Source organism: Actinia tenebrosa, unplaced genomic scaffold, assembly GCF_029948245.1.
Source record: "Actinia tenebrosa isolate PJP-AT-01 unplaced genomic scaffold, QUT_ActTen_1.0 PGA_scaffold3__52_contigs__length_22856419, whole genome shotgun sequence".
In the NCBI taxonomy this organism is placed as follows: domain Eukaryota; kingdom Metazoa; phylum Cnidaria; class Anthozoa; order Actiniaria; family Actiniidae; genus Actinia; species Actinia tenebrosa.
In genome coordinates this window covers 13,515,593-13,793,154 of record NW_028292580.1, presented here as the reverse complement: position 1 = coordinate 13,793,154, position 277,562 = coordinate 13,515,593, and the positions used below count along the sequence as shown (strand labels likewise).

General features: G+C 38.2%; 25 protein-coding genes, 2 long non-coding RNA genes, 1 other non-coding gene and 2 pseudogenes across 35 annotated transcripts in view; 17 read left to right on the top strand and 13 right to left on the bottom strand.

Moving 5' to 3' along the window:
* The window catches only part of LOC148908705 (large ribosomal subunit protein mL46-like), a 6,522-nt gene extending 2,770 nt beyond the window's left edge, over positions 1-3,752 (top strand). The window contains 7 exon segments of the mRNA XM_089035950.1: positions 1,791-1,903; positions 1,905-1,950; positions 1,952-1,987; positions 1,989-2,069; positions 2,589-2,783; positions 3,351-3,467; positions 3,556-3,752. Coding sequence (XP_088892076.1) covers positions 1,791-1,903; positions 1,905-1,950; positions 1,952-1,987; positions 1,989-2,069; positions 2,589-2,783; positions 3,351-3,467; positions 3,556-3,699 — 732 coding nt within the window. The 3' untranslated portion in view covers positions 3,700-3,752.
* A 60-nt stretch (positions 3,753-3,812) lies between these two features.
* LOC116289490 (CXXC-type zinc finger protein 1) lies at positions 3,813-11,936 on the bottom strand. Its single transcript, XM_031696434.2, has 17 exons — positions 11,899-11,936; positions 11,437-11,538; positions 10,957-11,027; positions 10,138-10,238; positions 9,413-9,564; positions 8,743-8,832; positions 8,577-8,651; positions 8,158-8,235; positions 7,705-7,782; positions 7,365-7,582; positions 6,661-6,769; positions 6,145-6,240; positions 5,923-6,036; positions 5,430-5,473; positions 5,173-5,263; positions 4,782-4,934; positions 3,813-4,422 (listed from the first exon to the last, which is right to left on the bottom strand). The coding sequence occupies exons 1-17, from the start codon at positions 11,923-11,925 to the stop codon at positions 4,141-4,143; spliced, it is 1,881 nt and encodes a 626-aa protein (XP_031552294.1). The 5' UTR covers positions 11,926-11,936; the 3' UTR covers positions 3,813-4,140.
* Positions 11,937-11,987: 51 nt separating this feature from the next.
* Positions 11,988-20,510, top strand: LOC116289495 (ubiquitin carboxyl-terminal hydrolase BAP1). Its single transcript, XM_031696438.1, has 15 exons — positions 11,988-12,067; positions 12,152-12,181; positions 12,617-12,671; positions 12,876-13,005; positions 13,627-13,746; positions 14,095-14,156; positions 14,294-14,436; positions 15,080-15,158; positions 15,718-15,813; positions 15,917-15,944; positions 16,502-16,960; positions 18,182-18,305; positions 18,448-18,560; positions 18,945-19,037; positions 20,067-20,510. The coding sequence occupies exons 1-15, from the start codon at positions 12,025-12,027 to the stop codon at positions 20,250-20,252; spliced, it is 1,761 nt and encodes a 586-aa protein (XP_031552298.1). The 5' UTR covers positions 11,988-12,024; the 3' UTR covers positions 20,253-20,510.
* A 426-nt stretch (positions 20,511-20,936) lies between these two features.
* On the bottom strand, positions 20,937-26,386 carry LOC116289496 (transmembrane protein 26-like). The gene is made up of 5 exons (XM_031696439.2): positions 26,196-26,386; positions 24,263-24,419; positions 23,615-23,786; positions 22,957-23,123; positions 20,937-21,542 (listed from the first exon to the last, which is right to left on the bottom strand). Exons 1-5 carry the CDS (start codon positions 26,384-26,386, stop codon positions 21,072-21,074), a joined length of 1,158 nt encoding a protein of 385 aa, XP_031552299.2. The 3' UTR covers positions 20,937-21,071.
* A 463-nt stretch (positions 26,387-26,849) lies between these two features.
* On the top strand, positions 26,850-37,654 carry LOC116289486 (polynucleotide 5'-hydroxyl-kinase NOL9). Of its 2 annotated transcripts, none has more exons than XM_031696429.2 (15): positions 26,850-27,155; positions 27,761-27,821; positions 28,468-28,803; positions 29,194-29,271; positions 29,912-30,017; positions 30,105-30,195; positions 31,065-31,162; positions 31,270-31,303; positions 32,092-32,234; positions 32,792-33,002; positions 33,496-33,618; positions 34,606-34,789; positions 35,506-35,650; positions 36,003-36,133; positions 36,608-37,654. In XM_031696429.2, the coding sequence occupies exons 1-15, from the start codon at positions 26,899-26,901 to the stop codon at positions 36,734-36,736; spliced, it is 2,127 nt and encodes a 708-aa protein (XP_031552289.2). In that variant the 5' UTR covers positions 26,850-26,898; the 3' UTR covers positions 36,737-37,654. The 2 variants fall into 2 exon arrangements, with proteins under 2 accessions (XP_031552289.2, XP_031552288.2); XM_031696428.2 differs by having other exon boundaries at positions 33,490-33,618.
* On the bottom strand, positions 37,095-50,606 carry LOC116289487 (protein DENND6A). Its single transcript, XM_031696430.2, has 23 exons — positions 50,447-50,606; positions 50,281-50,319; positions 49,161-49,203; positions 48,797-48,906; positions 48,214-48,294; positions 47,635-47,685; positions 47,461-47,515; positions 46,615-46,694; positions 46,251-46,325; positions 45,746-45,801; positions 45,283-45,343; positions 44,567-44,628; positions 43,874-43,969; positions 43,336-43,430; positions 42,836-42,898; positions 41,963-42,027; positions 41,455-41,487; positions 41,002-41,058; positions 40,861-40,914; positions 40,332-40,441; positions 39,671-39,773; positions 39,269-39,343; positions 37,095-38,778 (listed from the first exon to the last, which is right to left on the bottom strand). The coding sequence occupies exons 1-23, from the start codon at positions 50,582-50,584 to the stop codon at positions 38,656-38,658; spliced, it is 1,725 nt and encodes a 574-aa protein (XP_031552290.2). The 5' UTR covers positions 50,585-50,606; the 3' UTR covers positions 37,095-38,655.
* A 111-nt stretch (positions 50,607-50,717) lies between these two features.
* Positions 50,718-55,929, top strand: LOC116289493 (uncharacterized). The gene is made up of 5 exons (XM_031696436.2): positions 50,718-50,990; positions 51,832-51,918; positions 53,033-53,166; positions 53,793-55,042; positions 55,161-55,929. Exons 1-4 carry the CDS (start codon positions 50,912-50,914, stop codon positions 54,036-54,038), a joined length of 546 nt encoding a protein of 181 aa, XP_031552296.1. The 5' UTR covers positions 50,718-50,911; the 3' UTR covers positions 54,039-55,042; positions 55,161-55,929.
* Positions 55,930-57,643: 1,714 nt separating this feature from the next.
* Positions 57,644-61,543, top strand: LOC116289488 (DNA-binding protein P3A2). Of its 2 annotated transcripts, none has more exons than XM_031696431.2 (2): positions 57,644-57,777; positions 58,192-61,543. In XM_031696431.2, the coding sequence occupies exon 2, from the start codon at positions 58,256-58,258 to the stop codon at positions 59,669-59,671; it is 1,416 nt and encodes a 471-aa protein (XP_031552291.1). In that variant the 5' UTR covers positions 57,644-57,777; positions 58,192-58,255; the 3' UTR covers positions 59,672-61,543. The 2 variants fall into 2 exon arrangements, with proteins under 2 accessions (XP_031552291.1, XP_031552292.1); XM_031696432.2 differs by having other exon boundaries at positions 57,660-57,853.
* A 2,746-nt stretch (positions 61,544-64,289) lies between these two features.
* Positions 64,290-79,966, bottom strand: LOC116289498 (S-adenosylhomocysteine hydrolase-like protein 1). 2 transcript variants are annotated; one of them, XM_031696442.2, is made up of 19 exons: positions 79,784-79,966; positions 79,077-79,134; positions 73,063-73,124; positions 71,709-71,796; positions 70,865-70,965; positions 70,418-70,489; positions 69,977-70,007; positions 69,628-69,829; positions 69,225-69,294; positions 69,097-69,143; positions 68,955-69,018; positions 68,473-68,561; positions 68,131-68,201; positions 67,453-67,547; positions 66,692-66,790; positions 66,271-66,339; positions 65,791-65,869; positions 65,355-65,475; positions 64,290-65,197 (listed from the first exon to the last, which is right to left on the bottom strand). In XM_031696442.2, exons 1-19 carry the CDS (start codon positions 79,889-79,891, stop codon positions 65,191-65,193), a joined length of 1,533 nt encoding a protein of 510 aa, XP_031552302.2. In that variant the 5' UTR covers positions 79,892-79,966; the 3' UTR covers positions 64,290-65,190. The 2 variants fall into 2 exon arrangements, with proteins under 2 accessions (XP_031552302.2, XP_031552301.2); XM_031696441.2 differs by lacking the exons at positions 79,077-79,134; positions 79,784-79,966 and adding exons at positions 73,579-73,672; positions 73,748-73,893.
* Positions 79,967-86,435: 6,469 nt separating this feature from the next.
* Positions 86,436-90,885, bottom strand: LOC116289500 (uncharacterized). Its single transcript, XM_031696444.1, has 7 exons — positions 90,783-90,885; positions 90,008-90,266; positions 89,399-89,486; positions 88,405-88,482; positions 88,229-88,323; positions 87,166-87,277; positions 86,436-86,582 (listed from the first exon to the last, which is right to left on the bottom strand). Exons 1-7 carry the CDS (start codon positions 90,874-90,876, stop codon positions 86,514-86,516), a joined length of 795 nt encoding a protein of 264 aa, XP_031552304.1. The 5' UTR covers positions 90,877-90,885; the 3' UTR covers positions 86,436-86,513.
* A 284-nt stretch (positions 90,886-91,169) lies between these two features.
* On the top strand, positions 91,170-92,858 carry LOC116289497 (lysophospholipase-like protein 1). The gene is made up of 2 exons (XM_031696440.1): positions 91,170-91,601; positions 92,517-92,858. The coding sequence occupies exons 1-2, from the start codon at positions 91,204-91,206 to the stop codon at positions 92,845-92,847; spliced, it is 729 nt and encodes a 242-aa protein (XP_031552300.1). The 5' UTR covers positions 91,170-91,203; the 3' UTR covers positions 92,848-92,858.
* Positions 92,859-122,597: 29,739 nt separating this feature from the next.
* Positions 122,598-124,411, top strand: LOC116297864 (uncharacterized). The gene is made up of 2 exons (XR_004197271.2): positions 122,598-123,348; positions 123,439-124,411. It is a non-coding gene; the product is annotated as an uncharacterized LOC116297864 (long non-coding RNA).
* Positions 124,412-126,692: 2,281 nt separating this feature from the next.
* Positions 126,693-139,622, bottom strand: LOC116297874 (lactadherin). The gene is made up of 6 exons (XM_031706186.2): positions 139,560-139,622; positions 131,092-131,243; positions 128,967-129,128; positions 127,769-128,055; positions 127,248-127,386; positions 126,693-127,118 (listed from the first exon to the last, which is right to left on the bottom strand). The coding sequence occupies exons 3-6, from the start codon at positions 129,052-129,054 to the stop codon at positions 127,114-127,116; spliced, it is 519 nt and encodes a 172-aa protein (XP_031562046.1). The 5' UTR covers positions 129,055-129,128; positions 131,092-131,243; positions 139,560-139,622; the 3' UTR covers positions 126,693-127,113.
* LOC148908704 (uncharacterized) lies at positions 133,226-138,218 on the bottom strand (annotated as a pseudogene).
* Positions 139,623-139,653: 31 nt separating the features above from the next.
* On the top strand, positions 139,654-169,488 carry LOC116297875 (protein SSUH2 homolog). 2 transcript variants are annotated; one of them, XM_031706187.2, is made up of 15 exons: positions 139,654-139,777; positions 142,714-142,758; positions 160,663-160,732; positions 160,828-161,082; positions 161,349-161,492; positions 161,940-162,015; positions 162,236-162,365; positions 163,185-163,245; positions 165,031-165,155; positions 165,667-165,729; positions 166,315-166,418; positions 166,519-166,611; positions 166,947-167,049; positions 167,787-167,891; positions 168,278-169,488. In XM_031706187.2, the coding sequence occupies exons 3-15, from the start codon at positions 160,663-160,665 to the stop codon at positions 168,422-168,424; spliced, it is 1,476 nt and encodes a 491-aa protein (XP_031562047.2). In that variant the 5' UTR covers positions 139,654-139,777; positions 142,714-142,758; the 3' UTR covers positions 168,425-169,488. The 2 variants fall into 2 exon arrangements, with proteins under 2 accessions (XP_031562047.2, XP_088891735.1); XM_089035609.1 differs by having other exon boundaries at positions 160,810-161,082.
* Positions 169,489-171,996: 2,508 nt separating this feature from the next.
* On the top strand, positions 171,997-189,683 carry LOC116297883 (scavenger receptor cysteine-rich domain superfamily protein). Of its 2 annotated transcripts, none has more exons than XM_031706200.2 (16): positions 171,997-172,169; positions 173,893-174,231; positions 174,905-175,237; positions 176,560-176,910; positions 177,685-177,732; positions 178,753-178,872; positions 179,529-179,900; positions 180,261-180,620; positions 181,285-181,644; positions 182,257-182,607; positions 182,822-183,211; positions 183,538-183,936; positions 185,585-185,953; positions 186,480-186,696; positions 187,282-187,484; positions 189,038-189,683. In XM_031706200.2, exons 1-16 carry the CDS (start codon positions 172,106-172,108, stop codon positions 189,382-189,384), a joined length of 4,623 nt encoding a protein of 1,540 aa, XP_031562060.2. In that variant the 5' UTR covers positions 171,997-172,105; the 3' UTR covers positions 189,385-189,683. The 2 variants fall into 2 exon arrangements, with proteins under 2 accessions (XP_031562060.2, XP_031562059.2); XM_031706199.2 differs by having other exon boundaries at positions 183,526-183,936.
* Positions 189,684-192,305: 2,622 nt separating this feature from the next.
* LOC116297876 (pleckstrin-2-like) lies at positions 192,306-194,244 on the bottom strand. The gene has a single exon (XM_031706189.2). The coding sequence runs from the start codon at positions 193,844-193,846 to the stop codon at positions 193,241-193,243; it is 606 nt and encodes a 201-aa protein (XP_031562049.1). The 5' UTR covers positions 193,847-194,244; the 3' UTR covers positions 192,306-193,240.
* Positions 194,245-200,104: 5,860 nt separating this feature from the next.
* LOC116297880 (complex I assembly factor TIMMDC1, mitochondrial) lies at positions 200,105-203,182 on the top strand. Its single transcript, XM_031706194.2, has 6 exons — positions 200,105-200,348; positions 201,064-201,318; positions 201,989-202,056; positions 202,403-202,481; positions 202,696-202,797; positions 203,033-203,182. The coding sequence occupies exons 1-6, from the start codon at positions 200,269-200,271 to the stop codon at positions 203,115-203,117; spliced, it is 669 nt and encodes a 222-aa protein (XP_031562054.1). The 5' UTR covers positions 200,105-200,268; the 3' UTR covers positions 203,118-203,182.
* LOC116297879 (uncharacterized) lies at positions 203,181-213,037 on the bottom strand. The gene is made up of 5 exons (XM_031706193.2): positions 212,700-213,037; positions 204,969-205,108; positions 204,779-204,898; positions 204,311-204,390; positions 203,181-203,892 (listed from the first exon to the last, which is right to left on the bottom strand). Exons 2-5 carry the CDS (start codon positions 205,036-205,038, stop codon positions 203,266-203,268), a joined length of 897 nt encoding a protein of 298 aa, XP_031562053.1. The 5' UTR covers positions 205,039-205,108; positions 212,700-213,037; the 3' UTR covers positions 203,181-203,265.
* On the bottom strand, positions 205,836-210,776 carry LOC116297877 (metabotropic glutamate receptor 2-like; annotated as a pseudogene). Its single transcript, XR_016120792.1, has 2 exons — positions 206,707-210,776; positions 205,836-205,973 (listed from the first exon to the last, which is right to left on the bottom strand). The product of XR_016120792.1 is annotated as a metabotropic glutamate receptor 2-like (transcript).
* A 2,368-nt stretch (positions 213,038-215,405) lies between the features above and the next one.
* LOC116297878 (RNA polymerase II-associated protein 3) lies at positions 215,406-225,956 on the top strand. Its single transcript, XM_031706192.2, has 10 exons — positions 215,406-215,558; positions 216,674-216,808; positions 217,572-217,703; positions 221,075-221,202; positions 221,456-221,648; positions 221,922-221,990; positions 222,804-223,199; positions 223,708-223,805; positions 224,075-224,169; positions 224,429-225,956. The coding sequence occupies exons 1-10, from the start codon at positions 215,418-215,420 to the stop codon at positions 224,527-224,529; spliced, it is 1,488 nt and encodes a 495-aa protein (XP_031562052.2). The 5' UTR covers positions 215,406-215,417; the 3' UTR covers positions 224,530-225,956.
* A 48-nt stretch (positions 225,957-226,004) lies between these two features.
* LOC116297881 (gamma-aminobutyric acid receptor subunit rho-2) lies at positions 226,005-240,577 on the top strand. Of its 2 annotated transcripts, XM_031706195.2 has the most exons (9): positions 226,005-226,143; positions 226,509-226,618; positions 231,503-231,576; positions 232,069-232,136; positions 232,993-233,213; positions 233,495-233,577; positions 234,030-234,161; positions 236,684-237,024; positions 237,625-240,577. In XM_031706195.2, exons 2-9 carry the CDS (start codon positions 226,551-226,553, stop codon positions 237,970-237,972), a joined length of 1,335 nt encoding a protein of 444 aa, XP_031562055.2. In that variant the 5' UTR covers positions 226,005-226,143; positions 226,509-226,550; the 3' UTR covers positions 237,973-240,577. The 2 variants fall into 2 exon arrangements, with proteins under 2 accessions (XP_031562055.2, XP_031562056.1); XM_031706196.2 differs by lacking the exons at positions 226,005-226,143; positions 226,509-226,618; positions 231,503-231,576; positions 232,069-232,136 and adding an exon at positions 232,437-232,703.
* A 1,942-nt stretch (positions 240,578-242,519) lies between these two features.
* On the top strand, positions 242,520-247,323 carry LOC116297882 (gamma-aminobutyric acid receptor subunit beta-4-like). The gene is made up of 7 exons (XM_031706198.2): positions 242,520-242,627; positions 244,154-244,236; positions 244,429-244,496; positions 245,217-245,437; positions 245,846-245,928; positions 246,337-246,468; positions 246,628-247,323. The coding sequence occupies exons 1-7, from the start codon at positions 242,575-242,577 to the stop codon at positions 246,921-246,923; spliced, it is 936 nt and encodes a 311-aa protein (XP_031562058.2). The 5' UTR covers positions 242,520-242,574; the 3' UTR covers positions 246,924-247,323.
* An 865-nt stretch (positions 247,324-248,188) lies between these two features.
* On the bottom strand, positions 248,189-249,132 carry LOC148908703 (uncharacterized). Its single transcript, XM_089035612.1, has 2 exons — positions 248,900-249,132; positions 248,189-248,812 (listed from the first exon to the last, which is right to left on the bottom strand). The coding sequence occupies exons 1-2, from the start codon at positions 249,101-249,103 to the stop codon at positions 248,432-248,434; spliced, it is 585 nt and encodes a 194-aa protein (XP_088891738.1). The 5' UTR covers positions 249,104-249,132; the 3' UTR covers positions 248,189-248,431.
* A 224-nt stretch (positions 249,133-249,356) lies between these two features.
* LOC148908702 (uncharacterized) lies at positions 249,357-250,655 on the bottom strand. Its single transcript, XM_089035613.1, has 2 exons — positions 249,538-250,655; positions 249,357-249,434 (listed from the first exon to the last, which is right to left on the bottom strand). Exon 1 carries the CDS (start codon positions 250,351-250,353, stop codon positions 249,928-249,930), a length of 426 nt encoding a protein of 141 aa, XP_088891739.1. The 5' UTR covers positions 250,354-250,655; the 3' UTR covers positions 249,357-249,434; positions 249,538-249,927.
* A 170-nt stretch (positions 250,656-250,825) lies between these two features.
* Positions 250,826-257,226, top strand: LOC148908701 (uncharacterized). Its single transcript, XM_089035948.1, has 3 exons — positions 250,826-251,261; positions 252,310-252,566; positions 257,158-257,226. Exons 1-3 carry the CDS (start codon positions 250,826-250,828, stop codon positions 257,224-257,226), a joined length of 762 nt encoding a protein of 253 aa, XP_088892074.1.
* Trnaw-cca (transfer RNA tryptophan (anticodon CCA)) lies at positions 257,030-257,101 on the bottom strand. The gene has a single exon. It is a non-coding gene; the product is annotated as a tRNA-Trp (tRNA).
* A 496-nt stretch (positions 257,227-257,722) lies between the features above and the next one.
* On the top strand, positions 257,723-260,062 carry LOC148908700 (uncharacterized). Its single transcript, XR_016120794.1, has 3 exons — positions 257,723-258,016; positions 258,224-258,385; positions 259,894-260,062. It is a non-coding gene; the product is annotated as an uncharacterized LOC148908700 (long non-coding RNA).
* Positions 260,063-261,455: 1,393 nt separating this feature from the next.
* Positions 261,456-262,902, top strand: LOC116297869 (uncharacterized). The gene is made up of 2 exons (XM_089035614.1): positions 261,456-261,577; positions 261,795-262,902. The coding sequence occupies exon 2, from the start codon at positions 261,899-261,901 to the stop codon at positions 262,208-262,210; it is 312 nt and encodes a 103-aa protein (XP_088891740.1). The 5' UTR covers positions 261,456-261,577; positions 261,795-261,898; the 3' UTR covers positions 262,211-262,902.
* Positions 262,903-264,283: 1,381 nt separating this feature from the next.
* Positions 264,284-276,867, top strand: LOC116297865 (ribonucleoside-diphosphate reductase large subunit). The gene is made up of 19 exons (XM_031706179.2): positions 264,284-264,431; positions 264,525-264,613; positions 266,036-266,213; positions 266,703-266,803; positions 267,087-267,146; positions 267,882-268,226; positions 268,701-268,877; positions 269,491-269,639; positions 269,894-270,029; positions 270,356-270,421; positions 270,683-270,784; positions 271,471-271,527; positions 272,119-272,271; positions 272,932-273,000; positions 273,359-273,435; positions 273,523-273,658; positions 274,138-274,233; positions 274,766-274,954; positions 275,599-276,867. The coding sequence occupies exons 1-19, from the start codon at positions 264,377-264,379 to the stop codon at positions 275,797-275,799; spliced, it is 2,436 nt and encodes an 811-aa protein (XP_031562039.1). The 5' UTR covers positions 264,284-264,376; the 3' UTR covers positions 275,800-276,867.
* The last annotated feature ends 695 nt before the right edge of the window (positions 276,868-277,562 follow it).

The window sequence follows — 277,562 nt, the reverse complement described above, 5'->3', positions numbered from 1 at the left end:
CGGGTTTTTAAAGATTAAACTTGTTTTTAGCCCGTGATTATTTTTTTTTGTTCCGCTGTTAAGATGGAAGCTCTGTGGTAAGCTTATGAGCTAAAGTCTTTACTACGATGCGGTTTTTTTGGTCAAATTTTGTGTAACGATCAAAGCCTCTTTTGTCTTACGACCATCGAGGGCACAACCCTGCACAGTTGTGCCAAAACATGGCCCATAGTAAAGATCTGCCTTACATTTGGAGACTAATCAGAGGGCGAATTATTTTTTCAAACTTCGCAAATGATAATAAAGGAAACGTCTTCACTGAGGGGCCGAAAAACATGAATCCAGTGTGGTTAGTCTAGAATGACACGAGGCCATTTATAGAGGACACAGGTAGCCCGCATAAACATAATGAAAAAAAAATGGGAAAATATTTTTTAGAAAGAGAGGAATTGAATGAGAAAGGAAACAAAAAAGAAAAGCCAATTAGCTTTCATTTTGCCTTTTAAGAATTATACTATTATGATCGACTTCTTTATAGCATTTTTTTTAAAAAATCGTATTCGAGCCGCAAAAATGTCTTCTGCTAAAAAAAATTTTTAACAATAATTATCAATCTCGTTAAGTTGCCCACGAAATAACAAACTTTTTTAAACGCCATTTTTTGCTAAAAATAAAATCCAGTGAGAAGGGCCATCAATGGAGTGGAGGGAGAAAATCTTAGCGAAATACACGGAAAACCGCGGAAAGATCGGAGATACTGGGTATAGCTGTGGTCCAGGATCGCGCGGGGTCACGACATCAACATTGGTCGGTGAGTGCAGTGGTTTTTAGAGGATACAAAAAGGTTTACTAGTTATTTACCCAAAGAGGTTTGTCTTTCAGCTGACTACAGAAATTTCATAAACAGGTTGGTAATTAGTATGAGTTTCAGTCAAACTTCAGGATGTTGTCCTCAGTAATTTACTATATTGAGTCTATGAGAGCAGTTCCAGAAAAATAATGTCCTCATGCAGGGGGTTGGAACAATGTAAGGTGTAGGAGAGGAGTGATGAAGAGATGTTAAATTCTATTCTTTGCCCTCCGTAAGGAGAGATGACCTGATATAAAAATATATTGAGCATAGATCAGCCCTTAGTATTTTATTAGCACAAAATATTTAGGCATATATTCATTAATAGTGCTAATAAAACTAACGAGAATCCAAGCAGTATGGTGAGCTGTTTGGACTTTTTTACGCTCACCATACGGAGAGGGAGCACTATAACATCCTAAAAGGACATGGCTGCCAATTCGTAAACCCCTCCCACACACACACACAAAACACAACCACAATCCACCACCACCACCACCACCACAACCACCACCACCAACCAATGTTTTTTTAATTCGAAAATAAAAATTACAAACATTAGTTACTACAAAAACGAAGCAGTTGCTCTTTTGACAGCAAATATTATAAGTCAAAAGCACTCCAGAGCTCTTGTTCTACTCATCCAAGGGGGGAGGAGGGTTTTTCTGTCAATGCCCCCCTTTTCGCCACTCCCAGTTTTGATTTTTGTGTTGTTCTGTACTGGGCTCATTTTCAAAAGAATGTGTGCAATCGTGTTTGATAGACTGGGTGGTTAATGAGACCTTGGTTTTTTACCGGTTTCTATTTTGTTGTGTTTCTCTCTGGTGAATGTGTATTTTGCTTCACTGTTAGTTTCGACTGTATTTCATCTAATTTTTTCATCATCTTAGTTTTAGCCTACCATCTGTGATCCCAACATTCATCAAAACCACATCTAACAGTACTTTTTATAATTAAAAAGTTATATTCCACTTCAGTAAAGGTTAAAATTGAAACTGATCCAGGACGGTTATCAAATATATTCAGTGCAGTATGTGTAGAGAGACTGCCATTCATTGTACCTGAGAAACAGAGCTTCAAAACAATACGAGGAACTGCAGGATCAGCTTGAACTTGAGCGGCAGTGCACTATCTGAGGATGAGGTCAAGGTTAAAGAAAGTCATGGAGAGAAAGAAAAAGTTGACAGAGAGGGATGAAGAAGAGAATATGGAGATTGCTCAGTTTGAAGAACAAAGAAAAGTATGCTATTATTGCAGTTTTTGATATTCTATGAACTCGGCAGTAGCAAGCTGCACTCTGAAATTTGTTTTTTCACACTGCTATAAATCTAAAATAATCAGTTGTTACCTTTTATATTTTTGACTGGAAGCAGTAAAATACCGATTTCACCACAAGCTGTTGACATGTCTGAGTTTGCAGAAGATTGAATGTTCCAGTAAAAATCTGTAGAGGATATTACATAGCCACACTACTGACATTCATTACACTGATGATCATTAACTGTATAGTGTAGATTTTGCTCCATAGCCCTTTTTCAAGTTCCAAATTATTGCTAATGTTCTTTGATTACAGACTCATTTACTTAGGGTTAGCCTCGAATCAAAATTACATTCACAAATACCAACAGTAAAAGTAAAGTTTGCAGAACTTCACCACTAAAAACACTTCGAAATTCCATGTACAGTACCTTCACTGGAACACATGAATATTAATTAAATTAAGGGTCTAACGAATCACCTAAGTAATTTTTGTCTGCAGGAATTCCAAGAAGAACATGAGGAGGAATATCGTCATTTTCAGCCTGGAAGCCGAGAAACAGATGCTGATAAAAATAATGACCTCAAGAGCTCACATCGCAAGCTTCAGAATACTTTAATACTTCTACTCAAGACTCCAGATGCCCAATGGGAAATGCCTCAGAGCAATGTACAAGAAAAAGAAACATTACGACAGGTACTATTGTACAAATACATATTAGGCGAAATATATTTTCTAAGCTTCATCCAGCTTATCTGAGAAAAAATATTAGCCAATAAAAATCGAGAAAATTTGCAATAAGTGAGGTGTCCATTTTCCTCATGAAATTTGGATTTTAAGGCTCCCAAATAGAATTTTATATTTTTATTAGAATGACAGGCATGTTTTTTTATTTTTTGCTGGTCAATTTTTGCAGCCTTCATGACACCTCACTTTTGCAGTGACATCATTTCTAAGTCACCCTTTTCAAATCAACTGGATATGCTCATGGCATGTATATTGCTTAGTGCAAGCATTGGAGTGGATAAACAGAATATCTTGCACTGGCTTTAGGTCGGTCCAGTGAGATAAGGGTGGAGTTGTTTATTTTCTTGTATCTATTTGATGATGATTGATAATTATGATATTTATGATATGGATGTGATCAAAGGAGCTTTACAATGATTTTATGAATGAGAGATGGTTAGTATGAGGTGTAGGCACTGAGGGTGGTCACTGCCAGGGTTTCTTTACGTCCTATTTAAAACATTTCAATCATTCTAGGCTGCTGAAAGAAGACTAAAAGAGGTTTGTGGATCAGAGATAAATGTGAAATACATAACCAATGCTCCAGCTGGTGTTGTAAAAATACCACATCAAGAAACCCGAACTACTAATAAGGTGAATTGCCATTACTTTACATCCCTAGGTAGATTTCACTGCTTAAGAATAATATCTGTAGCTCACAATAAGGCTCGGTTTCTTTCAGGTATTCTTCTACAAGGCATGTTTTCTCGGAGGTACAATCAATTTAGGAACTGAATATCAAAACTATGCATGGGTTACGAGGGAAGAAATGAAAGACTTTGTAAAACCGGAGTATTATAAAACAGTCAGTAGATTTGTACGTTGAGTCACATATCATGGTAAAAAATAAAAATCACCAATCTGTTGTTTAACAAGTTACTAGGCCTTTTAATGTCTAAACTGTACTTTACAAACCTTTACAAGCATCAAAATAAATCTAATACAGATAAAAATATACATTTCTGCTGTACAAGGATATCTATATATTAAATAATTTAAGTCGTGTCAAAACTTCATATATCATACAAGTACTACATGTATCTACAAAATAGGACTTCAGGTGTGCTTACCATTTAACCAATCAATCTGGTTGGAAATTCGATTGCTAATAAGAAATTAAAGAGCAGGAAACTTTGACTTCCAACAAATTGTGCACACATTTACCAGAAGAACCAAAAAGACTGGGAAAAGTAGATGACCTCAAATGGAAGGCAAGCCCCCAACCCCTACTCTTGGCTGCTCTATGGCATCATTCTTTGATAACTGACTATGAATTGACATCCATCAGACAAGAATTTGAATCATGAGTTTCTGTATGACTGTTTATTGTCGATTCATCATCCAGAATATTTTCATTATTGTCTGGTGAAGTTTCAAGGTCATGTTGGTTTTCCATGTCTATTTCATGCTCTGATTCCTTCTCATTTTCCTCTTCCACCCAGTCAGGAGAGAGAGTCTGGTGAAGCAGGAGGGCCAACACTCCACCTCTGCGGTCTGACGAATTAGTGATTTGTCTCTGTTGTTCATAGACTTCTTCTAATTTTAACCACTGCAATTTTAAAACACTACTTCAATCACTTTGCTCATTATTTAGGAAATAAAGTAAGGCTGCTTTAATGGGGACTTTATGTTGGATATTGCAAAGTGTTCATTCCCTCCCCCAAACCTCCTACATGATTCTACCCCCACCCCCCCCCCCCATAACTTAATTATCTGCAATACATGCTTAGGGTGGTGGTGTTTTACTGGATGGGGGGGGGGGGGGGGGGTGGGGCAGGGTCTTGAGTTTTCTACTTATATCATAAAATGTTGCCACTTTTGTGCCCCGACCCACCCTATGCCTTCAAAGAAATTATTTTTTCCTGCTGGGCTGTTCAATCCCTTCTAGGAGGGAGGGGTGTGACTTACCTGTTGCACTTTCTGTAAGTCTATCTCAGCTCGCCGTAGTTTTTCCCAGCGATAGTGTCTCATACATGATCTTTTTAGGGCAAGACAGATTTTACTAGTTTCTTCAAAAACATTTTTTACTAGTGGGCAGCCACATACAGCATTAGGTGGGACCTACCAAATAAAACAAGCTAGTGTAACAATCATTTATTACTATAAGACCTGGCCTGTGTAGAAATTACACAATTTGGTTAACAATAGGGTAACTATTTTTACTCAGAGTAATTTTCATCTAGGCCCGAATTCTAGATTGAATTAGAATTTGATTTTTGCAGAACCCCTTCCCATCCTATTCCCCCTCTAAGGAAACTCTAAAAGGTGAAGAAGCTTTCTAAATAAACATTATTCTTACTTTTGGCTCTTTGGTATGCTCTGGACACAGTACTCTCAGTCTTTTACAGTATATTCCTAGTTGTGCATTGTAAAAGTCACAGAACAGGTTTCTGAATTAAGAAAATATAGCAAAATTTGTTATAATAATTGTATTATTGATATTAGTTGTACATAAAAAGATACACAAATATGGATACAATTTATAGAAAGTATCTTATTCTCAAGAGTTATGGTATGAATGGGAAAACATTACAACTAAGCAAACTGAGTACCTACCCTGCACTCTTGTAGGCAGATCCAAAAGTAGTTAGACTCTCATTCTTTGAAATGAAATAAAATCACATGGTCATAAAGATTGTAAACATTAGATACTTATTGTTTATTACATGTGTGTGTGTGTGTGGGGGGGGGGGGGGGGGGGGGAGTCAGTGGATTTGCAGGGGGGGTACAATTTTCAAAATCAGTTGAAATTTGGTGGTACATTTTTCTTGTTATTGCAAAGTATGGGGAGAACAGGTTCCGATTTTAGGTTTTTCGTGCTATGTTACAACTGACTTTTAACTTGAGCTACATTTTTTTATAGGATGATGTAAAAGGTAGCATGTTTTTTATTGAAATATTTTTTAGGGGATACGAATTTTACCTTTTTCTTTTTTCCCCAATTCAACCCCCATCCCCACCCCCATACCCCCCCCCCCAACTATGACGTAATAAACGATCGCACCCTAAACATCAAGAGAGAGCAGTTTCAACAGTGTTTCAATAGTACCTTCATGTAGCATTTCTCCATGTGTCTCAGAGCTACTCTTGGAGCTAATGGCAAACCACAGGTGACACAGTGAATCTGAAGGTCAGTATCCGTATCCATATCAACCTCTTGTTTCTGAAAGCCAACCAGAGACCAAAATCAGTTTTTGAAATGGGGTTTACCTTTGGATTTATTCCACTGGTAGCCCAAAGAAACATAAAATATGTCAGTGATTTCTCTCACCTCTTTTTCTTGTGTGGTTATCTGGCTTCCTCTTTCTATCATTTTTTCTAATTCTTGACTTAATCTATCAAGTTCAAGGAGTCTGTTTTGGGCTTGCTGTTGAACCAAGCAAAGCACTTTTAGATACAACTGTAGCATATTCTTAATCTACATGTTTACCTAATCTAGTAACCCTCTATATAGCCCCCTCCCCAGAGATTCTTCCAACCCTTAAGATATTCAAAACTCCCTAAGTCAGAGTAAATTGTAGACCATTGTAACAGATTTTTGATGAAGCAAGAGATCAATCAGTCATTAACAACCATGGTCAATCATTTGTTAATCTTCAATGGTGTTCATTGATCATTATCAAACTTGGTCAATGGTCTGTTTTTGGAAAACCAAGAGTTGGTTGGTTGAGCAATGTTGACTGGTCAGCTATTCATGGTCAACTACCATCCAACTTCCGTCTGGCTTAGCATCAAGGGGAAGGAGATTTCAATATTTGATATATCAAGAACAAAAGTTCAATCATACTTCTTTCTTCTTTTCCAAGCCTCCTAATAAATGTTTTGCATTCTGATCTGCTAAACTTGGCTCTCTGTTCCACTGTTGCATTCTCTTGGGTAATATTTCCTGGATACGCCTGAAGGAAAAAAACATTTATGGTATCGAATTGAAGCTAGAACACAGTGCACCTTATCCACTATCTAATATAAGGCCCATGGTGCTATGATACATACCTATAGTATATGTGGTATTGTATTGAAGCTAGAACACAGTGCACCTTATCCACTATCTAATATAAGGCCCATGGTGCTATGATACATACCTATAGTATATGTGGTATTGTATTGAAGCTAGAACACAGTGCACCTTATCCACTATCTAATATAAGGCCCATGGTGCTATGATACATACCTATGGTATATGTGGTATTGTATTGAAGCTAGAACACAGTGCACCTTATCCACTATCTAATATAAGGCCCATGGTGCTATGATACATACCTATGGTATATGTGGTATCGTATTGAAGCTAGAACACAGTGCACCTTATCCACTATCTAATATAAGGCCCATGGTGCTATGATACATACCTATGGTATATGTGGTATCGTATTGAAGCTAGAACACAGTGCACCTTATCCACTATCTAATATAAGGCCCATGGTGCTATGATACATACCTATGCACATATAAAAAATTTGCTATCAAGGACAATTTTTCATTTATACTTACCTTACAGCCAGTTGTATCCCACATTCATCACTGCAGTACTTTGAGTTGGGTGTTGCTGCATTAGTACAACCAGGGCCATAACAATGCCTAGGGACTTCATCCTGCTCCATATCCTTGGACTGATCACCAGAGCCTTTCTTATCATCCCCTGATCCTATTCTGTAACGTCTTCTTGGGTTTCTTTTTGGATGTTCATGAGATGTTGGCTTAACTTTTGCCTGTAGTCATAAACAAAAGCTTAGTATACACTAATGTTCTACAATAGCAGACTGTCCAAGCCATCACACTACAATTATTATTATAACTTACTACATTTGTGGAGTTTTGGTTAAACACTTACATGTAATTTACGGGCAGGAGTAGCATGTTTCATCTTGACAGCCTTTTTTTGATGCTTAACCACATCTCTCTTCTCCTTCTATGTAAAATAACACAAAAAAGATTTTAATTCTCTAATCCTCTAAGATCTTCAATTCAGCCCAAAATCTCTCTCAAGATATTGGGTTTTTTTTATTGCAATTCTTTGATTGAAGGTCGTTGAATTTATGCTAGTTGGCAAACAAGACATCACACTCCTGGGGTCCCAAAACACAAATTTTGAGAGAGCTCAAGATTGTAATTCTACAGTAACTTCTGTATAAAAACAGCATAGAAAAAGAGAGGTTTTGAGAAATTTTGATGAAAATTCGTGATAAAGTTTGCAAGAAAGTTTGTTAAGAAAATAAATACTGTAACATTGCATTAAAGAATAAAATAATTTTTATAGTGTACACAGTGTGCCACAGTAACTCACTCTTTCTTTGTGCTTGATATATTCACGTTTCTCTGATGAATCCTCTGCTTTTGAACCTTTTGTTTTTCTCAAGATTATCTGTTAGCAAAATTAAAACAATTAAATGCTAGAATACATAATAGATCTTTCAAAAAATTAGCCTCATCCCCCAATCCCCCCCCCCCCCCCTCCCCCACACAAACACACACACTTGTTAACAAAGCTTTGACTGGTAAGAAATAGCTTTTGGACACCATTACCAGTATGCATAATCTATCTTGCTGATGAAGGCATCAGTTGTGAAGCTGAAACGTCCATATTTTAAGTCAGAAAGTCAGTCAGAAACGACCTCTATTTGATTTATTTCAGAATGCCTGACTGCTCCTATAACATTTTTAAACTTAACGAAAAAATTTTGAATTATTAAAACAGGTGCTTACCCTTGACATTTTAAGACACTGTCGCAGTCTACATTTTTGTCTCATCCTGTTTGGCCCACCAAACTTTCTCATGTCCTAAGGTTTTGTCAAAATAAATAGAAGTTATAAAATAATTATAATTAACTTTTATGGGCTTTTATGGTTGGTCTGACGGGGATTACAGTACCTTGCAAAAATCACATTTCCCACAATCAACGGTTCTGAGGCAAGACTCACATTCACCACACATTCTTGATGACCTCTTGAGCTGGGTTTTCTAAAAAAATATAACAATCATACAAGATAACAATTTATAAACAAAGGAAATGAATGGATATATGTACATGTAGATGAATACGTCTACAGTATGGATGAATGGATAGATAAGATGAATAGATGGATGGGAGGGATGGTTTAATGGATGGATGGATGAATGAATGGGATGAATGGATAGATGGGGTAAATAGATGGATAGATGGATGGGAGGCAGGGATGGATGGAAGGATGAATGAATAAACAATTTAATGAATGAATGAATGAATGAATAAACAAATGAATGAATGAACGAATGAAAGAATAAATGAATGAACGAACAAAAGAACAAATGAACGAACAAACGAAGGAAGGAATGGACGAAAAAACAAACGAACGGACGAACGAACAAACGGCAGAACCAACTAATGAATGAATATGAATGAATGAATGAATGAATGAATGAATATATGTGATCATATGCAATAAATAATTAAAAATACAGAAAGGAACCAATAATAAATGAAATGGGATGAAATGGGATGAGATGGCCTGGAACATGTTTGGATGGTTGCATGGGTGGGTGGAGACTATAATAAACTTGCTTTATTTCTTTCTGAGTCATGTGTCTTTTCGGCAAGCATTTCATCATCTACATCCACTTCTATTTCCTTCACACTTTCTTCTTCCGTGCCTTCTTCTGTTTTCAGCTTTATTTTCTTCTTCTTATACTTGATTGAAAGATCTGGGTTGGCTTCTATGAAGAAAAAATAATATCATTTGTTAATAAACTTATCCGGAAAAAAAATTACATGTATCACACAAACATAAAATCTTTAAGATAAAAATACAATTAAATGACAACAATTCATATAAATTTCTCAAGTTTAAATGGACCCCTCTCAAAATTGTCTTAAATGCAAAACTAACGCCGAAATATATTCTTTCTTTATTTGCACTCATGATATATACTTTACAATAACAAAATAGATGATAAATTAACAAGTTTCAACTAATAAAGAAAGTAAAAATATAGATGGCGAGAAAAAATAATTATGAGGTGTTGGGGAGCTGAAGTAACAAAAGTTTTCAAAGCCAGCTCCTTAAATGCAAAATAGAAAAAAAGAAAAAAAATAGAAAATAGAAAAAAAGAAATACAAAGAAATGCCACATATTTCATCAAGAAAAGTTTGATCTCTTTTGCATTTTCATGCTAGCCTCACATCCAAGTTCTCTTTGAGAAGGGTGATTGGTCCATTCTTACTCAATACTGTCACTGAGCTTTTTCTCATGGACTTTTACAATTTGTTCTCTTGATATGGTATCATACCTAGACATGGTTTACAGTAGAAGTGCTTGATCATCTGAGCTTCATCTTTAGTTATACCAATACAATCACCATGAAACCATTCATCACACTTGTCACAACATCTGAAGTGATATCATTAGTATAATTAATGTTAACCATTAAATAAAGGCACCCTGCTCCCTGCTTTATCACACAAGGTTCCCAAAGAAAGCATAGGAAGGGAGTCACCTTATAATGTTTTTTTGGTTGTTGGTTTGTTCCTTGTTGCTTCCTCATTGGGTCAATAAGGAGGCTAAGTTAATTCACCTTTTCGGTGCTAGCCTGGATTGTGTTATGGTCACCAAAAAGTTTGGACACCGTTCTCAGAGTTCCATACAAATTCACTGACTTTAAAGAGAAAATTTAGGTAGATTTCTTTAGTTAGCTATCTTAACAGCAGTAAGACAAGCTTCAATCAAGCTAGAAAAATGATCATTTACTTAACATTAACCAAGTAAATAGTTCATTTAGAGTCAGTACGGTCAGTTTTGGTGACCGTAACACAATCTAAAACGTTTTATACCCATGACAGCTAGCACCGAAAAGGTGAATTACTGGTAGTGAAAAGCAATATTTGTGTTTGGATTAGTAAAAGTCAAGTGACTCTTGCAAAAGGTTTAAATCATTGATAAACAAGTGTAGTACATGTGTTATAATTATTGCAGAATGCTCCACATATAAAAGTTCCAAGTCAAGGTTTGAGTTGCCACACATCTAGTATGCACAGCAACTCCAACCTTGACTCATTGGAACTACTATTAACTGAACAGAACTCTAAAAAGAAGTATTCCAAGCACTTACATCATAAAGCAGTTTGTATAAGATTGTCTACATATGCAGTATACTGAAATTTCTTTCTTTACTTTTTCCTCCTAAATAATTCCAAAAAAAAGAAAGAAAGAAAGAAAAACTATAGTTACAACTACATTCTTCATTTACACATGTCCACTGTGTAAGATAGCTGCTATCTTGTTTGAATTTAACAAGACTTTTCAATGAATGATTTTGTCATACAGTATTAATCTATTGTACATGCCCACTGTGTCTAACCCTCCCCACCCCTTTAGAAATTATTGCATCCATCCCCACCCTTACAAATTCCAACCTCCCTTCAAGGGAGATTTGTAGGTATCCTTTAAAAATAAATAAATTACTTAAAAAGATGATTTAGGTTTCAAAATAACAATAGTTTTTGAAATCAATGTCTACAGGAAACCAAATATAAAGTGTTGATCAGTGTATACATAAACTGACTTATAATCAAGATAATTAGAAGCCTACCTTCTGTTTTGGTGGAGTTGTTCCAAAGTTATGTCCCAACAGTGCATCTACTTTCGCTTGCCTTTCTGGTAAGATGTCAAGAATCTTCCTAAGCTCCTGAGCCTAAAACAAGTATAACACAAAAAGATAACTTCATGAAAACATGATTTAAATTACCCTAAAAAGACAATTATTATGACAAAACTAGACTTAAAGCATATCTTTTCTTAGTCCAAAAATAACTAAAGAATCTCGCTTGAATATATTTACAAAGGGAAAGAGAAAATGACCAAAAACTGAAAAAAAATTCTGACAATTTGGATAAAAAGAAAGAGAAAAATTTTCACAAAACAAATTCAAGTACATTATCTAAACCTTAATGATGAGTAAGAACGTTAATTACAAAAGACAAATTTTCACTGAATATAGATTCTTCACGTCAAGTTAATCTAAAAACACTCAAAAATAACACAAAGTATTTACACTCAAAGTTTCCCCTTCGTCCGCCATCTTGGATGATAGTGAATACTGCGCATGCGTCAGTAGGTTTTTACTAAGATTTCGATATTACTGTCACGAATTTGTCCAGTTGAAGAAGAAGCGCCAACCATGAATCAATGGAATGAATGGCGGGAACTAGAGAGCGATCCAGGTAGCTTTATACTCTATTGATGACTTCTTTGTATAGATAGATAGTTTACCTTGGTTTAATACGTATTGGTTGATGTGTTTGCAGGTATTTTTACGCTGCTGATCGAGGAGTTTGGTAAGACGCTGTTGATGTTTTGATGTCACATGTTGCCATTCTCAGCTCAAGAATATTGATTTTATGATATTGTTTGGAAGTATCTGAGTTCTAAAACCCATTTACTAGTGAACTGAAATGTTATAAATACACTAGGGATTCAGTTTTGATGGCCGTTAGCTCAGAAACCTTATCGTTTAGTAGAGACGCTTATATAACGTAACCTCATGGACCACCGATGCTTAGAAAGTCTAAAGTCTATTAAACGAGATATGATCCTAATTAGATCGGATTGCATTATATTATGAAGGTCTAATATTATTTTGACCAAATGTTTGACTACCTCGATCTGTGATAAGCTACAGGAAATAGAACTTAACTAGTTATCAAGGGTAGTTGTTGTTATGTTTGGGTTGCCTGTGGTGCAAAGTCAATTATTCAAGTGTTATATTGCAGGAGTGAAAGGAGCACAAGTAGAAGAAATCTATGATCTATCTAAGCCAATGAAAGGGTGAGAAAATGGAAAAGATTTCTATTATTTTATTTTTTTTGATAACAAAAAAATATGTGTGGGGAGGGGGTGGGGAGTACACCTACTGTACGTATGATATCTGGACCTGTTATTGCTGTCTTAATTATTTTTTATATCAAACACAGCAACATACATAGGGAATATATAGTATATTAATGGTTTGTATCATTATTTTTGTTCCAGGACAGTTTATGGGTTTATTTTTCTATTCAAATGGATTGAAGAAAGAAGGTCCAGACGTAAGATCCAGCCATTAGATGAATCTTTTGTTGAAGATCAAGATATTGTCAATGATATCTTCTTTGCTCAGCAGGTATATTAATTTCTATTTCTAATACAAGCAGCATGCTGAAATATGATTTTTTGCTACCATCAATCAAAAATAATCAGTCAGTACCTTTTATGGTCTTGTCTGGCGGCAGTAAAAAACCAATTTCACAACAGGCTGTTTAAATTTCTGAGTTCATAAAATATGGAAAACCATAGTAACTTCAATAATTGTTCAGATAGGAGAGGTAACAAAGTGCATGTTGTCATCTTCCATTGAAAGCAATTGAACTACAAATAAAGGAACTGCAGTCTGACAGTAATTTCAAACACTGTTGAGAGATTTAGAACTACTGTACAGCTGTACAATCGATATCATCAAAGTAATTCTAGACTTGAATGGAAGTAGTTTACCCTGGCAGCAAATCCAATAGGGATTCTTTGGTTATTTTTGGGATTCCTAAGGTTTAGATTCTTGTGTGCACTCTGGAAAAGTTAGGAAGAGTTCTGTGTAAAATGTCATCTATATGTTTCACACTCCAGCTCTTATTTTCTCCCAATATCCCTCATGTTCATATTCAGCTATATACTCTATATGTAAACATGGAAAACATTTTCTGTTCATTAAAAAACTCGTTTATAATTGTACATATATGTTTTGCTTCAGGTCATTCCTAATTCTTGTGCCACACATGCTCTTTTGAGTGTCCTTCTTAACTGTCCTCATGTTGACCTTGGTGATACTGTCAGTAAACTCAAGGAATTTTCAAAGAATTTCAACCCAGAGGTAACAATTTTCACAGCTTCATTTTTATGTAAAACTATTATCTGGCCATGAGTAGCCTACTAATAAGTGGCGCTAAATCCTTTGAACATTTTTGTAAATGTTCAAAAAGGCTCCATTTTTGCTCTGCAGAAACGAACATGCTATACATAATTAAAATAAATAAATCACTTTTGTTTTATTTTATTTTAAGTGTCTAGTCGTTCTAGCGCTTTCACACTAATTGGGGACACTTTTCGCTCACATGCACTACCACTACATTAAATGTTCTATGCACACAACGCTCAACTCACATGTTGATTTTTTTATAATGTAATATAATATAATGGTATTTCAATTTTCTTTTTACAGAACAAAGGTTATGTCATTGGAAACCTTCCTGAGTTGGCTATGACTCACAACAAATTTGCAAGGTATGCATTTATTTCTTTTATTCACAGCAAGGTAAAAGTTTGTAGCAATTGAATCTTGGAGAGCCTATGAGGGTCTGCCAGTGAATATAAGTGCTTTATTTTTTTCCCTGTTGTAATATTTTTTACTCTTTATCCAGGCCAGAAGCCAAGCAGTTACCAGAGAAAACCAATTCTCTATCATCTGTAAGAGCCATGGAGGCTTTTCACTTTGTTAGTTATGTTCCAATCAAGGGCCGTCTATTTGAACTTGATGGACTCAAACCATATCCTATTGATCATGGTAAGAATATGGAGAATATTTGACTTATTACTCACAGTATATAGTACACACACTCTGATTGTTTAACTATGGCTGGGGAATAGACCTTTTTAGCTTTTTTATTTTTGTTTAAAGATAATGTTTAACATACTGCTAACAGTACACACTCTCCGATTGCTTGACAATTGCTATGGAATAGATCTTTACCTTGGGTGTAATTTTTTTTTTTGTTTTTGTTTTTTGTATTTTATTGCATTTTTATGTTAAAATAAGATATACTTACACTCGTTTAACAATAGGATAGATCGACAAGTACTTTGTACCTTGGGTGTAATGCTTTCCCATTTCAGACCATGTTTCATTTGTTATAGTATCATTTCTTTGTTTAGTTGTTGCACATGAAAATACACATGAATATGGATAGAATTTAGTCTCAAGAAAATGATGTGTGGTATGAAATAAGAAAGTTGTCCAATGTATAGAAGTCTATCAAGGGTGGTGTAGCAGTGTTGCACTCACCTCCCACCCCTTGGGTCTCTGATTTGATTCCTGGACATTTATTCTGATATAATCCTTGGTGTGAGACCTGTCATTTTATGAAACCCAATTTATAGTCTATGATTTTCTAAGAACATAATTCAACTCTAATTTTTGTTGCCCTTAGGTCCATGGGGTGAGCATGAAGACTGGACTGAGAAATTCCGTAGAGTGATTACGGAAAGACTTGGGATTGCAACTGGAGGGTAATAAAAATATTACAATCATTCTTGTGTTGTATTCAAGAAACGATTTTTTGTCACTGTTTTCATTGCTATTCACTGATCAGTACTAAAGTCACCACAGGTAAATGGGCAACAGGCTACTGTCCATCAGATATGATATACTGACGGTAGCCTAATGCATAATTTCCAGGGCTTAAGATAATGGCCAGTAAGTCACTGGTTATGATGATGGGCCGAATTAGTTTTAGCTCAGTCATACCTGTACCTCTTTTCTGGCTCAATGTTACTGGTCAAAATGACCTGCCTAGCAAAGATTTGACTGGACAAGTTCCAATTCTGGGGGGACATGTCCGGCCTATATTTTAAGCCCTAATTTTCCTGTTGTGAATGTTGTTTTGATCAACTACAGGTAGTAGCAATGAGAGAGTGTTAACAGATTCCATTGTCATAAGGAGAATTTTGTAGAATTTTCTTCATTCACATTAGTTAATAAATAGTTTTTGCTTTGACTTGTTTATTAAGGCTATCATAAGCTTGAGTGTGTGTCATTGTCAAATGTGTTTGTATCTTGCTATAACAGGGAGCCATTCCATGACATTCGATACAATTTAATGGCTGTTGTTGCTGATAGAATCATGGGTTTCGAAGAAAGGCTGGAGAAACTCAATGTTGACAGGTATGTGTAAGAGTTAATGCATGAATCTAGAATAGGTTGGAAAACTGACACTGGTCTAGGGGTATCACAAGTCATACTCAGTTTTCTATTCTTTATTTTTCAGAGAAATGATCCTAGAGAAAGCTAAAACAGTAAGTGTCATAAAGAAATTATGATTTCTAATTCTTTACTTTACTAAGTAGAGAATCAACGTGTAACATTAGTACAATTCTGGGATCTCAGGTTTAATTCCTATACCCCATTCACACCAAGGCTTAAACATGTTTTAAAGTGGTTTGACTAAACAGGTTTTAAAAACTATCTACGAACATTGCACAGTATTTGGTGAAATAATGCAAATAAGCTATCCTTTGTCTTGGTCTGATAATATTTTAGAAAGTTTCATTATATTTGTAGGTTTCTAGTTTCTTAATTTTTTGCTATATGAAAACACAGTTTAACTAAACATGTTTAGGTGTGAATGGGGTACTAGACTTGTGAGTAGAGTTTGTTGGGTCTCATGCTCCTTGCAATATTGATTTTAGGCTTTTTCTACTGGTTTATTGGTTTCTTTCTCGACATAAGCCAACATGTTCCATTTCACTCTGTCAGCTGTACCCGGACTTAAATTGAATCAATCTTCAATCAGCACAGAGGTTTGCAGTAGCAGCAACCTTGTCCTTAAGCATTTTCTATTTTGCTCTCACAGCTTGTTGAAAACAGCCAACTACCTAAAGACAAGTCTCAAGTAGATTCAAATGAGAAAACAGCTTCCACAGAAACAACACCACAACAATATCAGCCAAATAATGCAGGGAATTTAATGCCACCACCTCCAGCTGGACAGACACTTCTACTCCAAACACCTACAGCACTATCTACAGCTGTATCAACACCAATGACATCAACTTCTTTATATCAAGCTTCTCCATCCACAGTCAACACTATAAACTCATTTACAACAACTTCGACACCAAGTGTTCCCATAGCAACAGTTTCTATGCCAACACAAAACTCTCTGACTTCAAGTATTTCTGGAGACAGAGGCACCAGCCCCCAAACCAGTTCCTCCAATACAAACTCCAAGACTAGCAGTTCAAGTATCGATTTAATGAACAACAGTCGAGAGTCACCTATTGAAGTGGTGTCAGACAATGAGGACAATGGAGTAAGTATTGTAGATTTCTATAGACCTGAATTCCCTATGGACCTAAATGTTGCTATAGACCTGAATAACCCTATGGACTTGAATGACCCTATGGACCTGAATGACCCTATAGACCAGAATGTCCCTATAGACCTGAACGACCCTATGGACTTGAATGACCCTATGGACTTGAATGAGCCTATGGACTTGAATGACCCTATAGACCTGAATGTCCCTATGGACTTGAATAAGCCTATGGACTTGAATGACCCTATAGACCTGAATGACCCTATAGACCTGAATGACCCTATAGACCTGAATGACCCTATGGACTTGAATTAGCCTATGGACTTGAATGACCCTATAGACCTGAATCACCCTATGGACTTGAATGACCCTATAGTCCTGAATGACCCTATAGACTTGAATGACCCTATGGACTTGAATGACCCTATAGACCTGAATGTCCCTATGAACCTTAATGACCCTATAGACCAAAGTGACCCTATGTAAGAGTTAATTACCCGTGGCCCTCGGGATGTATATGGCTTATTGCCGACATTCGAGGTAATTAAGTATTTTATTTATCAATTGAGAAGGTTTTCTATCAAATATTGCTCATTATAAATGCAAAGTCTATATATAGTTATTAACCGGGTCATATATTGACCTTGCATTCATAATGAGGGTTATAATAAAAATAAAGCCTTGTGAATAACGAAGAAAACTGTGTCAATTGAGAAATAAGGACCTGAATGACCCTATGGACCTGAATAGAGGCTTTGCTCCATCACGTCATGGCAGTGATAACAGGAGGTAGAAACAATATTAAATCTTGTCTAATCAAATGTGATGGTGCAAAGCCTCTATTACATAATCACTTATTGATAAGGACTAGAGAGTGGATGGAGGGCTTTAGTCTCTAATAATTGCTAACATCCACTAAAAAATCTCGGCCACCCCACCAATATATAGTCTAATACATACTAGTCTCCTATATTTCTAAATCACTCCCTCATCCCACACCTCCCCCAAAACTCACATAAACACAATTTTAGGATTGCTGTTTGTCTTGGCTTGGTCCTTGAGTGACCTTAGTAATAGTCCTCTAAAGTTTTCTTGGGCATAAAGTTTTCTAAAATGTTCAAAACATTATGCCCAATCAGAAGAAGACTATAGAAAGATAGTCATGTGCCTTCTCAGTGGATTGTAAGATGTATTTATACTCTTATTATTTTCCAGGAAACTACAGAATCAGCTCCATCAGAGGACCAGAAAGACTACGAAGAGACCTGTTATGATGACTTGGATGAATTATTTGGTTTGCCCCAAGACGTTAAAAAGAGCTCGACAATGACACACAAAGGTAGTCATCATTGATAATGGATTAGAATAGCCGTAGTGGCATGGGGCTGCTATGTCACTCACTAAATCGGGTCCCAAAACTCAGGTGCCACTGTTATTGATATGTTGACCCTGAAGCTAACGACGCGAACATTTCTTTACAGAGAAAGAAAATCAGGAGAAAGAAGCGGAAAAGGAAGAAAAACCTGAAGAAAATCCGATGCAGAAACTTGTAGCAGAGTTAAAAGAATTATCCAGTCACTCAAATGAAGCAAAGGTGTGGAAAGATATTGATAAAAGAATGGATTCATCAAAAGATAGGCGATATTAGGACGTACTTGATCATTGTTCAGAGTGGGGGGGGGGGGGGGGGGGAGGAAGGCTCAAGGAATCTAGAGAGGACATCCAACTTTACACAGCCAAATAGTTAGGGCTATTGGTACAGTAGAGTGCGTACCATATATCGGTGAAAAAGTTAACTAACAAAATTGTATAACTTAGTGACCTACTGAGGTCTACGGTACCTGCAAATGTGTGCAATTTGTGAGGAATGGTTGTTAATTTTGTTAGGGCAGTCCATGTGTCTTTCCTTCAACCTCCTCTGACAACAATAGCTGTCTAAACTGAGAACGCCTATACTAATGACTGGAATTTTATTCAGGCTCTTGCGATGCAACTACATGAAGTGGAAAGAGAAATTACCAATTGTGAAACTGGTAAAAAAGAAGAAACTGAAAAACGGAAGAAATACTATGTAAGTCACTTCAATTTTTGTTTTCTTTTTATTCCACTCGTCTTTCCTGATGTGTCCATCAGTTTGTCTATTTAGGCCGTGGCTAAACGAGGAAACATGTTTCCAGAAACATGTTTTCTTAAATGTTTCCAATGGGGGCAAAACTGCCAGGGAACATCGGGAAACATGTTTACTCAATATCGGTTAGCGCATGCGCACTTTCAAGATAGAGCTAGCGTTGCTAAGTAACGAACTTTTAGAATGTTGACTTTCGTGGCTGAACGAGGAAACATTGGGAAACATTGTTTCCATGCGTCTTGGAAGCATGAAATGTTTCTGCCGCACAGCAGAAACATTTTTGCGTCTTGGAAGCAAAATTTGTTGCACGTAGCAATGTTTCGCATGTGGCTAAACTTGGAATCATCGGGGAACATGTGCGCGGGAAACATGTTTCTGGAAACTTGTTTCCTCGTTTAGCCAGGGCCTTAGTGTCTGTCTGTAGGTCTGCTAATAGTCTATCGGTCCCTTTCCTCCAATCTGAGCGTAATTACTGAGGTGCCTGTCTATTCTTTTATCAGTCTTGCGGACCGACGGTCTATATTGTGTCCATAGGTCTGTTTGTTAGTCAATTCAGTCTCTGCGAGATAGGTCTGTCTGTCTGTCTGTCCTTCCGTAGGTCAGCAGGTCGGTCTATCTGTCTGTCCGTGCATCCATAAGTCGACCGGTCAATCTGTCTGTCCGCTCCTCCATAAGTCGACCGGTCGATCTGTTTATCCGTCCGTCCTTCCATAAGTCGGCCAGTCGATTTGTCTTTCTGTCCTTCCATAGCTCCATCTGTCTGTCTGTACTTATCTTATCTTGTGTTTATCTCAGGTTGATCACATTCTCATATGTCCCAAAGCCTTCTCAGCTTTCTAACGAAAAATCGTTTTTTTGGTGAGAAGGGTCTGAGTACAAGAATGAGGTTGATCACTATCGTTGATTTGTATGTCCGTCCTTCCACAGGTCCACCTGTCTGTTCGTACTTATTATATCTTATGTTTTTTTCAGGTTGACCACTGTCGTCGTACCCACAACTACGACCCTTTTGTCTGCGCGTTTCTTACGATGCTCGCTCAACAAGGCCACCTCGCTCAGTTAGTCGAACAGCAAGCATCGCTCAAACGAAGAATAGCGCAAAGCGCTGCGCAGAAGAAAAATATCAAACGTCCTTACAAGAAAAAAAACAGCAAGTAAAACTACTGTACTCACGTGATCTTAACCGGACACTCACGTGATAACGTCACCACTAATTCCCATGGAAACAGCTTTGTCGTCACATGACCTAATGGAGTTTTGGTTGGTAAATAAGACCAGTTGCCATTACCATCTAGCAACAATGGCGGGAAAGGATCACGTGACTTATGGGAATGTTTCTCCATTGATGATTTCAAACTAAGGTCCAAAGACTGAAGCTGGAGATTTTTCGGCATTGTTTACACAAGAATTGCTCCCCCCCCCCCCCCCCCCCCCCCTCCAAAAAAAACATACCTTTGTAAATAGAATGACTGCGTGTCAAGTAAACTCTTAACGCCCAGGCTATATTCCCCCTGATAAAGGTGGTGTAGCCTCCGTTGAAGACTATGACTAGGAAGAGATCTCTACTAGCGGAATAAGGAAATGTTCTTGTAAATAAACTCACAAGATAGTTGTATAAACTATTTCTAAAAAGTTCGATTAGATGGGATGCGTAGTATTATTTATTACTCAAATATGTATAGCTGCATGAAAATTTATCTATCATGTAAGTGTGCTTCTCATTTTTTCGCATGTTATAGATCATCAATCCATAAGACTGGATGTCGTCCAAGGACAGTTCAGTTACAACCAAGAAGTATTAAAAACAGAATTATAACTTTTGAATATCATTCGATGCATTAGAAACAAGATGTCAAATATTAATACTGCTATTTCAACAAAACTATCGCCAAACGTTTTTTTGGAAATAGCTATATATTGCAATGTTTATGGTTACATGTCCAGTATGGGTGTGCAATAAGACGTAGACCCAGCTGATCAAGCTGCAGCCGTTTTGGAGTTTCTGCGTCGATCCTGGTCCCCTTGGTCAACGGTAGCGACCCGCGAGACGTGGAGATGGTACAGCCTGTACAGCATGATAACAACCGTCAGCACGTTCTTAGCCGTGAAAAACAGATGAATCTCGCTTGTCACCTGGTACATGCCCACTAGTACAAGACGAAAGACCAAGAAAGGACCGTCATGCATTAAGAGAGAGCAGAGTATTGACACGAGATCTGCTGACATGATACTGGGTGTCGTTTTGGGGTGATCATAGGGGTCTTTATCTTGAGGTTCGTTTGAACCGTGTGTTGCTATGGAACCTTCGGTACTTGCTACAGATTCGTCATCACTTTGTTTTTCGTGAACTGATGATGCACTTGAGATGGATTCCACATCGTCTGGTCGTTTGTTTGGCTCGTTTTTTGGTTGACCCGACTCTAAGTATGCAATATCTTTTGCGGTTTTCTATAAAGTTCAAAAAAAAAAGCCAAAGCGTCAATCAACTCTTGCAAATGAAAGTTTGGTCGCGAAACAAGTTTCAAGAGAAATTGCGCTGTGAATATTATGTAATTATTTACTGAGTGGGAGGGCCGTACGGGAAAATATTTGGCTCGAGTTGATACCGTACGGACCGAGCGCAGCGACCTTCACAAAAAGAAAGATAATAAAATAAAAGAAAGAAAGAAATAGTAAATAAGAGCTAAAAAAGAGAAAGCGCGCGGATTCGAGCAGGGCCGTACGAATCCGTACGGCCCTGCTCGCTCAAAGCCGTACGGCCCTGCTCACGTCATTTTCTCGAAGGTTTTTCTAAGAGCGCGCGCCCGGGCAGATACGGGTCATATGATAAAACTGCTTATCTCTCGCAAAAAGTAACAGCTAAATATTCCACCGTATAACGTGGTTAATATTAATATTCTAGATAAAAGAGCTAGATCGGCGCGACAGATACGAGGGGGTACTGGGCACTAATCGTTTGTCGCACGGGGACTCGGAAACGTCCCTTTAGGTAAACAGTCACAGAACCATATGAAGAGAAATTATAGTAAGAAAATACGAAAAACCATTTCAAGTGAAGTAAGTTAGGAATTGTCAGTACAAAGTTTCCAGGCAGCATTTTACACCAGGAAAGCACAGATCGACTTTTCGAATCGGGTGAATGCTTCAAACGTAATGAACAAGAAGGCAAGTAAGGTTTTTTACATAAAAAGACTAATGTTTAGGGTTTGAATCCAATGAACAATTTAAAAAAAGATGAATTAGTTGCAAAAAAAAACAACAACATCTTAATGCTGTGGGATTTGAACGTGCATCCACTGACAAAAATTTAAAAAAGATAATACGATTCCACTGTGCCATACCCCCGAGACATCCGCAGAGCTGAGGCGGCGTATGGACTTCGGACCTGACGGCGATTAAATCCTTCTGCCCTTGGTTGTACGAATTACGCAAGAAAATGTTCTAGCCGAAGCATCAGGGGAGAGACCAGCCGGCCCCCAGACCATATCGGCTGATCCCTTGCATCTCTGCCACGCACGGAATCGGTTGAAAATACAATGTTAAAAAGTGTAGGCTATCTGGTGTATCGTTTTCACGGCTATTGTTATGCTGATTCACCTGAAACCGTGGCCCAGTGGGGAAAAACGTGTGCATTCAATATGCTGAGTCAAGCCCGTTTAAGGAGAGTTAGCAACTGGATGGGTGGCCGAAATATTATACCTACTTAAGCTTTCGTTTCCAATCCTTTTTTTTTTCCTTTTCTTCGCTTTAGAAATAATTAGTTGGAGTACGAATGTAGCCGATAAATACTGCTTTAAATATTTAGAACTTTGCTATTTTTTGCTCGCAATTCGTCTTTCACATCAACTCCTACTTACTGTACCTTCTCCATCTTTTGTTGACATGATGCCTCGCTGACATCATCACTACCAGCCGTTGCCATGGCAATAAGACAAAACTGCAGCATGCTCCACGTGAACAACCCTAATGTACTGTAGGTCAGAATGACGTTGTGCTTGACGTTGGGGTGGGTCAACGGCTCGAACAAATCTAAATGAAAAAAATGACATTATCGATAGAGATGACATACTTAACGTGACATAAGTGACATGCTGCAAGTTCGTTATTTGCAGCAACTCGTCTAACATGCAGCAACTCGTCTAACATGCAGCAACTCTCCTAACATGTAGCAAACTCGTCTAATATGTGGCAGCACTTTTTTTTGTGCGTAATGTTTCCCATTTCAGAGCACAAGCATATTCAAGTGCCTTTTCACAGACAACCGTTAAACAAAGAACTGAGACTATAGAGTGAAATGACACGTGGTGTAAAATGAGAAAATATTACGTCCAACAAGCTAAAGAGGTCTGTCTATTCATGGATATACCTCTTGCTTTAATTAGATAAGACTTGACTAGAACAAATCATACTCGGTTACTCACTGAGAATGCTCACTGAGAAAGGTCGAGGCAGGCCTCGGCGCCAATGGCCGGGGGACCTTGGCTTTGTCTAAGACTAGTAAAGTGAAAGTGCAAACTTACCTAAGATATCAGCCCCCAGTCCGATGTAGGCCAACAACAAGTTAGACAACTGGTCACGTGTTAGTTTCCCTCTTGGCAGAAGCCAACGCCCAAAGATGATAAGCAAGAGAACTCCTAGTTCACACACTTTTTTGGCTGCTACTTCAGTGTCAATTGAGGCATTAAGTATGTACTGAAATAACAAAATAGATAGAATAAAAACCCACAAGTTGTTGATGGTACATGGTAATAGACCTCTAAAGCCCCGTTTACACTGGCGATTTTTGCGGCGATTTTTGTTGCAATTTTTGTGGCAATTTTCGGAAATATGAAATCTTTTGTCTCATCCTTCAAAAGAGACATTCTAGGAAAATCTTGGTATCCTGAAAAAAACTTTACAAGTAAATTCTTTACCATTATTTATTATGTACAAAATACAAAAAAAAAAAAAACTTTAAAAAACTTTACAAGTAAATTCTTTACCATTATTTATTATGTACAAAATCGCAAAAAAATCGCAAAAAAATCGCTAGTGTAAACGGGGCTTAAAATATTTATGATTGGGCGCAATCTTTTCTCATTTCAGACCACGCGCTGTAGGCTATCATTTCTTTATTGTTTAATGGACAAGATACCAAAAGAATGGAAAGTATTTTTACTTATACTAACCTTTCCAAAACTGGTTTGGGACAAAATAATCCGCTTGGAGTCGTTAACATCGGTCAATTGATCGCGTTCATCGAGTCTATGTTGAAGAAGATCAAGTTCAAGGACCCAAATGACAGGAATGATGGCCGACAAATACAAAAAACAGCTGGGCCAGAATCTAAAAAAAGGAAAATGTACGCGTAAGGTTATAACAAATAACAACAAAACTAGATCAAATATTAACTCTTATTTTGAAAAATGATATCGGTAGGAGATCTGAAATGATAATTATTAGGATAAATAAATGAATATTGCACTAATTCTGAATTAAAACAAAAACCATTGTTTAAGAAACGCAAAAACACTTGTAACAACCGTGAATGATGACAGCTGATTGGCTAAATCGAATAGCTGCATGATTTTATTTTTGATAGCATTTCCTGTTTGTCTTGTTTGTTTACTTCAAACTGGAATATAGCCCTTTAGTGTAGGCCAAGAATATCACAATTTTCCTTGCGTCATGTGTGTTATCTGTCCTCGTAAATAAAAATCTTTGGGACTCTTCCAATTCCACATTCTTCCGTGCTGACGTATGAATACATTTGTATCTGGTTTGTAACTTATCGGAGGAAATTATCCTCTATACTCTAGCCGTTGAACTTTATAGTCTCTGAGGCATCTACTTTTCTTCGCGGGGCTCTTTCATTTTAGGTATATTTCAAGAGAATATTCTCTTGGTATATACTCAATAGGGTCTCGGAAAGCGGGAACTAGTTTAAACTTTTGAACGGAAGTAGAAAGACTTTTAGGAAGAGTCCATGCAAGAGAAACTGAACTAGGTCCATGAAGTTCTTGCCTGCCGGCAATCTCTTGTTAAAAGTTAAAATTAAGCTGTGGTTACGATGTCGTAAACAGGAAAATAAAACTATATACTTGTTACTGCGTGGATAACGCTTTAGGACAAGTTTGACTGCCTCGCAGTATATTATATATTCCTTGTTTTACGGTTTTGAAAAACTGCATTATCATATTCATCGCCAATTCATTATTAATCGCCTCCGGCTCGTGATTTTACTAGCCGATATAACACCACCGCTCAATGTTGTAAACATCACTTATCTTTGATAAAATATATCTACGAACAAATAATCATAAGGATATCCACCTCAAGAGAAGATGAACATATAGAAGATATGATAATCTAAAACAATTTCAGTCCGAAAAACGAAAACGCTAAAGGCGTGGCAGTCGAGCGAAGCAGCGTTGCCTTAATGATTAAGATTATCTAACTGGCAACATAGATTTTATTTAATTTGCTATTATAACCAATCATCCAATTCTCAAAATTAAAACTGACAAAGAAGCATTGTTCAGATCGTAAAATGTACTTTATTACACAGTTAAAAAGGAAAATTGAAGTTTGAAAAATAAAATTTACTGGGTGGAAATGTGATCGTCCCGGTGAGTGTAGTCTTGAGAAAGACTGTTGTTGGTGGTGACTGACGTTTCCACAACCTGAGCAGAAGTCATCTTCAGAGTCCAGTGAGAAAATGAGAAATTTAATTGAGAAAATTTGAAAAAAATGAGAGCATTTATTGTAGTGAATGCGCGCGCAAAATATATATCGTTGGCAATAGTTATTTCTCTCGTTACGAATTTAGGAATTTGCATTTCGTCGGTAGTGTTGCTTGAAGTGGAAGAAACTACAGGCATTGATTATATTCGTAGGCTTTCTCCATCTCTCCATCTCTCTCTCTTTCCTGTTTCCTACCTTTTGAGCAGAACCGAGTTTTCTCTTCTTACCTCTCTCCCTCTTTCTTTCCTTTTTTCTTTCTTTCTCTCTCTCTCTCTCTCTCTCTTTCTTTCTTACTTTTTACTTACTACCTACTGCTCATGACCTACCTATCATTTAGTCATCTAGACCAACAAATAAACAACCTTCAAACCAACTTACAGACTATATTCCCTGCCCTTTCTCTTGATCATGACGTACAACATCTCGATAATCATGAAGATGATTCCAATCAGAAAGCACCAATAGAGCCTCTGTTTGGTATGCACAACCACCAGTGCGACGGACAGAATGACATGAAGACAGAACGCTACTCTTGTGATGAACGCATTAAAGAGAGATAAGGCTGTCATTGTGTCTGATCTTCAGATAAACAGACTTGTTAACAAGTTGGCTGTCATTGTGTCTGATCTCCAGATAAACAGACTTGTTAACAAGTTGATTTAGAAGCATCAAGCTTGTAAACTGTTCAGCCCATCCCGGAATGCTTCTTCCTTTTAATTGATCATTTAATCACTTGATGACGTATCTGCTACGTCACAGGTATCTATTTTTAGCTTTTCTGGCCGGGTGATACAGCTGCGTAACAACAGGAAACCATTTCCGAAAGTTGTTCCTTCCTGTACTTTTGAAAGACGGAAATTTTATTTGATCTTTTTTTGCCTTTAAAAACTTCCATTTTCCCAAATGATTGGGATAAAAAATAAATAAACAATGAATGAGTAAGCGAATGGAAAAGAATGATTGTCAAGTAAACTCGGTCTTCCTGTGACAAAAAATAACCGCGAAAGACTGGATCAAAGCAGAAATCCAAAATGGCGGACGCGATAGGTTTTGAAGATATTCCCAGATTTATAGCCAGAAAATGAAAAAATTGGGAAGATTTCTTATAAAAAGCTTGCGCAAAGGTTTGCTAGACGTTATGGAGGGAAGTGTTAAAGCAATTCGGAAAAGAAAGCTGAGTAAAGGCTCGAAAGATGTTGTTGTTGTTGGGAACACACGTGGAGTAAAACATAGAAAAATAACTGCAAATAAAAATGAACCCAAGTTAGTCGAGAAAACAGAAAATAAGAAAACTAGAAAGAAAGAAGAAGGAGAAAACAATAGACTAGATGATAAAAGGTAAGTTTGTTATCTTGATGACAAATATCGAACACAATATTGCCCTTCACAGTTCTCTGCGCCATCTTGAAAGGTAACTGTGTCTGTGCATCAAAGCGATAACAGCGGTGACCTTGCAGGGACATGTAAATAATTGGGTGTTTAAAAAGGCGTTTTTAAAAAAAGGTCTCTGTCGTCGCAAAGTCACAGCTGTTCTCCCTTCGATGCACTTGCACGGTTACCTTGATGGCGAAACTGTTATAAGGGACAATTCAACCAGCAATAATAACATTTTGTGGATCAGAAAAGTATCTTGCTTTCAAATAGACTAGTTGCCAACGTTTACATTTTTACTAAATTATTTTACCTACAGAGATGTGCGTACATTGGCAAGAGCTAAAATTTTCTCTTGGCTTTGAGTTTGACTGTCTATTTAGTTGCATTTTTCCTTGAAATTTTATGTATTTTTGTAGAAGTAAAAATAAACCCTCTCTATAAATAAATTAATGAATATATTTTATCACTCGTTTTGACTACAGGGATGTGTGTACATCATGTATAAAATGGCGTGACCTAGGATGCAAGATATATGTTAGGTCACTGACTATAATTTATTTTTCCCCCAGTATTTTATCTTTAGGTCAAAATGGTAAAGGTTCATGTCTTTTGTTCATGAAAAGAAGTCAGGTCAGTAGGCTGGAAAAAGCTCAATTTCCCATACTCATAAAAATGATATTTAATTCATTCAGGGTTTAATTTGCAGTATAGATATGACATGCCATATGATTGTGACAGTGCTGCAAGCATGACAGTGCTGGGTTCAAATATTTGGTTTTCAAATATTGTACGATATTCACCTTTGAATCTCGGAATATTGAGTCGGCAACAAAATGGCATCTGCCGGCAATCGTTTTGCTACAATTTCCGATGAGGAAATTGAAACAATGAAAGTAATTGCCATTCCTATCAATACTAAAAAGGCAACAAAGTATGGCCTAAAAGTTTTGCTAAAAATTTTGCTAAAGATTTTGCGTGAATTTGTCACGCAAACTTAAAGTTGCTGTTTGTTTGTTTTTATTGAATCATTGTATATAAAAATAAGTTTCTCTGTAGACAAGTTGGTATATGCTAAAACAATTATTCGCCTCAGGCTCAGTGAATATGGAGAATATTTACCTCACCACTTGAAGACTCGCATCTTGGTAAATATTCCCCGATATTCACTTAGCCTTCGGGGAATAATAATATTGCTAATTATGATCCATTCTATATAACAATCGCTTCTGTCCAAACCAGAGTCTAATAATCCATTAACACCTATTTTAATCCCTAGGCTGTAGCAGTTCAAGGAAAAGTATCAATAAAGCTGTTACAGGGAGCTGTTGATGTCATGGGTTACAAAATGAACACAGGCCAGCAGATATGTCTATTTTCCCCAAATTACTCAAGTCTGCTGACGATCAAGGAATGTAACACAGCTGAAGAAACCCAAATGACACAAACAGTCATTAAAGATTTGGTGGGTGCTCAGAGCCAACAAGTTAAAAAGACAGCTATTGCAAGAGCACAGAAAGCCTCCAGTGTTGTACTCATGACCAAAACAGAATCTGTGGAAACTGACTTTGTGTGTCAGTTTAAAGAATATGAAGATTGCTATGATACTGTAAAGGTTTGTTAGTATAGAAAAATCGCATGATCTTGAGTACAATTCGGAATTTATTTTAATCTATATTTTGAATTTAAGAACTTTTAAAACATAATGAGTATCTATGAATTCTGAATTGTACAAGAAGATTGTGCGATTTTTTTGTTTTTGTCACTCAACAATCGGGACTCTACAGAGTATAATTTGGGATTTAATTGTACTCCTCTTGTCCAATCTGAATCGAGTAATTTTGTTAAGTGTATTATAAATGCTTTAACTAAATTAAAGTTACCAGCTTTGGGAAGAAGCTGATAGAGAGGATGGTTGGCGATTTTATTTCCATAGGAAATAAATCTAGGTTTACAATCTGACTTTAAATTTGATTGACAGTTTTTGTGAATTGTTTTTTCCTAGGATGGTGATGATAATGGGGACTTAAATAAGGATGAAAAATATATCCATAAAGTGACATCACCTCTTGGGTTTATGTTGGTAGGTTATAGAAGAAGATTATGTAACATGTACAGTTTGTTATGAAAACATTTGTTTATACAACTGTATATCTGTCCATTTATTGATTCATCCACCCATCCGTCCCATCAACGCATCCATGATATCCACACATCCATCCATCCATATATCCACCCATCCATCCATCCCATCCATCCCACCCATCCATCCATCCATCCACTCAACTATCCAATCCATCGTACCATCCATCCATCCTATCCATCCATCCAATCCACCCACCTATTCATCCCATCCACCCATCCATCCCACCCATCCATTCCATCCATCATTCCATCCCATCAATCAATCCATCCCATCCATCCATCCATCCATCCCATCCATCCCATCCTCCTACTTATCCATCCATCCATCCATCCATCCATCCATTCCATCCATCCATCCATCCATTCCATCCATCCAATCCACCTACACTTATCCATCCATCCATCCATCCATCCATTCCATCCATCCATCCATCCATCCAATCCACCTTCACCTATCCATCCATCCATCCATCCATCCATCCATCCATCCATCCATTCCATCCATCCAATCCACCTACACCTATCCATCCATTCATCCATCCCTCATGATGAGCTAGATTAATAATTTGTTTTCTTAGGTTGATGCAAAGTCAGATAGATTTCCAGTATACAAAGAGCCAGATAAATGGATTGATATCATGAATAGCATTACCGAATCACCAAGGACCTCTTCTATAGAGAGTGGTTAGTGATAATAAATGATTTATAAAAGCACTATTGATTTTGGATACATTTGAATTAACATTTGCATCTAAATTACCAATCTAACAGGGCGTAGATGTCAGTGCATTCTCGTATGTGGAGGTAAAGGTGTTGGCAAATCTTCCTTTGCAAGATATGTGATCAATAATTTATTGAACAGGTAATAGACCATTTTCGAGTTCTAAATCAATGCTGTGTTCCTTGATTACAGACTCATTTACTCAGGGTTAACCTCAAATCAGTGTCTAAATATTCACAAATACAAATGGCAAAGTAAAAAATGCACAACGTTAACAATAAAAACACACTGGAATGCAGGAATATTATGCATATAAATGAGGCTAACCTTGAGCAACAGAGAGTTCTAAAATGGAGTATTCAACAAACCAGGGTAAAGGTTCAAAATAACAAGGGCATCACGATATCCAGGGTAACATTGTAGTAGTTACAGGTCCACAGGATGCAGCCTACACGTCGTACTGTGAAGTTTTTGATTTCTTTTTCAATCTTTTTGACAACTTTTTGACAAGTTAAAAAAGTGCTCTTTATTGCTAACCAATTAGATATCAGCATTTCACCTTGATTTTTTGATAGGCAGAGTTTGTACATCGATGTAACAATATCGAAACATCAAAGTAAAGCGACAAAACATAATTGGTTAGCAGTAAAAAGAACAATTTGAATCAAAAAGTCGTTTGGCATGTAACACAGTAAGATATAAGTGGTTCAAGAAAAATGGGACTCTGCTGTATTTTAGCATCTTGTCAGCTTTTCGTTTTGAAAGTAACAGTAATAAGTTACAAATTAAGCTAAATAGGTACCATAGTTCAAAAGCAATGATAGGATCAAAAACGTTTTTTTGCAATATCCTACTGAGATTTGGGACATGTATGAATTGTAAAAATCTTAGGCGATACAGTTATCTCTGTTTAAGTAATAAATGAGTTAGTCTGGGGAGAAGTTTCACCATTTCAGACTGTATGTCATTACCTTGAAAATAAGAATCTTAGCCCAGTTTTTTTGCTTTAGTTTCAGTGAGGTGTGTTATCTAGAGTGTGATGTAGGTCAGACTGAATTCACTCCCCCAGCCATTTTATCTTTAAATCATGTCACAGCACCACTTCTAGGTATGTACTCTATACTCTGCTAATAGTTGACACTTGTTTCTAGCCCAACTCAATAACATTGGGTCATATATGTGAGTGTAATGAAAGAACATCTTTCATTTCTTTAGGTCCACCAATCACCCACTTAAAATGGCCAGAGAGGTAAAGACTGATTATCTGTTTTATTGATATAGTGTTTGCAATATTTAGATCTTATTAACCAAGCGGGAGGTCTAGATTATCCCGTACAGACCGACCAAACTCGGTTGATAAGAGTTTTATTATATGACCACTTTTCATTGAAAAGGAGAAAATGTTTTCACCGTAAGATTAATATGCGATCGGACCGGTTAATACCGGAGAATCTAGACCAGTCCGCGATGCGATCTATCCAATCAGATTGCTCGATTTGCTAGTGTCCAGGCTCTAAGATTCACGGTCATATAATAAAGCCTGTTATTGCAGTTGCTGCTACAACTAAATCTGTACTATTGGGTATTGTACTATTGTACTACTGGGTAGCATGGGTGGCGTTTGCGGCTAACGCTTTGTCTTTCACCGCTGTGAGTCCAACGGGTCGGGTCGCTGGTTCGAGCCCTGCGGTCGCCACATGTGAATTGAGTTTGTTTGATGTGTTGTTCTTTCCTATGGTATAAGGGTTTTCTCCAAGTTCTCCGATTTCCTCCCTCCGTAAAAATCAACATGTGAGTTGAGCGTTGTGTGCATAGAATATTGAATGAAGTGGTAAGTGCGTGTGAGTGAAAAGTGTCCCTAATTAGTGCGAAAGCGCTAGAACGACTAGACACTTAAATAAAAGGGATTTATTTATTTATTTAGTGGTGTTAATTCGTTTCAAGTGAGGCTATTAGGGCAACAGGTTCTGAAACTGCTAATAACTATAATATCTGCAATCATTCTTTATGATCTGGATGAATAATTCAATCTTTCAGAGCACACTTCTTTGGGGATGTCTCACCTAAAGATAATCCCAACCTGTACATCAACAGCATAAATCATCTGTATCAGTACTATGAAGAAAAGTATGAGGGTAAAAATATACCACTTGTGGTCAATACCCAGGGATGGGTCAAAGGTATCGTATAAACTTTAACCATATAAACATTAACCCAAAAGGTCCATTATCGAAAAGTGCAGGTACTGGCTTAGCTGTGAAAGCACTAACCTCTCACCAAGGCGACCCAGGTTAGATTATTGCCAGGCTTGGTTTTTTCTCCACATTCTCTAGTTTTTCTTCTCTCCACAAAAAATCAACTTTTAAATTCTAATCCAATCTACCGGTAGCGTTATCAAGTGGTTGCAAAACCTGTTAGGTTTTCCAGTCCAGCATAGAGTGGTAAATACAATTAGGTGAGGCCTACACCACTCATGATTCCCAGTTAAGAAGGGTATTGAGTTCCTATTACCCCTTCCTTTTTTGTCACTTTTTAAAATGAACACTTTAAATCATCCCTTGAGCCAATCAATTGCACATAAGTTTTAGTGTAAGAAATAAGATTGCTCAGTGTATTTGAACTCATTGCTTCATTTTGGAGGGTTTGAAAAAGTAATGACCTGACAAAAAGTCCAAGAGTTCATGGTTTGTTTGTCCACTCTGCATTATTAATTATTTTTCATTATTCTTTATTCCAGGAATGGGTATAGCATTGTTAATGGATGTCATACATATAACTCACCCAACACATATCATACAGATTAACTCTTCTACACAAACCACCAAAAACCTACCAACCATTACCAGGGATTTCCTGGACACATCACCAGGATGGGTGTATCCTACATGTATGGAAGGGAAATACCAGGCTGGGAAGATATTACTAGATGATCTTGTTAATGACTTAAGGTATGCTTCTGGTCAAAGACAATGGTGTGTTTTTTTTTTGTTTTTTTTTTGTTGCTAAATATGATAGCATTGTCTTTTGTTTACTCTTTCGTTTATTAATGCATCCAACTTTCCACCTATCCATCCATGTTTCTTTCTTTTCCTCTCTTCTTTCCTTCCTTCCCTTCTTCCTCCCTACCACCCACCCACCCATCCGTTCGTCTGTCTGCCTGTCCGTCTGTCTGTCCGTCCGTCCGTCCGTCCGTCCGTCCGTCCGTCCGCCCACCTGTCCATCCATCTATCCGTCTGCCCGCTACCATCTTTCTTTCCTTTTTCATTGCTTCTTAATTCTTTCCTTCCTTCCTTCCTTCCTTCCTTCCTTCCTTCCTTCCTTCTTCCCCCTCCCTCCCTCCCTTGCCTCCTTCCTTGTTTCCTTCCATCCATTCGTCCATCTGTTTTTCCTTCCATCCATTCGTCCATCAATTTATTAATTTCATTGCTTTCTCAGCAACAGTGACAACAGAGACGTTAATCCAGCTATAACAGCATCTCTTCTGAGTCAAGACACTAACCAGCCATCCCACCACCCCAAAATCTTCCACCTGACAGCGTGTTCAGAAGATGATCAAACATCATGGTCAGTAACTATGTAATATTCCTTTAAACGCTTATTTCTACAGTAACTGCTGAGGATCAATAAACTTGTGATCTCCTAAAATAAACTCCCCAATAGACCTTTCCCGAATTCCCTTGACTGACCACGAAACATTGGTTTGAAGTCGAGACTGAACTTGATTCTTTTATTCAACAAGTTCAACCTCGACTTGAAACCATTGTTTCGTGACCAGTCAAGCGAATTCGGGATAGGTCTATTAAGGAGAAAGCATTTGATTGATGCAAATTAGGGCCCAAACTATTTGCGCAAGGTTTATGGGTTACAGGAACCGGATTGAAAAATCCTAATGCAACCCATGCACAGCGTACCCAATTGTAAAAGATTACAGTAGCTTTAATATGACTGGTCAATGGCGTGGTACCCGGCACGGTCACGGTATGGAATTGAAGACTTATGTAAACCAATCAAAGCAAGAGGATCACTGTTCACCCAATGAAAATCACTCACACGTATACCTGGCACGGTCACGGTACGGAATTGAAGATATCCTGTAAACCAATCAAAGCAAGAGGATCACTGTTCACCCAATGAAAATCACTCACACGTATACCTGGCACGGTCACGGTACGGAATTGAAGATATCCTGTAAACCAATCAAAGCACGAGGATCACTGTTCACCCAATGAAAATCACTCACACGTATACCTGGCACGGTCACGGTACGGAATTGAATCGCAGCGCGCAGTATTACTGTTGATACATGCACACGGCACGGTGACAATAATGCATCGTCACGATTCGTATCGTGAGTTTTTTTTACAGTCCTACGAAATCTGTTTTAAACACCTTCTTTGGTGCCAGCCACACAAAAAAGGGGAAAAAATATTTTACATCCATCACTCCCTCACGCACTACCACTACATTCTTTATTACCTTCTGTATTACATTCTGTATTACACAACTTTGGGTATTCATGAAAAAACCCTTATTTTGCAAATGTGTTTTCAGGCCAAAGTTCAAAGCATCTGACCATCGCACTATGGACTTGTTGGCCTATTTCAGTCAAATCCTAGGGTCTTGTGCAACAAATAACAATACCGATGGCATGTCAAAGACTAGCATGTCATTGATGGAGTGCAAGCCTTACAGAGTCTCTTGGAGTAACGTGGCTGTACACATGATGCATACTGAGGTGAGATTGTCCACCCAAAAAATGGGTAGTTTTTGCAATGGAATACAGAATGTCCGGGAGTAACTTCGTGTTCAAATTCAAATTTCGATTTGCAAATTCATTCGTCTAGTAGTCGTGCCCTAAGATAGCATATATTGTACTATGATAAATATTTTTGGGCATACAGTAATGAAGCGTCGTTTTGAATATGACAAAAAAAGAAGAGCAGCCAAGCGAATTCACTTCGTGACTGAGTGGTTAAGTTTAGGGTTTTAGTTTAGGAATTCCTAATCTCTTTTAGTAGTTATCAATATTTTTCTTATAACGTACCTCTAGACTTCATTGTTTCTAAGACAGACATTTACGAGTTTCATCAATCAGTGTCTTTTCCATGCTGTATATCAAAAACACATTTTAGCTTGCCCGACGTAGCAACAGTAGCTAGTGCGGTAGAACAATGAACGCGGGATCGGTGTATTCACCTTTCCTAAGGTCAAGAGAAAGCAATATAGGAAGGTATATCTTGCTGCATATAGGGCTGTGGAAACAAATTCTTGGGGTTCAACCACGACTCAAAATCCCTTAAGGTATAAGTAACGATGAATTGAAACAGTTGCTATACTGGTTGATCTGACAAGAGAAGCTAGAGAGGAATTCTTTGTTATCGTCAACCAACAAAGCGGCTATGACGTACCCAAGTAATTTATACTTATGAATGGTGGGTTTGATATTTCTAGGTACCAAGAAGTCAAGTCCTCGTCTCTTTGAATGCTAGTGTTGTGGGTTTAGCAGTGTCGCCCAATGCACCTGAAACCCATGAAGGCAGGAGTGATCTTCCAAAGTTCTTCAAGGACACACCCATTATCGAATGTGTTGGATTAGGTAGGCTCTAACTTTATCGATTAATACCTAGAGAGGAGCAAAGCGTTCTCGGCTTTCTTATAGACCATATATTCGGTTGCCCAGACAAAGTTAGAGGCTAAATCTACTGAGCTGGTTAAGCAAGGATAGGAGTTCGACGATGCCGTGTGCAGAGGCATAGCCAGGACTTTCCAGGGGATAGGCCCCTGCCTACGCCCCTCTTGTGAGATATTCCCTTCTGTCCATCAGTGATCCGTTCTAAGAGTATTTAAAGGTTCCCTACTCTTCTCCACTGTTCTATCAGCATCCCGCGTGTTTAGGTTTTTAAACCTAAACGGAAAATGTTCTATATTATACTCTTTTTCACTTGTAGGCATGGTGCGTAATATCGATCCGAACAACAAACTGTTCTACATCCTGACCCCAGTACCTCTCGATCAACTGCAACGAGTGAACACGTTACTCAAGGGAAACCTGGAAATACCAGCTACACTGTTACTGAAGGTAAAGACCATTACCTCGAGAGGCATGCGTAACCCCGACCAATGAATGCAGGGACAAAGGGAATAGGCTCAGCAATCACGTGCTGATCAATTCACTGAGAGCAAATAGATAAACATCTTGATTCCCATGGGTGAAATATACTGGTGAGCAAACAACATTTCTACAACATGCTTCGAGAGATCGTAATAAAACTGCATTTCGTAACACACTGGATACACATCGTTTCATTCAGTTCTTTACAAGTAGCTAAAAAGAATCACCAATTTAAAATAAAATAAGAAATTTTGCTCACCAGTACAGACACGTGACCGTTAACTGCAAAGGGCCTATTAAGGGTGGTTGTACACTCATCTCTCACCTCTGGGGTCTCGTGTTCGATTCCTGGATTCAGTATCACGTGTGGAGGGATAAAGAAGATAAAAGTCATGCACCTTTGGCTTCGTAACATTGACGTATTTTGTGTATTTCTTAAAGGAGAGGCGTCCAGGTTCTCCTTACGTTTCGTCCGAGTTCTCCTACGACATCAAGGGAGCTGGAGTGAGAAAGGTTCGGTATAACTTACAAAGGAAACAGCTCAACTCGCCTGCCACACCCAAGACGTAGAAAATAACTATTGGATACATGTTCATAAAAACGAGAGTGAGCATCTTCTCAAAACCTGCAGTTCGTCATTGTCTCCCTCTTGCCTCTTTTCTTTCTTTTTTTTCTTTTTATTTATTCCTTCCTTCCTTTTTCTTAAAAGATTTTAGTTTCTTTGTTTTTTTCTCTCCCTTTCTCTTACTCTCTCTCTCTTGACTGGATCGCGTAATGATTCGTTAAATGAGTGGTAGTTTCCTGCGCAGGCGCTATAAGTGTCATAACGCAACACTCACTTTCCTACTTAGGGGAACGAGCGTTGCGCAAAAACACTAATAACTAATGCGTAGGAGACTAGCTAAATGGGTGCAACTCATGGATAACATTGTTTCGGTATGGTATTTTTTTTAATATGTACATTAGGAATGGTAAGGTTTAAAAAACAGAATAACAGTGAATGGTTGAGCTAATAATAAATCTGTATATAATATATAACGATGTCACCCTAGGTTTATCGTTCCCGCGCTTTACTCGAGTTAATTAAGGATGACTAATATTTCAATTCTGATTTTTTTAAGTTCATAAAAACACGACCGCCACTTTGCATTACAAGATACCTTCCCACAAATCCTTGCAGGATGAATATGTTCCTAGTTTTAATCTGCCTTAACCAAGGAGGATGAGCTGGCAGGTCACGATATTAGGGACTTTAAGATTTGCAAAATCCACTACGGCGACGTCGTCCGGAAGTGTAAATCATTTCTCTTTGGGGTTCTGTTCATTGGAGATTTCATCCGAAACATTGTCAGTGAAGTCAACTCATCCACAGGGAAGACCGATTTTGCAAATCTTAAAGTCCCTATTGTAACTAATATGGCGGGAAAGTATCATGTGACCTGTTACTGTAAAGACCCCTTGCAAGTGACGTCAAAGCAGTTCAATTTGGAGAATAAAACAAGAGGTTTAATCTCCTCAGAATTGGAAACCTATTGTTTTGTCCTCCAAATTGAACTACTTGCTATTCGAAATAAATCCCCAAACTATCCCAGGTGTCTTTGCGTGTTATAATACATGCATGGTAGGACATAATTGTCTAAATTATCAATTTTAACAAAAAAAATTTTTTAATTTGAATGATATTTTTTTAAATTTTCGCCATAAATATAAAAAATAATGCTTCTTTCCTTGAAGAGAATCATAATTATATTACTTTCTAATGACAACAGATAGAGCGAAGGCATTTAACCCGTGAAATAAAAAATGCTAGTCAACGTGTAATAGTCAAATAGACACAAAAGAAGACAATGGAATTGGGGTCTACTATAGTGTATTAGTCTAATATCTATTGCACGGGTTTAATGACTTCACTCTAACTCAATTCTACTATATTTGCCAACGACAAAAAAAGCTAAAATTAAAATAAGAAAATCATATCTGATTAAATTCCTATCATTTTCATTCAACTCATTTTCAAAGCATTGTATGTGTATGAAATTTAAAATTGCAAAAAATTAGAACATCAAAATAAGACCTCGAGAAAGATTCTGTACAGAACTGGGCCGAGGCGTCCAGCACTTTGACCCTTCAAATCATCACTTTAAAAAATTCTGAAAGTTAATCTTTAGCAATGTTTGTCATCCTTTTTTTAAATGAAACAACGGAAAACCTTTTCTCCGTGTCTTGTTTACTAACCATTCCGAGATCGAGAAAAAAATCTGGGTAGTTGACACTGTATGGTACTCGGTGTGGGACTGTTTCAGGAGACGAAATGGACGCCATTTTGGAAAAGCAATCTTACGATGCAAGTCAACTTGACCCATTTTTTCCTTAACCTCGGACTGACTAACGTTACTATCTTAAAAACGTTTTGCTTTGTTGTGAACCTCGATAAAGGACCCTTACAGCAAACCTGCCCGGGGTTTCTTGTGTTCCACGCTGCATGCTTGTCAGCTGTTTGTCAGTACGAACTTCAAGTCTGATGGGAATGTATCGGAGATGGTTTTCAAGTGTTGTCGTAGTTGGGTCTTTGTTTCTTCGCTTACTGGAGGATAAAACGAGTTGATATGGGCCTGCAACAACAGAGGAGATTTTGAGCTTCAATTAACTTCACATTTGGTCGCAGCAAGAAAAGGGGAAAAAAGGGAAGGGAAGCTAAGAATCGAAAAAGGAAGGAAAGAAAAGGAAATTTCGATTGAGGCACAAAAGCGTCAAAACTTGATAGGAAATTTGGATGCCCTCCCAACTATCATATCAAAAGTTGCTCTAAGATTTCTCAGTTTAAATCCAATTTCTTTGAAGCTTTCCAAAACATGTAATTTTATGCGTTTATCAATTTTGTATTTCGTCTTTTTTTTTTTTTTTTCTTTTCATAACTCAATTTTGTTACATATTATTTGTTTTACAGGACCTTCTTGAAAATCACTGTAAGTGAATCAGCATCCTGTTTAAATATTATTGTAAATAAAACAACATCATACGTCAATGATATAGATGCTACTGATAACAGTGATAAGGCCGCGCAAAACGACCGGATATAAATTGAAACTACCGCTCACTTACGAGTTTCTCTTTGATCTGAAGGTACAGATCGACCACTTCTACTTCTGACTTTCCTTGTATCCATGACAACACATCCTGACAAGACAACAACAACGACAAATAAGTGAAGAAAAATACTCTGATTCGTTGAAATTGGCGAAAACATAAAATTAGGCTAATACTTTTAAATTACGCACGTATTTACTCCGACGAGGACTAGCGTCCGAAACGTCAGTACGTTTTTTCATCTTTTCACGGTGTATAATTTACCTTTTCATCATTACTGTTTCACTAGAAACACCGACGCAGCTCACACTAGTTTTTAGCTAGTTATATCTTCTTTTAAATTACGGGTGTTAAATGTATTTCGAAAAACAACAACTTGATATTTAAATAAGATGGGCTACCTGTGGTTTGACTTACCGCATTTCCTAACGCTTCTAAATGAAGAAGTTTCAGTTTCTGGACTATTTCGTGTTGTCGATGATAGAGCCATCCCTCGAAGTTTGGACTCTTAAAAAACTTTCTGGAAATATAAAGTAATTAACACACACTTAAAATTTATTCCAACAAGTGAAAACTAAAAATTGTTTTGCTGGGAACTTTTGAGTACAGATTGAACGCGCTGTAACACTGATACAAAATATAATAAAAAATATGAAAGTAATTCGAAATTATTCAATGTGCAGATCGAGTAGTTGCCCAGTCTCCCCCACAGCCGCTTTCAGTGTCGTCACGCAACGCTTTCTCCCCTGAGAAAGCGTTGCGTGATGACACTGAAAGCGGCTGTGGGGGAGACTAGTAGTTGCCATGTAACATTGAATAAAGCCTAGGAAACCAGAGAGGACAACTCGAACTAGAGAGAAACCAATAAATCGACTGACAATGAACAACTACTTCGACGATACGGCAGCCATCTTGGATTTGTATCGTTGAAAAGTAGTCCATAGAAGCGGAGTAAAACAAAAAGAAAACGAAGTGGCGGCCCTTTTGATGCCACGCCTTCTAAACGGACATCCATCAAGAAGAAGGAGACTTTAATACAAATGGATAAAAATAAAATAAAGTTTGAATTCACAATTACCTGTACAGTAGAATCCAGTTGCCCTTGTGTTTGGAGGTGAGCTGAGGTCCATAATCGTTTAATGTTTCAATGAACTCCTCGATATCAAAGTTCTTTAGTCTTGGTGGGCGCTAAAAGTATGGGAGATCAGTTGACGTTATCAGAATATGATGATGATGGTGGTGGTGGTGATGGTGGCGGTGATGGTGATGATGATGATGATGGTGATGGTGGTGGTGGTGATGGTGGCGGTGATGGTAGTGATGATGGTGATGATGGTGGTGTTGATAACGGTATGGTGATGACGATGGTCTGTAATGATAGTGGAGGTGGTGATGATGATATTGGTGATGGAGGTGATGATCTGATCGTCATCATAGTGATGATGGCGATGATGATAATGGTGTGTGATGAGGACGTGCTATTGATGAAGATGATAAACGACAAGCGTAAAAATGATAATGGTTGTGCTAGTACTGTTTTTGATAATAATTATGATGATGTGATGATTATCATTATCATAACGCAGATGATTTTCTACTTTACTTACTTTCCACGGGGAAATACTTTTTTGAAGGGGCATCAGACTTGCAACATACCGCTCCTGGGAAACAATAGAACAAACTTAAGTCAAGTAGAGACAAACAAACAATCTGTAGTAAACGAACTAACGAACAAAAGAGTATCTCACCAGAGGAATCATGAAACTTTGCGTCAACTCAATCATATGACGTCGAAGAATGGCATTCTGCGAATAAAATAAGAGAAAATAAAAATTTCAATCCAAAAAATTAAAAAATTTTAAGGTTCAAACCTGGTATAAAATTTCTCGTTAAAGTTTATAGTATTACACGATTCTGATTAGGCAAGTGAATCAATCTAAACTTGATAGACTGTAGGGCCCCTGAAATCCTTAAAAAGTAGCTGGTTCAAATCGGAAAAGGTATAACGAACAAAAAGGTATTGATAGGTTGCAAGTATTCCCAAGAGAGTCAAAAGACAAAATAATGGCGTCCATTGTGGTGCCGTTAACATTGAACGCTTATGAGAAATCTTTTGTTAAATGGCACCAACATGGCTGCGATGACGTAACGTACAATCGAAGAGTAACGTAAGTTATAATGAACGAGAAGGTATAACGAACCTGTACTTCAGGTGGTCTCTTGGGATGGTTACCCTGAAACACAATGATATTATATTAACAACAAAGGTTGGTAAAGATGATGTTCACCTCGTTACTAACGACGAGGACAGGGGTGCTTAACATTTACCCGGAAAAACCGGAAATGCGGGTATATTGTAAAAAAATCCGGATAACTAGGACTTTCCATTGAGGTGATCTACTTCCCCGCTCTTTTCTGTTCTTCCGGTAGACGCGTGTACCGTTTGTCATAAGTCAAAGTTTCCCGCTCTTTTCGGTTCTTTCGGTAGACGCGTGTACCATTTGTCATAAGTCAAAGTTTCCCGCTCTTTTCTTACCAATAGCAAACGAATTTCCAACCGGATGGATTGATGCAAATGGTAAGCGCCGCAGATTTTATAACGTACCGTCACGCAATGCGCAGTCACATGACGGCGACAGTAGAGTAGGTAAGCGGGCGAGTGAAAGAAAATGTACAATAGCTATAAATAAGTAAATACATTAGAATTACCTTGCTTAGTTTTCTTAGGATTGTTTTATCACGGTTCAACATCGGTTTGTACTTGGTGTAGATACCTAAAGTTCGGAGTAAAGGATGTAATGGCGGACTAACTCACACTAGATATAACCTATATCAAGAGTCTGACACACGGTACTACTGATGCACGCAACGTCATTTCGTGGTGACCGTGGTGCCTGCGTGCGGAGAGTCCCATCAGATCCTATAAACTACGTCCCGCCTCAACGAGCGAGGAAGACGACTGCTCAACCGTCAAACAATCGCAAAGATAAACAACCCGGATGTACCACAAAGTTCGGAGGAAATAAGAGATGCAGCATTGGCCAGGAAGACCTAAAGAAATGTTATGGCCGCCTGTTGTTCCCGAACCGCTTAGGCTTTATGAGCACACGCGGAGAAGAGAGACCGTTTTCAAAGAATGTCACACAAAGCAACTTTTGATGCAACAAAACTATAAATTAAGGAAAGCTACTCTGATCACTTGCGCGGATTTCTGACCAGCGGTACACGGAAAATTGTATTTCACAGATCACAACATCACGCCATTGACAGCAATATTGCAGTTTGTGTTCCAATGCCGAAACCCGTTGTGCGCAAGTAGATTTTTATTCCTACTTTTGAGCGCAAGAGATGTAGAAACAAGGTGTAGTGACGTGCAATTTCGTGTTTGTGTTCTCAAGCCTCGACAGCTTCCGTAGTAGCCTCTTACGCATGCGTCCTTTGGGTCGTCAAGGAACGCGCACGAGTCAAGCATTGTGTGACAACTCAAAGGACGCATGCGTAGGACTATCTCAGTGACGAACTGAACTTAAAAATCCACAGATAATTCAAGAATTGTTTAAATCTTTGGAATGAAGTACTTGCCAGGTTTTGAGGACAAGTTTCGTTTACTTGCTTGACCAATAGAAGGGGATTTCCTGGATACCACTGAAAATAGGATAATTTAACATCAAAAAACTACCTTAGTAAATGAAATCTTCGCGAAACCTGCTGAAATATTAGCTCTATACAAAGGTTTTAACACTGATTTCTTCAACATCTTTTAGACGGTTGTGTTTCAACGGCCAACCAAAATTTAGATCTCAACACTGAAGAATGGAAATGGTCCCAATGCACTCAACTTGTTATTTTCACTTGCGCGCTACATCCCCCGGCCATGTTGGTGGTTTTCAAAAGGGAGAGCCTACGCAGCAAGCAGTTGATGTAATGTATTCATAAAGATACAATGAATGAGGCTTTCCCATCTTAATAAAGGATGGTCAAATATCACGAACATGGCCGCAATGACATAGCTTGCAAGCGGAGAACACAAATGTTGAGTGCATCGGGACTGAACTGTATAAAAAGACGAGATTAATTCTTACCTAGATTTGACATCTCTCCTATCCTAACAACATGAGGCCAGTGTTGTAACGTTTTGGCGAAGAAAGGATTTGTCACTCCAAGAATTACACTGGGTCTAAAGAATAATAATTAATCAAAGAGTCAATACACAAAAGCTAGAAGACAGAAAATGATTTCCATGTGAGACGCATACGTTTGTGTGAAGAAATGTCCCATTCTCTTTTTTTTTTTCGCAAATAAATTTAAATAAATTTAAGTTATTTCGCTGTTATGACATAACGAACTGCAAGACAGGAAGCCATTTTAGTGTACCGCAGCGTGCAGTGTTGAAAGGGATGTATAATTAGATAATTCAGGGGGGGGGGGAGGGTGGAGGGGGCATGAAGATTTCGTTAAAAAAATGTTTTGAATTTTTTCTCGATTAACAAAGATTTTTTGACGCTTTTGCTATGTTATAAAAGCATTTGTCATTGCAAGTTTCCTATCAAACTGGAAACTATTTCCAACTGAAAGCCGTCCTCACAGAATTAAAGTCTAAAATATGATTTTATATCTTACGGTGCTTGCGTCCTTGTGGTGTATTCCTTGAACTCGCTGTCATGTATTGTAAAGAAAGGTCGATAGTCCGAACAGAAGTGCAAGGGTGAAATCAAACTGAAAGAGAGAAATGTAAGGAAAAGCTTACAAACGAAAAAAAAAAAAAGAGAAAAATGTTATAACTTCTAAGAGGGCCTTTTGTTCACACACTACTCTTTCTCTCTCTCCATCATTACCGTATTTTGATGGTAAATAAATAATCTCTTTTTTATTTATACACAGTAGGCTTTAAAGCTAAAAGCTTGTGGGGCTGTGTATCCTCCATACACACTCCTTACTACATTCGAATATTCACTACACAACTCTTTTGTTGATTTTTATGAAGGGAGGAAAATCGGAGAACCAGGTTGTGGCACAGGAGAGAACAACACTTCGAAACAAACTCAATTTACATGTGGCGACTGCAGGGCTTCCATTGGTATTTAAGCCAAAGCTACAGGGTAGACGGATCATAGTGAAAAGTCGAAACGACCTCGTTAAATAATGGGGGAGGAGAGGGGGCCAAAATTGGACTACTGAACAAACCAAGACGATCTTGCTCTGAGGATTTCTCCTTGGCCCAGTCCTGAACCTTATAATTAAGAGTACGTTTGGCCAATTTCAAGAAATTTGTGACCAATACTGATATTAAAGAGAACCATGCAACTAACATACTTGACTAAAACTTGAACAGTATTTGAGCACATGTTGGGTGTCGGTGCCATGACAACGATGGGCTGAAAAATATATCAGAAACATCAACAAATAAGAATCCTGTGGTTGAACAAAATTGATATAACTATGGGTAAAATCGTAAAACATTAAATTTATAAAATAACTGTCATAAATCTAGCATTCTGATTGCTTAAGGTGCATGCTTTATGAGACCTCACAGCATGTGCCCAAGTTTCTATTTCGTCATTCTTATCCAAAATAATATTTATTTTTATTTTTTTCCAGTCCGGTATCCTAAAAAATTGTGCATTCTGATTGTCTGCTTGAGCGGGCAGTATTTTGTAAGTATTTGCCCGCGCTCGTGGTCCGGTATCCTTCGCCGCTAAACAACAAAACAAAACAATTACAAAAACAAGTAAAAAAATATGGAGAAAAAAATTATTTACCGTCCTATAGTCGGTCCGGATAGGACGGCCTTGGTCCGCATATTCAAGACCTCGGGCACAGTTTTTCCCTATCCTGACCTCCTGGCCGGTAAATAACATATAAATTGACAACGGTGTTGTATGCAGGTGGGATTGATGTACTCATGGAACAGCACAACGCTCAAGACATGTTGAGGAGTAATTCAACTTCTAACACCTTTTTTGTGTCCTGCTAATCCCCCTTAGGACTACACACAGTACTCATGCACATTTTTTAATGCAATCTATTACCTCATTGCAAATAACGAGCTCCCAGAGAAGATGAATGTGAGCAACAACTGGTTGAAGGAACCTAATGATATAATAAAGATAAATAAAAATAACTTTAATTTGGGTTGAAAAACTAGTTTAAAATATTATTTTATTATTATTATTATTCTGTATATAATAAGCTCTTACTACAAAAACTGTAATTGAGTTACCACTGAATTTGTGCAAAGTATATTATACAGAAAGATACTGTAACTGGGAAGATGAGGTAGCACAGCAGTAATCTCGCTCGCCTCTCACAATAAGACTCTCCTGTGCTTTGAGGGTTTTTCACTGGGATCTCCAGTTTTCTTCCCTCCACAAAAATCGACTTCCAAATTCTAATTCGATCTATCGGTTGCCTTGTAATTGGGTTCTAGACCTGTAGGGCTTTCTGTTCAGCTCAGAGTAGTAAAGTTGAATAAATTTTAACAATATTATTCACCTTAAAGTATCTGGTTCCTTGAGTGTTGGGATAACTTTTGGACTTGGAATTGGTGTCTACATAATCAGTCATATTCAATGTAGTTAATCATGAATTATTGTATTTAAGAATGCCTGAAGGATTTTGTGAATAGCCTATCAAGGATAGTGGTGGTTAGGTTGGATTCCTCCCTTCACCCACCCCCCCCCCCCCCCACCTCTCTCCCCTACAGAGGACATCCACTTGGGGGCTACATATTCATGTTGAGGATAATGGTGATGGTGATGGAAAACATGTTGGTAGATGATGATGATTGTAATGGTCATGATTATATGATGAATGATGATTACAGTCATAGTATTGACTCCGACGAAGGACTAACGTCCGAAACGTCAGTCTACTATCTTTTGCACCTACGGTGATAAAATTATCTACTGCGACACATTACAGTCATATTATGATGATGGCCAATGTTGTATAACAGCTGTTTAATTACAATATCAAAGTAATCCATGCCTAGACTCACCATAAGATTGATATTCATTGGTCCATCAGGAGAAGATACAGCACCTGGTTTATCACTCCGTGACGGCACTCTTACCTAATAAAATTATTCAACAAATTACAGTTAATACACATATGCTCTGATTGGTTAAGGACTGTTGTATATTAGTGCATAGAGCACAGTGCCGACACCACATGCACAAATACAGTATGCTTTAGTAAAGGAGTGTAAGAAAACAGCATCAAAAACTACATATTTTTTCTTTAAAAAAAATTTTTTAATGACCTATTTAAAAAATGTCCTATTTTGCATCCTTCATAAAAAATGCTTAATTTTTATTAAATCAAAAAGAATAGGTTTTTAGAAAAAGATAAGTCCTAAATACCTGTAGGACATTACCCAGCAAGGGTAGTTGAAGGGTATGGCCAGCCTCTGGTTCTGGCCACTGGTCTATATTGTTACACGCTGGAATAACAATAAATTGGTACAGTAAATTATGGAAAAAAAATAACAGTTTGTTAATAACGTTTAGTTCATAAATAAGCTCCATGCAGTCTTGAGGAAGAGCTTGTAGGAGAGAGTGGAAGTAACAGACAGTGAATGGGATGTGGCTTGCTACTAGTACTGATGTGTAGAAATGGTTCATTCAGTATAATGGTTCATTCAGTATAATAAATAAAGTAAACTCTAATAAGAGAAAAATGTCAAATGCCCTTGGCAGGAATTGAACCCACGTACTGCACATCTTCGGTATTCTACACTACAAGGACCAACCACACTAGAAGACAGCAGGCAATGAAATATAGGCCAAGTAGAGGGGAGATGGGGGGGGGGGGGGGGGGAGGGTTGGCTAGTAGTTTGTATTTAAGAGGTATATTTATATAGAGATGTTTTATAACATGAAAGGTTTGAAATCAAACATTTTTAAAAGTAGGGAACCTTATATTCCTACAAAGGGCACAAAATTAACAAAACCTTGCTAGTAAGTTTTGTTCTCATTAGCAAAAATTTCAAAGTCACTAGCAATCGAACGTTATGAATTAATAACAAGCTTTACTTGATATGGGTTCTAAACTTTTTAGTCCTTCAATTTCTGGGCAGTGGTCATTACTTGCAAAACTTAGCTAGTTACATCTTTGTCATTTGCTAAAAACAAATACATCGTGCGAGTTTGTGAGCATTAATTTTGTGCCCTGCAACAGGAAATGATAGTGTAGGATATATATATTACCTGCTTCCAGCGATGGTAGCCCATTTTCAAAAAATTCAGGAGCCAAGGTTCTGACCTAAGGAATATGAAATAAGTTCAAGTCAGTCACATGTTATACATGTATAATTATTATATCCTGATAAGCATAACAATTTAAAGTCATAGTTATTTTCATTTGCTGGTACTACAACTTACCACTTCACTAAACAGGTTCAAGTATGGCAATCTTGAAATTAGAACTAAAGACTGAAAAATGGAACGATTTTAATATGAGTTGTTGCAAGCAAATTAAAAAGTTAATAAACAGATGCTGTAACAAATTAAATAGCTTTTGATGAGCTGATTATTGTCGGACTCAAGAGAAACACCAGAGAACATGAAAAATAATTTGAATCAAAGAACAGTTGACCCTGTAAACTGCATGCTTACATACATGTAAAAGCTGTGTCTAGGCAAAATGAAATCTGCATGACATTGGCAGAGGAAAGTGCGTGGAGGTCACTAGCTCAATGTTTAAAATAACCACCACTCTGTTGTGGTCATGTCGACTGGCCAAATTAGTTTAAGCTTTAGAGCTGTCTAAGCCTGTTTCTAACTCAACTTTACCTGTCAAAATGCTACGACTGGCAAGGCAAATTAGATTTGATCTAACAAGTTTCAGTTCTGGCCAGACTCTTGTCCAATGAACAGCCTTTTATTTTTAGCCCTGTAGCTGCTACACATACACCACCCTATAGATTCCCATCTTATTGAATTCATAAACAAGCACCATACCTTTTGAAAATAACCACGTTGTATACTAGGGTCTTTTACTTGTCGAAAATAAACAAAGCCATAATAATGGGCAAGATCAGCCTGGGAATATGAGACATAAATAAAACAGATTTAAAATCTTGAAATTGGGAAACAATATTGTGGGCTACTATAAATAAGCTCAGAGAACATATCTCAGGCCTGGAGATATCGATATCGGGAAACTACAAAACATATACTGTCTACCACAAATTCCATCAAGAAGAGTGTTATTTCTCCAGTCTCACTTTCTGCTAAAATATTTTTCATAGTGGACTGTTTCAAAATATTCTTAACAGACCTAATATATTCCTGACCAAAGTTATCCCATTTCATACGAGTATAATTTCTTTGCTTAATAGTTATGCATCAGAAGACACATGGATATGAATAGGACTCAAACAAAGAATCTTATTCTCAAGAGAATGACACATGAATAATAAAAATGGCAATTTAAGCTTTGGTTAAGCTAGAAAACTAATAAATTAAGATTTCATTATGATATTAATATAAAATAAAACTAAATCAAGAATACTGTTCCGATGTATATAGCAACATAACCTACCCGAAATTCTAATGGAACAGCTGATTCAACTTTTCCACAAATGCTTCTTGTTAAGGATGTTTGCGGACTACATCGAATGCGAAAATGAAATTCTGTGTCTCCCATACACCCTATTAAACATGAAAAAATTCATAAATATAGCAACGGTGGCATACACACTGTTAATACCTTTTGTAGATCTACTGGTATTTCTGTGAATGTACTGGAAATTATATTAGCTTAGCTTGTCATTGCCAACATGTTTGAGGCATTAACAAAAACATGAGGCACAATAAAACACACTACAGCTATTGAAATAAATAGTATTTTGATGCTGTAAGTAATGTGTACTAAAATTCTAACCAGGAGGAACAAAATACTGTACCTGAATTGGAGTCTGGGAAGGCAAGGTAGCAGATATTGGTTTTCTGTATAAAAGGAAAAAATGTTTACTGCAATATTTTCATAAACATGCGAACTCTGTGTCTGTGAGCTGCACGCTGAAATTTGGTTTTTAGCTGCCATCAATCAAACCCAATCTGTTTGTACCTTTCATATTTTTGACTGGCGGAAGCAAAAAAACAAATTTCAACATGCAGCTTGCAGACACAGAGTTCGCATGTTTATAAAAATTGCATTAAATAGATAGTGCTACTACTATATGACCTAATCATCATGATCTATCAATTTGACTTTTGTTCGCATTATATAAGTATTATATATGGTGTGTTAGTGGAGGGTGTAATGTATTAAAGCATGCATAATGAATTGAATATTGCAATAGTGTTTAATCCAGCAGCTGTAATATAAAGATATTAAAATAAGAAAATTCGCACACACATATGAATATAATTATAACAAAATTTATAACAAAATTTATAACAGTGAAAAATATTATGGCTGGAGTTAAAAAAAACTAATGAAAACGAATAATTGAAGAAAAATTTGCTTATGTTATGGAAAATGAAAATGATAAGAAAAAAGGAAAAAACATGAAACGTATTTATCGTAAATTGTTACAAAAGTATGCACTTTCAATATTTAAAGTACGGATTGTTCTATTAATAATACGAATTACAGAAAATTTCTTTCAATTTGTTTCATTATCTAAATCTATCGGGTTTTATTCATACATCTTGATATCAGGGACAAATGTTAGACTGATCTTACTAAGAATCGGAATGAATGGACTTTGTGTAAACTTCTTTATGTGATAAATAATCATGTTTGAACTTCCTTCTAGAAACACCATGGATTCAATGATGATTAATACAGATCGGAGTCAACAAGCCTGTACAACAGCCTTCACTATTAAAAATAATGAGTTAGAATGACTCGGGATTAGAATACAAGCGTTATAAACACCACAAAAAAATTTTTGACACCCAGGTCAAGTCTAGTCGTCAACACATGTTCTAGAAATATCATACTTCATAAAATCCTCCACAGGTTGAAATAAAATTCCCTGTAGCCTAGCTACACAACAGATACGTCGTAAAACATACCTCTTTTTCTGTCAGTTCGATATGGCTTGGGTAGACCATCTGGGGATGAAAATAAAGGGTTTCATAAGAAGAAAACATGCTGGAAGTGAACTGGATTTTCTACTTTTACACCACGCCGCGGGTACCCAACACCAAAAACCAGCCAAAATTGTGACACTTGACTTACTTCCATAGCTTGTCCAACTTCTATATCAAACGTCACAACACAAAAACACGTTATCCAACGCCTAAAGCGATCCCAGGGTAGAACATGGGCCCCGTTTGGGAAGAGATATTCTTCCTCCTCCAAACTCGAGGCCGCCATGTTTTTCACACTGGGTCTTGTTATAAGGTTCTCAAATGGAAGCATTATTATTTCCGGTGACGTCATTTACATCACTTCCGGTTTCTGTTTTGGAGACGTTCTAACATTTTGTTTGGGTTCCCTGTGTTGTAAACATCTTTACTTTCAAAAATACTAGGTAAAGTTTATGCCATTTTTTTGTAAATAACCTACACTATGCCTGATATTTCGGCTGTTATATGATAAGAGAAAATGATAAATCAGTTTAGCAAATAATTTAGCAGTCAAAACATCAAATTCTTGCTTTCTTCTGAGCCACGTGGGTTTGGAAATTTCAAATTTCACAAGATGGCGGCCGCTAAAGACCAAAACAAGTTAAAAAAGCCATCAAAGTCTACTGACTTAATGGACTTCCCGATGATGAATGGTGAGTTTCCAGCTGACGGTATCATGAATGGATCTTTAAATTGAAAAGTTCTCTTAAATCAGAAAGTTTGAGAAGCTTAATCAACTGGTTCATTTCCAGTCCTTGGAGTATAGAGGGGGGTAAGCTAAAGGCCCTGTTTAGATTACATGGACGAGGATAATCCTAGAACTAGGATCTGACGAATCAGCCATGGCTCAGTTTCCATAAGAAAAGAGGTGTGAATGTTATCCCTGGTGCCGGGATCTTCCTATCTGTGAGACAGGAAGATACTACTGCTAGGAATATCCTAGTACCTGAAAGAAGCCTGTCAATGTGCGTGTAAACAGAAAACAATAAATATATAGGCGGTAGGTTGATACATCTGCAAGGAAGATCCTAGTTCTAGAAAGTTCGAGGATCATCCTCCTCCATGTAAACAGGGCCTAAGTTCGTGTTCTCTTTTGTAGCATCCCTTCCCCCCACCCCCGATGATGTCTGATTTAGGATAGACTGACCCCTCTAAATTTAAATTCTTCAAAAACTATTTCAAGGGGATGTTGTGCCCTGCTAATGCATCACCTTTCACCAATCAACCCAGGCTAAATTCCTTGGCTTGTTGTCATACCATTATGCGAGTGGAGTTGTGTTTTGGTTCTCTCCTCTACTCAGAGGGATTTTTCTGAGATACTCTGTTTTTTCCAACCTCCACCAAAAATCAATTTTTGAATCCTGAATTCTGCCTTATTAAGTGGGCTGCAAAACCTTTTAAATCCCATTAGAAATAAACTTTTCATAACAAACAATAACAAGTGCTATAATAATTATTGTTATGATATACATCAACCATTACATTTTTTTTCAGCTTCACTTCGCTCAAAATTGCTGCTGTCAGATCAAGCAAGAAAGGCCAAAGGGCCTCCCCAAACATTCAAGCTACAGAAATCTTCAGGTATGTATTATATACAAAGAAGTAGGTTGATATTGTATAAGGACTTAAATATCTCCCTTGGTTTCTCAATTATTTCAAACTTGTAACATTAAGCAAAACCAGATGTAACACTGATATTACCCCCCCCCCACCCCCCTCCCCCCCACCACCCCAATCAGTGTGAATAGCCCCCTCCTCATCTTATATCTTGTTTATGGCTCCTGGATGCATGTGCTGTACTAGGTTTCTCAGAAAGAAGCCCATATTCATTCACTATGACTGTAATAAACAGGCAACCCCAACATAATACATACATTTGAAAAATTCATTATTGATGTCGATTTTTTAATACCTTTTTATTAATGATGATCCAGACAAAATTTTAGGGGGGGGCTAATTGAGTTTCGGGGGGGGGGGCTAATTGAGTTTCTTCCATCAATACAACGGAAAACAATAAAAGAAGCATCTAATTCTTCAGTTTATTTTTGTTTTTTTTCTGCTGAAGCTGGCTTCAGGCCCCCTCCCCCCCCCCCCCCTGGATCTGCCCTTGTGATGATAATGAGGCGGAACTTTGTTGACAATTATCAGAAGTTGCCTCTGTGGTTTTCAATATTCTGCGAACTCTGTAATATATTGCAAGCTGCACAATGAAATTTGTTTTTTTCGCTGTCATTAATAAAAATAATCAGATGGTAATTTTTATATTTTTGACTGGCTACGATAAACACCAATTTCACAACAAGCCGTTGAAAGCCGTTGAGTTTGCAGGATATCAAAAACCACATTGATAATGATGATAATTGACTTAAACACACAACATGGATGGGTTCATAATGAAGCACACTTTATTATTATGCAAGGTCCATTACGTCATCATATACATGTGAATATCATTAATATCATTACAATTGATTGAATGAAGTTGATACGATTGATTTTTCGTTTTATAAATAACAACAACACGCTATCCTTCTCGAAACAACGACGACTCTCCCTCTCTCTCTCTCTCTCCAGGCTTTTCTCTACCTACACAACACAGGGTTCCCTATTTGGAATCTTATACGCATAAACAACAATAATATGATAGTGGTATTCATTAATATTATCTTACAGATTCTATATTTTGTTCTTTTAGTGCTTGATAGGGTGCACAATTTCCTTCCTTTGATGGCAGAAGCTGATCAGAAGTTAAAACAAGATATGGCATCATTACCAGCTGGTGCTCTGAACATAGAAAATGTTGATGATGATGAAGCTCATGTTGAAATGGTAGTTATTAAATTACGGCAAGAGTGTCCCTGAATAAAAATTTGATTGAGCAATTTGATTGTCATATCAGAGCTAAAAATTCCCTGCTAGCAGAGCCAGTTTTCCTTTTGTTTTGGTTGAGAGAGAAAAATAGACTCTGCTGATGTAGGACGTTATTTTTGTTGTGCATGCATGACGTAACTTAGCAACGCTGTCATGATTTTGACATCCGCTCTCGTCAAACAGTGTTTGGCGCCTCAGTGTGTTACATTTGCTCATGTGCACTACATGTAATCGGTTAAAAACCGGTTTTAAAACTGGTTTTGTTTATCCATGATCGTGGACGGCGGCGTATCAAAGGAAATGCTCTACATCGGCAGAGTCTCCTTCCTCCCCGCCTGAAAGAAGGGAGAGAAAGAGAAGAGAGACTCTGCTAGCAGGGAAAGCTAAAAATAATGGCCAGTCATCATGACCAGCTAATAGCCTGACCAGCCAAATTAATTTTTGCTCAACATTACTGGTCAAAATGAACAACAAGGCAAATTCTTTGACTGAACAAGTTTTAATTTTGGCACTGCCTTTATTCTCCAGAAGATAGGAATGACCATTTAAGCATCCAATAACCTATTTTATTCATTATATTGCAGAGTTTGGCTGTAGTTGAGAATGATTCTAGTAATGAAGACAGTCCATCAGACAGTGAGTCATCATTAAGTGATGATGAAATCACCAACAGTAATGAAATCAAGACGGAATACATCAACAATGGACCAATAACAGAAGACAATATAGTAATTATAAAACCAAAAACAGGAAAAAAGCCAGCCATACAGATACTAAACGATGGAGATTGTGAGCATACTAACAATAACAACAGCACAGGGAAACAATAGCCTTTTCTGTCATTCATTTTGTTGTACCGTTTATGATTCTTTACGTTTATAAATCAAAGTCAGAAGCAGTTCACAAATTGTGAGTAAAAAACCACTTATCATAAGCATCATTGAGCACGAGCCAAGAAAAAGAAAACCTTCTGATTGCAATTATTCTGACATACTCCTAACTCTGATTAGGAATCTGTTTTTTAATTTTCACTACATCATGAGCTGCTTCTGACTTCATCGCTAGCTAATACTTTTTTAGGAATATTAGGTTCATTCCATCTATAAATTCAAATGGTCTCTAAGTGACCAATTTAGATGTAAATGAAACCATCTGCTTTGTGTGCAAATATTTTTGAAGTAAAGCCTCAACACTTAGAGTTGTTCAGGAAAACCTTGTCAGACTGCCTGCAGTAACATTGTGTAGTGACACCTGTGTTGATGCGAATGATTACTGCCTCAAGTTTGTGATAATGGGAATTCAAAGATATTTGGAGGTCAAGATAATTCGACTCCAACTTAAATTTTTCCACAAAATTGTATAATTTATTCTTATATATACTTCTCTCTCAATCTAATTGTCATTTGAAAACATGCAAACATTCAATGGAATATCATATTTTGTGAATTTATTTTAACATGAAAATAACTCATCGTAAAGTAAGAGAATTAATATGTTTTTAAAAAAACAAGCACGATTTAAGATTATATTAGTGATTTACCGTATTCACACAGGTATCCCCGTTGAAACTGCATACCATACGGAAAATTGGACGCAACCAGTTAAGGGAGGCTTACATCGTTGTCATGGCAACGCCACCAAATAAGGCACGTTGAACAATACTCGTTCTGTTTACCTTACATTGTGGCAGGATTATTGAATTAATGCGTGATCCTTCGAACCACTTTGTATTTCTTCAAATTAACACAAATTACAACTTGAACACTAATTCATGGTCTAGTTTACAACTTTTTTATAATTCGTCCAAGATTTTTAGTCCTTTGGCTTTAAAATGGTAAGTCGATATCATTGAATTTTTAAATCATTATGTCTTGACTTTGTTTTGATGTGGACTTCAAATGGCTTTCTTTGCTGTCAGTAGTTAAAACTGTTTGTTTCCAACTCATTTTCAGCCAGGTAAAACCAAGAAATCCGCAAAAGGACGAAGTAGAAGCAGTAGTAAAAGCCCATCTAGGAAAGGTAAGAAGAGTGGTAAGAAGTCTCGCTCTCCTTCGCCTTCTGCGAAAAGCAAAACACCGGTGGATCTTCTCAGCCCCGACGCCATGGTCAATGGATATTATATTTCACACAACGCCGAACAGTTTCTTAACTTTCGAGGTTTTGGTTATGAATCTGGAGGAAAAGGAAAGAAGAAAAAAGGAAAGAAAGGGGGAAAGAAGAAGAAAAAATAAAATAGACAAAGTTTTCTAAGGAATGATGCCTAAAAGATTCCTAGTGTCGTGTGGCGACAAAGAAAGTTCTTTAGTTGTCACGCAGAACATGATACGCTACACAAACGTCTGGGCACAGAAACTTTCATAAAACCGTTCATGAATACTAAGTTGACAAGAGAAAGAAAACTTCCTCCGGCAAAGTTGATATTCCAAAAACTTTCCTCCATTGGAGCTGAGTTATTTGTAGAGGGACTTTGCTGAGGTCATGCTGACCATTGCAAGAGACTTCTGAAGTTGTCCAAAAATGACTCGAGAAAACGATGTAGGAATGAATCCTTGGAACGTTCATGTCAGAAGGGACGGCAACAAAAAGAAAAATAGGAATGAAGAAGTAAAAGACAGCATTAAGTCTTTTTCACAAACAGCGGAAATATTTGGGATACTTGGGTACGCTATGTGATGAATTTCTTGAATGTACGCTTTTCATCATTAAAAGTGCTTAAAATACGTTCCACATTTCACTACTTGATCTGTACTCGCGTTTTTTGGATCGGAGCAACCAACCGCTACTCTTTTTTACGATTATTTGCCTTTTCATTCGTGTTGTGATACACGACGCAAGTACAGAGACAGAATCCTCAGTGTTGGTTTTAATGCGCAAAGTTGACCCAACAAAAACTACGCTAAAACCCCGCACAGTATTAGAAAAACAATATATGATAACTGAGGCAAGTGTCGGAAAGACAAAAGCGCAAGGCCGATATTTAGAGGTTGATGCGCTACCAGGCTGAGGAGAGGTGTTGTGGGATGCAATGTGGGAGCTAGGATAATCAAACGTAACAGGCTTGGTGCACACAACACATTGCACTCGGGATGGTAAAATAAAAGGGAAAGTGCTGTTGATATTATGAAGGGAGGTGCACGAAACAGATTTGGGTCGGGATGGTAAAATAAAAGGGAAAGTGCTGTTGATATTATGAAGGAAGGTGCGCGCAACAGATTTGGGTCGGGATGGTAAAAGGGAAAGTGCTGTTGATATTGTGTAAGTGAATATGATGGATAAGACAATTTTAAAGAACAAAATTCGGTCCAGGTAAACTGGATAGGCAAAACAACTAAGCGGCCGCAGCAATGAAAGCAGTTAATTTCGGTTTGCGACAAAAAATCTCATCAAAAGCCATATTAGCGCGATGAAACTCTGGTAAAAGCAGGCTTTAATTTTTTCTCCTTTTCTCTTTTCAGTTCTCTCCTCTTTTTTTCTCCTTCAGGGTTAGTTTATATTCGTAATTTTAAAAGTCTTTTTTTTGCCTTTTATTTGCGAAAGGCAGCAATAAGGATTTTTATTGAACAGCGAAAGACAAATATGGAAAAGCTAAAATGTGATAATAATAATAACAATAATAATAATAATAATGAAAACTTTATTGAGTTTTTCCCAAATACAATCGTAAATCTCGCTACTTATAGGTAATTTACAATTGGCTACTTGAATCGAATACAAAATGTGACAAATGACAAAAAGAAAAAGAAGAAGAAAGTAAATGAAGACTATTAATACTGCATTAACTCAGGACTCTCCCATTCTTTGTTCCTGCAGCAGAAAATATATTATAATGATCGAATTGTAATATTTATTAACTTTCTGATAATGTAAAGGCGATCATTGTTAATAGTAATAATAATAATAATAATGATAATAAAAGTAAATAACTAGCTAAATTTACTATATGTTACGAAAATAGCACAATACGAATAAATGTCTCTTTGGCTTGGATAATTCTAGAAATATATTTATATATAAGAAATAAAGAAAATATCCCCAAACCTATGAAATATACATATTTATTTAATAAAATTTCAACGGTCTTTAATGAATAAAAAAAAACGAAAATGAAAACTGAAAGAAGGGAAGTCGAAGGTTCTCCTATTCTATAAACCGATAGTATTCCGACTGTTACGACCGTGTCGAAGAACCCTTTCGGCTTTCGCCACACCATCTTTTCCCTCTTCATATTATTATTATTATTCAGCACGCGAAGTTTGGAGAGAAGTTTTTAAAAAGAAAAGAAAAAGAGGAAAGCTAGGCCAGTACAAAAAAAGGAAAGGGAAAAAATACAGAAAACCCGAAACATGACCGAAGGTTTTACGACAAGAAAGCGAGGGAATACCGAAGAGCCCTGCCAGGTTCCCCCACATCATTTCTTTGTTGGTTGTTCAGCACATGCGTCTTGGGCACGGCTTGATACTGTTCTATTGAGCAGCCGCCATCGTTCCTTTCCGCGCACGTCGAGGGAGCAGCTTCTTTGCGCAGATTCAGAACCTTTCCCCAGTAATTCTCTTCCATCACTACAACCAGGTATACTTGATGCATTGTCCGTTTTGAATTGGGTAGTTTTACAGTAGTTATGGAGCACACGGGCACGAGTTTGGACGTAAGTATTGTCGACGGTTGTTTAGCGGGTTAGAAGAAGGAAAAGGAGCAAAAAAACGATGACTTGGAGGAGAAAAGAAGGACTCGTATGGATAGCCTTAGTACGATTTCTACGCTCTTTAATCTCGAATTGATCTTTGAGTTCTTTTTAGAGACACAGTTATTAATTATTATGTCGGTAAAGTCGTCAGGATAGCTTTCTTCATTTACGTTGTCTGGTTGAAGCGTAAGATTTAAAAATTATAATGAATGGTTATCTGGCAGGAGGTAGAGAAATCCAATTTGGAAAGTGCAATTTATCGATGACATTTGATTGATAGTAAAATTTTTGTTTTGCAGCAAACTGGCTCAAGAGGTAGGATCCCTTCACCATCAGGGTTTATCGCCCAGCCTTTCACATACGATGGCAATGTCTCACTCCATGTCGCAGTCAATGACACAAAGTCTTTCAGACGAGGAGCCTTCTTCACCGGAATCTACTTACGATGGAACAGACCTCCTTTCCTCCACTGTCCATGATGAAGTCACTGCCCAGCTCGCTGCAGCAGGACCAGTAGGAGTCGCCGCTGCTGCTGCTATTGCGACTGGAAAAAAACGAAAACGTCCTCACTCTTTCGAGACAAACCCTTCGATTCGCAAACGACAACAGACGCGACTGCTACGAAAGCTTCGTGCTACCATTGATGAATACACCACTCGTGTTGGTCAACAAGCTGTTGTATTATGTGTATGTCCAGGCAAGCCAAACCCCCTTTACAAGGTTTTTGGAGCTATTCCTTTAGAAAATGTTATCAGAAATTTAAAGCAGTCGATTCTTCAGGATTTGGAGAATGCTCTAGCTGAACACGCTCCACCACAGATTTCTGAAAACTCTGAAGTGTACACCCTACCCCCATTAGTAATAGATGGTATCCCTACACCAGTTGACAAGATGACACAAGCTCAGCTGAGAGCATTCATTCCCATGATGCTCCGTTATTCAACTGGTCGAGGTAAGCCTGGCTGGGGAAAAGAATCCACTCGTCCACTCTGGTGGCCAGTTGATTTACCATGGCAAAATGTACGTAGCGACTGCCGCTCTGAGGAACAAAAGGCCAAAGTATCTTGGACAAATGCCCTTCGACAGATTGTGAAGAATTGCTACAAATACCATTGCAGAGAAGATCTTTTGCCTGCATTCACTGAAAATGATAATTCACAGCCACAACAGTATGCCACTCATGGTCAACAGATGGTTCATACAATATCCAATGCTGATGGTACAGTATCATTGATTCAGGTAGATGCCTCAGGAGCAGTCAGTACCATATCTGATGGACACAACACTCAATCAGAAGCCAATCAGGCTGTTGCAACGCTAGCGGAAGTGGCAGCTGCCACTCAATCTGAAGTCTGTCTCACAAACCAACACCACCATCACATGGATCATAGTGACATGTCTCATTCAGAAGCTGTTGCCCAAGCAGCTGTTGCAACATTAGCAGAAGCAACCCTTTCTGAAGGAGGACAAATAGTCCTTCCTGAACATGCTGCCGCAGCACTAGCAGGTGTACAAGATGGGATGGTGACAATCCCTGTCCAAGCTGCAGTTTCACTCATGCAATTTCAAGGCCAAATGCTGAGCAGTGGTCAACCTCACTACGTTACTACTAGTTCTGTACCTCAAGTTGCTATGGCACCCCATACCATCATTACTGTAACTTCATCTAACCATTCAGATTCACACAACAATATGGTTGACAGTGTAGAAGGCGTTCCTGTAGCTACTCAAGCAGTAGAAGTGGTCACTCTTGAAAATGCCCATGAACATATGAACTGATTATCTTGAACTCACAATTCATAGATAAAGGGTTTTAACTTCACCAGGAAAAGAAAAGAGGTCATAGGACTTCTTGTTCTTCCAGAAGTTCTTATTGTGTATACACTATGTACTAGTAATAACATTGTACTAGATAACAGGCAGTGATAGTAGACTACTTCATGGCTTTTTTTAAGTGGAAGGGGTTTTCAAGTCGTACCCTTTAGACCAATTATCAACATCCCCTAATATGCCCACCTTTTCTTTTATGCATGTGAAACAACAGTTTGGTTTCATAAAGGGTTTACACCTGTTAAAATACTTTTTTGACATGCATAAATAATAATACCCATTAGTAACCAGGAAATGAAATTTTTTAACATTTAATAATTTCCATAAGTCACCAATTCATTTTGGAGATATATTTTGAGAAGAAAAGTAAAGCTGGCATTTTAAAGTGAATATGTTTCCATTTGTTGAATTCTAAATCAGTCCAAAATATCACAACAGGGCAGTAGCCACCAGTACGGATGGTCCAGTTTTAACCACACCACTTTTTACCTTTCAGAACCATTTTCCCCCTCATAAAGAATATTTATTACAAAAAAAATTGGAAAAGCAGGACCACCTTTTTCAAAAACCGGACCACTGTCCAAGTGGTGGCTACAGCCTTGCACAACCCACTAAATGTTATAAATGAAATGTGAACCAACTTTAATCAGCTGTGCCAAGAACCAATGGCCTAAGATCCCAGACAACTAATTTGTAAAAATGTAGGATATTAAAGTTATTTATTTTTAGACAAAATATTTATCCTGTGCAAAAATATTGAAATAGCTGAAGTCGACTTAAAAAATAAGCATTTTGAAAATATCTTTTTGACCCAAAATTTAAGCAAAAAATACAGCTTAACCCCACTAATATATCATATGGACACCCAGGCAATAATTTAAAAGTTTTCAATGCTATTCAGGATTACTTGTACTCTTTATATTCCATAATATGTCTTAATGGTCACCAGTCCGTTAAGAAGGAACTTTTGATTGAAAATTACAGTTATTCAACTCAATTTGTAGAGGATAAATATATTTGATTCTCATTTATTTGGCCATCATTGATTCAAAGGTTTAAGAAAACAATTGTATGTACTAGTTAAGGACTTAATTCAATACTCTTTAAGAGACTATAGTTTCTAGAATGTGCAGGCTTAACCTCAGTTTTGAAAATGAAAAACAAAAGGAGAAATTAGAATAAAACAAGTCATGGATTCAAGGATAAGCCCTTACATTTTACAAATCATGATAATATTTTTGAGAGTAGTGAATAGTCTGTTGCATAATGAAAAAACACTGAACTTAATGTGATAAAACTGAAATATTTTGGTTGACAGTTTCAACATTGATCAGGTATGTACCATACCTTTGACAGGAATACTGCAAAGTAATTTTCAAATATCTCATCAAAAATGGGGTGCAATTTGAAGCAGTGCTTTTTTGACTGTTGTTAACGTACATTGTACTTTAAACAGTGAAAGATTTTATACTAATTAATGAATGATAGAACCGTAAGTAGCCCAAGATAGGTATTGGCAGGAGAGAATAAAGCCATCATGGATATCTTATCATGGAGATTCTGATTAGAGTGAGAAAGTTTTACTCTGTGAGTAGTCTAATCTTAGTCATGTTGGACTGTTGAGATGCAGAATCCCTTGCTTATGATTGACAAGATACACGTTTCTATTTCAAAATTGCAGTGTTTTCACCATTCAGTTGCATCTCCTAGACTTTGGCAATATTTTTAGATTGATCTCAAAAACTAGAAACAAGAAAGAAGAATTGTATTGTGGAATAACTGATTTTTGGTTGACTCAACACAATAAAAACTTGAACCTGATTAAGTTGTTTCCTTTTGTTGTAGGGGAACCATTGTAGGGGAACTGTTGCAGGGCTTTGAAAAAAATTTAGAAGTGGAATATCGAACAAAACTTAGTATAAATTTCTTTCAAAATGAATATTTATTGTGACAATCCCCATTGTTCTTTTACTCAGACAGTTAGTGGCAAGGGATTGAGCCAATAGTCTCTTTCACAGTTCCTTGCACCATCTTGAAAAGTAGCTGTGCCTTTACATAGAAGCGAGAAGAATGGTGAGGTTGGAATGATATTCTTTTTTCAACACCTTGGAAAATTATTCACATCTCTATTATTGCTAGCTCACTATTCTTCTCACTTGAATGCAAAGGCACAACTTCCTTTTGAGATGGTGCAAGGGAACTGTGAAGGGGACTATTCAAAACACCATTCACCCTCCCTTTTTGGCTGTGTTAAAAATGTGATGAACTTCCCTTTAAAGGGACACTTGGATGAAAATGCCCCAATTTTTCAAAGTCCAAATAATTGAAGTATTTGTGGATAATTTGACTCAATTGTGATTATGTAAACCAGATTATTGAAAATTTTTGCCTGGGAGCCACTTCCAGTTGAGAAATTTTGGGTTAAAAGAGAAAAGAACAATAGGGTTGAGTAAATGACGTCATTTACTCACAATTCATATGCTAAATAAAAGTAATTTTTATCCGACACATTTTACTGCGAAGAAAATATGTTGCTTGGCTATTAAAGCCATACAGATATTTTTAACTAAGTTTAAAATCATTTCCAATTTTTATCCATTTTCATCCAAGTGCCCCTTTAAGAAAATAAATACATTACAAGTTTTCTTGTCAACTGCAAGTTGCTCATAGCAACCAGAGCAAGGATAATTATAGCTATAAAAATTTAACGAACAAGTCATTCCAATTTAATACTTATGCAACCCAGACAACCTAGTTAGATCAGAGTTAGTATAGGGGGTTGATGGTTTATAATTCCAAATGAATTGGTCTAAGTTTTGTTATGGTTATGATTGTCAGAAGCCAAATCAAATCCAAAACGTCTTGGGCATCAGTCTAAAAATGGGTGTAACACTGCAAATCTTCATTGATGAAAAGACTCATAAAAGCAATTGACCAGAAATTTTGCAGTAAAAACAGTAATGGCTATACAAACAATGGCTTTTTATTTGACATTTTGAAGAATACTACATATTTGGTTGCCAGCACCACATAACAAATATCATCAAAACAATAGATACATTTATAACAATCAAATTTAAAGATTGCAGTACACAGCTTAGCACCTTTGCAGCACCTTTACAGCAACTTTATGCTTACATTATTGTCATTATTTTTTTTCGATTGCTCGATTTTTGAAACTAGTTTTTTGTTGCAGCAGTTCTAATAAGCATGTTTGAACACCAGAGAACAGCAATGCATAATATTAAAAAATGAAAGATTTAAGCTATAACTTTAGAGTGATGTACATAAAAATAAGTTCAAGGTACTTTGAGCATAAAACGTTTTTTCAATGGATATACATATTCTCTTTCTATTTACCCCTCTGCAGGCATCATCAGTCTGAACTGAAACTAATGACGGGCTGCAGCGGAGAAATAAGTGTGTCTTTGGAACTGGTCATAAATTAACAGAGTGGACTGGAGAGAATGATGAGGGTCGAGAGACACTCAATAGGCTAGGGTTCTGGTAATAAATTGATGGTAAAATGGAGCAGATGACTAATTATGTGGGAAAAACATTTTCATTTAAAACTAGAGGTTCAAAATTTTCTGCCTGCAAATTATCCTTCCCTCTGCTATTTTATGACCACCCATGCGAGTTGTTCTTGAGATAACTTGATCCTACATCTTTCTATGTTGGCAACATGAAAAAAGATTCTGTTGTGCAAGATGACTACAAGCCTCCTATGCAGACATCCTTAGTGTGTCACGCAATGTTTGGGAAAGGTTTTGTGACAGACACTAAGAATATCTGCCTTGGAAGGTAGAAGACTTCTTGCAGAACAGATTTCTACACATGACAAATAAATGGTTAGCAAAGCTCACCAACAATTCCTTGCACTTAAGATCTTGCAATTTCAAGGAATCTAGGGCCCTGAGTTGCTTTTTTAAATTTGAGACAAGAATAATATTAGATAGACAAGCTAAATCACACCTCGGGCTTGGTATGAAAATCATAGGACTTTTTTTATCACTTAACTACTTTCTATTCTTCACATTTAGTTGATGTGCAAGAATGTGGTCATTAATTAAAGACAGAAGCAATGTACACTGTGTAATCGAAATTGAAAAGAAACATTAACAGTGACCTAGAAATAAAAAAAAGTTGAAAATTTCATCACAAGTTTTTACAAGATTCAACACGATAGAATAACACATTTTGGTAGTTTTTCCAAACTTTAAATAACAATCATGTCCGATTAATAATAAAAGAACTTAGGATTCTTGAAAATGCAGCTCCATAAAATATCTATGCCTCAAAATACTTGCATAAGACTGCCATTAGAATCTCCCCACCCATCGTTTTCTCTCTGTGGGATGGCATGGATACTTTTGGGAACTACACAATAATAAACGCCGAATCCAATAATGAAATTTGAATACAAGATTATAAAAAACTGGAAGTACTCAGATTACAGCAGCGAACATTTTCAGAAACAAGATAATTCAACATATTGTTATAAATGTAACAGGCTTATCCTATGATGAGCATTATTTGTAATTTAACTTAGCATAAACAATTTAGGTAAGAGAAACGGGAAATTAATTCAATATCATTATATTGACAATGATTCCAGAATGACAATCAAAAGTTTGTTTTTCAACACTATTGGCCTGACTGTAAGAGATATACCATCATTTTTCTTCACCTATGACTAACACACACATCCTCTCTTCTTTGCATCTATCTGCATGGGTTTCACCTTTTGTCTTAAAATTTGCTGTTACCCTATGTTTTTCTTTCCTAGGTAATAATTGCTCTTTATCTAAAATTTACTTTCTTCTGTCAACATTACAGTGACCACCTTCTTCCATTTTTTTTTTCTTTCTATTTTTGTTCTTGAATTTCATAGAATATTTCAGAGTACTAGTGAAAATGGAATAACATCTGACAATACTGAAGTGAAATTGAAAGAAATTCTTTTACATTGCATCTATTTCACAACATCAAATGGCCAGTTTTATCAGAGAATTAGCTAGAGCTGGCTTTTTCAAACATGAGTTTTAACATGGTACAGAGATTTCGTGAATATTCAAGCTAATTAGAGAAGAAACTATGGGACTAATCAATATTCTTGTTAACGTTTTTGCCATGCTATGCCATGCTTTATCGATCCAAAAATTTAAATACATAATGTGTTCATCACAGACAAATCAATCTCTGAACTTTTCACTTTGGTATAAACAATTCTATATTATTATCACAATCATCATTTTTCAGAATTCAGTAAAAGAGTTTTTGAAAAAGGTTTTTTTTTGTTCTTAAATATGTATTATATGTATTGAGTAAAAGAAATATCATTTTATTCAGTCTATAGATGCAATGAAAAAAGGCACTAGATGATTATAAATAGAATTATAGCTGTAAAGCAACTTTGAATTTACAGCACTTCCTTGGCATACTAAGGTGCTGCCACAGACAACAGTCTAGTATCTGTTGGGGGAAAAATAAAATATGAATTAGATACGATATATAATATTGAATTTAGATTTTATTCCTAAGTTGAACTTTTTTAAGCTACAGACAATATATTTATACAAGCATGATCCGTTTTTTTATTTTTGGAGTGGCTTTGTATTGGTGTACATACCTGTAATAATTTGGCTTAAAAGGACCAGTCTTATTGACTCCCAGGTATTTGGCTTGGTCATCACTCAGTTCAGTCAGATGTGCATCAAACGTTGGCAGGTGAAGCATTGCAACATATTCATCTGCAGGAACAAAACAAGATTGTAACATTTGATTTCATTTTATGTATTTCAGATAACCCTTTAAAAAATAAATATCCATAATTATAGTGCAAAAGTGCACTGCCCTATGAATAACCAGACAATTACATGGCAGACAGATGGTTGACAAATGTTCTTTAGCAATAACAGTATATCTCTCAGCAATGCATTGGCAAAAATGAGTTTGCCAATGCATAAAGCTTTGCGGATTTTTTTTACATTGCAGATGCAAAACTTTCCCTTTTGACCCAAATGACATTGGATAGAATTTCTCTCTTTTTTTTTTTTTTGACTTACCCATTTTCTTTGGCAAAAGATAGACATCATGTTTATATCTACCAGGTGGTGCCTTGTATAACTCAATGAGGGCTATAGCCTGTACAATAAGTCATAATAAATAACTGATTATTTTGTAATATTATTTTGATTGAAACATCAGGGGCCCATCCCCCCCCCCCAACACTAACACTTGCTAAAACTACTAAATCTTTGCTCCAGGCTAGTGAAAATTAGGACTCACTAGTCCATAGGAAAGTGGAGTTTTTGGACCGTTTTTGGATTACTCTTCTGTGTTAGTGCATGTATAGACTTACTAGCCCATTGCCTAGTATTTAAAAAAGTTAGTGTGTAGAGCACTGTACAAACTAGTAAGTATATTATTTTTAAATCTCAACATTCCCTCTTGAAATAGTAGTTTTGGGACATAATGATATAATTTATATATCGCTCATACACTGATGTTCTAATGATGATGATGATATTGAAGATGGTGATTACCTGTGTAGTGGCTGTAATTGATACTACAAAAGATGGAACACTGGAGCAACTCAGGTTAACAAGTCGTCCCTACAGAAAATATAATAATCAGTCTACTTTCTCCCAAGGAAATGATGCCTGATGGAGTTGAAAAAACATCAAGGAATTTGAGTAAAATTGTTGCCACAAATCTTAACAATCAATCAGTATAGTACACAAAAAAATCTCTTTGATGGAAGTCCAAACAGGAACCAGCACAGATTTCACTTCTCGGCCTGGTTGTACGAAGGGTGAATAGCGCTATCCATTGGATAAATTTATTGGATAACAGCATCAACTTATCCACTGGATTTATCTGCCCGATAGCGCTATCCAGCTTCATACAACTGGGCACTAGAGTTATCAAACAAACAAGAAAGTGGATGTAATGTAGAAAACTTACCTCAGCTAGAAGTACTATTCTTTTCCCATCAGGCCATATAATGTGATCCACTTGTGTTCTGACTTTCTCCCAAGTTAGATCTGATGTTCTAATACTGGCCTAAAATAAAAGATCCAATTAAGACATCAATATAAAACAATTTGAACACCACATACACTGTAAACAACAACAGTCCTGCATGAATAAAGCCTTGAAATGAATTTTGAATTCTAAATCAGAAAGATGACAAGTGGTTGGGGGGGTCATTGATTATTTCTACCAATCAATCTCCAATCTTTATCTACCTCTGTTGATAGTCTATTTTTATCAGAGGATTCAGGATGAAATGAAAATGAATGGATGGATGAAAATGAAACCATGAAAATGAATGAAGGCCACTAGTTTATTAGTTATTTTGTAACTATTCCGTGCTACCCTCTTTAAATGAAGAGTTTATTAATATTATTATAATGTATACCCCCAAAGAAAACACTGCACTACCAATAAACATAGTGAATACCATATTATATCCGTGAAAAAGTTAACTAAAAAAATGTACAAATTAGTGCAAAGTTTTGTAGGTCTACTGTCTACTGAGGTCTACTGAACTTACTAATGTGTGCAATTTCTTACACAGTTTTTCATGGATATATGATATGCACTCTAGAAAGTTGTTATTAACCCTATCTAGAATTATTGCTATCTGAAACTAATGCATGAGGGATCTGTAAAAAGGTCTGCCATTATTAGTGGTTCTTAGTAAGCTGACAGAGTTTAATTACCACATCAATTTCTGTGTTGGAGTGACCCATGTTGCAAACTATACAGCCATTTTTTAACCTGTCAAGGTGTTCTCTTGTCACAACATGTTTGTTCCCTGAAATAGGTTGTACAACATTTAATTATACAATAAAACTGGAATTTATTATCAAAAAAACATTTTGAAGCAAAAAAGATTGTTGCCTACCCCCTCCCCCTGATTTCTATCCATGGTAAACATTGTAAGTTGGGCATGATTTTATGTTTCATTCTAAACCATTCAGAATAATAATGAAATAATTCATAGAGTATATTGGAAGATAACATTCGGTATACATAAAACCACATACTCATTTCAATATAGTTAGTCACCAAAAACCTAGAAGGCTCAGATCACTGAGGATCATGGGAAATAATTCCTTTCAAACAAGTAAAGCTTTTTTGATACAAACTGCAGCTTGAGGATGCTCAGGAGAGGTGAGACTGTAACTGGTAAGACGTGCAAGTCTATCAACAGTTAACAAGCGGTTGAAACATGTTAAATGTATCTACCCATAATCCTTGTCGGCCTCAGCTTTATAGCTTTTCAGGTGACTAACTTTATTGAAATAAGTATATGTACATGTTCATTAAGGAAAGACAATAAGTAGCTTGAGTAAGATATGGTACAAATAATTATTTCATTCTGTAAAATCTCTCACCTGTGGCAGTAATTAAAATATCAATATGCTTGACCACCTCTTCTATTTTGACAACCCTAAAACCATCCATGCTGTAGAATTTAAAATAAATGAATGATTAAATAAGAAACTTAGTTTACACTACATTCTGTGTGAGAAATTATTATTTGCGTGAAGCACTTGTACTCCCTTGATTTTCTCTTCCCATCCAATGTATGACTAGTTCAATGGCATCAAAGTAGTAGGTTAAACAACGTTGCACATTGCAGTGTGAATTCAAAATACTTCAAGATTTTCCAATGTTGATTTCAATCATATTAACTAGTTATGATGACGTTACCATTTTTTTTTTTGCAGACTTACCAAGCTTGAAGAGCACAGATGGGATCAATTTCTGTTACATAGACAATGGCACCAAGTCCTTTTAATGCAAAGCAGCATCCCTTACCAACCTGTTACAAGTAGACGGTTTGTTAGTTAGGCTGTCAGAGTACAACTTATAGAATAGACTTAAAACAGTGGGGAGTGAGGTTAGGCCCCCATCTCTGTACTTCCGCAGGAATCCTACAAACTCTTACTTCAAGTCCGGAGGATAAAATGGAACTGTTGGCAGTCTACAAACAGAAACGATAGCATGATAACCTTTCAAAGTCAGGTCAACTCACAGATCAAATTGGAATTTAGCTTGCTAGATTTTGAGGATGTAGGAAAACCAGGAAACTCAGAGGAAAACTCTTGAATCAAGGGATAGACCTAATAAACTCTACTCACATGTGATACCAAGTCCAAGAATTGAAATCAAGACCCAATAAGTGATGATATTTGACAGGGATATAAATACATACCTCTCCATACCCACAGACTAGAACTTGCTTGCCACCAAACATCACATCTGTTGTTCTCTTTAAGCTGTGGAAGGAATTAAAATTCTTTACTGAGCCAAATGTAATTCCAGAAAACATCCAAAGCTTTATATCTAGTACTTACCTATCTAAAATAGATTCTCTACAGCAGTACAAATTATCAAATTTAGTCTGAAACAAGATAAAAAAAACAAAATCAAATTAATACACTGATCTATACAATATAAGATAAGCTGATTGGCAGTCGATTACCTTAGTAACTGAATCATTGACATTCATGGCAGGCACAGTTAACTTGCTTTGTTTGGATAACTGATACAACCTGTAACATGATCAAATAATATATTAGTCCTGCTGTATCCCTATATAAAGCTTTCTTTATGCCAGGATTTTATTGACATATAATGCATGGAAAACACATGGTGAAATATTCTGTGCAATATTTCATGTAAAAGAACTGTTTCAATGTTTCCCTTCCTGAAACGTATTGCATTCAACATATTGCTTTTCAGTGGCCAGACATGATGACCAGCCTTAAAGGTATTTATCCAGACATTGTCCATTGTCTGGCGAGTATTTTTTATCCTGACTCCTATTAGGAACCTCTGCTGTTCTACGACGCCAAGATCAAGAACAGAAAAAAAAGTTTATTTACCTATGAACTCCAGTAACACTTTCTTCTACAATCCCTTTAAGTGTATTGAAAGTACCATTAAACTTCTTGTACATGAGATGTGTTGCATCACCACCATCATCCAGAACCATGTTAGGTTGATATCCAGGTGCAGTAATGCATTTCTCAATACACCACCAGAAATCTTCTTCTGACTCTCCTTTCCATGCAAAGATTGGAAATCCTATTGACAAAACATTGCAACAGTTATACACTACTGGTATTAATATGTATATATTATGATATGATTGTACGACATTTCTGAACAATTTTTAATCATTAAAAGTTTATCATAAAATATTTAAGATACAGGGTTTAATGTTCAACTTACCAGCTTCTGCCATTGCTGCAGCAACTTCATTCTAAAAAATGCATATTAAAAATTTACTAAGAGCAAACAATGATTTCAAAAAAAGAGGCAATTATTTCATAAAAATTAGTTTCTACAAATATATTCAAGTTTTTCTGGGGTTGCAGGGATCTCAAATAATCAGTGAGTACGATATAACTAGAAACTATGCCCACAAAACGAAAAATTCAAAGCATGTTTTCATTTTTTTATTTGACTTTACCCATGACAAATACATAAACAGGCAGGGGCACCATAACAATAAAGCCAATTACTATGGGCTCATCACATAGAAATTATTACTCAGTCCTTGTGTACTTGGATACCATTATCAATAAATGAAGAAGAAGAAAAATACTGAAAATATCAATCAGTATCTTAACATTATTTAATCGCTGAGTTGTAAAAACCGAGTGCTATTACCTGTGTTGAGTAAATATTACATGCTGACCAGCGTATTTGAGCACCTAAAGCTGCTAGTGTTTCTATCAGAACCTGAAAATCAAAACAACCTCAAGTCAGTCCATTAATAAGAAATAGACCTTTTTTGAGTTCCAAATTACTGCCGTGTCCCTTGATTACAGACTCAATTATTCAGGGTTAGCCTCAATTCACTTTCTAAAAATTCACAAATACCACCGGTAAAGTAAATAATGCACAACTTCAACAATACAAACACTCTGAATTTTCATGGACCTTAACTGGAACACAATGAATATTCTGCATGGAAGGAGGCTACCCTGAGTGAAAGAGAACTTGAAACTGGAGTATTGACACTTGTCTGGTCAAATGTTCTTAGGGTTCTTGTACTTATGTTTTTATACAAAAGTGCAAACTGCATCCCAACTAGATAAAAACGGAAACACTTACAGCTGCCTGAGCTGTTACATGTGTACAGGCAACAATCTTGGCACCTTCCAGAGGCTTGTCTGTACAGTTACGCTTACGAAGAAGCATTAAACCAGGCATTTCTGTAATCAATTGAAAAGTCAACATACATTACTAGCTGTAAAAGGTTTTATGCTAGATCATGAGTGTACTAAGATGATATGTTTCTTCAAAGTAATTTCCAAACAATGTGCTAATCATGTAATATGTATTCAATGATATTCCAATGAAGGGATACAATATTGACTGAGTTAGTTTTGGAAGAATGTTTTCCTTTTTTCAAACAAGGTGTTATTACTAGTAAAGAAAAAAAGAAAAACTTGAGAGAATGATAAACCTGCTGATCCTGTAATGAGTAAGACAAATGGGAATACAGAAAACAATGTTTACATTGATATCTGTCACTTGATCCATCAACACCTTATCATAATTAGCACACTATCTGAAATATACTGGTCAAATGAGATTCACCATACACCCAAATTGAATAGTGCATACAGAAGTGGATCCAATATTGGACCTTTAAAGACTTGTCACATTTTTATGAGCTTGATATATTAAACCATTTAGCTATGTGACTATAGAGCTGTCTAATCCCTGGTGAACAGCTCTAAGAAACCACAACAACAAAATAAATTATCTATTTATAATAATTTATTAAATACAATAAATAAATCCATTGCATAAATTATACACAATATGGATGTAATTAAGACAGACTGTTTAGTTCTAAGATTTATTTTATTATTTGAGTAATACAGTGCAAAAAAAAATGCTCATAATCCCCTTCCAAATTAAAGAAGAAAAAATTCAATCTCATGCTTGCCTTGTTCTGCAATTTCAATTTCTCTTCTGCCAAAGTCTGCAAGTTTAATACTCTTAACGCAAAAATCGGATCCACCCTTGCTGTTTTTCTGTTTGGGCACATAAAATGAACAAATTAATGGAGGTTTAATATTATCAAATTAACGTTAATTATCTTACTTATCTTAATTAGGAAATTAGTAACATTCTTTCCTACCAGGCCCTAATTAAATTAAATATTATGGATCAACTTATAATTTTTTGCCAAAAGTTTGTATTTTCAACACAAAGATCTTTTACACAGGGAAAAGCTTTAGTAATGTTTGAGACATTTTCATGCCATCAATGACTGACTCTGATTGGCTCTTTAAGCTAATTTATTCTGGGACAAGTCATATTTAAACACTGTAACATTTCAATTGATGGCTTGAAGAAAAATCTCAGATCTTATATTTATGAAGTAATGTAAAGAAATGCCTTAAAACTTTCTCAACTCATAGAAAATCTAATGGAGTATTCATATCAGCTACATAATCAAAGTAAAAAAAATCCTCTGATTGATTGATGAAGATAATGGATTTCAAGGCATTTAGAGTAGTAAAACATGAAGAAAAATATTTTTTACCATTCTACATGTAAATTTATTGTTGAGTATAAAAAAATGTTTAGTCTAATAAAAACACAAAAACGAAATTATCCCATATGATCTTTGAATTATTTGTGTGGTTTGGGCTCTCTAAGCACACTTACGAATCGTATATTCTGAATGAGTTTTGTTTGGCCCGAATAACGATTTAAAATATCAGGGATATGTATTTGTTTTGTTTTTAGGTGGTATATATGGTTAATCGTCACCAACAATTCAGATCCCGCTGAGCTTTATAATAGTGAAAACACATCGAAAAGACCACGAGAATTAATTGTAAATATTCTCAAACAACGAGACATTTATAGATGGCTCGATACTCTTTTGTGACAAAAATAATAATTTTTTTTCGGGGTATGAAAATTTCAAAATCTTCATAACTCAACAAACTAGAGGCTTTCATGAAATACAATTCTGTACCTTAGGATTAATACTGGAGGATAAAATGATATGAGAGGAAAATCCGTGGTATTTTGGAGCTCAGTTTCGGGTTTATAAATTTATACAAACTGCTTTCCAAACTTGCAGTGATGGAGGAATATTGTACTCCTTGTACAACCAGCTCATAAGTACAAACCATTTTGAGACCAAGAATATTTTTAATAAGCTAATTGTGGAAAATTCATTTAAGCTAATAATTTTAATCCTTCTAAAAACGTATCGTAATCCATCGGCCTGTTAGATGAAAATCAGAGTGACTTGCTTTGCAACGCCTTGCAAATATACTTGCCTGTTGTCTGTCTCTTGGGGAGCCTTCATCTTCGTCTGAGGAATAGCTGTCTGTATAGCTAGCTGCAGATGGAAAAAATGCTTATTATTTACAGAGATACAAAATATCAAAGGTGAAAATCACTCTGCAAACTCTTAGTTGCCAAAAATAAATAAATAAAATACAGCGTAGCCAAAGAATACAAATGTCGAAACTTCCATAGTTGGCTCAGTAAAACTAAATTACCAAAATAATACAAATATCATGACTTCATAATATTGTATCTTAAAATAATAAAAATTGAAGAATAGATATCTATGAAATGCTATACAATAGATTAAAAATAACTGACACGTAAGTATAAGAATAAAAAAGTAAAAATATTCCTGAGGTGGAAACTAAGACGATGAATAAACGACATGCGTAAAAGTTCACTTTTAAAACGCCTTCAAACGTCGCCAAAAAGAAAAACTAAAAGTGCTAAATGCTTTTCGAGTGTTTATCAAGATTTCAAGCCAATCCTACATTCTTCAGCACCTGAACTCCCGTAACTATCTGTAGAAGAAACAGAGATAGAGCGTCGACGAAGACGAGGTGGTCGCCTTGACATACTTTCGGAAAAAGTGAGGCCCTGTGAGAAAATACTTCGTCATGAGTCAAGAAAAAGAACGAATGAATAAAAAACATGCAAGTGAAGAATTTTAACCTCCAAAGCCCGTAAACTGGGCGGTTTTTGAGCCGCTGCTGGTGATTTTTGTATGTGGTGCGTGTGATCTCCTGTCTCTGAGGCCGCCATGTTGAACAGTGCCGAACCTGCATGCAAGCGAGGATGATAGCGTCTTCATCGACCGGAAATAGCACCAGGAAAAAAGCGAAAAAGAGACGAAGAAAAGGAGAAAATATCTCTTATTTTCGTCCACTTACTATAATCCTTGAGGTTTGCTATTCAATAGAAAAGACTTTTAAAGAAACAAAGACTAATATGATTGCCTCACTTGGTCGTTGTTAGGGCTTTATACAAATATGTGGTCGCGCACAGTAAGCAACCGAACCGGAAGCCACAAACACGGTCCTCTTTATCAAAGGCACATGACCGAAAAGGTAAGGGAAAAAAATTCTTATAATCCTTCATTTCCGAGAAAAGGCCATAGTGTTGAGGAAATAATTGTTTACTTGGAAACTTGAAAGAGGAGACTAGAGTGTTTAATTTCGAGGGCTCCTATTTGGAAATAAGTATCGCGGTACTCAAAGGCTTTAACATAGATTTTAGAAGATATTACTAAATCAAGATTAATCAAATATATCAGTTGTAATAATTTTTTTTTTCGAAATACAAGTGCACTAATTATTTTAGATTCGAATGAAAACTTAGAAAGCGCTAACATTTTCAATGACTCACGCCACTCTTGCTTACACTACTTTTAATATCGCAGAAAAAATATTCCAAAACATTGAAAATATTCTTCCAAATCTTTTATTTGAAACTTCAAAAAAATTCACGAACTTAACTTGTCATCAACGATGTCATTTTCTCTCAACAAAATTGTCTTGAGGTCTGACCTTGAACTCATATGGCACCTGTTGGTAACCTGCATACCAAATAATTCACGTTCTATCCCCACTTGGGCATTTTTAGCACTTCGTGTCCACCCCCCTCGGGTATTTAGTATTTCACAGACCGTCTAATTTTGCCTTTTTTCATCGACGCAATTGTGAAAAATTTCTCAATATTTTCTTTGTGGTTTTACAGGATTCCAACACTACTTTTTCCCAATAGTAATACCATCCAAGTTTTACTTTAATTTTCCGTTATGGTAGAGGGCAATTATATTGAAAGGAAGGAAAAATACGTATACAGCTCTATAAACAAATTAATAGAATATTTGAATATTTTAGACAAAAAGTATCAAGAGCCGCTAGACATTTCTTTCGGTTTTTGGAATACTAATAATAATAAAAATAATAAAAAACAAAACGAAACGAAACAGGATTGGGATATTTTCATATTTCACAAATTATTTTGTTTTATAGTTTGTAACTTTTAAAGTATAACAGTTAAACATAATGTATAAAAAGAAAACATTAAAATATCGAGAATTTTTTTAATGTCTTTCTTTGGAACTACTGGGTTTTAAAGGAACGAACTACGATAATACCTACTAATAAAAACGCATATAAATCCTGGTAAATAACTTGAACTAAAGGGTTAAAATTGAAAACAATTTCAACACAGACCTTATTTACATCATACTGAATAGAAAGTAGTTTCAAGATTTCCTTTTCACAATATCATAGTATATTCAATTGTAAGAACTACTGGATTTTAAAGGAACGAACTACGATAATACCTACTAATAAAAACGCATATAAATCCTGGTAAATAACTTGAACTAAAGGGTTAAAATTGAAAACAATTTCAACACAGACCTTATTTACATCATACTGAATAGAAAGTAGTTTCAAGATTTCCTTTTCACAATATCATAGTATATTCAATTGTAAGAATCGTCAATAATAATTGGAAGCCTGCCATTTCCGTGGCTACGTATAGCAACCTATATTTATCATTTACCACACACATTGCATGGGTTGTATAAAACCAATGAAAACAAAGATAAAAATAGAAACCAAAAAGGTACTAAATGTCTAAGAATCAAAAACTGTCGATAATCATCAGTATTCGCTTAAAGGAATCTACACCCTCCAAGTGCGGGTCTAGAGGGAGGGTCGGGGGGATCCGAATTCCCCCGTTATACCTGAGATTTTATAGACCGTTTTCTCAAGGTTGCGCGCTCATCCAAATTTAAGAACTTGACGGGCCACGATACCAGAACTTTATACTGAGAATTATCATACATCTCTATGAGATTTTTCGGTAAAAATTCATAAACTTATTATTCTCTTCTTTAAATATAAAACTGGCTTCTCAATTTTACTGAATTTGCGTTTTTCAGTTTGGCCCATCAAGATTGGATGCGCACGCAACCTTGAGAAAACGGTATATTTACGATTTTTTACTCACTGTGATTGGCTCGACGTAATGTTCCATTTTGCACATTTTTGGTTTCTAATTTCAAGTTTGTAATTAGATAATGAGTGTTTAATTTTCGTTATGCTTTTTGATTGGATAAGAGGGAGAAACAATGCCACGTACCTGCACTTAGATTTCGCAATCATGCGTATATGTAGAGTAGGCTTAATTGTAATTCGTAAAGAACAGCCTAGCATCTAGCATCTACCAAAGTTGGAATTGATTACAATGTCTTTTTCTTTTATTTAGTGATTTATCGAACGTATATCGATATAAGAGCAATAAGGTCTGTGACAGGGCGGGTTCTAAACTAGACAAATGGTAACTTCCAGGTCAGTTTTAGAAACTTCTTAGGAACGTCTGAAGGGCGTGAGGCGAGCCTTATCCCTTCTTAATACAGGGATAGCATTGCAGCGGCTGTAAATAAACGGACGATTAATTTGACAGGTTAACCAAATGAAGTTAAGTATGAAAGTCTAGGATGTTATCAGATCGAAGAGGACGCGAACATTGCAAAACCACACATGAGTATCTATGTCGACGTTGTTTAAAACTATAACTATGTTTAAACACATAAACTTGACCTTAGAGGTCTTGTTTAGTCACGTCTGCTTTATCGATTAGGCTTAGGCATAGAATTACACAAACTTGATGAAAAACAAAACGTGGCGTTGTGACATGATCGCGCGTGTTCTTGTAGAAGATCGTTTGCTATTACTACCACTTGTAGTAGAGTGTTTTTACTTGGACCGTGAAACAAATAATGCTTGTTGTATATATCAAATAACTTACAATCAAAGCAAAACTAAGAGAAAACCACAGAACCACTTCTCAACTGCTACGTATGATAACCAAAAACCGGCAAAAAAGAATGAAGGAAGGAAGGAAAGAAGGAAAGAAAAACAGAAAAAGCAACAGAACAGAATGATGAAAATGGAAAGAATAGATAAAGAAAGAAAAAGGAATAAGAGAGGAAAGGACAGGAAAGGAAAGGAAAAGAAAGGGAACGAAAGGAAGGGGAAATGAAATGGATTAACTGACCTTAAAGGTTTCGTTTTTATGTCCGCCCTTTATTGAAATTATTATGAGTTTTTTTAAAAAGTCAATGATGTCGTTTATTTTCTATTATTTGTTTTTCATTTTAGCTCAATTGTTTCTTGGGTACTGGCCAATAACTTAGAATGATTAGAAAAGTTTGATCTCAAATTGCATTTTTTTTTTTTTTTTTTTTTTTTTTTTTTTTTTTTTTTGCAACTAACAAAACATTTACCCCAAATATAATGTATACTGTAACGATGCCAACGTAAGTTATGTTCGACTGATGATATTTCCTGATGATATTTTTTCTTCGATCAATCATGAAAAAAAACAAGTTCTGATCAAAAGTTTCAAAAGATAACTAGGATCATTCGGGTTTTCTTTTTTACTGCAGTTTTCCATATTCTGCGAAGCTGAAATCTGCTTTTTCGCTGCCGTCAATCAAAAATAATCAGTCGGTACCTTTTATGTTTTTGACTGGCGTCAGCGAAAAACCCATTTCACAACAAGCTGTTGGAATGTCTGAATCGCAGAATATGGAAAACCGCAGTAAGAGAGACTGTTCACTTTTGTTTGTCATATCGGGAACTCTGGCTGGATGACGACGCAGGTCTTGGGAAGAGGACGAAAGTGGGGAGCGGAGGGGTATCGAAGATGGAAAAGCCTCAGGATTAAAGGGGAAGGAGTTGTTATATTTTTAGCATGTACAGGGACCACATTTCCGCTTTACACTACGAATAGGAGGGAACCGTTTCACTCGCATCCAACTGTCTTCTTGTTGGTAATGTTGTTACAAATGGATATTTCTGAGGCCTGTAAAAGTACGCACGCGCGCAGAACCACACGTACTTATGGGATAAATCTCTCAAATTTTTAAGGAATGATGCATGCCCGCGACTCATAACGTCTTTTACCTGGAATAATAACTCGAGAATTCCAGAAAATGCAACCTTAAATTATCGGGGGGGGAATTTGATCGTCCGGCTTTCATATGATATATGCTTGAGTATTCTACATAAGGAAATAAAACCATCTGAGCCGAATATACTTAGCAATTATTGCAAAAAAAAGTTGGATTTAAAAAAAAAACATGTTTCAGTAACAATTGATGGGTTGCAAGCATTCCCAAGAGAGTCAAAAGACAAAAACATGGCGGCCATTGTGGTGCCGTTAACAATAGATGCTAAAGAGAAATCTTTTGTTAAATGGCACCAACATGGCCGCGATGACGTAACGTGCAATCGAAGAATAAAGAAGTAGTCTTAAACATCAAACGACAAAAAGCTATCAAAACGAGAGCTAGTATTTATTGCTTTAACCCTTAACATTATATCAAGGGTTATGTAAATACTTTTATTAGTAGACCAGAGGCAAAGGCGGTGCAGTGACAACCGGAAGCAGTGTCTACAGTCACTTCCGGTAAAACGTTATCTCATTCAAATATTTTCCTCAAAAAAACTTGCTTTCAATTTATTCTCAAAATGTAGGATCGTTTATGCCGACCATACCAACGTGTTTTGTTTTTAAACAGAGGGTTCCCTGCGTTGAAGAACAATGACTGAGGGACAAAATCACATTGAAGAAGCCTTTGTCTTGTCACGCAATCCTGGTTTTGGCCGAATGGAATTTACATACTGCTAACACCCAAAGAAAAAAATATGCGATCGAAAAAATTGAATTCATAAGAGTTATTAAACAGTCAACTCTAGAAATGAATAAACCCTTTAACGTTTCAACTGCAGCTGTTCTTAAGAGCTACTTATTGAGATGATTTTGGTCTAAGAAACACATATTATAAATGATGGACATGAAATCTTTTGTTTGATTGTCGTTTTCATTCAAAGTGAATGTCAACGTGCAAAATGTTAGAAAACCCCGTCTCAGACACGTTGGAATGAATGAAGACTTCCCTAATACTATAAAGGACAAACTCCTCGAAAGAATTTCGTGTTCATAAGACCCATACCTGTACTATCATAGGAACTGACTGACCCATATGACAATTGAGGACGAAGCCAACTTTGCTGTAGAGAGAAGAAAAATATTACGTTAGCTTCAAGTACTGTATACGGATGTTTATTATCTGTTTTGAAGAGGTCAAAATGAAAATAATTTCCCATGAAATTTTACTGTTTAGTTCTTAAAGATGAACTTGGTTTAGAGAGGTAATGTTTTTCGCTATAAGCAAGAATTCTAAATCGTATCATTAGTAGAACATAAACTCAATACACAGGCTTCCGGCAGCCAGAATACATCCTAAAATCCTTGCTACGAATGATATACAAGATTAGGACTAATAACTAACTCCGAACTACAAGTGCTTGTGAATTGGAGTAGAAATTGTTAGAGAAAGTTTGACCGTATGAACCAAAGAATATATTTAATTCGCTTTCGCTGAACCCTTTTAGTTAATGCTATTCTATTGAGGCCTCAAACAAAATCTCTCTAAAACCCTTTTGGAAAGCCAAATTTGACATTTAAGTTTACACATGATTTAGGAGAATTAGTTGATCGCTTACTGCATGGACCCGGCAGATATCCTTCAAGTAACAAAAAGAAAAACCGATTTTTTAAGAGACTCAAAGAAATATTTTTGCGACCGGCGATTGAACGCGTGCGTTTCATTCTATATAATGCCACGCGTAACTCTTGTCAAATTTTTTGCTAACTTACTCGTTTTCTTTCAACTTCACCTCGAATTTCTGGTTTGGTTGATTGTGCCGCTTGGGATTTAATGGCCACGGAATTTTTCCGATTCCACATACCATTTGAATTCGACATATTGGTGAGCTATCCTCGACGCAGTGGCCGATGTGCCGGCATCATGTATATTTCATGGGGTGTTGTAAGCGTCGTATTTAGTATTCTGTCCACGGGATTGTGTGAGATTTACCAACCGCCTTTGGGACCAGGCTCGTGGAAATGACGTCATCACAGTATAGCAACGGACTTTGGTCCGAAAATGGCTTCGCTTTATGACCGATATAGAGGCACAACAACTATTACTATGCCGATTGGTACTAAAAAAAACCCTAATCAAGCTGAGAACTAAACATGTACGGTTTTAATTTCTGGCATCAAAACAATGTTGTAGCTAACTCAGCTTCTCGTTATTTTATAGAAACCTCAAAATTTCCATAACAAGAAATTAGATTTCGCGACGAAACTCAATCAATGGGAATAATCTTTTTGGCTTTTATGACAACATCGTTGAATCAGTCGAATACAAATAAAGCGAGATTAGTTTCGTGTATAGACGGCATCAATTTTGCCGAACAGCTTATCATTTCTAGTAGAGCAGCAAGCATATTGGGTTGATTAATGGATCGAAGTGACGCTGAAACGTAATCAGATAAAATTTTAATTTAAAAAATATGAAATGAAAGAAGGTGATTGCAACACCTTTTTCGAGTACTTGATAATTGATGTTGAGTTTGTGGAATTGAATTTTAATAATATTTTATAGACTTTATAGTACGTACGCCAAGATTATGAAATGTTGGTTTACAATTCAGTGGATCGACTTGAATCTTGGATGCTCCGTTCATACCTGATCAGAAATTAGCTTTAGCAAAAAAGAAATTTGGGAAAATGAAAAATGAAAAAAAGTGAAAGGGAGTGAAAATGAGAGGACGTTCTTAATATATATGAGAGTTGATAAATTTCAGCGTTTATAGGACATTTTGATTGCTTCTTAATTATTATTATTATCATCGTCATCATCATCATCATCATCATCATTAAATTATTATTATTATTTCTTTCTTTTTTCTTTTTCTTTCCTTTTTTTTCCTTTTCTTTTCTTTTTTCTTTTTTTCTTTTGACAAAAACAGAAGACTACTGCTAAAAGAGGTTCATAGTGCTGAAGATCATAGGGTGAGCAAGCTGATACTACTAAAGATAAAATCGTTACGAGGAAAACCAGACACTAAATGATCATGATACTGATACAAATGTTGACTTTAGATGAAGATGATATTTTATTCCAACAAGATGTTACTTGAAATGCAATATCTGGCAAAGGGCGCGCTTTTTCCGCCTTCTTAAGGGTTTAGCCGCGTCACAACTTAGTGTATGGAATCATAAAATGAGTTTCATTTTGGTCGGAGTAAATCAAGAAATGCAAACAAATTATATAACTATATATGAACGGTTTGGTTTCACTGTTTGCTAGCTGTTGGTCTGATACTAAAATACTTTAAGGACAAATGACCCTGGCCATCGATAAGTGGAATTAAAATGGCCAGTCATATATTGTTTTCTATCTTGCAATCGATATTACATTCCCCAAATGCATAGTCCTTGCTTGGTGGTGCGCAGACGCTGAACTTGAGATCCATTTTCCGTTTTTTCTGATCAAGAGTTCCAGTTTTGGCTCTTAAAGCAGGTGTTCAAGTACTGCGCGTTCTCATGTAACTTGATTTTAGCACTTTTTCAATTCGATCCTTTCAATTGGTTTACAGCAGCAGCAACAACAACAACAACTTTATTATACTTCACCCTGAATTATTTACAAATAATGATAATGAAATAGATAAATAGTAAAATGAAACTATGAGGCAATTGCAATATGGCTTACAGAAATAACCATGCATGAATAGTTAGAAATGCCTGTATGCCACAGGCGAACTAACCGCAAACTAACACTGAATTAAAATTGAAATAAGGATTTCAACAATGATATGATATCCGGCCGATTTCTCATTTCGGTGTTAAAACGAATTAACAGAGCTTTGTTAACGGTAATAGAATACGCGGTGTGAAAACGAATATGCGGTGTGAATTTGGTTTTAAAATGAGCTCCTCGTTCCGTTGCGTTTTCTTCTGCTGGCAGTGATCCGGCGTCTTCTTCCTTGGCTTGAAGTCTTTCAGTGCGGTTTCTACAGACTGAAGACATATAGTGAAAACCACCTAAGTCACAATAATATCTCAAGGCAGTCTGCTATCCGTAAACATACTAGGTGACTCTAAAAATGTCGACTTTTATGACTTGATTTTTCCAAGACGTGCTTGGGAGCGCGCGCCAATTCCGTGGACTAGTTAAGCATGCAGATATAACGACTAGTTTAAATTAAAAACACTGGAAATAAAAATTCATCCAAGGAAGAAGGTTGCGTGTGGTTATCGTTGGACAAGGAGGCAAGTGATTGGGGCAGTTTTGGTATTAGTATTCATAATCGGTCAATGATATCAACTGTTGGCTTGCGGGGCGGTACCACCTGTTGTGCTGTTATTATGTCAGTGAAGCATAACATACAATATATATTAATATTTAAAAATATAACAGACAAGTAGCCCAAATGATAGTACTTCTGTTACTGGTATAGATGTCATGCTCTGCTACCGGCTGTCACTCTCCATCACGTAGCGATACTCACGTGAACCGTTCCCTCCCTTGCCATGAGGGTTTTTCTCCGAGTTCTTCAGTTTTCCTCCCTCCTTAAAAATAAACATGTGAGTTGAGTGTTGTGAATATATAATGTCGTGGTAGTGCGAACATAAAAAAAGGAGCCCCTTACGGGCCGGGAGCTGCAAGTGATGATGGTTGTAAAATATAAATATACATCGACTCAGTAGTGAACGCAACAGGGAGGCCAGCTAGCTGATTATGCTAGCCAAAGCAAAAGATAAAAGACATATTTAAACATGCCTTTTCATATTAAAAGATATAAGAAACAAAAATCTCCCGGTTGTCATGATCATTTGCATGTTCTTTTTTCTAATTTGCAGTGAGGGGTGTACCTCATAAACAACATTTAACTAAGGGGGAGGGGGAGGGGGGTGATAATAGTAAGTGAAAACCATTTATTGAAAGGTATGCCAGTCAATAGAAGTGTAGTAAATATTGATTGCAGTAAACACCAAATCTCTTGGTTATCTAGACGTGGAAAAATTCATTAATGAGTCTGAACAGAGAACAGACAAGAAAATTACGGGTGTTCTCCATAAGTCTTGTTGTATAAGGAAAGCTAGCCAGGGTTTGGTATCCCTGTGGTTAGTCCGCCACAGGGATACCAAGCCATGTGAAGGGTCAATGTCAAGTTAAGGATCCGTGGAGACATGCAAGCTTGACTAGCGTGGGCTGCTGGTAAACTCAATAGTGGGATATAAACAGGAAAAATATAGATAAGTGGTATAACAGGATACAGGAAGTATTAGATGGACGTTATAACCTTCTCTCCTTTCCCTTCCCCCAGAAGGATTTAAAGTAAACTGCCTCGGGCAAACAGTTTAAATGGCATCGTTATGATACTGAAAATGAACCACAGATACCAACGCTGCGCAGTTTCTAATCAGTATGGATGTGTCGTGAATAACATAATCTGGACCGATTAGGGATCCCCCAGCATTGGTGAAAAATTAAACCAAACACGGTTCAAGAGGATTGCGATTAGGCACGAGAAATTACTCGTGGTCATTCATCCGCCGGAAACATTACTAATAGCGCCGCGTGTCCCCTTCTCTAGAAGTATTAGACTCTAGGTACCTAGCATCATTCGGCCAAACCGTAATCAAAGCAACCAGACAGTCACCCTCGCAATTAAAGAGCCGCTACGCAGGCTACCTCGCAATTTATCTTTACAATACTAGAACCCAGAGTCTTCGTTCTCCGGAGGCGAGAAGAAACGGAGGATCTGGGTACAAGATTTCAGATTTTTATGAAACAAAACACGCATGCGTACTAATGATGAGAGGATCAGATAATCCCAATGACGTGTATTCACAGTGAAACCAAGCTAGGTTTCTGTGGTAAAATGTTATGAGAAAATGTATGGAGATACTTAAAAATGCTCAATAAAATGTGAAATAAAGTTAAGAAATTTTAGCTGACGTTTTTTCCCATACATTTTGTTATAACATGACACCACAGAAACTTAGCTTGGGCTACCTGTGGTGTATTGTATTCATACAGGATTCGTACGTGCTCTGCTTCATGACTTGAAAGGAACTTGAGACAAAGGCTTCATGAAAAGCTCATTTAATTTTTGGGAGATGAAAGCTTCCGGTATTATTTTACATATAGGTTAGAGTTACTTCTGTCTTCTATGACTATCTCACGTGGCTATTCATGTGTCACTATAAATTTCTAGTCGGGTATCTTTACATCGAGCGATTTAGGAAGATACCCGATCCTATTAAGCTAAACAACTTTATGTGCTTTCATGCACTGATAAAATGGCCGCCGCATATAAGAAAGTTACTAGCTAAAGTTCACACATGTCTGTAGAAGAGATAACTAGCTAAAAACTAGTGTGAGCTGCGTCGGTGTTTCTAATGAAACAGTAATGATAAAAAGGTAAATTATACACCGTGAAAAGATGAAAAAACTTACTGACGTTTCGGACGCTAGTCCTTCGTCGGAGTAAAGGACTAGCGTCCGAAACGTCAGTACGTTTTTTCATCTATTCACGGTGAATAATTTACCTACTTTTTTGCTATGAGTCTGAGGCAGCTTTATTTAGCCATGCGTAGTAAAAGAATTTTCAGACTCCCCACAATCGACCGCAGAGTCATGTCATCCTTATTTACTGCGTATATCATGTGAATGACAGTACTCTTCGGCTAAGAGTGTCATCCACTTAATCCTCTTGACAAAAATGAATGGAAGACTAGGTGCTACAAGTCTGACGCTCATAAAACTGGGCGGTAGGGTCTGAAATGGATGGATCATGACGAAATGCGAGAAAAATATCAAGTTGCATAGTGCAATTCAGGCATCTAAAATATTATTGGCTTCAAACCCTATGAATATTGGTAAACATTTTTGAAAACGTGAATTTTAGATTTATTTTACGCGTCGATTGCAGGGGTGTCCGAGCAACGAAGTTCTTTGTCTTTAAAGCACAAAATGTCTTAGGTTTTAATAAGACTACTACATCCAAGTGGTTCTCTTACAACTTTTCGTTGATGCATCGAATTTACTCTCGTAAGCGGAGAAATATAAGCGCCTGTTTACTAGCCTGTTAATAGCTTCCGTCTCATCAAATACTAACCTTTAAGACAATTCATAACAAGGGTTTATCATTAGCAAGCAAGCACCTGTTCATTTATTCAAACTGCACGGTACTAATTCAATATGCGTGGATTACAAGAACGGAATAAAGCATCAGGAAAAACGTCTGCGAAAGCACTTTTTGAAAAACACTGAAAAAAACTGACACAACAAAAAATACATATATCAAAAACACAACGAAGGTTGCGATTTCGATTTTGTCCGCTTTTTTAGGAAAGTACAATTAATAAAAATAATAATAATAATATTAATAGTAAAATGATAACGGCAATTTTTTTCAAATTTTCCTTCAATTCATCCTAACTTTTATGTCTTGCGCCATGCGTTAGAAAATGAGCTTCGATTCTACGATGTTCTCAGCTAGTTTACGACATTCACTTTTGAACTTTTGTTTTTTATCATGTGTGAAAACTTTTGGTTTCTGCGGGTGATCTCTCGTTTGTTTCTGGTTTAGTCACAATAAATAATGTGTCCCTTTAGAAAATTTTCGTGGCCCGATCTGGTAGTAATATTTTGACTTTCGTTAATTACGATTCCCGTATAGTCACGACTGATCTGATATTTCCCCTGTTGTTATCTAAGAATCCACGCATGAATGGCCACCTCTTCTACAGTTGGTCGGGGGTATTTTGCTTGAGGCTTTAAACTTCACTTTTAGATTAGAGATCACGACAATCATGGACCCCTGGATTCCGATCTCAAGCATCGAGTCTTCAAAAAGTATGACCAAGTACAGAACGCCGAAAGCGATGTTTTGAAGTTCCTTATTTTTGAGATCAAAACAGGAAAATGATGGAAGATTTTGTAGACATACCGTGGCGTGGATGATAGCATTGTTTGTGTCAAGAGTTTTGTTTTGATGGAGAGAATAAAAGGTGGCCTTGGCCGCACGTGAATGAACCATGACTGCGCGAGCATGTGTGACTCAGTAGCTTGTTGTAGCACTCTTCACCTGCACCTGACGGAAGTTATATCCAGAATATAAATAAGCGCCAATAATGGCGACAGGAGGCCCAAACATGGCATTTTAGTTACTTTTACCTATTTCAAACTTCTTTACATAGAAATTAAAGTGCCTTTCAAGCCCTCATAAAGTAAACAAGAATGACCTTTACTTTCTTTTTGATACTTCTCTTTTCGTTGCCGAGATATTCAACATAGAAATCACGATATGATGACGTCAACCTAGGATCCTTGTAAAAAGTCAAATCCTCAAATATGAATATCTCTGTGAAAATTAGCTCAAAACGACAGAAACGTTTGGTGGTCGTAGTGCACTGTAACCAACATAAGATTCATATGAAACCAAGATTATAGATTGAAATGGGTCATTTTCTTTATTCTCTTTGAATGGTATTACTTCACACTTTATTTTGAGCACTTAGGATATTATGCCTTGATACCGAGGGCAAGATTCATAGCTTCGCCTCTTGTCTCTTGAATATATCTTTGTCTCTCCTATTTCAGACAAATAAGAAGATTAGAAAAATAAATGGCACGATGTATTAGAAAGAAATGCTGCCTTGATAAAATGGGAAATTACAGGCATGCAGAAGGAAATTGAAAGGAAGAAAAATGGGTGAAAGGATGGATGGGATGGATGGAGGGAGGGAGGGATGGATGGAGGGAGGGATGGATGGAGGGAGGGAGGGTTGGATGGATGGAGGGAGGGAGGGATGGATGGAGGGAGGGAGGGTTGGATGGATGGAGGGAGGGAGGAAGGGAGGGAGGGAGGGAGGGAGGGAGGGAGGGATGGATGGATGGAGGGAGGGAGGGAGGGATGGATGGATGGAGGGAGGGAGGGAGGGATGGATGGATGGGTTGATGAGTAGATGAATTGATGGGTAAATGGATGGTTAAAATAAGAATGCATGAATGGATAAATGAACAGAAGAATGAATGGGTGGTTGGACAGAAGGATAGATGAATGAATGGAAGAATAGATGGATAAATGGTTGGGAAAAAAAGGAATGCACGCATGGATCATGGTTGGCTGAATGAGATAGATTGATAAACAACAAGTCCTATCACTCTTGCTTACCAGCTCTTGGTTAGCTCTGTATTCTTTTCTTTTGTAGTCAGACCACTGTTTCAGAAGTTTTCTTTCAATTTCAATTTCATATTTTTGTTCATCAGTTAGTGGTGCAATTTTCCTGCAAAACAAGAATAAAGAAGTCTAAGAGATTGGAATACCACCACATTTATTAAGTCACAGTTCACACATGTGAATGTAAACTGGTGCAAAATGCCCTCGTGTTAAGGAAGGGACCCTTTGCACTAATTCCCTATTCCCTATTAATTTTTCTTCTCATGAAATTCAACAACATTTCTCATATATATTTTTTTCTTTGTTTTGTCCCCCAGATTGACATAACATGCAAGGGGTCTATTGGCCCTTCCCAAAATTATCTTTGATGCGAGACTAAGATGGGGAAAAAATACCAGTGACTAATTCCATTGAAAAAAAGGGTGATTTCTTTTGTATATTCATGTTAACATCACAAGTAAGATAAATAATTTTTGAGAAGGGTATTGACAATGCCCTTTGATCAAATCATAGTACTTTAGTTTACAGCTTATTTGATGGAAAAAACTCAGTTACATAAAACTTGCTGTTATAGGCTGCTTGCATGATGGTGTCATTTACTACCACTACCAAAATGCTGCACAAATTTTATTTCTTATTCAAATTTGAAAAGAAAAATGGTGCTAATTAAAGGGGCACTTGAATGAAAATCAATAAAAATTAGAAATGACTTGAAACTTGGTTAAACTTATCTATATGGCCCAGAAAGTGGCCAAGCAACATCATTTTCAATTTTATTCAGCATCTAAATTGTGAGTAAATGACATCATTTACTCAACCCTATTTTCTTTTCCCTTTTAACCCAAAATATCTCAACAGCAAGTTGCTCCCAGGCTAAAATTTTCACTAATTTTCAATAATTGAGTCATATTATCCTCAAATACTTCAATTATTCGGGCTTTCAAAAATCGGGGCGTTTTCATCCAAGTGCCCCTTTAACTGATTAAAAGAAAGTGTGCAAGGGATTCTGGTAGTGGTAGTAATGATGCTATAATGCAAGTGACCTAATGGTACTTACACTATGGCTAATGGCTTTACTTTAAATAAGCGACTGAGAGAATTAACAGTCCATATCTTTGGATCTTTTTGCCTTAACTCTTTAACTTCTTTGGCCTTCAAATAGTAAATATATGGTTACATGATTGAGATAAAATAGACAAAAATGAAGTTGAAATCAAATAAATCCTCATGTACCTCTTCAGGATCTAAACTATCTTTGAAATCCTTTACTTCATCTTGTGTAAGATGCCACCAGGGTCTTTCAAATGCTTCCTGAAAACAGATATGTTAATAATAATATAGTAATATTGCAGCATGTCAGAAAAAAGCAAATAAAAGCATTGATAAGTAGAGTGGCCAGTAGACATTTTTAGAGTTGTTGTTTGTTGTACACATTTCAGACCATGTGATGCCACTCTTGGCAGTTGATTCTTTCATGTGTAAATATTTTAACATGTTTGTCATAAAAGAACAATTATTCTCAAGAGAATGTCATGTGATCTGAAATGGACAATTTGCATACATCTAAAAAAGTTTATTAACAGAAACTATGAAAAGGACTGGAAGTAGAACTATAAGAAATAATTATGATTTAAGCATGGGTATTGTAGCGGTGAGATTGCTCGCCTCTCACCAATGCATCAGGTTTTGATATGCAGTGTCAATGCAGCTGTATGTGAGTAGAGTTGTTTGTTGGTTCTCTCCTGTGCTTCAAGGGCTTTTTGCCAGGTTCTCCAGCTTTCTTCCCTTCATAAAAAATCAACTTCTAAATTCCATTTCGGAGGGACACAGGTTTGTTAGGCAATTATTACAGTGTAAGTGCTACACTCATAAAAAAACAAAGACTGTTTGTTTGTTTTTTGTTTTATTATTGTAGAAGAGGAACAAAGAAATCTTTTTTGATTTCGGAGTATTCATAATTTAAACCAATTTGTTACTGTGCAGACACACTAACTGGGAAGACTTGAATAAAACTGACCAATCATATAACAGTAAACTAAACAGAGAACTTATAACAGCGCTAGCCAATAAGATTATTGCATTGTCATGTTTTCATTATACTGATGTGCTAACTGATTGGCTGGTTAAAAATATTGAAATAAATGTTCCAATATGATTGGTTATCTATAATAGTTAATTGAAGTGGTCCCAGTTGGATTATCCACACAATAAGTAAGTATATACTTACTTTTGAGAAGAGCAGAGCATTTGGATCTTTTCTTGGTGGATGATAGCACACAAATGCTGTTTTATTCCTTGTCAGAGATATTTGTGGTCTATAAAACAGGGGAAAAAGCTAGTTATTTGGATGTCATATCAATTGCCTATGATACCACGGCATGCTTAAAATAATGGTTATGCAGTTGTCGGTTATGTTCACCAGTAATTAGTTTTAGCCTAGCTATGCCTCATTTCTGGCTCTGCAATGATGCTGGTCAAAATGACTGGCAAGGCCAGGATTTGACCAGAAAGGTTCCAATTCTGGCCAGACATTTTCCAATGACCAGCAGTTCAATTAAGTCCTGGATATAAACCATGATTTCAGTTCAATCCTTGTCAAGGTTTGCTTATTTGAACTAATTTGTTGGAAGAAACAAAATTCAATGTGGTAAGAAATGCTTATAGAAATGCTCTCTCCCCAGTTGTCAGTCCAGTGCCAGTTATAGGTCCTGTCTGAATCCCCCCTTCCCTCCCACCCCAAGGGCATATCTTGTGACATGCTTCAAATATGTAAGATTTCAGCTGCTACAAATAATTAATTATCGCCAACACACAACAAAAAAGAGAATGTACTTACTTCTCGTCTTCATTTTCAACTTCACTAAATTGTGGCCTTGAATTTTTTGTAGTTGTGAAGAAGTCAAGTTTATTAGTTTCATTAGACAGCCTGTATTCTGCTTCAATCTGTTCAACTGTTTTTGGTTTGTCTAGTTTTATGAGGCTTCTTCTTCGTCTCTGTGCTGCTTTAGCCCATGCAGGAACACCAACAGTACGTGGGGTGTTTTTCATGAAAACTGAAGTAGTAGAAATTCCTCTGGCAGCTAAATGTTTGATGCCTATATTTGACAAAAACCAATAATGTAAAGGATTCAAACCTTAAATCAATTATACAGTAGCATACAGGGGAGGGGGGGGGGGGGGTGGTTGGAGAAAGAACAACATTACAGAGTTTGTATGGAAGAAAACTGGAATTAATCCTGGACAACTGCTTTCAACCATAAGTAACGCAGCTCACTCTAGTTTTTAGCTACTAGTTATCTCTTCAACCATAAATAGAGGGGAGGGGTGGAAGGGGAGGCGTGTTATATTAGCTCATGGGTTTAACTGTAAATTTATGACAATTTACAGTAAAAGAAGGGCTGCAAATACAAGGTACTAATCCAAGGACACTCTTTTTACTCGTGGTAACACACAACACACACACAATTAGACATATCGTCAGTCAAAAGACTTACAACTCCAAGGACGTACACTGCTCAACTAAAAAGTTCTCAAAATCATGTGCAAAGAGTTTCTTTGGCGAGATTAGCTACCTGTTAAATAAACGTATAACTATCCTTTATCCCACTTACCGTTGTTCGCTAATACTCCATCGACAAAGCAGCAAACGCTTGAAATAGGTGCACCACAGTTCAGTGAACGAGCAGCAGCCATCTTGAATATCATGTATAGAGACAAAAATACGCCCATGGGGGGCAGGGCTGGCACCAAAAGAAAAGAAAAAGACTATTAAAATCACTAATTAATAAATTCTTAAAAATTGATTTTATATTTAATAGATATTATCTTTCTTTAAGATTGAAGGAAAAATGCCGCAAAAATATGATCTGTATAGCCAATATGCACGAGCTATTGGAAGGATTATTGTGACTCTCCCTTCCCCAGTTAGTTGTATTTATAGCATGCAGTGAGTATTTGGGATCCCTGTGCATCAACAATTAACGCCTGGCATAAATCAATATTCTCTCCTTGCTTTACTTACTCACTCAAGTCATGGCCTTACCTCGATTAAAAACGGTGATAACACGAGAAAGATTCTATAAAACAGCAGTCGTCCTTTTCTTTCACGGTGAAGAAGGATCTGCTCAAGCTGTTAAAGACAATCTTAAAAGTTTACTCCTTAAAAACTTTGATTTTGACCATATAAGAGTTATCTATCCACAAGCTCCCGAAATTCCATACACCATCGAAGGAAAGCAACTTAGAAGCGTTTGGTTTGATAGAAAAACGTACAGTCCAACATGTCCAGAACAAATGGACTCTATAGAAAGAAGCTGCAGTTTAGTGAAACAATTAGTTAATGATTTAGTAACAAGTGGGATAAGAAAAGAAAGGATTGTTCTGGGAGGTCTTGATATGGGTGCTCAGCTTGCCATGCATTTGGGTTATAGGTAAGAAATAAATGAATGCAGGGCTGTCAACTCTCCTGGATAAACCGGGAGTCTCCAGATTTTGGACCGTGTCTCCCGGTCTCCAGATTAGAGTATCAAATCTCCCGGATAATCCCGAAGCTGGCCATTTCTTGTCTTGTGAGACTAGACTTTCACAACCATAAAATTCCAATTATTTCATGTTATTTGTGTTATTTTACATCGCTAACAAAATCAAAACGTTCCTCATAAACTGTTCTTGCAAGCAGGCCATTGTAGTATAAGCGATAATCTAATTGGTCAGAAATAAACCAATCACATCAAATGTTACAAAGCGAAAGACACCTTTTTGCGCGCTTTTTGACACGCTGTGACGTCATGTCCCTTCCCTATCAAATTCTCCAGATTTGAATATCTCGGGGGTTGACAGCCCTGTGAATGAATAGATGAACCAATGAATGGATAAGTGGGTTAGTGGATGGGTGAAAGTGTGAGTAAATAAATGATGAATAAATGTGAATAAATGATCGATGAATGGAAGGGCGGATGGATAGATTTATGAATGGTTAATTAAATGATTTGTAAATGAATAATTTGGTTGGATGATGAATGGAGTGGATAGATGGAAGGGTGGATTGGCTGATAGATTGAGGAATGGATAGTCTGTAGATACTGTAGATGGATTGGATATTTGATGGACTTATGGACGAGGGATGAGGAGACAGGCAGATGAGCAGTCAAAATTATGGAGAAAGAAAGGGAAGGAAAAAAGGAAGAATGAATGGATGGAAAAAATTGTTATCACTATCACCAATGAAATCACAGCAGTGGGACAGATCAATGGGGTTGAACTGAAAGCAATACGAATGATGAATCGATAATTATATAACAGTGATTTATCTTTTTTCATTTAGTTGGTTTGATAATCTTTTCCAGGTATCTCCCTGAAGTTGCTGGCATATTTGGTTTGTCGTCACATCTAAGCCCAACATCCACTGTTTATCATCATATTCTAAAACAGAAACAAGCTAACAAGGATGTGAAATTTCCCAAACTTTTATTATGTAATGACCATGAAGACAGAAAAGTGACATTCAAATGGGCCTCTCTGACAGCAGAATGCTTCATGGATCTGGACATTGAGAGTGAATTTCAAGTGTATTATGGGACAGAGGAAGGAGTTTCACTGTACGAACTGGTCAATCTCAGAGACTGGATACTTGATGTATTACCAGATGAAAAATTAGATACTAAAAATAAAAAGTGAAAACAGCCCCATTAGTTGTAACTCGTACTGCTAGAAAATACTTTTATCTCCCACATACCATGGATAGGTTGGAATTTAGAGAGTATTCATAATCTATGGGGTGGGGGGCCCTGGCGATTTACATAACTTAAAAACGAATCTTTTCACCCTCCCCCTGTCCTTGAATTCCAGATAAAACTAAAACCTTTGTAATAGTCACCCTCCCTTCTAAAATTACTGGATCTGCTCCTGGGCCTCCTCAAACATAGCCAGCGTTTTTCAATGATCCCCCCCACCCACTCCACAAGGACTATGGAGGAAACTTTAGAGGAAACAATATCAATTTTTTTTTTTGATAGTTCAGCCCCCTTCACCCTCATTGTTACAGGAGAAAATGACTGTCCCCTACAGATTTTCATAGTCACCCACTCATAAATTGAAAATGCGCCTGTATAAGGAGCGGGGAGTATCAAAGGGTACAGAATTGTAGTCTTGGATCTTCCTCAGCTTCCTGTGTTTAATTGGGACATCGTTTTCAATTGCAAATGAAACAACAAAAACAAATTTTTTGATTCATGGCCAATATTAGGGCATGCTCAAGTTACTTCAGCATTTGTGAACAATAATGTAATAAATGAAGTTTGAAAACAATTTCTTACAGTTGAATAGTGTATAACTTTGTGATTTTTTTTTTTTTTTTTTTTTTTTTTTTTTTGCGTTTTTAATGTCTTTCTTTCCTTTTTTCCAATTATAAACCTCTGGGTTGCCTGTGCTTATCTTCGCCCCTTGACATCCTTGGTGCTCCCCGTAGATACCTAGATATTATCGCCCATATTTGAAAAACTGTCAATCAATATTATTTTTATCTTTTCTGATTGGTTCTGATGAAACGTCTACTTTTTAGCCAGCTTCTGATTGGCTAAAAGCAATTGCACGCGGGAATCTTTCACGTGACAAATTGACCGCGCTGCTCAAATTTTGCGCAGTTTCAAACTTTCGAGCGTGGAGTTTGGACAGCGTTAAGGGGAGTTAAATTCGAAATTATTCCCATCAAAAATCGCACAAATTTTAATTTTTCTCTTTCTTTTTGATAGATAAAAGGCAGAACTACAAAAAAGCAAAACACTGGTTGCGTTTTTAATGCACAAGAACATTTTTAGTTGGAACTTTGATTCAACTCTGGCAAACTCCTTCAGGATGGAAAGCACTCCAACAAGGTGAATGAAAACTTCTCCTAATTTTACACAATTCAGGCAGTTTACGTTTGTTAGGAGCTAAAGTCGTGTTGAAAGTTTATTTAACTGGGTTAAATAGTGAAAAAAGAGGTATTATTAGATTTTTTCCCCCAACTTGATCAAGTGCTCAGTTGAAGCGGACGCAAATTGCAACTTTGAGAGGAAGCTTTCCTGTCTTAAACTAGGTAATTAGGGCTTTCTTTGAATACTATTTATTAACACACACACCTTTTCTCTCAACAGTAGTAAAATTTTATCCATTTGAACACGAAGAAAGCTAAAAATCCCTGCTTTTGGAAACGTGGTTATGGTTGGGTTCTTGGACCAGGCAAGAAATGTTACACTCAAAGTTCGTGAAAATTGCTCTTGAACTTTGAATTACTTGGTTATTTTTCGAAAATTATTCATAAAGCAAAGCATGAAGCTAATTTCTTTCTTTCAAAAAATATTATTTTGACAAAAGTAGGTGAAAATTCCCGCCATTTTTGCGTGCCAGCAGCGACCACGAGAATGTTTCTACAAAAGTAGAAGGTGAAATTTCCCGCAAAGGCTTGCGTGCCAGCAGCGGCCACGAGAATTCTATTGCAAAAAATATTCTCTAACGTAATAATTTTTTGTCAGAAAATATTATTTTGACAAAAGTAGGCGAAAATTCCCGCCATTTTTGCGTGCCAGCAGCGACCACGAGAACGATCCTACAAAAGTAGAAGGTGAAATTTCCCGCAATGGTTGCGTGCCAGCATTGGCCACGAAAATTCTCTTGCAAAAAAATTTCTCTATATCGTAATTCATTCGAGTTTTAAAGTTTATTTTGATTCAATTTTCTAAAGCATATGCAGACTTTGGCTAACCTGAAAGCTTTTTTCCGTGTTTGACAGTCGGGAACGTTTTCGCGCTTTTTTTTTTTTTTTTTTTTTTTTTTTTGTGAAGGGCCACAAATTGCAAAAACAAGACATTTGTTCTTTTTCTTATTAGGGTCCAAGAAGACGAAGAAGAAATAAAATTTAGGCGAAACAAAGTTACATCAAACAACTTTATCGCCGGTATTGGAGAGAGCAGAACTGGAGGTAACTATAGACAATAGTTGTTGTAATGTTGACGGTGGTCCCCCCCTCCCCTCCCTCTCATATGAAGATGAAAAGCAAAGAGAACAAGACAGCAAATGAAACAAGTAAAAACCAACAATAATAATAATAATAATGAAAGGAATGAATAGAGACACCCAGAATGCATAAAGATGATAAAACTACAATTTCATTTCTGGATTCAAGGTCAAAACAATATTAGAAAAATTCAAAATAGGGACAAATGCAATTTTAGCTAATTAAAATGCTCAACACTAGGTTCCCTTATATACATATACAAACGCGTTTTTTTTTTAGCATTCGAGCAAACGGATTCATTCATTTCTGAAATTTGACTTTTGGTTGTGGATGGTATTAATTAAAGGACTGCTCATAATGTTTTGGGCTGGGGGGCACTATGCGGATTTTTTTGGTAGGGGGAGAGGCACTAATTTCTCCATTTAAAATTAAGGAGGCTTAAAAAATGGACTCATGCACTTTATATTTATAGAGTATATTTTACGATTCTGAAAGGGGGACAAAAAGATTGGGTTCAATAAAGGGGCTACTAAAAACATGCTGTTTTATTCTTTCAATCTATGTTAATGAGTGTGATGTCATAGGAGCTATTATCAAATATACAAAAATTTTCTGGGATAGCAACATGAGACCATTACTTTTTTATGGGGGGGGGGGGGTTGGAGTTTCAGGGGTGCAAACAAAATGGCAATTTTATCAATTTTGCCCCACCCTTCAGAAAATCCTGGCTACTTCCCTGCCCAAGGTCTACCTTCCTTCTCCCCATTTCTTGAGTGTCATCAATCACAGTAGCTCATTATAGCATATGAAATTATTTTCTATTGTCTTTATTAATATTTTAAGCGCTACTTGATAATCATACAGTCATTATGGAAGTATATATTAGGTGTGCCTTTTTATTTCATATAGCATAATCATAACATCTTATTTTTTCTTACAGGAGAAAAAAGCCTAGGAAATAGACCAGTCAAAAATGACAAAGAGCAAGTTTGAACCAACAGAAGCTAAATCCCCAAAAAGTCCTAGACCACAGCTGTAAACCCCAATCAAGGAAGACTTCGTACATGTGACACTGATGGTCGTTGCATATATGTTTATATGTTGTGCTATGTGTCTATATTTATTCCTTCAACCTTTCATTCTTGCAACGCCATTAAGACACATGTCCAAGGTAGAACTGGTTTAAATGTTTATTATTCCTTTTTCAAGATAATTGGCAAACTTTACATTTATTGGCAATGTTTCTAATTTTCATTCTAAATTTTTTCCAAAAAACTTAATAGCTAAGGTTAGAGCTTTTACCAAAACATTTTTTGGTTGTAACTAAGGAATTTCCTTCATGACTTATCATCAGTATCAGTATCTCTACTATTCGGCTAAAACTATTCATCATCCAAACTTCGATACAATTGGCATTCGGCTTAGGGGAAGGTTAATCCTTGTTACATACCAAAAGGTCTAAGACTCTTTTCTGTTTGATCCATAAAATACACAGCTTTGATTTTTTCTTTTCTTTACTGTCATTTGAAGGTGCAGCGCTTAGCTCAAAGTTTGTGTGCTTTATGACAGACAGGAAGCAAATTACTTGTCCTGTAAGATGATTTGAGATAGATGATACTTGACATACACTACTTTTAGTTATATGTTCTTAGTTAGTTGGCGTGCATTTAGTTAGGCTAGGGTCAAGTCGTCATCAATCTCTCTATCATCTTAATGGCAGGGAACCTATAACTTCCACCGGTATAGATTTTGTGAAATAATTTGGTCTGTTTGGCATTTAACCAGGATATGATTTCTCATAGGCAAGGGCCTTTGGACTTGCCAGTTTTGGTAAAAACTGTTAGGGAATATAGTTGTGTTCTACCCATCCTGGGGCCAGTTTGAACCAACACTCATCTATCAGTCATTTAGTTATCTAAATTTCATGATAATGAGTTGACATGTGCAGGACATCTCAATGGTATCACGGTAGGTTAATAATTAGGGGATTCAGCATTGGCAAAAGGGTGCAAACTGCGTCTTGTCTATTGCCCTCTGTAATATACAGGACATGCTGCTGGATGTGTAGAACATGCTATTTCTCTGGGTTTTTTTTAAACTTAGCAATTAGTCTAGGATTTGAAAAACTTGTTTCTACTGCACTCCATGGTTGGAGTCTTGGGTCACTTGTAATCTCAGGTGAAAGATTGTGTATCACTTCCTTTCACATGAGGATGAATGCAGATGTTTTGTCATACTTATGCACGCCTTATAGAGAAAAATGAAAGCACTTTTAACAAAAAACCTAAACAAAATAAAATGTAACTATCAGTGAATACCTTTCTTAAGAAAGTATGACAAAATGTTTATCATTAGCAGATCAAGATGCATACAGTTTTATGCAACTGTACACATCTTGGACGCTAATGGTAACTGCATAGCTAGGGAAATTTCAGTAGGAAATTTCCAAATATTTACTGTGGAAAATTTTATAAAAGCATTGAATTGTTGATTATGTTTTATATGTTAATTGTAATTGTGTTGTCTTTGTGTTCATTTAGTGATATTTTACTCTTCCACAGTAAATTAACTAAAAAAATCTAACTATAAACCTTAAACCACATTTGTTCGGCTCGGCTTCGGTTTAGGAATTTTTCTTTTCTTTCGGCAATAGGCTTGTAGGTTAATGACTTAAACTGTAAACATAAACATATTATTAATACAATAGGTATGGTAGGGGGGGACTCTTGCTTACCCACATGTGAGGGATTCAGCATCTAGTATTACTTTAATTAATTTATTAAGAATATTTTGATGTATTGGATTCCATGTTTATTTTATTAATCAATACAGATTAATAAAATAGTCATGTGGTTTGATAAGTGGAATATTCTTTAAAGACAAAATAAAAAATAAACAAACTAAACATTAATTAAAAAAGGAAACACTAACACTTTATTCCACAGCCTATTCTTTTTCAGCTCTTACTTTTCAGCTTTTACTTTTCAGCTTCATTATTTTTCTCCAATTTTGCAAAAAAGTTAAGGATAGGAAAAATTGTAAATCTAGCCTTAGCTTTTCAACACTGAATTGTAAAGGTCTTGTCTCTGACTTGGCATAGGAATGGAAAAAAATCTTGTAAAGAATACAATTTAAATAAAATAATATTTTTTGTTGTGTAGTATATATTTACAACAACTAATTTATGTAAACTTTTATAATTTCAGTTTTTCTGGGTAAGTGTGGACTGTAACGCATTTTAACTTGATTGATCTAACACTGTTTCAGTATGATTTTTTTCCACAGTATCCAGAGTCTGGTAAATGTTACTATACTTCATGAAAAGGATCTGCACAATCTGGTAGTATGGTATAATGATATATAAGAAATGCTGAAGAAAAATGAAAAAAAGTCTTTTTTAAACGATGAGTGCTTCAAGCATGATGATTTTTAGGCACAGTTTTCACATTAAGAAAAAGAAAAGAAATGTTATCTAATGAGTATACAATCACATTTCTTGTGAAAAACTTTCCAAAGTAATAACAAAGATGAAAGAATACATTTTTTTAGTGTTAATTTAGGAAACTTGAGAAGTCATTTGACAAGATTAGTATAAAATCACATAATTTACTTTATTATGCAAATAATTTGTTTGTAATAGGAGAAAAACAATGAATGAAAAAATGAAAGTTTTTCAATTTTACTTTAGACATTAAATTTCGGGTTTTTTTAATTTCTATTTTTTCAGATTTATGAAAAGAAAATGGTACATAGGTGTGGCATTCAAAACACAACAGATATCATTAGAGGGAGTATAAATCATCGACGTATCTTTGATCAACCTTTATCATTTTAATGAAATTTCTTGATTAAATTTGAAGCAACTAATATGTGAAATACCAAACACAACTACATTTTTCTACATTTTAAAGAAGTGACAGTCAAAATATTTTAGAATTTAATTTATTTAAAATTTACTTGTCAATTTATTTATATTCACAACGAAGATGTTCTAAATTCAATGACAAATTGTGATGAACAACATAAAAACAGTACAGGTGTAACCACAGGTAGCCTAAGCTTGGTTTCTGTGGTGTCCTGTTATAAGGAAATGTATGGGGATTCATCAAAAAAGTCAATAAAATCATTGAAACATGAAATAAAGCCTCGAAATTTTACCCTATCATTGAGAAATAGCACTTTTTTCGCTCTGTGTGGTTATTTTTTGAATTTAGCCCGTTTTAAGATTTTTTTTCCCCCACCAGTAAGAAATAAGAGAAAAAATCTTAAAACGGGCTAAATTCAAAAAATAACCACACAGAGCGAAAAAAGTGCTATTTCTCAATGATCGGGTAAAATTTCGAGGCTTTATTTCATGTTTCAATGATTTTATTGACTTTTTTGATGAATCCCCATACATTTCCTTATAACAGGACATCACAGAAACCAAGCTTGGGCTACCTGTGGTGCAACCTGTCGATAATTGAAAATCAATAAACTGTACAAAAGTATTCAAGTAATACTATGCATTTGTTAACAACAAACTTCATCATTTTAAGTATTTCCTATCCTATTTTTTGTTTCATCTCCAGCATTTAAGCTTTGACTTGCATCTATGAAATACAGTGAGATAAAAGAAAGGTAATGATAGAGCACTGGAGCTTTCAAAAACTGGGAATCTGGATGGTACGCAATTAACTATGACATGACAATGGTAAAATGGCAAGATGGAGGATTGGAAATGATTAGATATTTGATCTATGAAATGACAATGGAAATATGGAAGAATAGGAAGAATAAACTAAACTGTGCATATGAACTATGACATGACAATTTGAAATATAGTGAGAAATGACTGAAGGAATGATGATACTTTTGTTCTATAGCATGTCAATGGGAAATCTGATCTGGAAAGATGGAAGTCTGAGAATGGTAAGATATTTCAACTACAACATGGTAATGGGAAATATAGATAGATGGAAGACTTAGAATGGTTAGATATTTTGACTACAACATGGCAATGGGAAATATGGAAAGATGAAAGAATTAGAATGGTAAGATATTTCGACTACAACATGGTAATGGGAAATATGGAAAGATGGAAGACTAAGAATGCCAAGATATTTCAACAACAACATGGTAATGGGAAATGTGGAAAGATGGAAGACTGAGAATGGTTAGATATCTGGACTGACATGGTAATGGGAAATATGGAAAGATGGAAGACTGAGAATGGTTAGATATCTGGACTGACATGGTAATGTGAAATATGGAAAGGTGGAAGACTTAGAATGGTTAGATATTTTGACTACAACGTGGCAATGGGAAATATGGAAAGATGGAAGACCTGGAATGCTTAGATATTTCAACTACAACATGGCAATGGGAAATATTGGAAAGATGGAAGACTGAGAATGGTAAGTTATCTGGACTGACATGGCAATGGGAAAAAAGGAAGACTTAGAATGGTAAGATATTTGGACTACAACGTGGCAATGGGAAATATTGGAAAGATGGAAGACTGATAATGGTAAGATATCTGGACTGACATGACAATGGGAAATATGGAAAGATGGAAGACTTAGAATGGTTAGATATCTGGACTGACATGGCAATGGGGAAAAAGGAAGACTAAGAATGGTAAGATATTTGGACTACAACGTGGCAATAATAAATATTGGAAAGATGGAAGACTGAGAATGGTAAGATATCTGGACTGACATGACAATGGGAAATATGGAAGACTGAGAATGGTTAGATATTTGGACTACAACGTGGCAATGGGAAATGTGGATAGATGGAAGACCGAGAATGGTAAGATATTTGGACTGCAACATGGTAATGGGAAATATGGAAGACTGAGAATGGTAAGATATTTGGACTACAACATGGCAATGGGAAATATGGAAAGATGGAAGACTGATAATGGTAGATATCTGGACTGACATGGCAATGGGAAATATAGAAAGATGGAAGACTTAGAATGGTTAGATATTTGGACTACAACGTGGCAATGGGAAATATGGAAAGCATGAAGACTGAGAATGGTTAGATATTTGGACTACAACGTGGCAATGGGAAATATTGGAAAGATGGAAGACTGAGAATGGTAAGATATCTGGACTGACATGACAATGGGAAATATGGAAAGATGGAAGACTTAGAATGGTTAGATATCTGGACTGACATGGCAATGGGAAAAAAGGAAGACTAAGAATGGTAAGATATTTGGACTACAACGTGGCAATAATAAATATTGGAAAGATGGAAGACTGAGAATGGTAAGATATCTGGACTGACATGACAATGGGAAATATGGAAGACTGAGAATGGTTAGATATTTGGACTACAACATGGCAATGGGAAATGTGGATAGATGGAAGACCGAGAATGGTAAGATATTTGGACTGCAACATGGTAATGGGAAATATGGAAGACTGAGAATGGTAAGATATTTCAACTACAACGTGGCAATGGGAAATATGGAAAGATGGAAGACTGATAATGGTAGATATCTGGACTGACATGGCAATGGGAAATATGGAAAGATGGAAGACTTAGAATGGTTAGATATTTTGACTACAACGTGGCAATGGGAAATATGGAAAGCATGAAGACTGAAAATGGTTAGATATCTGGACTGACATGGCAATGGGAAATGTGGAAAGATGGAAGACTGAAAATGGTTAGATATCTGGACTGACATGGCAATGGGGAATATGGAAAGATGGAAGACTTAGGATGGTTAGATATTTTGACTACAACGTGGCAATGGGAAATATGGAAAGCATGAAGACTGAAAATGGTTAGATATCTGGACTGACATGGCAATGGGAAATGTGGAAAGATGGAAGACTGAAAATGGTTAGATATCTGGACTGACATGGCAATGGGGAATATGGAAAGATGGAAGACTTAGAATGGTTAGATATTTTGACTACAACGTGGCAATGGGAAATATGGAAAGCATGAAGACTGAAAATGGTTAGATATCTGGACTGACATGGTAATGGGAAAGATGGAAAGATGGAAGACTGAGAATGGTTAGATATCTGGACTGACATGGTAATGGGGAATATGGAAAGATGGAAGACTTAGAATGGTTAGATATCTGGACTGACATGGTAATGGGAAATATGGAAAGATGGAAGACTGAGAATGGTTAGATATCTGGACTGACATGGCAATGGGAAATGTGGAAAGATGGAAGACTGAGAATGGTTAGATATCTGGACTGACATGGTAATGGGAAATATGGAAAGATGGAAGACTTAGAATGGTTAGATATCTGGACTGACATGGCAATGGGAAATATGGGAAGATTGAAAACAGAGTGGCAAGATATTTTTAGTTTAACATGGAAATGAGAAATATGGCAAGATGGAAGACTAGAAATAACAAGCTTTTCTGTTCTGTGCATATGAGCTTAAGGCATGGCAATGGAAAGATGGAAGACTTAGAATGGTAGGACTATAATAGAGACTGGTAATGGCAGTACTTCTGAACTATGACATATGGCAATGGTAAATATGGAAGACTGGTAATGGTACTATGTTCTATGACATGGCAATGAGAAATATGGTAAGATAGAAGACTGGTAATGGGAGTACATCTAAACTATGACATGGCGATGAGAAATATGGCAAGATGGAAGACTGGTAATGGTACTATGTTCTATGACATTGCAATGGAAAATATTGAAGGATTGAAGACTGGGAATCATAAACATTTGGAATATGACATGGCAATGTGAAGCATAAAAAGATGGAAGACTGGGAATATCAGTACTCTAAACTATGACATGGCAATGAGAATGATGGAAGACTGATAATGGTAAGCTGAACTTTAACTTACCCCACAATGGGAAAGATGGAGGACTGAGGATGGTAAGTTATTGATTTATGACATGACCATGGGAATTATGGATGGGAAGATGGGAAGACTAAGAAGGGTAAGACATTTTATCTATGACATGGTAAGACTGGAAATAGTAAGCTATTCATTGGACAACGAAAGGATATGGTATTATGGCCTAGCAATGAAGAAATGGTACACAAAATCAGATGCAATATTACATTAGACTAGGGATTGGAATGAAAGAATGGGAATGGTACACAGATGCACTATAATATGTCAGTGGTATTCATTGGATCAAGAAAGGAAATGGCACTATGTTCTTAGAATGGAGGAATGGGAATGGTACACATGCACTATAATATGTCAGTGGTATTAATTGGATCAAGAAAGGAAATGGCACTATGGTCTAAGAATGGAGGAATGGGAATGGTACACATGCACTATATTATGTCAGTGGTATTCACTGGATCAGGAAAAGGAAAGAGCACTATGGTCTTAGAATGGAAGAATGGGAATGGTACACAGATGCACTATAATATGTCAGTGGTATTTATTGGATCAAGAAAGGAAATGGCACTATGGTCTTAGAATGGAAGAATGGGAATGGTACACAGATGCACTATAATATGTCAGTGGTATTCATTGGATCAAGAAAGGAAATGGCACTATGGTCTTAGAATGGAGGAATGGGAATGGTACACATGCACTATAATATGTCAGTAGTATTCATTGGATCAGTAAGTAAATCGCAATGACCTGGCCATTTTATTGGTCACTGCCTTGTTTATGTAGACATCACTATATTGTAAATGACCTGGACATTTTATTGTTCACTGTCTTGTTTAAGCAGGCATTGCTATATGACCTGACCATTTTATTTGTTTTCATTTTATTTTTTTATGTATATTGCATATGACCTGGACATTTTATTGTTCACTGTCTTGTTTATCCAGGTATTGCTATATTGACTGGCCTTTGTTTTGGTCACTGCCTTGTTTTACGTAGGCATTATTATATTGTATATTAACTGGCCATTGTTTTGGTCACTGCCTTGTTCATGTAGGCATTACTATATCATATATTAACAGGCCATTGTATTGGCCACTGCCTTAATGTAAGCATTACTATATTGAATATCAATTGGCCATTGTTTTACCACTGCCTTGTTTACGTAGGCATTACTATATCATATATTAACAGGCCATTGTTTTGGTCACTGCCTTAATGTAAGCATTACTATATGTAGGCATTACTATATCATATATTAACCGGTCATTGTTTTGGTCACTGCCTTGTTCATGTAGGCATTACCATATCATATATTAACAGGCTATTGTTTTGGTCACTGCCTTAATGTAAGCATTACTATATGTAGGCATTACCATATCATATATTAACTGGCCCTTGTATTGGCCACTGCCTTAATGTAAGCAGCAGCAGTAAGGGGGACTCGCGATCACCATTCGGAATCGCCCGGGAATTACCCGTGTTTATGCACTAGCGTCCCCCGCGGGAATTACCCGTGTTCTGTTATATGTTGCGCGAATGTTAGGAATATTTGTCTTATATATGCATGAATGTAAAAAGTTCACCAATGACTTCTGTATAATTTGCCTAAGATCCAAAGTTAACATACCTAAGCCCAAGGGTTTCTGGTGTTGTGGTAAAAAAATGCAAATAGAAGACGACACGTCAGCACAGTGTTACGAGTGTGATAAGAATATTCGTAATGCCGTACCAAATGCTACCAAAGAGCAATATTACGCCAATGGAGGTCGTAAGAAGACCCCATACAAAAGAATAAAATACTTCAGGGACTGGATGAGTCATATCCAAGGTTTACATCCGATATATTTAAGCGACGAAGTAAAGAAGAAAATCATAGACCATTTAGAAGAGCCAACCCCACAAAGTCTACGGAAAACGTTGAAAAAATTAAAACTAGGGAAATATTACAAAGCTATTCCCTATCTTTTGTCTGAAATTACCGGTAAGTCTATTCCCGAGGTTTCTGATATGAGCAGAGCCGAGTGGATGTTTTGTCGGCTGAATAAGGATATTCCTTATTATCCTGACGTAATTTACGAAATATTTTACAAAATAGACCCCAACCACCCCCTGTTAGGATGGATTCCGAGAAAATAAAAATGCAAAACTGGCGTTTATTTTGCCAGAAACCCCACTGGGGAATGCGCAGAACACCAAGCTATCCCCAGTGGGGTTTTTTGCATTTTGGGCTTACGGGGCTTATTTCATCCCGCGCCAGAGGCCCTCTAGTACATACACATATATCTTTCTTACGACCCACCAGAGGGTGAACTCCGGACAGCGTCCCGAGACACCCCCTGACTTTTCCAACTTTTCCTCGCGAAACCCCCCATCGCGGGGTTGAATCGCACTTCCTACCCCTCCCCCCACGGTTGCTGTGAGTGGGGGAGGCTTTTTTTTCACTCACAGCAACCGGTCCAAATGCATCTACAGCGAGGCTCGAACTCGGGACTTTAGGCCTCCCCAGCCCCAAAGTCCACGATCACAAGCGAACGCCAGACACATCTGGACGCTTATGTATGTGAAAAATATTATATTTAATCTGCATAATTTCTAGACTGACGTTCGATATGTAAATAGAATCCTGTCACGCTCTTTTCGAAGCAGATGTTTACTGAGCAAGCTTTCTTTGAAGCTCTTCTTTCGCTTCTTGATAGATCTTTTTGCGAGATTCCTCGGAAAGATCTTTTACGACTGTTTTTTTATTCCTTATGTCCGTCTTTAATTTCTCGTATTTGTCTTCTTTGGCCAGAATAAGCGAGAATTCTACGTCGTCTATCTTTCTGTCACGCAAAGCCTTTGAGACAAGGTCGGTAATAGTATTTACTTTAGCCCTAGACAGAGCTATTGTCGTGTCATGCTTGGATATTTTCGTGGATAGCTTTTTCATAATACCCGTAGCAACAGCAGAAATAATACCACAGGTTGCCCCAACGCCGGCCAAAGGAACTCCAACGATTATTCCCGGCCCAGTAAGCGAAGTAGCAACGCCAGAGCCCGTTAACACGACAGAAATGGATCCTGAAGTTATCGCAATCTTATGTAGCGTACTCCGGGCTCTGACGTATTTCTTCCTAACTTTTTCGTAGTGTTTTGTCTGCCCTTCCAAGTAAGCCAGGATTAAGTTCGCTTTATTGAGCCTGAAGTTTTCGGCGTTTAGTTCGTTAGGTGTAGTATAGGGAACATCTGGGTACAACTTAGGTGCTGAAGGTATAACATCCATTATATATACTAATGTACGACGCTTTTGGGAATGATATTGAGGAGCAGCCACATCACGATAATCGAGATTACTGGAATTGGAGGGCCTTTAGGAAGATGTTTCCACATGCAGACCCTAGTAAGTTCGAAAGAAGACCCGATGGGATTTACTACCAAGGCTCCAGAATGTACAGCAATGCGGACTTGAGTCCTAAGCCTAAGATTTTGCCACCTGCAAAGCCTAACTTTCCTGCGAATTTGTTGTCAACAACGGAGGATTACCCATTTTACGACAATAAAGGCGGATCAAGCAAATTTGCTGAAATGGTGACTAACTTGAAAATTGACGTAGGTTCTGGAATGTTTAAGACGAAAGTTAGTGACATCTTTAGATTCACTAAGGTAAAGTTTACTTCCAAAAAGATGGTCGATAAATGGTTATCAGTAGGAGAAATGGGGCATTGGCCAATGCAATTGAACTTTGCTGTTTGGGCTGCAACCAAGGGGTGTGGGATAGCGGCCGACATGTTTGACATTTCGTTCTTGAGATTTCACGTAGCGTTTACGATGCGTAGGATATTGAAGGAGTTGGGTGTGCCACTACCAGGAGAAGCGGCGTTTAGTGAATTGAGTAATGCGTATGATAAGACGGCATTTGAGCGCTTGAAGAACGAGTTTAAGCTTAAGGATCGAAGCTTTCGTTATAAGGACACCGGTAGGGATGGTATGGGAGTAGGTTACTACATTTGGGATGGTAAGCTTACGGAGGTATCGAAGAGAAACATACCGTATTTTAAGTTTGCCGACGATGGAGGTTCATCGTCTAAGAATAACCTACTTTATTACATACAAAATAAAGACGATTGTTGGGCGCCATTCTTTGCCGCAAAGGGTATTGGTTTGAAGAACCTTGCTAGGATTAACCGCAGTATAGAAGCATTCGTGTACTGCATCCTGGGAGCGCAGGTAAATACCCGCAGCCCCATCGTTGGTGCCCAGGGCGCCTCAGAGGAAACGCAACAAGAATTCCTAGCCCTGTTTGAGTCCGCAATAATAGAGAACGACATATCCAAGTCGGTGCAGAGATATCAATTAGCGGTGCAGCAATCTAAAGTGCGGCTGGATTACGCTTTGTCGCCTGGTTGTTGGTTAATGCCAAGTAATTTGGTCATCAACACTAATTCCGTTGTGGGTTATAACAACAAACTTCAACGAGCTACTAAGGATATGAAGTTTGGGGTGAATGACGTGAACTCTGACATGACCAAGGGCATTCCTCACTTCGTAGAGAAACCAAAAAAGGAACACGCAGAAAAACCCGAACCAAAGAAGAAGCCTCAAAAGAAGGTTATGCCAACCATACCCGAGGAATATGACCATAACCTACTAAAGGCCGGCGTAGCAGTTGCAAGCATTGGTCTAAGTTATTATATATGGCGATGAACAACCCCTACGTAGCTGGAGTAGATTGTGTCTATACGACTTACACAGGCGAGAAAAAATACAACCAGGCATCTTGGGTTGATGTCACGGGCATGTCCGTGAATTTGAATTACTCAGGAAAGAAGTTAATCCTTTGTAGTATTTGCATTGGCACGAGCAGCCATGCCAATGTGGGCTTTCGCTTTTGTGATGCAAACGGCGTACTGCAACCTATGCGCGTGAAGGATAATAACAGGGAACCTGCGCATTTTTCCGTAGAACCCACCCCCCAGAGCGCTGAGAATCTATCGGTTTGGACTTTGCATATGGTTGCTGATTGCCATGGGTCCGTAAAGCTGCAAATGCGCGTAGATGACACCGGGAGCGTTTGCATAAATAGCATAGAAAATCAAAGAGATACCACGTATAACCACGCAACCATTAGCACTTTAACGGTAATGAGTCTCTAACCCTGTAATATATGAACCCACATGTAAAAGAAGATTGGGTTTTTTATTACCTAGAGGAAAAGAAATACATAGGGGATGAGTGGTTTGATACCGATCTATGGGTAAAGGTTGATGGTTTAGGATTGGTTATGTGTACCATTAATCTTACCGGGTGGTATGGCTGCAATGTTGGGTTTAGGATTGTCGATGAAAATGATAATCCATTACCACCTTTCAGAAAAAAAGAAAATAATAGACACCCAACTCATTTTTCATTCGAACCCAACTCTTATAGTATGGAAGACTTAGAGCCCGTAACTTTTCATATGATAGCTAATTGTCGATATGCAAAGCTTCAAGTACGCGCTAGCGACATTTCTGGTAATCAAGGGTATTTCGTAATCAATACTGCTTGGTATACCTCATCGGTGAACGCTATTTGGAATCATAAGCCCATTTCTACTATGACCGCCATACCACTAGTTCCGCATTATCAAGGCGGCGCGAATACTATCTTTACTTATCCCCAGTCGAGGACGCCTCGGACACCCGACGACGATAAGCCCGACATAACATACAAGGATAAGATTAACCCTTCATCTTCTTCAGGAGTACCACCCCAATAGCGACGACTAATATCCAAATGTTATTCCCCACGAACTTCAGCAGTTCTCCGCCGGCCCTAAGTGCCAAGGAAACAACCGAACCCAGCAGCCCAGGAAGACCGGCTGCCATCTTTTTTCCCAAGTCCGTCAGTCCCTTACCTAATTTCTTTACGCCCGCGCCCGTAGCCTTAAGCGCGTTAAGGATTACCCCTACTACGCTCGAAATAGCGACCGCGAATGCCAGCGGAACGCCATACTTCAAAAGGGCTCTTTTTACCTTTTCCTTGGTGGTAAGCCCCAGCTCTTTTTCCAGGTTTTCCTTTTGCGCCCGCAATTCCGCAAGGCGTATTTCGAGCGTATCTACTTCCTTTTGAGCTGCTTCCCTTTCCTCTTCGGTACGAGTTTGGTCCTCGATTACTTCTTGCCTTTCAGATATGTTCTTTTCAAGGTCTTCGATGGCCTGTTCCCTTTGTCGGATTTGCTCTTCTTTGGCATTGATTTCAGCAACCAACTGCCGCCGTTCCTCTAAAGAGTTAGCTAAGTTACTTTTTAAGTTCCCAGCTTCTTCCTTGCTCATGTCCAACTCTGCTAAGGTGCGCCCAAGGTTTTCCTCGATTTGGTTTCTTTGACGCCTAATGTGACTTAATTCATTTTCTAATTCGCGCATTTGATCGTCTTTACCTCCAAGTTCTATTTCGTGTATGTCGGCGAGTACTTGAACTTTCCTATCGTATTCTGCTTTTGCTTCTTCTAACTCCCTTTGCAGCTCCTCGGCGCGCCTTTCCAGGTTGGTCCTTTCGGTTAAGTTGTGCAGCCTTTCTAACAGGCTTCTAGTAGCACGCTGAAAGCCTCTTAATCTCAAGACGTCACCCCTAACGTTGCCCTCCTCATCAAAGAGGTTTTGCGGTTTTGTCCAGCGGTCTTTGTCGGGAAATCTTAAGTCTTGGACGCTTATGAGGACTTTGTTTCCCTTTTCCGTGAGCTTTACGTCGTCAGCATCAAAGTTGTCGTAGCGCAGCTCTAGCTCTTGCGTCGCCCACTCTATGGTTTCCCGTGCGGCTGCTTCCGGCTCGCCCATGTTTTGAAGCTCTATGTGCTCACGCGGAAACGTGTACTCGCGTGCTTTGGGATGTCTTAGGGCCTTTGCAATTCTATTCCTTAGGGAATCGTCGACTTGTTGGGTGGGAAGCAGCGGTTCTTCGTCACCGTCGTTAATGTCAGCCTGACCTTCCTCAGTGGTGGGATCGAAGTCGGGGTCTGTTCCTTCTACTTCCATTATATATGATAAGCTCAAAGTTAAATCCCAACGTATTACCTAAGCAGGTTGGCGGACTAAAAGCAGAACGCACCTTTCACCGGGTCACCTTTACCCCCAGCAGCGCTAAGCCAGGGGAAACCCTGTACGTAGGCGTGCCCCGCCTAACGGATAACCTAGTATTGGTTCCTGGTACCTTGGCTTTAAGGTTTGACCTAGCGGTGCAGTCAAGCCCCACAGATGAAAGGATTATCGTTAACAACGTGGGTCGCAACATTGTTTCTAAGATGCGCGTAAAGTTCGCCGGGGAATCCTTGCTGGACTTAAATAGGTACGATCTGTATACCACGTACAAAGACTTATGGTTGACGGCCTTTGACCGCGCGCAAAGGATAGAACAAGGAATTGGTAGTGTCATTCTACGTAAGGTCCGCACACCTACGAAAACGCAACCTACTGACGGCAGCGGAGAAACCGCAGTGGCAGACGCAAAGCGAATAAAGACAGCCTATGGTAGCAAGTATGTCATACCGTTGGACTTTGAAGTGATTACGAATCACGGTGTGTATTACCCAAGACAGCTTGCCGAACTGCAGTTTGAAGTAACTTTAGCAGATGCTAATAACATCATTGGTGGGCTAAGCACTGCACTTACCACGACAACCCCATACTCTATTACCAACTTAGAGCTACAGTATGAGACCGTGTACAGCGAAGAGCTGGCCCGTAGCGCTGGCATGGAATACAGCTCCGGGAAGGCATTCTTATACGACCACGTAGTGATGTATAAGACGTTCAGCTTCCTGGATAAGACGGATGAGGTTATCAACCAAAGCATTAACCTCCCCCGAAGAAGTCTCACGGGGTTAATGTTGGTGTTTGCCAAACCCTACGAGGCCGGTAAGCGCGACTCCGAAGCCTTTCACAACCCCAACATTACTAACGTCGGCGTGAATATTAACGGGGTTCCAAACAAGGTTTACTCCCAGGGAATAAAGCCCGCAGACGTGTACAGAGAGGCCATGCGCAAGTTTGGCGACCAGGTAAGTCCCGAGGAATTCTTTAAGGATAAATATGCGCTGTGGATTGACATGCGCACCATTAACGACGAAGACCTACATGATCAGGGTTTACGTCTAGTAAATACGCAGGATGGCATAACATTGGAGATCAAGCGCACCAAGAACACCAGTGCGAGCGACGGTGATAGGATAAACTGCTACGTCTTCGTCGTGTCTGACGCGCAACTGAGCGTAGAAATGAATCAGCTAAAGAGCGTTGCCTATTGATCCACTCGCTCATCCTTTTGATAAAAAAATATCGTTGGTATATAATGCTTCGCGTATTCGAAAACAACGAAACCAAACTGCAATGCATAGTGCAAGGCGATAAACTATACTTCAAAGCAAAGGAGGTGGCTTTGGCGTTGGGCTATGAGCGCCCTAGAGATGCAATTAGAGCACATGTATCTGAGAAATACCAGAAAAAATGGGTTGATCTACAAGGGGCTGCGAATCACCGCTCCTTTACTACGCAACCAAATGCCGTGTTTATATCCGAACCTGGTTTGTACGAACTGATATTTAGCTCCAAACTACCCAAAGCTGTGGAGTTTCGTGATTGGGTCTTTGAGGAAGTCCTACCCGCGCTAAGGAAAACGGGTAAATATGCAATAGAAAGGCGGTTTGACGGTCCAAACAAGTTAGTATTCAAGATCGAAAACGAAGCCGACCTACACGCGAAGGTCGTCGACTACATACGTAGGTTTTACCCCGATTTCATCATAGCGCCGGGTCTTGGCGAGCTTCAAGATTCAGACAGCAAACGAATAACCTGCTGGCGAAAAGGCTACCAAGCCGGTCAACCCGACCTCTTAATCCTAAATGCGCATAAGAAATACCGCGGGTTGTGTATTGAGTTGAAAACCCCAAAAGGAAACGGCGTCTTATCCGCGAAGCAATCTAAGAAAATCTCACAGCTTGACGTAAATGGTTACCTAACGATGGTTAGCAACGATTACGACATTATCTGCCGTGCCCTGATGGATTACGCGGATGGCATTCGTATTCCCTGTAAGGGCTGTGTAAAGCGGTTTAAGTCCTACGCCACTTTGAAAACGCACCTAAAGATATTCCATAGGTATAATGAAGCTCAGCTTGACTCACTGGCGTGATCTTGTCCACGGTAAAGCATACGAAATAAAAAATTACGTCGTCTTCGAAGACATCGACCGTTTACGGTTAGTCCTCAAAGACTTAGAAGGCAAGGAATATTCCCTTTGGGCGCCGGATTGCGTGCGGTACGTAATTCAGGGCGAGGAATTCACCCACTTACGCAGCTATGGTAAGGTAAATGGCCGATGGAAGTTTGACATTGAAAGAAGAGTCACTCCATCTCCTCTTTGTAGTTAAGCGCGTCTGCTAAAGTCCGCTGCGCTTTAGGATCCGCGGAGCACCAATGCCCCACAAAGGATCCTTCCAGGAATGCACTGCCGCAATGAAGGCAGGTGTATTTTTTACGCGGCTTACGAGGGGTAATGCAGTCGGCAGGTAGTTCGCAAGTAATACAGTCCATATATTGAAAGGGCGATTAGAATGCCTCCCAGAAAGGCGGCTGCGTAGGCTAGCATATACCTTTTAAAAGGGGTCCTTATATTTATTAATGTTTCTTCTTTTCTTATTGAGTTCTGCATACCTTCTCCAAAAAGGGTCCTTATATTTATTAATGTTTCTTCTTTTATTCTTAATAAACAATCAAAGAATATTAATAAATATAAGAGTGTGTTTTGAGACTCTTTGCGCAAACCCTACTTTACTTACGGGCTTTCCTTACCTCCATGTTTTGAGCATGCCAATCATCAAAACGATCCAAGTACTCCTTAAAACCGCGGGGACAATGCTGCGGGCACAAGCACTGCCAGATATGATCATCTCCTTTCCTTAAGCCGCCACACGCGTCACAGGGCGCACTCCAATACTCTGCGTTCTCCCAGCGCGTACCTTCGGCGCGGTCGAACTCCGTAAAGCGTTGGTCTATTTCTTTCTTACGAAGAGTTAACTTCCTTATGGTTTCCGCTGGGCAACATCTCGCAGCGATATCACCATGCTCCTCGCATACGACGTCCAAATCATAATTACCACGACATCTATGTTGATGCCACGCGTCGGTTAAGAGCTCCCCGCAGCGCGCACACACACCCCTTAAACACACCCTATTTTCTTGGTGGTATTGCAACATTTGGGGCGTGCTAAAGAGCCGATTGCAATCAGCACAGCGTCTTTCCTTAGACTTCAAACACACCCTTCCTTCCACGTGATATCGCAGCGCCTGTTTGCTGCTAAACTGCCGGCTGCAAGTGCCACAGGTGGTGACGTTATCCACCTCTTTAAAACATACCTTCTTTTTTTGGTGATATTGCAAAGCCTGTTTGCTACTGAACTCCCTGTCGCAATCCTTACACTTCATTATATAATAAGAATTTATTAACCCTTATAAGGGATACTTAATAAAGTCCTGCACGCTTTCTTTTGCCCAACCGGCCATCGTCAAAAGCGCACCAAACCTTTCCGCGCGCTTCAGACCGCACATTTCATCGTACAACTCCTGCACGCGCTCCCGCAGCCGATCGATCTCTTCCCTTTGCATTTCTATGGTGTCTCTTTTATCTTTTGCGTCGCCGGCAATCCTTCTTACTGCGTCCACTGGGTCCATCGTATATATAATGGATCCGAACCATATTCCCTGCAATGCTCTGATAGTAGGACCCACCGGCTGCGGAAAGACCCAATTCGTAGTGGAGCAGCTATTAGGACCCTTTAGATACCGTTTCGACTACGTCGTGCTATTATGCCCCACCTACGTGAATAACCGCACCTGGACGGGCATAGGAGTGAAAGATGACGACTTCTTTGTAGATATCTTAGATCCTAACGAGTTATCCGGCCATCTTAAGTTTTGGCACAAACAATTCCCCAAGAATACGCAAACCCTCCTTATACTGGATGACATTGCCTGTGGGGACGACGTAAAAAGACGCACTTCCGAGCTCGTTAAACTCGCCTTCAGCGGTAGACACGACAATATCAGCGTTTGGTTGCTCTCGCAGCAGCTTACCAGCGTCTCTAAGCCCTTCAGGGAAAACATAGGTTCACTTGTCGTATTTTATACTCCGAGCAAGTCTGACCTGGAAACCATCTTAAGCGACTACGGCGGTGAGATATCCAAGGAACAGTTACACGAATACATGCGGCACCTAAAAACGCACCAACATTCCAAGATGATCTTCTCTTTGAGGTTTCCGTATTCCATTAACATATATGGACATTGAGCAGCTCTTAGATGAAGTCCCCACGCAGCTAGATGAAAGCAACCTCAAGGAACAACTTAACATCCTTGTGTCATCTGGGAAGTGCAAAGAAATGATAGGCAAGGAACTTACCCATGAGCAGGTTAATAAGTTGTCAGAAGAGGAGGTTAAGAAGTTCCATAAGAGGTACGAGGCCGCCCTTGCAAGTAAGACCACGGACGCCGTAGCAGACTCAGCCATTAAGCTGGCCACCAAGCTTCTCGGACTTGCGCTGCCCATAGACGACGTGGAGCAACTACGGAAGGACATTAGTGATGACTATGTCATCGCCCAAGAACTTAAGATAACCTGCGGGTGGTTGTCTTTGAAGTGCGGTAAGTTAATGGCAGTCGCCTCTGCGGCACTTCACGTAGCTCAGCACGTTGACTTGAAGGAACTTACGATGTCTTGGAAGGACTTCAAAAAGGACAGAGAAGTCGAAAAGGTCTTCCAGGCAGCACTTGCTGAGGTACCTGATCAAGTCGCCTCAAGTACTTAGTCAAGTCGTCCTTAAGTACTTACTTAAGTCATTCTCAAGTACTTATCAAGTCCTTCAAGTCCTTAGATATAAATGAGTGAACCAGAGTCGAAGGTAGAGCAGCCCCAAGAGGAGCAGAAGATTACCAAGGCTAAATCTCCAGGCAGAGTTGCCGCGGGGAAGAAGCTCGCAGAGATGAACAGGAAGAACAAAGCAAAGAAAGAAGAAAAGGTGGAGGAAAAAGAAGAGGAATCCTTTATTAATCCTGGGTACGTCATTGGCGCGTTAGGAGTTGCTATAGCAGCAGGCAGCCTTTACTTACAATGGAAGGCAACGAAAAAGGTAGAACCACCAACATATCACACACCCGTGACGCCTCAACCCGCACCTAAAAGTAGGATCCCCGTAATGGAGTGATAACCTTCTCACTCTGTAATATAATGTCAACCGCGTTATTGAAAACTGTTGAAGAAGCAGCTATCATTACTTCCATCGTTGCGGGTATTGGTTGGGTAGGTAAGAAAGTGCTCAAAGAAGACTTTACTGAAGACCCAAGCAAGAGCTTCGCTAATTTTGCTAAAATGACCGCTGCCGTAGGCGGGGCTATCATGGTAAAGGATTACCTACGGAAGGAAAAGTACCTACCTACGGTGTGAAAATCCCTGTGATTTTCTAATATATAATGGCTAGCGTGGTCGTAGGTGGAGTCATTGCAGCTTTAGCATTCACTGGAGCTAATTATGGTGGTCAATATTTGGATAGATTAGTCAGGGGTGATCGCAGCGGAGATTTGGCCGCCGAAAGAAAGAGACACGACTTAGCGCTGGAGAAATATCAGCGGGACGTGGCAGCTTGGAATGAAAAAAGACAAGCTTACAGGGATTGGTTGGACAAGAATTACCAAGACAAAATGCAGGCGGATAAGAACTTCGAAAATACAGACTACGCCTTTAAACTTTATGCGCAGGCGCATCCCGACTTTAGAATGAGAAAGCCTCAGTTCAAGAATTACTACCAGCCTTCTAAGAAACAAAAAGACAATGAGCTGGTATTTGTAGGAGTCGCAGGGCTGGCGGGAGGCGTGGCTTTGGCGTATCTGCTCTAACGAAGGGAACTGTGTTTCCTGAAATATATGATCGTCTTTTTGGAAAGCAATAAGAATAACTTTACCACTTATCTGAATCCTCCCATCCGCGCGGAAAGGGTTCGGTTGGTTAGTTGCTCTTTGTACAATTCTTGGTATAATTTGATTGGCGGCTTTGTCATCGGAACTTCCGGCGCCAAGCCAAAGTTACCAGATTCCCATTACACCCCCATAACACTGGCTAAGGAGCTAGCAAAGCATGGATATACTCTTACCACAGGATTACCCCATGAAATGAAGTTCAAGAAAAATAGTGGAAGCGCTAATTTGAAGGACAGTTCATTGGTAGAACTCCTGGGCCTTACTAGTACCACGATAAATAGCGGCAGTACATATGATGTGAAATGGAAAGTCGCATCCTCTTACGAAGTCTATTGCGACTTGGTTCATAGTTACAACAATGGAGAAAAGTCTTCTCTTATGTCCAAGTTTCTACCCAAAGGTAATCCATTTGACTCAGAAGAATACATTCCCATTTCTTTGAGCTATGATTTGTCTAATTTGGTAGAAAGCATAAACATCACCATTAAAGTGGACGGAAAGACGGTGGATTTTAACGGACGTAAGATCAATCTCGTCCTGGAATTCATATAATGGGCCGCGTAGAGGACAAACTCAAGAGGATTTACTATGGGCCTGAAGGCTATTGGAAAGGAGCGTCGGCCATCAAGAAACTCGCGACCGCGGCCAGGGTATCAGATGAAACGGCTAAGAACTGGCTAAGAAAACAAACCCTCTGGCAGGTTTATCTTCCCGTGCCTAAGTACATTCCCAGGCCCAGCTTTACCGTAAATACCCCTAATGAAGTTCATCAGGCAGATTTGCTTTTCTTACCGCACGATAAGGTGAGAAAAAAGACCTATAGGTACGCTTTGACCGTAGTTGATATCGCAAGCAGATACAAGGACGCCGAACCCATAACCAGCAAGGATTCTGGAGAAGTCGCAGAAGCCCTAGGTAGGATTTATAAGCGCGTCTTGAAATGGCCTAAGCTGCTGCAAGTGGATGCGGGGACAGAGTTCATGGGCGTGGTTACTAAGACCCTGAAAGACCACGACACTAAGATTAGGAGAGCCGAAGCAGAGTACCACAGGGGTCAGAGCATCGTCGAAAGATTCAATAAGACCTTGGCCGAGCGTCTCTTTGGGTACCAGTATTGGAAAGAGCTGGAAGATCCCTCCAAACGCAACAGGGAATGGACTCAGAGGCTCCCCCAGGTCGTCGCGGCTTTAAATAACGAGGCGGCCAGGGCTACGGGAATGAAACCCAAGGATGCCATAAAAAAGAAACACGTGGAGCACAAGTCCTACGTCAGAAGTTCGAGAGCGGTCAGACTGAAGGAAAAAAAGCTACCCCGCGACATAGTGGTCAGATACCTCTATCAGCCGGGGGAACTCGAAGGTGGCAGTAAGAGAGCCACGGATCCTAACTGGTCCCTGGAAACCTATGAGATTTCAAAGTCCGTCACCAAGGAAGGGCAACCCGTGTTGTATTACCTAAATGGCCCAAGTCGTGGATTTGTCATGGAAGAGCTGCTCATAGTCCCCAAAGACTCAAAGTAGTGCTGCTCCACGCGCCCGATTACACTCTAGGCATGTCAGCCTTACGTTGCCTCTGCAATGCCCGCGTTTGTTATTTATGCGATCCACGGAGAACTGCTGATCGTCATTTGGGTCAAACCTCCATAGTAGAGGTATGTTACACTTTGCGCAGCGGGCGCCTTTCTTATAGACGTCGTCCACGCATAGGTCGAACGTCATATTTTTTTCTTCGTCGTGGCGCTTATAGCGAAGGAGTTTCTTAGCAATGTTCTCTTTGGCTACGTCTTCTGGCGTCTTATCGTAACGCAGTTGCGGCCCCCAGGCTCTTTTTAGTTGCTTGGCATACTCCACACGGCTTACGGCGGTGTAGATAAGGTTGCTCCAACACAGCCGCTGGTCTATGATCCATAAGGTTTCTTTTATGGTAAGCCCTTGCGCGCTGTGGACTGTCATACAATAGCCCAAGCGCCAGTCTGGATGGGAGGTTATTTTTTCCACCTTTTCTATGGGTACCCAGGCTTTATCGTGGGTAACTGCGTTCTGCAGTTGGATGTCGGTACCAGGTACCCAGACGTCTCTTTTTTGCATGCGGGTGTCGTGAGGTTTGTAAGAAACGGGCACCAAATGCGTAGGGAAGTGCTCTCGGTGTATATTGAGTAAGTCTTTCTGTATGCGAGACTGTGCCGCGCGCTTACTACTTAGCACCAGATCCTTAGGGTGCCAGGCGTATAGAAAGTCCTCGTATTTCTTCGCTCGTACGCGTTTGCGCAGTGTTTTGCATTGCTCGGCGTCACTGAGGCCCCTCAATTCCGCTTTCAGGTTTCTTATTTGATCCTTACTGCGGTAGTCGGTGTTAATTTCCTCCGCATGGTCTACGAAATCTTTCAGCCATTCGTGGGGCATCTCTCCGGCTATTGGAGGAGGCTGGCAGGGATCTCCGGCGAATATTACTTGACACTTTCCACGGAGGAACTCTACGAATTCTTTGAGGATTTCTAAAGGAACGGTGCAAATCTCATCCCAAAGTATCACCGGAGGTATGTCGTGGATGGCTTCTGGTACCCACTTTTGGCCATTCCAACGGAAGAAGCTGTGGTACGTTTGAGCGTCGTGGCCCATTTCGCAGAGTTCTCTTTCCAAACGATGTGTTGGCGTTAGCACCTTTATCTTAGGAAAGAGTTCTAACACGCGCGTAGTTTTACCGCTGCCTCCCGTACCGTAGAGGTAAGAGAAGCGTTGGTAGGAAATAGGGTCCGCAACTGAGGGCAGAGGCTCTTTGGTAGGCGTTACGGAACCCTGGGTGTGCTCGCCGTGATATTCTACGCGGCCTCTCCAAGACCTTATCTCCTCATCTTTGACGCGCCATTGGCCACTTTCTGCAAGTTCATCGGCAGTGTAGAATTCCTTCATCTTTTCCAACACGTGCGGTTTCACGTATAAGGAATCCGTGGCTACGCGGGGGATATCTTCTTTGTCAAATCTTAACAGCATCGCTAATAGGTTAATGTGCGCATATGCGAGCATGCTGGCACGCAGATGGTAATACTGCGGTCGATGGTCCTGGTAATAACACAGCGCATTCCATTCGTGTAGTTTATCGTCGACAAGGTAGTCCCATTTCTCTACAGACACCATCGTTCCTTTGTCATGCGCACGTTTTATGAGGAAGCTTAACTCGCCGGCGTCCGTTATTAGGCGTCGCTGCATATGTTTTTCACCCTCCTTAGCGCCCTGCGTGAATTTACCTATGACCACACGCGCTGTGGGGTTATGCTCCGGTAACCATTGCGTGAAGGCGCTGTGACAAAGTATGGCTTCATGCGCTGTGTATTTTAAAAGTTTGCGCTCTTCAAAGAACTTCAATAGGGGCACCGGTATCCATTCTTTCTCCTGCAGGTGCTTCCCATACCACGCATAGATTATGGGGTGCAGACCCGCTGCTAATTTCCAGGTGGTCAACCGTACAAACCCCGTTGCTGGGGCGTCGTAGTGACCATCCAACGCAACACGAAAGAATTGCGAGTCTGGATGCCCGTATCTATCATAATATTCCTTACAATCCCCCAGGCCTTTGAAGCTTGCGGGGTAACAGTGTTTCATATCCAGCGACACGTATTCGTCTTCATCGTATTCCATGTTCCACAGACCGCCGTGGCCGTGTTCTACGCAAGCTTTAGCTATGTCTTTGAACTCCTCCGGCGTGGATTTCCAACCGTTTCTTTTCTTTGCGGCTAAGAAGTCCAAACTGCGACTGCTAAGCACTTCGTCGGAGAAGTCTTCTCCTAAAGTCTCACAGGCGCTTTGAATGCGCAGCTGTTCCACTTCAGGACGATACAAAGTACCATCTTGGGTCATAAATTGACTTCCCTCCGCATCCATTAACCAAATAGAATTCTCGTGCATTAGTTCTGCAAGCGGCGACTCCTTGTAAACGCGCGTCTCCTTCTTCTTTGGGAACCTTAACTCCCTCCACGCATGTGCGTTATGCTGGTAAATTACGATAGGCGCACCCCGGCCCCCATACTTGTGCGTCCCGGAGTAAATGAAGCCGTCGGTGATGTCTTTCACGTGTATGCGCCTTTCTAAAGCAACCTCTAACTTCTTGATGTTTTCAATGGTGGCTCCTGCCCTACGAGTAGCATGCTCCCATTTCCTGATGGCTTCTCTTCTCTTCAACGTAAGCTTACCTCCCCTAGAGGAATCCTCGAAGAACTCTCTAACTAACTTACCCACGCAGTTACCCGGATGCCGCATTGGTTTGAGCTTCTTAACGTCCGGGTTCTTAATTTCATACGCACCGTAAATAACCACGGTGACCGGGTAAGCAACTTCGTAGAACAACATGTCGATGCCCACCAGCGCCCCAGGACGCGTGTCCTTGTTTAAAACGAACAGGTCCTTCCTGCCAGACGCCCGTATTGGATTCCTGCCCTTTTCTATTATCCACTCGCCGTCTAAATACTTTATAAACGTCAACTCCAGGCGGTAATTACCTTCGGGCATTAAGTCAATTATCCTTTCTGCTCTTTCCTCGCTCATCGTCTCATCTGTATCTCCCTCCATAAACGTTGTGAAGGCAAAGTCGGCGTCTAAGCGGTCCAGCACCTGAGTTCGCAGTCGGCGCACAGTCTTGTTACTAATGCTTTTGATGGTGTCCATCTATATCTAAGGAATATTTTATCCTCCGTTTGCGACACAAATATTTTAACCTTCGCAAACATAGCAGCAGTAAGGAAATCTTCGCGCAACATATAACGGGACACGGGTAATTCCCGCGGGGGACGCTAGTGTATAAACACGGGTAATTCCCGGGCAATTCCGAATGGTGATCGCGAGTCCCCCTTACTGCTGCTTAAGCATTACTATATTGAATATCAATTGGCCATTGTTTTACCACTGCCTTGTTTTTGTAGGCATTACTATATTATATATTAAGTGGCCATTTTTTTGGCCACTGCCTTCTTTATGTAGGCATTACTATTGTATATTAACTGGCCATTATATTTGCCACTGCCTTGCTTATGTAGGCATCACTTTATTGTACATATGACCTGGTCATTGTATTGGTCACTGCCTTGTTCATGTAGGCATTACTATATTGTGTATGACCTAGCCATTTTATTGGTCACTGCCTTGTTTATGTAGGCATTACTATATTATTGTATATGACTTGGCCATTTTATTGGCCACTGCTTTGTTTATTTAGGCATTACTATATTGTATATGACTTGGCCATTTTATTGGCCACTGCCTTGTTTATGTAGGCATTACTATATTGTATATGACTTGGCCATTTTATTGGCCACTGCCTTGTTTATTTAGGCATTACTATATTGTATATGACTTGGCCATTTTATTGGTCTCTGCCTTGTTTATTTAGGCATTACTATATTGTATGAGCTAGCCATTTTATTGGTCACTGCCTTGTTTATTTAGGCATTACTATATCATTGTATATGACTTGGCCATTTTATTGGCCACTGCCTTGTTTATTTAGGCATTACTATATTGTATATGACTTGGCCATTTTATTGGCCACTGCCTTGTTTATGTAGGCATTACTATACTGTATATGACTTGGCCATTTTATTGGTCACTGTCTTGCTTATTTAGGCATTACTATATTGTATATGACTTGGCCATTTTATTGGCCACTGCCTTGTTTATGTAGGCATTACTATATTGTATATGACTTGGCCATTTTATTGGCCACTGCCTTGTTTATTTAGGCATTACTATATTGTATATGACTTGGCCATTGTATTGGTCACTGCCTTGTTTATTTAGGCATTACTATATTGTATGAGCTAGCCATTTTATTGGTCACTGCCTTGTTTATGTAGGCATTACTATATTATTGTATATGACTTGGCCATTTTATTGGCAACTGCCTTGTTTACTTAGACATTACTATATTGTACATGACTTGGCCATTTTATTGGATTCTGCCTTGTTTATTTAAGCATTACTACATGTATATTGTATATGACTTGGCCATTGTATTGGTCACTGCCTTGTTTATTTAGGCATTACTATATTGTACATGACTTGGCCATTTTATTGGTCTCTGCCTTGTTTATTTAGGCATTACTATAATGTATATGACCCGGCCATTGTTATTGGTCACTGCCTTGTTTATTTAGGCATTTCTATATTGTATATGACTTGGCCATTTTATTGGTCTCTGCCTTGTTTATTTAAGCATTACTATATTGTATATGACTTGGCCATTGTATTTGTCACTGCCTTGTTTATTTAGGCATTTCTATATTGTATATGACTTGGCCATTTTATTGGTCTCTGCCTTATTTATTTAGGCATTACTATACTGTATATAAGCTGTATATTTTATCATTCCTTGCGTCATTAAGGTAGACAGTACTATCATGTATGAACTGGCCATTTTTTTGGTCACTACCTTGTTTATTTAGGCATTACTATATTGTATACATATGAGCTTGCCATTTTACTTGTCACTGCCTTGTTTATTTAGGCATCACTGTATTACTTTTCACTGCCTTGTTCATGTAGGCATTACTATGTTGTATATGAGATGGCCATTTTACTTGTCACTGCCTTGTTTATTTAGGCATCACTGTATTACTTTTCACTGCCTTGTTCATGTAGGCATTATTATGTTGTATATGAGATGGCCATTTTACTTGTCACTGCCTTGTTTATGTAGACATTACTATATTTTGCATATGAACTGGCCATTTTATTGGTCACTGCTGCTTATTTACTGTTGTTGTTTTTTTTGAACTTTGCTGACCCAAAAATGTGTTCTTACCAAAGCAACCAGGAAATATTCTCACAGGGATCAAAGAATTCCTAAGAAATGCAGTGCTTTATGGATAGTTATGAGATCAGATAATGTTCCTATAGATTTGCTGAATAGATGGAAATCATAGATATTAGATGAACAGTCTGGCATACTTCCCCAACAGTTATTCAGATGAGCCACAGCTTTGAATGAGATGAATACATTCATATCACATATTATAGTGCAAAAATCAAGAACAATAACTGAGATGCCAATCGAGATTTTACAGACATAATTTGAAACACTGTTCTTCACTTGTCAACTAAATCCCAAGTTATATTTGAGACTGCTCAAATAGCCAAAGGACAAGACAATGGTCAATCATTGGATAAATAGTAATTTGACTGGAACATACCTAGGAGATTAGAAACAGATAAGCCTTGGATCAAAAGAAGCATGGTATATGACTGACGTGAGGATGGTCTACCACTGGATGGATATTTCAAGCATACTGCAGCAACCAAAAGATGATATAAAATACTGGCCTGCCTTTAATTCGATGAGATACAATGTACATTAATTGTACAATTCAAATGGGTAAATGTTATTTTTGAATGATTTATAAAAACCCTATAAACTCCTTGATATTATTAGTTGTGTTTTTCCCTATTACTATTATCATTACAGAATGGTGTTCTTCAAAGAGATGTCACAATACAAACTGGAAATCTGTTCAAGGAGAAGCAGTTGACTGTATATTTGTTATGTGATGTACTATGTGGAGTCCATGTTTTATGTTGTTGTCTTGATAATATATACTAATACTGTGTGCGCTAAGCGATCTATTGGTTTTTATAAAATAAATTAAATAGTACGCACGCTGTGATTGGTTGATAGCCATGTTTGCATGAGGATATGTAAACACAGTTGTGACATCACAACTTTCGTGTTTTCCCAATACAAGTTCAAAATTAAAAATTTACAGTTTCTTTCGAGGAAAAAAACGCCCCCAAAAATGTATTTTGAAGACGAAGTTCCAAATTTTGACTTGTGTCAGGGCCACAGGCATAACCCTATGGTCTCATGCAGGTCTTTCTGATCGTAATATCATGACAATCTCTCGTTGGTCACCGCAAAGAGAATTCCCTCAGGAGCTACAACACAGGTCCTCCGTCAGGATAGCTGCGGTTGTTCAGCGACGTGCTTTCTCATGATTTAAATACACCGCCCGATAAAGAATACAAGTATTTCAAGGCTCTTCAGCTCCACAAAATATCTTCTCGAGGCAAGACGAAACAATCAACTTCGCTGCCATGTTTTCTCGCTGTCAAATTGAGCAAAACCACGTTTCTCTCAACCGAGAATTCCATTCACAGTGACACTTGTTATCCACTTTTGATCACTTTCGTAAAGATAATCAATTCTGAAATATTTTATTAAGATTTCTATTCAATCTTTGGACATTTCTTTGTATTTGTTTTAAAGTTTTAGAATGATAAATGTTGAAAATAGGTAGCGATTCTTTCTCGCTTCACATTTGCCTTTTCCTTGGCGTTTATTACACAAAATTTGATTGGCTAACAATCGAAGTTCGTGATGTATGGAGAATTTGTATTTTGATATGAGAATCAAATTCAAATAAAGATTTATTTTCTTGCAAGTGGTAATGTTTTCCCTTAGTATTTATTTTATGAAAGCAATGGAAAACTTTTTTCTCTGTGTTTACATAGCCTGATAGCAACACTCGGGGGGTTGGGGGAATTCTCAACAGTTATGCAAACCCTCGACTACGTCTCGGGTTTGTATAACTGTCTCGAATTCTCCCAACCTCCCCTCATGTTACTATCAGGCTATGTAAACACGGAAAAAGTTTTCTATTGCTTAAATATAATGAGGTTTTCATGAGTATTACAAAGCCTGGTTATGAAAATGCTTTAACAACTTAACCTTATAATGCTCATAGTTAATATTGACTTGTTATATCTAACCATTAATTTTAACACTTAGATACTAAACAGGCTTTGTAAAACTTTCTAGGCCATTATATAAACATTAAATTTGCACGGTGCAATTGATTGGCTTTGGACACTGATTGGACACCCATCTAGTGTGGTTTCACAGGTGGGAAATTTCCGCTACATGAATGGTAGCCTCCACGTGGCGTAGCGGGGAAGGGGTGTTATGGAAACATGCAAGCACACAGTCAAGGTTTATAATATTGTGTACTGATTGTTACCATGGCAACTCTACAAATCACCATTCAATCAAATTATTTAAGAGTGCAACCTTCAGAATGATTTTATACTTTGATATTGCATAATTGAATATGATAGGAAAAAGTTTCTCTTCGTTCAACTGGTAGGCAATGCTTATCTCTTCAAACGTCACATTCACTTGTATCATTCTTGCATTTTGATTTTTTGAGTTCCAATTCTGGCTAGACATATTGTTGGATGACTGGCTGTTATTCTAAACCCTGTTTTTAGAAAAGTATTTAGTTGATGCACTGGATATTCAATATTAGAGAATTTGAATATCACAAGTCCTAAAATAGTAAAATTTAATACAAGAATTTTGCAGATTATTGAAACATGCTGAAGCTCACTGACTCAAATACAGACAGCCCAGACATTCTACAGACAACCCATACATCAGATCCAAATGGTGTAAGAGAGCACACTTGACATATACTTATGGTAATGTCTTGAGGGCTGGGTGCAATTCCAAGATTGGATTGTATGTGGTTGATCAAAAAAAATAACATACACCATTACTAATCAGACACACACACCATGCATGCAAAACAAAAAGTTTCATCTTGCTATCAACACGTCTTTTTGTAATGTGGTCACATAAGAAAATAGCAAAATAACAGTCTAAATATATCTTTAGACACTACTTTCATACATAAATTCTTTTGAATATAACAAACTGTGTTCCGGCACAAAAGTATGACCACATTTAATGTACTTGCACATTTTTATGCATGGGCTCTGTAAGTTAAACCAACGCATTTCGATGACAAGCTGGCTGCTTTTACCAAATAAGGTATGCAAATGCTTGTTTGGCTGGAAAAGCCTGTGCTAAGAAGTATGCAAATACATTAAATGACGGTCAAACTTTTGTGTGTTGCACTTGTAAAGCGCCGGTTTTTCAACAAGAATTAATCACACTCATTTTCATAACAAAATATATATGTACCAACCAAAGCTCAAGACTTCGAGGGTTCTTTGCTACTAATCTCTCAGACTGTTTGAAATTTGATTGACCAAAGCCTAGGACCTTGAAAGGGGAGGTATGTTTTTCTACCAATCTTAGTTAAGCCATTTCTTGAAAAACTAAACTAGCTAAGTGCTAAACATTACTTCGTACTCCTACCTAAAAGATGGGGGAAAGGGGGGTTTGAATCAAACCACCACTAGTGATGGGTCTGATCTGTTTCATGGATTAATATCCCTCATTCCAAAATAACCATTGATATTATCTAACTTTTAATAAACGTAATCATTTGGCAAATGGTTCTTGATACTAGTTATGCTATTTGTTGACAAGAGACTATAAGCTTAATGAATTTAAAAGACATTTATTGTATGTGTTGGAACACTAAAACCACAGAAAAAAGAACTTAGATTAAAACATGCTAGCGCTCCAAAAGTACACAGTCAGTCAAAATTAGGTTAAGAAAGTTTTTTTTATCGAAAATAATTGTTAAATATTTGCCCCCAAAATATGTAAGCATTTCATTTGTAAGAGAAAGCACTGAAACCTAGTCTTACTTACCTTCTGGATGAGAAATCCCCAAATATCTTTCTATGAATCTATTTCATTTCTTCACTCGAAACTGTCCCTTGTGAAAGATGGGAATTGGATTTTTGTAGTTTTGGGTACCCTGTGGAAAGAGCGGGAAATGTCTACACAGGAAGCCCACGTAATGAAACGAATTCCAACGATTATATTTATTATTCTCTTTATAAAACAACTTTATTAATGCTAAAAATTACACCTTTATTGTTGCTTAGAACGGGCAACAGCCACTTTATTCAAAAGACATAATAAAGATGTACCATTTGTCTATACTATCTAATGTTATATACAGCGATCATGAACGATAATACTCCATAGAAAATGAACTGATCTAGCTACAACTTGAAATGCACAAAAATATTAAAGTAGCTCTTTTATCACTGTTGGTAATTGGAATCCAATAATATCGTCCCAGTCGTAGCATTTATCAATGTGTTTCATTTATATTTTATACAACTATAATTGCTCAAATCTGCGCAATACTTCCAAATGAATGTATATACGGTTTCCATTTGTATCCAGGTCCTGTTTGTCTTACGTTTGTTCCTTGAATGGTATTTATGCTGCAAATAAAGAAAAAAAGCGTCTTTCATTTACATGGTTTCACAATGTTTCGAAGAGCGCGCGCATGCATAACCACCTCATGTTTGTGCGCACCCCATTATGAGTAATCAAAAAGTTGCAATACTTACGATCACATCCATACAGCTCCACTCTCATACAAATGCCTTTTTCCCATGATCGCGGATTAATTCGTACGTAACGCGCAACAATCGGACTCTTGAGGTTGTTGTGGTGAACAGTAAAGGAATCTACATTGCCGTCGAAGATCTGAAGAGATAATAATTAATAAAATAATAATAAATATAAATAATTTTTTAAAAACATCACGAATGACGCAAACATTCTGAACAAAATAGAATGCTTTTTAGAATTAATACGGAAATTTTTAAAATTTGTCTTTAAGTTTTGTAAAATTAAAACGTAAAACGTATAATACCGTATTTTTTTTAGTTCGGCGTTTTTGGTCACACGAAATGGTTTTAAATTAAAATGGCGGAATTTTTGTAATTTGTGTCCCTGTCCCGCCCCCCTCCCCCCTTCGGAGAATCCCGGCTACGCCCCTGAATTTACCATTAAGTCCGGTACACCAACATGACTTCTACTCAAACAATCAGCTATATTACGCCCAACGGCTGAAATTTTGACCAACCTTTTCGGTTCCATTAGCACCATATGTTTGGAATTTCTTCCCATCCATGCTGTAGAGGACAGCAAATGTCTTGACATGCTTGCCAGGCTGCTCTAAAGCACCCTGAGTAGCTATTCTGGTTAACTTTGTTTTCTCGCCTAAATCTATTTGCAGATACTGGTTTTCATCGTTTTCTTGGGAACACCAAGAGTCTGTTGCGGTGAAGTTAGCTAGTTTACTTGATGCTGTGATATCCCCGTCGTCTAGACCTCCTGTTTGTACGCCTAGTGCCTCGTAACATGGGGCGGCTAAGAGTTATAGAAACAATCTCTTGTAAATGTAAGATTTTGATTTGCGCACGCGCACAGATAGGTATTTTAAGGTGCGGTAATAAGCCTTTTCATAGTTTAAGAATCGATTCCGCTGCGCATGGGATTTTATCCCGAATTTCTCACCTTCTTTTGTCTAAACCTTCTTTTGTTCTTAATTAAACAAAAGAAGGTGAAAAATTCGGGAAAAAATCGCATGCGCAGTGGAATCGATTCTTAAACTATGAAAAGGCTTATACGGACAACAAAATCGCGCCAAGGTTACAGAGCATGCGCGCAATTGTTGCTAGTATTACCACTCCCCCGCGCGCGCTTTGTTGGGTAAAGTATAGAAACTTTCTATCTCCTCTTTGCAAAGATAATCCATTTGTTGATAAACGAGCATCGTTTTCTCTGCAACTTGCAACGCAGCAATATTAATACGCAAAAAGTTAATGCAATTTTTTGTTGCTTGTATTACCGCACCTTTAAGTATGAGTATTCGCGTGCTTGTGCATGATGGTTGCTCCATTTAACCAAACTCTAATAAATGCCGCCGTATATATCTAATACAATAAATGATAGGTTTCTTCAGCCAATACATGATTGAAAAATAATCAGTCCACTCTCTTGTTTACTTAATCGAAATCATCTCGGAAAATGAAAATGACTGGCGCGTGCGCTATACATATGAAACTGAATGATCGTTTCAACTCGTCGCCACATACATTAGAAAATGTATTCAATGCAGTTGTCTTTCTTTTTCAATTCCATTCACTATAGTGCATGGCTATTAAATCGCGTTTTACGTAATACTAAATTCGATTAAATAAACTTAAATAAATGAGAATGAAAAGTTACTAAAATAGCAGGTGTTGTTTAGTGATATATTATATAGCTTTTTTGCTTACGTTTTGGAGCCTCTTTCTTTTCTGCCGTCACAGCCATCAAGCACCATAATCCAGCAATTAACGGCAGAATTTTATGAAAAACTGCCATATCGCACTGTTTTAGAGAGACTTGTCGAAAAAATATAATTTTCGTGAGTGCGCCTCAATTCTTTGCGTTGGTCCCTAAAATGAAATATAACAAGCATTGTCTTAGTATTTATTTAGAGTACATGTCTGAATATTGCTGTCATGAGATAATTTCCATGTTAATGGCGCGCTCATAAGGGTCAGAGAATGTCTTCATTTAAAATGTCTTCATTTTCGAAATTTAATCAATTATTGACCAAGATCAATTTTGATGTGGATCTTGTGCAAAAAGACATGATGACAGCATACTTAGGTGAATAATATCCCTAACACAGCTCATGATCCACCCTCCCTTGTACTGAGATAAGATGATATTAAGAACGTTTTACAGTTTGGCAAGTAAATCCCCCCCCCCCGAATCATGGTACTGATTTTTTAATGGATTCAATTTAGTCCACACGCAGTGAATTTGTAATGATTCGTTACCACGCACTTACGACAAATATTTATAAATCATTTTTTCCGAAGGAAACTCTCAGCACTTAGATGTTGCTCAGCTATGAAAACGTCACACTATAGCTACAGGAGTCCATGGATTACTGCCTCAAGTTTGAGATGATGGGAATTCAAAGATATTTGGACGTCAAGAAAAGAGGACCGCACTGTATTCTAAACACCATAATCCCCCCCACACACACACGCAAAACTCTATATTTAACTGGCATTGTATTCGTGGAAGAGCACTGTGAACATAGGTAATAGAAATTAACTGTCTTCTTACGTCAAGTGTCACTGGTCAACTATGTAAATTTATTTCGCATTTATGTGATATCGATTTCAAAAACTAAATGCAAAGTCCAATTTCCCTGCTTGCGCAAAGAGATCCTTTCAGTTCTGCCATCCGTTTTGGCACCAGCCCAATCTGTGTCGAGTTCAAATTCGGCCGGGAAATCCATAGGAGATCAGGATAAGTTGGTCCCATTTTGTATCTGTTTTAGCCAGCACAGTTGACACAAATGAATCCAAAGGAGATCCGGAAAAATTGATTATATTTTTGATTTTGTTTCAACCAACGACTCGCGCAAGCAGTCAGGTAAAAGTAGTGCATAATTTTTGACTTCGAGTCCTGCGCAATACAGTTCTAAAGATGGTCTTGAAAATACTCCGTTACCATATTCTCGCATTTTATAAAAAAACAAGAGTAAGGAATTGAAAAATCGATCCTATTTAGGATAAAGTTAAGCTGATTTATCAATCACATAACTGAGATTTCTCTGCATTACATTAAGGTCAAACTATAGTACATTGATTGTCCTCATGCATCCGTCCACGCGCGCACTCTTGTTGCAGTTCAAAAATGATTTGACTTCCAACAAGATAAACACCTGTTGCAGATTGCATGTAATGAAAACAAAATGAAAAATTTTGATATTCATTTTTAATCTGGTCTTTTCTATCCATAAGTCGAGGATACTTTAAAGAGCTAATAAATAGCTATAGTGCTAAATAAAGGAAACAACTTAATAAAGGTCTATTTTGTAATACCATTAAATGATCTGAGTGGCTGCATGTGACTGGAAGACAAAACGATGACCATGACAAGACTAATAGATTTTTGTAGTGTGTGTGTGAGTGTGTTTTTTCACTGAGCTAGCATCTTGTCGTTATTCACCATCTCATAGTAGCATAACTCTTAAAGAAAAAGCTTACAAAAACCCTGAAGTAGTTCTTCATGAGCTATAAGGTACAATCGGACTAAAAATGTTTATAAACTACTCCAAGAACCCAGCTTATAATAGCTTTGAAAATTTTACCAAACGAAACCTTACGAAAAGCCTTATTCACTACACATAGCTTCAAGAGTGAGCAAAACTTCAGTTTATATAAATGCTTATATTCTATATTTATATTGATTACTTTCAAATCAAAAACGCAAAGACAGCAGACGAGAGAATGAAACTAAAACATAAAAAAATTGCGTCCTGCCAGTAGCAGGGAATAAATAACCACTTTGTGGACATTTCCCTCTAATGAGTTCTTTACAATTTATCAAACTCACCTCTTGTCCTTTGGTGACTTTTATCAAGATATAATCTCTCAATTTAGACGGATAATTCTCCCATCCAGCTGATCTAAACCTTCCTGCTTAAGGAAGACCAGGCTATGAATAATTAAGGACGAGAACGGATCATTTCTTCTTGGCCAAACTACCTGTTGAAAGCAGTGAAAAACAAGTTTGGAGTTGGTGGGCTATTGTTTCATTGACTTGAATTACTCGTTATTGGACGCGCTTCATGCTTTAGTCGACCTGAGTTTCGATTTGCATTGTCTGGATCACCGGATTTTGTACCATGTAAAGGAATAAAATATGCGGGAAAACGATAGACTCCGCTTCCTTTTTTCTTGAATTACAAATTCATACGTTTGATTCCATATCTTATTTATTGACTCCCACCCGATCTTACCATAAGGAACTACAACACCAAAATCTAATATGTTTTCAAACGCAACCAGAAGCATGGATAAATGGAAGAAAAAACAAAAGAAAATATTAATTGAATGAAAAATTGGATGGGAGAAATGGATAGACTTTTACTGGACCTTGTTCATTTACCCACACACTATTAAACCCTAGTGTAGAGAAAAACAATTAAAACAAGAATAAATTGATGATAAATGTCAAATTAATAAATATGGACGAACAGATTGACGAATGAGATGGGATGGGATGGATTGGGATGGATTGGGATGGGAGGGGAGATAGATGGATAGACGGATGGATAGATCACCGCATGCGCATTATACTGATTTTTAAATCTTAGCTCTCCTTCCCTCATCGCATATTACGCTAAAACATTTAAGTGGCACTCCCGCTAAGAGCGGTCCGGTGAATTTGGGTTCGCAAAATCGATTCTCTTTATTTTTTGTGAGTGAAAAGCCTTTGGTATACATAAACTAAAAATAAAGTTTTTTTTTTGAAATTATATTTTTGGGCTTCGTTACACGCCAAAATATATTTTGCCCGTGTCTGGCTATTTGGAGAGCTCACTCGAGGTAGAATTTAGGTAGAATTAAGAGAGCTGCCGACTCAAAACTATTATGTATTTCCAAATTTTAGCTACGCTGTTAACTTCAGATACTTTTCATCTACTCTTCAAAGAAGATTGAAAGTATTTGGTTGAAACATAAATTTATTGGACTGCCTAAAGCACATCCCTGTTTCGAGCTTTCATCGAGGCGTCAAAAATGCACTAAAAATATGATGTAAAATTTCGAAAAGGGGACCTCAAACTGAGCTAAATTATACTTGGCTTTCAAAATATACTCTTATTTTTACAGGATCAGAAGTGAAACCTGCGGGTATCGAGCTGGTTTTGTCGCGAGCGAAAATTTATCGAAGTCCGTGATCGACAAAATTTGCATATTTCTAACAAATTACGCTGTCGAATTTACATGCGCTTAAAATGATATACGGTAATTCTGGCTAGAAATGTGCCTTAAAATCAGATAACAAATGTCTGAGCTAGTGAAAAATGAAAAGTAAAAAGAGTCTTATCGAAAAATATCATTGTATTTTCTTGAATTTTGCTTACTATTAGACTGTGTTTGCGCGGTGCTTAATAAGAGTTTGAATGTCACGCAACGCACTGGCACATCCGGCGACAATACATAGATTCTGCCTTGTTTTTTTTTTTTTTGTGTGTTTTTTTTGCTAATATGGTCGTAAACTTCAAAAAAAGAATTCAAAACATCGGCTTAGTTTTATCAAAGTATGGACTAGTTTATTTATCACCTTATGAGTGCGTGACAAGAGAAAGGGGAGGGAAATGACCCAAAAGTTTTCCTCCCTCCGCCAAAATCAACTTCGAAATTCCAATATCATCATGAAACACGGGCCATAGGTTTTTTATTCTTTTTAGGCACTGACTATAAGTGTACCCTGCGTGAATCCCAAAGTAACTGTGCGAGAGAAAAGTCCTGCTGCATGAAGGCTACCCTCGTGAAACAAGGTCAGTATCGTAGGGCTCCATGGGAATCGCCCAATAAAATTAAAAACTTAAAAAAAATTATCCTGTTGAAGTGCAACGAAACCTGTCTTACAGTGAGATAGCTTTGAAATTAGGGGTTGATCATTATCTTTCACAATAGTTACAATTATCATAAATATTCAAAAAACATGTGATCACCATAAATCATCCTACCCCCTCCCCGACAGCGATAAATAATGGCCGCTTAACGTTTATTACTTCATCTTGAACAGCTGCAATCCTTCGCCATGTCACTAATTTTGGTAAGCAGAGTAGCTTTCGTATCTCTGGACTTGTAAGCCAGCTCAAAATGTTCACAGATACTTTTCAAAGTTTTAACGTTGAATTTTGATAACGAGTTTGATTTGACGTAAGCACAAATGTCGTAACCGTCATAGGTAACAGGGTGTTCCACGCCCAGCTGACTCAATACATCTTTCATTTGTTCATCTCGAATTTCCTCTTCTTGGTATTCTAGCTCCTCTTCCAGCAAATCATCGTCACTGTCTTCTTGCATCGCTTGCTGCTTCCTTCTTGATGCAGATAACCGAGAAAAGAAGGACTTTACTTGCACCTTGGTTAGCCATTCTTCTCTGGTAAACTTTCTTAATCCGTCATCGTTTCTGACTTTTCTCATTTCTTTTGAGACTTCGGCGGGATCGGCTTTTCTTCCTGTAACACCTGCATCAAACTTTGCTGTTAGATACGCTTTTACTTTATCAGAGAACTTCTTACTACTCCTGGGCTTTTGCAAAGCCCACCCAACTTTCTCCAAGGAACTATCATCGGACATAATAGTTTCGTTGAAGGCTTGCTTTTTCTCAACTTTGTCGGATAGAGTTGAAAACTTGAGCGCCCACTCCCTGCGTAGCTGGTCATATAAATTTTCCTGTTTTTTTACGGCCGTGGTATTATGCTGTCCAAAGTTCATGTGATCTTGCAGCTCATCCCAAGTCGTGAAAGATAAGGAGCAACAGGGCTCTTTACATTCAAGTAAGACCTCTTCGTCTGTGTCGCTGGTAGGTATATCCTGCGACCGTTTCATCAGCCTCCGTTCCATTCTAAAAAAACCCTTGATCTCCCACTACGCTTAGTGTAACGTCAGACTGATACTGTACGTTTAACTCTGACCATGTAACAACTTTCCCTGAGCCTATGCCGTACGCCTTGGACATGCAAAGGTCTTTCTTGTCATATGAGAAGTTGTGGAATGCGCTAAAGTTGTTGATTCGGTTGACCTTAATTTCCTGCGGGGCGATATCTCCGAGGTCGCATACAGCTGCTGTTGTTCCCTTGACCGGTCTCGCTCTTAGGGCTTCATACATATCTGACGATGACATGATGTCATGACCCTCATCACAGTATCTTCTCATCGCACCTTTCAGGGGGCTGATTATCCTATCACATATATCTTTTCCGTACTGTGGTTCGGAAAAGTCGTACCTATAAATACATAAAAGAAAAAATAAGAAAAACTATTCAAAATGTAGAAGTCCTCAGTTTCTTTATACCAAAAATGCACTAATCCATTTATGCAGCGCAGGTACTCAAAAACTTAGGTCTTTTAACATTTAAATTAATTGTATACTGTTTTTCCAAAAGCGTGTGAGAAAAGTCAGATGTATTATAAAATCGATAAGAAATCCTCCTTAGCTTTCTAGCTGATATCTTATTAGCTAGTTTTACGCATTTGCAAGAAATAGAAAAAAATAGTTTGTCATGTATCTGTTAATGAGAATGTAATCACTTACGAAACGAGTACCATGCATATTATGCCGCAAAAAAAAAGTGTTCGGTCTAAACACGTTTTTGTTTTGTCTACCTTATTATTTGTATTCCAGTATTCTTGACAAGGTCCTTTAAAGCAGCAACCAAATTGTTATTATGGTAGCAGCCAGCACCATCTGATCGTAAGTAGGCCTTGTTGATATGCGGCTGAGTTTGTTTCAATGTATTTAGAAGGTGAGTTAGAATTGCGCTAACAGTGTAGCAGTCCTGAGAACAGTTGTCCAGAAGGTGTACATAGGAGGCAATCTGCAGGTCATTAGTGGTACTGGATTTGGAGACGACGCAACTCACATGCCAACTCATTCCGCGCATGCCGTACCACTCGCACTGTTTCTCTCGATACTTTATTTGGGTGAATTTCATAGCCCAGTCCATCAAGATGAAGACAGCGTCCTGTGGTAACGATTTCAACACATCTTTCTTGGCCACATCTTGGTTCTCCGCTCTCAATATATGTGCCTTCCACTGTAGAATCATATCTAGTGCTTGACGGGCATCACGTAGAAGGTCTTGTTGCTGCTCTTCACTGTAAAAATCCAATTCCGATGATTGAATTTGCGTCAAAACGGAAAGCAATGTAGTCTTCAAAGCTTCGCAACTGTCGCAAGTCACACAGTGTTCATGATCGCACGACTTCTTTAACTCCGAGCATTTGATGTCACTGAGGGCATGTTGTCGGCAGTGGTCAGCGCAAGAGCTCGTGTCTTCCCTACAGTGTGCTCTGTATTCCGTCTTAAGATAACGCTTTCCTGACTTTAGGTTCTTTCGGACGTTATCGCACCAGTCGTGCTTTGCGCCGATATTCTCCAATATTTCGATGACTTTGTGCATCGTCTCAAAACTATCAGCACCACTAGCGGCGATGTTGTCTAGGCCTTGGAGAGACTTTCTTTGTGAGGCTTCGCGAACTTTCAATATTCTGTACAGCGTGGAGGTTCCCAGAGGTTGAAATTCTTCCTCTCTGCACTGTTTGAGATAAAGCTCAATCATAGTTGATCTGCCTACTCTTCACACGACATTCGGCATCACCAGCTGCTCACCAGATTCTAGTTTAAGCTTTCTTATGCCATACGCCACATCCTGATAGAAATAGGGCTGGTCTATATATGACAGAAAGTGGCTGAGCTTCGTTACATCGATTCGTACTCTGTGGAAGGTCTTTTTCTCAACTGCCATGCCAACACCAACAGCTTTTGCATGTGCTCTGGCCTTCTTAATCTGACGATCACTCAGTTTCTCGAATGAAGAGTGAATGTTCTTCAGGTCATCAGATGAATATTTGGATGCGTAAATGCTCAAAATCTGCGTTTTGAGATTTTTCGTTGGCGCATGTTTATACGCAGTAGTGAGTAACTCGATTTCACTGTCTGTGCTCAATGATCGTTTAAACGATGTGAGGAGTTGTTCACTAGCATTTGGGGCGATGACTTTACATATGGCCTGACATGCCTCATTGACCATTTCTTCACACAACATCTTTTCTCTTTTTGTAGCCACTTTCCATTCGGATTTAAGCCTGAATGTAAGTGGTTCAATGGCCTTCAGATCAGATAAAGCAGCGATATGAGCCATTGCGTCATTGTATACTTGAAGTGTATTTTGCTGGTCAGGCTCTTCATCTGAGTTGTCTTCATATTCCTGTGCGCGCCAATGTCCAGGTGTCCACTTAGGGTCCGCTAACTGACTTGATACTACAGGAGTTCCTGGAGGAAATTCTGCCATTGCTTGCATTGCGCTTTGTTTGCTTTTCCTAAAAATCCAACACAGAGACAAACGTTTAATATTAAACGTGAAATACGAATGGAAGAGAATCGAAACTTCCAATAGTTGAGTGAAAAACTGCCGGTTTTGATCATTGCGAATAACCCGCTATTTCGACCTTTTTGTATATCCATTTATTTGACCGATTAGTAGGTTTACACTAAAACAATTAGACCCGCAGCCCTTATGGTTTACGAGTCAATAGCCTTCTGCCTAATGGGCTATCGACTCGTAGACCATTCAGGCTGCGGGCCTAGTCGTTAAGTTTTATACGTTCAGTCTTGGACCAAAAAAAAATATCAAAGGTTAATCTGCAGGATGGAACATGCTGGTGAGTTACAGTTAACGAGCATACCTTGGTAAAAGAAGAGCTGCCGGTTTGTCTTGGTTATCTTCTGTAGCTTGGTCCTCGAGTAGCCATTTCCACTCTTGCTTCAGAAAAACCACCCCCCAATAGGTTTGAAAATCGTACATTCTTTTTTCCCTTTCCCTTTTTTGTGAAAGATAGTTATTTTCACTTCTATTGATTTCATAGTTTTTCTTTAATGAGAATGCAATTTATTGTTTTGCACCCCAGCACCAGATTTCATTAATTCATGCGGGATTCCTGTGGAAATGGCGCTACTCGTACCGGTGCAATCTCGTACCCAGAGCCTGCGTTTTTGATCGGAAGTAAACACAGAACTCTGTTTGAAAGCAGGTTTGAAAGTATGATTTTCATTGATTATGTTTCACTTCCGGAAAGCTGCGCATGCGCCAAAAATGGATTATGCCAGAGCCCTCGTTTTTCGCCGCAGGCCGAAAGAAACGCACGCAGGCTCTGGGTACGAGATTGGCACCGGTGGCATGCACTGCTAATGCGCCGCCTCTCACCAATGCGGCCCGAGTTCGAGTCCTGCCGATCCCGATGTCGTATGTGAGTAGAGTTGATTGTTGGTTCTCTCCTGTGCTTCGAGGGTTTTTCTCCGAGTTCTCCGGTTTTCTTCCCTCCTCAAAAATCAAACTCTAAATTCTAATTCGATCTCCGGGCTATCACTTAGTTTGGAGCCTAGCTCTGTTGTTATTGTCCCACGCTGTGATACAACAGCTAAAGCTAGTAGATATTACGCCACTGCTAAGTGTAAAATGTCAAAAGTCAGTCTTAGCTGAACTGCAGGTGCACGAACCTTAAAAAAACTGAACTAAATAAATCAAAATTAATTTAAAATAAAAGAGGAAAGTACTCACGTGACCCTATAGGAATAATGACGCCAAAGACCTCATTTACTTCCTTGACCATTCTTAAGGTAAAGGCTCGATCACCTTTGGCCCTCTCATGTTTTCCCTTGTGCTGGGGATGCTGGCATACCGTTCTTTCTCTCCAGTAGAGACCAAGATTGCTACGATGTCTCGGGCACACTAACATTTTCTCTATTTGCTGTGCTGTTATATTTAGAAATCCCGCTCGCAACAAAATCAATTCGCATTCCGTGACATGTTCCTTGGACAAGTGAAACCTTCTTAAGTGAGCTGAAACATCCCGCTGGCAACTGCTTAGAAATTCCAGCTCAAATTGACCCATAAATTCTCCACATCCACCTTTGTCTTTGAAGGACATAAAGCAAGCCATACTTGTTGGTGATCTTTATTTCACACTTATAGTAACTCGGGGAATATTCGGGACGTTTGGCGTCACCTGTCATTCACATTTTTTCCCCTTTCCCTTGTCACGCACTCATAAGGTGATAAATAAACTAGTCCATACTTTGATAAAACTAAGCCGATGTTTTGAATTCTTTTTTTGAAGTTTACGACCATATTAGCAAAAAAAACACACACAAAAAAAAACAAGGCAGAATCTATGTATTGTCGCCGGATGTGCCAGTGCGTTGCGTGACATTCAAACTCTTATTAAGCACCGCGCAAACACAGTCTAATAGTAAGCAAAATTCAAGAAAATACAATGATATTTTTCGATAAGACTCTTTTTACTTTTCATTTTTCACTAGCTCAGACATTTGTTATCTGATTTTAAGGCACATTTCTAGCCAGAATTACCGTATATCATTTTAAGCGCATGTAAATTCGACAGCGTAATTTGTTAGAAATATGCAAATTTTGTCGATCACGGACTTCGATAAATTTTCGCTCGCGACAAAACCAGCTCGATACCCGCAGGTTTCACTTCTGATCCTGTAAAAATAAGAGTATATTTTGAAAGCCAAGTATAATTTAGCTCAGTTTGAGGTCCCCTTTTCGAAATTTTACATCATATTTTTAGTGCATTTTTGACGCCTCGATGAAAGCTCGAAACAGGGATGTGCTTTAGGCAGTCCAATAAATTTATGTTTCAACCAAATACTTTCAATCTTCTTTGAAGAGTAGATGAAAAGTATCTGAAGTTAACAGCGTAGCTAAAATTTGGAAATACATAATAGTTTTGAGTCGGCAGCTCTCTTAATTCTACCTAAATTCTACCTCGAGTGAGCTCTCCAAATAGCCAGACACGGGCAAAATATATTTTGGCGTGTAACGAAGCCCAAAAATATAATTTCAAAAAAAAAACTTTATTTTTAGTTTATGTATACCAAAGGCTTTTCACTCACAAAAAATAAAGAGAATCGATTTTGCGAACCCAAATTCACCGGACCGCTCTTAGCGGGAGTGCTACTTAAATTGCCTCTCTTAATTCAAAATTTTTGAGCGTAATAGAATAAGATGAAAAAGCCCAAAAATTGGGAAGAGGATGAGTTGAAACCTAATTAAAAGATTATTTTATACTTTCAAAAGTAGGTCACTTGAACAGAAGGAAACAAATGAGCATGATCAAGAATAGTAGAGAGCGACGTTCAAGGCTAAAAAAGCTGAGGGCAACTACGTATACGTTCCCTCCTATCACCTCCCTTTCTCCTCGCTTTTGCCACTTTTTGTATAGAAATGATTACTTGTAATGTTATGAAGAATAAAATACCTTTTAAAGTGAACTGATCAATGTCCTAACCGAGAAACCATTTAAAATCTACTGTGGACGAGCCCCCTTACGTTGCTATGGTAACTGACTTATATGTCGAGTGACCCCAACCCTTGGTGCCTTGCACAGGGTGTCGACCGATATAGCAAGGAATAGTTCTGTACTTGGAATAAAAAACCGTGTTTATTGATAAAAATCCACTCTTTCGAAGCTTCAAGGTAAGCCTTCCTACTATAAGTTGAAACTAAATGAACTAAGGTGGCTTTGGTTCTTCTTGGTTGAGCTGGCGATGATTTTAAATTCGAATTTTATGCCCTAAATATTGCTTCCAAAACACCTCCTCCCTCTCAACAAACATAGGTCCTAAACTGTAACCTTTCATCCTTCTACAGAGACGTGCAGAATCATCATTGATATTTCTTTACCTGTTCTATTCATATCATAATCTAAGTCCTTGCTGGTGGCTGAACTAAACTTAAGCTTAAACTATATTTTGTTGTGTACAAACAGCTGTTTATAGGTTTTGAAAATATGCTCCTTAACTCATAAGAAAACTTTAAGCTTATAGCTCAATTTGCTGAGCTTATCTATTTTTCCACAAGTATTTTCTGTTGTTTATAAGATGCCATCGACAGAATGTTTATTTTGTTGCTCAGATTTTGTTATCTAAGCTTATGACTTTATACCAAGTCTTATTATGCCCAGGGGACCCGGAAAAAAATTAAAAGAGCAATCAGGTTGATCTAAAGTGTTAAAACTGAAGCTTATAACAATCCCAATTCATTGAACTTTACACCTTAATGACATTTTTCTCAGGCCTTTGTGCTAAGACTGTGAAGTAAATTTTATGAATTTATCCGGTGTGTTCTGTACTTGAACAATTGATTTCTCAAGTGAACACTTGAAAGGACGTACGCAATTAAATAATTGTAAGGAGAGAAAACATACTAGAATTAAACATGCCCCCAGTCAGATTCGTAATTTCTTGTAATTTCCTTTTTTATGTGTTTGTATATTTTTTATAATATTTAGAAAGACACAGTACGTTGTGGTTTTCAGTGTCATTTCCTTATGCTATCTGCAACAAGTGCATGCCATATTACATATACCAATATATATAATATAGAGGATATTACATGGGCACGTGGAGATACGAAATTTATCTTCAAGTGCTGAAAAGATCTCTCATGAGTGAGAGATTTTCAACACGAGAAGATAAATTTCGTATCTCTGCAAGCACCCATGTAATATTCTGTTTATATAGAGGATATTACATAGCCGCACGGAGATACGACTTTTACCTTCCAGTGTTCAATTGATACACGTGTATCTCACATGTGAGATATCTAAATTGAACACGAGAAGATAGAATTCGTATCTCCAAGCGGCCATGTAATGTTCTGTTTATATAGATATAGAAACTTGAATAAAACAAAAGCTCAAAAATTCTTTATTTCTTTATTCTTTATTGTCAACAGCAATATCTTCACGTGTGAAAGATATGGTATCTTCCACTGGTGAAAGATATCAAGTTTTCGACACTAGAGAAAACCTGGTATTTCATTGATATCTATATAATAATATATTATATATACCAATGAGGTCACCACTGTGTTCTGTTCTTTGGGCCAGGTGATTTTGCTTCTCTCAGCCAGAACGAATTAGACAATCAGTGAACACTTTGTTCGTAGCTCAATATTTCATAGTTCAAGGTTTTCATAAACTCAATAAACAACAGCTTTTACTCGAAAATAAAGAAAATAAAACTTATACACAGAAAGAATCCCCAAATATCTTTCCTTTTATGAATAGTATTTTTCATCGTTGGTGGTGGAAAAAATTTCGTTTTGATGAGAAATAATTGAAAATACTTGGGAATTTATGCTTAATAAACAATACATTGCATGCTGAGATTCCAAATCACCTGATGAGATAGCACAATTGTAACCAAAGAGAGTGGGTGTACATATGTGAAGGGGTCACCATTCACCTCTATGTATAGATACATGATAAAAGAAGTCCATTCTACAAAAAAAAAAAACGCAGTCAAAGCCTGCATGTGGCTACTGCCATTTTCAACCATTTTCATCTTTCCTTTTATGAATAGTATTTTTCATTGTTGGTGGCAGAAAATATTTCATTTTGATGAGAAATAATTGAAAATACTTGGAAATCTTTGCTTTGATAAACAATACATTGTATGCTGAGATTCAAAATCACCTGATGAGATAGCACAATTGTAACCAAAGAGAGTGTGTGTACATATGTGAAGGGGTCACCATTTACCTCTATGTATAGATATATAATAAAAGAAGTCCATTCTACAAAAAATATGCAGTCAAAGCCAGCATGTGGCTACTGCCATTTTCAACATCATGAAGATTTTGACTGGTGATGTCATATATTATGTCACATGATTAAAAGATGTGTCAGCAGTGTTTAGCAAAGTATGTCTGTCCAAGTTTGACTCACATTGATCACATATTTATAGAGCAAAATTACAGTTTTTTATGTGTCCACGTGACTGGTGACGTCATGTCACATGATGGCACTGTGTGTAAGCAATGTCTGGCAATGTATGTCTGTCCAAGTTTAATAATAATAATAATAATAATAATAATAATAATAATAATAACTTTAATTCTTATAAAGCCCATTACACCTGTCTCAATGGTCTTAACAAATAGTTAGAAAATTTGAAAATAAAATAAAAATTAATTAATTAATTAATCAAAAAATGTTGATAAAATCATATAAAAAGAAATATCGAGAAACAGGCGATGTAGATCCCTTACCAAATAAATTATCATTTGACGATAAAGTATTATTGGAAACTATTGTTCAGACCAAGGGATTAACTTCTATTCAGGAAATTAAAGAACAATTCATTGGTTTTGCTGACTGTGGAGGACTGTCTAACCCCACGATATCGAGAAATATATGAAGAGTTTGAAGCGCCAAACATCAAAGTTTGAGGCACCAAACGTCAAAGTTTGAGGCACCAAAAGTTAACTTACCACCCCCTATTAGTGGCGGTTTTCTTTAGAAGTGTTTCCACTTAGGTGAAAGCGACGATATTTTTGTTCCCCTTTATCTGCTTCCATCCTTTTTATTTACAGTAACCCCCTGAATTGAATGTTCACTTTATTTCCAGAGACAGATCTTAAGTTTTTAAATAGACTAGGAATACAAAGCAAAGGTCAGTGTTGCAGTATATAAACATTTTTATTATATCATATTTTATTTATTTCATTAATTACCAATGAAATATCTATTTTTCTCTATTTCGAAAAATTGATATCTTCACACGTGAAAATAACATGTTATTTTCACGTGTGAAAATAACACCATTGCGATGGCTATTCAAAAATACACGGAAAGGATTGCCTGAAAAAGCCAAAGCATACTTCATTGATAATTATATAATAAACAGAATATTACATGTCCGCTTGGAGATAGGAATTTTATCTTCTCGTGTTGAAAATCTTTTCAACACTCGAGGATAAAATTCGTATCTCTGCACGCCCATGTAATATCCTCTATGTATTCATGACAAGCTTTACCCTGTTCAAAAATGGTTAGAAGTTTGATTGCGTCATTCAATAATATATGAGACATGACTGTGGTTAAAGCGTGTGATGATCCTTATTATCAAATTATTATATCATCCTTACTATGAGAAATATACCTTTTCTAGTAGCTTAGTCAATCATGACATGCAAATATTTTGCAATATAGTCCTTTGAAATAGACCATGGATATAATATGAGTAAGTTGAACATATGTAATAGATAAACATAGTATGCATATACTTATTTTTACCTTGTTCAACTTAATGCATATTGATCTACTCTATTATATATCCATCATTTATGCTTTATATACTGAAGCAGCTAGAACTAGTTTAATCACTAGGTTCGGGGTTCGTGCTACTCCTTAAACTCCTTGAAAACTCCTTGAATTTAATTCACATTTTCAAGGGCACTTGAAAAGCTCTTGAATCTTATGATTTTAGCGAAAATCCTTGAAAACTCCTTGGATTTTTGCTTTGATCATTACTTGCATGGTTCTGAAATAGATCTAGTCAGAAAGATTGGAAAATCTGAAAGTCAGCCATGTGCAACCACCATGTAAAACCTTGGCATAGTTAGCTGAACATACTCCTTGAAAATTCTTTTTTGGGTCCTTGTATAGTAGTATAGGGAATGGGGGTTCCAGCGCAATCTCAACACGGGCAAGACCCGTGTCAAAAATCCACCTACGGAAACAACCCCACTCAAGTGTGGTTGGGGGCAACAGCGCAAATATGTTAGTCTATATATGGAGTGCGAAGAATGTAAGAGAACTTTTAAGAAAGAAGCGGATTTGAAAAAGCATTTGAAAATGAAGACGAAGTGTATGAGCAGTTATGATTGTGGATGTGGTAAGAAGTTTGAGACTAAGGTTAAATTGTTTTGGCATTGTCAGGACTGTGAGTACGACTACGACGACCTAAAAAGTGCTTGGTATTAGGTATAAAATATTTCCTATTATATAGATGGAATCCCAAAGCAACTTCAGCACGGTGTCAATACCCGGTAACGGTGAGATTGACGTTAGACAGTTTTGGCGTCAGTCAGAAAGGAAGGTTAAAAGGACTCTCCGAAAAGGTATAGAAGAATTAGGAGCCCTGAAAGCGAGCATAATGGTAGAAGTAAGTTTGTCAAAAGACGAGGTAATGACGACAGCAATGTTGCGATCAAAGTCGTTAGTGATATTAGAATCCACGAATCTGGATAGGTCACTCAGTGAAGCCTTAGAAGCAATAATGGAGTCGCTGTCTAACTACACGAAAGAAGGATCGGGTTGGACAGTAGAGGAGGTTGAAGGAATAGAGATAAGTATAGCCAGGTACGTACCCATACGAGGGGGGAGTTACGTACCGCTACCAACGTGGGTAGAAAGGAAGAAGGCTATTGTAAACGTGAAGAATGAAGACAATCGATGCTTTATGTGGGCAATTAGGTCTGCACTGTATCCAGCAGAGAAGGATCCCTGTAGGACAAGTAAGTATCCCACAGATGATTTAGAGTGGGATGGTGTGGAATTTCCCATGCAGTTGATAGACATCCCCATATTTGAGGAAATAAACGATCTAGCAATTAACGTTTACGGAGTCAGAGAGCAGACGATAGTACCGTTAGTTCTGTCAAAAAGTAAAGGAGAGCGCGTACATTTATTCTACCACGGCGGACACTACTCATGGGTTAAACACATTAGCAGACTATTCTACAGACATACTAAGCACAAAGGCAAAAAGTACTTCTGTGACTGCTGCTTGCTGTCATTTACATCCTTAAATACCCTAAAGAAACACGATGAGATCTGCCGCGGAGTCGAAGAAGTGGCGCAACGGATCCAGATGCCCACCAACAAAGAGCTTTCATACGCAGACCATCAAAAGCAGATGCAAGTGCCTTACGTGATATATGCAGACTTCGAAGCGTTGATAACTAAGGAAGAGCAGAAACGTGGCGCCACGAATAAGGTAGGATTACACGAGATCTGCTCCTTTGGTTACATAGTAGTCAGATCAGACGGTAAAGCAAACCCTCCTGTGATTTACCGAGGTAAGAACGCAGCTAATGAGTTTCTAGAAGCATTGCGAGAAGAGGAGGGGGAGATTAGAGAACAATTAAGACGTCCAAAGAAGATGGAATTTACCAAAGAGAACCAGGAGGCTTTTAACAAGGCAAAAAAATGCCACATTTGTCAACATACGCTTCTTCAGTTTGGAAGACGAGCCAAGAAAGCGTGGGATGAAGATGGAAAGTATCTAGGAGAAGCTCATTTTAAATGCGGGAAGTATGCTAAGAAAGGTGAGAAGCCGGGAAAGCCCTCCACGCACTGCATTCACTGCCACAAAGCATTTGTTGAGGATTTCTATGTGGATAAGGTTAGGGATCACTGCCACATCACGGGTAAATACAGAGGAGCGGCTCATTGGAAATGCAATATAAACTTCAAAGTAAATCCAGATATGGAGATTCCGGTGTTCTTTCACAACCTCCGCGGTTACGACTCCCATTTGCTACTACAAGGAACAGACGGCTCCGACGTCAAATGCATACCCAACAACAAAGAGCGCTACATGTCCGTAACTGTGGGTAAGCTAAAGTTCTTAGATTCGCAGCAGTTTATGGCGGACTCCTTAGCAAACCTCGTAAAGTATAACACCAACTTTCCCATTTCCAGTCAATACGGCGCGGAAAGGAAAGGAGTCTACCCATACGAATACATGGACTCCTGGGATCGATTCAAAGAACCCCTACCACCCAAAGATCGCTTCTACAGCACCCTAAACGAGTCCGGTATAAAGGATGAGGAGTACCAGCATGCGTTAGACGTGTGGGAAAAGTACTCCTGTGAGAACATGGGTGACTACCACGACATCTACCTAAGGTCTGACGTAGTGCTGCTTGCAGATGTTTTCCAAAGCTTCAGAAAGATGGCTATGGAATATTACGGATTGGATCCCGCTAATTTCTACACGGCTCCTGGGCTCAGCTGGAGTGCTTTGTTAAAGAAGACAAATGCGCAGTTGGATCTCCTAACGGAGTACGACATGTATCGGTTTATGGAAGACGGTATTCGTGGCGGCGTATGCGGACCCAGCCGACGTTACGCCCGCGCAAACAACCCCTTAGTAGAGCACGACCCAGAGAAACCAACCACATACATTTACTACCTGGATGCGAATAACCTTTATGGTTGGGCAATGTCACAGTACCTACCTGTGAGAGACTTCGAATGGGATCCAGTGAAGCCGATAGACTTCTACATGCAGGTAGGAAAGGAGGAAGACAAGGGTTACGTCTTAGAAGTGGATCTGGAGTACCCAGAGCGCCTGCACGACGAACACAATGAGTTCCCCTTAGCACCAGAAGCGATAGAGATACCATTTAAGCAGCTAAGTCCGCTGCAAAAGCAAATGTGCCCTGGTTACAAACCGTACAGGAAACTAACTATGAACCTGATGGATAAGAAGAAGTATGTGGTACATTACCGCAACCTGCAGTTCTACGTGCGACACGGAATGCGCGTAGAGAAGATCCACAGAGTCCTAAAATTCACGCAGGAACCCTGGATGCGCCCCTACATTGACTTTAACACGCAAAAGCGTACCGCAGCGAAAAATGACTTCGAGAAAAACCTCTTCAAACTGATGAACAACAGCGTGTTCGGAAAGACAATGGAGAACATCCGCAAGCGCGTAAGCGTAAAAATAGTCAGCACCAAAGAGGAAGCAGAAGCATACGTGTCACAGCCAGGCTTCGTTAGATACGTAGAAATGCTGAACTTCTACGTGATTCACATGAAAAAGGCAAACCTCTTACTAAACAAGCCCGTTTACACAGGCTTTACGGTGCTGGATCTATCGAAGCTGCTTATGTACGAGTTCTACTACGATAAGCTTAAGCCAAAGTACGGAGACCGCTGTCGCCTCCTGTACACAGACACCGACTCCCTAATTCTAGAAGTGCAAACGGAAGACGTTTACAAAGACTGCCTCCCCGACATAGACGAGTACGACACCAGCGGTTACCCGAAGGAGCACTTCCTTTACTCTGCGAAGAATAAGAAGGTAATTGGGAAGATGAAAGACGAAATGTTAGGAAAACCCATCGTGGAATACGTGGGTCTGAAACCAAAGATGTACAGCGTGCTAAAGTTAGACGGCGTAGAAAAGAAAGCTAAAGGCGTAAAAAAGTACGTGGTTAAGAAGGACATTACGCACGAGTCCTACCTCAACGTATTACGAACACGCAAGGAACAGCGGCATAAGATGAACAGCCTGCGCAGCTATGGTCATCAGATACATAACGTCACGCAGGAGAAGGTGTCACTGTCTGCATTTGACGGTAAGCGATGGATGTGTGATGACGGAGTGCATACGATAGCATTCGGACATCACACGATAAGCAGTTCTTCCATGACGAACCCACGTGTGGGGCCATCGTGAAGATAATACAAGATGGGCTGACCCTTCTTAGCTATTACGCTTCGGATCTGGTAAGTTTCCAAAGACCAATTAGGATCCGTAGCTCTTTTGGATCCTCCTTCTAATTCACCCGGCTCATAGAGATATCGGACCGTGACATTACCTAATTTCTTTTCATGGGGGAAGACCACCCTCGAACTTCTGACGAAGGACTTGTGTTCCACGTGTTTCTTTTTTATGGCATCCTTGGGTTTCATTCCCGTAGCCCTGGCCGCCTCGTTGTTCAAAGCCGCGACGACCTGGGGGAGCCTCTGAGTCCATTCCCTGTTGCGTTTGGATGGATCTTCCAGCTCTTTCCAATACTGGTACCCAAAGAGACGCTCAGCCAAGGTTTTATTAAATCTTTCGACGATGCTCTGACCCCTGTGGTACTCAGCTTTGGCTCTCCTAATTTTAGTGTCGTGGTCTTTCAGGGTCTTAGTAACCACGCCCATGAACTCCGTTCCCGCATCCACTTGCAGCAGCTTAGGCCATTTCAAGACGCGCTTATAAATCCTACCTAGGGCTTCTGCGACTTCCCCAGAATCCTTGCTGGTTATAGGTTCGGCGTCCTTGTATCTGCTTGCGATATCAACTACGGTCAAAGCGTACCTATAGGTCTTTCTTCTCACCTTGTCATGTGGTAAGAAGAGCAAATCCGCCTGATGAACTTCATTGGGGGTATTTACGGTGAAGCTGGGCCTGGGAATGTACTTAGGCACGGGAAGATAAACCTGCCAGAGGGTTTGTTTTTTCAACCAGTTCTTAGCTGTTTCGTCTGATACCCTGGCCGCGGTCGCGAGTTTCTTGATAGCTGACGCTCCTCTCCAATAGCCTTCCGGCCCATAGTAAATCCTTTTAAGTTTGTCCTCTACGCGGCCCATTATATGAATTCCAAAACAAGATTGATCTTACGTCCGTTAAAATCCACCGTCTTTCCGTCCACCTTAATGGCGATGTTTATGCTTTCTACCAAATTAGACAAGTCATAGCTCAAAGAAATGGGAGTGTATTCTACTGGGTCAAATGGATTACCTTGGGGCAGAAACTTGGACATAAGAGAAGACTTTTCTCCATTGTTGTAACTATGGACTAAATCGCAATAGACTTCGTAAGAGGATGCGACTTTCCATTTCACATCATATGTACTGCCGCTATTTATCGTGGTACTAGTAAGACCTAGGAGTTCTACCAATGAACTGTCCTTTAGATTGGCGCTCCCATTATTTTTCTTGAATGTCATTTCATGGGGCAATCCTGTGGTAAGAGTGTATCCATGCTTCGCTAGCTCCTTAGCCAGTGTTATAGGGGTGTAATGGGAATCTGGTATTTTTGGTTTGGTGCCGGAAGTTCCGATGACAAAGCCATTAATTAAATTATACCAAGAATTGTACAAAGAGCAACTAACCAACCGAACCCTTTCCGCGCGGATGGGAGGATTCAAATACGTGGTAAAGTCATTCTTGTCGCTTTCCAAAAAGACGATCATTATATTAGATACGCCAAAGCCACGCCTCCGGCCAGCCCTGCAACTCCTACAAATACCAGCTCATTGTCTTTTTGTTTCTTAGAAGGCTGGTAGTAATTCTTGAACTGAGGCTTCTTTAACACCACTGTGGGGTGCGCTTGCGCATAAAGTTTGAAGGCGTAGTCTGTGTTTTCGAAGTTCTTATCCGCCTGCATTTTGTCTTGGTAGTTCTTATCCAACCAATCCCTGTAAGCTTGTCTTTTTTCATTCCAAGCCGCCACGTCCCGCTGATATTTCTCCAGCGCTAAGTCGTGCCTTTTTCTTTCGGCGGCACCGCTTTTATCACCTCTGACTAATCTATCCAAATACTGACCACCATAATTAGCTCCCGTAAATGCTAAAGCTGCAATGACTCCACCTGCGACTAAGCTAACCATTATACATTAGGTAGGTACTTTTCCTTCCGTAGATAATCCTTTACCATGATAGCCCCGCCTACGGCAGCGGTCATCTTAGCAAAGTTAGCGAAGCTCTTGCTTGGGTCTTCAGTAAAGTCTTCTTTGAGCACTTTCTTACCTACCCAACCAATACCCGCAACGATGGAAGTAATGATAGCTGCCTCTTCAACAGTTTTCAACAACGCGGTCGACATTATATTACAAAGCGAGAAGGAAAATCTAGGTCGCCACGGGTGATAAATCTACTCCATTTCAGGGATTTTGCTTTTTCTAACCTCCACAGGTGCGTGATATGTTGGCGGCACATGTACGGCCTCCCACTTTACTTTTGGCTTCGTAGCCCGCCATTGTAAGTAAAGGCTGCCTGCTGCTATAGCAACTCCTAACGCGCCAATGACGTACCCAGGATTAATGAAGGATTCCTCTTCCTCCACCTTTTCTTCTTTCTTTGCTTTGTTCTTTTTATTCATCTCCGCGAGCTTCTTTCCCGCGGCAACTCTGCCTGCAGATTTAGGCTTGGTAATCTTCTGCTCCTCCTGAGGTTGTTCTTCGGTGCCACTCATCTTATATTAAGGGACTTGAAGGACTTGACAAGTAACTTGATGACGACTTGACAATGACTTGGCAATGACTTGACAACGACTTGACTAAGTACTTGAGAATGACTTAAGGACGACTTGACTAAGTACTTGAGAATGACTTAAGGACGACTTGACTAAGTACTTGAGGTGACTTGACAACGACTTGACTAAGTACTTGAGGTGACCTGACAACGACTTGACTAAGTACTTGAGGTGACTTGATCAGGTACCTCAGTAAGTGCTGCCTGGAAGACCTTTTCGACTTCTCTGCCCTTCTTGAAGTCCTTCCAAGATGTTCCAAAGGAACCTAGTACCTCCTTCAAGTCAACGTGCTGAGCTACGTGAAGTGCCGCAGAGGCGACTGCCATTAACTTACCGCACTTCAAAGACAACCACCCACAGGTTATCTTAAGTTCTTGGGCGATGACATAGTCATCACTAATGTCCTTCCGTAGTTGCTCCACGTCGTCTATGGGCAGCGCAAGTCCGAGAAGCTTGGTGGCCAGCTTAATGGCTGAGTCTGCTACGGCGTCCGTGGTCTTACTTGCAAGGGCAACCTCGTACCTCTTATGGAACTTTTTGACTTCCTCTTCCGACAGCTTATTAACCTGCTCATGGGTAAGTTCCTTACCTATCATTTCTTTACACTTCCCCGAAGACACAAGGATGTTAAGTTGTTCCTTGAGGTTACTTTCGTCTAACTGTGTGGGGACTTCATCTATGAGCTGCTCAATGTCCATATATGTTAACGTCATACGGAAACCTCAAAGAGAAGATCATCTTGGAATGTTGGTGCGTTTTTAAATGCCGCATGTATTCGTGCAGCTGTTCCTTGCTTATCTCACCGCCGTAGTCGCTTAAAATGGTTTCCAGGTCAGACTTACTGGGCGTGTAGAAGACGACAAGCGATCCTATGTTTTCCCTGAAGGGCTTAGAGACGCTGGTAAGCTGCTGCGAGAGCAACCAAACGCTGATATTGTCATGCCTACCGCTAAAGGCGAGTTTAACGAGCTCGGAAGTGCGTCTTTTTACGTCGTCCCCACAGGCAATGTCGTCCAATATGAGGAGCGTCTGCGTATCTTTAGGGAATTGCTTATGCCAGAACTTCAAATGGCTGGATAACTCGTTAGGGTCTAAGATATCTACAAAGAAGTCGTCATCTTTCACTCCTATGCCTTCCCAGGTGCGGTTATTCACGTAGGTGGGACAAAGCAGCACTATGTAGTCAAAGCGGTATCTAAAGGATCCTAATAGCTGCTCCACGACGAATTGGGTCTTTCCACAGCCGGTGGGTCCTACTATCAGAGCGTTACAAGGCATGTGATCTGGGTTCATATATAGATGGAACCAGTGGAAGCAGTAAGAAGGATTACCGCCGACGCAAAGGATAAAAGAGACACCATAGAAATGCAAAGGGAAGAGATAGACCGGTTAAAAGAGCGCGTACAGGAATTGTACGATGAAATGTGTGGTCTGAAGCGTGCAGAACGGCTTGGCGCGCTTTTGACAATGGCGGGTTGGGCTAAGGAGTCCATTAAGGACTTCATTCGATATCCCCCATAGATATATGGACTGCATTACGTGCGAACTACCTGCTGACTGCATCATCGTTACCCCTCCGACGCCTCGTAAAAAATACACCTGCCGTCACTGTAATAAGGTATTCTCTGAAGAAGACTTCGTTGGACATTGGTGTCCCGCGGATACTAAAGCACAAAGGACTTTAGACGACGCTCGAGAAGAGTAAGAGGTCGCAAAGAAGATCTTACTAAGCCCCAGCAAGAGGAATTAGCATAGGTCTTTCTTTTTTATTGTTATTTTGTTAAATGCTGCAAAGAGGTCTCAAGTAAGGACCTATTTTTTATTGTTATTTTGTTAAATCATCGTAATCGAAGAATGGTTAACATGATTATCTTTTTGCTGGTTTCAACGATGAGAAAGAATGATACCTCATCTCTTAATGGGGGCTTAACAAAATAACAAGAAATAATAGACCCTATCCTAAAACCCCTTACAGGGTTTAACAATTTAACAATAAAAAATAAGGTATATATAATGAAGTGCGTGCAATGTGATAGAGCTTTTAGTAGCAAGCAGCGGCTGCAATACCACCTTTCCAAGAAAGTCTGTCAAAAGACCATCAGCACTGTTTGCGGCGACTGCGGTAAGGAACTGTCCACAGTACAGGCCCTACGATATCACCGCGAGCATAGAGTCTGCCTTAAAGGCCATTGCCGCCGATGCGATGAACCCCTCTTCGAAGAAAACTGGCATAAATACCGCTGCCGGCGTTACCACCTCGAAGAAGTTGTCTGCGAGACCCACGGCGATTTAGCAGAGCGATGTTGCCCCCTTGAAACCAGCCGGGCTTTAGTGCTGCGTAAAAAAGAAATAGACCAAGATTTCGTATGCTTTGACGACTACGAAGGAGTAAGATGGGAGAACCGAGAACACTGGGACGGCATCTGCGATAAATGTGGTTGTCAACGCAGCGGTCAACATATTTGGTGTTGCCTGTACGAAGGTCCCAAGCCTTTAGACCATTACCTTGCAATACGAAAAGAATGGTCTAATATATGATGTTACCTTACATCGCAGCGTTCGCAGGAGGAGCCTTGATTACGATATCGATTGATTTCATGTCGGAAAAAATGAGGTCCGACGTAGCAGACCAATACCTAGAAGCCCATGAGGACGACTAATCACACAATGGATTAGCCTCCACCTTTCTTTCAACGTCGAACTTCCATCGACCGTTGACTTTACCATAGCTACGTATGTGAGTGTACTCTTCGCCTTGCAGTACGTACCGTACGCAGTCGGGAGCCCATAAACTGTACTCTTGGCTGCCGTCTAAGAGGACCAACCTTAAACGGTTAATGTCCTCGAAGACGACGTAATTTTTTATTTCGTATGAAATGCCTTGTATTAATTCGCGCCAGTGAGTTTGTTCAACTATCATTATATTTATGAAATATCTTTCGGTGCGTTTGTAGCGTCTCCTGCGACTTGAAAGCCTTAACGCAGCCAGGACAAGGTATGCGAATGCCGTCGACGTAACGGTCGATTTCCCTGCAGATCAGATCGTAATCGTTGCTTACCGTCGTTAGGTATCCATTCATTTCATATTGCGCCAATACCGCTTTTTGTTTGTCGGACAATACACCGTTACCCTTTGGCGTCTTCAGTTCCAGACAGAACCCATTGTATTTCTTATGGGAGTTAAGGATTAGGATGTCGGGTTGACCTGCCTGGTAGCCCTTTTGCCAGCACTTTATCCTTTTACTGCTGGTATCTTGCAATTCCCCGAGCCCAGGCGCTAATATCAGCGTAGGGTGAAACCGGCGTATGTAATCGATGACCTTCTTATGTAAGTCAAACTCATTCTCGATCTTGAAGACCAACTTATTTGGACCATCCAACGAGTACTTTCCCGTCTTCCTTAACGTAGGTAGGACATCCTCGAAGACCCAATCTTGAAATGCCTCTGCTGTCGGTAGCTTGGAGCTAAATATTAACTGATACAAACCAGATTCCGTCACGTACAGGGATTGTGGGTGTGAACCAGAAGGGAGGCGATTCACCTCTATTCTAAATTCGCTAAGCCTCTTCTTATGCTTATCCCGCACGTGGACTTTAATAGCATCTTTGGTGTCTGCGTAACCTAATGCCTTTGCTACCTCTTTCGCCTTAAAGTACAGCTTGTCGCTTTGCACTAGGCATTGCAGTTTAGTTTCGTTGTTTTCGAATACGCGGAGCATATTATACGTAAGGGATATTTTTATCCTCAATCATCCTAGTACGCAACACTTTTTAGCTGATTCATTTCCACGCTTAGCTGCGCGTCTGAGACTACGAAAATGTATGCATTTATCTTAGTAGTGTCGCTGGCGTCTTTGGTGCGCTTGATCTCCAACGTAATGCCGTCCTGGGTATTTACCAGCCGCAATCCCTGTCCATGTAGGTCTTCGTCGTTCGTCGTGCGCATGTCGATCCACAGCGCATACTTATCCTTAAAGAATTCCTTTGGGCTAATTTGGTCGCCAAACTTACGTGCGACTTCCCGGTACATATCCGCGGGCTTTATCCCTTGTGAGTAAACCTTATTAGGCACTCCGTTGATGCTAACACCTACGTTGGTAATGTTAGGATTAAAGAATGCCTCAGAGTCGCGCAATCCTGCCGTGTATGTCTTTGCGAACAACAACATTATCCCTGTAAGGCTGCGCCTGGGAAGGTTAATGCTTTGGTTGATGACCTCTTCGACGTTATTTGTAAAGCTGAACGTCTTGTACATCACGACGTGATCGTAAAGGAAAGCCTTCCCGGAGCTGTATTCCATACCGGCGCTACGTGCTAAGTCTTCGCTGTATACCGTTTCATACTGCAGCTCTAAGTTAGTAACGGAGTATGGGTGGACGGCTGAGGAACTTACGTCCTTTCCCTGTAGGATGTTCGTAGTGTCTGCTAGGGTTACTTCGAACTGCAGCTCGCTTAGCTGCCTTGGGTAGTATGCACCGTGGTTCGTGATAACTTCGAAATCTAATGGAACGACATATTTAGTGCCATAAGCCGTCTTTATTTCGTCTTCTCCTGAGGCGCCAGAGGTTGCGCTTCTTACCTTGCGTATGGCATCACTGGCGATTCCCTGCTCTATCCTTTGCGCGCGGTCAAATGCAGTCAACCATAAGTCTTTGTACGTGGTATACAGATCGTACCTATTTAAGTCCAAGAGGGATTCCCCTGCGAACTTCACCCGCATCTTTGAGACAATGTTGCGGCCAAGGTCGTTGACAACGTGACGCGCGTCCGCAGTGCTTGGTTGTATTGCTAGGTCAAACCTTAGCGCCAGGGTGCCAGGAACCAACACTAGGTTATCCGTTAGGCGGGGCACGCCTACGTACAGGGTTTCCCCTGGCTTAGCGCTGCTGGGGGTAAAGGTGACACGGTGAAAGGTGCGTTCTGCTTTCAGTCCGCCAACCTGCTTAGGTAATACGTTGGGGTTTAACTTCGAGCTTATCATATATAATGGAAGTAGAAGGAACGGATCTTGACCCCACCACCGAAGAAGGTCAAGTAGACATTAACGACGAAGAATACGACGCATGGACTAAAGGCGCGGAAACCGACCCCCTAATCTACGATATGGCTCTAGAAAACAAGTATGGTAATAGATGGAAAAGCTTCAAGGCCGCCTTGAATCGCATGTGGCAATCAAAAAACCACGGCAGCCCCGTCCCTGAGTACTTGGAGCTTCAAAACATAGAGCAGCCTGAGGCAGCCGCGCGGGAAACTGTAGAGTGGGCAATGGAAGAGCTAAATGAGCGCTATTCCCACTTCGATGCTGACGACGTAAGGCTCACAGAACGCGGAAACAAAGTCCTCATAAGCGTTCAAGACCTGAGATTTCCTGATAAAGACCGCTGGACAAAACCGCAGCCCCTTTTCGACGACAATGGTGAAGTTAGGGGTGACGTAGCAAGATTAAAAGGCTTCCAGCGTGCCACTAGAAGCATGTTAGAAAGATTGGAAAACATAAATGAAAGGGCCGCACTAGAAAAACACGCCGAGGAACTACAAGAAACGCTGAAAGAAAAGGAAGCAAATTACGAAAAACAAATACGGCAGCTAACCGATGCTCAAAAGAAAGAAATCAAGGGCAAGAACGAAGTCATACTGCAATTCAAGCGAGAAGCTGAAACGGCTTTAAACGAAAGAGACCAAGCCAGACAAGCCCTCAATCTTGCCCTGCAAGACCTAGATATTAATAATGAGGAAGCTAAGGACTTACGGACCACCATAACTAGGTCTTTAGAGGAGCGGCGGCAGTTGGTTGCTGAAATCAACGCTAAAGAGGAGCAACTTCGGCAAAGAGATCAGGCTATTGAAGATCTGGAGGGGCAAATAGAGCGGCAGCAGGAAATAATCGATGACCAAACTCGCCCCGAAGAGGAGAGGGAAGCAGCTCAAAAGGAGGTGGAGGCCCTTGAAATACGCCTTGCGGAATTGCGGGCTCAAAAGGAAAACCTGGAAAAGGAGCTGGGGCTTACTACCAAGGAAAAAATAAAAAGAGCCCTTTTGAAGTATGGTATTCCGCTGGCGTTTGCGGTTGCTATTTCGAGCGTAGTAGGAGTTATCCTATCCGCGCTTAAGGCTACAGGCGCAGGCGTAAAGAAATTAGGCAATGGGCTGGCGGACTTGGGAAAAAAGATGGCAGCCGGTCTTCCTGGGCTGCTGGGTTCGGTTGTTTCCTTGGCACTTAGGGCCGGCGGAGAACTGCTAAAGTTCGTGGGGAATAACGTTTGGATCTTGGTCGTCGCTATTGGAGTGGTACTCCTGAAGAAGATTCAGGGTTAATCTTATCTGGGTACGTTACTGGGGGCTTATCCTTGTCGGGTACCCGAGGCGTTCTCGGCTTGGGATAAGTAAAGATAGTATTCGCGCCGCCTCGATAATGCGGGACTAACGGTAGCACGCTCATGGTGCTAATGGGTTTGTGGTTCCAGGCGGCATCGTGGTTTTTATGCCCACCATTTATCACTACATAACCAAAGTTTGATCCGTTGCTGGCAGCGTCGTCAGGAAACACCTGCAGCTTAGCATACTTACAGTTAACTACCACGTGAAACGTAACTGGTGTTAGGTTTTCACCGCTAAACTTGTTTGGCTCCATCGAAAAGTGAGCTACTCTCCTATTGCTCGAGGAAGTTCGATAGGGAGTTAAAGGCTCGTTATTCTCATCAACAAGCCTAAACCCCACGTTTGCGCTTACCAACGTACTGACGTTAACGGTGCAAACGACTAACGCAGGACCTCCAACTTCAGCCCACATCCCCACATCGAACCACTCGTGTTTGTTGTAACTCTCTGACCCTAGGTAGTGGAGGTAACGCATTTCGCTTAAATGTGGATTCATATATTTAAAGGCTAAGCACCGTAAGAGTGCTAATTGTCATGTGATTATAAGCCTTGTTTCTCTGATCTTCTATGCTATTTATGCAAACGCTCCCGGTGTCGTCTACGCGTATCTGCAGCTTTACCTCCCCATGGCAATCGGCAGCCATGTGTAAAGTCCAAACCGATAAATTTTCAGTGCTATTCGTCGGTGGTTCTACGGAAAAGTGTGCTGGCTCCCTGTTACTCGTCTTCGCGCGCATTGGCCGTAGTGCGCCGTTAACATCGCAAAATCGAAACCCAATGTTAGCATGACTCGCGGAGCCAAGGCAAATGCTACAAAGGATTAACTTCTTCCCTGAGTAGTTCAAATTCACGGACATGCCCGTGACATCAACCCAAGATGCTTGGGTGTATTTTTTCTCACCTGTGTAAGTCGTATAGACACAATCTACTCCAGCTACGTAGGGGTTGTTCATCGCCATATATAATAGCTCAGACCAACACCCGCGGCTGCTAAGCCGGCTTTTAGTAAGTTATGGTCGTATTCCTCGGGTATCGTAGGCATAACATGGGCCTTCTTTGATGGTTTCTTAACTACGGGTAGCTTCGCTTCGTGTGACTTTTTTGGCTTCTCTACGAAGTGAGGAATGTTCCTAAGAGTGTCAGAGTTCACGTCATTCACCCCAAACTTCATATCCTTAGTAGCTCGCTGCAGCTTGTTGTTATAACCCACAACGGAATTGGTGTTAATAACTAAATTACTTGGCATTAACCAACAACCAGGCGACAAAGCGTAATCCAGTCGCACTTTAGACTGCTGCACCGCTAATTGATATCTCTGCACCGATTTAGATATGTCATTTTCTATTATTGCAGACTCAAATAAAGTTAGGAATTCTTGTTGCGTTTCCTGTGAAGCGCCTTGGGATCCAACAATGGGGTTGCGGGTATTTACCTGCGCTCCCAGGATGCAGTACACGAATGCTTCAATGCTACGGTTAATCCTGGCTAGGTTCCTTAAACCTTTTCCTTTCATTAACACGAACGGATCCCAAGTGCCGGGGTAGTTTGTTTGAATTCTAGTAATTAATGAATTATTACCCTTATCGCCGCCCATATCACCGAACTCTAACTCATTACTTGGGTATTCCTGATGTCCGTAGTCAGCCGGCTTCTCACCATTGGCACCCCAAACGTAAACTATACCCAGCCCATGCGTCTTACCCTCCTTATAACGAAAGTCTTTTTGCTGTGGTTTGAACTCATTAATTAACCTTTCCAGGGCTGCGGCGTCATATCGGTTATTCATTGGATTAAATGCCTTATCTCCCGGTAGGGGTACGTTAAGCTCCTTCAACAACCTCCTTACCGTAAAGGCAACGTGAAACTGCATAATTGGAATGTGAAACATGTCCGCGGCAACACCACAACCTTTAGTGGCAGCCCAAATAGCAAAGTCTAACTGCTGCGGCCAATACCGCATATTGGGCCCTGCTAACCATTTCCTGGCCTCTTTACCCGACGTATGCTTCAACATCGTATTCTTATAGATATTTCTTAGTATTACGTTAAATGATTGTTTACCCACTGAAATCTTCAGGTGCGTTACCAGCTTTTCGAAGTTGTTTACACCACCTTCAGCATCGTAAAATGGGTAATCTTCCGTGGTTAACAATAAGTTTCTAGGAAAATTAGGTGCTTTATGCTCGGGTTTTGGTGGCCTTTCTTTATGAACGGGGCGTACAATCGTCAATCGCTGCACCTGATCACCTACTTGCTCCAGCTTTGAATGTTCCAAGTCTGCATTGCTGTACATCCTGGAGCCGTTAAAGTAAATCCCATCGGGTCTTCTTTCAAACTTACTGGCGTCTGCATGTGGAAACATCTTCCTAAAGGCCCTCCAGTTCCAGTAATCCCGGTTGTCGTGATGTGGCTGCTCCTCAATATCATTCCCAAAAGCGTCGTACATTAGTATATATAATGGATGTTATACCATCAGCACCTCAGTTGTACCCAGATGTTCCCAATTATCACGCTACCACTAAGGATACAGGTCCTAACGAATTAAACGCGGAGAATTTCAGGCTTAATAAAGCGAACTTAATCCTGGCTTACTTGGAAGGGCAGACAAAACACTATGAAAAAGTCCGAAAAAAGTACGTCAGAGCCCGGAGTACGCTACATAAGATTGCGATAACTTCAGGATCCATATCTGTTGTGTTAACGGGCTCTGGCGTTGCTACTTCGCTTACTGGGCCGGGAATAATTGTTGGAGTTCCTTTGGCCGGCGTTGGGGCAACCTGTGGTATTATTTCTGCTGTTGCTACGGGTATTATGAAAAAGCTATCCACGAAAATATCCAAGCATGACACGACAATAGCTCTGTCTAGGGCTAAAGTAAATACTATTACCGACCTTGTCTCAAAGGCTTTGCGTGACAGAAAGATAGACGACGTAGAATTCTCGCTTATTCTGACCGAAGAAGACAAATACGAGAAATTAAAGTCGGACATAAGGAATAAAAAAACAGTCGTAAAAGATCTTTCCGAGGAATCTCGCAAAAAGATCTACCAGGAGGCAAAAGAAGAGCTTCAAAGAAAGCTTGCTCAGTAAACATCTGCTTTGAAAAGAGCGTGACGGGATTCTATTTACATATCGAACGTCAGTCTAGAAATTACGCGTAATATAAATTCAGTGAATTATTACGCGTAATATAAATTCAGCGAATTATTACGCGTAATATAAATTCAGTGAATTATTTGCATAACCTTATTTGGCAAATTATTACGCGTAATATAAATTCATCGTATGAATTACGCGTAATATGTTATTGTCGCCTCGGAATCCATCCTAACAGGGGGTGGTTGGGGTCTATTTTGTAAAATATTTCGTAAATTACGTCAGGGTAATAAGGAATATCCTTATCCAGCCGACAAAACATCCACTCGGCTTTTGTCATATCAGAAACCTCGGGAATAGACTTACCGGTAATTTCAGACAAAAGATAAGGAATAGCTTTGTAATATTTCCCTAGCTTTAATTTTTTCAACGTTTTCCGTAGACTTTGTGGGGTTGGCTCTTCTAAATGGTCTATGATTTTCTTCTTTACTTCGTTGTCTAAATATACCGGTCGATAACCTTGGATATGACTCATCCAGTCCCTAAAGTATTTTATTCTCTTATAAGGTGTTTTCTTACGACCTCCGTTGGCGTAATATTGCTCTTTGGTAGCATTTGGTACGGCATTACGAATATTCTTACCACACTCGTAACACTGTGCTGACGTATCATCTTCTATTTGCATTTTCTTACCACAACAAATATACTTATTTGGCTTAGTAGGTACAAACTTGGGTTTCAAGCACTTTACACAGAAATCATAAACAAACTCTTTACAATCTTCGCACTCCATATATAGACTAACATATTTTACATAAACACGGGATGCGGGTAATCGCGGTACGAATCGAGGGGGGTACTTTAGACGGGTAATCCTCCGGTGGTCGTTGCGCTGGAACCCCCATCCCCTATACTACTTTGTATACTCCTTGAAAAGCCCTTGAATTTTAAGTGGTTACCTCAGCACAAACCCTGTAGGTTTTCTTTCATTCGTATTTCTAATTTGTAACAGTTTGTTTGATGATGTACATTACTAAATTCATGGTGTATCTCGTACTAGATGAGCCAAGGGTATCCTTCCGGCCAGGGATATCAACCCGCAGGACAAGGACAAGGACCCTATCCTCCAGGTATCATAATGTTCTTAGCTCAAGGGTTTGTTAACATATATACTCTCTTGGGCCTGATTATCAGTGACATATTCCAGTTTTCATTTGCACTCTAGTTAATCAGCCACCAGTTGGATATGCTCCTCAGCAACAGGGGTATCCACCACAGCAACAAGGCTATGGTGGACAAGACCAGAAAGGCTATCCTCCACCACAACAGGGATATGGACCACCTCAACACCAGGGTTACGGAGCACCTCCCCCTCAGCAAGGATACGGAGCGCCTCCCCCTCGGCAAGGATATGGATCACCTCCACAGCAGCAAGGATATGGAGCCACTGGGCAAGCTCCTCCAAATCTGGCTGTTGGAGGTAAGATATCAACTTTATACTTTCATTTATAATTATTATTTTCACAGGGATAATGATACTGTAAGGGCTAAATTAGCTTTAGCTTGGTCATCCCTTGTTTCTGGCTCAACATTATTCATGTGGTGTGTTGCTGGTCATAACCTTGTTTCTGGCACGTTACTAGTAAAAAATGACCAGCAAGGCAAAGATTCGACCAGACAAGTTTCAATTCTGGCCAGCCCTGTATTCAATGTTAACTGTAAAACTTTTTTGGATTATATTTGTAGGAGAAGTAGACACTCCATCTTATACTGGATCTGATATTCCTGACCAAGATGTCGAAGGAAAAGAAAATGCTGCACCACCAACCCCCACTGCTCCTCCTCCTAGTCTTTTTGGTACTTTACCTGGATATGAAAATACTAATTATGGTTAGTATTTTGCTTCTGTTCGTAATAACTGGTAAATTGAGTCTCATTGGTCTTGTAGATTGTCCAAAGGGGTGTCAGGGTATTGTAGCTCCAAAATGTTGTAACTGAACCTAGTTCAATAACTTAGGCCAGGACAGGAACAAATTAATATGGACAGTATAAATTACATAAATTACATAAATCTTTTGTGATTTTCAATGCTCGTGCTTTCAGGTTTGTGCGCACGATTCTTTTCCTCGCGCATACGTACAACGTTTGATCGCGTAGGTTTTGTTAATAATGTAACGTATTTTAGTTCCTCTGAGGATGACCGTGTCGGTCGAAAGCTAAGGAAAACATAAAATTATTTTTAAAGGTTGATGAGTCAATTTGAGTTTCATAATATGAATCCAACCTACAAAAACCTCTACGACTTAGTATTTAAAGTATTTTTCCTCATTATTCCAGGTTCTCCATATCTGCCTCCACCACCCCCTTATGAACCGCCCCCACAGCAGAATGCTCCACAACAAGTCTTCAGCCAGTAAGTGCCACTTGTTGTAAAGGAAAACTGTTTTACTATTCTAAAATGAGATTTCAAAGTTAAGGGTCCTGGACTTTATATATGTTTTACCCTGAGAAGCTACTGGATTTTTATGATCTCCTAGTTGTATGAATATAAAATTATATGTATATAAAATTAATTTTGTATGTATACATATGTTAATTAATTTGAGTCACTACTGTATTCTCCTTAATTATAGAGCAACATCAATCACTGAAGATCAAGCAAGAAATGCTCTGCTTAAATTTGCTGATGATCACTGTTGCTATGGAAAAGGCGCAGCCAGAGACATGGACATCAAAGACATCCAGCCAACATGTGGTTACCATGTGAGTGACTTTGATGCATGTTAATAGACCTCTTCGGCTCTGACATAATGTTTTCCCATTTCAAACCACATGACATTCCCTAGGGTATCATTTCTTTGTTTAAGGTTTGCACTCAGTTGCACATGAGAAGACACATGAATATGGATACAGCTCAAACAAAGAATCTTATTCTCAAGGGAATGACATGTGGTCTGAATTGGGAAAACATTACCCCAAGCCGAAGAGGTCTATATAAGTTAATATCAAGCAATTATTGAATGAAGATCTTATGGGACTTATGGCACTGTGAGAAATGATGATGATGATTTATTGGATGACGTAGAAAATGATATAATAGCCTTTAGAGCTGTGGAATGTATAGAGGCTGCCAGAGGTGTCTTTGCTTGATTTCAGTTTGATTCCATTGAGCTGTGTCACTGTTTATTTGCAGTGGTGATTTATAGTGATAACAATGTTTTTTAGCATATGAATTTTGAAGACCAAGGCTGTGGAATCTGGTAATAAAACTTGACATAAAAAGCTGCCAATTATAGTAGAAGAAGATTAATTCTGTTATTAAAAGTAATGCAAATCATATTTTTTCTCTTTTGTAGCCTTGAGTGAGCTTGACATGTTAAATGTATTGTCTGCAGATAATACATTTATTTTTTCAAGTTCACATGAATGTTTTCTATAAGTAAGAGTCAAGATAATGAAGAATAATCACTAACAATGTATTGACAGCTACAGTGGTCTTGAACTGGCTAAATGTTGTTTAATTAATAAGCAAAGCCAAAATTCTTTGTCTTATTCTTGTTGTTCTCGTGGTTTATTTTTCAGTATTCCTTGTCCAGTTTTGGTGAGAGTAGATCAACTGCCTGGGCATTTCAACCTTACACTGGTATGAACATTTATATAATCTATAATTGCTTTGATCAGGATCGACATTGTGAGTTGACTGTTGTTTGATGTACATATTGAATGTAAAAAGGAGGATGTTTCACTAGCATGCTTTGCGCGCCTCGACCAACTATATTATCACACTGAAAAGTCACGTGATCTACTCATTTTTGCTTTGATGTCAATGCAGAAACATCGACTATATGAACTCGACTATGGAGATTAAAGAGGGAAATCATGAGCCCTTTTCCACTTCAGATCTTCTCTTTCTCTATTGTATTGTCCACAAAAAGGACCAATTAGACTGAATTTGCTGGTATTACGTGTTTTAAATTTGTGACAGTTATCAGCCATCTTCCCAGGCATTTTTATTGAAGAAAGAAGACTTACATCGTTTTGAACAATGACAGTCTCGATTTTCCGGAAGAAAATCGCTACTGAATAAAGTTTTATCTATCAGCTGTTGTTCGAGGTAATATACAAAAGCCATGTGTTAAGTTTGTTGTTGTTTATCTACCCTTGAGAAAAATATATAATCTACTTTCTACGATCGAGGATTTTCTTCGAATGTCTTGCCTTTGCATTTGAACTTTTAAGTTTTTTGTAAATTTGAGTTTTTAAAGAAAATTACACTATCTGCACTGTGAAATACTATAGGTTTGGCTTTCTTGAGTTGAATAAAATTAGTTTCTAGTGGTTTGACTATTTATTCGTTTATAGTTTGTTAGATTAAGGAAATTCTTGAATTGTTTGTCGGGCTTGTGACACGTGCTGTGAATAAAAGTAAGCTTAACTCTTTTTCCTCTTAATAAAACTACCTTCGATTGACTTAAATGAAAAATATATAACATTTTACATTGTCGTTGTTATTATAAATATAAATTTGAATTTTAAAATCAAGATTATCAGAATTGTATAAGATAATCAAAAATACCATTTTTGGTAATCTAGCAGGTCACGTCAGATATCAAGGACATAAGACAAGACGAAGCGAAACACATGGCGAATTTTAGTGGAAATTGTAATGGCCGTATTTCACTCAAACATGGAGACTTAAGGAGACTTAAGGGATATAGCATAGTATGAAGGCTATACTTTGTGTAGGTGTTTCCTTTTTAAAATTTTCTTCGTTTAATTTCGACTTATTCCCACATAATTCAAAGCCTACAAACACTTCGCTTGTCAAAACAATTTTTATCTTTTTCTATCCATTCATTGATATGGCATATTTTGATTTTTCCTGTGGCAAAAATTACAAAAATACCGAACAAGGTCCCAGACATGTCCAGACTTTCTATTGTTTGTCAGTATGGATGCAGGAAATATTTAATAAGCAAACGGCTGCTGTTTTTGTTAGGTGAAATAATCGAGGAAAATCGTCGTTGAGAGGAAATTTTTCAAACAAACGCTAAAGACAGATGCATAATGAGTACGGCGCGCAAAGCATGCTAGTGAAACATCCTCCTTTTGAATGTAACAAGTCCCACAGAGTGCCCTTGAGAGGAGGGGTTAGAATCTAATATACTTGCATAAGATCAAAAGAACCAATTGGGTCCAGCTGTACCAAGGGTGGATAGTGCTATACAATGGATAAATCCTTATCCAGTTGATACAGTAAGTCGATGCTGTCATCTTGCAATAAATTTATCCACTAGATAGGATTTGTCCATTGGATAGGGCTATCCACCCTTATACAAATGGGCCCAGATTGTTATTTTAATGTATAATGAAATAGACTAAGATTGTTTCTTCAAATTAATGTATTTCTTCAATTTTTTTATCTAAGGCCAACCCTTAGATACCCCTAACAATGGGGTACCTCCTCAACCATGGAGCATCCCAGCACATCCTCCCAAAATGTTTCAAGATTCTGTTGTAAAGATTGAAGTTCCACACACTGCAGTACTCAAGGTAAATTTGTGGTATTGGTGTCTAGTAGTAAAAATGGTGATGATGTTGGTGGGATGATGCTGGTGATGATGATGATGGTGATGATAATGATGATGATTATGCTCGTAATGATGATGCTGATGATGATGATGATGCTAGGGATGATGATGCTGGTGATGATGATGCTGGTGATGATGAGGCTGGTGATGATGAGGCTGGTGATGATGCTGGTGATGATGATGATGCTGGTGATGATGATGATGCTGGTGATGATGATGCTGGTAATGATGATGCTGGTGATGATGATGAGGCTGGTGATGCTGGTGATGATGATGATGCTGGTGATGATGAGGCTGGTGATGATGATGCTGGTGATGATGATGATGCTGGTGATGATGAGGCTGGTGATGATGCTGATGATGATGATGCTGGTGATGATGATGCTGGTAATAATGATGCTGGTGATGATGCTGGTGATGATGATGATGCTGGTGATGATGAGGCTTGTGATGATTATTTTACTTTTTTGCAGCCATGCCATGAGTGCCATGGTGCAGGGTACAAAAGATGTTACAACTGTTATGGGCGTGGCAGGGTAGGTTTTATTCTCAAAGTTTTCTAAAATCTGTTCTCTTATTGATGATGGCTGATACCAATCAGAAAGTAAGATTCTTGAAGAAATTCATGATGATAATGAAAGCCATATCATATTGAAACCCAGGCTGTGTTCACCCTCAGTGGTCTCTTAAGTTCCTCTGATATTGAGTTCCTCTCATAAATATGATGACTTGTAGAGAGAGGGGAACACCAATTAAAGTGGTCATGCAAGCCACTTAAATGTCTAACTATTTGTTGATATTATAAAAAAGGCAGCACCCTCTCCTTGGTTGTTTTGAGACCCTGATTGTTGGTCTTACTGGGGCTTGAACCCATGACCTCCCACAACACAGCCCAATGCTCAACCAACTGAGCAAACCAAGTGTTACCAAAGTAGAGAGAACTAGCTAAAAACTAGTGTGAGATGCGTCGGTGTTTCTAATGAAACAGTAATGATAAAAGGGTAAATTTTACACCATGAAAGGATGAAAAAACTGACGTTTCGGACGCTAGTCCTTTGTCAGAGTTGTGTGACACCTCTGTATTTGATTTGTGATCTATGTTGTGTTACTTTAATCATCAGACAAGGTGTACATTCTGTCATGGATCTGGACACAAAAGTGTGTATCGAGATGGTGAACATCACCATGAACACTGCACATGGTGTCATGGGAGTGGTCGCAGGAGGTATATATATGCAATCTAACTTTCTTCATTTAATATTTTCTATAATTTCTTGTGACAGCAAAGAAAAATTTTAGTGAATATTGTTTTGTTGCCTTTCAAGGTGTACCACTTGTCATGGTCATGGTCGAGTCAGGTGCTGGACTTGTTGTGGTCAAGGCAATTTGAAGACCTACATTGAGCTTACTGTGAAATGGTAATGTATATATCTTGTACTATGATGGAACTCCACCTTCCTTCCTCCTCCCTCCCTCCCTCCCTCCCTCCCCTCCTCCTTTGCTTCCTTCCTTCCTTGCTTCCTTCCTCCTTTGCTTCCTTCCTTCCTTGCTTCCTTCCTTCTTTGCTTCCTTGCTTCCTTCCTTCCTTCCTTCCTTCCTTCCTTCCTTCCTTCCTTCCTTCCTTCCTTCCTTCCTTCCTTCCTTCTTTTTCCTTTTTCACCCATAATGCCACTTCTCCAGTGTCGCTGTACATAACTGGAAAACATTTCAAAGAGAACGATCTAAAGAAGAAGTCTCCAACATTCTGTTACAGGACAAATCATTTGTCAAACCACGTTGTTGAACGAACTGACCTTCCCGATGAATTGTTAGTGAACAGCTCTGGCACCGAGATCTTCAGTCAGGAGTTACCACGAGTAAGTGAACTATGTAATGTGAATGTTTTCAACTCTTATCATAGCGGACACCCTCGACACCTCCACTTGGTGGCTTAATAATACCAATGGTCTACAATAGCGAGACTTAATTACGGTGATTTCTTGGTCAGTATTTTAAACTGGGCATTTTGCCAGCAATAGCAAGGTGTCTGTAATATCGGAGTGTCCGATAATTTAAGGCAAGAGTTGACTGTATATGCGGAAAGTAGTGATGTGCACTGTCAATACATCTTAATGTGGTCTTGGGTTCAATACTCAGACTTAACCGTGCTTTGTGTGAGTAGTGTTTGTTTCTCCTGTGCTTCTTAACTGTACAGTGTATACACCTGTTTTAATAAACGTTGTCATCGCCAAAGGCGATATGCAATAGGCAATAGGCGAAAAGCTATAGGATATATGTCATTCCAAGATCCAAGAATAGCTGGAATGACTTGTGTTTCTTCTTGTTATTCTCGTCAAGAGTATGGACCTTCGTGCTGAGACTGATTCGATGTTCTTTGTATTCAACGAAACCATTTCCATGTCGGAAATACCTATCGCCTACCGCCTTTGGCGATGACAACGTTTTAAAAATTAGGTGCATATATGGGAAGTACAGGTGTGCTTGCTTACAAACAAACATATTTCTATCATAAGTATCCTGATAATGGGAAGTTACTATGAACATAATTTTGATTATGTCAGATAACTTACTGTCTGCTACAACTCTATTTAAGGTGTGGGCAATCGATAGTTTCCATGACAATGACGTCAATGCTGGATCCAGAAAGCTTGTTGATGAACATGCAAGGAACTTTGGAAATGAACGAATCTTAATGCAGGTAACTTTCGATATCTAGATTAACAAAGACTTTTTTCCACAACATACATTCTGATCAAGCTTGGGTACCAACAACACCGTCAAGGCGCGATGAATGTTTGAACCCAAGGTGGACCAGAATGCACCATGTTGGTCATCTTCTAAAAGAAATATAGAGCTTTGAGTTTGGATGTCAGTAGTACAAAAAAACGACTTTCGAGTTTAAAACCAAAAGTAGTTGTAAAAAGGTTTTTTGGATTTGTTGTTAAAAGTTTTAAATCATTGAGAACATTTTCCGCTTTATTTTAGCGGTTTTGTGAGCAGATCGAACCGGAAATACGCCAAGACTTTAAAGCTCGTCACAAAAATTTTGTCGTTTCTAACCTCATGTTTTCTTAACGTGAACAGCGTCAGGTTCTGCGTGCTGTTCCAGTGTCCGAGGTTCACTACAAGTGGAAAGATAATGACTCCAGGTACTGGGTGTATGGTCATGATCATAAAGTCCACGCTCCAGACTACCCACAAACTTGCTGTTGTGGCTGTACGATTCTTTAAGATGACCCACGCCTTTGCACCTGAGCTATAGTTAGTTTAACAGTAGCCACGGAGGTAGCGACAGCCAGGATGCAATGTTCTTTTCATTTTATTCCCAAAAGAAGAAAAATTCTGCTGTTTTGCCCCACACCACATGGCTGCCTTGAAACCCCTCTACAGTATGTGCGATATAGTGTGTAGTCATTAGTAGATTTATAGAAGTAGTTATTTAGCTTGCAAATTAATGATAGCATAGAAAATATTTTTCTTATTTTTTAGATGTCACTTAGATAGAGACAAATAAATCGATGGTCAAAGATAAAAAAGAAAAGAAATGCGCGCTATGATACCACAGGTAACCCAATAGTAAGAATACTCGAATGAAGGGTTAGCGAATATTTCTATTTTACTATGCATGCATCAAGAGTTCTGCACTACTGCTCTAAGCGCATTCTCAATGGGTCAAAAAGTTGGATCATGGGTTGTAAAGATTACTATATTTCAATTTTATTTTTTTAATAAAGTACAATTTTCATTAAACTGTGCTTGAATTAATTAAATTTTCGACCCATGATCTCACTTTTTGACCCCTTGAGCATGGCCTTGTAGCAGTGGTAGCGCGGGACTCGTGATGCATATATAGCGATTGTTACCATTTTAAAGTTCTTTTATAGTGTCTTCGTTCGTGCCATGCCTTCCCATGTCCAATCAAAGGTCGCGTATTTTACATCCTTTTATTATTTTGCCGTAGTTATGTCGTTATAAAGCAACGACACGGTCACGACACTGAATTGACGAAATCCTTTGACTAATCACATTACACGAGAGCTATACTCAGCTGATGAAAATGCTCGAAAACGGCTTATCACGACACGGCATTCACAGGATTCATATTTTCATTCAAGTATATTTTTTCTAATATTAACCCCGAAACTGACATTTTACATTAACCCAGGTCATGAATGTTTTAAATCCATACAAAAAATTCTCTAGATAGCATTGGATAGTATAGATATATTATGTCTTCGGGAAATAACATGCCATCATACACCGGCGTCATTCAAATTAAAACATTCTTAACGCGGTTTATTTTTCGCAAAGGCTCTCAAGCGGGATGGGTGGAAGGAAGCCGAGACCTGCTACGCTAGGTCTTATAGCTTATTAGAAACATTGGGAGAACTTTCAAATCGAGATCACCAAGCAAGTGATACAGCATTCTTGCACCCAAGCCCATTTCAGCTTTCTAACAAAAAATCGAATTTCGCTTAAGAGGGCATGGATTGGACAATAGGTGAGGAGGTGGGAGGGGGAGGAATTTGCATTAACAAACAATGGAAGCCAAAGGATCTTACACTATTGAACAGTGTTTAGTTAATCATTTTTCATGAGTTCTCCTACATAAATCTGTTTAAGTCATTACATTTCAATCCAACGAGACATCATTAAAAAAATATTTGACGGAAGTTTATAGTAACCGCTGAGCGGTACGAACAGAAGGCTCGGAGAGGATGTGGATTTTTATGAGAGAGAATTTTAAGAGGAAGTGGACATACCACACTGCTTTACCTAATTATGACTCACTGCATTGGGTTTACTGAAATTGTGCACGACACTGTGGTTTTAATTTTAATTTCGAATATATCAAAAATACATACAGCCTTTTACATGGACTCTACTTTGCAATACAGCGGTGTCTTTACGAGTGTTTGGGTTGCGGCTGATGGTGTTGGGGGAAGTAAAAATGCACGTATCCCAGTTTTCCATTGTATGAGTAAACATTTATATGAACGTACTAAAACAGGAAACAATATTTGGAAAAAGAACTTGATTTTTATCCCACACGCATTTCAATAGCAGATTATTACCTCAAATCTTTCGTCCGCGTCTCGCTGCCTCCGACTACTACAAAACCAATCGTCCTTGTTTTACGAAGGTAGCACTTAGTATCCAGTGGCTAACAAACCTGTGGCCCTCGTTCCATGATAGTAGGTGATTTGCGAAGGGAGGAAAACTGGAGCATGAAAAACTCTCAAAGTAAAGGAGAGAACCAACTAGAAATTATTTTCATACATGACACCGAGTCCTGAAATCTAACCCGGACAGCAATGGTGAGAGGCGAGCGCTTTCACCGCTATGGACGTACCGTGCCATGCCGTTCTCGTGTTGGTACCGTGACCGTGCTGCCCTCGCAGCAACGTTTAGCGTTCTGATTGGATAACTAATTTCACATACTTTGCCGTTGGTTGACATGAATGCAGCATTACCGTGCCGTGCCGTGTGTCGCGGTTTCACAGACATACTAAATTATCACTTGGTAATGAAGTATGTTAACAGACTTAATCTACTGTTTTCCCGCCATCCCTAGAGTATCTTTTTTTTTTGGTTTAACGGTTGCGCATCAAAGGCGGATCTAGAGGGTGGGGGGGCAAAGGGAGCTGAAGCCCCCCTTCAGCAGAAAAAAATCAAAACAAAACAAAACTGAAGAATTAGATGCTTTTTTTAATCGTTTTCCGTTGTGTTGACGGAAGAAACTCAATTAGCCCCCCCCCCCCCCTAAAATTTTGGCTGGATCCGCCCTTGCGCATGTGAAGACACATGAATATAAATACACAACTCAAGCAAAGAATCTTATTCTCAAGAGAATAACACGTGGTGTGAAACGGGCAAAACATTTCGCCAAAGTAATGTAGGCCCACTGTCGAAATAGCGGTTTCAAGGTTCTAGAACGGTTGTCAGTCGTTAAGTAATTAATCTGACCGGCAGTCCATGCATTTAGACCACTGCTGTGTTCAATAGTTACTGTGATTTGAACTTGAATTCCATGCAGTTGTTAAGTTTTATTTTAGTCTCACGTCTGTTTTTGGCGTTTTGCCTTTAGACGAAAGGATGGTTCTGCCAAAGGCTTTTGTCGCACGATACGCCTACACAATACGTTATGGTATATTTATCTTAGATCCTATCCCGTCAGCGTGAGGATAACTTCCATTTATTAGAGAGAGGGGGTTCATGGACGCACTATTCCTCTACCCGCACCCTCCCCACCATTAAACTCCAATCTTTGTCAGTGCGTCTGATATAATTGTCGCGTGATTTTGTATAAAGGTCATAAAGCTTGGTAGGATTTGAAAGTCGCTAATCATAAGTAGCTTGACACTAAAAAATTCAAAACCAATCCTTCTTTCATGACGGCTTTTTTACCTTAAGGAATATGATGGGGATCCCTTAGTAGACGCAGAACCATTACGTACACCATACCCCTCCCCTTCCCCAGCCCCCTCTCCCGCCCCCTCACTCCCCTCACGCGCATAGATGAAAAGGCAAGCAGAAAACCTAATTATCCAGTAAATAACTCAGTAAGCACCTTGCCAACTACCTCTCCCTACCATGGAATCCAAGTTTCCGTTTCATATTTTGATAATGGACAGTTTGTGTATGTAAAAGTGCGACCCTTAGGTAGGAGAAATATTTGGGTCAAGTGGAGTAAACCGTTTCCCGATGATTCACAGCCTGTCTCTCCCCACAACGCGACCATATAATTAAGACAAGGCCCCGTCTAGCCTGAAATATCAAATCCTTTTCCTATTAAAGTTATTGGAAATCCGACGCTTGTCTCGTAAGGTCGAGGTGAATATCTTGCAGGCTGCTGTCCTGCCCATGAAATAAGGAATCAAAATCGACCGAGAAACTTTACACATTCTGAACATGAGACTAACTTTGAAGTGTATATTACTTATTATCGCCACGGTGTCCAGAATCGCTTGTCAAGGTAAGTAAATAAAAGTCGAATTCAAGAGCCCTTTGAAAGCAATAAAAATAGTGTGCTAGACAGGTAAGAATGATCAGTTTGGTTTGAATTCCCGTTGAGACCACGCAACGAACATTATTGACCAAGTAAAATGGTATACACTGTTATGTTAAGCAATATAGAACTTCCGTGGGTGAAAAATCATTGATTCGAGCATATTATATTTTCTTATTAATCATGTCTTGTTTTTTAAAACATCAAACATTATACTCGACTTTGTTGAATTGTAGCACACCGACCAACACACTGACAGTCTTAACGCTGCTGTTAAACCACTTTTACAACTACTTTTTACTACATAGTACAGTCATCATATTGTCATTCCACACAATTGGACAACTATCTGCGCACTTTCAACTGACTCAATCTGGCGGTGATTTCAATACGATTTTTGATTGATTCTACACTGTTCTACCAATGCCACTGTTTTGAATCGTGATGGAAAGTGCGCGGCACAAGTGCCCAAACACGGTATTGAGTAAGATTCACTCGAGAGGATTAGCGTACAATCCGGATCCCGGTTATAAGCCTGGGATTAAGGGCGGGCTTATTATCGAAGGGTGGGGGGGGACGTCTGAAATATGTTATATTACTAAAATGTTTAACCGTGCCTATTTCAATTAACCGTGCAGTAAAAGTTTTTAGATGCGAAAATCTACTTTAACGTAAGAGGACGAATTTCATGCCCCGATAATAGTCATTTTGTGAAGGTCGTAGCGCAGAATGGTTGTGATGAGGTTTGAAATCTTTGTTTGATAAGAGATATTCATAAAGGATTGCTCATTTCTCCGGATATACTTTAAAAGGCCTCACCTTTGCGGTCCATAACGTTTTGGCACGTCGCACATTACGGTCTAGAAACTTCCGTGGAACGTCAAAACAGATTTCGAGGATTTTTAAAGGGGTACCCTGGGGGTTAGTTGACATGCTACGTTTAACCCCATCCAAAGCTTAATCTAGTGCAGCTTTATTTAGATGATGTTTGAAGCGCATTGGGTACACATTCAGAAATGCGCTACCGTACGTACCACCACCACCACCACCACCATCATCATTATTATCATTATCATCATCATCATCACCATCAACATCATCATCATCAACTTTGATCAACTTTGAGTTCTAACAGTTAAACACGTACATAATTATTTTACTAGTGGCGTTTTTATCGATGTTCAAAATGTGTTTTGATCTGCTTGCGCTACTGAGAAGGATGCGTATCTTTCTGGACAGTGTCGGGACAGCGTCTAGCTTTAGACAACCTTACGTCGACAATTTAACGGCAGTACAACAATACAATTTTTTCTATTAAGCAATATAACGTCTGTTTCACAAATCCAGGTCAACAGATTTGTACCCCCACTTAACATCTGAAAGGGGTTCTTAATTAGAATGTCTGCTAGGAACGCCAGATATGCAGCCAAACTGCGCGCATTCTAGACGTAGTAGTAGTAGTACATTCCATAGTCAGAATGCGACTGCGTCATTAACCTTGACGGAAGGGAGTGGTAGAATAGGCAATACTTGTCGCACGCGCGAACAAAGCTGTGATATCTGCTATCGTGGACGCTCACGAGCTGTTACGCTGTATAAAAAGTGATTTAGAAAACTTAATTTCAAAGTCCAACGTGAAATGAATAAATCTAATTCCCAGTTACTAACCGGTTTATCTTGTTATTCACAGGAAAGAAATTCGTTCGTATTACCGGCGGAAGTAATGAACTAGAAGGACGCGTGGAAATTCATTTCAAAGGAATCTGGGGCTCAGTATGTGACGATGACTGGGACATCAATGATGGTCACGTGGTGTGTCGTATGCTAGGGCACGTGAGGGCTGTTCGAGTGTCGTGTTGTTCTAAGTACGGCCCGAGCGCGTCAGGACGTGTATTATTGGACGATGTCAACTGTACTGGTAACGAGGACTCGTTGGTCAAGTGTAGACGGCGTTTGGCGGGAACACACGATTGTGACGTGTATCGAGAATCTGCTGGAGTCGTCTGTCAGGGAAAGTCGTCAGCCTTAAGTAAGAGTAGATTATATTAAAATCCTCACTTCATGAACGTGCCGTGGCGCACCGTTTCGTAACCGTGACCGTGACGCGCCGTTTCGTGACCGTGACCGTGACAGGGTCGTTTCCAAGCAGTTTTTTTGGATACAGAGTTGAGGTCTTTTTTTTCCACTGGGCCACGGTTCCATGCAATTAGCATAATAATAGCTGTGAAAGCAATGCACCATACAGATAAGAATTTTCAAAATTAAATTTTGGACATCAAATTTTCAACGATTTCTTTCGTGGTAGAGGGGAAGGGATTAGCTGTAGATACCGTCAGCTGCCTTGAAACTGGCAGTTACGGAAGAGCTAGATCTCTCTCTTCACCTTGGTACTTTCTCAGTAATTTCTCCCATTATTCCTATGTCTTCTGTTTATATTTTACTGAAGCTATTGCCTGTCTACTCAAAAAGCATTAACTGTTAACCCTGTGTAACAAACAGGTCTCGGTTATGGGGGGAGGGGAAGGCAATATACCGTTTTCCCGCCCAATCCACAGGAATCCCACATAACGTTTAATGACGAAACCCTCCCTCGCTACGACAAGTAAATGATCCCGAATCCCCGTACTCGTTTCTGTCGTATGTAACTCAGTCATTAAGAATAGTATGACAGTATGTTTATTATATTTCTCGCTATTCACAAGGGCAGAATGTTCGTCTTGCTGGTGGTCCAGACGTCCACGAAGGGCGAGTCGAGGTGTTCCACGATGGAGAGTGGGGTGCAATCTGTGACGACAATTGGGATCTAAAAGATGGTCACGTGGTATGCAACATGTTAGGTTTTGGTCTAGCAGTCAGTGTCTCATGTTGTAGTCAGTATAGTATCAGTGATTCAAAGAAGATTTGGCTAGATGACGTCAAGTGTAAAGGACACGAAAGTTCCATCATGCAATGCGCAAAGCGTGCGTGGGGTCAACATAACTGTAACAACGAGGAGGTGGCTGGAGTGGTCTGTAAGGAGCCCAAGAAAACTCAAGGTCAGTGGAATTGGAATTGTTATAGCACGTACACTTACTTTGCATGCGCATGTTCTCGAGGGAGCCCAAGAAGCTGAAGGTCAGTGACTTTAGGGGGAAAAGCTGGAAAAACCTGCTTGAATGCAGCAAATGAGACTCAAAAAGTAGCAATGACATGCATCATTATGAAGAAAGATAGCTGCTATAAGCCAGTTCATAGTTTAAGAATCGTTTTCAGTGCGCATGCGATTTTATACCGAAATTCTCACCTTTTGTTCTTGATTAAACAAAAGAAGATGAGAATTTCGGGATAAAATCGCATGCGCACTGAAAACGATTCTTAAACGATGAACTTATTGTTATAGCACGCACCCTTAATTTGCATGCATGCGCATGTTCTCGAGGGATTCCTGTGGGATTTCAAAGACATCTTTGTCCTGAACTTTGTGCAAAAGGGTATAATATACATTAGCATATACCAACTTGTGTACTTCCTAAGAACGCGCGCGCTCATTGGTTAATTGGAGGTGAATATTGTACGATATTCACCTCTGAATCTCGGAATATTGAGTCGGCAACCAAATAGCATCTGCCGGCAATCGTTTTGCTACAATTTCCGATGAGGAAATTGAAAAAATGAAAGTAAATGCCATTCCTATAAATACTAAAAAGGCAGCGAAGTATGGCCTAAAAGGTTTGCTAAACGCTTTGCTAAAAGTTTTGCGTGAATTTGTCACGCAAACTAAAAGTTTCTGTTTGTTTGTTTTTATTGAATTATTGTATATAAAAAGTTACTCTGTAAGTTACTCTGTACACAAGTTGGTATATGCTAAAACAATTATTCGCCTCAGGCTCAGTATATATGGAGAATATTTACCTCGCCGCTCGAAGACTAATTGCCAAATAATAGTGAAATATTATTTCCCCCCTCAAAGGCACATTCGTAAACAGTTGCAAACGAGAGCTATGTACACGCGCTATGTACATCAGTTTCGAGTTCTAAATTGCAGACTCATTTACTCAGGGTTAGCCTCAAATCAGTGTCTCATTTTTCCAACGATAAAGTAAAGAATGCACAACCTTCACTGGAAAACATGAATATTAAGTACAAAGTCAAGTCTAACCCTGGGCATCAGGGAACTCGAAACCGGAGTTTTTCATGGAATATTATGGAATACGAAACATAAAACTTTGGTTCATAAATTCTAGAATCCATAATACGTACTATTCAATTCATGAAGCGGGATCCATATTTCACACCCTTTGGAATTCTGTTACTGATGCTCCAAATAAGCTTTTATGGCACTGGTTTAAGTTTTAATATGATCCAATGATCGTTATAGGTCTGATATTCCGACTGGCCGGTGGTCGGTTTCCTCACGAAGGTCGCGTCGAGGTTCTCCATAACGGCGTTTGGGGTGCAGTGTGTGACGACTACTGGAAATTACGCAACGGACACGTGATTTGCCGTCACCTTGGTTACAAGCGCGCGCTGAGCGTATCTTGCTGTAGCAAGTATGGTTCCAGTCTGAGCACAAAACTGTTTTTAGACGATGTTAATTGTGAAGGAGGAGAGAACTCGCTGTTGTCATGCCAACATAGTTTCTTCGGGACGCATAACTGCGACAGCTATAAAGAAACGGCAGGAGTAGTTTGTGATAAAGATACCCTTAACACAGAGCCACCACTGATATGTAAGTACTACAGGAATTAATTGTAATAGGTAGAACATACCCCTTTATAACATAAGAACATGCGCACTAGGTAAATTACGAACCTTATATGAAACGACTGAATAAGAGAGCCAATGGGCCTTTCACAACTTCAAGTCGCGTAATATGAGCCAGCTCAACTAGAAACCGTTTCGGGTCGAAACAGCATTCAACGGTTTCTAGTTGAGCTGGCTCATATTACGCTCATATATGGCTTATATAAGATAAGATAAATATTGGGATTATCAGTAGAATTTTTTAAGGTTGGCCAAATCCTCACCCTAAGCAGACCTCAACTAGCATTCTAGATTGTAGTGATGAAAAGGTAAATTATGCACCGTGAAAAAGATGAAAAAACTTACTGACGTTTCAGACGCTAGTCCTTCGTCGGAGTGAAAGAGAAAGAGGTGGTAGAAAGGAGTGTATATATGATAGAATAAGGACAAAAGAAACCAATGAGAACAAGGTAGGAAAGGAAACAAAAACATAAACAATCCAAAGACAAAAGAAAAGGTTAGTTGAAAGTAAAGCGTTCATTAATCCCGTTGAGACTAAGAGTGCCCAATAGGTGAATAAGCCGCATTTTTTGGTCTTGCGACAATCATTGTTGCCGTTAATCAAAGAAAGACCGAAAACAATGAAGTCAGAAAGAGAATGGATTGGATTTCTAGATTGTAGGCTTAATTTATAACTTGAGACAAAATTTAGAATTGAAAATTTAATTAATTTTTATTTTCGGGTCTTTCTATTTTGTAGCTTGTCCGAAAGGTTTTCAGCTCACAAAAGATCGATCAAACTGTACCGGTGAGTGAGATGCAGTCTTCGAGTATACTGCAATGTATGTCTTAGTTTGTGTATTTGTTGACCACTTATCCAACCATTTATTGTTTTACAATAACTTACAAATTTCTCGCGCGCTGATTGGTTAATTTTTATCATCGATAAGAGGACAGACAGATAAAGCTGACGTCAACGAGCGCGCGCTCTTTCCATTGGTTGTTTTGATCGCTAAAAATGAGAAGTTTTTATCGTTTTTGTTATTGTAAAAAACCAATTGACATCAGATTTTTATGTGTCTGTCCTCTTATTGACAATAAATTTCGCCATCACATTGTCAAAGTAGTATGCGGATCCACTCGGCTATGCCTCGTGAATCCACACTTCTTTGACAATGTGATGACGCAATTTATTGTCAATAAGAGGACAGACACATAAAAATCTGATGTCAATTGGTTAAGATGCAGGTAACACTATCAATATCTTTTGCTGGCAGCTGTGATCTAAATCAGTATTGTATATATTTCTTCAAAATGTAATATATCTGCAATATGCACACGTAAAGGTGCAACCAACGACGTGTTACCCTCTCATCGTGCGAACTCGAGCGAGCTACATGCTGAAATTTGGTTTTCACTGCCGTCAATCAAAAATATGTTTTTGACTGGCGGCAGTGAAAAAAAAAAAAACAAAAATCCAACGTGCAAATCATAACAACAGAGTTCACTTGTTTATAAAAATAGCAGAAACTATTGCGTGCCGAATTTGTTGAAATAGGTTTGAGACTTCGCCTACAACTTTGCGCGCAAAACATTTCGACTTGTGATAACACATATGTACGATGACTTGAAATTCCAGCAAAATATAATGCTACTTGTTTGTGTTTCGCTGATGAACAATTGATAACGTTTATAGTTTTATTGCAGGAGAAGTTGCTACGTGAGAGATTACTCAAAACGTCTGTCACTAGCAACGTCCCACTGTCCCACTCGGCCTTTGAAGCAGTCTGGTAAATCAAATGAACATCTTCTTTTCTTATTCCAAAAGATATCGACGAGTGTAGAGATAACACGCATAAATGTATTCATCAGTGCGTTAATACTATTGGTGGATATAAGTGTACTTGTCCATCAAGTTTCCAAGGCAACGGCCAGGATTGTGAAAAAAGTAAGTCTTAAATGCTTAGTCTCTTGTGGCCGTAGATCATGTCAATAGTTATACATATATTTCAAAACCATTCATATCTCATCAATACCCCGAAACAGCCTTAAGACTGAACAAAGGTAATGCTTGACTAATTCAGATAGAACCCCGAAACAGCCTTGAGACTGAACAAAGTTAATGCTTGACTAACTCACAGATAGAACCCCGAAACAGCCTTAAGACTGAACAAAGTTAATGCTTGACTAACTCACAGATAGAACCCTGAAACAACCTCTGGGCTGATCAAAGTCAGGGCACGGCTAACTCACAGATCAAACCCAGAAATAACCTCTGGGATGATCAAAGCAGGGCAGGGCTAACTCTCCAGATAGAACGCTGAAACAACCTCTGGGCTTATCAAAGTCAGAGCAGGGCTAACTCACAGATAGAACCCTGAAACCACCTCTGGGCTATTGAAATTTAGGGCACAGCTAACTCACAGGGAGAAAAACCAAATAACCTGGAGACAAATCCTCTAATCAAAATAGAAACCTATACGTCATAAACTCTACTCATATTTGATACAAAGCCTGGGAATTAACAAGAGGACATAGCTGTGCGCTTCTAGTATTGGGACTCGTTTATTAATTCAGTGTAAACTGATTTTAATCTTCTTTAAGAAAACGAATCGTCGACATCAGAATCGAAGGGAGTTCGTCTGATGGATGGTCAAGGCCCACACGAAGGCCGCGTTGAAGTCTGGAAAGACGGAGTCTGGGGAACAATCTGTGACGATTACTGGGATCCACGTGATGGCCACGTGGTCTGCCGCAGGCTTGGCTACCGTCGAGCCAAAATGGTCACGTGTTGTAGCAGCTTCAAAGGAAATCATTCGCTTAAGATGATGTTGGACGATGTGGGATGCAATGGAGATGAAGACTCATTGTTCTCCTGTTCTCATAGTGATTGGGGTGTCCATGATTGTGACGAAAAGACGGAAGAAGCTGGGGTTATTTGTACTAACGCGGCAGAGCCTACACCTATGTCTCCAGGTACGAAGAATCTAACACGTAGGTTTTGTATGACTCTGAAAATGACTTACAGTTCGTGTCTTCCCCGTATCGTGACCGTGAAGGTCCGGCGTCCATACAGTATATCCATGATCTGCAGTTGAGCGCGGTGTTTGGTAAAACAGTTGTTGTTATTCTTTTGCATGAACGTGGTCGTATCGTGTCGTGTCGTGTCGTGTTGCACCGCGATTGTGACAGTGCCGCGTTCATATATCCATGATCTGTAATTAAGCGCTGTGTTTAGTTAAACAGATGTTGTAATTCTCTTGCATGAACGTGGCGTGTCGTGTCCTGTCTCGTTATGGAGTGACTTTACTAATGCTAAGACAAATTTTCCAACAGTTGATTCGATTTCATCAAGAACTAAATTCCGCCTCGCTGGTGGCAGAACTTCAAATGAAGGTAGAGTTGAAATCTTCTACCGCAACCAATGGGGAGCTGTTTGTGACGACTCTTGGAAGCTAAAAAATGGTCATGTAATATGCCGACAATTAGGGTATGAACGAGCTGTCAGCGTGTCGTGCTGTAGTAAGTACGGACCGATAAAAGGTGGGGTATTTTGGATGGATGATGTAAGGTGTAGAGGCAACGAGAAATCTCTTTTTGATTGTCGACGAAGAGAGTGGGGAAAGAATGACTGTAACAAGGAAGAAACAGCCGGTGTGGTGTGCTACAAGGAAGGCATTACTCTGCCTACAGGAGGTAAGAAAATATATCCTTCTAAATGTATCAATATTATGTGCGCACAATGGGTACGGTGGGATAGGTAGGTCGGTATAATGTGCGCAGTATAGAGCACAATGAGTAGGGTGTGATAGGAAGGTCAGTATAATGTGCGCACTATAGAGCACAATGAGTACGGTGGGTTAGGTAGGTCGGTATAATGTGCGCACTATAGAGGACAATGAGTAGGGTGTGATAGGAAGGTCAGTATAATGTGCGCACTATAGAGCACAATGAGTACGGTGGGATAGGTAGGTCGGTATAATGTGCCCACGATGAGTAGGGTGGGATAGGTAGGTCGGTATAATGTGCGCACTACAGAGCACGATGAGTACGGTGGGATAGGTAGGTCGGTACAATGTGCGCACTATAGAGGACAATGAGTACGGTGGGATAGGTAGGTCAGTATAATGTGCGCACTATAGAGCACAATGAGTAAGGTGGGATAGGAAGGTCAATATGTTGTGCGTACGATATAGGAAAATGAGTAGGGTGTGATGGGAATGTCAAATGTGGTGCGCAATATTGACTTTGAGCATGATGTGGTGCGAATCTTAACAGTTGCGCGCAAGAAATTAAGCATAAAACCATTAAGAGATAAAACCATTTGATTTGCAAACTAAAAAGAATTTATTCTTCACAGTATCTCCCACGTCTGCACCTACTTTACGTATTACCGGTGGTCCAAATCGTCACGAAGGTCGAGTAGAAGTCTTTAGAGATGGTGAATGGGGAGGGGTGTGTCATAAAGGATGGGAACTAAGGGATGGAGATGTGTTCTGTCGTTCTCTTGGATACGAGCGTGCCAGTAGTGTGTCCTGTTGCAGCGAGTACGGGCCAAGTGCCTCTGGACAAATATGGCTGACTGATGTGCGTTGTCAAGGCTACGAGACCTCGTTCGATGATTGTCCTTCTCGAAGAAGGGAATATTATGAATGTACTTCGTATGATTTAGCAAGCGTGAAGTGTCTGTTTGGCACAGTAACAATTGCACCAACACCAGGTATTTAGCAGAAGGTTTGTTTATTATTAAGAGAGCGCACTTGTTTTGGGTTTTGTTAGCTTATTCATGATTTTTTTTTAAAATTTTTTATTTAAATATATTTGACTAAACAGTTGCCCCAAAAGCTGTAAAGCTTAACAAGGGGGCTCACATCCATAATATTTACAGTACAAAGAAAGAAAATTAGACTAGCAAAAGCGAAATAATGAAAACAGTAAATGAAAAAATAATAAATCTTTGGTGAACAAAAAACGGTTTGTAGCTAATATGTACTTTTGTACTTCAGTGAAAAGTTCATGATTTTTTTAAAGTCTAAGTCTCTACAGCCATATAAAAACCAACTAAGTTTTTGCATTTTTAAAGAAACATTTTGCCACAAACTACCACAAATCAATGCAGTTGAGGTAAAAAGAGAATTTCTCCGAGCAGCATATAAGGGACATTTAAAGAAAAAATGCATGCGGGATCCCTGTGAACACAGATATCCTGTAGACATTAACCAGGGAATGTAGTTGAAAAAAGGAAATGTTGCCTTAGAAGAACCTACTTTAAGCTTGAACGAGGCGACACAGTATTGTGACATTTCACTTCATTTTTGTTTTAAACTTCTAGGCATACCCGACATCCAGGTTCGTCTGGTCGGAGGCTACTTCTCCAACGAGGGAGCTGTTAAAGTTCTGTACGGGAAAGAATGGGGAGCAGTCTGTGACGACAACTGGGGCATGAAAGAAGGTCACGTGGTCTGCCGAATGTTAGGTTACAAGAGAGCAAGGAGTGTTTCTTGTTGTAGTAAATACTCTGCAGTCCGTTCAGGGCGGATCTGGTTGGATGACATTGATTGTCAAGGAACAGAAGACACGTTGGCCAAATGTACACATGGGAAGTGGGGTCAAAATAATTGTAATCTTAATGAACTGGCTGGCGTGGTGTGTCACACAGATAACCCCCCTGTCAGATCATCTGGTAAGCATCTGGTAAGGTCATTCCGACATGGAAATGGTTTCGTTAAATACAAAGAACATTGAATCAGTCTCAACACTAAGGTCCATGTTCTTGACGAGAATAAGAAGCAGAAACACAAGTCATTCCAGCTATTCTTGGATTTTGGAATAACATATCTTCTATTGCTTTTCGGGGGACGCCACATCAATAAACTGATTTTTTTTTCTTTCAACAGTTGTTTACCCACCTCCTGTCAAAGTTCGACTGTCAGGGGGTCCTTATCAGCATATGGGTCGGGTTGAGGTGTTTTACCGAGGAGAATGGGGAGCTGTTTGCGACGATCTCTGGGACTTAAATCACGGTCACGTGGTCTGCCGTATGTTGGGATATAAACGAGCATTTAGGGTATCGTGCTGTAGTAAATATGGACCAAGTGTCTCCAAAAAGATATGGCTAGATGATGTAAGGTGTACTGGGAACGAACGGACGTTGATGGACTGTAAGCGACGACAAGAGGGAGAACATGACTGCAGTAATAAAGAGACTGCTGGAGTTGTGTGTGAGGTTGAAGCACAAAACAAGACTTCGTCTAAGGCGCTTGGAAAGTTTCATATACAAGAGAAAAGTAAGAAAAAATTATCCGATCATTAATACACGCTGTTAGTCTATAGGGAAGGAGGCAGATAGACAATTATTCAGTCAACGAGTTATTTAGTTGATGACTTGGTCAGATGGTTAACCAGTCAATCAGTACGTCAGTTAGACAACAAATCAACCAGTCTTTGAGACAATCTGTCAGTCGATCGCACAGTCGGCTGTTGGCCAGTCAATGAGTCAGTCAGCCTTACAGTCAGTCTGACATCCATTCAGTCAACGAGTTATTTGGTAGGTCACTTAGTCAGTCATTCAGTCATTGACATATAAGTGATTCTTTCTTAGTTCCCTCTTCAGCTTCATTGACACTACCTCCCACCTCGCCAACAACAATCGGCTTCCAATCTCGTCCTGTCCGTATTGTTGGAAGTTCAAAATTTTGGGAGGGCAGAGCGGAAGTACGTCATGACGGGAAGTGGGGAGCGATATGTGGCACCTCATGGAATCTACAAGCTGGTCACGTGTTTTGCCGCATGTTAGGACTTGAGCGAGCCGTGAGTGTGTCATGCTGCAGCAAGTACGGTCCTCATTGGACTTTTAACATGTTGCTAGATGGTGTGAAGTGCACTGGTAACGAACGGTCCATTTTAGACTGCGCGCACAAGAGGCTTGGTACCCACAGTTGTAATGTCAAGACACAAGCAGCAGGCGTGGTGTGTTACTATGGACCGAGAAAAGTCTACACACCCATTCCAAGTGAGTACCTATTTTATCGTAATGTTAATGTACAGAGAATAAATGATATAATGCCAATAGGTTTAAAATTGCGGAATCTTAAAACTTCCTAAATTTAGCATGCACCAATCTCAGTCCATGTCAATAATAGAAGAAAAAGTATCGCCACGATATTAGATGAAATCATTATTCCAATAGAGGGGGATTGAATAGGGGTTTGCAAAACCGTCGATAAGTCAAAATTAATGCCCGAATCTATCTGCAAAAATCCGAATCCTGAAATAATTAGACAGGAGTGTGTTTTTGCATAACTTTCCTTTTAAATTTTACTTTAAATTTTGTATTCGTAGCAAATTATTTGCGACATCCGCCTATAGAGGTTTTGCACCATCACGTGACGGCAGCCATGTTAGATGACAGGAACAATACAATCGTTTTACATGAGAAAGAATTCAATTCCCGAGAGCAAAGGGATTTCATTGTTCTGCCACCTAACCACAGGTAGCCCAAGCTGTACGTATGGGCGCCGGCACGTGATGGTGCAAAACCTCTATTAGACTTATTCACCCACTCAGCTCAATAAGGTTGGTCAGGATTATGGATAGGTATACTGATCTCAGCTGACAGCTCTCAGTAGATTTTCGGTGTCTAACTTTATTGGAAGAAGTTTATTAAAAAAATCGCGACCAATCATTTGTTTGTTTTATCCAATAAGACGGCTATGACGTCACACGCAGGCCAAGAATAGCATGCGCAACATACTTTCTTCATGCGTTATTATTATTACTTGGCTATATTTGTATTTTTTCTAATGCCTGATGTTGTAGTGCCTTAACAAACAGAAAGGATTACCTTAATTTATAATTTCTAATCCGAGTTTCACTTTAAACAAGGCTAACGTCTAACAGCCAGTTTTTCAAAACGCATCCCACATGGCAATGGACGTTTAGTCATCAGCGATAAAATCAAAATACTAGGTCTGCTGGTCATAGCAAGGGGTTAATCATTTACGGTCTAGGGGCTGACTAACCCCTCCCTTAGGCTTCGGCCGAGCTTCCTGATCAGTCTGTAATTCCTCCCGGGATAGCGGTGTCGGGGTCGAAATCTCTGGCGTAGCCGTAAATGCTTCGCGCTACCATACGACGCTTCAGCATTCGGGTCTGGGAGTATGGTCTCCGGTTATTTTTGATCAATAATCAATATTAATCCTAAAAAGCAGTTTCTTTAGCACATTAACTCTTAGATGGATTACTTGATAAAGGACCACAGGATTTCTAAGTACGTACAGTTAAAGGGTGCAATATTTACAAACACATTTCTGATTTTAAGTGAGCAAATAGTTTGTCCTCGGCTCTAGATGTCAGCTCTAGAGATCAGATGTTCCTTGATATTTAATATTTTAATTTTTGTTGGATGTATATTTTTTAAACAATAAAAAATGTCCGAAAACATTTTCTATGCCTGGCTAAAAAGGACCTGCGATGTATTTTGATTTTATTTTCGATTGCTTTGTTTCATGGGATATATATCTGTTGACACTATAACAGGAGAATACTCTTTATATATATTTTCTCATTTCATACTACATGTCATAGTTCCACTTAACGGGGGGAAACGCGGATGACATATGAATTCTTTTGTATAATCTTATTATTATTTTTCTTCAAAGGAACAACAGTGCAGATGGGAGGAAAAAGAATTCGCTTGGTTGGCGGAAAAACCCCGAACGAGGGACGGGTCGAAATATTCTTCCGTGGGGAGTGGGGTGCAATTTGTGATGACAGCTGGCGATTACGCAATGGTCACGTGGCCTGTCGTATGCTTGGTTACCCGGGAGCAGTGAAGGTCTCTTGCTGTGATTCATACCCAGGCAAGCGGGCTAGCAGAATTTGGATGGATGATGTGCAGTGTAAGGGAACAGAGAAATCGTTATTTTCGTGTCGACATCGCGACTGGGGGCAGCATAACTGTAATTTTAATGCATTGGCTGGAGTTGTGTGTATGTTGCAGCCCAGAAGCACACTAGCACCTGTATATGGTAAGTAGGTGAACCCATGACCCTTAGATAACTTGCGCATTTGAACCCAGGGACTTCCGTATTTGAGCCCACGAAGCTTTAATGTCCTGCGCATTTGAACCCTCGGTTCTTACTATAAATTGCTTTGAGCTTTGAGCTAGCCCAACGACTTGCGCAGAGCCCGTCATACTTCAAACTTCAACGACGTGTACATTTAAGCTTTGTAATCTTATACAACGCTTGATTTTGTTAGTCTGTATACCACAAGCTGATCAGGCACTCTTACTAAAGCTACATTGCTGAGAAAGACTATGATGACAACAGCGCTGTTTTCCATGCCAAACTCAAATGATTAAGGATGCACGACGCGAACAGACAGAATACGTAGAAGGAACCAACTCTACGGCGTAAAGGGGGGTGTAGAACGCGTACTATCACTTCACACTAGAGTCGCGCATCTCTGTAGTTTTTAAGAAGTGGCCTTTGTTATCAACTGACCTTGATCTCTGTCAGCTTGGGCTACCTGTTGTTTTATTTAATTTCTCAGAGTGCGGTAACAAACCAGATCTCCCTGTGCGGTTCGGTACCAGTGTCAACGGACAAAGGAAAGAATCTTCGGAACCAGGCCACTGGCCGTGGCAGGTCATGATTATGAATCGCAGAGGCTTCCAGTTTTGTACTGGTGCTTTGATAGGTTATGAATGGGTATTGACAGCAGCTCACTGTTTTGATCGTATCAGACGACCCAAGGATATCATAATAAGGTACAGAATATTACTGATCCTATAGAACACATTACAGACCTACAGTGACAGGCAAACACTGCCCGTCATGTGCTATCACGATTACAGACCTACAGTGATAGGCAAACACTGCCCGTCATGTGGTTAACCAGAGAGTATTCTATTCGTTGGTATCAATCAGATGAATGAATGTCACAAAACTCATTACAAACAGACAGCGACAGGCAAGCGTTGTCCATCATGTGCTGTCAAGGAGAGAGTATACATATTCTACCTATCATTTATTGCGATTTTAAGCCGCCGATATGGGTTTATATTTGCGGTTAGTTGAGAAAAAACAGTCGTAGTCGCAAAGCGACGAAGGCCAATAGGGAATATATTTTTGTCCAACGTCGTCAATATACACCGGTATTGACGACTCAAATATCGCAATAAATTTTTTTATCGCGATTCCTCTATAAGGGTTTATATTGGCTGCTCCGATCAAACTAATAGGAGAATCGCGATACTACTTGATGTCAATCACCGAAATGAATCTTATAACCAACCTACAAATGCAGGTAATCACAGTCTGAGACTATCCCTAACTCTGCCATCGTTTTCCAGGTTGGGCGCATTCAAGGTATCTCCAACATCATTCCTCTGGGTGCAAAATATTCCTGCTATAGCTGTTTACAGACATCCCCTCTATGGGAGCCCTGTGAGATATTCGAATGATATCGTCCTCATCAAGCTCTTTCGGCAAGCAAAAATAAATAGACGAGTGGACTTGGTGTGTTTGACCAATGACACCAAGCTCTTTGCCCAAGGTAGGGATTACGATGTAAATGTTTCCATGAAAACTAAGAATTATCAACTGCGCATGTCACCTAAGGCTCGAACGTAATGTTTTCCCATTTCAGATCACGTGTCATTCCATTTAGAATAAGATTCTTCGTTTGAGTTGTGTCCATATTCATGTTTCTTTAATGTGCAACCGAGCGCAACCGTTAAACAAAGAAATGATACTCTAGAGAATGACACATGGTCTGGAGGTCTATTCAGAGTAAAGCGCTTACGCGGGCGTGGATTTTAGACCTTTTTTTATTCGAGAGATGGAAATGATAATGCAATTGTATCCATGACAACTATAAATTATCGACTGCGCATGTCACCCAAGGCATGAGTATCAGGCCGAAACTAGAGAAAAACGTTTGCGCATGCGTGTGCATTTCAGAAGAAGTAAACGGGCCGTGGCTAGATGGGCACACGTAGTTCAGTTGACCGAGAGGGACTAATTCTGAATGTGCCCACGAATGCTCCGATGTGACCTCCGACGGTGTTTCGAGAATTCAAGATGTCGGCTATTATTTCATGCTTATTTTAATTTCGATTATATGTCATTCGTTTTGGAAATAATCGCCATGAGCGCGAACTTCCGATGTATTTGTCATGAAGTGTTATGTTTTACATGTCATTCTTCTGATATTTAATATTACCAAAAAATACAGCTTTTCAATTATGAAAAAGGTCCTTTCAGTGGATGTGAAATAGTCATGGTCTAATGGAGTTCACATCCAATGAAAGGACCTTTTCGAGTATAAAAGAGGTCCTTTCACTGGATGTGAAATAGTCATGGTCTAATGGAGTTCACATCCAATGAAAGGACCTTTTTTATACTCGAAAAGGTGAAATAGTCATGGTCTAATGGAGTTCACATCCAGTGAAAGGACCTTTTCTAGTATAAAAGAGGTCCTTTCACTGGATGTGAAATAGTCATGTTCTAATGGAGTTCACATCCAATGAAAGGACCTTTTCGAGTATAAAAGATGTCCTTTCACTGGATATGAAATAGTCATGTTCTAATGGAGTTCACATCCAATGAAAGGACCTTTTGGAGTATAAAAAAGGTCCTTTCTCTGGATGTGAAATAGTCATGTTCTAATGGAGTTCACACCCATTGAAAGGACCTTTTGGAGTTTTAAAAAAGGTCCTTTCTCTGGATGTGAAATAGTCATGGTCTAATGGAGTTCACACCCATTGAAAGGACCTTTTGGAGTTTAAAAAAAGGTCCTTTCTCTGGATGTGAAATAATCATGGTCTAATGGAGTTCACACCCATTGAAAGGACCTTTTGGAGTTTAAAAAAAGGTCCTTTCTCTGGATGTGAAATAATCATGGTCTATTGAAGTTCACATCCATTGAAAGGACCTTTTCGAGCACCCTGCCTTTCGGTATCGGGTATCGTTTCGGGCTGTTGGCGCACTCGTCTGCAAAAAAGAGCTATGTCTCTTGATTACTTGGCACATTATAAAGGGGGCGTGGTTCTTGAAGTGCATATTAGATTTCACACTCTCGTATTACATTATTATTACATTTTCAAGGTACAAACTGCTGGACCTCTGGCTGGGGTCTTCTTTTGAACCCGACGGATCGTTCGCCCGTTCTCCAGCAACTCTCCGTATCAATCAAGCCTCGGTCCTACTGCAGAAACTATCGCAGACCTACACTCCACGAATCAATGATCTGCGCAGGAAACAGTGAAAAGGGATCTGACTCGTGCAGTGGAGATTCCGGGGGTCCTTTGGTGTGTCAGAACGAGGGAAGATGGTACCTAAACGGACTGTCTTCGTACGGTGGAGACTGTAAACAAAATGGTCCTTATGCTTTGTATAGCAATGTGCCTCGTCTTATTAAGTGGGCTTATAGTATTATGGATAGATATTCATAAGTAAATGAGGGGATTAGACTTGTAGTGTATAAATATATTTAGATCTGTGAGGACGCGGCAGCTCCGTCGAGTTGGAAGCCTAGGGGTGCAGGCTATTGAACAAAGTCTCAAGTATCAGCGATTATAATGTAAATCCCAAAGCGCAAAAGCTACAGCAAACTGCAAACTGTACAATAGTACTTGTCAAGGGAGAGCGAGCGAAAATAGAGGAGGAAGAGAGAAGAAAAGAGTTAGAGAGAGAGAGAGAGAGAGAGAGAGAGAGAGAGAGAGAGAGAGAGAGAGAGAGAGAGAGAGAGAGAGAGAGAGAGAGAGAGAGAGAGAGAGAGAGAGAGAGAGAGAGAGAGAGGTGATGAATAAATGATCTAGTATATCAAGTTAGCCGCTATCTGCACATAGTTGCCATGCTCGCCATATTATTCTCGACAGCATTTTTCATTATACATATATCATTTAACCGATTGATAGAAAAAGAACAGCATACCCAAGGTATCTGTTTTCGGCAAGACAAAACTTGTTGAACAAACTGTTTATTATCTGACAAGAGATGAAAAGAACCAAAATCATTTGTCAACTGGTATCTTGAATCATTACTCTACAAGCGCGGGTTTTGTTTATATTAGCCTGTTTTCTACCGTGATATTTTATCTCGTGCAGCCGAATGCCTTCGCCGACCCCTTTCGTAAGTGGCCGTCACCATGTGGAAGCTAGTTATTGATCATTATCACGATACCAGTCGAGAGGAAGAATGTTGATAGCGGTTAAATGTCTGCAATAGCTATGAATGTTTTTATCAAAAAGCTATTGAAATGGAACAATTAGAGCTGCGCATTTAAAGGAAAGATAGACGGCGTACGAATTTGTAATGCGCGTGCGCATATATAAAAAAAAAATGGCTAATGTTACATAAACTCAATGAGCACTTGATAGTCACGGTACTGCGAAAAATAGCGAATGAAATCAAAATTTATTCAAAAATTGAATATCGCTGGCAAGCTCCACGCCCGGTTAATTTGTCCATGCCGTGTCCATTTTTCTTATTATTGAAATAGAAATCTTCTTCAAGACAAAAATCATTTATGCGCCGTTTGGTCGTAAAGGCGTCGCATTATGCCGTCTTCAATTAAAGCTTTTTGAGGATAATTAATGTATAAATAATAAAATAAGTAAATGAAAATTTACACTGGTTGGTTCCACAGAGTGGCTAATCATCCACTAGATTCCAATAGCGCAGCGCAACCGTGACGTCATAAAAACGAAGACAAAGGCGAAATTCGGACAAACAAACTTACAAGTTTACTTTCAGCAGATAATTTTCACAGCCGATCGCAGTTGATCTTAGTTTACATGGGTTATTATTGTAACTTTAAGTAAAATTAATAAAATCGGTTCGTATAATCCTCGTAGCGGTTAAACAGAATGCAATGTTTGATTGTCCGAATCTTTAAGCTATTTTTAGAATCAGTGCGCTGCGCTATTGGAATTTAGAGAGTTGGCTAACATTGCACAATAATAGTTTTTTCTTAATATTGGAATTTCTTTCGTACATCCAGAATCCGGCTTTCTCTACGGATTCTCTGACAGTTTAAAAGTCAGATAATGTCGCCCAAAGCGGAATAAGAAAATATTAACGTTCTCATTGTTAAAAAAAGAGGGAATACTACCCGGAAGAGACGACTAATGTTCTTCCATTTCTTATTTTTAATCGTTACAAGAGTTGGCAAAAACATCGACTACTGACAGACATATGACATGCGTTTCAAAAGTGTTTTAAAGGAACCTTAAAAGGGGTGTTTAGTGGCTAGTAAGAGGAAATGAGAATCCTCATAGAAAAAGGTTTTGATGCAACGAGCGGAAGCATCAAGGTATGGTAACGATAACATGCAGAAACAGTCTTTCTATATCAAAACAGTTCCAAAACGAGCCAAGAAAGGCGCACTCGAAATTTCTACCAAAAACCTTGGAAATGATTAATTAGAATAATAAACACGCTATTCGGTGACAAATTTAATTTTCTCATACATTTGCTGTTAAACTGCACGGTTATATCCAAAGCGGAGTCTGCTGGGTCCAAAACGTTAGAGTTCCATCTTATTGTGGCAAATTCTGAGCAAGGTTAGTTCAAATCAAAAGCGAAAACTACCGTAAAAGTCCCGTAAAGTCGACCTGAGGGGCTTTTTCGGGAGGCGTGTCCATGGCTCATTGTCAAAATAAATCCTACTGTCTCAACTGTGTTTACCAGACTGACTGGTGCCTGGATGTGATCCTAAGTACACTATTTAGCTTTCTATATTTGGTCCACGTCAAGATGTCAAGATTTCTATTTCAATGCTTTGATTTAAACGTTACCGGTATAACTTTAGAACAAAGAACAATGTACCTTTTACTTTTGCCCTGAAAATTCATACGAGATTGAATTTAGTTCCAATTTTTTATAACTTCTAGAAGGTATTTGATTGTTTTTTCTCTTAAAAAACACAGAGCTACAATAGCTGTAAATTGACTCCTCTGACAATTCATTTGTCGTCACAACAATCGAAGCTGTCTCACTACAAGATAAGCACAATGCAAAAGACAAAGATGGCATGATGCCAAACGGTGAAGAGAGCCTAGAGGTGAGGGGTCAAGAATTGGCTTTTGTTCTGCAGTGGCGAAAACAAGCTAAATGTATGTACTTTTGGTGTCGAGTTACTTTCTTCAAAACAACAGATGTTCTTATTTTTTTACTTTCATTTGTTTTTGTACATTTCCTCGATATTAAATCCCCAGTATTCTTTCTCTGAAACTCAATCTTTGATTATATATTCGGAAAATGTCTTTTGATACCCTGCTTTGTCGAGGTTTCCTGTCTCAAATTATGTACAAAGTCCAAATTTGTACCATACTGTATTCATTATATCTTTAACTTAAAAGACCACATAAACTTTTTGTTCCATTTTCAATATTTATTTTTGGTCCAACTTAACATATTTACACTTCAAAATATCCTAACAATAACTACTTTAAGACTAACTGACTAAAAATAAGAAAATATCGATCCCCGAGATTATCTTGGTGATTTTTTGGCGATTTCCGCTCTTTATAAAACCAAACTCAAGTGTATTTAATCTTAATGGCGTATACAACAATATGAATCTTCTTAACATGGATGTTCTTATCCGATTGGAACTATAATGAGAATTTTTACCAACTTACATTAGTATTCTGTTCACGTTTTCTTGGCAAAGCCCCAGTGGTTGACACGAAGTATGCTGGGAAATTCCCCGAGCTAGATATAAACTCTTTTTATGTCATTCCTAGACCTTGCTTCTCTTTGAGAATATTTCTTTGGGGAAATTTCTTGTTAAATAAATTAGCTATTTGGTGGGTTAAACATTAAATACAAAAGTTTATAACCGAAGATTCTGTGAGAACATTGTAGCACTTCTTCTTCATCAATTGACGGCAAACCTGCCTCTTTAGGGTTGCGTTTCAAACCAAAACATCTCTTGAATCTCGCAATAACATACACTAATCAAGTGTTCTGCAAAGAATATTTACATACAGTTCTATAATTTAAATAAATTCCTCTTTCTCACCATAATATAATCATTCATATATCTACAGTTTGTGATTTCAGGTCAATATTTCGTGGTCACAGCTTTCCAAGTGGAATCAATAGGGCACGTGCATTGAGTGACTATAGGGCTGCACAGTTCTTTCACTGTCTTTAGCTAATTGTTATAGCAAGGGAATTTCCATGTTATTAACCTAGTTATAGGGTAATACCCATTATTGTTTTACACGCTAGGTGCTAGTTGCTCTAATGCCAGAGTGACACTCAAGAAACCGAGCAAGAAAGCATCCTCCATCAATTCTTTCATGTCACGATCGAAAGGTCAATCAACGTGTGCCTCCAGGTTGGGTTGAGGTTTTTAGACCTTCGATTGAGTTCTTCCAAATTACAGCCACCTCGATTCGAGCCAGAGAGTCTTCTCTTGCATCTGTGAAGGACTTCCTTGGCACTTGCAAACTTGTCGCTGTAGCTACTGATGCTCGCAGTAGGGGATTTCTGTTCTATCTTCTCCGGGTCATTCCCTCCAATCCACGATTGGTCACAGACAAGAGACATTGCTTTTGCCAACAAAATGTGGGCTAGCCAGTCATTTCTTTCTTCCTCGGAAAACGTTGAAATGACTAGAGTTCTGTTGGAGCTGTTTGTGGACCTTTTGACGATGCGCAAGCAAAATTTTTTCTTGGATTGTTTCTCGGAAGAGATGTCTTCCACGAAGAGCGACATGTCGTTGAAGAAGATCACTCCCTTAGGAACATCTTCATCCGAGTCTTCTTCACTCTTATAGTAGCATAGGCACTCTTTTGTCAACACAAAATATCGCAAGTGCCATTGGACTTTGATGACATCTCCTTGCTTCAGGAGGTAGCCGTCTTTGAGCACAGCATCTGTGTTTTCTCTAATTCTTCCCATGGTACATTAAAAATCTTCAAAAGAATGTCCTATATTTCTCCCCAGAGATACTGCCGGTGGTTTTTAACTCTTGCAGAGCTATAAAGCTACGATATCACGATACGTCACTGAGAGCTTTCACTTTCACCTTCTTCTTCTTTGAAGCAAACTTCAAACCAACTTGAAGGATCCACAATCGTTTAAGATTATTTACCCAACGCTGGCCGAGGGAGCGACGAAATCCTTGGCAAGCGACCTCCAAGAAAATAGTTTCACTTGCTACTCAAAGACTTTGCAGATTCTCGTTTGCTTGCCGTTGAAATTTTTACTGAATGGCAGAACTCCCTTACATGACCATGGATCAAATCAACATCAGCAACCCAGTGAGAGCTAGAGCGACTGATACACTTTTATCAATAGATCGCTTTGATATGTTTTTTGCTATTCGGTAATCCCCCCAACCAGCCAATCACAGAACAGATCAGAAATGTCATTAGCTGTAAGGGGAAAACTCACGAGTATGCTAATTGCTCTCATTAGATCATCATGTATAAATATATTTCATTTCATATCCTCGTGGCTTCTTATTACGAAAGTGATTGACAAATCTAAGTTGACACAAAGGTCAAGCGAAGCAGTCTTATGACTTGCTTTAGATCTTGAATTTCATACTAAAACTGCTACCTATTCAATAACAAATTTTGGCAAAACATTAAATTCTATAAAATTCAACACAAACAAAATCAGTACGTGCAGTGTTACATTTGAAATTTTATTTCAAAATTTATGAAAGTTATTAAACATAAAACAATTGTTTTTCTTAGACAAAACAAAATATTATGGAAAGATCCTAAGTGCTTTAGGAAGTGATTTAGGGTTTTAAAAAACCCTTAATATGCTCATAGCCAAGGAAGAATATTGGCAAATCTGCCATTGGAAAGACTTTTTACCGCCTTTGGTGTTTTTAGGTCTGTCGATAAATCTGGTTTAAGTACTAGAGGATAATGATATTTGATTGGCTGAACTGGATGGATGACATCACGATCCTTCTTTATAGGTCAATTTTAGAATTCTGTGTCCGCTGTCATACAATTAAAAGCCACTTTAAGAAAAAAGTCGCAATTTCTGTATGCTTGACATCTAAAAAAAATCTGGCTATAAATTTGAAATATGATTTTAATATTAAACGCTTTTCAAAACGAGACAGAAAGTTCCGAGAACGGATGTCACATAAAGGCGCCAATTTTCCCCCAGTACTTTATATCTCACCCATCAGTGAGACAGTAGAATGCATACACTGTACCATGTATATCCTAGCTCCCCCAAAACCTCGGTTTTTCCCCAAACCCACAAGAACGCCTGCTTTGCAGGCTATATATATATCATTGAAAAAGTTAACTAACAAAATTGTACAAATTAGCGCAAAGTTTTGTAGGTCTAATGAACTTACAGTAATTTGTGCAAATTTGTGCTAAAGTACAAAGTTTTTCACGATTCACTCTAGTATATAACTATTTGCTCAGGTAATTCATTAATTTTAGTATTAAATTTTGAGGATTACAAGATTGAATGTCGACGTCGACAAAAAGTAAACATGTTAATAAAAAATAACCTTTTTTCTGGCTTTTGATTATTACAACATCCCTTCACACGCGATCCGGGCCTTTTGGAAGAATTCTTGGCTCCCATTGTGAAGGGCAAAGATGCTGAGCAAAGTCACTCCCTACTGCTGCGTCTACATGTGAGAGACTCACGTACGTGGTAGCTTTTCTTACGCCTTTTTGCACGTGCTTGTCAGTAGAATATTTAATAGGAAAGATTACCTACTTCAGGGCGATGGAAGGCAGTGTGATTTAGAACCGAATTTGCCGGATAAAAATATTGGTTTTTCTTTATGTTTGTGCACCATACACTTGTTTCGGGTTCTTTTTCAATATCGACAAATATATGAATACTGCTATGAGAAATGCTCGCCATTGCAACAGTCTAATCAGTGAATCATGCAAAACATGACTCTCATAAGTTCTTACTCCTGCTGCGTGGCTAGTGAAAAATTGTGACTAGTCAAAAAATTTTCTAAGATTCCAATGGATCAATTTCATCAATTACCTAATTTCACTTAAAACAGATAGAATTTATACAGAAAATCATGATCGCTCACGCAGTGTGTGAAAAGATTTGCATGCCTTCGTGAAAAGTGGTCATTTTAGAAACGAGAAGCGGAAATAGGGCTTGCCCTCAGATCGGTGATTTTTCTCGAATACTGATAGAGATACTTTGTCACGCTAGCCTGTGTGCAACCGTACTTTTCTCTCATGTAGTCTTGCCTTAACCCACAGTTACGTACGTTCGGCTGCAGATAGGCTATACCACGCACGAAATTCCGGCATAGCGCACTGACAAAAGATTAGCCGAAAATTCGATTTCAATTCGATCACAATTGATACTGCGGGCCCAGACCAAACATTCCATTTGTGCAATTTTTACTTTTTATTTTCACTGAAACTGCTATTAGCTATGAGTCTTGCCTTATATAACTTCCGGTATACAGAAATGCAACCTTCAAATTTTAACTGTAGACCAGTCGTAAGGAAGAGCAAGCGGGCTGCGCAGTCCAAAACAGTATTGCGTGCGACGTCGCACACTTTCATGATGTAGTTAAACCTCAAAAGGGAGTAGGAAAAACATTATGACAATTTCAAGCCCAGTTATTGAATGGATTTAACCATCTGCTAAGACTGTTAGAAATACTCGCAGAAATCCAGACTCGTGGTGCGTGCAGCATGGCACACTCAAAGGTTTTTGAATGAAATCGTTGACGCAAACGGGAAGGATGTTTGACTTCGCTCTTCTCTGATTTAGAAGTCAAGTGCAATGAATCAAATCGAAGCTCATAGAATGATACCTAAGAACTTTACGTGGGCTTTTGTTAATTTGCGTGAATGTAAAAGTAAAGGTCACTTGGTATTATTAGCCATACTATTGTTAGCAGAATTTACATGAGAAAGTTTCACGATATTTCACACGCCTTCAAGTCGCTTAACATAGTGCTGGGAATGGAGATAGAAAGAGAAGTTATAAAATCCCTAAACCTTGCCTCAAAAGGTTGATTGGTTTCAACCTTAAGTTTATCGATCGTACCCTAGAACAAAGTTTGGGTTGATGAATGGAGTACACGGCTAGCACACAGATCGAGTTTATCTTGTTAGGTTTTGCGGCGGGAGGAAAACCAGAGAACCAGGAGAATACCCGCCTCAAATCAAGGGTGAGACCTAACAAACTTAAAGTCAGATGTTATGAGGTCCTGGTATCCTCTCGAAGCCCATTTATCAACACAAATAAAAACATGAATTTCAAAATCTTGAAAACATTCAAACCGCCATGATCATAGCTTGAAAGCGCATTAAAAAATAGTCAGTAATATAAAAAAGAAGATAAAATGTGTGCGACAAATTAAATTTCTCTGTTTTGGACATTTGGACAAACAGACCGGTTCAGTCTTTTCCTGTAATATTCTTCCATGACGTCATTACCGGAGTATTTTTTGTGCAAAACTGCACGCACTGTATAAATAGAGCCCAAATCCGGGATCTTTTATCATTTTCAATTCCTTCTCGGTTCCTCTTTAGTCCAAGGGAAAATTGTCACAGGTAGCCCAAGTCATAGTTAGCTTCTTACAGAGTCCAAGACAGGGAAGTTGTTTTTGATATTGACAGGTCTTGTACCTGGTCTGCTTCTCGAGAATGTCATAGAGGTTATTTTTCCATTCTTATTTTTATTTTTACGCACAATGTTATATTTTTTGCATATATTTTTACGTTTAATTATTTCAACATTTCATGAGGTGGTCACCTCGCATGGGTCTCGTGTCCTGTTCTGGGTAACTATTAATTATTTTCTATTCAACACATTGTAATATTAGTTTCCCAATAAAGCTGTTAAAAAAAAAAAAAAAAAAAGTTCTGGGTAAATTCACTTGTTCGTAAGACTGCCGCGGAGAGAGTTTTATCCAAGATGGCGGACGGAGGAGCGGATTTTTAGAAAAACAAGACGCTCTATAGGCGTTCACTGGGTTGCCTGTATCATGCACAGATGCCTTGTTGCAATGTTAGTCAAAAGATAATGCAATGTTTACAGAAAAATATAAGTTCGTTTAACTTGTCCAAGACGATCTTCTCCCTTAAGGTGTCCTCTACATAATATTATTATTTGCAGGTTCTGCCCTTTTTTAGCCTATGAAATAAACAGTTTTGTGTTGTGCATGTCACACTACTCAGTTGTGATTTTGACCTAAAGCCACGACGCAGCAAGACCAAATATCCAAATGCTCTCTGTCAAAATCACCAATTAATTTTCTCATCTTACCATCCTTTGATATTATATTATTAATTGGGGTGGCTGTTTATTTTCCTTGTCAGAAAATGCAGAAATTGCATGTGCAATAGTACCCAGAAGTTTTGCGGCACCACCAACTAGTCCTTTGCGGACTTAAGATGATCCATAAAGTGCAGTAAATGTTCTTGACAGAAAGCTTTGCCAGGAAAGATAGGAAAGAATGCTCTACTTTTCGCGGATCGATATTGCTTATATGACTGATAACGTCTGATTGAACTTATACAGGCTTATAAGCAACCGAATAGGAATAAATACTTTTTCATTTAAAAGATTGCCTTATTGTCGAAGATTTAGATCTAATTAAAAATGAATTAAGAAAAAGAAAAATTTTATGTGGATAATATGGGATTCGAACCCACCAAAAGAAAAAAACAAAAATCAAAAAAAACGATTCCACTGTGCCATACCCCCGAGACATCCGCAGAGCTGAGGCGGCGTATGGACTTCGGACCTGACGGCGATTAAATCCTTCTGCCCTTGGGTGTACGAATTACGCAAGAAAATGTTCTAGCCGAAGCATCAGGGGAGAGACCAGCCGGCCCCCAGACCATATCGGCTAATCCCTTGCATCTCTGCCACGCACGGAATCGGTTGAAAATATAATGTTAAAAAGTCTAGTCTATTCGGTGCATTGTTTTCATGGCCATTGTTATGCTGATTCACCTGGAACCGTGGTCCAGTGGATAAATGCGTTGTTGTTCGAATTCAAGATACTGAGTTAAGCTCGTCTGAGGAGGGTTAGCACTTGGATGGGTGACCTAATTATTATACCTACTCACGCTTTTGCTCCTTTTTTCCGTTTGCCTTTTTTGATTTTTAAAATAATAAGATATAGAATAGTGAAACTTTTCTATTTTTGAGTAACCTATTCCTGTCTACCCAAATCCGACAAATTGAAATCTAGCTAGCAGAGGAAAATCCTTTGGATAAAAGTATCTAAAAAAAAAAAAAAAAAAAAGTATCTAAAAAAAAAAAATCTTAAGTAAAAATCTGGAAAGTAAAAATGACTTAAAACGATCGAGGTGAAGGCGATCTACCACGGGGAATTGAAGGTCGTCAACTTTATTAATTAAACATAGGATTTGTTCACTCATGGTAAGAATTTTAGCCTATATTTTCTAACTTTAAGTTGCTGAGTTATTAATCTTAAACTCTTCCTTTATAGAACACTGCTTTGCGAAGCTTGTGTAGACAAATAAAAAATCTTTTTACGTCATCTTGAACTTTCTTGGTCAGTTTATACATTCGATTAATTCCTAATCCTGCTCTGAGCCTTGAATTTCAGTAACTAACGAGAAAAGAATATGAGTAAACATTAATTCCGACACGTGATTCGCAGCCCCACCCCCCATCAATTACTTTGATAAATTAGACATTGATTGGCAACCGTCACTTGAACATAAATCAGACTTTACACGGGATGTCTGTATCATTTATCCGTAAAGGACTCTTCGGTATTGCCGTGAAGACTCCTGGGTACTATTGCGCAATTATTTTCCATTTTTCCGGCTGACGAAGGAAAATACGGAGACGACACGCAACGCATTTTTAGACTTAACCGAGCACTCCGCACTACTTCACACGCTTCAGAGGGAAGCCTTCTGTCGATGTAATTTCCAAAATAAGCTTACTTTGGTGTCCTTTTGAGTGTTGTGATCTTTGTAAAACTCGCTACTCCGCACTCCTTCAGCATTTTGTCTATATTAACAAACTATTCAAACATTAGTCATTGGACCAAGAGATTGATTTTCAATTTTCAACCCTTTTTCGGTTCCTCCGTAGTCTTTTTCCGCTTCTAGCTTTGATCCATGAAAAATTGCCACAGGTAGCCCAACTTCTTACAGTGTCCAAGGATTTCTGGGTAAATTCACTCGGTCGTAAGACTAGAGAGAGTTTTATCCAAGATGGCGGACGGAGAAGCGGGTTTTTAGAAAAAAAATATTATCGGCATAAAATCTCATATTATAGCAATGCAAAATATAATACAGGGTACCAAGCGACAAAACGTCTAATTTTCAGAAGATTTTCTGCTGAGATTTAGTTGCGTGATGGCGATCGAAGGTTCTGTGCAGCAAGACGTGAAGGACCAGACAGGATGGGATAGAGTCAAGGCACTGTTTGAAACAAGGTATAAGTGATCATATTATTTAATAGTATTGAACATTTATACATGCATAGATATTGAGCACGTAGTAGTAGTAGTCTATGAGGGAGTAACTAGTGCGAAATCTACTTGACATTGGGAAGTTACCATCGCTAAATTTCTGTAAGCTTAAAACTTATTTTATATCATATCTAGTAATATATCAAAATAATGGTTGTTCAATGGACAAACGTCTCTATATTGTGCTGGTCTGGCCAAAGGACAGTCTAAAATCTAAAATCTAAAATCTACAAAGCTTTTCGCTGTCACATCACAGCGTGGGACAATCACAACAGAGCTAGGCTCCAAACTAGGTGAAAGCCCAAAGATCGAATTAGAATTTAGAAGTTGATTTTTGAGGAGGGAGGAAAACCAGAGAACCCGGAAAAAACCCCACGAAGCACAGGAGAGAACCAACAAACAACTCTGCTCACATACGACATTGAGATCGGCAGGACTCGAACTCGGGCCGCATTGGTGAGAGGCGGGGCATTAGCAGCGCACGCCACCCGTGCTTCCCAGTCATCTTGACCTGTTGCATTGACTGGTCACATGTTCAGTCTGATGTGTCATGTCCAGCCATTGACCAGTCATCATTTTTGTTCTGTATTGGTGAGAGGTGAACAAATCTAAAAACCTGCTTATTTACTTCTAATGGCTGAATTCTGATCGCATTCTCTTTCATTTACACCTTTTGCAGTGAAGACGGTACTATATCTGAAGAACTACAGAGCATTCCAACCATTATTGGTATTGGTTCAGTGTTTGGCTTCCTACTTGGTGGTCAGTTTGGAATCAGGATTGGTGCCGATCATTATGTCAAACAAAATCAACTCACTGTTTACCACTCTCAAATGCATGCACAGAGAGAATTCCAATCAGCCAAGACACTTGGATTTGTCAAATATGGGTCAAGATGGGGCTGGAGGATGGGATTATTTGCAGGTTTATACAGGTATTATCTCAGTCCTATCTTAAACCATCAGTGGATAGATAAAAAATAAAATAAATTAACTTTGTTTATAGAGGATAACACTTGACAGTAATTCAACTGATAAACTTGTTGTCCTCTTTTAATGTCTTTGGATAATTAGGGATAGAACTGCCATTGACGTGGTCATCTAAGCCATGCGAAGGTCTTAACCTTTGCAGGTGTAATTACAGAGGCATCACGAAGCAGACTGCTTCTCAACACTTCTTGATTTATTTGTCAATCCCCAAATGTTTTATAACCTAAACTCCACACTAAAAAGCTAGCAATGTTTTTTTCTTTTATAAAATACAAATCACAATAACCGTTATTTTGGATAGGCAGGACAACAGTTACTGAAAGTGAGCAAGTGTGCTGTGTGCTGTCATAAAGCAATCAAAATGCAAGATTTATAACAATTATTTCATAAAAGAATTTAGCAGATGTTTTTTTCAATCTACCCTGCAAGCAGAGGCTATTTTTCTTTTACTCTGTAGGGCATCACAGCAGGCTAAAGCTAAAACAGAGGATAGAAAAAGTCTTCTGCAGGCAGGGTAGCGTCAATTCAATGGCAAGTGTTTTTGAAATTTAAGGGATTTTATTTTACATGATGTGTTTATCTTTAAACAAATGTTATTATTCATTATTTCATCAGCTTTTTATTAACTCTATCCACAACATATCGTGACAAGAATGATGCTTTGAATTATGTGGCTGCTGGAGGTATAGCATAAAGTAGATTACCAAACTATCTTAGTGTAAGATATAATTATATATTTTACTTAGTAAATTTCTGGCTGTTTGCTATTCCCTTGCATACAGGATTACAGCACTAGGAACATGTTCAATAGGAATATTAATTTATTATTATTAATTATTACTTATAAATTATTATTAGTCAATTTTTGCAAAGAGATGGAAAGATAAGAATCTATAGTCTTAAATGAATTTCTTTCAGCAACCACCACTTACTGTGCTCAAACAAATACTCATTTTCCAATGTATGCCATTGGATTTAGGATGTCCCACCTTGTAAAAATACTGCTAATATTTTTACATTTTGGTCCAGCTTCCACAGGAGCCTTATATAAACTATTTGGAGGGTGGAGAAGCATGGTAGTATCCTCGTTAATCTGTTCTGGTGTCAGGTAATGTACTTTTTATTTCCAATATACTGTTGCATTGCTGGTATCAATGTATCTCAGTATCCTATCTAAGTCAGAATTTATTGGAAGGAAAAAAACTGGAGAAAAAAATCCTTCAATCAAGGGTGAGACCACATGCGATGCCGAGTCCAAAAAAATGAATTTGAGGTTCCTAATATATTGATTAATTAATTATAATTTTTTTGAATTTTATTAGTCTACCAATTGGATTATTAGCCCAAGCTGGGAATACTTTCTTGATCCCTGAAGAATATAAAATAAAGGTGAAGGAAGAAAAAGAACAAAAAAGAAGAAAATGGCAAGTACTTTTGAAGGGATGATAGGTCCTAGTAATGAACCTTGTGGTATGCAGTGGAAATATGTAATTTGACTTGGTATCAATTTTTTAAACTTTTTTTAAGACTTTTTCATAAAGCTTAAAAAGTTTGTATTCAAATATGTTGAAAATTTTCATCACCCATCTGGAATTTGTAACATAAAGAGCTGTACAATATTGTTGTTTAAAGAGCTAAATATGTTTTTTAACTGAACAGGGAAGAACAACTCCAAGTAACAGACAGTATTATTGAGAACATGGAAAAAGAACTGGAGTCTGAGAAAGAGCAATCTCAAGTTTGATTTGTTTTAAGGTATTAATTTATGAAGGCTTTGTGTAATCATTAATAAAATAGTGACCAAATGTGCATGACTAAACCAATTCTCTTTTATTATCATAAAAAGTACAAGTTTTCAGAAATGACCTTATTATATCATCCTTGGGTTTTTTTTAAGGAAATTCTAAACTGGGTGATTTTACATTTGGAGACTTATTTTCATTAGGGCTTTGAACACTAGCATTTCTAAATTTCCTTCTTAAAGCTATTGTTATTAAGTCTGAGGTGTCATTTTCTGATAAACGGCGCTGTCGCTTTGCTGGCGTTCCACCAGGGGACCTTTTTAGTGGTGTACTTTTGAGTTCAACTGTGCGGCAGTGCTTAATACTCCTTAAAAGATCTTGATTAAGTACCTGTAAAGGGGTCCTTTGTTCATTCAAAGTGGAACAATCTCCCATCTTTTTGGGTGCTGCCTGTGTCTTAGGAGATTGTCTACTTTTTGGAGTTTTGTGTAAATTTTTAGGTGTGCAAAATGGGATCATTGGGGGAGGGGGTGGTGGTGGAGGTGCAGCAGGGGGAGGCATGGGTTGGTCTTTGGGCAACCCAAAGTTCTGTAGATTTAAGTTACACTTTTCTGTTACTATGTTATTTCTTGTACAGTATTTTCCAACTTGGTGGAACATTTTTGCTAAGTTTCTTCTTAATACTGCATCTTTCGTATCAGGAAAACTGAAGGTACCTAGGGCTTCTAGTGTCAAGTAAAGTTGTTGCAAATGTGCATTCTTTAGTTGGGTATTTTCCTATAATAAATAAGAATATATTATGTATCAGAAGTAATTAATGCAAACATTATGGAACATTGAAAAGTTAATAGATGGTCAATCCCCCTTCAATCTTTTCTATTTCTTGAAACGATCTTATCTATCTGGGGGAGGGGGAGGGCACTCCCCTATATTTGCCATACGGGTACATGCCGCCAAACAGGGTATGGTTTTCAGTGATTCTACTCTGGAACAGGATATGAATTGCCCTATTTCACTATGACGTCACATCAAAACAATCTATTGTTTAAACACAAAGGATGATGGTCGTTGGAGGGGGTCAAATCAATGCAAATTCACCGAAAATTGTTCTAAAACCTGTATCTATCCATGAAGAGAAGTAGAATAGACAGTAAACGCTCAGAATATTTTTTATTTTTATGCAGTCATCCTTTACCTCGTCAATTCTCTGGTGTAAATTCTTGTCTTTTGCTAACACTAAAGCAATCCATTCTTCTTCTAGAGTTTTCTGCTTGGCTTTATAAAAGAAGACAAAGAATAAAAAATATAAGATGTTTTTGTGGAACTACTTACAAATGTCGGCGCAAATTTTTGGATTACTTTAATTTCTAAGTTTATATAATTTTGATAAATGTACGATTCCTTGGTTTAAAAACAGCTTTTTAGTACACAAACGAAACCACCTTATCATCTATAAGAAATAGGCAAAAAACTTAGCTTTGATTTGAACTTCTGCTTGATATTAATGATAACTTCATAAAAAAAACTTCATACAACATAAAATTAAGCTTAACTCAATTTTTGGGTCAAAATTCGTACATTTCCCCACAGTGAAAAACTAATTAAAGCTTTTGACGTTCTTAATAAGATAAAAGATAAGATGTTAAGTATAAATGCTACCAACCTTCTTCTTCCTGATCATACGATTCTCGTATCTCCACGATTCGATTCTCAAGGATTTTTTCCACTTCGAAGCATTCTTTTGCAGCATCAATTTTCGTTCTCCAAGAGTAGAATCTGGATTCTGCGAACGAAAATAACTAGTGCTTATTGTAAATCAGTGATATAAGGGAAGATAGGTTGAGTTAGAATACCTATTTGGTGGTGATTTTCTGCACAGATCGTCTGGATTTCGTTTGTGGTGAACTTGGATTCGATCGCCATGTTGTTTGTTGTCTTGTGGATTCAAAATGCGAACCGATTTGAATGGACGACTGCGATTGGTTGACATCAGCTGGTCAGTAACAGAATTGTATTGTACACCACAGGGAACCCATAAGTAGAATTTCGTCAGCAATAAAAAATAAGATTAAAAAATAGAAATAATAATAATATGAAACATAAAATGAAATAACATAAAAAAATATGAAATGAAATGAAACGAAAGAGATGAAGAGAAAACAAATAACGAAAGAAAAGAAAAGAAAGACAAAATTAAAATAATTTAAACGAAATGGTAAAAAAGAAAGGTAAAAAATAAAGCTTGAAGAAAGTAATAAAATCAATGTAAATATACCAACAAAGGTATACAGAAAAAATTTTAAAATGAAAATTAGAAACAGGGGTGGTAGTGGTTGTGTGTGTGTGTTAGGAGGGCGCGGGGGTTCTTGAAAGGATTTCCTATTACAAACATTTCATCGTATTCCTAAACCCATTCAAGGTCCTTTACTTGTTAATTTTCCCCTTGATGTATCTAGTACACAAGTTTTCAACCATTCCAAAGTGAATTAAATAACAAAAGACACGGCGGCCATGTTGGAGGATATAACAGAATTCATTGGCAATTCTTTTGTTAAGTTCCTCCAACATGGCCGCCGTGAAAACCATCAATATCAGGATGCACAGTACTTTGGGAGTCGTAATATATTTTTATTTTCTTTATTCCTCAATAATACTTTATGGTTTTACTCAATAAAAATATTTTCTAAATACTGATAAATCAGAAATGTTGTATAGCTATTATTCTTGATAAATCTTATTGTTTAAATTTTTGATTTTAATTTTTTTAAAGTATTAGTACATTAATATTTATTAGAATTTGAGAAAGGCAGTCGGTTTTTTTTTACTTTTCCTGTTCCCGTTTCGCTTCTTAACCATTCCTGTAAATAAGAAGAAGATGAGTTTAGTCACAGGTGCCTCAGCCTTCGCAGACCTTTGAAAAGTAGTGCCTTTTTCGCCTGCATCGTTAGATAAATCCAAAATCTAACAACACAGCGAAAAAGGAGTTTTCAAAGGTCAGTTATGATTTCTTTTTAAGGTTAAGCCTTTTGATAATGCCATACTTTTTGTTATAATATGACACCACAGAAACTTAGCTACCTGTGTCATTAGTGCGTTTGATATACTTTCAAAATAGAGCTCTACTAAAGCTCTTCAAATTCTACCTAGTTAAAACCAATCCATTCATTCGGAAACAGAACTACTTGGCTTGCCTTAAGGTTTTTAAGAATGCCATACATTTTCTTATAATATGACACCGCATAAACTTAGCTTGGGCTACCTGTGTAATTAGTTAATTAAAACCAATCCATTCTTCGGAACCAAAACTTGGCTTGCCTTGGATTGCTATAATCCATTCAAGTTATAAATGATAACAATACTCTTACTAGTAATTCACCAAAGTATTGTATATTGAGCGTATGGAAGCTTTAAATGTCGCTTTAAATAACCCTATACTCTCCAAACCCGTATTGTATTTTCAAATGCTATTGTATTTTAGTCTTATCTGGATCTTTTCATTATCTTTTGGTATTGCAACAAGCCCCTTGAATATCTTATTACGGCATGAAATTTTCGCGACATGATATTGCTCCACTTTCGAAAGGTACTTACGATATACTTGGACATGTTCCTTGAACTTTTCAGTTTTTCAGTAGCCATTTTGTTTCTGTTCCTCAACCTTCTGCAATCTGCCTCCATTGCTGCACATTGTTGGGGCATTCAGGGAGTGCATACTAATGCCGTTTTTGCGGCGATTTCGACTTTTCGACGTGCCCAGAAACTCGTTCGCTGGATATGACACACTCTTCGACAGGCTATGACTGTGGAAGTCGAAATTTCCAATCCGTTTTGTGATGATAAGGCCATCTGAGGGTGGCCGTTTATTGCTAACGTGGTTGCAATTGGAATCGGCTCTTTCAGACTTCTTAACATCACAATCTTGCTTTGGAACTGGTGGATTGTTTTTATTGGGCTTTTTGGCTTTGTGTTGCGAAAAATTTCTTTCTCTTTGCCCTATATTTTTGTCGGGAACTTTGTTATTACTATTTTTTTCATCGGCATGGGTGCTTTGTTTGTTATGCGTTTCAAACAAGTTGAAAGTCGCATCTTCAAGATCATCCCCGTTCGCGCAGATACATTCCAAAGTATTGTTAACCTTACTGTGATCTTGGCTGAAGCTATTTTCATACGTGTTATCTTGGGCAGCATAAAGAGCAGATGCGTCTTCTCTAGATATGTCATCGGAGGATGCCTCTGATTCTGTTTTAGAAGTACAAGTGGTAGAACTCCTTTTAATGAAGCAAGAAGACTCGGATAGGTCTGGAACTTCTATGTTCTTTGGCATAGCATGATCCCATTCTTGATCACTGTAATTTGGTTCGCTGTCATTGATTTCGCTCTCACTTTTGAGCATTTGGTCTGAGTCCTCCAATTCTGATGTTGGAAGCTCAATATAATCTCCTTGGTACCTGCAGATTTGTACTATTGGCAAGGAGTCAGTGTAGTTCGTCTCATCTCTGCCTACATTCTCGTTGTCGGACTTCATGTTTTGTTCAATGCCCTCTTCTATTTTGTCAATGTTAGAACTATAGCTCACCAAGGGGATTAATTTCCTGGCAGGTCTTCCTCGCTTTTCTTTTGGCACGACAGTCTCTGAGAAGAACTCGTTGTTCGATCTACCTAAGTTTAGAATATCGACACTTATCGATTTTGACCTGCTCGCGACATGTTTACGTATTTCTGCCATTTCTTTTTGCGTCTCTGCATCAACAAAGGGCAAACTGCTACGGTGCTTATGAAAGGACGGTGCCATTTCATGTTGAGCAGCATTCTGATCAATACTCAGTCGCCGAATGAACGACGATGAAGGACTAATAGTTCCCAAGCGAATGGACTGAGTTCTTGGTTGCATTGGTACATTCTTTTCCGGTCGCCAAAGGATGATGTATAACTTGGGCACGAATATACATCCATATGCCGTCGATCCCCCGATAACGAACACAGAACACGTAACCACTGTCCGGTAAATACCACTAGTCCCATTATAGGTAGGTATATACATAATGACCACGATACAGGTGGTCAACATGGCAAAGCTGATGAACTTTGACTCGTTGTAGTTTTCTGGCAGCTTACGAGTCAAAAAGACTTGATAGGTGCAGGTTACCACGAGACCGACGATGTATGCCCACCAAATGGCAACCCAAATGTCAGGAAGCGACCTGCATTCGATTATCAGTTCATTTTTGTTGTCAAATGTGACAACATTTCTCCCAATGTCACTGAAATAGGTACACAGAGAACAGATGAACATTTCGACAAGAGTTATGCAGGCGACCATAAGAAGTTGCCATTTTTTGGAAAGGCAGGCCGGAGCTCCTGCTTTGCTTAGTTTACGGTTGAAGATTCTTGATATCCTGTTTGTCTTTGTCAAAAGTGTTCCCACAACCAGTGAAGGACAAAGACCAGTTGCAAATGGAATGATCCGACATATCATATCCGTTGGCTCCAGCAAATAAAACACAGGGATAACAAAGCACCAGCCAATCCCAAATAGCAGAACGTAACATAGCTCTCGACTTGAAGCTTTGACTACTGGGGTTTCTCGATATATGACGAAGACGATGAAAGCGAAAATTACCGCTACACTTCCTAATCCCATACTTATGCATAAAACCAGACCGGCCGGATGAAGCCAGTGAAGAATATTTGGTTTTATTGCTTCACATTTGGAGTTGTCAGAATTTGACCAATATCCATTAGGACACTTAAAGCAGAATTCTCTGTCCGTGGTATTAGATACTGTCCTTCCCGTACACTTCCTGCAAGTCCAGCAACATTTTGCATGGGCAAGTTCTGCCGAGACTTTATGATAACCAACCGAACATGTTGCACTGCATCGAGAAAACGGGACCAGTCCTTCCCATGTTGAATTCATTAGTCTTTGATCTGTTTTCTGTTTTTTAACTCTAGACAGCTTTTCGAAGAGTTAAGTCCACAGTTTCCTGATCCCCATCTTCCAATCTTGAAAAAGTCATAATTTTCTCCAACAAGTTTCAAATGCCTTATATCATATATACCAATAGCATCCCCTGATTCGTCAAAATACATGGTATCTCGAGACATTCCAGGAAAGCGCACTTTCTCCAGGTATCGAACAAAAGTCTTTTGAAACTGCGGTGACGAGATTTTGTACTTTTTTGAGCTGCAGTCCTTGTATGGCTCACATCCTAGAAAATTATGTAAAGCGTAGGCAACAGCCAGAACTGCGTCCATGACATACGGAGCCTTAGGGTAATGAACGAACGTTTGACGATGAAATGCTGGGTCGTATGCAACTTTCTCATCTTCATATTCGTGCATCCATGGATTTCGTTTACGTCTTTTTTCATTAAAATTGACAAAGTATTCCATAAATTCGCCAATTTTTCGGACCTCGGGGACGATTGCGAACATTCCATTTAAGATTTCTTCGTTTCCTTTCAATACTTGTTTCGAATCAGCCCAGGCGTCTGAACCTATCCAAATGTATTTCTCATTAATACCTTGTTCACGGATCTTGTCCATCAAGATCTTTGCGTCGTGCAGTTCTGCAAAAAGAATGACAACTTTTGCTTTCGGGGTTTCTCTCATACGTCGGAAAATCCTTTTAAACGTTTTCTGGTCAGGACCGTTTTGTAAACGTTTCATCGACAGGGATGCAAATATCATAATCATCAAAACTTTGAGCCGCTTGCTTGAAGGCTTCAATGCCCGATCTACCGTATTCTGTGTCAGAGGCTAAAGTAATCACGTAGTTCCAGTTCATCGCACGAACCAAATCCGCCATGACTTGAGCTTGCAACATGTCACTTGGAACGGTTCTAAAAAAGTATCTAAACTGAACTTTATTACTAAGAAGCCTGCTTGTTGACCCGTAGCTCACCAATGGTACATAGAACAACCCGCATAAGTTAGTTACCGCCATGGAAACACCGCTATAAGCTGCTCCAACGACGGCCACAGTTTTAGTTTCTCGACTATTTGAGGACTCATCCGCTGAACATTTTCCTTGCATGTTTGCGTTTCGAATGAAAGAAAATTGTAAGGATTCTCGGACAGCATTGTCTGCATTCGTACACGTCTCTTTTATGTCCATCCCGACAGTTATATTTGGGAGGACTTTGTTTTTCAATGCACCTTCATTTAACATATCCATGGTAAAAAGCATGGTCTCTACAGCTTCAAAACCACATGTATTGAATTCACCTTGACAAGTGAATTCATCAGGATCTTGGCCCTCCATGTTAAGAGGCGAAAAATGGACCGGTGACAAGCCACCAATGATTACATCCCCGTCCTTAAATACAAACTTTGAAGCCCTTTTCTGTTTTGAACTGACAACATTCTCACTGATAGCCAAGCACAATAACGTCAAATACAGGAAGGATTTTGAGAAAGCGTCGAAGATATTCGTCATGGTGGTGTGTAGCGCTAGAAACGCGCTTATCGATCTCTTGTGGATCGTTTTGGACAACCGTGATCAAAATTATAACGCCTCCTGGAGCACATTCAGCTTGCTTACATGCTTGGTCGACTGTGGAAAATCAAATGTTAATTGAGAAGGAGTCATACAATATTGTTGGGTCATAACAAAAGGTAGAATAGAAAAAAACAACCTTCTCGTGAGCTCTTTTTGATTACTGCTTAGAGATTGGCTATTGAACACTGCCGTAGCTAATCCATGATATTTATTCTTTGACAAACTTTGACAGAGGAAATGATAGTCCTTGACGAACAAAGGACCAGTGAAGCAATTAAAGAACTAAATGCCAAGCTAGAATCGATTAGCGGGATACAGGATGTAATAAACTGGCTTCGTGGTAATTAATCTTGCTGAACCACCTATTCCAGCGATACTTTTTTTTTTTTTTTTTTTTTTTGCTTCGGTAGATACATATATCCTTCTCGTAGGCCCGGTTGTACGAAGGCCTGTCGATAGCGATAGTGCTATCCGATACTATTCTTAGAATTAATGTTTTGCGTTTTGCTTCATCGAGTTTCCAAAACAATACATGATCTTTTGGGAATTAACTTAAACATTATTGAATTGAAGAACGGTTGACTACCCTATTATCCAAATGTGCCTATTTTTACTTCAGGTGCCATATGAATTTGTCACCAAGTACGACTTAATAAAAATTTCACTGTATTTTCATTATTAAGCAAACCTAACTAAGCTATTTTCTTTCTTTTGCAGCCTAATTAGAATTAACTTTTATTGATTTTCTGGTAATGCTTTTAATCAACGCCGTATTCAAATGTCCAGTATTTACGATGAGTTGATTTTTAGCTAATGGCCTGTTAGTCAGCTTCATTAGATGGACTTTGCGACGAGTTCACTAAGCTTTTCTGGCTTAATTTAGATAGCCCATTATTTATAAAAGAAGAATGTTAATATTGGTGGCTAATTTTCTGACCTACCAATTCATTCATGGTTGTTACAGGTTAGGGAAATGTTTTTCGAGTTCATACAGATTTTTTTCACTTTTGAGTTTCGAGTTTTTCCACGGGAAGAGGGGCCTGCCCTTCGCGCAACTCTCTTTTCTTCGGCTTGGATTCCCTCTATCTTTCCTAAGATTGATCAGTTTGCCATGAAAACCGACTTTGTCTAGTCTAATTTCTTGAACTCGGCAGGTGTTTCCAACCATCATCGGGCATGTTTTCCGACAATGAAAAGCAGGACAATCTAGTTTGTTTTACTCTCATGCGGACTAGTTTTCCGTTTTCCGTCGTTCCAACAATAGTTGAGAGAAAAAAATGTCCAATCGAAAATGGAGACCGGTTTAAAGTTGATATGTCATTTGACTGCCCAAAAAGATTAAGACGGTAGATGGCAGCTGATAGGGATTTTCGTTTTAGAGCGTGGCATTGATACCAGCTTTAAGCTTACAAAATCAGGACGGAAATTTGGTGGTGGTGTGATTATCGTACCAGATAAAGTCTAACCACTGCTCAGTTAATTTAAAAATAAAACAAATTAAAGATGAATCAGTCGACAACACCGGCGCGACGACGTTTTATTTCGGAAAATCTCTAAATTCCTACGTAATTATTTCGGAAAATCGTCGGAAAACATTTTCCAAATCAACAAGAGAAATTTAATTTCAGTTTTCGCAGTGGAGTCAATGCACATTTAGCTGACCTAATAAATGAGATTCAGTAAAGTTTAGAATCGACATGTTGACGATGATGGCTGTGAACCATTCGGGTTCTTCAAGTTTTTCCACACTGCTGTCATTACTGAAACCACTCTTAGATTTTACAATCATTAACACTAGATGTATCGCTTAGACTCTTACAGCTTAGGTATTCTTCGTTTTGGAAGAATCTCCTAAGGGTCGATGCTCAGTAATATCAGGGATTCATTTTGGGTCACAGATTAGGTAGGTAAATATATATATAGATGGTTTATTGATCAGAATAACGATTGCATCTGGTAAAAGCTGAATTACGTTAAGAACTGTAAATATAATGAACGAATTTCTAGTCGGTTTGTATAAATAAGGTTTCAAGAAAAAGTATAGTTTTATTATAAAGAAAAAATAGAAACAAGGCTTACTCACCATTAAATCTCTTTATAGTTTTGTTTTAGTGATTTCAGAGAGTGCCTGGACGAGTACCTGGACAAATTTCAATTTTTCTAATACCCTAGACATTTTAGTACCAAGCCAATTGGCTCGAATGGACCGCAGACCTATATTACACTTATTCTCGTTGAAAAACTAAGCCATAATCGCTTTAAAAAACGATTTCAGATGGTTATCGAGTCCACAAAATGAGGTGGATAATGTTAATCCCAAGGTGTTAGAATTTCGTTCTATAATTAGAATCATTCAGAAGATGTTGGCGCCCGAGTCGGACCGAATCTGGGCTCGTCGAAGCAGATTTTTCATTTATTTTTTAGAGTGTCGTTTCATATACTTAAGGTGTCCAATAAGAGTCAAAAAATAATCTTACGTCGTCAAAATTGATCGTAATGGCATATTTGATATGTAAATTTTAAAAACCCAGCTGTCATTCTAAAGGTCGCTAAAATAAAATAGGTAAAGTCTAATTCGAAAAATTTCAATTTGGTAAAAAAATACTAAGAAATAGAAATTTCAGGGGCTAATAATTGAATGCATTCTTTTGATTTAGATTGTAATGCTTAAAAGCATTCACGGAATGAAAAAACTAAATATGAGATGTAATTTCCCTCGCGAGTTGATTTTGGGCCGGTAATAGGAATAAGTTACTTAGTATTCTAAATGGGTTTTCTCCATTGCTCTGATACGAACAATGTAACTCTTCAACAGCTTGGCTTTCTCTTAATGGTTTCATTACTGACGGTTATACATAACTACACCATCTTTGAAAAAAAAAACCCATTATTACAGCTTTTATTATCATGCATTCAGAGTAAAAGCCCTTACATTGTGATTTGGGCCCCTGCAGGGAAAAAAAAGGCGGTTTCATTGAATTTTTAGAAATTCAACTGTTAAGAGATAGGAAATATTATCGTGTATTTGGATTAGGCACTTATATTGTAATTGGACCTTGCGCCAGATAGGGAAGGAAAAAATATTGGACAAATACCTATATCAGGATTTCTTATCCCATTGAACCATTTGATCACTATAAAAATAACAAGGGATATTTGAAAATGATCTTTAGTAATGTTTCCAAATCCCCTCAGCGCAAGACAACAATTTAGTATAAGCAAACACATTAAGGCCCCGTCCAGAGTCATATCCGGATATTTTTGAAACGAATTTTTTTCCTTGGCGGATTGGCCTTGACAACGCAACTTCTCGAAAACGAGTACGTGTGGACGTAAAAAAAAAAAAAGAAAAGAAAAAAAAAAAAAAAAACGGTCCGAAAACGCTACGTGTGGATAAAAAAAAAAAAAAAATATATATATATATATAACCTTTTAAAAAAATACGGGCGGATGGGACCTAAGAAATAAGTGCTTTTCCTCCTAATGGCAATTAGTACGGAAAAAGTATGAGGGCTTTCATTTAATTGAGACCAGAAATGGAAAGCCAGGGAAAAGAGGTATGTAATAAACCCCTTTCTACAATCGATATATTTGACACTTAAAATAGTAAAACTAATGAAGGAAAGAATAGGGAAACATAATACACATCATGAGTTTGAAAATTGAAACATTATTTTATCAAGATACATTAAAAATACATACATTTGCATTTGTCTCAATCTCGTATCCAGAGCCCACGTTTCTCTTGGTCAGCATCGGTGCTGACCAAGAGGAACCGTAACATTGGCTCGGGTACGAGATTGCACTTGTCTTAACCTGCATTGCTCGGCGGTCTGCGGTCTACGGTGTTGCGCCGGGCAACACAAGCTATACTTTTATCTATTTATGTGTGTGGGTAGAGTGGGAGGGGAGGGGAGGGGGTGGGGGAGGCCTCTTGCGATTACCACATAGGGAAGATCTAGAGAGGGAAATAATCTATTCCAAATAATGGGTCACGGTAAAGGTTTGATATCTTAAAATTGAGACATGAATGCAAGGCTTTAATAGCGTTATAGTACTTCATGCACGGTACAAACACTTGAATCACCAAATACTTTTATTGCTAGGAATAGAAAAATATACCATATACGACGTTATAAAATGTTGGTTGAAATACTACTCCATTTACTACTCAACAACGTGATAAATCGAATCTAAAGCACTATGACTACTGATCCTTTACAGATTTAATTCAATCTTGAACATTTTATTCCAGAGAGCCTCGGTATCGTGCTAGACTTTAGTTTGATGATATTTCGAACGTGGCCTATCGGAATCTATGTCGCCAGAAATTCATAACTAGTTATGAACTTCTGACGTCGCTGCTTGAACGAGTCACTAGCTAGGGAACGTTTAACTATCATATCAACTCTTCATTGGTCAGTGGCCGGACACGATTTATTTTTGGTACAAAGAACCAAATTTCTATTACAGAAAGTTCCTAATAAGCAGCGAGATAAATACAATTATTTGGAATGGCATTAATGGCCTCACTGTTATCGGCGTCATTCATAGTTGTCCCATTTATTAAATAGCAGAACATTTATAAAAAAAACATCGTCTGATCACTCGTAGGGTGTGGAAATTCGTGGCAAGGTAGGCGAGCGTGGGATAGTAATAAATCAACACATTGCTAATTCGTCGTTACTAAATTTGTAATTAAAATGTATCTGTATTATCACCTTTTAAATTTTTTGTACTTTATGGGCTCCCTGTGGTTGAGTAAAAGTAGCGGCTACCAAGTTACTAGTCAAAACTCAAAATGGCGGGTCTTGACTTGCAGTTGAAGGTTCGACAAAATGCTGAAGAACTTGGAGATTTTTTAAAAGATTTAGATCGATGGGAAACTGATATAAAGAAGAAAGATGAAGAATTGAAATCCTCAAAAACCTTGTTAAAAAAGGTGAATATAGGCTGATAAAATGCCATATTTTAGTCAAATATATAATGAAGCCACAAAATTTATATGGCAAACTGTATAATGTGAAAATATGCAAAGTTAAACATATTAAGCTTGTAACTTAATTGTTATCAAGATAGATATATTTATATATGAAAAAACCAGCCACAAATTGGTTTTCTTTAGCCTCTAGCCAACCATTATGCAATTTTGTGGTGCATACAATGAAGTCATATCCAACATTTTGGTTAACTTTGAAAAATATTAAAAATAATCAGCTGGAACCTTTGATATTTTTGACAAGCAGCATTAGAAAAGCAAATTCAAATAGGCTTTTTCTGATCAAACCAATCAATCAATCAATAAACTTTATTTAAAGAGGGTGACATATTTACGGCACTCACAAATGATGCATGATGGTCTAGCTTGGGTAAAAGCACCAACATACAAAGCCCTCTCTATAAGGCATGATGTACAAGAGATGTTCAAACTGAAGCTAGATCACAATGCATCATGCTCACTATCTCAAAAAATGTCAATGAGCAACTTGCAACCACTACCATGTTCTTGTTTAACATCGAAAATAGCAGTAGCAAATTTTATTAACAGCACTGAATAAAGACATGTTTTTACTTTTTTGGGGGAAATACAATTGTCATCATCATCAGTGGTAAGAGTATCAAGTAGTTAATCTGAATTTATAATTAATATTGTATTAATATTATAGTATTATTATAGCCTTGTAGTTTTTTTCTTTTTTCTTCTTCTTTTTCTCCTTTTTCCTTTTTTCCTTTTTTGACCCTTAATGAAAATTTTGACAGCAAAGCTTTAGCTCCTTTGGCTGTCGTACACTTACACCTATTATATGTTAATTATAGTAAAAATTCTAAATATTATTCAAACTATATATATTCCTGTAATTCTATTATATAAAATTGAAGAAAAAAAAACAGTGTAAATAACTGAAATTGAATTGAATTGAATATGCAAGGACAAAGAAAACCAAGATAGCTATTTGTGTTATCTTAAAGTTTACGTTTTCTTTCCTCTTATTCTCATGGAATGGGATGCAAGCAACCAATAGATATTTTCATTTTGAGCATACTTTATGTCAACAGGCATTACCTCCCGTAAGAAATCAAAGAAGAAAGAAAAATGCAAAAAAGAAAGTAGAAAAGGCAAGCAAAGATGTCAAAGATGGTCCCAAGAGATTAAGTTCTTATGATTACAATGCTTGGGATAAATTTGATGTGGTAAGGCACAGAAAGCATAATTTCCTATGATCAGTTAAAAAATATTCAACACTCTATATTCCAGTGTGTGCACCTAATTAACCTTTCCCAAATTCATTTGACTGAGCACTAAACAATGGTTTGAAATCAAGACTCGACTTGATTATTTTGTTCATCAAGTTCAACCTCGACTTGAAACCATTTTTTCATGATCAGTCAAGCGAATTCGGGAAAGGCCTGTTCAATAAAAGTTGTCAATAGCGATAGGCAAAAGAAGATAGGCTATTCCAAGATCCAAGAATAGCTGGAATGACTTGTGTTTCTGCTTCTTATTCTCACTAAGAACACGAACCATAGTGTTAAGACTGATTCAATGTTCTTCGTATTCAACAAAAACCATTTCTTATCACCTATCATCTTTGGCGATGACAACGTTTTTAAAAATAGTTAGGTTGCTATGAAAGAGATTGGTGAGAAAATGGGGGGCTTTGGGGGGTGTTAAAAAAAGGCATATTTTACCTCTTTTCTTCACTCTTGAAACCTGGGTTTGATTCCAGTACTCTAGATCTATGTGAGTAGAGTTTTTAGTTGGTTCTCTCTTGTGCTTATAGAGGGGTTTCCTTTGGTTTTCATTCCCCCATAAAATTCAACTTCTAAATTCCAATTTAATCATTGAACAAGGGCCACAGGTTGATAGCTACCCACTGTTATCTTCTACCCATATAAAATAAAGACAATTTCATAAGGAGATCTGAGATCTGTAATATCTGACGTGGTTTCATAGGATGGAGAACTGAAAAAACTTGAAGAAAATGAAGAAATGGAAACAGTTTCATCATCTGAAGAAGATACTTCTGATGAAGAAGACATTGAAGAGGAAAGACGACTGCTAAAGGCATTGCTAGAAAAAGACAAGGTATAGTCTTAATGTCTTATTACACATTACACAAGATTACCTTAGACTAACCCTCTGACTATAATATAAAATAATGGTTGTTATATAGCTCATTTATACAACATCTCAATGTGCTTTACATCTGTGATCAGTGAAGGACTCCACAAGCTGCATATTAATCTGCTATTAGCGGCCGTGCAGCTTACAATCATGAGTCATTTGTTAGTATGTTAGTGTTATGCCTCCAGATTGGGAAAAGCTGGTGACCCAGGAGACAATCCCCTACTCTTACACGAATAATTCAACAGGTTCTTTTATGTCCACCATTTTACTGCGGGTTAGGAAGGGTTGGGAGACAGGGCCTACAGTTTTAAGTCCTTTTCTGAGAAGATTTGAAGGTCTAACCAGTTGCAGATGTTATTATAAAGGCAGCACCTTCTCCTCAGTTATTTTAAGACCCTGAGTGTTGGTCCGGCCGAGACTTGAAACAAGACCTCCCGCACGACAGACCAAGGCTCTTACCAACTGAGCTAACTGGGTGGGGGTCAAACCAACTATGCAGGGAATGAGTGAGAAATGTATTCAGTTTACTGCTCCAGTATCGAGTTCTTTGTTGCCCAGGGTTGGCCTCAAATTTGTGCAGAATATTCATGTGTTCCAGTGTTTGTATTTTTGAAGTTGCGCATTCTTTACCGATGGTATTTGTAAACATTTAAACACTGATACAAGGTTCCAATCGATTGACTATAAGGAATAATTTAAAGTATGCTTTAAAACAAAAAAACAAAACAGTGTTGACAATTCGATGCGTGGTTCTAAATATCATATTATTTTTTGAATTGACCTTTACAAAAAATAAATAAATAAATAAATTATTTAAAAAATTATTTTTTGAATGTACCTTTACAAAAACAAAGGGCATTTCTTGGGCAAACCTTCGTTCGAATTTTATGTTCTATATTTGTACAACCGTTTTTTTTTTTCATTTTCCACAAGCTCTGCGCACACCAAATACGGTGATTCTATATTAGCCCATTGTAGTCTAATTAAAACCCAAATGATTAAATAGGCTATCCTTTAAGATTAACCAGGAAATGAATATGCTTATATTAGAAGACTTTTGTTATCAAGCGACAAGTATTTATCATATAAAGAATTCCTTATATCGTAAAAATTTTGATTCTGAACTTATTAACGCGTGCTAGATCATTGTTGCGACCAAGTAGATTTCAGAGGATTAAGATTCCCGTTTTTCCTTCCCGCAACGTGACCACGTTTTCATCGTTTCCCTACATTTCACTTTACCTTTTGCAAACCTTCTCGACAAAAACAAGTATTCTTTTGTTTATCTACTACTTGGAGATTTTTGCGATTCCTTTTCACTAATTTTAAAGAATTTTTTAATGGTCAACTGACGTTTCACGTTTACCGTAAACGAGAATCATGCAAACGTCTAGGTAAATGTTCTCCAAATCCTCGTTGGTCGCGATGTCATATTGATTCCATGAAAATGCATTTATTCTGCATCTATAAAGGAGTTTTCAGTCTCCTAAGCCATAATAGTCTCCTGACCAATATTTCAACGTCACAACGAATTGGAAATTTAGAAGCTAAAGTTAATGATAAGGACTTCTGAATTAATTTTTTATCTCTGGCCGTTCAACTCAATAACAGCCAACAACCTGGCTCTTTTGAAATTGTCCCAAAATAGCCAAAGCAAGCTAAATTATATATTTGATTAGTGGGACAATAAGACCACCAGATAGGAGGTGCAATGAGTTGTTTCAGTTAATAACGGTTCGCCTGATATCCGCATGGTACAAAGAATAGCTTATTTTAGTAAACTGATTGGTTTTGCTTCCGTACTATTTTGCCATCAAAAGCTTGTTATTAATAATGGCACTTTTTTAGTTTGCGATAATCCCAAGCGGAAAAGCTTTCCAAAAGAAGAAGTAAAACACGGAAACTCTACTGTCGTTAAACACGGAAACTCTACTGTCGCTGTATGTCTCGGCAATATACTTTACAGGCACGATCGGCATATTCGTTGATAATTAAATGGAAGTGTTCTCGAAAAATACAAACAAAATTGTTAAAAGCGATTCATTGAATCAAGTTGTAGTTTATGAATACTGGTCACGGCAACATGTTGGTAAAGTTTGTTTGGTCTTTCCCATGATTCGAGGGTTTCTCTCCGGATTGTCAAGTTTTCCTCCTTCTGCAATACCTAACACGATAAATTTCTTTTCGATCTGTAAGCTAGCAGTGCCCCGACTTAGATCAGCCCAGAGGTCTTTTCAGCGTTCTATCTGTGAGTTAGCCATGCCCTGACTTAGATCAGCCCAGAGGTTGTTTCAGGGTTCTATCTGGGCCGGGTTAGCCATGCCCTGACATTGAACAGCCAGCCCAGAGGTTGTTTCAGGGTTCAATCTGTGAGTTAGCCATTCCCTGACTTAGATCAGCCCAGAGGTTGTTTCAGGGTATCGATAATAATTATATATCATCATTTTACAAAACGAATCTTCAATTAGTCTGTTTCTGTTCGATGGAATTAAATCACACCATTTCCAGTTTCGTGATTTGCTTGGTAATTGGCTGAAAATTCTTTACATTTCGTAAAATCCAGTCCATGGTTAAATTTTTTCGAAGCGACCTCTCTCAGTCGACCTCTCTCAGTTCTTTATTCCTTTTGCCAAATCCGTTCAGTATTCAAAACCAAACAAAACGTTTTTCGATACACGGATATTTCTTAGAGCTCAGCTCAGCTTTACTAACATATGTTAGTAGTTTAGTGTATGAGAGTAAATTTGCGCTAAAATAGAAAACAATCGATTCGTATTCAATTTTTTTAACCAATAAAAAAGGAATGTATTTTTTAATGGTAAAAAGTCGAAGATTGTGGCACAAGATATTTCTTAGAGTTTAGTGGTCTGGTGGTGAGGGGGACGGTGAGTGAGGGAAGAGACGAAATCGATAGTTGAAATGTCATACTTACTTTATGAATTTTTTCGACCATTTAATCATCCATCTTGCATGTTTGTTCCGATTCGTAAAACGCTGCCGTACCGCCGAAGCAGGAACTACGAATTTGTTGATGTCAGTATGAAAGATATTTTGTTATAATTGCAAGCCAATCAACCGATCAAAGTGCGCGATATATTTGGAGTTGACGTAAGAGGGCAGTTTACTATTCTACGCACTCTTTCTCTCATCCAATCAAAATGAGCGAAATATTACTGACTGACGTCGAAGGAAAGTCTATTGTTTTGTTACGCATACTAATCAACCAATCATATAAGGTATTGAAGTCCCATGCCTGGTTAATAACCAGTGCAGTTCAGTCATGATCCGTATCGTTGGACCATTATTAAGTCCATCGCATTTCATTTCAGGGGAATGATTTTTTCAAGGAAGGGAAGTACGAAGCTGCCATCAGTCGTTACACTATCGCCATCCAGCTAGATCCAAGTAATGCTGTTTTCCCAGCCAACAGAGCCATGGCCTTGCTAAAGGTTCAAAGGTGAATACTTTACAATGAGAGTAATGTATGTATGACTGTGAAAAACCACGGCACTGTCACGGCACAGTTCAATTAAACCAATCACAGCGCGAGAAATTACTATCTCGCATCAAATTGATCAACTACAGTACCATGGATAGATGGATAGATTTCCTCTGGAATTTCCGCGTCAAAATATAGACTTCCCGCGCAGATTCAGTAAGGGTGGTGTTGATAGCCACGTTCTCATCCCAAGGCTCTAACATTTCCGTAGGTTCGGTGCAGCAGAGGAGGACTGTAATACTGCCATAGCGTTAGACGTTTCCTATACAAAGGCATATCTTCGTCGGGGGGCGGCTAGGGTACTTCTTGGGAAGCTGAAGGAGGCCCTGGATGATTACGAGAAGGCTTTAAGACTTGAACCAGAGAACAAACAAGCTAAACAGGAAATTGCTCAACTAAAACAAGTAGGTGCTTGGAGACTGGCTGTGTGCAGGGCAGGTGGGAGAAGGGGGAGGGCCATGCAAAAATGGTCAATATTGTTACATATTCCAAGGATGAAACGACCAGGTTGAAGACAGGTTATTTATAGGGTAAAAACTGATGTACTTTCAAAGGAAACAGTGACAGTAACTACCCCTATCGACACCAAAACGACAAGAACAATAATAATCGCATTACAACAACTAATATGTGTACTGGATGTGTAATCGTTTCGATGTGCTTCTTTAATTTCACAGAAACTTGAAAATGGCAAAGTCTCAACTTCTAAAACGGATACTCGAGATGCAAGAGAATTAAAAAGCAAGGTATTAAGGAGTAAATAAATGGTTGGTTGGTTGGCTGACTGGATGGATGGGTGGTTGGTTGGCTGACTGGATGGATGGTTGGTTGGTTGGTTGGTTGGCTGACTGGATGGATGGGTGGTTGGTTGGCTGACTGGATGGATGGTTGGTTGGTTGGCTGACTGGATGGATGGGTGGTTGGTTGGCTGACTGGATGGATGGGTGGTTGGTTGGCTGACTGGATGGATGGTTGGCTGACTGGATGGATGGTTGGTTGGTTTGCTGACTGGATGGGGGGGGGGGGGGCAGGTACGTTGAAGACTGAATGGGTGGGTGGAAGGGTAGCTGGGTGGGTAGCTGACTGGATGGATGGGTGGTTGGTTGGCTGACTGGATGGATGGGTGGTTGGTTGGCTGACTGGATTGGTGGGCAGGTACGTGGAAGATTGGATGGGTGGGTAGCTGACTGGATGGATGGGTGGGTCGCTGACTGTATAGTTGATTGGGTAACTGTATAGTTAGTTGGAAGACTGGATGGGTGGGTGGAAGGGTGGCTGAGTGGGTAGCTGACTGTATGGGTTGGTGGGTTACTGATTAGATGGGTTAGTGCATGGGGGGCTGACTCGGTGGATGGATGTTTGGCTGGCTGACTGTATTTGGGTGGTTGGTTGGATGAGTGAACGCATGGAAAGTGGGTGAATAGTTGGATGGATGTATGGGTGGATAGATGGATAGATTGTTATAGAAATTGATAAATAAATCACCTATAATATGCGTTCCAGATAATTCTAAAGATATAATAGTAGCCTCAATAAAGTTCACTTTCCTTCGTACGTAGAAACCTTTCAAGAGAATCCAAATCGATGAAATTGGTTCTGATAGCAGCGAAGACGAAAATACAGAACGCGAGTCTTGTGGTGCTAAAACTACCAGGGACCACACAGAGAAGCCTAAAGATGAATTTGGTACTGTGAAAGATGAAAATAATAAAAATCAAAAAGCACCCAAAATTATAGAGATTGCGTCATCCGCTGACCCAGGCACAAGCTCAACTGAGACAACCAAGTCACCGGAAGTAACTGAAGAAAAGAAGCCGAAGGAAGGAACTAAAACTGCACCAAAAAATAGTAACATTAAAAACAAAATATATGAAATACCCAAGACTTCGATACAGCTAGAAAAAGACTGGAAAGAACTGAAAAATAAACCAAACCAACTGTTTGAATATTTTAAGGTGAGTTATTTATATAATAAAATATGATATTTACTGTTACCTGTCTTTTGTGCTCTTTTGTGCGAGAAAACAATCTTGTACCCATAGCTCGTTTCTCGGTGCTGACCAAGATATGAGATTAGCGAGAAGAGTAACGTAAGGCGATGGGCATGTGGGGGCGACGAGGGATGGGACAAGAGTTTGGGGCCTCTTCATTAAAGATGTAGCGCCGCTCCCTTAATCATAGCTATCAAATAACGTACACATTTGCCAATGCGACAAAATGGAATTTTAGTGGACTTCAATCAAAGTGTTGTCATGACACAAAGTTTTCAAGGGCACGTACTCATGGAATGTCATGGAAACGCCTTGATTGAGTTTCACCAAAAACCTAGTTTGTGTGACAACGACCATTTAACATCTTTTATTGAGAAACACGATAGGGCGTAGTGACAATGAAATGATGGCTTTTTGCCTTAGTGTTACAAGTCAGGTTGTCTTTAACTGATTGCTTCTTTTGTTTTGGTAGAAAATCAGTCCAAAGGCCTACTCAAAGTTATTTCAGCAAGCTATCGATTCTGACATGCTCAGTGCGATTATATCCATCTTACACGACTATTACATTCCGTAAGTAAAATAAATAAATTTATTCCTTATCTAAGCGATGGTTTGAAAATGAATAAATGAAAAAAAAAAAAATTTGAAAACTTGAAACTTTTGCTAGAAATACAGGATACAAATTCAAGATAAAACGCGCATTTTTTGTACTTCAACCCAGTGTGCGAATAAGGGCCTACATAGCCGCTTATATGTCTTCCATTGCCTCTCTTTCTGTTGCTGTTGTCGTATGATAGAATGTATACTTATGTATGATTATAAATGTGTAATTATTGCAGAGCTAAGCTGCCTGTGTATAACGAACTAGAAGGTCTTGCTCAAGTTCAAAGATTCGGTATGACAGCAATGTTTTTATCTGCAAACGATAAGAAAGGTTAGTGAATGGTCGAGAACACCACGAACTATACCACATAATGGACCATACTTTACCATACCACAATCTCCCACACAGCACTACATGCACGCAACACATATTGCACCACGCACACACACACACGTACACACGCACACACACACACACATAATCGCATACTAATATATCTGCCTTCATCTTTGATCTCATTTGACTACAATCTAGGACTTGAAACACTCAAATTTTAATTGTTCTCTTTTTTCTTTTCTTTTGCCCACAGTTCTACAAAATCTCTTTACTTACATCAAGGATAATATCGATGATAACGGTTCTCCAAGTGAGACTCGGATCGAAGCTGTTATGAAGAAATATTGCTTATGACAGCTGATAGAACACCCTGATATAGACAGAGGAACCTATAGACAGACAGACAGACAGGCGGACGGACAGACAGACAGACAGGCGGACGGACAGAAGACAGTTTAGACCGCTATTAGAAAGGTGGGTGGACAGACGGATAGACGTCGAACAAACAGACAATCAGGACAGACAGACAAACCTAAGTGTCCTGACAAGATGTTTAGTGTGAAGATTTTCTCTTGCTCATGTATAAATTAATATTTATATTTCATTTTAAGTTTGTGAATGTCACAAAAATAATATGGTTAACGATGCCTAGAGATGCCTATTTATATATCATGTACTTTAGTTTGTCAAACGTTTATCCAGCGATACACATACATTCGGTATTTTCAAGTCTCTTTGTTACAACGCGCATCGGTAACTACGAGGGTCCAGTTCTGCACCAGAACATTTGTATAGTATTTATAGTAACATCCTAAAAACACCTACTAGGAAATCAAGACAGTTCCTCTCAGTTAAATGTACCACTCAATCTGCTCACAGATTGTATTTCTATCCTCAAACTCTTTACAAGCTGATAATTTAACCAATTTCAAAAGCCTAATTTCACAAAAACATTTACAGTTGACCGCCAAATCCGGCAATAATTCTTTATGTAATACGCGAGTGAATGGAAAAATAAATAAATAATAAAAATTCAGCAGATGGACGGATAAGATTCTATATAAAGTGTAATATACTTTCGCTAAATCTAATATCCCAGCACATATTCTTACGCAATCGTCGGCTACATTTTCTGATGTTGTTCAGTTTCTTTAAACCAACTAGCTATAGAAAAGGATGCCAATTATTGCATTTGAATGGTTGATTATCAGAAAAGGAAAAAAAAAAACCATTGGCCTAATGTTTCGTTACCCGAGAAAGAAATCTCCAATTTATTTGAAGAGAAGGCTTATATACTTATTCATTATTATTTAATATTATCCTACGCCTTGCATAGATTAAAATACCAATTTTTTTCTGTGACATACAATATATGAATATGCTCATATACATATAACGAATTTTACTGGTTTTCAAAATGAAAATGCGCATTGATATTTAAATTTCGTTCGCATGTAATGTGATAAGTTTATGCATCCCCAGTTCAGACGTGCTTTCAAACATTCATTAGGGGAAAATGTGTCCTTTAGCTTACATTGTCATTTTAAATTATTAACGAACTTTCTATTTCTAACTATATATTCATCATATAGTTTGACATTTTTCTTTTCAATACGGGTGTCATACCGCATGCAACGGTGACGTTCAATAGTTCCTAAGCAGTTTCCAGTACGGTCTAGAAGGCAGGCATATTTTCCCAGGTACTATAAGGGCTATGCTTGACTCATAAATCAATCACGTGCAATCTACACGTCCTCCAATAAATGTCACTGGTGTTTAAATTGTTATTTTTTATTTATTTAACATGGGATTGGATATGATTGGAATCGGTTCTGGGACGGACTGACGAATTGTGAGGCGTTTTAGCTGACATTACCGCAAAAGTATCAAGCAAGGCAGTTAATGGGAAGCGCATCTTGATAACGTTTTGCTGATAATACGATCATCGATACGAAAACTTTATTCGAGGTAAGTAAGTCGCTTGTCAGTGAATACACCAGTTCAATAAACGTTGTCATCGCTAAAGACGATATCGCTTTTCGCCTATCACCTATGGCGATGACAGCGTTTTTTTTTATTACGTGTATAAATGCCGCGTAAAAAGTTTAACAAAAATTTCGAACGTTTGTCCTTCGGCGGAGCAATAGAGCTTGACAAAAGATACTTACAATTTTTTGTACACGGTGGAGATAACTATGGCATTCAACACACCAACATAGTGCAAGCTAGTAAATAACCGCTTGTCATTATCAGCTTATCTGATTCAATCGTAAAAAAATGAAAATCCACCAAAAGCAAACGGCTTAAAAATCCAACTTTTCATTGAACTTTAGGAAACAAATCCTTCGTTGTTTGGAGAGCCAGTACCTGCAATCATGGTGAAGAAACTAGTTCACTGGTATCTTACTGCAGTTGTTTCGATATCAATTTTTTGTACACAACGGTAAGTTTTCTGTGTTATTTGTTTTGTTTTTTTTTTGTTTTTTTTTTGTTTGTTGTTGTTTTTTAGTATATTTTAACTATATTCCTTCAATAAAAATATTATATTAAATGTGTCGTAAGGTAAGTCATGAGAGTTCTCCGCTTTTGACCACTCCGCAAAAATCAACTCCTAAATTCCAATTGGAATTCAGTGGATGAAGAGCCACTCAGTGGAAATACCACTGTTAAATTCTATTTTACATTTTCTGGCGCGAGTGTTGCAAAATACTGAAGTAGCTTGTAAAAACTCGAAGAGACGATCTTGAACTATCATTAGATATGCCTATTTTTGTCTAAAACAGTTGGTGAACTAATAAATAAACATATCGAGTTAAACGCTCAAATGCGACCATATTAAAAAAGTCGTTCTTTTTATTTAGACTATTTTCAAACAGCCCTTTCATCAGATGTCATGATTTGTTAATTCGACGCTTAAGCTTGTGGGGAAAAACCACGAAAAATGCTTCACTTTTAGACGACTGAAACCCTTCAATTGGTGTTTTGTCGAATTTCTTTATAAACTTTTAAATCGTTACAAATGTAATTATTCAGTCGCCGTCTTCATTTACTTCATCTTGAATTATCCGGCGTATTCCTGCGTTTTATGATAATTCTCACAGGTCAAGACCTTGAAAACCAGACGTTCAAATAATTTTCATACAAATTAAAGCGTGTGTAAAAATTGAACCATTCAGAAGTCAATGTCGAATTCAGGGCCAACACAACGACAAGTATTAAAGATCTCGGCTCCAAAAACAATGAGAACTTTAGGAAATATTTTCAGGAATGGCTTGAATGTGTATAGCATGATTTAGTTTTAACAAAGTTCCTACCGATGTACAGAATATAATCTAATTTTAAAATGAATAGAATTGATATTTCTTTAAAAGGTTCAAATATATTTTTAAAAGGTTTCTGACGTCTGTAGATAAGATAATATAATCTAATTTTAAAATAAATCGGATTGAAACGTTTGCAAAAACTACGAACACTTTTATAAGGTCATCTGCGAGTTTCATTGCGACAGGTGTGAATATTAACTCCCTATCTCAAAAACTCGTTCCTGGTTCTATGAGCATCATAATAACTAACACTTGGCGGGAGTTTTTCTATTCCACCAAAATTATGTCTTTTCAGAAACACTCTATTCAGGTTTTTTCAAAGAGCCCCACGATTAATAGATAATCCTGGCAGATGAATTGACAGTCAACATTTATACTGACTTGATGTGGTAAAATCTTGGATCTACACCTTTATTGAAAATACGGCCGATCTTAGACTAAACAGTGCTTTCATGTTTTTTGACTAAAATATTAAAAATCACTTTTCTAACTCAAAGGGCATGCAATGTAAAAGAGGAGACAACGTTGTTCGGCTGTGAATATATCACCAAATTGAAGCGTCCTACTCGGTTGGTCTCACACCGACAACGTTTTTTTGAAATAGGTATATATGTTTGATATGCACTGGTTTCACGGTTTAAGCGTCCAAGCTTAAATCAAATCAGATTAAAGCAATCTTTCTTTTTCCTGCGCAAGGACAACACTTAAGAAGCTGGAAAAAAATTCCTGAGATAAAGAAGTGTGAGCCAACAAGCAACAAGAATATGATATATTTATATACTATTAAAAGGAGTTCGCCAAAGAGCCAAACTTGTTATGTCCTATGCAGTTGGAAGTATTATAATAAAACTCGTTTGCTTTGTAAGAACACCTGCTATTTTCTCAATATAAAAAATGTTATGCACATGTAAAATTCATCAACTCTCAGACAATCTGAGACGCGTCTAATAATCATTGAATGAGGATCTGACTTCATTGAATCTTACTCGGCCCCCTCTCGAAAGATCCTGAACAGAAGTACAATATTGTGAAAAACCACTGTTAGGAAATTGGCCCGCGAAAGTAAACGCGACTCAAAAATAGAATTTTGAGTACACCCTTAGAAGACTAAATGTTTGAGCTACTATAAGTGTGCTAATTATTAGAAATATCCGAGTGTTTTTTTTTTTTTTTTTTTTTTTTTTTTTTTTGTAGTTTTCGCGATACGAGTGAGTTAAAAAAATCGCTGAGTTCATTCCCAATTATGTTGCAGTCACCTTAAGTCGAAAACTCAACAAATTGCTTTCAAAAATAAGTAGTATTTTGTCTCAAAAGTTTATAGTCTATCCTCGCGGGTAATATTGCACCATGAAGTATAGATAAATTGGACTCACATTTAAGTTTCTAAAATTTAACCGGAAACAATTTAGAAGTACGTAGTTTTAGCTAACTTTACAAAGCTACCTCTGACCTAGCTCTCACAAAAAAATCAAGTTTTTTTATGATTTCCACAGATGTATAGTTAAATCTCATGTTTGATTCATCCTCCGAAAAGTAAATATCCAAGTGCACTCTAAACGTAGGTAGTTTACCTTGGTGGTAAAGAGTTTCTTATCATATCGAGAGAAGATTTCCTTGTCATGAAAGAACATTTGGTTTGGAATTTGATGGAATATTGGAAAACTCAGTCGCGCAAACCGAAACACAAATTTGACAGCGCAAAGTGCATCTGTGGCTTCTATAGTTAGAGGTTGTCAGACGAGAAGTTCTTTAAGAGCTGATGACGTTATTTGTTCATATATTTTGATCATAATTTTTTGTTTTTTAAATGACTACTTTTACTATAGTCTTTCTCAAGTAACGCCCCCCTCCCCTCCTCCTCTCCTATTCGACGGACAAATCTTATCCAGTGGATACATTTATGGGATAACAGCCTCGACTTATCCACTGGATTCTTAGCCTGCGTCACATCCGGAATTTTCTTCGTAAACCTCTGGATTATTAGGATTTATCCGTCAGATATAGTGCTACCCATTCGTACAGCTGGGCCCTGATATTTGTCGGCCGCGAATTAAAAGTACACCAGCTTCGGGGCCCAAGCAAGGCAAGGGCGTTTAGGACTTTAGCGCCAGTTTACATAATCTTTGTAGGTCAGGTACCGCAATAACCGCACACTTCACCATCATTTCTCAAGATGTTTGCACTTGGGGTTTTTTGTTATCGCATCTTGATGGCAGAGTCGAAGGTTTGTTTTGCGAATGCGGTTTTGAAAAAAAATAAATAAATAAACACTTGGTCAAATAGATAATCTTAATAATCGATTGTTAGTGTTTTGAACGTGCGGTTTTGATATTTGCAATTAGCGCGCCAGCAACGCGAACTTAAATCAAATCCGCAAACGAACTCTTTGCTATTACGAAGATTCCCCATGTCTTAAATAAAAGATTCTATTTTCCTTCTATAAAAATTGCCACTGTAGAGCTTATTTTTAAATTTATTCTTTTGGCGGACAAAGGCAAAAATATCGCAGATTCGATCGTTTGTACAATACAGTCATGTCCTTACTTAAGGGATTTTTTGGCATATGAAAGTGTTTTTGTTTTTCTCTAAATATAAGACTAACTCTAGAAACACATCAGATATTTAATCAAGAAACACAGCGGTATTTTACGAATTTCAATTGAAAGAGATATTGTAAAAGTAAAACCATGGACATAACTTTTGTCGTGTCCAACATCTGAAATGAACTCCTTGGTGTTGGCCCTACGTGCCACACAGGCGTACAGGATAATGTTGATAATAAATATTTGAATTATATGCCACATGTGTGCCAATGACGCACTATGAAAGCTGCTGCTTTTTGATTAAAAAAAAAAAACACCATAAAAGATCAAAGCCCCTGGACGAGAGTGGAAGAGCTACTGGTGGCTGACAGACAGCAGGCCAGAAGGACAAATGATTAATAATAGAAACTTTGTGCGTTTTTTTGTCGAGCAGCAGTTTCCAAAGGCAAATGCGTCCCAAGGCCAATCTCGAGCCATATAGGAAACTATGAGGATGCGCAGGCTTCGTTATGAAGGGTTTATGTTATTAGTTAACAAAAGTTCAACACACGACAGCAAGAGAATATTCTCTTGACGACAGTTAACAACGATAGTTTAAAAAATCATACTAATAAACCCAGTGCCCTTTAACCACCTTACTCGTATATCCAGGCAGACATTACAGAACGACATGACAGAACTAATCTGCAGAAAGGTGTTCATAATGAAAATCGTAACGCAGAAATAGTTTGTCCAATTTTTTATTGACACCTCGTGTGGGTAAGAAAGTGATAATTTTCAAATAATCTATTTGAAACTACTAATCGCAGTGTTTGTTATTTTCCTGATAATGAAGCCAAGGATTAGTTGTAAATTGCTTTTATTTAATTATCGTGACTTTGGCTTATAATCACTAAATGTCCTCGAAAAAAAAAATTAGGGGTGCTTGTTAAAACTATATTATCCATTTTATTATAAATACATATTTTATCCCTTGTTTTGTGAGAGATTTACATCAGGCCTCGTACCTCAGAAAGTAATGAACCTGTGGCATTCGTTCCATGCATGATAATAAATTAGATTTTAAATGTGTTGATTTTTGAGGAGGGAGGAAAACTGGAACCTGAAGAAATCCGTAACCTTTGAAACACAAGAGAAAACAAAACTAACCCTGCTCACATGTAATTGTAAAGTATGGGGTCAAATCCATAGCTGTGTTGTTTGGTGTTAAACAAATTTAAAAAATCCAAAAAAATGATGTCCAGATTTGCAAATAATTTATCATGTCAAGATGATTGGCCATCGTGGATTGGGCAAAAGAGGCAAGATAATAGTGTGTCAGTAAAATGTTACACAAGACATTTTGACCCATAATGCATTGCATTCCTAGTATGACGTCTAACGATCACGTGCTCCTTAGCTCCGCAACCTGTCAGATGTGAAATAAATGTATTGATGATATGCAAATGTTTTTATTTTCAGAATACATGGTGAGGTCGACATTGATGCACTTCTTCCAACAGGTTACCGAAAAGGCCAAAGACCAAACGCTGAAGGTACGTCAAACTTTGTTGTTGTTGTTGCTATTGTTGTTTTTTCTTCTTTCTTTCTTTCTTTCTTTCTTTCTTTCTTTCTTTCTTTCTTTCTTTCTTTCTTTCTTTCTTTCTTTCTTTCTTTCTTTCTTTCTTTCTTTCTTTCTTTCTTTCTTTCTTTCTATTTTTCTTTCTTTCTTTCTATTTTTCTTTCTTTCTATTTTTCTTTCTTTCTATTTTTCTTAATTTCTTTCTATTTTTCTTAATTTCTTTCTATTTTTCTTTCTTTCTTTCTTTCTTTCTTTCTTTCTTTCTTTCTTTCTTTCTTTCTTTCTTTCTTTCTTTCTTTCTTTCTTTCTATTTTTCTCAATTTGGAGGGCAAGGCAATAGGTTTCCAATTCTCATGAGAATGAAATTCTTTTATTTTGTCCTCCAAATTGAGCTGCTTTGACGTCACATGCAAGTAGTCTATTGAAATTAGTAAGTTACTTAATTTTTTTTACGATCCTCATTCAGGGCCCCCCGTTGAAGTTCGAGTCGGTATTTACGTGAACTCTTTTGGTAATATAGAAGAAGCACAAATGGTGAGTCGTTGCACCATTTGACGCCATTTCAGGTCTCTCCATTTGTATTAACAGTAAAACCTCTCCTACCCAGGAGTCGAGAGGGTATTCATTCTGGCTCCGGCGTTTGCTTTTTTGACGGGAAGTCGCGAAAAGACAAAGAGCGAACTAGAACCTCTGGATCGACCAGGGGAAAACCTCTAAACCTCTCCTTACAGACAACTCGCTATATTAAAGGTGTCAGGAGGGGATTAGGTCATCTACAGACCTTCACAGGAAGAAAAACCGGATTCCCAAATTGGGAGTTTGTTGGGAATTTCCTTGAATTCCCAACAAATTCCCATCCAATTCCCAGAGAGAACAAAATTGGGAACGTGGCACTGATTCCCAATGTTAGTTTGTTGGGAATTTTGTTTTTCTATTGGGTATTAGAAGGAAATTCCCAACAATAAATCCCAACGTTGGTGTTCGAATTGGGAATTCAAGGAAATTCCCAACAATTCCCAATTTGGGAATCCGGGTTTTTTTCCTGTGCCTATAGGCTCTACGTCAAATGCTTCACGTATTTTACAATATTTTGCCATAAAGGTATACATTTTCTGAAAGATAAATCAATGTAGTTTTCAAATCCATTTAGAATTGACTTTTTATTTAGCTTATAGAAGATGTTTTATGGCAAAATATCGTAAAGACCTTGCAAAATTTGAGGTAGCGAGTATAGGGGTACACATACCCTCCTGATACCTCCTCTGAATTACGGACCCTTTTTTCTGGCCTTTCGGTGTCCGTATTGTAGATGACACACTGTATTTGTCACAACTGAGGAAAAAAAGGAAGTTTATTAAAAAATGACATTATTTGTTTTCCATTTGAACAGGAGTATAAGATGTATGGATATTTTCGCCAGTATTGGAATGATAATCGGTTGGTAGGGAGGTCGAACCAGACTATAGTGCTGAATGGTGACGATATCTCCAAAGTCTGGAAGCCTGATCCGTTTTGCTATAACGCGAGAGATTCTACACTCAGTAAAGGCGATCATGATATTAATAGTATGATGTCCATAGATCCAAATGGGGACATCATTTACAGTAGAATGTAAGTCATTCATAGATTACCAGTGAGTGGGGAGTTCTATTCTTTTATTTCTTATTGTCTTGAGCCCAAGGCAGAATAATGGATGGACGAAATAAGGAGAAAATCATCCAAGCCAGTGGTGTAGTAGTGCTAGCGACTCGATGATCAAGGCCGCAATACCACAAGTGACAGCGTCCGGTCAAGGGCACGAAGGCACATCAGCAGTACATTCTATAGCCTTCCCATGCAATCTCCATTTGACGATTTTCTGTCTGTTAAGATATTTCGTTTATAATCTTTAGGACTATTATCGTTGCTGAATGCAATATGGAACTACACGATTTTCCAATGGACACGCAAAAATGCAGTTTGAAATTCAGCAGCTGTAAGTTGACTATATAAGTTGATAACATATATTGCCTGAAAATTGAATTGCAATTGCTGGTCAAAATTCTCGAATGCTGTTATCGTTTGAGCGGCTGTCGTTTGCCATAATGCTATTCTAAGTGCTAAGAATAATAACTGGTTCTGACCTCCCCACCCCCCCCCCCCCCCCCCACCCTACCTGACGCGTTTTAAAACGTTTCCCACACACGCGAGTATACCGCTGTCCACTCCTGTGAACAGCTACCCATTTTCATGCATTTCCATATCTAAATATGTATACTCGTGTGTATTGTTAGCAAGTGAATATATAACAATTTCAAGTGATAACATTATCAACGAAATATATTTTCTGTTTATTTTCTAAATGAATTTATTCACCGTGCGCATCATAGAGTACGTCTATGAAGGTACGTCCTACTCACGCACACTCCTTTTAAATCTTACTTTCAGATACCTACAATGAAAATCTAATTAAGCTATCGTGGGTAAAAGGTACTCCCGCGACGGTAGCAGCCAAGAGCCTCGCACAATTTTATTTCAAAAAGTTAGAGACTAGAAAGTATGTGGAGCAATACGAGTTAGGTAAGTCCGATGAGTTGGATGATGTTCCCCAGATGAATTGGGTAGTATAGATGGATTAGATGGTATACTCCAGATGGATTGGATGGTATACTCCAGATGGATTGGATGGCATACTCTAGATAGATTGGATGGTATACTCTAGATGGATTGGATGGTATACTCCAGATGGATTGGATGGTATACTCCAGATGGATTGGATGGTATACTCCAGATGGATTGGATGGTATACTCCAGATGGATTGGATGGTATACTCCAGATGGATTGGATGGTATACTCTAGATGGATTGGATGGTATACTCTAGATGGATTGGATGGTATACTCTAGATGGATTGGAGGGTATACTGCAGATGGATTGGATGGTATACTCTAGATGGATTGGATGGTATACTCTAGATGGATTGGATGGTATACTCCAGATGGATTGGATGGTATACTCTAGATGGATTGGACGGTATACTCTAGATGGATTGGATGGTATACTCCAGATGGATTGGATGGTATACTCTAGATGGATTGGAGGGTATACTCCAGATGGATTGGATGGTATACTCCATATGGATTGGATGGTATTCTCCAGATGGATTGGATGGTATACTCCAGATGGATTGGATGGTATACTCCAGATGGATTGGATGGTATTCTCCAGATGGATTGGATGGTATACTCCAGATGGATTGGATGGTGTTTCCAAGATGGATTGGATGGTATACTCCAGATGGATTGGATGGTATACTCTAGATGGATTGGAGGGTATACTACAGATGGATTGGATGGTATACTCTAGATGGATTGGATGGTATACTCTAGATGGATTGGAGGGTATACTCTAGATGGATTGGATGGTATACTCCAGATGGATTGGATGGTATACTCCATATGGATTGGATGGTATTCTCCAGATGGATTGGACGGTATACTCCAGATGGATTGGATGGTATACTCCAGATGGATTGGAAGGTATACTCCAGATGGATTGGAGGGTATACTCCAGATGGATTGGATGGTATACTCCAGATGGATTGGATGGTGTTTCCAAGATGGATTGGATGGTATACTCCAGATGGATTGGATGGTATACTCTAGATGGATTGGAGGGTATACTACAGATGGATTGGATGGTATACTCTAGATGGATTGGATGGTATACTCCATATGGATTGGATGGTATACTCCATATGGATTGGATGGTATACTCCATATGGATTGGATGGTATACTCCAGATGGATTGGATGGTATACTCCAGATGGTTTGGATGGTATACTCCAGATGGATTGGATAGTATACTCCAGATGGATTGGATAGTATACTCTAGATGGATTGGAGGGTATACTCCATATGGATTGGATGGTATACTCCAGATGGATTGGATGGTATACTCCAGATGGATTGGATGGTATACTCTAGATGGATCGGATGGTATACTCTAGATGGATTGGATGGTATACTCCAGATGGATTGGATGGTATACTCCAGATGGATTGGATGGTATACTCCAGATGGATTGGATGGTATACTCCAGATGGATTGGATGGTATACTCCAGATGGATTGGATGGTATACTCTAGATGGATTGGAGGGTATACTCTAGATGGATTGGATGGTATACTCCAGATGGATTGGATGGTATACTCCAGATGGATTGGATGGTATTCTCCAGATGGATTGGATGGTATACTCCAGATGGATTGGATGGTATACTCCAGATGGATTGGATGGTATACTCCAGATGGATGGGATGGTATACTCCAGATGGATTGGATGGTGTTTCCAAGATGGATTGGATGGTATACTCCAGATGGATTGGATGGTATACTCTAGATGGATTGGAGGGTATACTACAGATGGATTGGATGGTATACTCTAGATGGATTGGATGGTATACTCCATATGGATTGGATGGTATACTCCATATGGATTGGATGGTATACTCCAGATGGATTGGATGGTATACTCCAGATGGATTGGATGGTATACTCCAGATGGATTGGATGGTATACTCCAGATGGATTGGATGGTATACTCCAGATGGATTGGATAGTATACTCCAGATGGATTGGATAGTATACTCTAGATGGATTGGAGGGTATACTCCATATGGATTGGATGGTATACTCCAGATGGATTGGATGGTATACTCCAGATGGATTGGATGGTATACTCTAGATGGATTGGATGGTATACTCTAGATGGATTGGATGGTATACTCCAGATGGATTGGATGGTATACTCCAGATGGATTGGATGGTATACTCCAGATGGATTGGATGGTATACTCCAGATGGATTGGATTGTATACTCCAGATGGATTGGATTGTATACTCCAGATGGATGCATGATTTTCTGCGTGCATTTTGCCAGCGCTTTCATCTCTCCCTAATAAATATGCTAATATGTAATTTCCCAGAGTAGAGCTGTTGAGTTGCATTATGGGAATTGAATTGGAAGAGTGAGTGAAAAATGAATAATATAGTTGGGATTGCTGTGTTTTTAACTTTATTTTCTCTTGTTATTATGTCAAGGTAACTACTCTGTAGTCGAGGTGGAGTTTTACTTCAGCCGTCGCCTTGGCTACTTCTTGATCCAAGTATACGCGCCAGACATCTTCATCGTCATGCTCAGTTGGATAGTCTTCTGGATGGACAGAAATGATATGGGCAACCGTATGGCCCTGGGAATCACTACAATACTGACCATCATGTTCCTTATGGGATCTATCAATGCTGCCATGCCGCGTGTCAGTTACCCTAAAGCACTCGATTGGTATCTTATGATATCGTTTGCCCTGGTGTTCCTGGCCCTGATAGAATGCACTTTCGTTTTTGTTTTGCTGAAGAAGAAGCAAAAGAAGAAGAAACAAAAGGTAAATGAAAGCCTTGTAAGACCCATTAAAATTGTAAATACTATCAGTGCAACATGGAAAACGTTTTTTATCGACATCTCAGTCTCAAAATTCTCACGTACTCATCCCTGGTGGTGGGCCTGTTTTTATTTTTATTTTTTTATTTTTTATTTTATTTTTACGGCGGCTTACAATTTAATTGTTGCCAATGCAATGAAATAGCGAACTAAGGGATGTTTCCCCAATTTATATTGGTTGATAAATTAGAGTACTTTTGTTCAATCATACCAATATGGTGGCTATGAAAACTAATATTTGTGAATGACAGACTTAGTCTACCTTTTAGTTCGTGGTTTTAGCATTTTAGACCACATGTCATTCTCTTGAATAAGATTCCTTGCTTTAGTTGTATCCATATTCATGTGTCTTCTCATATGCAACCGTTAAACAAAGAAATGATATTTTGGGGAATTACACGGTCTGAAATAGAAAAACATTACGACAAAGGTAAAGAGGTGTATATTACTCGGGCTACACTTTCAAATTGAAAAATTGCTTGCAGCAGAGAGCCCGAGAGAAAATTTAATCGATTATTTTTTCAAATATTTATCTTTTTTCTAGACCGAAATCAAAAGCAAGAAGTGTCCACCACTAGAACGTGTCCTTTGGGTCAACGAAAACTCATGCCCACGAAAGAGAGACAGCAAGACTAACTGGTCAGAAGAAACAAGAGACCTTATCGAAACGAGCCCAGGGAATGGCAAGCAAAAATCCATCATCGCCCATCTATCCCTACAAGAGTTAAATAACAAGACTGATACGCACAAGCAGATGACGGAGACACACGAGCACGACGATGACAAAGGAATCGATTGTACGGTTGATAACCTTGCTAAGGGGCTATTTCCGCTTATATTCCTGGGTTTTAACATTTTGTATTGGTCACTGTATCTCAAATTATTGGAGTAAAACTATTCGAGAGGTAGAAGTAGGTGCTGCGGCTAGAGAGGTGAGGCGGATCCAGGGAGTCCAGGTGCATTTTGATAATGTTTTTTTGATAAGGCTGCGTTCATAATGTATGACAGAGGGGGGAGGGGGGTGTGGGAGCAGGAGATAAATGTCCAGAATAATTCTTAACACCCCCCTTAAAGTCATGCAAAAAAATACGATCCCCCTAAGCAAGGCTTGTAGCTTCTTCCAAAAATTGTGCATCCCCCCATTTTTCTGATAAAAATTTGCCCATCCCCCCTTTTTCCTACCAAAATTTTCCCGATCCCCCCTCAATTTCACCTGCCTCCCCCTCTGCCATACATTGTAAACACAGCCTAAGTAGCCAAGACTAGACAAATTTTCAAAGGTCTTAGTTAAGTAATTTAGCATTATTATAATTACGGAAGTGAAAAGTCCAATTGAAGATCCAAAGAGTCTTTAACAAAAAAAATATAGTTAAGAAAATAGGTTAGTTAATGAAGTCAACAACAAATGGTGAGTTCAAATAATGTGAATGAAACATCGGATGTAGGTGATGATGTGAACTGATGATGATGCTGATAATCATGATTATGACTGATGATATGATAATAGTTATGGTAAGGGAGTCTCCCCATATCGAATTGATGATGTGATATTTTCTGTTTATGAATAATGATGCACAATGTTGATGATGATATTGATGATGATGATGATGTTTATTGATGATGATGATGGTAATGATGACACTAGCTGATGACTATGATGATACATAATGATTATGCTGATGATGATAAATGATGATGATGTTATAATGCTGATGATTGTGGTAAGGGCTTTCCCCCATATCGAATGGACTACTTCGACGATACGGCGGCCATCTTGCCAGGGGGCAAATGAAAACAAAGACGGATGGAAAATGTATAGAGTATCGTGTGCTTGTCTTTCTTTTATGCCGGCCGAAAGTGATCAATGTGCCGTCTTAGTTCACGTTTTGTTGCCGTTTTTTGCCCCATGGACGCCACATAATACCTTGTGAGCCAAGATGGCCACCGTATCGTCGAAGTAGTCTATGAAGTGTTATTTTTATGAATAATGATGAAATGATACATGATCTTGGTGATGATGTTAATTAATGGTGCGGCTATGATGATGATGATGATTTTGATGATTGATGATGAAAACGACGGTATTGATTTTGCTGCTGCTGATGATGATGATGCACAAATGAATTTTGATACACTGCCCTGGATCTGCCTCCTGATTTTTAGCAAAACTGTTAACATTATTGACAAAAAATTGCCCTTTTTAGGAGGATTATCATAACTAAACTGTTTTTAAAGCAGTAAAAAAAGTGTTTATTCGATGGCATCGAAAAATAATATATAGCTTTTATATGTGGTAGGGTTTATCTGTTCTTTATTCTAGTGCGTTTACTGATTAGTAAATCCGAAATTTAGATTACTGAGTATATTTGGGTTTCAACTCTTAAAAAAGAAAAAAAGAAAAGAAAAAATAAATAAATAAAAAAGGTAATGGGATTAACAGTGCATTCCGCAGAGTGGCTCTTCTCCCACTGGATTCCAATTGGAATTTTGGAGTTGATTTTTTCCAACTCTAGATAGAGTTATTACATGCAGTTTTTGTGATAAGTATACATTCTAAACATAGCATAATTACTCTGTAAGATTAATATATTTCGGATGGGGTACCCAATGGTATTGAAAACAGTATTTCTTATATATATTTAGTACGTATCCATTCAGTGGATGAATTCTCTATGAGGTGTTGTATACGTACCAGGGGTTCAATTGCACTATATGAATCCCGTAGCCATTGGTCTAGCTTACTAGTCGTTCTATAAACCTAGCCTTGCATTTGTGTATCCGACAGAACAAATTTAGTACTTCACACCTGATTAAAAGGGCGTTTTACAGCATGTATTTTAGAGACTTATTAATAATGCTTTGTTCAGCTAATTTCTATCGGGAAAAAATCCGAGCTTCAGGCATGTATTTTTTTGAGCATTATTTTGTTACAATGTCATGATGGTGACTTGACTTGCATCCATTTTATCATGTTCCATTTTGTTGCTCTTTATGAAATATTTTTATATTCATTAACGAACCAAGTGTGATAAACCTATGGTACTATACACCTAGTGTTATCGAAGCTAAGACCGGAAAGAATTTTGGGTACTCCGAAATGTGTATTATATTTGCATATAGACATGTAAAAATGCACAGTAGAGCAAAGTCGGTCGACCTAGATTAACAACATGCCAAAGCCATGAGGCATAAAATGTGCACAGGAAGGGAAAGCTGCAATACGCATGAAATTAGCATAATTATTCATCTTCCCATGCTCCCCTTCGGTCTTAGCTTTGATGATATAATCTTTTGAACCCGACAACGTTTTTTCAATTAAGTGTATATAGCACCGATTTACTCATGGATTTAACTAATTTCCTCATAGTATAACGAATTATAATAAACTAAACTAAACAAGTTAAAGTTCCAATATCATTCTCGAAAAGAGTTATGGGCCAGAACACTAAGGGTCGTTGAAACAAATTTGAATAAAGGAAACATTTGTTGATGTCTGATACATTATAAATCATTTTTCTCTTCCGCCATTTTGTTCTTTTCCCTTTGTTCTGAGTATGCGCAGTACAAAAAGTTAAAAACATTTTTATGCAAGCGTACATTGTAGAATCTTAGAGGTTTTTAGCATGAAAATATGATCGTTTCTTTTCTATTTTGTCCTTTCTCTTGTCATAGTGTCTTAAAAAGATACGATAGAGTGAAGGCATTTAACCCGTGAAAATAAAAAAAGACTAGTCAACGTGTAATAGTCAAATAGACACAAAAGAAAACAATGGAATTAAGGTCTACTAAAGTGTGTTAGTCTAATATCTATTTCACGGGTTTAACGACTTCACCCTATTAAGTTTTATCCCAATTAAGTTTGGAGAATACGTATGCGTAATTTCCAAAACGAGTCCCACATGGAAAAGAGTGACAATGGACGTTTAGTCATCGGCAACAGAGGCGAAATACTAGGTCTGCTGGTCATAGCAAGGGGTTAATCATTTATGGTCTAGGGGCCGACTAACCTCTCCCTTAGGCTTCGGCCGAGCTTCCTGATCAGTCTGTAATTCCTCCCGGGATAGCGGTGTCGGGGTCGAAATCTCTGGCGTAGCCGTAAATGCTTCGCGCTACCATACGACACTTCAGCATTCGGGTCTGGGAGTATGGTCTCCGGTTATTTATTTGTATATAATTGACTCAATCAAAAAAAAAAAAAAAAAAAATTTCCAAAAAAACATCGACATTTCAATTTCAAAATCTGGAAACGAAGAATTTCATTGGGTATGCGGGTCTATTTCCGTACATGCAGATGAAGTTTTCTTTCGTAGTACGATTCTATCAGCATAAAAAATCTTTAATATCTTTCTGGGTTTTTCTGCTTTTGTTTTAGTTCTTTGATTCTTTGATGAATTTTGTCACGCTGGCTTATCTTCTATTGAAATGACAAGATTATCTTCTTTAGGCAGCATTCAAATAGCTTCTATCAAGCATGCTCTGGCGCTTTGTTCAGTTTATAAAGTACGCAATCGTCGGATTGACAAAATAGAATCATTTCGAATTCCTAGAAAAACCGAGAATTTCCTTCGATCCATATCTTCAAGTGAGGGAGACAAGTGTCTTGTGGTAACTCGTTCTTATTGGTAAGGAAATAGTTTGATTGTTCGATGCAAAAACTGTTTTTGCATCAATAATATTTCACCATTGGCAACCTTATGGGTTGGTCGGAATCCATTACTTTTTCACCTTTCTATAAAAAGATTCTAACAGTTTGAAGTCATGCAGTTTAATTCGAGTCTTAATTCTCTGTAAGTTTGACAGACTGATGCTCTTAAATTCTGTAGATTTTTTATTCACATATTGACAATGATGTCGATCTGCACAAACATTGCTTAACGACGAAATCAACTATATCTTAAGTCGTCATTATTTTTAGTGTCATTAATATTTGTTGGTAATTAATGGTATAGTATGTACGAACGTACTGAAACCTTCTTTTCAAACGTAACTAGATTTAACAATTTTTAGATAAGTTGATTTGTGCTCACTTACTACAATTTTCATAACCATGCGAACTCTGTGTCCCCGAGTCATGGCACGCTGAAATTTGGTTTATCGCTGTCGCGTCAAAAATATGAAAGGTATCGACTGATTAGTTTTGATTGACGGCAGCGAAAAAACAAATTTCAGAGTGCAACTCGGAGACACAGAGTTCGCATGTTTATGAAAATCGCAGTAAGCTAATACGGTATGGCGTCTGAATTCACAGGAGGACGCAACAGGACTCAACAGTTACATCTCGGTTTTCTGCAGGCTGATGTTTTAATTTGACGTTGCGTTCTTTTACAGTTCGTCAGTTGGCCGGTCAGCCAGTCTTTCTGTCTGTCTGTGCATGTAGTTCTTTTTCTTGTCGGAAGTTCTAACTTTTCTATTCATCAATATCTTTGTCACTTTTCTATTTTCATTATAGTTAACAGCAGACGACCAAAGTGCTGGATCAGTAGTCATAAGCACCATGAAAAGTCAACTCATCTTATTGATCATCGGTGTACTTTGTTTTGCAACCAGGTAATTAGCTAGTTATACTTCGTACATAATTGGACTACTTCGACAATACGACGGCCATCTTGCCAGGGGGCAAAACAAAACAAAGATGACGTAAAATATATAAAACTTCGTGTGTTTGTCTTTCTTTTATGGGTAAAGATGAACGATGTGCCGTCTTATCATTTATCATATGACCCGTACGGCCCTGCTCGCGCGCTCTAATAAAACCATTGGAAAAAGTCACGTGATGGGGGCCGGACGGGTTGACTTAAGCGGGCCGGAAAAACCCGTCCGGCCCTGCTCCAATCCGCGCGCTTTCTTTTTCTTAATTATTTTTATTTTCGTGAGGGTCATATGATAAAATGCTTATTGACTGAGTTAGGTCGGGCCGTACGGGAAAATATTTGGCTCTCGGTCATTTGTACGGACCTCGCTGCGCTCGGTCCGTACGACATGACCTCGAACCAAATATTTTCCCGTACGGCCCTCCCACTCAGTCAATAAGTACATAATAATTATCCATAAAATACCTATATTTCTCCTTTTCAAAAAACTGATATTTTCACATGTGAAAATAACATGTTATTTTCACATGTGAAAATATCGTTATCATGTGTATTTAAGCTATTGGTTTATAAATAAAATTTTTTTATAATAATAAAATACTTATTAAGTTGATTTTATGGATAATTATATAATAAACAGAATATTACATGGGCGCTTGGAGATACGAAATTTATCTTCTCGTGTCGAAGATCTTTTCAACACTCGAAGATAAATTTCGTATCTCCGCCCGCCCATGTAATATCCTCTATTTAACACATCCCTTGTAGTGTTCTCTTGTGGTAAGCTGTTGATAGCAATCGACCTCATTACTAGCTGGAACCAAGCTTTATTTGCCCCTGGATTCCCCACGATGCCTTGCGATCCAAGATGGCCGCCGTATCGTCTAAGTAGGCCATTGTTGCATGTTGCATCATTTCATAAACACCGCCGCTCTGTGAGGATAAGGAATATGAAGGAAAGGCGAACTTGGACTAGTAACCGCAATGAAAGCCAACATCTCTTTGTTATTTTAATTCGGATTAATTGTTGATGCTTCTGATACATTTATTGGTTTTTAATGTCAAGAAAGAGATATAAAAAGGAAGAAGTTCTGTAACAATCATCATCGTCATCATCATCCCTGTGCACCATCACCATCATCATAATTATCATTATCATCTTAATCATCAATCATAAAAGTCATCATCATCAGCAACAATTAAACATATGTCAGGGGTCCCGACTACAAACATATACATGCCAGTATAGAGGTTTTGCACCACCACGTGACGGCAGCCATGTTAGATGGCAGGAATAATACAATCGTTTACATGAGAAAGAATAAAATTCCCAAGAGCAAAGGGATTTTAATATTCTGCCATCTAACCACAGGAAGCCCAAGCAGTATTATGGGATGGACACGTGATGGTGCAAAACCTCTATGTATGCATTATTAGATGATGTTATGGTGCGGGCTAACTTTCCCTTCGATTATCAAACAGTTCTGCCAGCAATTCATCATCAAAGGGGCTTATGGAGAAGATCTTCGAAGATTACGATAAAGATTTAAGACCAAGCCACGAAGGTAATCCGCCACTAAACGAAAGTTCGTTTCAAAGTGCGTTTAACAAAATCAAACTTAACAATAAATATCGATATAACATTTGGAAAGAGGTGAGAATGGACAAAACTTTAGTCTGCTTTACTTGTCATGAACTTGAGAAGAGGGGCAGGATTTTATATCACAGTCTTACTTCAATCTGTTTTTATGCGTTAGGTGGACCAATTGAGGTGTCGGTCAGTGTTTACGTGAATTCATTTGCAAATATCGACGAGACGAGTATGGTAAGGCGACGATCCAGAGAAAGGGACGTATGTAGTAAAACGAGGAGGTGTCGTCGTGGGCTGTTCGTGTTTCTCTGAGGGAAGTTGAGGGGACACACTATAAGGGACAACTTAAACAAAATTTAAGATTAAAGACTTTAGCCAATCAGAAGAGAGCAAAATCAGTATCATATTGACCTCAGCCAATCACAATCACTCATTTTGTGTAGGCTTCGTCACTTGCTTCTGATTGGTTCAAGTTTCACTTAAGTTTGATTTTTTTGTTTTCACTCTATGCGTGATTGGCTAATTTTCTTCAAGTGGTCCGCACAGTAAGGCGAGAGGAAAACTAGATTCAGTCCTGAAAGGAAAGGAAAGAATACCAGGATTCCATACGCGCCATACTATTTTTATTTCATTTCTTATGCCTAAGACATATTAGATAAATTTTTTTGTGGAAAATACTGGAAATGTTTCATACTCATGTTCATAATTATTACTTGCTATTTTTATTACACACCTGAAATTACAGATGTCATGTTTTTTTTTCTTGTCCGTCTGCGTATATGCTTATGTCGCACAGACCTTTTAGGAGATCGAGGAAGTGGCGCATAAAGACAGAGAAAGAATGAGAGGCGAGTGGAGGGGTACAGAGGGAGAGAAATCCAGAGAGTCGAGGAAAGCAGATTTTACGTGTCAGAAATGATTAGTAAATTGATATTATTTTCTTCCTTTATTTAGGAATACAAAGTATATTTCTACCTTCGCCAATACTGGAAGGACGATCGTCTCGTTGGAAAAGTCAACCATACTTTAGCCATGACAGGATTGTCTGCATCACAACTGTGGAAACCCGATGCGTACTGTGAAAACGCTAGGGAATCAAATCTTGCGGAGGCGAGTGATTCGGTTAACAGTTTGGTGTTCTTACATCCTGATGGACTGGTGTTATACAGCAGACTGTAAGTCTTAGAAAAATCTGTATTTAGTGGAGATGGGCAATCAAGATTGATTAACAAGGGGAATTTCACAAATGGGTTTTCAGCGGGATTAGGTTGCACTGGTTTTTTTTTATTTTTATTTTTTGCATTGTTTATGAAAATACCGGAACAGGCAATCTCGTACCCAGAGCCTACGTTTATCTGGCCTGCGTTAGAAACGAGGGCTCTGGCATAATCCATTTTTTGAGACCAGGATTTCGTGGACTTCCGGTATAACAGAGCACGCGTTTAAAGACTTGCCAAAAATTAAAAATACCCCCCCCCCCCCGATTTTTAATTCGTACTATGATTTTGCATGATATGACCCTTGCAATATATCACGTGTCACAGTTTCCACATGTATGCTGAGCATGTGCATTTTGTTCACAGTTCCCAAGTAACTGCAGAGTGTAAGATGGATCTCAGGGACTTTCCAATGGATACTCAGAAGTGTAATCTTGTATTCGGAAGCTGTAAGTAATGCTCTAAATTTTAGGTTGACCCAGTTCGTTTGATGCACATGCGACTTGTTAACTCAGCGTTTTTTTAAAAATATTATCATATTATCATTGCGCAAATTTCTGTTCCTTCATGCTCCAAAATGTAATTTCTAAAATCTCTAAATTAAAATTGAGTCTAAATGGCTCTCTTATGGAGCTTATGAGATTTTGCGAAACGAAGGAATAGGAAACGAAAAATTCAGAACGAAACGATGTGAAAGAATAAAAAATGCAAATGACTTGCTCGCGTAATTCGCATAATTTCGTTTTGCAAAATACGATACCATGTTTTTCATAGTGTTAGCCATCATAATACATTTTTTATAATGGATTTATTTGTAACTGAGCCGATATGATATTTTTTTGGCATTTTGATTACAGACAGCTATCCCACTTCAGATATTGTCTACAAGTGGCGAGATGACAGTGCTGTAGAAGTTGGACGGCGCGAGCTTGCTCAGTTCTACTTCAAGTCAAGCCAACTGGCGAGCAACACTGCGGTTCTTTCAACAGGTCCGTTAAGCTAAGTCATTCCATTCTTTAGGCTCTTCGCATGTGTAAACCACTGGCCTCAGTCGTTTTTTTATGTAATTTAACGAAAAAACCGGCTAATGAATCGAATACCTAGATCAATCAAGGCTTACCTTATTCTCGATTTTTCTCTTTAAACAGGCAACTTCTCTCTCATATCAGTACATTTTTTATTTGAACGTCGCCTTGGTTACTTCTTGATCCAAGTATACGCGCCAGACATCTTCATTGTCATGCTCAGTTGGATAGTCTTCTGGATGGACAGAAATGACATAGGCAATCGTATGGCCCTGGGAATCACTACGATACTGACTATCATGTTCCTTACACTCGACGAAAAAATGGATTTGTCATGTAGGCAAACATATAGACAAATATATGGGCAAATATCATATTTGACTAATAGTAGACAATATTTGCCCAATGACTGTATATGATATGTACCTACACATTTATCCCATGGGCACAGATGGCAAAGTCCGTATGGCCCAGTAAAATCCCAAACGGCAAATATATAGCAGATATCATATCATCCATACATTTACCCGGTAGTAAATGTGAATGCTCATTTGATATGTGCACGTATTTGCCCAGCCCGTATATGTGTTTTATGTCTTACGTATACCCTGTGTTTCCCCAGGCCGTATATGTGATTTATGCCTTACATATACCCTGTATTTTCCCAGGCCGTATATGTGATTAATGCCTTACATTTACCCTGTCTTTGCCCAGGCCGTATATGTGATTAATGCCTTACATATACCCTGTATTTTCCCAGGCCGTATATGTGATTTATGCCTTACATATACCCTGTCTTTGCCCAGGCCGTATATGTGATTTATGCCTTACATATACCCTGTGTTTTCCCAGGCCGTATATGTGATTTATGCCTTACATATACCCTGTATTTTCCAAGGTCGTATATGTGATTTATGCCTTACATATAACCTGTGTTTGCCCAGGCCGTATATGTGATTAATGCCTTACGTATACCCTGTCTTTGCCCAGGTCGTATATGTGATTAATGCCTTACATATACCCTGTATTTTTCCAGGCCGTATATGTGATTTATGCCTTATATATACCATGCGATATGCTCTGACCGTATATGTGATTAATGCCCCCTTAATGCCTTAGATGTACCAGCGCGTCTTAGCCATATTTGCTCAGTTGAATTATGCTCATCATATTTGCTAAATTTAACTATATTATCAGTCTTCAGCTATTGTCACTTATGGCAGGCCAAAAAAAATAGAAACGATATATGTCGTGACAACCACCTCATACTTTAAACATAGCTAACCTATACTAAGAAGCAGGAAAAAAGACATAAATCATACTGAAACATTTTTATTGTGAATTTCCTTTTCTTGACGACTGATTAACTATGAACAATTTGTTAACTACAACTAATTGAAAATGCTAGTTCTGTAAATTAATTATAGGTGTTTGTTTCATCTTGTGACAGAATTTGTGAAAGGAGATCATAATATATTTAGTTGTCAATCGATCTGTGGCTTATGTACGATTCTTTTTAGATATTCTGTAGTAGTACACTTCATTTATAACTGCAAAAACTTAATTAAGGACACCGAACGTGGTTGGGTTTCTACGAGTTTTATGAATTAAATCTTGTGTCACTGTTCCTCCGTTCCTTTGGCCTGATTTCTAGGGTTTTCCTTCTTCTTTCGATTATTTGAACATTATACTTGTTTACTTGAAGAAATCCAAAGGTCAATAGGCTTAAATAGCCGCTGCTATACCGTTTGACCTTTGGATTTCTTCAAGTAAACGAGTATAACGTTCAAGTAATCGAAAGAAGAACGAAAACCCTAGAAATCAGGCCAAAGGAACGGAGGAACAGTGACACAAGATTTAATTCATAAAACTCGTAGAAACCCCAACCACGTTCGGTGTCCCAGTGCCCTTGATTTGATAAAAACCTTTAGGCTCTCAATGCCCATTCGGGACCTCCAGATGGCCTTGGGCGTCTTGACGGCTCCCCGATTTTCCGCTTCAAAAGCATGGTGAGACTGCGCTCTGACAGCCTCCTTTTTGCCTTTCGGTCCATGCTTTCCATGAACTGATTAGCTAGGGGGCTTCTCCATGGCAGAGGGTGTTTTATTAAAACTTTACTCTGCTTAGTAGGGCCCCCTTCGTTATCAGAGCCACTGTCCGCTGTATCGTCATCAGCCTGGTCATCCGCCTCTGACATCGACTCCTCTGATGACATATACTCCAGTTTCATAATTGCCTTGACTTTCTCTTTGTCCCCTGGTGATAGCGAGGTTGACAAGTCCGCTGCCTTGGATCTGGATTTTAGGAGCTAAAAGAAAAAAGAAAAAAAAAAACACCGTCAGTCAAAGTTTCTTATTAAACAAAGTCATAATCGTTGCAAATTCAGTTTACTTACATTTTGTTTTCTTTGTGTTTTCCGCTGCATCTTTTGATGCCTTCCAAGGGCCCCTGAACGCTCTCTTTTGTTTCTCTTTCTTCTCGTCAGAAAGTGACTTTTAAGGGCAGCTGAAATTATATCAAGTACCCATATATTAAAACTTGAGACAAAATTTGTTAGAAATTTTGGCATTTGGCCGACAATTACTCCTTTAGCATCCATTTGTTTTTGCTTTGTTTTGTTTTGTTTTTTTTGTTTTTTTTTTTTTTCTTTTCCGTGTTATTTTATTTCAAACTGCTTCCCCTCCCTTCGGCATTTGAATATTTCTAAAAGGATTTCGTTACCCCCTCCCCCCCCCCCCCCCCGACCACCACCACCCTTTGTCCTCACCCCTCCCCCCGGGTTAACTTTGATAGGTGCATAAGGCCTTTCGCACTTCGTAATATAAAATACATAAATACCTTCTAACTCGACGGCAGAGACATCCTTATGAACATTCAGAACTCTAACCCTTATTGCGTTATTAATCTGTTCGTTGACGTCATCTCTGAAACTAATTAGGAAATGCCATATTTGAGTGGTAAGTGGAAACTTAATATGGAAAGAAACTATGGATGATTCAGACAAGATCATTTTTATTAAATTTTTATACTTACGCTTTAGTAAAATCCCATATAAGAGGGTTTTCTTCCCTGTCCCGTAATTTCTTTGCTACCAAGCGTACTTCAGACTGTAATAACATAATATAATTCATTAAAATCATAAGATGTACCTTAAGTTATTCTTAGACATAGTAATAATGTTTTCATTATTTTTATGGCTGTGATTGTATAATATTGGGAAAAAAATCGAAATCAAATCAATTCCTTTACAAAAAAGGAAATTATCATTATCATTCAGTGTCTTGTTATTGGAAATCAATAGTAAAGTTTGGTAGCATTAACCACTGCCATGGCGGGTTTCCCGCCAATTTTAGCATTGCATAAATTATACCGCTGCATAATTATACCAACTACTCTTCGCGCCAAGAATTCCCAGTAAAATTATCAATAAAAATAGCTTGCTTTTTTAAATATTGCCACTTTACTTACTGCAACAGCCTTTGAGACAGTAATCTTGGTCTTGCTGTTGTCCTTGTTCTGCTGGCTTTCTTTTAAGGCGGCTGGTATTTGGCGGTTTTGTTCTTGCAGTTCTTTAAACTGTTTTACAATCGTTTCGAAATTTGAAGAAATTTCTTCTTTTTCGCTGTCGGGGTCAACGTTCTCATTCTCGCTTGTTGCTTGCAATAGGCGATTTCTGTGTTCTCTTAGCACATCCTCGTTACCACCAGGGACAGAGGGAATAAGTATATTAAGCCTTTGAGAATTGGCGCCATTTTCAGTATGTCTACTCGTACTGCTTGTACTGGTAGTTGCAGTAACAGAATGGATTGGCATTGGGCGTCCTGGTAAAGGTGTAGATGTTCTTCCCATTTTTTGATCGCGACGAATGAACGCAATTTATAAGCAAAGATATAGAATGTGCGAGAAACTAGATGACCGACAGAGTTTGTTACCTGTTTGTGACCAAAAGGCGAATGAACGAATAAGCACATCCACCGAACAAATCTACCCCCTATCTATCACGGCGTATCACGTGACTTGTGATGACATATACGTTCATATAATGAAGTCTAATAATAAAAAAAGGAATAACTGTCTTATAAAAATGCTGAAGTTGTATCCAGGATTCATGTTAAGTAATATATCTATTATCTTAAAGCTATTTGCTCCATTTTATAAAGTTATGAAATTTTTTCTAAAGCCTAGATTCACGAAATATCATTGCAATAAACTTGATTAGCTTCTAGCTCTAAAACCATCGTACCATTATCTGCCGCCAACAGTGACAGCTCTAAGGAAAAGGGCGCGGTAATAAAGATCCGGCGTGCTTTTGTCCAATGGCATGTGGTTGATGGACGTGGAACTTTATTACGCTGGAATATGGCTGTTAGCCATTCAAAATGCTTGGATTTTGAGTAATTATCCCAATGATACACAACGTCTTTTTAATTATATAGTTCTGGAAAACAAAATGTCTTCTGCGATGTCAAAGCGTTATCATTGCTTTCATTGTAACGAAGATTTACATTACAGAGTATTTTGCCGTCACAAAGAAGAATTTTATGATCCTTTAACAAATCAATGGCAATTACAGCGGAATGACGACGAAGACTCAAATGATAGTATTTTCACTCACGAGATTGACGGCCAGAACGACACTTCTTCTAATGACTACAGCGAGATAAACGTTTTGGACCAAACTGATCAAGACTCCTCTGATGTGCCAAATACAAACCAACCATCAAGTGACGAATTCTTACCAGCTACTTCACAAAAAGGTATTGATGTTATACGTTTATTTGATGATTAGATTATATAATCTTTAAATGATAAAGTCAAACTGCATAGATAAAAGACTGAATCTTTAACAAGCGGCTGATTTGCACATGATCTAGCTCCCCTATTGGATTTACTACCAAGCATTAGTGTTATTGAAGCGAGATTAAGTTAGAGGTACAAATGATTCTTTTCTATTTCTATCTTAGCCTCGTTTTCACCGTTACTTTTAAGAAGGGTGCATTATTAAGTAATCGGCTTATGGTTGCCATTAAAACCTCAGTGTTCATTCAGAAAGGTTCATTCAAAGAGTTTATAAAATCATAGCTAGAGATAACTCATTTAAAACGCCAAAAAGAATTTACTATGTTCAAATGGATATTGCTGTACATTTTCGTCTCCAAATCAATTCATGACTGTGGTCATCCTGAGATAGCATGGTATCCGGCAAAACATGTTTGTCAAGTTAGAGAAATACAATTATAAGTAATTTATTTAATATGTCTCTTGGGTTTTTTATTTTCGATTTATCATTTTTCTTTCACGAATTATAAATTGTTGTTTTGCTGACTTAGAAATTTATATTTTATTTTCAATGGAAATCATTTATTTTCAGAGCAAAATTTGGGTCAAAATTATACATTTAGGGACCGGTACTTATTTAAGTTGGAGGTAGGGGGGGGGGGGGGGGTGGAGGAGAAATTGTCAGTGACGCAAAAAAATTTCAAGGCCCCCCCTTTGAAGGCATCCAAGTTTATCGAAAACCCCCCATGGATTGTAGTAAAAAATTTAAAAATTTTCCCTAAAAGTCATTTTTAAATTTCAAGACTTTCACTAGCAAAAATTTCAGCCCCCCCCCCCCCCCCCCAATTTTTTCTCCCCCCCCCCCCCCCCCAACTTAAATAATGACCGGTCCCTTAGCCCATGAGGTTTTTTTTACTGACATTTTTTTTTTCTAGTATTATAATGGTTTCAGACTTTATCTTATACTATGTTGCAGTTATGCAATGCCGAATGAATAAAATACATCGTATTTGCTTATGTTTAAAGGAGACGGAATAAATGACTTTGAGGAAGAAGATCAAGTGTTTTGGGATGACAAGTTGGACAGTGAATCTGACCATGAAGAGATAAGAGGAAATGAAAGAAGGAGATTGGTTGAAACTTGGGATATTGATATCGAAGACGTAGAAAGAGATTTTGAACAATCTAGTGCAGAAATAAGCGTTGCCGTCGAAGCAAGTTCCCGAGTGACCCTTATTAACTGGATTGCCTTGTTTGTGTGCTTTTGGTCTGCATACTTTTCTGTACCAGACCGAGGCATTGATATTCTCCTCGCCTTTTTTAAAGCGATTTTTCAGGTTTTGTGTGAGCTTTCGCCAATCATTTTCCCAACCGCAGTATTGGTTTTCCCGAGCTCCTTCAAACTCTTGAAAAATTATCTTTCTTTTAAAGATAAGCATTCAAAGTATGTTGTTTGTCCGAAATGCGACACCCTATACCGTTTTCAAGACTGCATAACAACAAGATTCGGGCGTGTCATTGCTAAACCATGTTCTCACATTGCTTTTCCGAATCACCGTCAATTGTTTCGCCGCACACCTTGTGGAGCGGAATTGCTTAAGGAAATTCGTTTGAAAAATGGACAGACGAAATTGTACCCACATAAAGTTTATTGTTATAAAAGCATCAGAGACACTCTAACTCACTTTATTAAGCGACCAGACTTTGTACAAAAATGTGAGATTTGGAGAAATCGGAATGTACCGGACGATATTTTAGTTGATATTTACGATGGCCAAGTGTGGAAAGATTGGCAATATTTTAACGGCACTCCTTTCCTTGCCCAGCCTAATAATTATGCTTTTATGCTGAATGTTGACTGGTTTCAGCCTTTTAAGCACAGTGTCTATAGCGTTGGAGTCATATATATGGTCCTCCTAAATCTTCCGAGAAAAGAAAGGTACAAAGAGGAAAACGTAATAATAGTTGGGGTAATACCTGGTCCACACGAGTCCAAATTGAATATCAATACGTACTTACAACCACTTGTAGCCGAATTGAACTTATTGTGGCACGAAGGCATCCAAGTTCGGCCTCATGGGAGTAGAACAGCAAGATGTTTTCGAGCTGCCCTCCTTTGTATTGCTTGTGACATTCCTGCACTAAGAAAAGTTTGCGGTTTCTTAGGATGTACTGCTCACCGAGGGTGCTCAAAGTGCACAAGATTTTTTCCCGGAGATTTTAGTAGCATGGATTTTTCAGGTTTCGAAGATGACGATACACCAAGGACAAATGAAGAGCACCGAAGAGAGGCTCAGAAAATACTCAATGCAACAACCGCTGATGAACGAAACCAAATTGAAACTTCCACTGGAACAAGATATTCTGAACTCTTACAGTTGCCTTACTTCGATTGTACTCGTTACCATGTTGTTGATCCTATGCACAATTTGTTTTTAGGGACAGCAAAACATTTAATGAAAAATGTATGGCTAAATGCTGAAACGCCAATTATTTCTAAAGAAAATTTGAATAAAATCCAGGAAAAGGTAGATGACGTCAAAGCACCATCATTTATTGGGCGTCTCCCGAAAAAGATATCAACATCGTTTGGAGGATTTACTGCTGATCAGTGGAAAACATGGACTCTCTTGTATTCTGTATTCTGCATTTGGAATATCGTTCCAACAGATGATTTGGAGCTGTGGAGGTTATTCGTATTGTCCTGCTTTCACCTTTGCTCTCCACTTATTACAACTGAAGAGCTACAAGAAGGACATGATTACCTAGTGGAATTTTGTAAATCGTTTGAAAAACGATATGGAAAGGAACGTGTTACGCCAAACATGCATCTACACCTGCACCTCAAACAATGTATTTTAGATTACGGGCCTGTATATTCATCTTGGCTTTTCAGCTTCGAACGTTTCAATGGGATTTTAGGAGCGTTTCGAACTAACAATAGATCTGTTGAAATACAAATCATGAGAAAATTTCTCCAAAAGCATGAACTAAGAGATATCCCTTTACCAGAGAGATTTCGAGAAACTTTCCAACCAGTATTTCAACTTCTTCAGGAGGCACAACAAGTAGGAACACTTGGCGAAAGCATCCCATCAATACCATCAACACTTAATCTTTCAGTTGGTCAAGTACTACGTTGCTTAGAGTGGAGCAATATGAATGCATACTCATGTTTTTCACCTCGATCCATTGATGTTCTTGATGATGACTATACAGAATATCTCTTTAAAGCTTATGAAACAATTTTACCTCAACACTCGGTCATTGAATGTGTTACCGATACGTTTGAGAGAATTAGTACCATTGGATATTCGGGGACAAAGCTAGGGTCCTCTGACTCTAGACTGGAACGTTCTTCCTTCATTCCTGCAAGTTGGTGTGGCCAATATAGTGGCAGTATTGAGACCGATTCATTTGACTTGCGCCCCGGTGTTGTCGATTTCTTTCTTAAACAAACCATTATAATTGATGGCAAGCAGGAATCATTGTGTATGGCAAAGGTTCGATGGTATCAGCGACATCCAGAAAGACACAGGATTGGCAGACCACATGAAATTTGGTGCAGAAACTTGTTTGAAATGGAAGGGCCCTCTACATTCATTCCCATACAAAGGATACACAGCCAGTTTGTTGCTGCTTACGATGTTATTGACAAAGAAAGAGTATTAATTGTTTGTCCTTTACTACGTAAATTGTACGGATGATGGAGATGACAGTAAAGTATCATCCAGGAAAAATATTCAAAGCTATCAAAAATAAACTGTTTGAACTGTGCATCAGTAACTAGATAGTCAAAATGAAAATTGAATGAATTCTTTGATGAGTTTAAAATTAGATGAATTAAAATAATTATGAATGAAATTGCATATATTGCCAATAAAAAAGATGAATTCATATGTTTAGACTAAACAAAATTGATGCTTCAAATAATATTACAGATGTTAGCGGTTTGAAATGCAGCTGAGGTTAATGGGTTAATGAGTTTTCTTATTGTCACTGGAAAAAACGCATGTACGACTTACGCATATTAAAAATACATCGTCCGCGTTTTTTCCTGTGTGTATCAACGCATATAACCTCACTTTCATGACATCAAAGCAAAACAATGATTGAATTAATGTGGTCGCAACATTGATGTCATGCGTTAGGAGAAAAAATTGACACATATGACTGAGATGGACCTGCATGCACTCCCCCCTCGTAAGTCGTAAAAACAAGCCAACATCCATCATAATTCAGTTGAAAAATTATTGATTTGTTTTGAAAAGTTTTGATTGCAATAAATTGAAACGGAAACCTCACATCGGATATACTCAGTTTGGGGTATTGTATTTGCTCCCCAGGTAAATATGGGGCAAAGCCTAGTGCAAAGTTGATTTCATATGTGCCCTTCATTTGACAATAGGGCAAATATAGGGCAAAAACGGTTATCATATATCCCCACTGGGTAAATGCGTCTAAACTAAGGGCAAATATATAACATATTTACCCATGTGTTCAGATGTATGGCAAAGCAATGGCAAATTTATTAGAAATTTACCCCGACCTTTGCCTGCATAGGCAAATGTATGGGCAAATATAGAGCACCATATTTGCCCAACATTTGCCAAGCGGACATATGATGACCAAATCCATTATTTCGTCGAGTGTTATGGGATCTATCAATGCTGCCATGCCGCGTGTCAGTTACCCTAAAGCACTCGATTGGTATCTTATGGTGTCCTTCACCTTCATATTCTTGGCTCTTTTCGAATGTCTCATAGCATATGGTATCGAAATCTCCGCATCCAAATCCAAAACCAATAGTGATCTAGAATACGAAGAGGTCCAAAAGGAAGGGAAGTCTGTCGCATATTGGATTGATTACGTTTCTCGAATCCTCTTTCCTTCTCTGTTTGCTGTATATAACATATATTACTGGGGGTTGTACGAGTTTACTTAAGCCTAGCCCACGTCTCAACGCGAGACTTCTCACCGACTGCTGCAGTAACTTTTTTAGAGCCATGTCAATACTTTGATCGATCATCATTCTTATTCTCTTTTGTTATACTTTAATCACTAGTATCTCTGCCAGTAGGTACCCGCCTCAGGGAAATATCCAAGGTTTTCACTAGGGATTTTAACCCTCTGGATCCGCCCTTCCCTCTTTATCTAACGGGAAGGGGAGTTGAATGTGTCAGCTTCAGGGGAGAGAGAGAGAGAGAGAGAGAGAGAGAGAGATGGGAGAGGGCGGGGGGGGGGGGGGGGGGGGGGGGGGGGGAAGGGGGAGCTGAAAAGAAAAAAAAATCTAAGCGTTACTACAATCTTTAATCCTTCCTATAATTAGTAATTAATGTACGGTCTCTAGAATAAGTTTCTTTTTGCTTTTATTCGTTTGCTAAGAGTAATGGTTTCGGTAAGCAATGGTAAAAAGAAAGGATCGATCATGAAATAAATTAACTTATTATATAAATACCAATGAAATAGCTATTTTTTACCAATGAAATAGCTATTACATGGGCGCTTAGAGATACGCAATTTATCTTCTCGTGTTAAAAATCTCTCACTCGTTCGCTGCGCTCACTTGTGAGGTCGACTTGGGGCAAGTCTAATGTAATATCCTCTATTTCCGGCTGAATATAAATATTGACATTTTAAAAAAATTGCGTACAGAACAAAAAATGAAACTATGGTAGTTAGTTAGGTACATAAATGCAGCAAATAAAAAACTCTTTAGTAAAAAAACAGGAAAAAAAAAATTGAGTGACCCCGACGTGACTCGAACACGCAGCCTTCTGATCTGGAGTCAGACGCGCTACCATTGCGCCACGGAGTCACAACTGGAAATCTGGTGTTCAGTTTTGGTATTTAATGTACTAAATTGTGAACTAGGGCTCTTTGTCTGAGTTTCAGCCTCTCAATACAGCAAGCATATTCAAGATAAGTTACAAACGTATGTGAAAGTACGTCATACACACGAAAATAAATTGTTTTGTTTTAATTTGTAGACTTTTTAAAATAAATCGTTTCTTTTCTTTTAAAACTTCAAAGCTGGAGCCGGCTGAAAGCAATAATCGTGGTCTTCTTATTTTTCTGCACCGTTCAATGAAGTTGTTTTCCTAAATAAGTTTATAAATTTTATTTAAAAAAAAAAAAAAGTTATTTTATTTTGTTTATTTTATTTATGATGCCTATTTTCCTGTCCAGACCTTCTCACCCGTTGAATACACAGGAAGCCCAAACTTTGTCACAACTTGAAAATATGCTCCATATATATCTTCCATAGCGGCTACCTGTTACATTTGGAATCCGGTGGAAACTGAAACTCTCTTTTGTTCAACTCTATCTCAAAGAGAAATAAGGAGAATAAGTTACTCAAAGTTTTTTTCCATGTTGGTAGGGAAGTGTTGAAGTGGAAGAAAGGAGCATATAGACAATTTGTACTGCGCATGCGCGCGTTAATAGAAAACAAAAGAATTTCAGCCGCCATTTTGTTTGTAATGCACAGTCTGTGGGTTTTCTGATCAACGTTCTCAGAATTTAGAGGCATTCGATGGAAGGGCTTCAAAGAGGATCAAAACTAGAGACGAAGGACTAGCACATGAGCATATCAACAAGTACATCGTCCTTTTATTTGGAGATAAATCACTCGTCAAAATGTGCCCGAAAGGGAAAAACCTCAAGACATGGTTATCTTTGTTCCTGTTGTATTTAAAATCTAACCAGTAAATTGAGGAAATCTTTCTTTAAGGTGAGAAATTATTCTTTGATATTTTCATTTTGTTGAATTATAACTTTTAGTCGAAAGCCGATCGTCTGAAATAGGAGGCTGTTTGCTGGCCAAATTTGCGTGTAAGCTAATTTTTACTCAAATTCAAAGTCAATTTACTCGAAAGTTTTACTATTCCCCAAGATGGAAATTACCTCTATTAGAATGGCCTTTCTTTTATCTTTACAGGTGTGCAATTTTTTTGTACTGAAAAATTGTGTGGCATATGGTGTTAAAGGAAATATTAAGACCATCCCAGCTACCTCAGCATATCCTCAAATCTTGGGTAATTTTCCTTGTTTAGGTTTACCAAGATCTTCAAGTTTTTGGTTGTTGAAATATCTATATAAGGTAGCTTGAACACCTCAATCTTGTTTATTGTAGTTGTTTTTTAAATTGCTTATCTTTGTCACCAAAAATACTGGCATAGTTCGTAAGACTTTTATTGCTAAAATATCATTAGAGTGAATGCTACCCCGAGTAAGAAAAAGTAAAATTTCTATTTATTTTTGCTTTTCCCCAAATTTCTATTTGTTATCATTTAAGAGCTAATAAGCTATAGAATTAACTGGGCATAGTCATTTGCCTTGAAAAATTGTGCAGGCTTTACACAGTAATTTCAAAAAGCTGACCTGTCATGCCTAAATCGGCCATCTTGGCTCACTGTTGTACGCTAATGCAGTAAACTCGTGTTCTTTTCACACTCTAGAAATGACAAGGAAGGTCTAATTTGTATTAAAATCTAAAAGTAAAAACAGAAGTTATGGCCTTAAATTATTTTTTGAAGATTTTTCACTTTCACTATGTAAATAACTAATATTACACTATGTGCTATGAATGCATGGATAAGAAAGGATATATATATAAGGTACTAGATAGAGGAAGTTTAAAGGGTTACAAACCATGGAAGAAATAAAAACTATCATAGCTCTTAGAGCTGCCCAAGGTAGCTAATAATCTAGCTACTTACAGTCTGTAATAAATGGTTTCCAAAATTGTTGAAACAATTTTCAGTTAATGTGAACTTCTAGAGAAATTTGTTATAAGCTTATAATTATTAGGATTCCAACCTCTCTATGGGGCTTCAGCCATAATCTTTAGGAAGAAATTTCTTTACATACTAATTAGGAAAAGTAGAAGATAATATAGGTAAGTTGTAGTGCTTGGGAACGGGGTTATTCCGGGTGAAAGCCCTTGGAATTAAATTCGGAAAAATTAATTTCCGACCTCGCTGGGATTCGAACCCACGACCTTCGGAATTGTACTACCGATGCTCTACCAGCTGAGCTAGAGGTCAGACTGAGAGCAGGCCGGGGTGAAATAGATGTTAGGTCGCGGTAATTATGATGCAAAGATGAGAGTATGTGGACCGCGTGGCACTAATGAAATAGTAGAAGATAATATAGGTATAATATAGGAAATTAATTTTTCCGAATTTAATTCCAAGGGCTTTCACCCGGAATAACCTCGTTCCCAAGCACTACAACTTACCTATATTATCTTCTACTATTTCATTAGTGCCACACGGTCCACATACTCTCATCTTTGCATCATAATTACTGCGACCTAACATCTATTTCACCCCGGCCTGCTCTCAGTCTGACCTCTAGCTCAGCTGGTAGAGCATCGGTAGTACAATTCCGAAGGTCGTGGGTTCGAATCCCAGCGAGGTCGGAAATTAATTTTTCCGAATTTAATTCCAAGGGCTTTCACCCGGAATAACCCCGTTCCCAAGCACTACAACTTACCTATATTATCTTCTACTATTTCATTAGTGCCACGCGGTCCACATACTCTCATAATTAGGAAAAGGATAATTAAATGTAATAACAATATAGTTTCTTTGTTCCTGTCTATAGGTAGAGGTGTATGATGAAAAGGTAGTCTGCTGGTCCTGAGAAGAAGGAAGGTGGATAGGAATGAATTATTTTTCAAACTATACAAGGAGTGGATGTTGTTTTGAATTGTTCCTTTCTATATTTTCATTGTAAAGATTAAATTAAAATTAAAATTTAATTAAACCGACAAGCTGCACTGTTGTATTGATGTACTGGTCCAATCCTATGACAATCACTATAGTAAATGAGGCTGCAATATACTATCATTTTTAGTCTAATATATAGATGTCCACAACTGACCAGGTCTGACCAAATTTATTTTTTAATCTTGGGATGACAGCATCATTAGGATTAATTTAGATGGGTATCTCATGACATTTTTTCGTGGATGGTGATACAATTAATTTGATTATATGCTATTCTGTTAATTTTCTGCACAGGTTGTTCATGATCATGGTTATGAAATGAATAAAACTAAAGATTTCTTTTACTTTATATGTAAATCCTCTATTAAATTAAGCTGGGAGGGGGGGGGGGGCTTATTCATTTCAGGTAGTTTGATAGGGGCTTATTGGCTCATGAGAGGGGGACCTAAGTATTGATTTAGCCCAAATGCAGTAGGCTCTAAGCTGTCAGGTTCGTCATTTCACCATGTTCAATTACTGTACAGACCCATAGAAACCTGACTTTGATTTGTTAAATTCACAAGGAACTAGAGTGCAGAGTGGGAAAAACTGAAGTGGGAAGGTCATGCAACCGAAAATAAGGGCCATATTAGTTTGATTTAACATGTTGGTGAACTATCAAGGCTTTAATAAATCACATTTAATCAGTATACATGTTTCTTTAATTGGGAAGGTTTGGCTTTAAAAAATTCTTTATTTAAAAAGGGGGTTACTTATTAGAAAGGGGGGGGGGTGGGGTTTATTCGAGAGGGGATGCTTAATAGAGGATTTACAGCAAGTGCACATATACTTTATTGGGCCTTTTCTTTCTCTTATATATTAAGTTAGTCTAACCATGAAACATGAGTAAAAAAGGAAATTTTACCAGTTAGAGAATTTTCTATGATTCTAACCACTTTCAAATATGCTTGCAAGGAGAAAACAAGTACAGTACTTGTACAGTGAAATAATAATTATTCACGACTCTACCCCAACGCGGTGATTGTAGGTTAACTTAATTTAGAAATGAACCATCAACCTTGTCATTAAGAAAGAATTAACCGAGTTACCTCCCTTACCTCTATCTATTTTAGCGCCTTTCAACACTAATCTCTCGTTCTCAACGTTGAAATTTCTACATGATTTTATTAAAATAAAGAGTAAAATAACGACTTAGCGACAACCTTTTTCATAAGCAATAAAATATTCATTCGATAGCGTTTTAAATGGTCTCCAAAAGACACAGAGAACTAGTAAACAAGCGCTGTTAGACAGAAAGTATTCCGCCATCTTGGGCAATCTCTGCAGGCTCAATTCAGCGGTTTTTCTATTAAAACTTATATTTGCACGCATGCACAGACAAAATGCCTACGTGCTGAAGAAAGGACTTATGGAAATATATATGACGTAATGTTAGTGACGCAAGTGAGCTGTTGCAATAAACATACGGCCGAAGAAGAAGCAAACAAGATAGGTTGTAAGTAACACCTATAAAATCCCAGCAAAAAGGACTTAAAACACGAAACTGGTTTCTTTTCGAAGTGAGTAGATTTAATTACTATGTATAATAAAACTACTAGTGTTGTGTTCTCGGTTTCTGCCACAGAGATCGATGAAGAAATTCATGCTTTATTACCTTGCTTCTAAGCTTATTTATCGTAATTATGGCTGTCGTCAAGATCTATCGCTATTTAGGCTTAATAATTTAACCAGGTGGTATTAATTTCTTCCTCTGATGAAGGATTTATTTAATTTCAGGCCATTTTGACACGGCTCTCAATTTAGAGATACTTGAAGAGATACTGAAGCCGTTCATACCGAAGGAACATTACGTATTCATAGACTTAATTTAACTTAAAAAGATGAGTTACCAACAGCCTTACAATCCTGCCTATCCTCCCCCTGGCCCTTATCCTCCCTCTGGTCCTTATCAGCAAGGGCCTCCTCCTCCTGGCTTTAACCCACCACCGCCACAGTACTCACCTTATCCACAACAGCAATATGGACCACAGTATGGACCTCCCCATCAAGGTGGAACAACAGTTTACACCCAACAGCCTGACACTGTCTACGTGTATGAAGACCAAAGAAGAAGAAGAGATACTAGTGGAGAAGAGTGCTTCTTATGGGGTTTATGTGCAGCATGCTTGTGTTGCTGTTTATTGAATGACTGAACAATATTAACCAACCTTAATTATGCACTGTATGTGGACAAGCTAGCATGTAGATTAAATATATAATAAGTAGATTTTTGGTAGCCTGCATTTGCACGGCGATCTTCAAAGAAAAGAGAGGGAGGGAATAGGTGTGAGAAAGTCCAAGACAGGTACCACAGTAGAGACTGTCGAGCAAATGCATGTTTTATTTTTTGGTGAAGTCCTCATTGCAGGCTTCAATGCTCAGCAAAGTGCATGTTGTAAATTAAAAACAGCTCTTGAACATATCATGGAAATTTTCAATCAAACACCAAGAAAAAATTGAAATTCATTATTAATACACTAAACAGGTAAATATAAAAAAGATATGCTATGAAAGGGACTTATATTAGCTCCACTGTATAAAATATCTAGGTCGCAACATGTAGTCTTGAGAACGCTGTTGTTCAGTTCTTATCATTTTTTACTTAACTTCTAACTTAACTCTAAAGATGATTATCATCAAGACTGACAAAATGTCAGATGCCAACAACAACGGTTTTTCTTAAGACTTATCCCAATAATATGGACCTTTCTCATGTTGTAGCCATAAATGTTGACTTAAATGAAAGATTTCCCCCTACATAGTCTTACATTCAAGCACTTCAAGGTGAGGTAATGCAGTCAAACAAAGTTTTTTATTCTCATAAAATATACATTGTGCCATGTGATCAGGATCCATTTATAGTAGTAAAATATATATGGTACAGCTATATAGCTATGTCAATACTACAGAATACTGTACCTAATAATGCGACGGTGTCACCATGCTGTTATTATTTTTGCACAGAAATCTGCTCTAACATAAATTAAATGTTAAAAAATAAGTATAGATTATTGCACGATTAATCAATGTTTTATAAGTCAATATAAAAGGCTAGTTTTATTGACCTGTAAATTTCAATATTAGATATTTTTTATCACAAAAAAATTAAAGTTAAATAACAAAAATGTTTTCATTTTCTTATGTGCTAAAATATTATAAGATTACACAATAAATAATTTTTTTACAAGTCAATAGAGTACAAACAATTAATCCATGAAACACTAATTACTAAATAGTACAAAATAGTGCTAATTAAACAATAGAAAACAATGGAATTTGCATGAAATTGTGCTGTTTAGTATTACTAAAGTTTCACAGTTATATTGTTTGCACTCTAGGGCCCAGTTGTTCAAAGCCCGATTAGTGCTAATCCTGGGTTAACTCTTAATAAGACCTATAGAGTTAATCCTGGGTTAACTCTTAATAAGACCTTTGAACAAACTGGCCTAGTACTGTAAAAAGGCTAGTTCTGTAAAACCACAATTATCACACAAAAAAAAAAGGTTTAGAGGCATTTCATTTTCATTTTCTAATGGGCCATAAATTGTATGTTTATAAATAGTGCTTACTCAAGAACCCAGAGCCACCATTGAAGTACATGAAATGGCATTCAGGGGGGACTAGTTATGAAAAGTATACCATTATCTATATGTTAAGTGTATGCTACATCGAGTGTATAAGCGGATTAGATTAGATGTAGCATACACTTAACATATAGATCTTTACCGAGTGACAAAAACACATTTCATATATACCATTATCATTTTTCTTAAAAAGCTGAGGAAATGGTCTTTTTCTTGAGTGAACTTAGTTACCTTATGTCGCCACCACACCCCACAATACAAATTGTACCTGTAATTTGTAAAAATATAAATGAATATAAGATGTGATAAATTAAATAAAACATTTGAATAGGACAAGCAAAAATAAAACATCCTGCAAGTGTTCTCTCAGGTTTTTTTCTTGAAAAAAAAAAGAAAATATAAAATATAACAAGAACCTGGCGTATATTACAGAATTTATTTTCATTATAGGATACGATTAATTAAATTACCATTGATTTGGTTGATTTGATCGACATCTTAAGTCAAAAAGAACCCTATTCAATGACGACGACGTCACGTGTTAAAAGTACTTATCCTTAAATGGTTTTCTTTTGTTCTATAACGCAATCCTATTGGTTAAGCTGCTGAAACGCGGGAACACTCATTTTACAAATCTAATATTTCTTCATTCCTCTCGTTGTCGTTCTGTAGGAAGGTTTGTAGTATCATTTCTCTCTTTCTTTCTGTAGTTTTTGTCTTTTTTTGGCAAATATAATGTCTAGGCAAGGCAAAAAAGACGAGGGAACAGGACTTGTTGTCATCAAAAGAAGTACGTATTTAAAATAATTCAAGTGCTGAGGCCATTCATGGCCGCCATCTTGGTTCATCAGTTCGCGCGCTTATGATTTTTTTTCTTTTTCAGATGGAGAATCTCAGCCAGTTCTTTTGGATAAAATCACCTCTAGAGTCAGCAAGTTGTGCTATGGGCTGAAGAATGAATTTGTTGAGCCGGTAAGTTATGATTTTGAAGGAGAAATCAAAATGCCTTCGTAGTTCATTGAGGATTTGGCGCGAAAATGAGAAAGACCTAAATGCCCTTTAGATCTTACATTGGTAAACTTTCATCGTAGTTTCTGAAAATCAACTGCTTACTCTTTCTTTATTCTCTATTTAACAGGTACGAGGATTTTTTTGAGTTATATTTTGGCAGATTCCTTGATTTCATGCAAAATCGGTTGTGTTTTGAACTCCTTTGCTTTGTTTTTTGTACGTAAATGTGTACATTTACCTTCTCAAATCTTGTCTCGATTCTTACCAAATTTCCAGTACAAAATTACATATTTGCTCTCTTTACTTAAATTTATAACGTTCTTCTAACTGTAGCTTGTTTTTTATTGACTACTTAAGAAGAAAGGAATTTTTAGCGCGGGAAAATACGTTGCAATACAATGATCGTGTGCAACTGATCTCAACTAATTTTTCACGTTAACATTCAATTCGACATTAATCGTTTCGTAATGTTAAAACTTATCTTAGTTTTCCGATAGAAATTTAAAAACCTATGGATTTAACTTGTGGTATACCTTAAAAATACAATTTAGCTAGCTCGGTACTATGCAAACAAAAGGGAAAGATATATATAAGAGCGCGCCGAATACTTGGCGCGAAATGAACCTATTATGTAAGTATTGAAACGTATTCGAGGAAAACAGACAAATTTTGAAATGATTTCAACATTGAAATTAATTATGCATTATCTTATTAAAAGCAATACCCTGTAAACTAAAGAGGTTTATTTTCATGTATTATGTTTTTCATTTGCAACTCCTACAAGGGCCGATGCAGGAATTTGAGAAGGGGGTGACTATTACAAAGGTTTTACCAGGAATTTGAGGAAAAGGGGAGTGACTGTTACTAACAATATACTGAGAAATTTGAGCAAAAGGGGGGTAACTAGTCACCTATATTACCACCCCTGGATCCGCCCCTGTCCTATAAGTTCTCTCCTCCCAAGTGTTATTAGAAATTGGTTGTGCAGACTTTTTTTGAGTTTTTTTTAGTGGTATATGCACTTCTTATAGGACAAGTGAGAGAAAGAGCACAAAGAAAAATAACAAGGCATTCCCAGTTTAGGTGTTACCCTTTCTTCTCAGGAAAAAAGGGAGGGGGAAGGCTGTAAGAGAAGAAGGAACTCTTATATACATATACAATGTGTTATGTATGTAAGAGTTCCTTATTATTAAATGTTTTCATGCTGGTCAGAGAGTTTCAGTGATATCAAAAGTAAATGTGCCTGTCCTGGACCTTTCTCATGCAGCAGCCATATTAGCTGTATTAGATTTTCACATGTAGCATCACATGCAGGTGTTACAGGACAAGTTTTGTTGGGTACCAGAATCTCCAAATTACTGATCTATTACATTATTGTTATAGGTCGAGATCACTTTGAAAGTCGTCAAAGGAATTTACAATGGAGTAAAAACCACTGAACTAGACACTCTTGCAGCAGAAATTGCTGCATCCATGACCACAAAGCACCCAGACTATGCATTACTAGCTGCTCGAATAGAAGTGTCCAACCTACACAAGGAGACCAAAAAAGTCTTCAGTGGTAAGCATATTCAAATACCTCTTTCTGAGCAGATCTAGGGGAGATTGATTGGAGTTAGTACAACTGAATCTCACTCAAAATTGGGTTCAAATTGTATTTGATTCATTGGAATTATAGCTGGTGCTTCCATAAATGTGTGCCTATATGTGTATCTGCAAAAGAAAGGTCATAAGCAGATTTAGGGGGGGGGGGGGGGGCAATAGGGCTGTGGCCCTTTCTTTAAATTTGGGGTGCATTTTTTGTGTGTGTGTTGTTGTTGTTGTTGTTGTTGTCCAAAACATCCCAGAACAAAGAAAATATAATTTCTGGAAGCTGTATTTTAAGAATTTTATTGGGACAATGCCCCTGAAACTTGTTTTGTTTTGATTAGTCTGTGGTGCGATTTTGTTTAATAGTGATACGTCTCACCTTCTCAAATTCCTGGATCTTCTTTCGAAGGTTTCATTGATAATGCTGTTTCTATAATGCAAAATTGTTTATATTTTACAGAGGTCATGGAGGACTTGTACAATTATGTTAATCCAAGGAATAATAAACATTCTCCTTTGATCTCCAAGGAAACCAATGACATCATTCAAAAATATTCAGATGTAAGTCACTACTGCGGCTGCTGCAGCTGATGATGATGATAATAACAATAATACTGTATCCATTAATACTAATATGAACCATTAATACAAAGAAGGGGAGATACTTGAAATTAGCTTGGTTGGTTTGCATATATTTTTTATCTTTTGAATTGCCAACCAGAAATCTTGGTTATAGCACAATGTTGATTGTTACAAAATGCTTCTATTTCACACATTTTCTACATAAACTGTATTGAATTTGAAAGTTCTGTGTTTCTGAATAAACGTTTGCTCCCAATTTCAGAGGCTTAATTCAGCGATTATCTATGATAGAGACTACCAATACAACTATTTTGGCTTCAAGGTAGGGCATATATATGTTGAAAGAATTTGTTGTTTTAATTATTTCTGTATTATTATTATTTATACATAATGCAAGGAAGTTATTTTATAAATATATCTATTTTATATATATATATTATATACAGCCTTTTGCAAAATTTATGGCCGCTTCCAATATATATCAAAAATTATGGGATATCATCCCAGACATTTTTTCTGAGTTGTTTATCGCTAGGGCTTTCTGAAAAAAATATCAAGAAAGATATCCCGTTGTGTCTGATATACTTTTGATATACTTGTATGTATACTTGATAGGGCCATAATTTTTGCAAATGGCTGTATATATTCATATATTATATCCATCTTGATAAAATTCAAATTGTTGTGAATATCTCTTATTACTGGTTTTCAATCATTCCAAAGAGAATGGATTATAACAAAAGACACGGCCAGTAGTAAACTTGTCTCGTTTTCATGTTTGACGTCATTTCCGCTTTTTTCTAGGGTAAAAACCACACCCAACATTCCTCAAATTCCTTTTGGGTCAAAAGAGTAGACATGGTTTACTACTACAGTGGTCATGTTGGATAATATAATAAAACACTAATGATGAATCTTTTGTTTAATTCATCCAACATTGTGATTGTAAAACCCACCAATGATAAGATAGATATATTTTTATTTACTTCAAGCTAATTTCCTGAAGAAAAAAAATCTTATTAGATTTTGTCATATTTATTAAACGTTTTACTTGCAGACTTTAAGCAGATCCTATTTGCTCAAATGCAATGGCAAAATTACTGAACGACCCCAGCACATGTTAATGAGGGTTTCTGTTGGTATCCATGGAGAAGATATCGACGCAGCAATTGAAACTTACAATCTCATGTCTGATAAGTGGTTTACCCATGCGTCACCTACTCTTTTTAATGCTGGAACAAACCGGCCGCAAATGTCAAGTTGTTTCCTGTTGACGATGTCAGATGACAGTATTGAAGGGATTTATGACACATTAAAGACCTGTGCACTGATATCGAAGAATGCAGGTGGCATTGGGCTTAATATTCACTGTATTAGAGCATCTGGAAGCTACATTGCAGGGGTAAGTTTTGTAATCTTTTCTAATATTGAATTGAATTTAGAATTTGGCTTCATCTTACCCATTTCTTACTGGTAAAGCTATCATTGGTTGCAATAGACCTATCCCGAATTTGCTTGACTGATTACGAAACAATGGTTTCAATTCGAGGTTGAACTTGATGAATAAAAGAATCAAGTTCAGTCTCGACTTCAAACCATTGTTTCGTGGTCAGTCAAGCAAATTCGGGATAGGCCTATTGTTTCTTGCACTGGCAATGCTTGTTTTTGATTTTTGTGCATTGCAGAGTGTAAGGGGATAATGAACTGGGCCACCAACACTGCATAAACTCTCCCAAAAAGGAGTTGAATGTTTTGTCTGCAAGATGTTTTAATAATATGTGAATGTTTTAAGGGCTTTTAGTAATTTATAATGGGGGTGCATTAATAAGCTTAGAATAAAGTAATAAAAGTTATAAGAAACTTTTGTTTGATGCAGACAAATGGCGTATCAAACGGTCTTGTACCACTCTTGAGGGTGTACGACAGCACAGCAAGATATGTAGACCAAGGAGGTAACAAGCGTCCAGGTGCTTTTGCCATTTACCTGGAACCATGGCATGCAGATATCTTTGAGTTTCTTGATCTGAGGAAAAACACTGGCAAAGAAGAACAGGTATTGATCCAGGACTACATATTACTTCATTTTCTACTGATTCTAATGACATAACCATGACTACTAGTAACAATGTACCTTGCCATCTTCAATTGCTACTGACCTGTTACTGACACTGTTGAAAATTTCAATATTGCTGAAATTAAACAATATCACTAACTAGTTATTGCACCATCGCTACTGCCATTATTACTATTTCTACTGTAACTGCTACCTAGCCTAAACAACATTACTAATACCACAATCACTACTGTAGCGTTATTGTCTAATAAAGATGACTAGTTTGAGTTCTTGTCAACCATGTTTTTTATTCCACCTTGTGGCCTATATGCTCTTGTGCGCATGCTTCGTGCTTACATAAATTAGCATAAATTAACATGATACAACAACTACCACCATCACAACTACCACTGCCTCATCACTACCAGCGTCAGTGCTACCTTCAATACCACTGTACCATCACTACTACTACCACCATCACTACCACTACCACCATCACTACCACTACCACCATCACTACCACTGCCACCACCATCATCAATGCAACTACTACCATTGTCACTACTGCTATCATTAACTTAAGTTACAGAATTCTGTTTTTTAATTCAAACAGCGGGCTCGAGATTTGTTCTATGCACTGTGGGTGCCAGATCTCTTTATGAAAAGAGTGGAAGAGGATGGCATTTGGAGTCTGATGTGCCCTAATGAATGTCCAGGACTACAAGATTGCTATGGAGAAGAGTTTGAAGAGCTCTATAAAAGGTACAGTCCAACAGTTAACCCATTAACTTCCAATGCTTTCTAAGAGAGAAAAAATTGGATCCACTCATTATCAGTTTATTGAAGGCTGAAATAACCTATGGGCTGATCTAAGTCAGGAAGAAAGAAAAACAAAGAAAATCCTTGTGAAGGGAGAGATCAGACAAAGTAACTCTTGTCACTTTATCTCAAGTTCAGGAATAGAACTGCTACACCATATACAATTCATTAAAAGTGTACATTTTCTTATATTGCAGTTATGAACAGCAAGGAAAGTTTATCAAACAAGTAAAAGCCCAGAAGCTTTGGTTTGCTATTCTGGAATCTCAGATAGAAACAGGGACTCCATACATGTTATATAAGGATTCCTGTAACAAGAAAAGCAACCAAAAGGTAGCTAAAATATTTCTTTGAATGTGATTTGTTATTTGGAAGTTTGATACTTTGCACTTCGTCCCCGGGGGTACTCTTGCCCGTTTAGGGTAGGGATGTGCTGCTATATAAGCTCTCTGAACCCTGACCCTGTGCCATAGTAAAAAATCACTAAAATTCATACCCTGTTCCAGAGTAGAATTAATGAAAACCATACCCTGTTTGGTGGCACATACCCATATAGCAAATATGTACCCCCTACCCCCTCCCCAGGAATTCGGGACTTGTTCCTCATAAATTAGGATATACCTCATATGACTAAACAAATGAAATGGTTTATCTTCCAGAACCTTGGCACAATCAAATGCAGTAACCTATGTACAGAAATTGTAGAATATAGTAGTCCTGACGAGGTAAGGTTGAGATACAATAAATATGCTAATTAAATAAGAGGCAACCCTTAACACAACAGGCTCAACAATGGATGGACTCCACTGGGCCTTCATCAACTTTCCAATGCAGTCATTTTGACTGGATTCTGTCATACAAGCTTAATCATGTAATATGCATGTATTTTGGTAAATGTCTAGTGTAAGACACTCATCTTTTCCATTTGGAATAACACTTTATTGGTTGTCACATTGTTTCCCTAAAATGGTCTATATTTCTTACAGGTTGCTGTGTGTAATTTGGCTTCAATAGCTCTTAATAGATTTGTCAAGACAGACAAAACAACCCCAGAATTTGACTTCAAGAAGCTGTATGAAGTCACAAAAGTAAGTCTTACTAAGTTTGCTGTTTATGTTAATTGCCTTGCTTATAGTTGTCAAAGTCATTCTAAAGATCTTAAAGTGCTTATAAGCCTTTGCGCAATATTTTCAGAATTGATTCTTTAGATAGTGGATTGTTGATCGTGAAAATATTTCGTCATTTGAATGTCGGGTCTTTAAGATATGAAGGGTTTATATTCCCAATATGTTACTGACTATGACGTAACATAAGGGACCATTTAATATACAACACTGCACTCATTCTGGAATACAGTATTTTAAAAGCATCACCCTTTTACTCGTGACTCGCGTAAAGGTTCTTACAAATTTGTTTTCAAGATATGTCCAGCGTTCAATATTAAAAGTTGCCACAAAATAACTCAAATCCCTTATGTTACGTCATAGTCATTAACATATTGGAAATATAAACCTTTGTATCTCAAAGACTCGACATTCATATGACAAATTATTTTCACAATCAACTATTCACTATTTAAAGAATCAATTCTGAAAATATTGTGTAAAGGCTTATAAGCACTTTAATAATATGCATGTTTGGATGGCACCATTATTCCTTTCGATTTTGGAATATGTCAGCTATCTCCTATCTCCTTTGGTTAACCATTTTTTTGAAATAGGTATAAACATTTTGTCTGCTTTTCTAAGCTTGTGTATGCATTCTTATTTCTAAGGTTGTCACTCGCAATCTGAACAAGATCATAGATGTCAATTACTACCCTGTACCTGAGGTAACAAAAAATACTGGTGATAATATGAATAATGCCCACAATTTGGCTATTAAATGATCTCTTAATTAATGCATCTTGTACAATTTGTACTCTCTTCACACTTGGGAGGTGCTCACTCATGACTGTGCCATGCCATTTCAGTCATGCAGATTCTGCTCTAACCATACATCCAAGCTTTTTCAACTGAATGCATTGTTTTTGGTGGACAAAGCAGGGAAAAAATCATCTATTATTTTCACATCAAAATACTTAAATGCAGATTTTTTGGAAATGCTTTCCTATATTTTATTAAGATGTTGTCTTGCTGCAGATGTAGCCCTAGTTTTTTTGTGTGTGTAAGTCTAGATGGCAAAAAAATGCTCAGTAAATAATCTAGTGACATTACCAGGGTGTGGCTGCAACAGCTCTGATTTCCCCATAACCCATATCTGGTCTAAATTCATTAAGTGGTAGTGGTTCATCACAAAAGTGGCTAGTTGAACAGAGGTCTGTAACAGGAACTACAGCCATTTAAAATGAGATGAGTGAGCTGCTGAAAAATGCATATCAGCTTCCTTTAAAAAGTACTAACCATTGTTTTTGTCTTTGCAGGCCAGGACCTCAAACATGAGACACAGACCAATTGGTATTGGTGTTCAGGGTTTGGCTGATGCCTTTATCCTGATGCGTTATCCTTTTGACAGTGAAAAAGCACAAAAGCTAAACAGAGATATCTTTGAAACTCTTTATTATGCAGCACTAGAGGTAAGTACAGTGACACTGTGAGTTATGTACATTCTACACTTAGAGAATCTCCCTAATGTTACACCCAGTTTCATATTTCATGAACAACTCATCCCAAAATGTCTGGTTTTTGGCCTCCAAATTCCTAACTCAGATTGCTGGAAATTTGAAAAAACTCATTTGTCTAAATTATAGCTGGTTGTCTGGGTCTTATAATTATGAAAAAGGTGTAAAAAATGATTCGCATCATGATGCATATGGGTATGTTATAACTGTTATCAGAGAAAAATGACAACACAAAGTATACAAATAGTTTATATATATTTATCAAATTCATTAATAATTCATGAGGAAAACACAACAGAAATCACGACCAAGATAAGTGCTGTAAATCTGATACAAAATTGTGTTCATTTTGCATAAACTTTAAGTTGGATTTTCTTGGCCAGATTCACTTAAATTTTGAAAATTTTAGTGAAACACAAAGGAACTAACCTAGACGTTTGACAAGCAATCTACAGTGTTCGTGTTGTATCCGATATACAAACGCTCGGCTATGCCTCAAGTTTGTATCTCTGATACAACACTGCCACTCATACTGTATATATTAAATATAGTTTATATATATTCTCATATACTGGTATACAAAGTAGTAATTGTTAGTAAATCCCTTTCTTGCAGGCATCATCTGAACTAGCAGCCAAAGATGGACCATATTCAACATACGAAGGCTCACCTGCCAGCCAAGGGGTAAGAAAAATAAATTACAACACCAGAGAAAGTAGTTGATTGTAGTTGTAGGACTGTAGTGCAGGCATTTTAATAGTATGCACATCAAGTCATTCTCCATCAAAAGATACTTAGCTCATCTAGGGAGTTAATCTAGGGTAGGTGTACACCCCCACCCCCTCCTCTACATAAACCCCAGCAGTGTTGTCTGTTAGCAGTAAATGTACTGTTTATTATCATATAATATTGTGATGTGACAAAGATTGTGGATGTCAGACAGTCTTTCCATGACCTTGATAGGGAAAAATAAAGATTTTAAGGTCATTAGCAAAATTTATTAAGTTACTAATAATTATTGTTTTCATCTTTCTTACTTCAGATTTTGCAGTATGATTTATGGGGTGTAACACCATCCAACCTTTGGGACTGGGAAGCCCTTAAGAAGAAAATCAAAACGTAGGACTTGAATTGATGTTACCTTCAAATTTATCATTTATTTTTTTATGACTTTACTTACCGATACTTAATCGTATTTAACTATAGGCAAGGCTTGCGCAACAGTCTTCTTCTGGCTCCCATGCCGACAGCATCAACTGCTCAGATTCTTGGTAACAATGAGTCGATTGAACCTTACACTAGTAACATCTATTCACGAAGGGTACTTTCTGGCGAGTTTCAGGTAAAATATTTTTATTTATTATATATTTACCTATGAAATATCTATTTTTCTCTATTTCGAAAAATTGATATCTTCACACGTGAAAATAACATGTTATTTTCAAGTGTGAAAATAACACCATTGCGATGGCTATTCAAAAATACACGGAAAGAATTGCCTGAAAAAGCCAAAACATACTTTCATTGATAATTATATAATATTATATTAAATAATATTACATGGGCGCTTGGAGATATGCAATTTATCTTCTCGTGTTGAAAATCTCTCACTCGTTCGCTGCGCTCTCTTGTGAGAGACCTTTTCAACACGAGAAGATAAATTTCGTATTTCCGCGCACCCATGTAATATCCTCTATTTATTATTATTATTTTCTTATCAAAAGGTGTTTTCTTTTATTCCTTTTGTTCTTTCATTTATTTAATAATGTTTATATATTGTGGTCAATTTGGTATGTAGGCTAATTTTTTTTTCTATCGTAGATTGTGAATCACCATCTACTCAAAGACCTAACTGAGATGGGTTTATGGAATGATGACATGAAAAACGAGCTAATTGCTAACAATGGGTCAATTCAGGTAAGAAATACAGAACACTTGCAGAGGCATGATTGCATTTTGCCAAAATATATTTTGGTTCTATTTTTTAGTATTAAAGTATCCTTGGATATGGAAATTATAGGTAACAATTAAACAAAGAAATTATACTCTAGGGAATAACACATGGTCTGAAACGGGAAAACAGTGGATTAGGCATATTAGCTAAACCTTCTGCAAAATGTTGCAGAAGTAGAATAAAATCGTCTTTCGCAAGGTTGTATCCAAACATCCCATCATGTGAACAAATCTCCAATGTGACAACAAAAAAAAAAAAACAAAAAAATGAGACTACTAATTGGATCAACTGAACACCTATTCTCTTATCAATTATAGGAAATTTTGTATCTCATGTTCTTGGTTTCTATTCTCAATTGACTTGTGCTAACTTAAACTACACGTGCAGTCGGTAACTCTATCTTCTTAGCTGAGCATCCTTATATAATATAATATACACTGGTGACTATTGTGATGTAATCAAATAACTAATAAGTGAATTATTACAATACAACAGGAAATCAAAGAGATCCCTGATGAAATCAAAGGTCTTTACAAGACAGTATGGGAGATCAAGCAAAGAACCCTCATAGACATGGCTGCAGACAGAGGAGCATACATTGATCAGAGCCAGTCATTTAATGTCTTCATTGCACAGCCAAACTTTGGCAACCTGTCAAGCATGCATTTCTATGGATGGAAAAAGGTATGTGAGTTTTGTAAATAACTACAGGACTACCATGTTGCAACCCACATGGATTTTTAGCTTGGCCATACTGCATTTCTTGCAAGATTGATCAGTATGTAACCAGTTAAGTGGACAAAACCAACAGGTGTTTGGCAACAAGTGCCAATTCTGGCCATTTGGAACCAGCTTTTTTATTGCCCCATAGTAAAGCACCTCTATTGTTTGATTAGATTTTGTTTAATAGTCCCCTTCACAGTTCTCTGTGCCACCTTGAAAGGTAGCCACGCTGTTCATTGAAGTGAGATGAACGGTGAGCTTGTAATGATAGAGACCTGTGAATAATTGTCCAAGGTGTTAAAAAAAGGTCTCTATCATTGCAAGCTCACCGTTCATCTCGCATCGATGCAAAGGCTCGGCTACCTTTCAAGATGGTGCAGGGTACTGTGAAGGGGACTATTGATTGGAAGACCAATGTACTGTTTGTATTGTCATTTTAACCATATGTATTGATTTTTTTTAAAGAGCAGTCATGAAACTTGTTGAAAATAGTGAAGAATGTGCCATTTTAGCTGGATGTTGTCCATTGACCAGCTTTTATTTTAAAAAGTAAGCTCTGGTGCATCTGAGAATGCATTATTTTGACCTTTGCTTATTCTCACCAGGGTCTTAAAACAGGAATGTACTACTTAAGAACCAAGCCAGCAGCCAATGCTATCCAGTTCACAGTAGATCAAGCTGCCTTGGCCAAAAAGACCAAAGAAAGTTCTTCCAATAATGAGTCTAACAAGGAAAAGGAAAGAGCTAAAGCTGCTGAGGCGTGTAGACGTGACAACCCAGAAGCTTGCGAAATGTGCAGTGGTTAGGTTTGAACAGATTACATAGACATTTTCTAGCTGTTAGATCTAAAAAGCGAGGATGCTTTACATGGTAGAGTGTGCGCCATATATCCATGAAACAAAATCAAAGATTTATTGTCTATTTGCAGCTATTTTTTACAGAATAGTAGAGATCTCTGGAACAGAACATTAGAAATGAAAGCAAATACCTCTATGTGTGTACATTTGGTTCGTGTCTGAATGATTTCTTAGTTGACAAGTTATGAGTTGATAACTAAATACGTTTAGGCATTACATAGCTAGTAACTATTTCATAGATATATGGTGTGCACTCTAACAAAGAATCTTATGATTTTCCTTTGCATATGGGTAAAAGAGTTTAAGACCTTATTATGTACTATAAGGTGCATAAAGTTGTTGGCCTAATATAAAAATTTAGGGCATAATTGACAGCTCTCAATCTTCTGTTAATGTTGTACCTAGTTAAGGTCTACCAGTCTTTGAACTTTGTAAAAATAAATTCCTATATAAAGTAACATCTATTTTGAAACTATTCCTATTTAAAGCTTGGCAGTGGCTATGTGCATAATAACAAGGTATCTGGTGCTTAAATTTTCCTGATTGCACAAAGCACATTGTTTATCATGAATTTACCAGAATTTCTCCTTTTTTGAACAAAAATTGGTCATCCTTAATTATATGTTATTTTCACCAGCCCTCCATTAATGGTCATGTAAAAAAATACATACATTTATAATCATAACTTGTATGGTCATGGTGGAAATCATTTGTTTGATTTTGTGTGCATATTTATTTATTGTGAAGTTTTAAATTTATTAGAAGACCTGTTGAGCAATTCCATATTTCAGTGATCATAATCTGATAATTAACTAATACTACATCAGGGTCGTGACAGGGTATGGGTTTAAAGAAATTGTAAAATTAAGTAATTTGGGATCTGAGATTTAAAATTGATTTGGGGTATAGGTAAAATTCTATCTTGTCACAACTATGATTTTATCAATTGTGTAGAAAAATTGCTATTTTGTACTTCATTTATTGAAGCAATTTATTAATAAAAGACAATTTCATGTATATTGAGCATTGGTTTTGGAAATTTCTCCAGCAACTGAGAACCAAGAAAAAAATTATCATTATAGAATGAAAAATATTATTCTAATAAAATATGATACTTATTGATTATTCACACCATCCAGTCTACACCATTGCTTGATAAAGACTAGCAGTTTGCAGTCGAAATGTTGCTGTCCTCTACAAAAAACAATTAAAGTAATCATTGTCTGCAATAAATGTGAGGAACTTTGCTTCATTGTCCCTGCAACTGAAACAGCTCTTTTTTCAGGTCATGACCTGTGTCATTCCCTTGTATTATTTTTATAATTGCATGTGAGAGATGAATATGGATTCTACTTGAAGAGTATATTATATTTAGGGAAGCATATGTGGTCTAACTGCAATTCTCAATATTATGAAAACAATATTATTTTAAACGGTTTGTTGTAAGATGGTTTTCGACTGCTGCCAGTTGTTGAAAATATAAAAGGTACAAACTGATTGCATTTGATTCTGACCAGTCCCCAGTCATCCCTCCCTATTGTACGCAAAGCATTTTTGCGATAGAGAGAAAGGCGTTGAGAGAAGACTGGGGACAAGTCTGGTATTTGATTGGTAGCAAATTTCAGTGTGCATTTCACAAGTACCAAGTTAACAGAATTTTGAGAATTACAGTAAATGACAAACATGCCCAAGTTATAAGTCTAATTTCCCAG

Bases quoted from the DNA above. Each gene is read 5' to 3' on its own strand.
- LOC116289490 (XM_031696434.2), bottom strand. From the start codon at position 11,925: ATGGCGGACGAAGGGGAAACTTTGAGT. The intron at 7,783-8,157 runs GTGAGTTACTGT...TATTTTACATAG, and splicing joins ATATCAAGCACAAAGAAAGA to AAGGAGAAGAGAGATGTGGT. The intron at 6,037-6,144 runs GTGAGAGAAATC...GTTGGCTTTCAG, and splicing joins TAACCACACAAGAAAAAGAG to AAACAAGAGGTTGATATGGA.
- LOC116289495 (XM_031696438.1), top strand. From the start codon at position 12,025: ATGAATCAATGGAATGAATGGCGGGAACTAGAGAGCGATCCAG. The intron at 12,672-12,875 runs GTGAGAAAATGG...TTTTTGTTCCAG, and splicing joins CTATCTAAGCCAATGAAAGG to GACAGTTTATGGGTTTATTT. The intron at 16,961-18,181 runs GTAAGTATTGTA...ATTATTTTCCAG, and splicing joins CAGACAATGAGGACAATGGA to GAAACTACAGAATCAGCTCC.
- LOC116289496 (XM_031696439.2), bottom strand. From the start codon at position 26,386: ATGACAGCCTTATCTCTCTTTAATGCGTTCATCACAAGAGTAGCGTTC. The intron at 23,787-24,262 runs GTTAGTATAAGT...TTGTTATTTCAG, and splicing joins CCCAAACCAGTTTTGGAAAG to TACATACTTAATGCCTCAAT. The intron at 23,124-23,614 runs GTAAGTTTGCAC...TTTTTCATTTAG, and splicing joins ACTGGGGGCTGATATCTTAG to ATTTGTTCGAGCCGTTGACC.
- LOC116289486 (XM_031696428.2), top strand. From the start codon at position 26,899: ATGAAAAAATTGGGAAGATTTCTTATAAAAAGCTTGCGCAAAGGTTTG. The intron at 30,196-31,064 runs GTAATAGACCAT...TTTTTGCTTTAG, and splicing joins ATCAATAATTTATTGAACAG to TTTCAGTGAGGTGTGTTATC. The intron at 35,651-36,002 runs GTAGGCTCTAAC...TTTCACTTGTAG, and splicing joins TATCGAATGTGTTGGATTAG to GCATGGTGCGTAATATCGAT.
- LOC116289487 (XM_031696430.2), bottom strand. From the start codon at position 50,584: ATGGCGGCCTCGAGTTTGGAGGAGGAAGAATATCTCTTCCCAAACGGG. The intron at 48,295-48,796 runs GTAGGTTATGTT...TCATATTCCCAG, and splicing joins CTGTTCCATTAGAATTTCGG to GCTGATCTTGCCCATTATTA. The intron at 39,344-39,670 runs GTAAGTCAAACC...TTGTCTTGTCAG, and splicing joins TAGAAGCGTTAGGAAATGCG to GATGTGTTGTCATGGATACA.
- LOC116289493 (XM_031696436.2), top strand. From the start codon at position 50,912: ATGGCGGCCGCTAAAGACCAAAACAAGTTAAAAAAGCCATCAAAGTCT. The intron at 51,919-53,032 runs GTATGTATTATA...TTGTTCTTTTAG, and splicing joins CAAGCTACAGAAATCTTCAG to TGCTTGATAGGGTGCACAAT. The intron at 53,167-53,792 runs GTAGTTATTAAA...ATTATATTGCAG, and splicing joins ATGAAGCTCATGTTGAAATG to AGTTTGGCTGTAGTTGAGAA.
- LOC116289488 (XM_031696431.2), top strand. From the start codon at position 58,256: ATGGCAATGTCTCACTCCATGTCGCAGTCAATGACACAAAGTCTTTCA.
- LOC116289498 (XM_031696441.2), bottom strand. From the start codon at position 73,837: ATGGCGGCCTCAGAGACAGGAGATCACACGCACCACATACAAAAATCA. The intron at 68,562-68,954 runs GTATGTATTTAT...TACTTGTAACAG, and splicing joins TAGTCTGTGGGTATGGAGAG to GTTGGTAAGGGATGCTGCTT. The intron at 65,870-66,270 runs GTAATCACCATC...CTTATTGTACAG, and splicing joins CAATTACAGCCACTACACAG to GCTATAGCCCTCATTGAGTT.
- LOC116289500 (XM_031696444.1), bottom strand. From the start codon at position 90,876: ATGATATTCAAGATGGCTGCTGCTCGTTCACTGAACTGTGGTGCACCT. The intron at 90,267-90,782 runs GTAAGTGGGATA...TGTCAAATATAG, and splicing joins TGGAGTATTAGCGAACAACG to GCATCAAACATTTAGCTGCC. The intron at 87,278-88,228 runs GTAAGTACCATT...CTTGTTTTGCAG, and splicing joins GTAAAGCCATTAGCCATAGT to GAAAATTGCACCACTAACTG.
- LOC116289497 (XM_031696440.1), top strand. From the start codon at position 91,204: ATGGCCTTACCTCGATTAAAAACGGTGATAACACGAGAAAGATTCTAT. The intron at 91,602-92,516 runs GTAAGAAATAAA...AATCTTTTCCAG, and splicing joins GCCATGCATTTGGGTTATAG to GTATCTCCCTGAAGTTGCTG.
- LOC116297874 (XM_031706186.2), bottom strand. From the start codon at position 129,054: ATGGCAGTTTTTCATAAAATTCTGCCGTTAATTGCTGGATTATGGTGC. The intron at 128,056-128,966 runs GTAAGCAAAAAA...TATAACTCTTAG, and splicing joins AAAGAAAGAGGCTCCAAAAC to CCGCCCCATGTTACGAGGCA. The intron at 127,387-127,768 runs GTTGGTCAAAAT...TTATCTCTTCAG, and splicing joins GTGCTAATGGAACCGAAAAG to ATCTTCGACGGCAATGTAGA.
- LOC116297875 (XM_089035609.1), top strand. From the start codon at position 160,663: ATGAGCCAAGGGTATCCTTCCGGCCAGGGATATCAACCCGCAGGACAA. The intron at 161,493-161,939 runs GTTAGTATTTTG...TCATTATTCCAG, and splicing joins ATATGAAAATACTAATTATG to GTTCTCCATATCTGCCTCCA. The intron at 162,016-162,235 runs GTAAGTGCCACT...CCTTAATTATAG, and splicing joins CCACAACAAGTCTTCAGCCA to AGCAACATCAATCACTGAAG.
- LOC116297883 (XM_031706199.2), top strand. From the start codon at position 172,106: ATGAGACTAACTTTGAAGTGTATATTACTTATTATCGCCACGGTGTCC. The intron at 174,232-174,904 runs GTAAGAGTAGAT...GCTATTCACAAG, and splicing joins GGGAAAGTCGTCAGCCTTAA to GGCAGAATGTTCGTCTTGCT. The intron at 176,911-177,684 runs GTAAGTACTACA...TCTATTTTGTAG, and splicing joins CACAGAGCCACCACTGATAT to CTTGTCCGAAAGGTTTTCAG.
- LOC116297876 (XM_031706189.2), bottom strand. From the start codon at position 193,846: ATGGGAAGAATTAGAGAAAACACAGATGCTGTGCTCAAAGACGGCTAC.
- LOC116297880 (XM_031706194.2), top strand. From the start codon at position 200,269: ATGGCGATCGAAGGTTCTGTGCAGCAAGACGTGAAGGACCAGACAGGA. The intron at 200,349-201,063 runs GTATAAGTGATC...CACCTTTTGCAG, and splicing joins AAGGCACTGTTTGAAACAAG to TGAAGACGGTACTATATCTG. The intron at 201,319-201,988 runs GTATTATCTCAG...TTATTTCATCAG, and splicing joins TTATTTGCAGGTTTATACAG to CTTTTTATTAACTCTATCCA.
- LOC116297879 (XM_031706193.2), bottom strand. From the start codon at position 205,038: ATGGCGATCGAATCCAAGTTCACCACAAACGAAATCCAGACGATCTGT. The intron at 204,899-204,968 runs GTATTCTAACTC...TTTCGTTCGCAG, and splicing joins AGAAAATCACCACCAAATAG to AATCCAGATTCTACTCTTGG. The intron at 204,391-204,778 runs GTTGGTAGCATT...TCTTTTATAAAG, and splicing joins GTATGATCAGGAAGAAGAAG to CCAAGCAGAAAACTCTAGAA.
- LOC116297878 (XM_031706192.2), top strand. From the start codon at position 215,418: ATGGCGGGTCTTGACTTGCAGTTGAAGGTTCGACAAAATGCTGAAGAA. The intron at 217,704-221,074 runs GTATAGTCTTAA...ATTTCATTTCAG, and splicing joins CATTGCTAGAAAAAGACAAG to GGGAATGATTTTTTCAAGGA. The intron at 223,806-224,074 runs GTAAGTAAAATA...TAATTATTGCAG, and splicing joins TTACACGACTATTACATTCC to AGCTAAGCTGCCTGTGTATA.
- LOC116297881 (XM_031706195.2), top strand. From the start codon at position 226,551: ATGGTGAAGAAACTAGTTCACTGGTATCTTACTGCAGTTGTTTCGATA. The intron at 232,137-232,992 runs GTGAGTCGTTGC...CCATTTGAACAG, and splicing joins ATATAGAAGAAGCACAAATG to GAGTATAAGATGTATGGATA. The intron at 233,214-233,494 runs GTAAGTCATTCA...TATAATCTTTAG, and splicing joins GACATCATTTACAGTAGAAT to GACTATTATCGTTGCTGAAT.
- LOC116297882 (XM_031706198.2), top strand. From the start codon at position 242,575: ATGAAAAGTCAACTCATCTTATTGATCATCGGTGTACTTTGTTTTGCA. The intron at 244,237-244,428 runs GTAATCCGCCAC...TTTATGCGTTAG, and splicing joins TTTAAGACCAAGCCACGAAG to GTGGACCAATTGAGGTGTCG. The intron at 245,929-246,336 runs GTAAGTAATGCT...TTTTGATTACAG, and splicing joins TAATCTTGTATTCGGAAGCT to ACAGCTATCCCACTTCAGAT.
- LOC148908703 (XM_089035612.1), bottom strand. From the start codon at position 249,103: ATGGATGCTAAAGGAGTAATTGTCGGCCAAATGCCAAAATTTCTAACA. The intron at 248,813-248,899 runs GTAAGTAAACTG...TTTTTCTTTTAG, and splicing joins AAACACAAAGAAAACAAAAT to CTCCTAAAATCCAGATCCAA.
- LOC148908702 (XM_089035613.1), bottom strand. From the start codon at position 250,353: ATGGGAAGAACATCTACACCTTTACCAGGACGCCCAATGCCAATCCAT.
- LOC148908701 (XM_089035948.1), top strand. From the start codon at position 250,826: ATGTGGTTGATGGACGTGGAACTTTATTACGCTGGAATATGGCTGTTA. The intron at 251,262-252,309 runs GTATTGATGTTA...TTATGTTTAAAG, and splicing joins ACCAGCTACTTCACAAAAAG to GAGACGGAATAAATGACTTT. The intron at 252,567-257,157 runs GTACCAGACCGA...ATTGTGAACTAG, and splicing joins TTTGGTCTGCATACTTTTCT to GGCTCTTTGTCTGAGTTTCA.
- LOC116297869 (XM_089035614.1), top strand. From the start codon at position 261,899: ATGAGTTACCAACAGCCTTACAATCCTGCCTATCCTCCCCCTGGCCCT.
- LOC116297865 (XM_031706179.2), top strand. From the start codon at position 264,377: ATGTCTAGGCAAGGCAAAAAAGACGAGGGAACAGGACTTGTTGTCATC. The intron at 270,785-271,470 runs GTAAGTCTTACT...CTTATTTCTAAG, and splicing joins AGCTGTATGAAGTCACAAAA to GTTGTCACTCGCAATCTGAA. The intron at 273,659-274,137 runs GTAAAATATTTT...TTTCTATCGTAG, and splicing joins TACTTTCTGGCGAGTTTCAG to ATTGTGAATCACCATCTACT.